The sequence below is a fragment of the Macaca fascicularis genome, chromosome 14 (genome assembly GCF_037993035.2).
Source record: "Macaca fascicularis isolate 582-1 chromosome 14, T2T-MFA8v1.1".
Taxonomy (NCBI): domain Eukaryota; kingdom Metazoa; phylum Chordata; class Mammalia; order Primates; family Cercopithecidae; genus Macaca; species Macaca fascicularis.
The window spans coordinates 37,862,476-38,119,100 of record NC_088388.1 but is presented as its reverse complement, the minus strand read 5'-3'; the positions used below and the strand labels follow the sequence as shown (position 1 = coordinate 38,119,100).

The window sequence follows — 256,625 nt, the reverse complement described above, 5'->3', positions numbered from 1 at the left end:
TCTCTGCTGTGGCATTGTTTTACTCTATAATGGAGACATTTTTAATGAATACATTAAAACAAGCAGGATTCGCCGGGCCGAGCCCAGTGGCTCACGCCTGTAATCCCAGCACTTTGGGAGGCCGAGGCGGGCAGATCACCTGAGGTTGGGAGTTCTAGACCACCCTGACCAACATGGAGAAACCCCATCTCTACTAAAAATACAAAATTAGCCGGGTGTGGTGGCAGATGCCTGTAATCCCAGCTACTCGGGAGGCTGAGGCAGGAGAATTGCTTGAACCCGGGAGGCGGAGGTTGCGGTGAGCTGGAGATGGCGCCATTGCACTCAGCCTGGGCAACAAGAGCAAAACTCCGTCTCAAAACAAAACACAAAAAAGCAGGATTTAAAAATAATTATCATATAAAGTTGACTAGCCATCGTATATAAATAAAACTTAGAACAATGGAAACAGGTTGATGCAGACCTATAAGTTTAAAATGAAAAACTTCTATCATCTTTGTATTTGGGAGTTTATCTAAAAGATAATGTCAAGTTGGACACACAAGTCACATACAGTAAATATGTATAGAAGCTAGAGAGTTTAATATGCCTTCATTTCAAGTTTTAGGAATGACATACCTCCTCTCACTGTAGGGCTGAAAGACAACTTAAAGATCCCCGGACAACTCTGGTTTTATAGATGAGAAATCTGAGGCTCTCAAGAGAGTGTGTTCTGCCCATCATCGTCATGGAACAGCTCCTGGGCTCCTGGCTCCTGGCTCCCAATCTGGTGCTCTTGGAGCCTTCCCTAAGTTGGCTTTCATCGTCTAAATCATTTCCATTATTTTCTAGCAAATTTCATGAACAAATGAAATAAGGAAGAAATTGTAAAGTTAGTTTTTGTAATCGGTTCTTTAAGATGTCTCTTTTTTTTTTTTTTTTTTGAGACTGAGTCTCAGTGTGTCCAGTGGCACAGTTTAGCTCACTGCAACCTCCACCTCCCAGGTTCAAGTGATTCTCCTGTCTCAGCCTCACCAGTAGCTGGGATTACAGGTGCCCACCACCGTGTTTAGCTACCTTTTTTTTTTTTTTTTTTTTTTTTTTTTTTACTAGAGACAGGGTTTCTCATGTTGGCCAGGCTGGTCTCGAACTCCTCACCGCAAGTGATCCACTTGCCTCAGCCTCCCAAAGTGCTGGGATTATAGTCAGGAGCCATGGAGTCTGGCTTACATGCAAATCTTGATTAAAAATGGAGAATGATTTAGTAGGCCTAAGTGGGGCCCAGAAACCAGCATTTTTTTGCACAGCAAGTGAAAGTGACACAGGTGATTCATGAACCACACTTGGAGAACTTTATTCTTTGTCTTCAAATAATAAAGTCTTATGGCTGAAAACTTAGGTGAAAGGAGAGTTTCAGATTTTGAAAAAAGGAAAGATGCAGATTTTACTAAAGAATAAATTCCTATTGTCTATTAGATGACAAATGTAAGAAAGGAAGATTCAAATTTGCAGCTTAGCCAGAAAGATAAAAGATCAGGAACAAAAGACTTGGGTAGGGAACAGAAAAGATACGATATATTAAAGTGTTTGTATTTCTTATTTGCTACATTTTGTGTGCTTTGCATTAAAGATCAATTGGTCAATTAGTCTCCATCTCTTGAATAAGATGTCCCAAGAGAGCATAAAGACAAAAAACAAAAAACTAATGATTAAGATACTACCTCAGATAACTAGAGAAAAATGATCGGCTCTTAAATAAACCATAAGGACTGAAAAGATACTGAAATAAATCAAATAAAAATTGATGGCAAGCAAAAAATAATATGGTCTCTGTCTACAGACTAGTTCCTCTTAAAGTTTTCACTGGTTGGCCGGGCGCGGTCGTGGTGGCTCAAGCCTGTAATCCCAGCACTTTGGGAGGCCGAGACGGGCGGAGCATGAGGTCAGGAGATCAAGACCATCCTGGCTAACGCGGTGAAACCCCGTCTCTACTAAAAATACAAAAAACTAGCCGGGCGCGGTGGCGGGCGCCTGTAGTCCCAGCTACTCGAGAGGCTGAGGCAGGAGAATGGCATAAACCCCGGAGGCGGAGCTTGCAGTGAGCTGAGATCTGGCCACTGCACTCCAGCCTGGGCAACAGAGCGAGACTCCGTCTCAAAAAAAAAAAAAAGAAAAAAGAAAAAAAAAAAAGTTTTCACTGGTTTGGGATAAGTAAATTTGCAGCATCCACAGGCTAGATAAAAAGTAGAACTGGGCTGCAACCCCTCTGTATACGTGGCATGGAGCTTTTGGGCCATGAAGAAAGTACCCTATGGTAGTGATGCTTGCCTTGGTGTCTTTGTGCAGAGCACACAGGGCTTGTTGACTGGTGGATAAGCTGGACTTCCCTTCTATCACCCCTTTACCCGAGAACTCTTATAAACATAGAACCTGAACAAGTACATGCAGAGTCCCTACCTGTTGGGTGAATGGTTCCAGGTGCTCTGTTACAGCAATAACAGCTCAGAGACAGTGGGGGCTCTCAGGAAGTGCTATCATGATTGACTGGATAAAAGTCCTCAAACATGTAGAATTTCACTTTTTATGAAATATTTCAACTTAGAAATTGTTAATGGCAATCAGCTTAAGAAATAATGTTACAAATGTAGTTTATATTCCCTTTGTACCACTCCCCAATCATATTCCTTTTCTTCCTCTCCCTGAGAAGCACTTTCCTAAACTTTGTAATTAATTCCCATGCGTATTTTCATGCTTTTCCTATGCATGTATCCCTAAACAATAAACACTATTGTTTTGCATATATAAATCAACATCATTGTATACTGTTCTGCAACCTGCTTTTTCACCCAACCTGTGAGCATAATCGATGTTCATGAACTACATGGCTATTGTAACTTCATTTTCATTACTATATAATATTCCACTTAATGAATATGCCCAGTGTGTTAGGGTTCTCCAGAGAACAGAACCGATAGGATATATATAGAAATACAGAAAGAGATTTATTATGAGGCATTGACTCACACAATTATGGAGACTAAGTGACAATCTTCCATCTACATGCTGAAGGCCCAGGAAAGCTGGTGGATTTGTTCTAGTCCAAACTCGAAGGCCTAAGACCCAAGGGAATCAATGGTGTTTTGGTCCAAGTCTGAAGGCCTGAGAATCAGGAGCAGTGAAGTCTGAGCTGAAGACAGATGTCCCAGCTCAAGCAGAAAGCAAATTTACCTTTTCATCCTTCCACTGTTTTTTTATTTTTATTTTTTATTATTTTTTTAATGGAGTTTTGTTTTGTTTTTGAGATGGAGTCTCTCTCTGTGGTCCAGGACGGAGTGTAGTGGTATGACCTCAGCTCACTGCAGCCTCCGCCTCCTGGGTTCAAGTGATTCTCCTGCCTCAGTCTCTCAAGTAGCTGGGACCACAGGCATGCACCACCACACCGAACTAATTTTTGTATTTTTAGTAGAGAATGGTTTTCGCCATGTTGGCCAGGCTGGTCTTGAACTCCTGGCCTAAGTGATCCACCCACCTCAGCCTCCCAAAGTGCTGGCATTACAGGTGTGACCCACTGCGCCCAGCCTTCCATTGTCTTTTTGTTCTATTCAGGCCCTCAATGGATTGCACGAGGGCATCTTCTTTTTTTTTTTGAGATGGAGTTGCACTCTTGTTGCCCAGGCTGGAGTGCAATGTCATGATCTTGGCTCACTGCAACCTCCGCCTCCCAGGTTCAAGCGATTCTCCTGCCTCAGCCTCCCTAGTAGCTGGGATTACAGGCATGTGCCACCATGCCTGGCTAATTTTGTGTTTTTAGTAAAGACGGGGTTTCTCTATGTTGGTCAGGCTGGTCTCAAACTTCCGACCTCAGGTAATCCGCCTGCCTTGGCCTTCCAAAGTGCTGGGATTATAGGCGTGAGCCACCGTGCCCAACCGACACGAGGGCATCTTCTTACTCAGTCTACTGAATCTCTTCCAGAAACACCCTCACAGACACACCCAAGATGTAATGTTTTACCAGCTATCTGGCCATTCTTTGCCCAGTCAAGTTGACACATAAAATTCATCATTATTCTCAGTATTTATTTATCCATCCTCTGGGTTAATATTGTTTATTTTTATTTTTTCTAATAACAATTCGACTATGGATATTTTTGTATATATTTGTTTGTTCATACATGTAACAGTTTCTCTAAAATGTGTATATTTTCTTTAAATACTCATGTGTATATGTGTGTATGTGTGTGTGTCTAGAGGTGGAATGCTGCTGGGCACTGTGGCTCATGCATGTAATCCCAATACTTTGAAAGACCAAAATGGGAGGATCACTTGAGTCCAGGAGTTCGAGACCAGCCTGGGCAACATAGCAAGACCCCATCTCTACAAAAAATTTTTAAAATTGGCCAAGCTTGGTGGTCCACACTTGTAGTACCACCTACTTAGGAGGCTGAGGTGGGAGGATGGCTTGAGTCCGGTAGGTCAAGGTTATACCACTGCACTCTAGCTTGGGAGTACATGATTGGACAATTGCCCGCCAGCCTAGGACAAGAGCAAGACCTGGTCTTAAAAAAAAAAAAAAAAAAAAAAAAAAAAAAAAAGCAGAATTGTTAGGTTGTAGATTATGTGCATTTACCATTATTAGATGTTGCTAAATTGTTCTCAAAAGTGACTGCAGTTAGTTATGTTTCCCTTAGAAGAGAATAACAACCCCTATTACTCAACATCTTACCAATACCTGATATTGTAAGGCTTAAAAGTTTACGAATCTAATGCATAGGAAATGAAATCTGTGTGGTTTAAATTTGAGTTCCCCTGATTCCAACTGCATATTTTCATGTATTTATTGGACATTCTTGTGTGCTGTTCTATGCATTGCCCATTCATTTCCTTTGCCTGTTTGTTTTCCGTTGAGTTGTTTATATTTGCTTTTATGGTTTTATAGTGGGGATCAGCAAAGGTTTTCTGTTAAGGGCCCAGTAGTAAATATTTTGGACTTTGTGGGCCATATGGTCTCTGTCACAACTATTCAACTCTGCCATGCAGCACAAAAGCAACCATAATACAAAATAGATGTCATTGTATTGCTGTAACACTTCTTTGACAAAAACAGGTGTTGGACTAGTTCTGGCCCATAGGTCATAGTTTGCTAACCCTGTTTTATAGGATGTTAATCCTTTATTAAAATATACTCATTATTTCTGTTTGTTTTTGTTTGCTTGCTTGTTTTTAAAGGACAGGCTCTTCCTGTGTCACCCAATTGCATGCCATGATCTTAGCTCATTGCAGCCTCAAACTCCTGGGCTCAAGGGATCCATCCTTCTCAGCCTCCAGAGTAGCTAGGACTGTAGGCTCGCACCGCCATGCCAGCTAATTATTATTATTACTATCTTTTTTTGTAGAGACCTAGTATTGCTATGTTGCCCAGACTGGTCTCAAATTCCTGGCTTCAAGGGAGCCTCCCACCTCAGCCTCCCAAAGTGCTAGGGTTATAGGAGTGAGCCACCACGCCCAGCCTACTGATTGTTTTGGAAACAATTTACATGATTATGTAAAATTCAGAGGGACACACCTCAAAGGTAATGATCTTTTATTGCAAGTTAAGATCAAGCACTTTCAAAATTGCAGTCTCCATGGTGACCTCATGCTGAAGATTATATTGAAGACTGAGCCATGAAGAGTGCAAGCTTTAAAATGCCCTGCTTTCTAGAATGAAGGACACAGAGGGAGTCCTGGGCACTTAGAGTTTACCTTACCCTTTGTGTAAAAGGCACCCTAAATATTTTTGACCCAAATAATAACATAACCTGTGAGAAATAGTTACAGAGCTTAAATAAAAGCATAAGTGCAAAAAAGCTACCTGAAGTGAGAAGCTGGCTATACATTAAAAATATACCTGTGTTGGCTGGGCGTGGTGGTTCATGCCTATAATCCCAGTACTTTGGGAGGCGGAGACGGGCAGATCACGAGGTCAGGAGTTTAAAACCAGACCAGCCTGACCAACATGGTGAAACCCCGTCTCTACTAAAAATACAAAAATTAGCCAGGTGTGGCAACGTGCCCCTGTAGTCCAAGCTACTTGGGAGGCTGAGGCAGAAGAATCGCTTGAACCCGGGAGGCAGAGGTTGCAGTGAGCCGAGATCATGCCACTGCACTCCAGCCTGGGCAATAGAGTGAGACTCTGTCTAAAAACAAAACAAAACTATGTGTGTGTATGTGTGTGTATATAGATTTGTATACAGAAATACATAAATATACATACATACATATTTCAAAACATGATAGGATTAGGGAATAAAGGAAAGAATATCAAGTCTAATCCCTACTGATCAGATATCTGATATGCACCTACTCTAGTGAGTAAATCTTCAAGGTAGTGCATAGTTTCTAGGCTCTGATGCCTCCATGTTTGCATGGGGAGCCTTGGGATGGAAGAGCTTTCACATTAGGCCCCAGAGGCTTGCAGTCATTCTATCATGGTCTCAAGGTACTTTTACCCACCTTATCAACATTCCTAGAGTGGTCCTATTACGCACAGGAAATAGCATCTAATTTTTTGGGCTAATTGAAAACAATGATTTTTTTGAACAAAAAATAACAATGTAAAATTGTTGACAAATTTTAAACATCCTTTTAAGCTACACATGTGACCAAATTTGGGCTTCTTGGCCCTCTTTAACTGTACCTAGAGCTGGAGCGAGGGTGAAAGATGGCTGACAGCAGCACATGCCATTTGTGTAGAACTGATGGGACCTTTGGGAAGTGAGGGCTGGTAGTGAGGCTTCTGGCAGGACTGGCTGAAGGCCACTCTTGAAGCCAGCCCTTTTTCAAAACATCACCTAAAGGAATCTTACTCTCTTGAGCTGGTTGGATATTACGGGGTCAGATAGCCTTTCAATACTTCTGAAGACCCATATTGACCCAAAATGTCAAAACCTTTGGATACATATCAGAAATATGGAAATACCTAATCCTTCCTTCCTTCCTTCCTTCCTTCCTTCCTTCCTTCCTTCCTCCCATATTGACCCAAAATGTCAAAACATTTGGATACATATCAGAAATATGGAAATGCCTAATCCATCCTTCCTTCCTTCCTTCCTTCCTTCCTTCCTTCCTTCCTTCCTTCCTTCCTTCCTTCCTTCCTTCCTTCCTTCCTTCCTTCCTTCCTTCCTTCCCTCCCTCCCTCCCTCCCTCCCTCCCTCCCTCCCTCCTTCCCTCCCTCCCTCCGAGACAGAGTTTTGCTCTTGTTGCCCAGGCTGGAGTGCAATGGCGCGATCTCGGCTCACCGCAACCTCTGCCTCCCAGGTTCCAGTGATTTTCCTGCCTCAGCTTCCCTAGCAGCTGGGATTACAGGCGTGTGCCACCACACCCGGCTAATTTTGTAATTTTAGTAGAGACGGGGTTTCTTCTTGTTGGTTAGTTTGGTCCCAAACTCCCGACCTCAGGTGATGATCTGCCCACTTCAGCTTTCCACAGTGCTGGGATTACAGGCGTGAGCCACCGTGCCCGGCCATACCTAATCTTTTCTTTTCCTTTTTTTTTTTTTTTCGAGACGGAGTCTCGCTCTGTCGCCCAGGCTGGAGTGCAGTGGTGCGATCTTAGCTCACTGCAAACTCTGGCCTCCCGTGGTCACGCCATTCTCCTGCCTCAGCCTACTGAGTAGCTAGGACTACAGACGCCGCCTGCCACGGCGCCTGGCTAATTTTTTGTATTTTTAGTAGAGACGGGGTTTCACCGTGTTAGCCAGGATGGTCTCGATCTCCTGACCTCGTGATCCGCGCGTCTCCGCCTCCCAAAGTGTTGGGATTACAGGCGTGAGCTCCCCGCGCCCGGCCGCCTAATCTTTTCTAAATCTGATTTTCTTTTCCTGATCTTTCCCTTTCAATTCTAACACAAGAGGAAAATGAGACTCAAGGGAGCAACTTCTGAATTACAGAACCACGTGTGGGTTCCAAAGTCTGAATGCATAAACTACTGGTGAGAAATAGAAGTAGGCAAAAATTAAATGATTGCTCAAGAAACCAGATGTTATAAGAGATAGAAAAGTAAAGGTAAAAAAATCAGAATAGAAAGGCAGGAACACTACCAGCTGGTCAAACTGATAATTTGTTAAGACCGAAATACCAACACAAAGTTTAGCCATGGAATTGGGTAGTTTTCACTCCCTCAGAATCCCAAATGAAACTTTGAACATTTTAGAAAGATATTAGCATGACACAATTATTTCAAGAAACTACATGCAAAATCTGCGCATACCACGCTGATGTGTAATCAGAAAACCAGCACTCAGGGTGGAGTAGGGGGCTGTGGTGGTGGTGGTGCTAAAATGTTCTGAAAAGCTCTTCTTTGTCTACAGGAACATGTTGTGAAAGAAATCTAGAAAAGAAAGAGGAAATTAAATGTAGACCCAAGGAGAAATACTGGGTAGGATGTGGAGGGAAGACTCCATGTTCTGTAAATTGTCTTTTTCCTAACTAGACACCAAATACTGTCTCAAAAAAGAAAAAAAAAAAAAAAAAAGGAACACTCTTAAATACCTCTTTGGTAATTCCCAAGCTGTTATTCTTGTCTAGTGACAGCTACCATGGCTGTCTTCAAATAAGAAAAGCGGCAGTCAGAATGAAAATGTTAGCAATCCGAAAATTTTTGAAAATGTCTTTTAATTTTCAAAATAAAAAACCCTGAAGCAGTGCTTTTAAAGACACAGGCAAACTGCCAGCCGTTTGTAATTTCCAAGATTACTTTGGAAAGGGGCAAAGCAAAGCTTCAATGCTGGGTCAGTGGTGCTGGATGTCAGGATGATACTGAAGATGGTTGGCAAAATCTGGTAATGTCTGCTAATATCTCTCTCTCTCTCATTCTCCCTCTGCCTCAGGCTAATGTTAAAACATACTTGGCGATCTGTAGAATGTAAGAGAAAATTTAGAAAATGTTTGATATGAAAGAGAAAATGAAGGATGTTGAGATAATAGGGAAAAACTTTATAGTAACTGCCAATTTGCTCCTTTTATTCTAAAATAACACAAACTTGTCAGACTTTTCAACATTCTTTGAATTTTTTTTTTTTTTTTTTTGAGATGGAGTCTCACTCTGTTGCCTACGCTGGAGTGCAGTGACACAATGTCAGCTCACTGCAACCTCCACCTCCTGGGTTCAAGCAATTCTCCTGTCTCAGCCTCCCAAGTAGCTGGGACTACAGGCCTGCACCACCATGCCTGGCTAACTTTGTATTTTTGGTAAGACAGGGTTTCACCATGTTGGCCAGGCTGGTCTCGAACTCCTGACCTCAGGTGATCTGCCCCGCCTTGGCCTCCCAAAGTGCTGGGATTACAGGCAGGAGCCACCACACCTGGCTGGATTTTGTTTTTCTTTTTTTTTTTTCTTTTTTTTTTTTTTTTGAGACGGAGTCTCGTTCTGTCGCCGGGGCTGGAGCGCAGTGGCCGGATCTCAGCTCACTGCAAGCTCCGCCTCCCGGGTTTACGCCATTCTCCTGCCTCAGCCTCCTGTGTAGCTGGGACTACAGGCGCCCGCCACCTCGCCCGGCTAGTTTTTTGTATTTTTTTAGTAGAGACGGGGTTTCACTGTGTTCGCCAGGATGGTCTCGATCTCCTGACCTCGTGATCCGCCCGTCTCGGCCTCCCAAAGTGCTGGGATTACAGGCTTGAGCCACCGCGCCCGGCCTGGATTTTGTTTTTCAAGGACTATTTACCACACACCTACTTTTCAGAATTTACTCTCTTGGGCACTGAAGAGTTTTAACTGATGCTGGGCTGTCTGCATGTAAATCACCCTGGGAAGGTTTGTAATACAGAAGTTCCAAGATTCCATCTCCACTGATTCTATTATAGAGGGTCTCTGTGGGTCCCTGAATTCCCAGTGTTTAAAAAGTTCCTGATTCTGACATAGGCCTCCACCCCCAACCAAGATGTATGACTTTTTGCTACAGGATGAGGCAAACGTGGGTCCTCTGAGAAGCAGACATCAATATGGGATTACTCATGCAAGAGATTTGTTAGGGGAAGTGATTGTGAAGGGAAAATGGGGAGGGAGCTAAAAGCGTCTGAAAAACCATCAGATTGAGATGTGTGGGTCTGGCCGCAGGTGAGGAGGTGAAGGAAGGAAAAGAGTCTCAGATTGTAGTGCAGTCCCATAAAACTTCAGCAAGGCCACAAAAATGGTCTGCCAGAGTCTCACATGTCCCAGGAACAGGACTGCCTTAGTATCCCCGCCATGCTCAGTCATTGCCTGGGACCAGCCCGTAGGAAGTGTGGCCTTGGCACAAACAGGGTGAAGGATTTTACCTTAGGACTGTTACTCAGTTAGTGTCCCCACAGTCAGAGGTCTGACAGGTGCCTTTCACCGCAGCCCCAGGATATAAGGTACGACATGGAGCTCTCCTTCAAGCAGTTTACAATTCAACTTTCAGAATGTAGAAACGCGGGGTTAGAAAAGACATTAACACTAGTTTAATTACATAGGGCTTAAGAAGGCTGAACAGCATCCCTGCTATTCTTAGATACCTTAGAGTTGGCATATTCATACCTCCACGGGGAGTAGTCCATCTTTGGGCACTTCTGTCTGTTAGAAAGTTCTATTATGTTGTGACAAACTGTGTGTTCTTGATGCTTTAAAAATGAGAAACAAGGCTGGGTGTGGTGGCTTATGCCTGTAATTCCAGCACTTTGAGAAGCTGAGGTGGGAGGATTGCTTGAGCTCAGGAGTTCAAGACCAGCCTGGGCAACAGTGAGACCTCATCTCTACTAAAAAACAAAACATAGCCCTCTGGACTCGGACTTAGTTCGCAGCGACATGGCCAAATGCACCAAGAAAGTCAGAATCATCCGTAATTGTGGGACCTGCTATGGGGCCTCCCTCCGGAAAATGGTGAAGAAAAACTGAAATCACTCAGCGCACCAAGTACATTTGCTCTTTCTGTGGCAAAACCAAGATGAAGAGATGAGCTGTGGGGATCTGGCACGGTGGTTCCTGCATGAAGACAGTGGCTGGCGGTGCCTGGACCTACAATACCACCTCTGCTGTCACCGTAAAGTCACCATCAGAGGCCTATAATAAGTGGGTTAATTTATGTAACAAAATTGCCTTGGCTTGTTAACTTTATTGGATATTCTGATGTTTGCATTGTGTTAATACTATCATCTCAGCATGCTTGAGATGGATTCTTTTAATTCAGTTTCTTTTTTTAGTAGTCAAATGATAAAATATGGCATAAGGATACAAGTCTTCCAAGTTAGGTATATCTATTAGCTTTTTATAAGTCTGTTCCTGCCAGTTTGACTTTGAGACACATTGGAACAAACTGCACGCTTTAGTGTTTTGTTTGCTTGTTTGTTTTTTGAGACGGAGTCTTGCTCTATTGCCCAGGCTGAAGTGCAGAGGGGCGATTTCGGCTCACTGCAACCTCCGCCTCCCGGGTTCAGGCAATTCTCTGCCTTAGTCTCTCGAGTAGCTGGGATTACAGGTGCCTGCCACCATGCCCGGCTAATTTTTGTATTTTTAGTAGACAGGATTTCACCATGTTGGTCAGGCTGCTCTTGAATTCCTGACCTCATGATCTACCCGTCTCGGCCTCCCAAAGTGCTGGGATTACAAGTGTGAGCCACTGCGCCTGGCAGTTTAGTTTTAAAATTACAGTTAATATTTTTTAAAAAAAACTGTCCTTAGGCTGGACATGGTGACTCAGGCCTGTAATCCCAGCACTTTGGGTGGCCGAGGCAGGTGGATTACTTGAGGTCAGGAGTTTGAGACCAGCCTGGCCAACATAGCGAAACCCTGTCACTACTAAAAATACAAAAAATAGCCCGGTGTGGTGGTGCATGCCTATAATCTCAGCTATTTGGGAAGCTCAGGCACCAGAATCGCTTGAACCCAGGAAGCGGAGGTTACAGTGAGCCGAGATCATGCCACTGCACTCCAGCCTGGGTGACAGGGAGACTCTTGTCTCCAAAAAATTTCTAAAGGTAAAGGATATACTAAAGAATATACGTATACAGCCTCTTCTATTATACTTTTGGTGTTTTCTTTGACCTATACTGTATTGGCGTTTTCAGGAAACCGTATGAAACAATTATAATTTCCCATGAAATGTCTATATATATATATGATGATTAGCCAGGTGTGCTGGCCTGCACCTATAGTCCCAGCTACTCAGGAGGCTGAGGTGGGAGGTCACGTGAGCCCAGGAGGTTGAGGCTGCAGTGAGCCATGATCACACCATTGCACTCCAGCCTGGGTGACAAAAAGAGACACTGTTTCAAAAAAAAAAAAAAAAAAAAGATCCTCAGGAATAGAAGAAACTTTGGGGATATGTGCTAAATCCTCTCATTTAATAGTGAGAAATCAGACCCACAGAGGATAACCAAATTACCCAAAGCCACAACATACCTAGTTACAGACAGAACTGGAGCTAATTTCTAGGTCAGTTGCTCTTTCTACTCTGTAGTCGGTTTAATTTTTATTTTAAATTTTCATGGAAAAGAAAATTTTTGACAAGTCTATTGTCACACACAAGTTAATCGCAATGATTCAGATGGTCTCCAGTTTATTTAAAAGAAGTTGCCACATGCCCTCTGAAATTACCTTTCTCAAACATCCTGTGAAGGGTGAAGACACGTAAGAGAAGCAAAGCCAAAGATAATTTCCAATCATCTAAAGTTGTTTATATTTAGTAGAAGGGCCAAAAAACAGTATGAACTACACCACCCCACCACCTTCCCAAACCTTTATACTAAATGGTAGATGACTATTCATGTAATTTGGTATTTTACATGTTTGTTTTCTTTAGGGTTTATTTGGGAGGAGTTGTTTCTCCACATTTACAAAGCTTTGAATTTTGTAAAATACATTTCAATTTTAATTTTGAATTAAAAAGAAAAGTTGGAGTACATTTTAAAGCTTAGGTCTGAGCTTCAGTTAGCAAGTACTACTAGAGAAGTCTAAAATAGAAACAATAGTGCTTTGGCGCCACCTTGTGGTCAAATGTGAAAAGCTAGGCGCAAAGGGTTATGCAAATAGTATTATAAATCTGTGAGTTGTATGTATTTGCAGAAGGCAGTGTGGCGAACAGTGCGTGTGTGTGTGTATGTGTGTGTGATGAAGTCCTTCTGTCTTTAGCTTTGAAAGGAAAATATATTATAAATTCCAATACTGCCAATATTTGCAACAAAAGTGATTTTAATTTTGTTAGCAGCCATTCTATTTTATAATTATTGATATGTTCATGTATTTGCCTGGCTGCAGAGATACCATACTTTCCAGGTGTCATCATGTGAGTGACTCCTAACTGCTTCCACCCTTGGTAAAATTCACTCCGTGGGAGTGGAGTGGCAACTGACTGGTAATCTGGGAGGCAGCAACAGGCCCTTATCCTGGACACGCCTAGAGAGGGGGCAAGCTCTGCCCCTGCGGGATTGGCACCATCAGAGTTCAGTCCCGACCATGCCCATTCCATGCTTGAAAATTGTCCAGACTGAGCCCGCAGCCACAGGCTTCTCTGAGAAGCTTCTCTGGCCAGTTTTGAGAATGCCCATTTTCTTCTCAGGCCTCAGGTACATGCCCCTGCCCAGCCTTGAGCAGAGCGTCCGCTCTGTGAGAGCAAGAGCTTTGTTCTGTTTTCCAAAGAATTCCCAGCCCCTAACCATGGCTGGTAAATGGTGGACATCTGACAAACATTTGTGGTCAGTATAAATTAATAAGTAATAAAGCTCATATTCTGGCCCTCATCCGCCACTTATTTATTTCCTGCTGTACCTAGAACCCAAGTGGGGAAGGGAGATACTCTTTATTGATCCCTGTCAAAACCCCTGATTTCCCAGATAGTCCAAGAGTGGCTTCTTCAGTTCACACCATTCAGATCTCTCTTTAAATGTCATCTCAGATGTCCTTACCTGCCCTATCAAAAACACCACCACAGTCTCCTTTCAAATTGTTTCTTCTGTGAACAAATACTGTTTACTATGTGGTAGGTGCTGTTCTCAGCTATAAATATATAACAGAAAACTAAACAGTGTCCTGCCTGCCCTCAAGTTTATAATCTTGAGGAGGGAGTAGCCAAAATGGACAAATAAATACATAGCAACAGAGGGTAAAGAAGGTTCCAGGTAGAGAGAACCGCAAGTGTGAAGGTCTGTCCTACTGGAGATACTTGGAGACAGAGAGGGAGAAAGTGTATGAGTGAAGGCTGGGGAGGGAAGCAGCAGCTGGATTATGCAGGGCTTGGTGGGTCATGGTGAGGGGCTTGGGTTTCTATTCTAACCGGGCTGGGCAGCCAACGGATGTCTTAAGGATAACTGGTAGAAAGGACTCACCAGCACACAGCAGGTGCTTTCAAGATAACATGAGTGCTGACTGGGGGCAGTGGTTCACCCCTGTAATCCCAGCACTTTGGGAGGCCAAGGCAGGCAGATCACCTGAAGTTAGGAGTTCAAGACTAGCCTGGCCAACATGGTGAAACCCCATGTCTACTAAAAATACAAAAATTAGTCGGACATGATGGCGGGTGCCTGTAATCCCAGCTACTTGGGAGGCTGAGGTAGGAAGAATCGCTTGAACCTGGGAGGCGGAGGTTGCACTGAGCTGAGGTCGTGCCATTGCACCCCAGCCTGGGTGACAGAGGGCCAGAATATGAGCTCAAAACTCCGTCTCAAAAAAAAAAAAAAAAAAAAAAAAAAAAGAAAAAAGAAAAAAAGAAAAAAATGGTAATATGAGTGCTTAGTAATTACAAGCATGATGGGAAGTGCGGTTGGTGCTGTATGGAGATTCTGACAAAAGCTACAATAAGCTGCTTAGACACGTTGAGCCCATGTCCCTGAGTCCACCCCAAACATACCCCAGTGTGAGGAGAAGGGACTGTGGGATTTAGCTGGCACCTTGACAAGTGACTGAATGTCCGTGAGTCTTATTTTTTTTATTGCTCTCCAGCTCCCCTAGCCTGCTGGACTTCATAATACTTGTCACTACCTAAAATTATGTTATTTGTTCTCTTGTTCTTCTGCTTCTCCCACTAGAATATGTGCTCCTTATCAGCAGGATTTTATCTTGTAGACTGCTATATCTTAAGTACACTGTCCAGTACATAATAGATGCTCAATAAATACATGTTGAGTGAATGAATAAATGAATGAATTAATTTTATGGTATGTACCCAGTAAAACAAGACTCAAAATCAAGCTCATTTTATTGAAATGTATAAAACCATAGCTGATCACTTTCTTCTTCCAATTTTTCCCATTGTCATTTCTTCAGTTAGTTCCTTCCACTATCATCAACAGTTAATAAAATGCTGTTTCATTATTTTTTAATACAAAATTTATGTAGAAATAGGGTCTATGTTGCCCAGACTGGTCTCCAAATCCTGGCCTCAAGCAATCCTCCCACCTCAGCCTCTGAAATTGTTGGGATTATAGGCGTGAGCCACTACACCCAGGCTATTTTTTTTTTTTTTTTTGAGACGGAGTCTGGCTCTGTCGCCCAGGCTGGAGTGCAGTGGCCGGATCTCAGCTCACTGCAAGCTCCGCCTCCCGGGTTCACGCCATTCTCCTGCCTCAGCCTCCCGAGTAGCTGGGAGTACAGGCGCCCGCCACCTCGCCCGGCTAATTTTTTTTGTATATTAGTAGAGACGGGGTTTCATCGTGTTAGCCAGGATGGTCTCGATCTCCTGAACTCGTGATCCGCCCGTCTCGGCCTCCCAAAGTGCTGGGATTACAGGCTTGAGCCACCGCGCCCGGCCCACCCAGGCTATTTTTTTAAATGTTTTTTTTTTCCTATGGAAATAATTCAGATTGCTGCCATTTTCTGTAGCATTCATCACTTAAAAATTTTTAATTGCTACAACATTCTTTTTATAATTTTGTGATACAAAGTAACAAAGGTAGAAAACAATAGGTGGTATTTTCAATGTACTAATGCTATTTAATGAAATAATAATACCTGTATGCTGGGGAAGAGATGCCAACTTAAAAATATCCAATTGAATATTCACATAAATATACTAGTTAGATTCATACTCTGCTTTTTTGTTGTTTTTCATACAGGACTCTAGATTAAAAAAAAAAACTGCAACAAATCCAACAAGAAACCTAAAAAAACTAAAATAAAATGAATGAGAGACAAAATCTTGCTAAAAGTGCAAGGCGGTATTGGGGAAAAATTATGGGTTTTGAGAACAAACTTGGGATTAGAATCTGGTCCATGAGTTAGTATGAGTGTGTAATTATGAATAAGCTATTTGGTGTTTTTGATTCTGTGAAACAGAATAACACCCATCTTATTGGGGGGTATAAGGATTAGATGCAACGCTTAGTAGATGCTTTATGAAAGGCAGCCATGCATGATTATCAATATTTCTGATATTTTAGCAAATACCCCCTTTGTGCATAAACTAGTTTATATGTCATCACGATACAAAATAGTTCACATCAAACCAATTGCATGTTAATGTTATTGAACTTTTAGAACAGTAATGGACTTTAAACTGGTCCCTGACCTTTTTGGCACCAGGGAATGGTTTTGTGGAAGATAATATTTTCCACAGGGGTTGCGGGGGAAGGCGGTGGTTTACGGGGAGATAGGAATGGTTTCAGGATGAAACTGTTTCACCTCAGCTCATCAGGCATTAGATTCTCATAATGAGTAGGCAACTTAGGTCCCTTGCATTGCATGCACAGTTCACAATAAGGTTCACGCTCCTATGAGAATCTAACGCCGTCATCGCTGATCTGACAGGAGGCGGAGCTCAGGCGATAATGCTCGCATTCCTGCCACTCACCTCCTGGTGTGTAGCCTGGTTCCTAACAGATTTACCAGACACTAACAGATCTGCAGCGTGGAGTTGGGGACCTCAGCTCTAGGACAAAGGTTTTCAAACTGTGCTCAGAGGAACTCCTGTCTGCAGCATGGGACGGTGGGTTGAAGAGGGACAGCCTTCTTGAAACAGCATAGTTCTATATATTAGGCTTTGGCTGAAGAGAGGACTTTTCTAAGGAATAGAGAAATGAAACCAGATTGGAAACTACCAACCTCCCTTATTATACAATCAAGAAAATGAAGACTTAAGGATCATGTTAATGGCAGAACTGGAACATAAGTCCAGTGTTTCTTCCACTACACTTTGTCATTGCTGTTATTTTTTGAGACAGGGTCTCATTCTGTCATCCAGGATGGAGGGCAGTAGCATGATCAGGACTCACAGCAGCCTTGAACTCCCAGGCTCAACTGATTCTCTGCCTCAGCCTCCCCAGTAACTGGGACCACAGGTGTGCACCATGCCTGGCTAACTTTTGTATTTTTTGTAAAGACAGGGTTTCGCCGTGTTGCCCAGGCTGGTCCTGAACTTCTGGGCTCAAACGGTCTGTCTGCCTTGGCCTCTCAAAGTGGTGGGATTACAGGTGTGAGCCACTGTGTCCAGCCCGGCTATTTTTTATTTGAAATTACACAATAGACATTTTAAAAACTAGGTCTTGGTTAGCAGTGCACAATTCTTTTTTTTTTTTTTTTTTTTGAGACGGAGTCTTGCTCTGTTGCCCAGGCTGGAGTGCAGTGGCGCGATCTTGGCTCACTGCAAGCTCAGCCTCCCGGGTTCATGCCATTCTCCTGCCTCAGTCTCCCGAGTAGCTGGGACTACAGGCGCCCACCACCACGCCCGGCTAATTTTTTTTGTATTTTTAGTAGAGACGGGGTTTCACCGCGTTAGCCAGGATGGTCTCGATCTCCTGACCTCGATCTCCGCCTGCCTCGGCCTCCCAAAGTGCTGGGATTACAGGCGTGAACTGCCACGCCCGGCCAAGCAGTGCACAATTCTTCATTTAATTTTGGTTGTTGCAATACCCAAAGAAAGAGAATCTTTGTTCTATTTTTAAAAATTAGGTGTTACTGTACAAATTTTATCTATTAACATTAGTTGGAACAGTTTTACATAAAAGATGAAAGTAACCTTCATTGTCCTCCACAAACGGTACTTGGCATTTTAATGGCGTGAGCTAATAAAAGATTGACAAGGGTATTGTCCCTTTAGTATTTTGATCCGTTCTAGGACATCTAACATCAAGATCAGTTGATACTGTGTCTACCCGATACACACGTTTGTTTTTATATAGTTCTAATATAAGTTATTGATCTACCTGTGGAATTATGGAAAGCCAGTCAATTCAACAAGGTATAACAAGTCATCACACCATGTTTTAGGCACTGTGTTAATAGGGGTACGGTTGTGTCCTTCTTGCTGTCATGTAACTTAAATTCTAATGGAAAAGAAACAATTAAGCATGTTAATATAAACAAGGTTTTGGCTGGGCACGGTGGCTGATGCCTATAATCTCAGCACTTTGGGAGGCCAAGGTGGGTGGATCACCTGAGATCAGGAGTTCGAGACCAGCCTGACCAACATGGTGAAACCCCATCTCTATTAAAAATACAAAATTAGCTGGGCATGGTGGCATGTCTGTAATCCCAGCTACTTAAGAGACTGAAGCAGGAAGATCGCTTGAACCTGGGAGGCGGAGGTTGCAGTGAGCTTGGATCACGCCACTGACCTCCAGCCTGGGCAACAAGAGTGAAACTGTCTCTCAAAAAAAAAAAAAAAAAAAAAAAAAACCAGAAACAAAAACACCCCAAAAATCAAAAACAACAAGATGTTGCCATATTAAAGGATGAGGAATCAGCCTTGAGATGGTGAACTTAACAGGCAAAGTAACTTCAGCTGACACCTGAACGAGGGCAGCCAGTTAGTGGAATAACTAGAGGGAAGCTTTCCAGTAAGGGAATAGGCTGTGGAGCAAAACAAATAGGGCAGTGGACCGAGATGAGGCCTGAGAGGAAGCAGGGCATGGATTATGAGGAACTTTGAGGTCATGGCAAGGTATTTGGATTTTATCCTAAGTATAATGCAGAGTTTTAAAGAGGGAGCAACACAATCAGTTCTGACTTAATTAATGCTTGGTACTAGGCCCATGGATCATAAGGAACCTGTACAAACCTTTACAGGCTGAAATGCCCCAGGTCAAAGACAAATCCTCATCTCACTCCAGCTGGAGCAAGGACTGCTGCAGAAACTACTCTCAGTGCTGAAGGAGACAATGCCCTGACCATACCAACTCCTGACAAGTCATGGGGTTAAGACGCAGCCATGCAGTAACTGCCAACCTAAAGTGAAGAAACAGCTAGGTGCTTAGGTGCTTATGAGTCCAGGGGGCCAACGTGGAGGCACAAGCTCAGTTACACAGCTGCACAGGTGTCCAAGGAAGCATTTCAACCATAGAAAACAAAGAAACCAGCATTCTCCTCACCCCCAAGGGCCAGGAATTTCATCCTTTCTTAGCCAAAGCCACTTCTACTGGAATGTTTTTATCACACATTGGAGAACCAACATTTAATTTTGCTTCTGTACCCAGTTTTGGTAGTGATGCTGCCGAAAGGTGGATTCTCTCACATATCCATTTTCTAGGGCTGGCATAACAAAGTACCACAAACTGGGTGGCTTCAGTGAGTTATTGTTTCACGGTCTGGAGGCTGTTAAGTCCAAGATCAAAGTGTCAGGAGACTTGGTTCCTTCTCAGTGTAAGGGAGAATTTGGTCTATGCCTTTCTTCTTGCTTCTGGAAGTTTGTTGGCAATCTTCAATATTTCTTGATTTGTAGAACCATCACCCCAATCTTTGCCTTCATCTACCCATCGTGTTCTCCCTGGGTGTGAGTCTGTGTTCAAATCTCTCTCAGGTTTTCAAAAAGTATGGTACTAGCCATACTGAATTAGGGCCCACCCAAATGACCTCATTTTAATTGGATTACCCCGTAAAGATCTTATCTCAAAATGAAGTCACATTCTGAGGTACTGGAGGTTAGGACTCCAACCTATCTTAGGGGACCACAATTCAACCCGTAACTCTGTAAAACACAAAGGTTAGATAGCATTAAAGTCTGGGCTCAAAATTATGTCAAATAAGAGATACCAGGAATAACTTCCTTCTTCATGGTTTGATTGCATTTCTTTGTCAAATAAAAAACAAACACAAAATTAGTTTTGGGTTTTTAATACTCTCTGATGAAATGAATTACTTCCAGTAACTGCCATATACAGGAAACTTACCTGCTGCAGTGGCTAAAATTTCTATCCCTATTGGTTAGAATGAGAAATCATCCACAGGTTCTTACCTAGAGATAACTCTAAAAACACCAAATCTTTTTTTTTTTTTTTTTTTGAGATGGGGTCTCTGTTGCCCAGACTGGAGTGTAGTGGTGCTATCTCAGTTCAGTGCAATCTCTGCCTCCTGGGCTCAAGCAATTCTCATGAGAACCTCAGCTTCCCTAGTAGCTAGGACTACAGGGACGTGCCACCACACCTGGCTAATTTTTGTACTTTTATTGAGACAGAGTCTCACTCTGTTGCCTAGGCTGGAGTGCAGTGGTGAAATCTTAGCTCACTGCAACCTCTGGCTTCCGGGTTCAAGCAATTCTCCTGCCTCGGCCTCCCAAGTAGCTGGGATTACAGGAACACGCCACCATGCCTGGCTTATTTTTGTATTTTCAGTAGAGACAAGGTTTCGCCATGTTGGCCAGGCTGGTCTTGAACTCCTGACCTCAAGTGATCCACCCTCCTTGGCCTCCCAAAGTGTTGGGATTACAGGCGTGAGCCACTATGCTGGGCCTCAATTTTTGTCTTTTTAGTAGAGACGGGTTTTTGCCATGTTGCCCAGGCTGGTCTCAAACTCCTGGGCTTAAGCGATCCACCTGCCTCAGCCTCCCAAAGTGCTGGGATTACAGGTGTGAGCCACTGCACCTGGCCCCAAAACACCAAATCTTGATGTTTGGTGATTTTAAATATACATATTGTGGTGTCCAAATAGACCCTGTCACAAAATAAATAAAAAAAAAAAGATTTGGTGTTTTAAAAGTTGTCTCTAGGTAAGAAAGTGTGGATGACTTCTCATTCTAACCAACAGGTATAGTTTATGAGAATTAGGAGAGGTCTTACATATACCTTATTGAAATGAAGCATTTGTCCCTTTAAAATTAAACCTCAAAAAAATAAAATCGACAAATGGGTTCTGTATGAATTTACCTTTTGCTCTGTATATAAAGTAAATCTTAAAGATTCCATCAGGGAGATTATCTGCCACTAATAAATACATGTACAAAATATGGGTAATTGATTATATTAAAATCAGAATAATCAAAATAGTGAATGTAACAAAACCCAACTCGAAAAATTTAGCAAATGGATACTCTGGTCTACGAAAGTTTTGAAAAAACTGAGTCCTAACACTAAATGCTTTCTGTTGTTCCGTGGCTGCATGGCACATTTCCACACTTTTTTAAAGTTAATGGTGGTGATGCCTTGTACTAACACCTAGTCCAGCAGTCTACTATCTCTAGAACTAGGTTGTTGCCTTACAGTTTAACAAATCCTTACTTGGACTTATTTTCCAATGATTTTCATTTGAATATGGCCTCAATCCTCAAAGTTCCAATTTAAAAATTCTGAGTTTCTTTGACCAAAATAGAAATTTGATAATTTCTTATGAATCTTATTCTTCTAAAGTTTTTAAGCATAAAGGTTGTTTTCTAAACATCAAAAATAAAAACTTGCTAATTTTAATTTTTTGACCAGAATTACTTCCTTTAGCTCGTAAGGTTCTGAAGCTATTTTACATGAACAAAAGCAAACACAAACAGTATTTACTATGCCAGGCACCTTTTTAAGGGCCTTACAGAAAATGGCATGACACTTACAGGTATTTTTATTACCGATGACAGGTGAGGGAACTAAGGCACAAAGAAATCAAGCAATTTGTTTAAGGTGACACACGGTAATGGTGGAACTGGGATTGAAACCAGAGTTGTCTGGCTTCAGAATCTGTGCTCTCAATCACATGTCATATTGCCACTCTCGAAATAACACAAGAAAATGTTTTTTTTTTTTTAAATTTTATGAAAGACAAACCAAAATATAGAAATTCAAAGTTTCATTTCGGCAGCCACCATGAATTATGCTTTTTTTATACATAGCTTTGACAAACATTATCTATTGTGTAGTTATATCAACTTTTTTCAATTCCAAAGAACGAGGACATAACTCATACAAATTTATTTTAAATATGCCTTAAAGTCAGAATTAAATTGATAAATGAATTAATCTATTGAAAAAGTGTCATTTTACATCCATTCTGGGTATTACCACAAATTTTAAAAGTAGAAGCATAGTATTTGCCAGTATTTTTAAAAACCGAGTCAATACAAATTAGTCTCAAAGTTCTTGAAAATTAGTAAGTAATTTTTCCCACTACTTAACCATAACTGGAATAACCTTTGAAGAAACACTACCAGCAAACTTTAGACAACAATTATAAAACCAGATTGTTGGCAGAGGACACAACAAAATGTAGGTTAGAAAATTCATAAACATACATTTATTCAGGAAATACAATTACTAGAATCCTTGATATTTCAATGATCATTCCACATTATAAAATATTCACAAACATGTAGTTTTTAAAGTCGTCATGCTGACATTCTTTTTGGATAAGCCATAACCATTTCTTCTATTAAATGCTATAATATCCATTTTAATTGTAAACAAAGTACTTGAGCCAAACTACTTAAGTACTTGAGCAAAAGAACTTTAAAAATCTTGGAGGAGGAGGACAATGATATTTTTTAAAAACATATTTGAGGCTGGGCACGGTGGCTCATGCCAGTAATTCCAGCACTTTGGGAGGCCGCGGGGGGTGAATCATGAGGTCAGGAGATTGAGACCATCCTGGCTAACATGGTGAAACCCCGTCTCTACTAAAAATACAAAAAAATTAGCCGGGCGTGGTGGCACACGCCTGTAGTCCCAGCTACTTGGGCGGCTGAGGCAGGAGAATCGCTTGAACTGCCTTGAGGCGGCGGAGGTTCAAGTGAGCTGAGATTGCACCACTGCATGCCAGCCTGGGCAACAGAGCAAAACTCCATCTCAAAAAAAAAACAAAACAAACAAAAAAACCAAAAACATGTTTGAATCATCAAATCCTAAAGAACTAGGCTGTTATAATCTACTACTACACTAACAAATCAAGTGCTCACATTAAGACAGCACATAAATTAACGACAATACTGCTCATCTGCAATTTTTAAACATGCTTTCTCAAGTAACAGACACATATTCTTGTAAGTTTTAAAGGCAAAGGGGGCAGATTGATGACAGACATAAAAAGCTCACATTTAAACTACTGGTAGATTTTATTTAAAAAAAAAAAAAAAAAGAAGAAGAAAAAAAGGTAAGACTGTAATTACTTCCCAAATAAGAAATGCCAAGTACCTTTTATTCCTAAAGAAATTACTTGGCCAGGTGCAGTGGCTCACGCCTATAATCCTAATGCTTTGGAAGGCTGAGGTGGAAGCCAAAGAGTTTCAGGCTGCAGTGAGCTATGATCATACCACTGTGTTCCAGCCTGGGAGACAAAGCAAGATCCTGTCTCTTTAAAAAAAAAAAAAAAAAACACAAAAAACTAAGAAATATAATTAATCATTAAGTAGCTGCAAATTAAACTGTTCTATTCTGATACTTCCTGACAGTGTCCAGTGTAATCAGATCATTTTATAATGGGTTCTCAACCCTAGGTGTCCTTTAGAACCACTTGGAAAGCTTAAAAAAAAAAAAAAAGTGGTTTTGATTTAATTGTTACGGAATAGGACCCAGGTATCAATTTTTTAAAGCTCTGCTGGGCTTTCTAATATGTAGCTAAGATTGAGAATCACTAAGTCAACACATTTTGATATATCAAGAAAATAAACGGAAAGGGGGGTGATAATTTATATTTGTAATTGACAAATCAAACATCTATCATATACTATGTACCTAGTTTTATTCATGAATCATCCATTTCTAAGATAAAAATTCCCATCATTTCCTCACTGCACTAAACCACCACTGTACATCTCTGGCAATGAATGATTGTATTTTTCTATGGTCAAGATTTAAAATTCTGGGATACATTATGAAAACTGCATTAATGAAAACAAACTACTGCTATTCATGCTCAACAGCAGCAAGCTAAACTACTATATTTGGCTCCTTTGAGCTACCCTTATTTTAAGAATTATAAATAGGTGTCAACCCACACAAAGAACAGATTGTGGATTACCGTAGGGAAAAAAAAATAGCTTACTCAACTTACTAAAAGTTTCAACACCAAAAAAGATTTAACTTGGCTGAAAGTTATTAAACAGCTGAGACACAGACCCAGGAAACTATAATTTATAATGAAACGTTGATACATCCGTAAAAGCTATTGCAGCTGTAGCTATACTAAAATAAGATTTCTTCAGGGTTTACTTACCCTGAAATGCAAGAATACAAGCATAACAATAATATTACTGTTTTTATATGCACCAATACCTCTCTTTAATATATAAAGCTCTACAACAAATACCTCTAATAATTTTACAATTAAATTAAGTCCATACTTCTATACTACTTTGGTCTCAACATTTTTAAAACATCAATTAATTTTGAAAATATACAATTTAACAACATGATCCTATCAATAACAAGCACATTTTGCAGTGGATTAAAGACACATTCAACCATGCAATCCAGTGTTCAATACCTAAATGATAAATAACAATGCCGATTGACTTTTGTTTTGAAAAATCATTGAAAACTGGAATAATCATCTGAGACTCACTCACAGAGATCACAAACATGCAGAAAAAAGCATACTATTCTTCCTGAAGGAATGTTACAAAATGCCCACTCTTTTATACAAGGTCAATAACGATGCCAAATTACTTATATTTTTCAATCCATCATCTTCTAACATTTGTCACTTAAGTTTTTCTTAAAGTACACATGTTCCTGTAAGTTGTGACAGAAAATGAACCTCAACTCTCAGTCTTTAAGACCTCAGTCACAGTCACACACTAATAGCTGCCTTTTAGTATAATAGTGACATCCAGTGGACAAATGAAATATTTCTCAAATTCCCATATTTGAATCATAAACAAAAGGTGCATCTCTAAATCCAACAATTTTAGTATGAGTTCCTATTTTGATGGAATCTACAGATTCTCATGAAAACATCACATCATAATTTCTATGTATCTTAAATATATCCTCTTTTCTTCCTAAAATCAATTATTTAAATTGAGCTAGTAAGAATGTCTACTCTCGAAGCTAGTGAGGTTAATGGTATTACTTTTCCTTTTTTGCTTCAGCTACTTCCCACCACAAAATAACTGGTTTCTCTCTAGGAATGGAAGGACCAAAATATAGGGGAAATACTGTGCATTTAAATAAAAATGAATAGTATTTAAAATAAATTGCAAAAGATGAAATCTGAACCTGTTTTGCATTTATAATTTGATGTATTGTTGAATATAAATAGGGATGTAATAAGTAATGCTATCGATTACATCCTCTTGCCTCAATGTTCAAATATTAAGAATACATCCTTTAGCAATGATTGTTTCAGTGTTTAAAAACTTACTTTTATAAATCAATATAAATGAATATCCATTATATATTATGCTTAAGTAAAAGTGAAAAAACTTGCACTGGGCTGAGTCATGATTTACCACTGGTTTTGTATATATTGTGTGTGTGTTCAAAGTACAAAATGCAGCAATGATGTTAACATTGACGGTGTAATGAACTGCTGTAGGTGAGACTGTTATGTTTAACTTCTTGGAAAACCTGTAAAGAAATTTCACAGGTTAAAAAAAACAGAGTAAGCAAAAAAAGAATTGGAGAACTTTACTTTTAAATCAGCAGCCAAATGAAGAAAACTTTTCCTTTCTAAAAAAAGATTAAGAATGTAAAAGTACATTTTAATATTAAAAAAGCATTTTAAAAAATCTATAACAACTTTATGACAAAATCTGCATTTGAAAAAGGCCTGTAAAAACAGTAGGACAGAATTGCCCTCATCACCTTTTACTTTTTCTTGTCAGAAAAAAGTGTATGCATCTCTAGAACCATAAATGATGTTAAAATAGGCATTTATAAAATGGCAAGGAGAATTTCATGATAAATTTGTTTGTTTTCTTACAATCATTGGCATTGCAGCCATTAGTAAGTCACAAGGAAAACTTCTCTAGCTAAAATGCAAAATGAAATATCAAGTTTTGAAATGTATTAGGTCTGTTGCCTGCGTTTTGCTGATCTCATTTTTTCAAAGCGCGACTCCATTTCTTCTAAGACTTTGGGTGTATATCGCACCACTAATTTAACCTTTCCTTGTGCAGCTTTCAGCAGCTCTACAGCTTTTTCATGATGTTCTCCTTCAACACTCTAGGGGAAAAAAAAACAAACCACCATACACTAAGTTTTGAAAGTAACTCAAAATGCAAAAATTATTAAAATATATATAAGGAAGACAGTTTTAATGTTATATTATTCCAACATTATAAAACTAAGAAATAATCCTGCCTTACCATTTTAATCTATATGAAATCCTCTCTTACATATATTCTGTTTATAATCTAAAAACTGGCTTTTAAGTTCCAAATAATTAGCATATCAATCTATATGCCTTATTATGTCAGTAGATCAAGCAATTGCCGTAAGAGTAAAATTAGGGTAGACTTCTGATTTAATGTATTGCCTTTAATAAAGAGCTTATGTCATAAAAATTACATACACTAAGCACTGCTAATTTACACTGCAAAATACACTTACAATGCTTAAAAAAAAAAAGGATCACTGTATTAATAGTACTGCCTAGGATTCCCTCAAGGCATTTCTAAACCACGAGTTTCTTAGGTTTCTCCTATAACTCAAATACGCCCCCAGGTGGTCACAACAGATCACTACAAATAGAAATAAAATTCATCCTTACCACGCCATTAACAGAGAGGAGTTGATCTCCACGTTTGAGGCCCCCATGTCTATCAGCAATTCCACCTGGAATTATTCGAGATATATAGATTGGAGAATTTTGTTCTTTGCCTCCCATAATATTGAATCCAAGGCCCTCTTCTGTTTTTGGTAGCTCAACAACTCGAGGATGAGAATGTCCTTCACTGGCAGCAAATGCAGCAACAGTAGCCTGAAAGCAAGTTTTACGTATTAAAAGTATGACTTTTATTTACTTCGGTTCTTATGTCTCTTTAGCTGAGATTACAGGCACCTGCCACCACGCCCGGCTAATTTTTTGTATTTTCAGTAGAGACAGGGTTTCACCGTGTTAGCCAGGATGGTCTTGATCTCCTGACCTCGTGATCTGCCCACCTTGGCCTCCCAAGTGCTGGGATTACAGGCGTGAGCCACCGCACCTGGCCTCTTTTTAAAAACTACTTTTGAGCACGTATTTTGACGTCTGAATACTCACAAATTCACTGGTGACTCTGAGAAGGTAAGCTAAACAGAAGGTATTTTAGAGATGACAAATGAATAATTCTGAGTTACACAGGAAATGTTATGATTTTTCAGGTCATTCCTAGCCCATCCAGCGCCCAGTCTCAGTCTTTGGTGCAGTCCCATATGCACAGGGCTTGGCAAGCAGACTTGCTGGGCATATGGACATTATACATGGTAAGGAGGAAAACCCCTCTCCCACCATGCCAGCAGCCCTGAGCTTTAGATCTGGATTGCCCAACTCCTTCAGGAGCCTCTGTGCAGGACACGACCTACCTATGTAATCAACATGCGGTTGTCCCTATATGTAATCATTTTGGCTTCTACACTATTTGTACCATATACTAAATATCTAAGATGTCAAGAAATAACTCAATAATGAGAAAAAGAGAGGTACATATAGCCAATCTGAATGTTTTTGTTGCTTTAGTTAACTAGTCACAACTAAAAATCCCCATAGAAGATGAAACAGAGCCATATCTTATTTAAAGCTCAAATTTAGACTAATCTAAACTAATTATAAAGTTGAGATTTTGTTTCACTTTGCTTTTAAGGGTAATTGTCTAGTACCTTTTTTTTGTGATGGATCACAAAAATGGGAAGGAAGAAAGAAATCAAGATTTACTGAATACCCGTTATCTTCAAAGACATCAAGATTTACTGAACACTCGTTATCTTTGAAGAAATCAAGATTTACTGAATACCCGTTATCTAAGGCTCAGAAATTCAGTAGGCTATCAAAGTCACACAACTCAGCAATTAAAACCATGTTTCTCTGGTCTTTTCTACACTGACAAACTACATCCACGTGTTTAAGCATTTGTATTCAACAAAGAATCCACCATTTCCTTCTGAAAGCCGGTAACTATCCATAAACAATTATCTGCTGATGATTAATTTAAGTCACCGACTGCTGGTATTATCCTGTTCAAACCACCTATCATGAATAGTGAGGTCAATACCTAAATTATTTGCGGAAAACAATGGCACAGAAATGCAGATAATGTAAAGAAGAAAGCACAAATCAGCTCGGGGTAGTACCACAGCTCTATCATATGCTATTTGTGTGGTTTGGGGCAAATAACCTCACGCTTCCTCATCAATAAGATGAAGATAGTAATTCATATCTTAAAATTATGATTAGATTTTGTATAATGAATATTATATAGTATCATATATGTAACATATACAACACAATTATATATTGCACGATATTGTATGCAAGTAAGTACATTTCTATTGCATTATCTAAACTGCATAACATAGCTTATGTAAAGCTATTTATCATGGACCATTTATGTAAAGCCAGTAGAAACAAATGTCTTCTTAGTACTTGAGAAATTTGGTGTAGCTTGAAAGATACATGTTAGTCTTCAAAGTAAGTTTATTACGAATTTAATAATTGCATATTTTAAACTTCTAATTTATGAAGAATTCTCACTTTTGGTAAACAAAAAAATTTACCTTTGCAGTAGCGTTTGCTCTCACTTCGGGACTGCTACTGATGTCCACAGTCTCATAGACATGTTCATATACCTGTAAAAGCCAAAGTTATATCTCAGAATATACCATGCTTGAGTTCTCTGTGAAGTTAAAATTTCAGGCAAAGTTATGCATCTTTATGTTTTTTCTATCAGAAATTCCAAAAATGAAAGGGATTGGTTTTAACGTTTTCTGAAGTTTTTCTTAAGAAATTTTGAACGCAAATTTAGAGTATTATCTGACCTAATTAACTCAAATTTTTAGTAAATTTTAAAGATGTTTACTCACCTCTCTCACAGCATTGCAGAACTCACTTTGAAGGACTCTTTGCAAAGCCTGAAGTTTCTGTGGTGGTACTTCTCCACTCCTTTGTAGTTTTTCCAATAATTCAATTGCTCTACAAATATCTAGAGTTAAACACACAGATAATTTTCTCGAAGGGTTTTCTCAATGCCTATGTAACAGTGTAGCACTTAGGATTCATTCTTCAAGGGCTAATAATATACAGACAAGAGTGGGGAAAAAAGCATTGAATTTGCACATGTGTTTGGTGGGGAGGAGACTGTGCGTGTGTACACACATGAAGGGTGAGAATGTAAAATGTAAGAACACTAAATTTTACAGTAGATAGGAAAAACTACTGAGATTACAGAAGCATAAAGTAAGACCTCGGAGAAACACAGGCAAATTGAACACAAAATACCAAATGTCATCAGAAAGGACTGCGACTCAAACGTGACCATTACATGAACATTGTACTGCTTCAGAAAAGCTAGCAATATTGTCAGAAACTAGTCAACAAAAATTTACCAAATTATCATTATTAGTAACCAAAGCACTGAACGGTACAAGGCACTATAAGCTAGTAAAATCACTGATCATTTCTTGAAAGAAACATGATACACAGGTAGATAACCATTAAAGAGCAGATGCAGTGAGTGGCAGGGACACATTTAAAACAACCGTAAAAATGCAAAAACAAGCAGTACAAATGAACTAAACTGATTTTTTTTCACCTTAATTAACATTGTTAATTCAAACAAGCTCAAACACTTATGTTTATGAAAGAGAAAAATAAAAACAATTAGCTTTGTGACCGTGGGCAAGTTACATGACTTCCTTATGTCCCAGTTTCTTTCACTGTAAAATGGAAATAACAGTACCTTCCATATAAGGGTTACGAGGAAGAGTTATGAGTTCAGTTAACGACTGAACCACACAATACATAAAAAAGGGCTCAGCAAGCAAAAATGTTATGTTACACTGGTACCAATTAATCATAAGAAATACTGGCTGGGCATAGTGGCTTATGCTTGTAATCCCAGCACTTTGGGAAGCCGAGGTGGGTGGATCACCTGAGGTCAGGAGTTCAAGACCAGCCTGGCCAACATGGTGAAACCCCATCTCTAATAAAAACAAAAAAACCAAAAAAAACAAAAATTAGCCAAGCATGGTGGCAGGTGCCTGTAATCCCAACTACTTGGGAGACCGAGGCAGGAGAAAGCCCTTGATCCCGGGAGGCAGAGGTTGCAGTGAGCTGAGATTGTGCCACTGCACTCCAGTCTGGGTGAAAAGAGTGAAACTCCATTTCCAAAAAAAAAAATAAATACCAACCAAACCAAAAAAAGCCTAAGAGGTTGTATACATTTTTAGAAATGTATGAAGCATGTTAGGGGATTCCCATTGAGAAGTGCGAGGATAAATGTTATGAATTGAGACATTTTTAGAAGATTCAGGAGGTCAGCTATAATACTGTTATCTCTACTTTTTTTTTTTTCCCAAAAACTGTTTTTGTACAGTTTCTGTACCCCAGGTACTATAGTGCCCAGTATTCCATTACTGCTTTGCTTCCTTTTGACTTAAGTAGAAGATGTTTCTGATTTCATGTTATACTCAAGGACTAGAAATTTTTCTTTATATAGTATGGCCTTCTTCGTGTTTGCAGATAGAAAACTATGAATAAATGCAGTAAAGAAAGATATTTATTTATTTATTTATTTATTTGAGAGGGAGTCTCACTCTGTCACCCAGGCTGGAGTGCAGTCGCGCAATCTCCACTCACTGCAACCTCTGCCTCCCAGGTTCAAGAGAGTCTCTTGCCTCAGCCTACTGAGTAGCTGGGATTACAGGGGTCCACCACCACGCTTGGCTAATTTTTGTATTTTTAGTAGAGACGGGGTTTCACCCTGTTGGTCAGGCTGGTCTCGACCTCCAGACCTCGTGATCCACCCACCTTGGCCTCCCGAAGTGCTGGGATTACAGGCGTGAGCCATCAAGCCCGGCTGAAAGATAATTTATTTATTTATTTATTTGAGACGGAGTCTCCCTCTATTGCTGAGGCTGGAGTGCAGTGGTATGATCTTGGCTCACTGCTACCTCCGCCTCCAGGGTTCAAGTGATTCTTGTGCCTCAGTCTCCCGAGTAGCTGGGACTACAGGTACCCGCCACCACGCCCACTTAATTTTTGTATTTTCAGTAGAGACAGGGTTTCACCATGTTGGCCAGGCTAGTCTCGAACTCCTGACCTCAATTGATCTGCTCGCCTCGGCCTCCCAAACTGCTGGGATTATAGGCATGAGCCACTGCGCCTGGCCAGAAAACAAATTTTTAAATTTGTGGTAAAGAAAGCTTAAACTTAAAAAGTTAATCAAATGCAATGGAAGCAAATAGACCTTCACCATTCTGATTTCCCATCACCAGAATGACTGATAAATGGGGACTGTTGGTTCATCAATTATTTTGATTTATAAAGTTATAATATGTAAGTCATATAAAAATTTCCAATGAAGAAAAAAAAAACGGAAAAAAATAAAATGCTTTTGACTAAATCTAAAATGTAGCTAACATGTGCTCAAATTTGTGTTTCATTAGATCATAGTTTGATGATTTAGAAGGCACTCTAAATCATATGTGATCAGGTGCTGTATTGTAATTGTACTGTAGGATTTTCTGCTGTAAGATTGTTGGGAGTGTTTGTTAATAGAGTATGTTAGAATTGTAAACAAGAATCAGAGGTGATGTAATCTGACTTTCTTACCCTGCTAAATGGCAACGACTAGTACAGCTGTCTCAGTAACTGTGGGGAATTCGTTAGGACCTTCTTCAGATACCACAGATATCAAGATCTGCAGATGTTCAAGTCTCCGATATAAAATGATGTAGTATTTGCATATAACCTTATGCATATCCCCCCTCCATACTTTAAATAATCTCTAGATTACTTACAATATCTGATGCTATGTAAATAGTTGTTATATCACATTGTTTAGGGAATAAGGACAAGAAAAAAATGTACATGTTCTATACAGACACGATTTTTTTCTCTGAGTATTTTCAATCTGCAGTTGGCTGAAACGTGGAACCCATGCATATAGAGGGCTAACTGTAATTCATCCTAAGGGGCTAAGCCTTCTACTGAAGAATGGAAAAGAAGTCTGTTAACAGCAAAAAACAAAGCCATGACTATCAAAACTAAATGCCACAGAAGTTCCACATTTTGTGTTGCATTTAAAAATACAAAGACTGGTCGGGCGCAGTGCCTCACGCCTATAATCCTAGCACTTTGGGAGGCCGAGGCGGGCGAACTGCCTGAGCTCAGGAGTTCGAGACCAGCCTGGGCAACACGGTGAAACCCCGTCTCTACTAAAATACAAAAAATAGCCGGGCGTGGTGGTGTGCGCCTGTAGTCCCAGCTACTCGGGAGACTGAGGCAGGATAATTGCTTGATCACGGAGGCGGAGGTTGCAGTAAGCCGAGATCGCACCACTGCACTCCAGTCTGGGCGACAAAGCAAGACTACGTCTCCAAACAGCAACAACAAAAACACAGAAGACCACCAATATGTTAGAATCTTAACAACTAGCTTTCAAAGAAGAAACCTACTCCTGTTAACACCAAACAGATTTGTTCCCATCCATAAAACAGTGCTACTGTGCTCAAGAGGAAGATGTCACAGACTTAGGCCTAACTCGGCAAGTCTTCCCAGAGTAGCTAGTCCTCTAAAATGATGCTTTAATTGGCTTAAGGGTAAGAATCTCATTTACAGTGAGACTTCCAAATGGTGAACGCAGTAAAGAGCAAATCAGCAACATTAAGTGCACATTTCTTTGTGGGAAGGCATTAGGAAAGAAGTTTTTCTAAGTACAGTAATTCTAAAAATGTGTTTTCTTAGGGAACAATAGTAGTATTTAGACTGTAACTGCAAATGTTAATATGTGCAATATAATTTCAGTCTCCATCCTATAATTTTTTTTTTTCTTTAACCACAAGTACTCAAAATGTTTATTTGTACTTCTCAGCTCCTATCAATGATTTCTAATGCTGGTGCATGAAAAGCATGCTTGAAATTGTTTGAAATAAAGGATTAGGGACAGAGTGGAATGCTGGAAATCTGTAAAAGGACTGGAAACGCTGGAATGCTGGAAATCTGGTAGGCGCATAGCCAGTTATTTTCACAGGCTTCTCTAAAAAAAAATCACTCAGAAGAGGAGGTTTTATTTTCCTTGACAGTCTGCTCTAGGAAGCAATCAGCCAACCAGTTTGCAATTGTAGGGTTTGCAAGAAATGAAAAACACTGCACCTGCAAGCGTTTTAGCATCTACCACTATTCTGCTTACTTACGTAACCTCCTTCCCAAGACCAAGTGAGTAGGATTGTTTTAAAGCAACCTCTCCATTTCTAGGAGGGGCACAAAAGCTAGCAAATACCCCAACCCAAATACAAGCGATGTTGTGGAAAAAGTAATGAAGGAGTATGTGTGTAAACAAGGGGGAAGGGAGGTTCTGTTGAATTGTACCGTGTGTGTTCTCATGTTGTACAGGCATTGAGTGTAGTCTGTGCGAACCGGGTGTGTGACGTTTGCTTTTCGGGTATATGGGTCTCTGAATGCTGCTTCTGCTGTGCCCACCAAGGGAGCGCGTGTGCGGCGTGTGTCTGCGAAGCGGGCAGGTTGTGTTTAGTTGTGCTGTGCTTCGGGACAGTCCGTGTGAACAGAGGAGAGCTTAGAGTAACAGTTGAAATACCGTAAGCGCCCTCACTAAAGCCAGGCACAGAACAACGGTGGCCTCAGGCGCCGGCACAAGGGATAGCCTGGCTCCGGATCTCAGGGCCTGGGTCACTCCTCCTCCCCTCCAGCGACACAGCACTCTCCCAACCCTTCCACCAACCTCGGCCGAGCCTCGGCTGCACTCACCCCTCTCCAGTCGCACGGGTTCCCCTAACGCCGCCATCTTCTCCCTAGCCCACAGACCCACAGGAAATGACGACAGAAGGGCTGAGGTGGAGGGGCGGGGCCTAGAGGAAGCCGGAAAAGTGAGTACCGGCTAGTATCGCGAGATCAGGAGGGTGGCCGAGGGTGTCGCCGGGGCCATCAGGGTAAGGGTACCTGGACTTGCGGCTTTTGAGGTTGGCCTGGCTCCGCTCCTTCCGCGGTGGCGAGGTTCCCCGGCCTCCTAGGGTTGGAAAGAGCTGCTTTCATGACTCTCGTTCCCTGCCTCGGGCTTCCCTTATCCGAATCGCTTCGAACCCTTGGCTCCACGTAGAGGAGTCAAGCCTGGATTCTAGTCCCACCTTGCCCATTAGCAGCTCTGTGATCTGGGACTGTTCTCTTACCCTCTCTCAGTCTCAGTTTCCGCCTCTGTACAACGAGAGGTCCTATCTCTTAGGTCCTTTCAATTTTTAAACTCTGGGATGTGGTGGCAATTAAATATGTAATGACATGTCAGTTCTCAGTTTGTGACAGCATTGCTTTAAATTTAAAAATCCACGGCTTGAATCTTCCCTCCAAATCTGTTTAAGGGTGGAAAGTACAAACAGCATGATAACATATCTGGGTGAGGGAGAGAACAAGGTGCTTTGGTGCACCACAAAGTAACAATTTTATAAGCAGCTGATTCTTATGAAATCTTAAGTAAATTAAATATTGTGAAGCAAATAGTATTCTTAATGCATTACAGATTCTTTGAGCCACTCCTGAAATTTTCGCGAACCAAGAAGAATTTTAGTATTTGGATTTGACTAACATTTATCCAAGCCCTTAGTCTGTACTGATACTGTGGTAGGTGTGTTTACATCCAGTATTTCAACACTTCATGATGCGACTGTTTTAATAACCTGGTTGCCGCTGGTCCACCCTTTCCATTCACCTTTAGTATTTTCTTCTCCAAATCCATCACGGATATCTGCCATCACTATGCTTCTTTTTTCTCCCCTTGAATTCTGATTTCATCATCACAAGATCTGTTCAGAAACTTTCAATAGTTCTCTCCTGTTTCTTATTTCTAAAGCCTTGCATACTCTGACCCTAACTCATCCAGCTAAGTTCATTTCTTATTACCGCTAAGTGCAACCACCACTTCAGTCCGGGTGGGATAGTTTCAACCATATTTATTCCTGGTTTCAAGTCTTTTTGTTTGTTTAGAGACAGAGTTTCTTTCTGTTGTCCAGACTGGAGTGCAGTGGTGCGATCACAGCTCAAGAGAGCCTCCTGTCTCAGCCTTGCCAGTAGTGAGGACTTCAGGCAAGCACCACCATGCCTGGCAAATTTTTAAATTTTTAGTAGAGATGGGGGGTCTTGCTATGTTGCCCAGGCTCAAACTCCTGAGCTCAAGCAGTCTTCCTGCTTTGGCCTCCCAAAGTGCTGGGATTACAGGTGTGGGCCACTGTGCCGGGCCCCAAATCTTCATTTATGTTGTTCTTGTGTGGAATGCCCTTCTTCATCCCCTCCTGTTCTCCAAACTTTGTAGACACTCAGTTGAACCCATTTCATGGGTCCCTGCTGAAGACATGCCACTTCTACCAAGCCTTTCTCCATATTGTTCCACTTTTTTGTCCTCTGATGGCCTAAATACCCTGCAGTAACACTCAGGTGCTTATCTCTTACTCATTGTTGTCTTTTTTTCCTGCTGCAAATGTGTTCAAGAAATGTTTATTAAGCACCTAATATGTACCAGGTGCCTTGATAGGAATACCAGGTAGAGCAAGACAAATGCAAACATTGCTCTTATTTCTTCAAATATTTTTTCTTTGCATTCTCTTGCTCCTCTCCACTGGTGACTATTGGAGTCGTGTGCATGTACATAGTATACATGTATATTGAGCTAACTGGCATTGTCTCACAGCTCAATGATGCTCTTCTTTTTTTCAAGGTTTTCTTTATGTTTCCTTTTGGATAATTGCTAGGTTTTCATGTTCATTAATCTTTTTTCAATATCTAATATTGAAATCCTGTCCAGTTCATTCTTCATATAAAACATTGTAGTTGTTGCTTCTACCAGTTTGATTTGGGTGTGGGTGTGTGTTTTACATCTTTTATATTTTAACATGCTCAATCTTTTCTGTAGCTTCTTAAACACATAGAATACAATTATAATGACAGTTTTAATGTCCTTGTCTACTAATTCTATGATCTACACTATTTCTGGCACAGTTTGTATTGATTGATTTTTCTCTTCATTACCGTTCATAATTTCCTTCTTCTTGCATGCCTGGACACTTTTTTTTTTTTTTTAAACAAAATGGTAGACTTTGTAAAATTCACTTACTTGAAAAACAATTTTGTTCTTTTGGGGTCTGATTTTTTTGTTGTTGTTGTTAGGTGGAACCAATTCAGTCATTTATGTAGGGCTAATTGTATACCACTACTAAGACAGTACCCTTCAAAGTTCCTTACCCCATACCCAATGTGAATTATGTGGTTTTTCTACTTTGGTAGGAACAGGACTGTTCTTATGAACTGGGATTGTGGATTTTTTTGGCTCTTTTCCTTTCCCTGTCTGGTAATTTGTTTCTTCTTCTTTCTTCCTTCTCCTTCTCCTTCTTCTTCTTTCTTCTTCTTCAGATGGAATCTCGCTCTGTCACCCAGGCTGGAATGCAGTGACGCAGTCTCAACTCACTGCAGCCTCTGCCTCCTGGGTTCGAGTGATTCTTGTGCCTCAGCCATCCGAGTAGCTAGGATTACAGGCACCTACTACCACACCCTGCTAATTTTTGTATCTTTAGTAGAGACGGAATTTCACCATGTTTGGCCAGCTGGCCTCAAACTTCTGTCCTCAAGTGATTCGCCCACCTTGGTTTCCCAAAGTGCTGGGATTACAGGCGTGAGCCACTGCACCCGGGTGGATGATTAACACATGTAATCATCATAGAATTTCAGAATCCCAGGAATAGGTAGAAGATCCTAGAAGTTTCCAGAGAGGATAAAAGTTATATTCTAAGGACTGGAAATCAGAACAAGATTGTACTTCTCCTCAGCAGTACTGGAAGCTGAGGCACAGAGAGCAATTAAATTTTTAGAAAAAAATATTTGCAAACTAGATTTCTATACCCAACTGTATTAGGTTTCTAGGGCTGCCATAACAAGATAAAGCAAACTGGGTGACTTAAAACAATAGATATTCACTGTCTCACACTTCTGGAGGCTAGAAGTCAGAAGTCAAGATGTCATGTGCTCTCTGAAAGTGTAGAGGATTCCTTCCTTGTCTCTTCCTCACTTTCTGGTAGTTTGCTGGCAGGCTTTTGTGTTCCTTGGCCTGCAACTGCATTGCTTCAGTCTCTGTTGTCATTATCGTATGTAAATCCGTATAAATAGGTGTATCTGTCGTCAGCTGGAAATCTTATAAGAACTTCCTATTTCAGTATGACCATACCCTAAATTAGTTGCATCATCAGTGACCTCATTTCCATATATAGTAACATTTGAGGTTCTGGGAGTTAGAACTTTAATTTTTTTTTGAGGGGAAGAGATACAGTTCACCCCATAACACCAACCAGAGTATCAATCAGGCGTGAAGGAATAATGAAAAATATTTTACACATGTAAGTTCTAAAAAATGTTAACCTTCCATACATACTTTCTCAAGAGCTATTAGAAAATATGCTCCATCAATAGTAGGAAGTGAGCCAAGCCAAGTACAGTAGCTCACACCTGTAGTTCAAACTACTCAGGAGGCTGAGGTGGGAGAATCACTTGAGCCCAGGAGTTTGAGGCTGCAGTGAGCTATGATTGTGCCACTGCACTCCAGCCTGGGTGACAGAGTGAAACTCCATCTTTAAGAAAAAAAGTTAACTGGCCAGGGGCGGTGGCTTATGCCTGTAATCCCAGCACTTTGGGTGGCTGAGACAGGTGGATCACTTGAGGTCAGGAGTTTGAAACCAGCCTGGCCAACACTGTGAAACCCCATCTCTACTAAAAATACAAAAAGTAGCCAGGGGTGGTAATCCCAGCCCTTCAGGAGGCTGAGGCAGGAGAATCACTTGAATCCAGGAGGTGCAGTGAGCTGAGATTGCACCACTGCACTCCAGCCTGGGCAACAAAGCAAGAATCTGTCTCAAAAAAAAAAAAAAAAAAAAAAGTTGGCCAATAAAGGTGTATGTAGTACAATAAAAAGAGGATCCAATATAGAAATATAGAGGATATCAAGGTGATTTCAGAATGATTACTGTATCAGGGTGCCTCACAGAAACAGAACCAATAGAATATATTTAGGTATATAGAAACGATTTATTATGAGGGATTGGCTCAGGAGGCTACAGAAGCCAAGAAATCCCATAATTTGCTGTCTTCAAGTGGGAGACCCAGAAAAGATGCTTTAGTTCCAGTCCAAGCATGAAGAACCAAGGCCTGAGAACCAGAGGGGCCTCTGGTGTAAGTACTAAAGTCTGAGTCTGAAGGCCTGAGAACTGAGAACACTGGAGTCACAAGGGCAGAAGAAGGATATCTGAGCTCAAACAGAAAGGGCAAATATGCCCTTCCTCTGTCTTTTTGCTCTATTCAGGCCCTCAGTGGATTGGATGTTGTCTATTCACATTAATGAGAGTGATCTTTACTCAGTTTACTGATTAAAATGCTAATCTGCTCTAGAAACTTCGTGACACACTCAGAAATAATGTTTTACCAGCTATCTGAGCATCACTTAGCCCAGTCAAGTTGACACGTAAAATTAATCCACCACAACTGTGAAGGGAAGCCTAGGGTAGCAGACATGCAGCTGGCAAAGAGAGCAATCCATTCACAGGGCAGGGCAGAAGTGGAGGTGAGGTGTTGCCAAGAAAAAAAAGAAATGTGCAGTTCACCAATGTGGGTGAGCATATTGATAACACATTTCTGCATTTTAGTGGAGAGTTTGGGAATAAAGTGGTGATAGACACATAGAAAACTAAGCAAATGGGAGGAAATAAAGCAATTATTAACTCCAAAAAAACCTAAAAAGCCATGTAATAAAGGAAATATATAGAAGGTGGATCAGCTGCATACAACATATTCAGCAACTTTTACTTTTTTTAAGTATAAACCCTGTAATGCTGTTTGCATTTTTAAAAAGACATTTTAATAAAAATGAAAATTAATAAATAGCAATCACAATACTAAAGATAATATTTGATGTATTTTATTTTGAAATCTTTAATTTGTATTGGCCTCATGTTTTCAGTTTGAAATCTTTGCTCTTGGGAAGGGGAATAAGAAAACTTCATTATAAGCACAATTTGAATGCTTGAAAAGCACAGACTTATTAGGTTTAAAGCAGTGTTTAATGATTAGACAATTTTCATTTAATAGATTTGTAAATCTGCTTTATTTGGTATTTGAATCTCATTGTGCTGTAGTCTGTGGATTTGCTACCCATGATCAGATACTCACCCCTGGTTCAATCAACTCTATCTGGTACAGTGGAAGTAGTGGTTCACCCAAGTCTCTGATAAGTCTGGAGACAGAACATTTTCCCTTAGAAAGGGCTAGAGTACAGCAGGCAATGCATTTGGCCTATCTAATATAGTACATTACATATACATTTGGGAAAAATGTTGCAAATTCCATAAGCGTAGCAGCCTGACATTATGGGAAAAGCACAGGACTAAATGTCAGGAGAGCTGGTTACTTATCATAGATAAGCCACCTTGTGATAGTGTGATCTGGACAATATCACATTCTCATTCTAGACCTGTTTCCTTATTTGGCACGACAACTGAATAAGATCTGTCTGAGCCAGCCGCAGTGACATCCACCTGTATGCAGTCCCAGTTCTTGGGAGGCTGAGGCAGGAGGATGGAGGCCAGGAGTTTGAGGCTGTATGATTGTGCCTGTAAGTAGCCACTGTACTCCAGCCTGAGCATCACAGCAACACCCTAACTCTTTAAAAAAAATCGGTCAGCATGTAAAAATTACTTGACTCTGTATCAATAAAGTAATTAATATAAATATGTATTTATTTAAATACAGATTCCCTTGAACTTCATGGACTTAACAAATCAGAATCCTTAGGAGAAGGCTCTGGGAATCTGTATTTTAAAAAATCTCTAGTGATTCTGACACAGCTAGCCTGACACAGGGACCTGTGTTCAGGATTTAAAAGATTATTTCTAGGGCCTTTTTCTACTAAAATTCGGTTTCTTTATAAAACTGCAGAGACAAATTATTGAGAAAATGATTTTCATTATAAAAGAATATATAGCTCTTGCATAAAGGGCAGCATTTCTAGCTGATTTTAAATTTTATATCAATTATTTTAGGCATGGGTAAGGAAGAAAAAAGTTTTGGAAACTACTTCTGAGAGGGAAAAATATGCCTCACATTAACCAACTGGTACTTAACATACAAAATAAACAAAAGAATCAACTATTGTGTAAGGAGAGAATCCCAAAATGTTCCTCGTTAATTGAAAATTCAAGAGTATTAGCATTGGGAAAGACCTAGAGAGTCCAGCTCCCTCATTTTAAAGAAGAGAATATGGATTGCTGTCCTGCATCTCAAAGGAGGCCATTAGGAGCATGAACCAGGGAAAGCTGGTTTTCCTTTTATGCCTCTGCCAGGTTATTAAATCACCAATTCTGCTAATCAAGAATTGCTCTTTGTGTGGAAGAACTCCTCTTCACCTGTTGCTTCCTCATACTACTTCCTGCCTCAGAGATGTAGAGGAACTTTAAAATTGGAATAGGATGTTTGGGTCTAGACAAATCCCAGTGAAAGCTAAATTATGGAAATTTAGTCTTTGTATAACAAATGAAAACCCTAAGTAGGCTGCCAAGGTATAAAAGCTTTCTTAACCCGAGACATTGCAAATACAACGTACTAAGTGAAAAAAGGAGTGGGTGGGGAACAGTGGGGGTAGAAGGCTGTCTAAAGGGAAGCTAGGAAAATGGAAAGTAATATGGAGAAGCAACATGCTCCAAGTGGAGTGTTTTACTATTCCATTGCCTGTTGAACTGTAACACAAATAGGCACTACTACATAAAATAGCTATTTGAAAGAGTTATGTCATTGCAGGGTAGAACATTACTCTCAAGTAAAGACTTCTAACAGTAAAATTAAAGTCTCAATCTTCTTTTTTTAACAGAATTCCTCTGATGTACTCAGCAAAGTAAAATTTTGAATAAATTTATTCTTTTATTTGAAGTGAATGATATTGTCAAATGTTAAAGAGCCTGCATTTTAAAATAATTTAAACAATACATAAAAACACTTGGCCTAATTAACTAAACATAACAGTATGGGAAAATCTCTTCAGGAGCACCTTTGAAGGGAAATTTTATCACAGATCTCGGATCAGAACATAGAAACCCATCTGTGAGTTCCAGAGATCTAACATAAACCCTCCTTTTCCTTGTAGGATGAGTTGCAGATTCTATTAAAGTGTAAGGGTTGACTTTTTTAATGTCACTTGTTTCATCATCACTCTGTAGTACATGTAAAGGCACAGATTGATGTATTTTTCTGGCATCTTCCTGACGCACCCTTGCCCTATATAAATCGGTTTGCCAGGATCTTGTCGCTTAAATTAGCCATTGCAAACTCTTGGTCCTGCCAACACAGCCGATTGTGCCAATGTTCTCAGCATCTACTGGCACATGAGCTGTTGCCTTTTCTTTGGCTTTCTGCGTGTACCTGGGGCCATCATCCTTCCTTCACAAGGCAGCAGTCTGGCTTAGTTGTCCCTGAGAAAGACTTCAGGATTGGTTGGACTTACTCTGGCTCTCTTCAGGGCGTGCATCCTGCACAATGTATTTTCAGCCACCCAATGTATTGTTCAGGATTTGTGGTGCACATACTTGCAGATTGGCAGAGGCAACTGCCAGAGATGAGAACCTTTTAAGTTGTTGTCAAACGTCATAAAATGTGTTCCATGATTAATTTTGTGGGCACAGATTGGTTTTTGCACAGAGTCCAAAATTTAGGATATGTCACAGTGACTAAATGGCACCGGCATGCTGAATGAATTTGGAATTTGTTTTGTCAAGTGTGGGAGCAGGCACACAGATGGGCTTTGATCCAGTGGTGCTGCTTGGAATTCTCATTATAGCAATGATGTCACTTGTCACGTGGAGTAAGTGATAATGCTGCCAAATTGTGGAAAAAGCAAGGCACATAGGAAAGTACACAGACCAAGAGAAAGGACTTAGGTAGCACAGTAAGCTTTCACTATCAGATGAATGGACATTAACATTGTTTTAGGGCTGCCAAAAATATGCATAGTAAAAATACAGGCAGAAAGTAAAACTTCCAACCGAAAGGGCCCTTAAAGAAAGGTCCCTGTAATCCAGGAAGTCTTCCCTTCTTAGAGAAAATCAAGTAAAGCAAACACATCCTTGACTTTTATATTAGGCTATGAAAAAAATTTTTGAGCTGCAAGCAAGAGTCTTTCTGCAATATCTAACCAAACCCAAGCCAAAGTATTTTGCTTTATAAAAAAACCTTTGTCTATGAAGAAGTTCAGCAGTCATGCTGGGAAATTGAAAAAAACAGAAACCTTATAGTGGCAAAGAAATACAGTTTATTCTCACCAAGTGTGCACATCAGAATTCTCTGTAGGACCTTAAAAATATATTCATGATGCAGCTAAAGCAGTGCTTAGAGGGAAATTTATAGCTATAAGTGCCTGTATTTTAAAAAAAGAAAAATCAAATTGACAACCTAAATTTCTATCTTAAGACACTTAACAAAGAAAAAACTAAACTCAAACTAAGTAGCAGAAAGGAAACAACAAAAGTTAGGGCAGAACTAGAATAAAATAAAAGCAATACAGAATAGGAAAACATAGAATATAAATAAAAACAATTGAGAAAGCTGATGAAACCAAAATGTGGTTCCTTGAAAAGATCAACAAAATTAACAATGCTTTAACTAGACTAACCAGGAAAAAAAGAGGAATTGCTAAAATCAGGAATGAAAAGGGACATTTCTACCAATCTTACAAGGATAAAAAAGAATATAAGGGAATACTATAAAAATCTCTCTCTCTTGCCACACACACAGTATATACTATATATAACTGAATATATGTCATCTAACATCTAATTTGTTGAAAAATATAATTTATATTTGTCACACAATTCATGCCAGAGGACCACCATGTAAATTTTGATTGAAAAACTCTCAAGTATGGCATGAACATTTGTATTTTCTGAAAATATAAAGGTTTTTGTGACATGTACTTTTTGTTGAGAACCATTGATCTACCACATAGAAGGCATAAAAAATTGTTGAATTACAATTAAATATGCATCAATTAGAATTAGGTATAGCTGCATATAAACACAAAAATCCAGGCTGGGCATGTTGTCTCATGCCTATAATCCCAACTTTGGCATGGTCTCGGCTCACTGCAACCTCTGCCTCCTGGGTTCAAGCAATTCTTCTGCCTCAGCCTCCCCATTAGCTAGCATTACAGGCACCCGCCACAACGCCCAGCTAATTTTTTGTATTTGTAGTAGAGACTGGGTTTCACCATGTTGATCAGGCTGGTCTCGAACTCCTGACCTCAAGTGACCCACCCACCTTGACCTCCCAGAGTGCTGGGATTACAGGTGTGAGCCACCGCGCCCGGCTATTCCCAGCACTTTGGGAGGCTGAGGTAGGGGGATCACTTGAGGCCAGGAGTTTGGGACCAGCTTGGGCAACATAGCAAGACCTTGTCTCTACAAAAATAAAAAAAAAAATAGCTAGTCATAATAATGTGTGCTTGTAGTCCTAACTACTTAGGAGGCTGGGGTGGGAAGATTGCTTAGGCCTAAAAGTTCAAGGTTGTTGTATACCACTACACTCCAGCTTTGGTGGCAGAGCAAGACACTGCTTTGAAAAAAAAAAAAAAAAAGACTCTGTTTTGAAAAAAAAAAAAAACCTCACAGAAGTCCAAAATAATAGTGCATTTAAAGTGAGTAAAGGAAATCCACAGATAGGTAACTTGGTACAAGTATGACAGCCCCATAGTATCACCAGGATCCCAGTTTTTTTTCATTTTGCATCACCATCCTAGGACATGGCTTCCATAGTCAAGTTCACTCATAATCTGAGATGGCTGCAGGAATTTCAGTCATTACATGTGAGATGCATGCCAGAAAAAAAGAAATAAGGAATTGCTGAAGGGTAAAAATCACCCTTCCCAGTTGAATAAGCATCATTAAAGCACCCTTTTCAGATGTCCAACATAATATTTTGACCTGTATCTTCTTAGCCAAACTCAGTTACATGTCTCCATCTTACTGCAAAAGAACTAGGAAATAAAATCTTTTATTTTGAATGACAGAGAGCCCAGCTACAAAATCTCAACTCTGTCCCCAAGGAAGAAAGGCAAAATAAATACGGGGATAAGCCTCCAGCAAGCTTTGCCATACTACACCACAACTTCTGGAAATTACCTTTAAACCTAGTTCCTGAAGCATTCCAGGTCAATAGAATTGTTTCCCTTCATTGGAAAGTTTTCAACTTCTTAATTCAAAAACATTTACTAGCAGGTGCTGCGGGAGAGAGGAGAAATGTCAGATGTGTTCATGTCCTTGAGGAACTTTCAGGCAATTTCAGCAATTGGAAACTACACCAATGAGACAATCGGAATGTTATCTACCTGTATGTACCGAAATGCTATGTTTTATGGTTTGGACCACTACTTTATATTTTAAACCTAAAAGCCCATTGTCTGCAAACTGACTCAAACTAAATTGAAATGAGCCACATTACTGTTTCAACCCAAACTGAGTCTGAAAGCTAATATTTACTCAACTACAAACCATTCATTCAGTAGTGTGAAGATTAAACAAGCAAACAAAAAGACCCTCTCCAGATCCTCCAGATCCGTGCCTGCCTTCCTGCCTTCCTGCCTTCCTGCCTTCCTGCCTTCCTGCCTTCCGTCCTTCCATCCTTCCTGTCTCTGTTGCCCAGGCTATAGGGCTCTGTCGCCCAGGCTGCAGTGCAGTGGTGCAATCTCGGCTCACGGCAACCTCCGCCCCCCAGGTTCAAGTGATTCTCCTGCCTCAGCCTCCGGAGTAGCTAGGCTTACAGGCACCTGCCACCGTGCCTGGGTAATATATACATATATATTTTTTGTATTTTTAGTAGAGATGGCATTTCACCTTGTTGGCCAGGCTGGTCTCAAGCTCCTGACCTCAAGTGATTTGCCTGCCTTGGCCTCCCAAAATGCTGAGATTACAGGCATGAACTACCACACCCTGTTCTTAGTGTTTCTTGTAACTTCCCAGATGCGAACAAAACCTTGCAAAAAAACATTTCAATAATTTTTAGCTTCTCGATCTTCCAACTGATGTGGCCATCAAATGGCTAGTCAGAAGACAAATAGATGAAGAGAACAGCTTTATCAAATCAATTCAAACTATGACCTACTATGGTAAGACGCTGTGCTGGGGTCTAGAGGCACCAGGACTTCATCCTTCTCTCAAACAGCTTACAAACCCATTGGAAGGGGTCAGACATAGAAGTAACCAACAGAAACAAAGGAGATGGCATTAAATATTATTCTGCTCTTGTTGCTTTAGTTGTTGCTGCTTATTGCTGCTCTTGTTGCTTTAGTTATAGGGGTTTTTAACAGTTGCAAAGTGTGGTGGAGTAGTGAGTGGGGAGAAATGATTTCGCACTGGAAGTAACCAGAAAACACATTAGAGAGCAGTGTTTCTCAACCAGGGGCAATTTTCAAGCCCACAGGACATTTGGCAATATTTGGAGATATTTTTAATGGTTATGACAATGGATAGATGGATAGTGAGGGTGAGCGTTGGTACTGGCATCTAGTGAGTAGAGGTCAGAGATGCTGCTAAGCAGTTTTCAATGCATGAGACAACTCCCTACAACAAAGACTTGGCCAGCGTAAAATGTCAGTAGTACCTAGGTTGAGAAACCCTGCTTGAATAAGATGGATACATTGTACAAGGAGGATTAGAATTTTCACAAGTGGATAAATGGGGACAAGAATCCCAGAGACAGTACTAAATGAACAAAGCCCCATGGGAAAAAATATAGGCCCTGTCCAAGAAACAGGAGGGAGGGCTTCAGTGGGATATAGTTTACACAACTGAGCCTGGGGAAGCTGTAAAAGGAAAGGGGGGTTAGCATTTAGATTGGGGCTGAGAGTGCAAGACTGCTAAAGTTTGGATTTTATTCTTTTGGCCAGAGTAAGCCATTGAAGGATTTAAAAAATGGAAGCGATAGGATTAAAAGTGTGTTTTAGAAGTAAAATCAGAGGAAAAAGCTTTGATTCTCATACCAGATTGTAAGAAAGTTCCTTTAAGGGAGTCACCCTTATTTTGGGTGTTGCCTGATGTTTATTAACCTCTGGTTGTTGGAAAATAGCAAAACTGCAGACAAATTCTGCATATTTGGGCCTGGGTTGGATGGGCAGTGAGGAGGTGAGGAAGGCCAAGGGAATGAGAGAGTGGTGCAGTGCTGACGTTTATGCTGTGAGACCCTTCCTCATGGCTTCCAGAACTTCAATAATCTTTAAAAAAAACCTTACTATGCTTGTTGTGCTTGGATTTCTTGTGCAAAATGACTGTATTTGGGTTGATTGTGAAGACTGGGAGAGGAGGTTGGTGACAATGGTGCAATGGTAGCATAGAAGTAATAATTTGGATGCTTCTGTAATGGGCAGTTTCTTCTCCTTGCTTTCAGATCCTGTAGTCCTGCCCCACAGAACTGCTCATGCTTCTCCAGTTTGCCAGTCTGCATCACACCTACATACTCTTCTTTCTGCTTGGCACACTTTCCTTCTCTAACAAGCTTCTGCTCATCCTTCAAGACCCACTTCAAATGTTCCATTTTCTGCTCTGCCCTGTATACAAAATATCAATATTGTATTGTGTTTGCTAAGGTGTTTATTTTCCTCAACCAGAGAGTGAGCCCCTTCAGGGCTAAGAATAGCATTGTAATCATCACTAACTCCAACAGGTAGCAAAGCATATTACCCAATCTCCGTGATCATTTGCCAAATGAACCATGGGTAATAAGGTCAGTGAGTGGCAGAAAGATTGTGACTTTGGGCCTACATAGCCTTACATTTTCTTCTCCTTATTAATTTTATATTTTAAACTTCATCCCCTGGCTTAAACATTTCCTTCTGATAGATGATATTCTATTGGGGAGGGAAGAAAAAAAACAAAATCCAAAGTACAACTTTAAGCCTTGAGTGAATGGGTTAAAATCAGGTTTCAATATGCTTTTTAGAATACTTCCATGTAATTAACATTGACCTGCTTATTAAGAGTCCATTATTAAGGAAACAATTGTAAAAGTCATTAAGAGCATTTCCACAGATCTTAGCTGCTGACTCATCTTGCTAGTTCTCAATAAACGTGACCTGAAAATCTCTCATTCACAGTATCAGGTAAAATGTTATTTTTCTAACCATTAGGAAACATTTACCCTTGGGCTGATTTTTATGTGTTTTTATTGTTGTGGTTAATGTGAAGAAAGTCCTATACAGGAACAGCTGTGCATATGGGTCAATGCCTGGGAATGGTTTAAAGATGCCTTTTCAAAACATCTTTCCCACACTGGGATTATGCAATGCCTCTGTCTCAACAATTAATAAGTATTTCCTTTTGAGTTAAATCATGAAGTATATAGTCACACTAGCTTATTTGGAGACAGGGCAAGACTCTTCTGGCATCAGAAACCCATATTTGGAATGTTGATATTTTGTCTTTTCTGTGTTATTTCATCTTATGTTTTCCTTCAGGATTTAGTAAAATTCTTTATGAAAGTATAAGCTGGCTCAGGTTAGGGGTTTTCACATCTGCTAGGGGGCAAGGTTTAATGGGGGAGCCATTCATCCTAGGTCTGAGGAAGTGGTGAAGATGACACCAAAGTTTCAAGGGCCCCAGAGCCCTGGCAAGGTTCTGGCATGACCCTCATCCCTCATGCCCCAACACTCACAGCCTTTCTACCACAATCTGCCTAAGAGACAATCCAGGACAGTCTCACCACTCTCTTTATCCCATATTCCAAACTATGAGGTCATTCCTAATAGTCTAGATCTACATCCTGTCTGTTTATTCTCTATTCTGACCCCATTGCCCATTTCCCACTTCCACCCGTTTTCCGTGCTCTGTGGCCCATCATCGGCAAAAATCCTCGTGTTCTCAGCCTCTTCTCTTAGTGTCTCCTACACATTATTTTTTTTAACTGAAACCTGGACCTCTGAGTCCTGCTTTCTTGTAGCCTGGTTGAGTGGTGCTTGTTTTCTGTCCCACACTCCTTTGAGTTAAAGCAGGAAGCCTATAACCATTCCATCTTCCTTTAGGATAGAGTATGACTCTTGTGAGATCAGAAACACATAGCCTATATTTGGAATGTGAATTTGAGCAGAATTCTGGACTTAGCGGTGGGGAGATGTCGCCCTGGTTTTTATTGCTCCTATCAGACCAAGTTCTCTTCTCCCTTGGTGTGAAATTTAGACATCATTACCAGCTACCCTTTCTTATTGCAGTCATCTGCTGACTTTGGGTTACTTTTCACGTTCCTTGAAGATGTAAGCTCCCAGCTCATCCTCATTGTTTGTGACAATATGTCTGTCACAATTCCTAGATGATCATTTCAGCACTCTCTGGCATCTGAGTCCCTTGATCTCTTCTCCTATATGATTTCATTCTCTTCCAACCTCAGCCACTGATGCTCATGGAATGAGCCATTCATAACCTCCCCTCAACTTTGTCCTTGTCAATAATTCCTCGTCTTCCATAATCTCCGTCTCCCATCCTAGAACTAACCAGGTCCAACCCTGCTTAGTTTCTGAGATCAGGCAAGATCAGGCATGTTCAGGGTGGTATAGCCATAGATCAAAATCTCAATCTCAAGCATTCTATACTAGGCCCACCACCTCATATCTTTCCAACTCACTGTCCCTCACATCCTTAAAAATCCTTTGACCTAACACTGAATTTGTCCTACCGTCTTTCACTCTCCTTTACATCCCGTGTATCCTTACCTCCTTATCCATCTAGATCTTATAGTCTATCATAATCATCACTCACTTTATACAACTGTAACTCCCTGGAGCCTCTTTCGTGTTTTTTTCCTTCTTCGGAAAACCCCCAGTCCTAGTTATTTGCAGCCCTTTTCTTACTCTGCATCTGTTTTCTGGTTGCTGAACTTGGCTGGAGGAAAGTACCCAATCTACTGCTTGGTATCACTTTAAACTCATGAGCCCCCAAATTTAAGTGGGCCCAGCAATTCTAATTCATTCAAAGAGTTTGTGAATTCTTGCTTCACAAACACGATATCAAACTTTCTGCTCTCTCCTCAAACTTTTGCCACCTCTTAGTTCTTTATTCTCAGCTGATGGCCTTCGTTTCTTTTACACGGCAAAAAAAAAAAAAAAAAAAAAAAAAGAAAGAAAAAAAAATCAGAAGAGACCTTCCACATGTGGTTCCCATCACTTCCTCCAAATCTGCTTGTATCTTTGCCTGTGTCCCCTCATCCATTCTGTCCTCTGAGGAACTGTCCATGGGTCTGTCCAAGGCACAGCCCTCCTATTGTACACTAGGTCCCAGGATCTCACATGTACTCAAGGAGAGCACTCTAGCAGTTTTACTCTAGCCATTTTGGAGAGGCTCTCTCTTCCCGTTTTGTTTTTGTTTTTGTTTTGAGATGGAATCTCGCTCTGTCACCCAGGCTGGAGTGCAGTGGCGCGATCTTGGCTCACTGCAACCTCCACCTCCCGAGTTCAAGAGATTTTCCTGCCTCAGCCTCCCAGGTAGCTGAGATTACAGGCATGCACCACCACTCCTGGATAATTTTTGTATTTTTAGTAGAGACGGGGTTTCGCCATGTTAGCCAGGCTGGTCTCAAACTCCTGACCTCAAATGATCTACCCGCCTCGGCCTCCTAAAGTGCTGGGATTACAGGCATATGCCATGGCGCCCAGCCAAGGCTCTCTCTTCTTCCTGATCAATTTATGTCCATCAGTATATAAACATGCTTTATTTCTATATTAAAATACTTTCCCTTGATCTCAAGCTTCCCTGCAGCTACCTTTGCATTTTTATCTTCTTTATAACAAAACTTCTTCAAAGTATTGTCCATACTTGTAGTATCCATTTATGCTGTCTTATTCTCTCTTCAATAACTCTAAGTAGACTTTTATCTACACCATTCCACCAAAACAGCCCCGTCAGGGTTTCCAGTGACTTCCACATTGTCAAAGGGAATTGTCAGTTCTTAGTCCTTATCTCACTTGAAACAATTGATCACTGACTCCTTGATACATTTTCTTCACTTGATTTCTAGGATATCATCCTCTCAAGTCTGAGCACTTAAAATGTGGCGAGCTCAAATAGAGATGTCTGAGTCTTCTATCAAAATCTTCACTGACTTTATTGGGTACTGTCTCAATCTTTTTAATGGTTTCTCTTACTTGGCTTCTTAATTTTGGAGGACCCTCAGAATTCTACCCTTAGACCTGTTCTTTGTCTACTCTCACTCACTAGATGACCTCATTTGGTCTAATAACTACATACTAATAAATACATACTATCGGTGCTGTCCCATAGAAATATAATGCAAGCCACATTATAGATAGGTGAGTCACAGATATAATTTTGAATTTTCTTTTTTTTTTTTTTTTTGAGGCAGAGTCTCACTCTCTTGCCCAGGCTGGAGTGCAGTGGCCGGATCTCAGCTCTCTGCAAGCTCCGTCTCCTGGGTTTCTGCCATTCTCCTGCCTCAGCCTCCCGAGTAGCTGGGACTACAGGTGCCCGCCACCTTGCCTGGCTGGTTTTTTGTATTTTTTAGTAGAGACGGGGTTTCACCGTGTTAGCCAGGATGGTCTCGATCTCCTGACCTTGTGATCCGCCCGTCTCGGCCTCCCAAAGTGCTGGGATTACAGGCTTGAGCCACCGCGCCCAGCCTAATTTTGAATTTTCTAATAGCCACATTAAAAAATGAAAAGGGAACAGGTTAGATTAATTTGATAACATATTTTGTTCAGCCCAACATATTAAAAAATTAACATTTCAACATGTAATCAATGTAAAATGAATAATGAGTGTTTTTCATTCTTTTAAAAATATTATTTGAATTTCAGTATGCATTTGACATTTATAGCACTTCTCAATTTGAAGTAGCCACGTTTTAAGTGCTCAGTAGCTGCAAGTGGCTAGTGGCTACTATATTGGACCTGACAGACCTATATACTGGACATTGGCTTTTACTGAGTGAGATAGCCAATGGAAAGGTTTTTTATATACCAAGTTTTAAATTTAAAAAAATATATACAGATGGGGTCTCACTAGTTGACCAGGCTGGTCTCAAACTCCTGGCCTCAAGTGATCCTCCCATCTCAACGTCCCAAAGTGCTGGGATTTACAGGCATGAGCCACCATGCCCAGCCCAAATGGAAAGTGTTGGGGAGGGAAATGACATGACTACTCTTTTTTTTTTTTTTTTTTTTTTTTTTGAGATGGAGTTTCACTCTTGTTGCCCAGGCTGGAGTGCAATGGCACGATCTCAGCTCACTGCAACCTCTGCCTCCCGGGTTCAAGCGATTCTTCTGTCTCAACCTCCCAAGTAGCTGGGATTACAGGCATGCGCCACCATGCCTGGCTAATTTTGTATTTTTTTTTTTTTTTTTTTTTTTTAGTAAAGACGGGGTTTCACCATGTTGGTCAGGCTGGTCTTGAGCTCCTGACCTCAAGTGAGTCACCTGCCTCGCCCTCCTAGAGTTCTGGAATTACAGGCGTAAGCCACCATGCCTGGCCAGACTACTCATTTTTAAAAGGCCATCCTGACTGCTCTGTTGAAAATAAACAATGTGGGAGTAAGGGGGCAGCAGAGAGACCAGCTAGAAGGTTAGTACAGGTCAAAGATGAAGGAGAGAGTGGGGTAGACTGGAAGAAGTGTGACATGTTGAAGGTAGAACATGTTGAAGATTAGGTTTTCCAGATGGATTGTACAGAAAGAAAGCAGTCCAGGGTGACTCCTGGATTTTTAATCTGAACCATTGGAGGAATTGGAAGAATAGAGCTGCCTTTAGGTGAGATGGGGAGGAATGAGATCAAGAAATTTTAGAGAAGGCAGAGATCAGTAGTGCGAATTTTGGATTTGTTAAGTTTGAGTTTTCCATTAAACAAACAGACAAAAATCACAAACAACAAAAAAATGAAGATAGTTTCTGATAGCAACATGTGTCATGAAGAAAAGAAAATAGCCATAGAGTGACTGAGGAGGAGTTTCTTATACAAGCTTGTCAGTGAAAGCGTCTCTGAAGAAGGGACATTTGAACTGAGTCCTGAGTGATGAAATGAGGCCAGCCAAACAAAAATCTGGAAGAAAATCATTTTAGCTAGAGGGTACTACAAAGATAAAAGCTTGGAGGCAGGAATATCTGAGAGACAGAAAAGCAGCCAATGTGTCTGAAGTGGGTAAGATGGAGAGGCAGGCAGGGGCCAGTCACACAGTGCCTCGTCAGTCACAGTGAAGGAGTCTGGATGCTATTTTATGCACCAAAGGAAGCCTTTGGGAGGTTTTAAGCTAGACATAGCATGATCTGATTTATGTATTACAAAGAAAACTCTGGCTCCTGGATGGCGCATGGATTTGTATTATATTAATTATTATTGCTATTATTATTACAGGAGACAAAAGTAGAAGCAAAGAGAGCAATTAGAAGCTTTTACACTAACTGGGCAATACGTTATGGTTCTTTCCACTACACAGCTCTTCCTCTCTTGCCTCTAAGTCTTTCCTTGATTTCAGGGGATTTCTTGAGGGAGACAATGTGTATTCTTAGTCTCTGTGCCCTCTGACATGCCCAGCATTATGTCCTGCCCACAGCAGAAGGCTCAGTATGTATTTTTGAGTGAATTATATGGCTCTTTTCATCAAGGCTGAGGAGCACATTTTTAAAAAATATGTATTTGTATTTCTTGTACATAGCATATTGTCTGTCCCATAGTTAAGACTCAATGAACATCTGTTGGAGCGGGGCAAGACCTCACTTCAGATAACCAGTTTACTGAGAGAGATCATTGGATAGGCAGAGGCAGCAAAGAGGGTTTGGGCTTTGCTAGTGTGGAGGGTAGGAGGAAGGCAGGGAAGGTGGAGCATGTTGAGAGAAGAGAGGTGGATAAAGTCACCCAGCTTTGAGCAGGCCAAGGGTAGATTTGGTCTACATCTTTTTTTTTTTTTTTTTTTGAGATGGAGTCTTGCTCTGTTGCCCAGGCTGGAGTGCAGTAGTGGGATCTCGGCTCACTGCAAGCTCCGCCTCCCGGGTTCACGCCATTCTCCTGCCTCAGCCTCCTGAGTAGCTGGGACTACAGGCGCCCACCACCACACCCGGCTAATTTTTTTGTCTTTTTTAGTAGAGATGGGGTTTCACCATGTTAGCCAGGATGGTCTCGATATCCTGACCTCGTGATCCTCCCGCCTCGGCCTCCCAAAGTGCTGGGATTACAGGCGTGAGCCACTGTGCCCGGCCTGGTCTACATTTTAATTTCAAGCTAGCCTGGTTTTATTGATGGTGATGTGATCCCTATGTGTGGGAATAGCCGAAATGGTTTGATCACCATGGGACCATAATCCATTACCCAAAGCCTTCATTAAGCAAATAATTCTGTTCAACCTCACACATAGGCCTACAGGAATTTGCCATCCAGCACCAATACTGATGCTACAAGTCCCAGCAAACACAGGATGGCAGGCCAAATTCAAGCTTTCTGGCACTCCTTCTCTTCTGGCTGAGACTGATGTCCTCAGGCCTAATCTCAGGCTGGCAGAGAGTTAAGTGCTGGGCTGAGTCTGTGCTTTACTGCATGTGCTTGCATTTGATTCTGTCCAAAAGAGGTCTGTGGACCAGAAGGATGACATTTGGCATCAAGAAAGTAACCCAGGTGTCTGGCTCTTTTTCAGTCCCAAGGCCTTATTCTTTTCCCTCAAGTCTATGCAATCATTTGGAATCCATCACTCATCTTCCAGAGGTTTCAGTGCCTTTAGATTAGGGATCTACACCCGTAGCTGATGATCCACTGGACTACCACACTTGGCACCTGAACAGAGCCAACAGGACTGGTTACAAATTCGTTGTTAATTACTGTGTGTAATTACACTAGACCCAAGTTTGGAGGGAAACACCCTACTCTGTTGTTTTATATATGAATTGTGTATATGTTTTTAAAAGCACACCATTTTTACTTTCTAATTAGGCTATGGGGACTTGGGGTGGAAACTGTCGTTATTTAATCATGCTTTTTTCTGGGGAGGGGAGGAGAGGAAAAAATTTTCCTTTTTCTATCAACAATTGCTCTCATTTCTGCATTAACAGGGTGGAAACTTGGTTCCTCCCTCATCCCCTTTAGGCAAAGAGTCCATGGCTCAGATTCATAAAGGTTGTTGATTTTGACTTTGGGTTGCCCTACTCTGTTTTTCCCCACCTTTCATGCTACCTAATACAATACATAAGTCTTCCTAGCCAACACTCCCTAAGGGTGGGGTAAGAAACACAGCCCATTAAGAAATTTTTTTTAAAGCTTTGAGTAATCTCCTTTTTATATTCACCCAAATAAACCAGGTTGGTGGCATATTCTCCTTTGTTTTTACATCTGAGATGTACTTTAAGTAGTGCCAGAATGAATCACATTGCTTGTGTTCTTGTACCCAGCTGCAAACCATGCCAGGCTCAAGCCCAGGAACACAAGATTGCATGCAAGCAGAGAGGGTCACTGGTGTCTTTTTTTTTTTTTTTTTAGACGGAGTCTGGCTCTGTTGCCCAGGCTGAAGTGCAGTGGCTGGATCTCAGCTCACTGCAAGCTCCGCCTCCTGGGTTTGCGCCATTCTCTTGCCTCAGCCTCCCGAGTAGCTGGGACTACAGGCGCCCGCCACCTCGCCCGGCTATTTTTTTGTATTTTTTAGTAGAGACGGGGTTTCACTGTGTTAGCCAGGATGATCTCGATCTCCTGACCTCGTGATCCGCCCGTCTCGGCCTCCCAAAGTGCTGGGATTACAGGTTTGAGCCACCGCGCCCGGCCACTGGTGTCTTATCTACTCCTACTCTGCTAAAAAAATTGCATTTATTTATTTATTTATTTTTGGAGATGGAGTCTCACTCTGTTGCCCAGGCTGTAGTGCAGTGGCATGATCTCAGCTCACTGCAACCTCTGCCTCCTGGGTTCAAGCAATTCGTCTGCCTCAGTCTCCCAAGTAGCTGGGACTACAGGCGCCTGCCACCACGCCTGGCTAATTTTTTTGTATTTTTAGTAAAGACGGGTTTTCACCACGTTGGCCAGGCTGGTCTGGAATTCCTGACCTCAAGTGATCCTCCTGCCTTGGCCTCCCAAAGTGCTGGGATTACAGGTGTGAGCCACGGCGCCCGACCAGAAAATTGCATTTATTATATACTGCCCCGTCCCCATGGAGAACTCTTGGCATTCTAAAATCATTGTTGCCCATCTTTTCCTTCCCATTGAGTCAACATTTCCCCTTTCCCATCCTTTTCTCATTCCTACTTCCTAGCTTTACTATCTCCTATATAACCTGCTGAGCCTCAGTTTCCTCAGGAGTAAAATGGAGATAATAAGAAACACCTGCCTTACCAATGTCACACAGCTATTGAGGATCAAATGAGATAATGGATAGGAAAGTGCTTTATTTCTACAAATGTAGGCTATTGTCAGTGTCATTTACTTACTGTTCTTCATTAGCTAGCTACATAGTCTAGATTACCTTGTTGTGTTTCAAATGTGGAAGGCTTGCTGTTTCTGGTAAGTTGAGGACCATTTCAAAGCCTCAAGAAAATGATTGGAAATGAATCAATGTAAGAACATTTTCTTGTTGGGTAGTTCATCCAATTTTTATGTATGCTGTTTGTCTTCTTTTCATTTGGATATAGGTTGCCTTCAGCTCCCAGTACTGTGAAATAAGAGGCAATAATTATAAATCCTTTGGAGATTAAGCATTTCCATCCTCATAGCTGCTGCTTAAAATTTGATTTCCCCTTGATTTTCAATAAAAGGAGGATAACAGAATGTTATTCATTCTAATTATAAACCAACAGGAATTCTAGGCATTACTTTACAAATAGCTGCTTTCATGTCAGAATAATGAGTGTTGAGAGGAAGAGCTCTGAGCCCTTTACTATATTCTTTGTTTTCATTATTTTTATACCTGTAAGGAAGATGGACACATTGAGGGATAGAGACTCCACAGAATTGTTGTCTGAGTTGCGACAGCTTTTCACCTTCTTTTTCATTACCACATGTAACATATTTTCTGCAGGCTTTGTAAAGAAAATAATTTAAATCTATGTTTACAATTTTCACACTGACTTTAACTTATTTTATTTTTGGTTGGTGTTCACTCTGGGTATTTGAGGGTTTTAAGCTGTCTGCAAAAAGCTGCGATCTTTGTCTCCAAAGAATATTTAAGCCACTTTTGCAGAATCAGAATGTGTTAAGCGAAGCCCATCTTTACATAGGAAAAAGTAAAAGGAACTAATATTAATTGAATGTTCAGTACATGCTGGGTCTCCTGCCAGGCTCTTTACACATATCATTTTATATAATCCTCATAGCAACTCTATATTATATGATATTATCTACATTTTTTTCACAAGTAAACTAAAGTGAGCAAGTTACATTATCAGAGTTTAAAGACACCTGTGGTATATCCCTATGAAAAACCTAATTCACTATGTGTTCTGGTCTATGGCATTTACATTTTTGAAACATTTTATCTTTCCAAAATTGTAGTTACTTCCCCCTACCTTGACAGATTCCACTGTTTTTGATTTAAAAAAGAAAGTATCCCCTTCATCTGCAAAGTATAAAGATTTAGTTATATTTGAAAAGTTAAGTGCAAATCTGCAAAAATGCTAAAATAATTTATTCATAATTCAAATGGAAAGGTAAAATAATATATTAGTGCTACTGTATACATAATTTTAAGCTGATTTAACACTTTTCTTAATTACAATTTACATTACATACCTCAATATGGGTTCTGTGGAGTTTTTGTTGTTGTTTGTTTTTTTTTTAATTCTCTTGAGACAGTCTGTCTCTGTCACCCAGGCTGGAGTGTAGTGGCATGATCTCAGCTCAATGCAGCCTCTGTCTCTTGAGTTCAAGCGATTCTCCTGCCTCAGCCTCCCAAGTATCTGGGAGTACAGGTGCGGGCCACCATACCAGGCTAATTTTTGTATTTTTTTTAGTAGAAACGGGGTTTCACCATGTTGGCCAGGTTGGTCTCGAACTCTTGACTTCAAGTGATCTACCCTCCTAGGCCTCCCGGAGTGCTGGGATTACAGGCGTGAGCCACCATGCCAGACCAGCATTCTGTGGTTTTAAAAGACAGAATACAAATAGTACTTATACTTGTCTTTTATATAAAAGGATTCTCTGGGGGAGAAGGAGGGGGGAATGAGTTCCTGGTGGCTGGGGAACTAAAACCGTGTACAATGAGGAAAGTGTGCTGAGGAAATATAGAGACCATCTTCTGGTCTGCAGCTTTCATCACCAAAGCTCCATCAGTGTACATAAATGCCTCTCTGCTGGTGGGAAGGTTGTATGGCCTTTGCCCAAGGAGACTCCCGGATGGGATTTGAAGCCTTCTGTAGTTAGGGTTACCTTTTTCAGCCAAATCTAAACCACTTAAAAATAAAATACCACTCTGAGCACAGGGTGATCACCCCCTAAAGGAAACTTGCAAATAATATGAGCACCAATAAGCGAAAGTGGAGAAAAGCAAATGGAGTCTTTTCAATTGTTCTTTCAAAGGGAGAGAAAACTATCATTCTTTGGACGAATTCTTTACAAATGACATTATATATTTTACATCTCATAAAAGTTCTACAAGGAAGTTATAATTTCCCCAATTGTGTAGATGAGAAGTAGCTAAGAATCGTGTTTAGAGTCATGTGGGGGCCCAGATTCAAACCTAAATTGGTCTGGCTTTTTCCACGTTATCAATAATTCCTTGTTGAAGGAACAATTACCTGGATTTTCTTCACTGAAGAGTTATCAAATACAATAGAACAAGTATCTTTTAAAAAATACGAAAACAAAACATTTCTAGTCAATTGTTGGACTTCTTTTGAAGTTCTGGGTTAATATCAGGCAGGCCTTTTACTAATGCATTTTATTTCCTTCTGTCTGCCACCAGCTGGAGCTACTGTATAAAAGCCAATCATTTTGAGTTCAAAGTATAACTCTGCAGTATGAAGGTAGACTACTTTTGCTCCTAAACAATTTGAGAGTAAATTGTGAGGAATTAAAGATTAAGAAATGCAGTGTCATAGGTGGTTAAGTAATTGCTATTGATCACTTACTAGTTATGTGATTTGGGCAAGTTATTTTGACTGTGACTACCAGTTTAGTTATGAAATGGTTACGACTACCAATCTTGTGGGGATCACTGTAGGGAAAATTAAATGTTAAGAAATTAGTAAGGAGCCTCCCACATAGTATGTACTCCACATGTGTTCATTAGTATCATTGGCAGTTATTATTACTCATTTTGTTATCAGTATCACAGCCCCAGGGATGCTCAATTCATTGTAATTACAATTCATATTATTACTCATTGTCGTGTGCCTGGCATGTGGCAGGTGCTACTTGACCTCCCATTGCTCAGTGTGTGATTTTTGGGTTTCAGTGTGGTGGACTGTAGGATGTCACCCACACAAGGAGGCATTCTGCTTGGATGTCAAAGGAAAGGAAACTGTGAGAGGCATTTTCGAGGTTGACTGGGTCATTCTGGGTAAGAGCAGTATTTCCCAATATATGTTCTGTAGGATTCTTGTCTCACATGGATCAAATAAGAATGAGAGATATACCATATATATCCCCCACTTCAGGGAGCAACAGTGCATGTAAGTATATTTAAGGCTCTGAAAAATACTGTGAGAATCAACCCTTCTTCTGTTTATGCCTAATCATAAATGATTCCTCCATTTTCTCCATTAAATTAAAAAAGATAATATGTAATATATAAATTTAGATGAACATAGGTATTCATTATTTCATATTATAGAAAAATATGTTGAGAAATATGGCTTTTAACTCAAATTTTGTGTCTTTTTTCCACTCAAATAGTATGAGAAAGACATCAGTGTTTTCCTCTTTATTAGTACCACCTTTGGAGCCATATAATTTTCTGGAGCACTTATTGGCTCACTGGTTTGAGACACAGCAGTTTTTACATGTGTATGATTTACCACAGCAGATTTTATTTCTAGTTTTTAGTATCCATTTGTATAATATCTGAATTAAAAAATTCATCCTAGTATATTTTTATAATTGTTAGAATAAATGATCTTTAAAAGGTGTTTTCTTTTTTTAAAAAAAGCAAGTAAAATTGTGAGGTTGTAATGCAGAAATAATTGTGAATTTTGGTTAAATTTACTTGCCTTCCATTTAATGCTTTTTGTCAGGTAACCTCTACTAATTTGACATCAAAAATAGCATTTATTTGGTTAATATGTTCACCCTAAATAATACATTGTTGATAAAGCAATTATAAGAGAGCCCAGTAATACAGGAGCTGGTATAAAAACTGGAATATATGACAATTCTTTCTTTTCTGAGGGATAATTTGAGGAAAACCTTGTCTCATACCTATATTTACATAACCCAGCGTTGTTTGTATGTGAATGTGTATGTGTGTGCTGAAATAACCTGTTTACATGCTAGAAACACCCTCATGGTAATGGTGGCATAGTGGATAATTGTTTTCATCAGGATTTTTCTTGAGAATAGGCTGCTAGCAAGTGCTGTATGTGACAGAAACTTTGGCCAAAAATCTGTATTTATAACCATATCAATTTCTTATATTTTCTTGGTCATTTTAACTTGCTTTTCCCTCAGAATTTAATCAAGTCTTTTAAAAAACTATGGCAGAGTCACTCCCATTCCTGAGACAGTTGGTCAGGAGCTTTACAGAAGGATAGATACTCCATTGAGGTTAGAATGGTGGTGGATTGGCGGTTAGACCACAGAAGAACCCCTGGGGGAAGGTAAAGGCCTGGGGATAAAGACATGGCTCTTTTTATTCTGTCATCCTTCTCTCCTTGTAATCTCAGCACTGATGAACCATTAGAATCTCCATGGAAGGTTTTTAAAAATCACGTGATGTCACCTGAGGACATTTAAGTCAGAATGTCTGGGAGTGGACCCTAAGATTAGTGTCTCTCAAAGTCTTCTTCAGGCTTGAAAGGGTTAAACCTTCTAGATGATCATCAGTCCTTTTGTGTCTTCCTCCTAAAAATTTGAACAGTAGTGACCTATTAGAAGTCAGGAGTTGGATCTAAACCGAGAAAGCATCTGTGCAATGTACTCTATTTCTTTGTGTAGCTTCTCCCCACTCCCAAGTCACTCCTAATATTTCCATTATAGATTTAGACACAGAAAACCCAGATGAAGAAGCTGCATGCTCCCGATGGGATGGGATGATATTAGTAATGGGAAGTCTTATTTCTGAATTGAATTTGAATGCTGGGAAAGCATATTGGCTAATGTTTCAGTCCTTTGGTTGAATTTGTGTCTTTGACAACAAATGCTTGTGGTTGAAGTTATACAATTTTCATCTCTTTCCATTTCCCCTCACTGGGGCAAGCTTCCTCTGTGTATTTTTTCCTCTGATGGGAAAGAGCATCTGCAGCTACTTTTCTTCTTAGCCAATAGACTACCTTCTTGTGAGTTATAAAGAGGATAAAATGTGAATCAGAAGCCAAGACTAGAACCCTTCTCCTATGGACATGGTCTATTCAGGAGTTAATTTTAGAGATAAAAATCGGGAACACCAGTTCAATAATAATAATAATAATAATAATAATAATAATACCTTACAACTGTGTACCTTACAAGTTAAAATACCTTTTAAAACACTTTCATATTTGTCCCTTTTCTCTTGAGCATTCCAAAGAGATTGACAGGACAAATACCAATCGCCTCATTTTAAGATTAAGAAACACAGATGCTGTGACGATAAATCAGTTCCCCATGATAACATGGACAGGGACAGAAGTCGGACTAATAACTGGTTCTTCAGTAATTACCCACCTTGAGCAGCTCTGAAGGTCATAGAGTAGACCAGTGGTTCCCAAACTTGGCTGCTTACTAGAATGGCATGGGAGGATTATAAAATAACACAATTATGCCAACTTGCCTCTGAGGCTCTAATTCAATAAACCTAGGATGGGGCTCAGGGAATCTGTCATTTAAAATAATTTCTTCATAGTTGTTCTGAATTTTGATTAAACATTAGAATTACCTGGCAGGGAGGGGCTTTAGAAAATCCCATTGGAGAATCACTTGAGCCCAGGAGGTTGAGGCTGCAGTGCGCTGTGATCATGCTGCTGCACTTCAGCCTGGGCGACAGAGTGAGACCCTTTTTCAAAAACAAAAACAAAACCCATTTCCCAGATTGTATTCCAGAGAAATTAAGTTAGAATCTCTAGTGCTGGGACCCAGGCATCAGAGGGTTTTTAAGTATCTCCTGGTGATTTCAGTGTGGAACTAAGGATGAGAAACACTACTATAGACTAGAGCTTTACAAACTCTGTTTTTCAGGATTTCAGCACAGCAAGTAGGAAAAGACAAGAGTAGAATTGTCACTTGTCTGGAGTAAGAAGACTAGGATTCAAGTCCTGGCTCTGCCTCTTGGGAATGTCACTTCATCTCTCTGAGTCTCAGTTTTTTATTTCATCAAATGAGGAAAATGAACAGTACATACCTCTCAGGGAGGCCATGAGTGTTAGATGGGATAATGCAGGTGGAATAACCAGGCACCATACAGCCACCAGCTATTCCTGCTATTTCCCAAAGAACTCCATTAAAGATTGTGTGTGTGTGTGTGTGTGTGTGTGTCCCCCTAGATGTTCCCTTTGTTCAAAGTTTCCACCCTCAACCTTACATGGAGTTAGACTTCTAGGGCATGAAACACAGCTCCAAAAGTTTTCACTAATGAAAGGTTTGGAAATTAAAGGAATGTCCTTAAGTCTTCTTTTTGCTGTTGCTATTGGCATGTTTAGCCCTCTGAACCTTGGAGTTATGAATCTGCCAGTTTGCTAAATGTATACTCAGAAGGGCAATTTCATTTTCAGAATACAAGAACACTTTAGCTATTACTATTCACCCTCCCCATTGCTCCTTTCTAGCTCTTTGAGCTCCCCTGAATGTGCCCCCAAGCACCTCTTGTTTATTCCCATTCAGCAAATTAAGGAAGGTTCTAGTATGTGTTTCTTATTCAGCAAATGCTGAGTTCACTGGAACTCAGGCCTGCTGGAGAACAAATTAACCCATACTATAAACACCTACTCTCTTGCCTGACAATTTGTACTGGTTAGAACGGAATTTTCTAATATTAGGAATGGTGGTATGAGGATCATTTCATAACCACAAACACAGCAAAAGCAATCATGAAATTATGGATGACTCATTGTCAAAGGAACACTTGGATCATTTTGAGCAACCCCCTAGGTTGATCAAATAAGGAAACTTCTGCACCAAACTCACACTGTGCCATTAGTCTTCTCTGTAATTGATTGTTATTGCCAGATTTGTCTCCACCACATCAGACCTATTTTTAAACCTCTCACAATTGCCTTCTCACTAAGTAAAATATTGTTTTTGTGAGCACCTTTCTATTATTTCTTATGTATCTACTTGTTTCTTTCTTAAACTAGACAGTGCATTGAGGACAGAGATTACTTCTTATTTATCCTAAATAAAATAGTACCTGGTGCACAGTAGGTTCTAGTACATACATGTTAAATGTACCATAAATTGTACATTCTTTCCCAATGAAAGGGCTTGTTTCTAACAAGCTAAGGAAACTAAGATTTGCTTTGTATACCACTTCCTCTAGGGTTCCATGAACAAAGAAATTTTGCCATGATATGTACACATATATATTTTAGAGAAAGAAAGGAGCGGGGAGGGAAAGGGAATGGAGAGGAGGGGAAGGGAGGAGAGAGGAACAAAAAGAAGGATGAGAGAGATAATACTAAGTTCATGATACTATTTTAGGTTGTTGGGATACAAAAATGAACAAAACTGCCCAAAATACTTGCTCTCAGAGTTTCCACTAGTGTGTGTGTGTGTGTGTGTGTGTGTGTGTGTACGCACATGTAATGAGGAAACAGACAAAAACAAAAAAGTAAATAAGTACAATATAATAGTGTTAGATGGTGATCAATGCTATAGAGAAAAATAAGTTAGAGTAAGGGAATAGAGAGTGCTGGATGGAGTGGGCTATTGGATTTTCAAATGGAGTGGACAGGGAAGGCCTCGCTGTGAAGATGAAACTTGAGCAAAAACTTAAAGGAGGTGAGGCTGAGAGTCTTGAAGCTATTTGGATGAAGAATATTCCAGGTGGGAGAAATAGGAAGTGTAAAGTCTCTGAGGTGAGAGAGAAATTCAGGAGTTCCCGGGTTGACACAGGCAGTTGGCCTGGAGTGGAGCAGTGCGGGTTAAAGTGTAGGATAAGAAATCACTGGGGTGGCTGGACAGCTGAGTGGCAGTGTTGGGAGAGCTTTGGAGGGACCTGTTAAGTCATTGTAAAGATCAGCTTTTACTCTGACTGAGATGGGAAGCCATTGAGGCATTTGATTTGATTTAAGGTTGAAAGGGTTATTTTTGCTGCCAGGATAAAAATGGTGGGTGGGAAAGTAAAGAGGGAAACAAGAAAATCAGTTAGGAAATTATGGTAACAAGACAGGTGTCTCAGACCATGATAATAGAAGAGGAAATAGTGTATGTGAAAGAATCTGAATAGATGTTGAAGACAGAACTAATAGAATTAACTCTCAGATTGATCATGAGTCATGGGAAAGAGTGAAAAATTATCCCAGGTTGTTTGATCTCAATAGCTCAGTGGATGGATGGAGTTGCCAGCAATTGAGAAAGGGATTCCTAAAGAAGAGGTTTTGAGGTAAAGAGGAAGATGATCTATCTACCTATCTCTTTCTCTTTCTGTAGCTATTTATCTATTTATCTATCTATGTATATATCTAGCTATCTACGTACCTACCTGTCTGTGTCTTTCTATCTAATCAGCTGTTTTATATATGAGGTATTAAAACTCAAGATGTTAGGTATCTGGCTGAAGATCTCATAGCTAACATGAGTGATGTTGGGTTTGAAGTGAAGTATTATGGTATAGACTTCAAAATCCCTACTTTCCCTATCCTACCAGATCTTTTTCCCATATCATTGCTTTTAATCTTCACAACAGCTTTTATCCACATTTTAAAATTTAAAAAACCCTAAAATTTAGAATGTTTACATAATTGGCCTAAGTCATGCAGCTAGTAAGTGAGACAGCAGAGATTCAAACTTGGTTTCTGACCCCAAAATTTATATTTTTTTTTTCACTTTTATTTTAGGTTCAGGGGTACATGTGCAGGTTTGTTATATAGGTAAATTGTATGTCACAGGGGTTTGGTGTGCAGATTATTTTGTCATCAAGCATAGTACCAAATAGGTAGTTTTTTATTCTTACCCTCCTCCCACTCTCTACCTTCAAGGAGCCCCAGTGTCTGTTGTTCCCTTTTTTGTGTCTATATGTACTCAGTGTTTAGCTCCCACTTATAAGTGAGAACATGCTGTATTGATTTTCTGTTCTTGTGTTAGTTTGCGTAGGCTAAAGGCCTCCAGCTCCATCGATATTATACTGTAAAAGACATGATATTGTTCTTTTTATGGTTACATAGTATTCTATGGTATATATGTACCATATTTTCCTTATCTGTTCTACGATTGCTGGGCATTTAGTTTGATTCCATGTCTTTGCTATTGTGAATAGTGCTGCAATGAACATATGCATGCTTGTGTCTTTATGGTAGAACAATTTACATCTTTCAGGTATATAAGTAATAACAGGATTTGCTGGGTCAAGTGGTAATTTTGTTTTAAGTTCTTTGAGAAATTGCCAAACTGCTTTCCATATGGCTCAACTAATTTACATTCCCACCGGCAGTATATAAGCATTCCGTTTTCTTTACAACCTCGTCAGCATCTGTTATTTTTTGACTTTTTAATCATAGCCATTCTGACTGGGTGAGATGGTATCTCACTGTGGTTTTGAATTGCATTTCTCTAATGATTAGTGATGTTGAGCCTTTTTTCACATGCTTGTTGACTGCATTTATGTCTTCTTTTGAAAAGTGTTTATTCATGTTCTTTGCCCACTCTGTGGGCTTTTTGTTTGTGGGGTTGTTTTTTGCTTGTAAATTTGTTTGAGTTCCTTATAGATTCTGGACTTTATTGTCAGATGCATAGTTTGTGAATATTTTCTCCCATTCTGTAGGTTGTCTGTTTACTCTGTTGATAGTTTCTTTTGCTGTGCAGAAGCTTTTTAGTTTAATTAGGTTCCATTTGTCAATTTTTGCTTTCGTTGGTATTGCTTTTGGCATTTTTGTCATGAAATCTTTGCCTGCTCCTATGTCAAGAATGGTGTTGCTTAGGTTGTCTTCTAGGGTTTTTACAGTTTTGGGTTTTACATTTAAGTCTTTATTCCACGTTGAGTTGATTTTTGTATATGGTGTAAAGAAGGGGTCTAATTTCAAACTTCTGCATGTGGCTGGCCAGTTATCCCAGCACCATTTACTGAATAGGGAATCCTTTCCCCATTACTTGTTTTTGTTGATTTTGTTGAAGATCAGATAGTTGTAGGTGTGTGGCATAATTTATAGGCTCTCTATTCCATTCCATTTGTCTATATATGTCTGTTTTTGTACCAGTACCATGCTATTTTGGTTACTGTAGGCTTGTAGTATAATTTAAAGTTACATAGTGTGATGCTTGTTGTTTTGTTCTTTTTGCTTAGGATTGCTTTGGTTATTTGGGCTCCTTTTTGGTTCTATATGGATTTTAGAATAGTTTTTCTCATTCTGTGAAGAATGTTATAGGTAGTTTATAGGAATAGCATTGAATCTATAAATTGCTTTGGGCAGTATGGCCATTTTAATGATATTGATTTGTCCTATCCATAAGCATGGAATGTTTTTCCATTTATTTGTGTAAACTCTCATTTCTTTGAGCAGTGTTTTGTAGTTCTCCTTGCAGAGATCTTTCACCTCCCTGGTTAGCTGTATTCCTAGGTGTTTATTCTTTTTATGCCTGTTGTGAATGGAACTGTATTCTTCGTGTGGCTCTCAGTTTACATGTTCTTGGTGTAGAGGAATGCTACTGATTTTTGTACCTTGATTTTGTATCCTGAAACTTTGCTGAAGTTGTTTATCAGATCTAGGAGCTTTTGGGCAGAGACTATGAGGTTTTCTAAGTATAGAATCATATTGTCTGCAAACAGGAATAGTTTGACTTCTTCTGTTTCTATTTGGATGCCTTTTTTTTCTTTTTCTTTTCTCTTTCTTTCTTTCTTTTTTTTTTTTTTTGGGACAGAGTTTCACTCTTGTTGCCCAGGCTGAAGTGCAATGAATGGTGCAATGTCGGCTCACTGTAACCCCCACCTGCCAGCTACAAGTGATTCTCCTGCCTCAGCATCACAAGTAGCTGAGATTACAGGCATGCACCACCAGACCCAGCTAATTTTGTATTTTTAGTAGAGATTGGGTTTCACCATGTTGGTCAGGCTGGTCTCGAGCTCCTGACCTCAAGTGATCCACCCATCTTGACCTTCCAAAGTGTTGGGATTACAGTTGTGAGCCACCGCACCTGACCTGGATGCCTTTTATTTCTTTCTGTTGCCTGAGTGTTCTGGTTAGGACTTCCAGTACTCTGTTGAATAGGAGTGATGAGAGAGGGCATCCTTGTCTTGTTCCAGTTTTCAAGGGGTATGCTTCCAGTTTTTGCCTATTCAGTATGATATTGGTTTGGATTTTTCATAGCTGACTCATTATTTTTACATATGTTCCTCCAATGCTTAATTTGTTGAAGGATTTTAACATGAAGAGATGTTGAATTTTATTGAAAACCTTTTCTATATTTATTGAGATGATCATGTGGTTTCTGTTTTTAGTTCCGTTTAGGTAGTGAATCACATTTATTGATTTGCATATGTTGAACCAACCTTGCATCCCAGAGATAAGGTCTATTTGATTGTGGCAGATTAGCTTTTTGATGTGTTGCTTGGTTTGCTTTGCCAGTATTTTGTTGAGGATTTTGCATCTGTGTCCCTTAAGGATATTGGCCTGAAGTTTTCTTTTTTAGTTGTGTCTCTGCCAGGTTTGGGTATCAGGATGATACTGACCTCACTTAGAGAGGAGTACCTCCTCCTCAATTTTTTGGAATAGTTTCAGTAGGAATGGTACTAGCTCTTCTTTATACATCTGGTAGAATTTGGCTGTGAATCTGTCTGGTCCTGAGCTTTTTCTGGTTGGTCAGCTTTCTTTCTATGAAACTGTCCCTCCTATTATTTATGCCTTGCAAAAAGGTGGTAAAGATTACATGTATGTAACACACCCAGCATATACAACGTCTGGTGCATAGTATATTTAAATTAAATGATAGCTATTACAGATTAATGTAGATCTCATTTGTGTATATTGTGCTTCTACCTAAGGGAACTATAAATTCATTAAAATATGAGACTTAATTGTTTTGTGGTCTCAAGGACATCAGAAATATTTATTATTTATTGAGTATGTACAACTACTATATTTCCATAATAATTAGAAATAATAACTTTTTAAAAAACAAAGACGATAGCAACCACAAAAATCATTTATTGAGTGAATCATGTTGGGTACAAATGAGTATATTGTAAAAAGTGTACCATCAACACACCTACAATGTTTATCAGTATTTCCTAGTAGAAGAAACATGAAAGTAGGAGCAGGTAGAACTAAAGAATGCTAGTGTACACAGGGCCATCAGATGCCTTTTAGTAAAGGAGGTCTAGAGCCTTGCAGAAGAGCTTCCCACCCTGTGCAGAGAATGTGTTGCCTATTCTTTGCTTTCTGAAAACTCTTGCCTATTACCACTCTGTGATTAATTCTGTACTAGGCTGTCTGGAGCTTTCACATTTGGGATCATTTTGTTACCCTCTCTCAAATAATTTGATGGGTTCATTATGTCACAAATATCAAATATCTTACATGCAAATGTAAATCCGATGCACCCTCAACTCCAGGCCTGAGTATTTTTTCTACCACACAAAGTTTTTTGCAAAAATTTAAAAAATTGATAGCATTAAATGGTTACCTGAGAAAAGAAGTCCTCAAATCCTTCACTTTAAACAACTAGAAAAATAAAACTAAAATAAACCCAAACAAGCAGACATAAGAATATAACAAAGACAAGAGTGGAGAGCAATGAAATTAAAACCAGAAAAACAATGGGAAAAAAATTGATAAAAACAAAAGCTGATTTTTTGACATTAATGACATTATCAAAACTGACCAAAAAAAGAGATAAGCCATGAATTACCAATATCAAGAATGAAAGAGGGGGTACCACTATTCCATAAACATTAAATAGATAATAAGGGAATACTAAGAACAACTCTATAGACATAGATTTGAAAACCTAGAAGAAATTAAATTTATATTAATTAAACTTAACTTTCAGTTAAAAGTTTCCAAAAAAGCAACCTTCTAACTCAGATGGTTGCACTGGCAAATTCTACCAATTATTTGTGGAAAATTAATACCAATTCCATACAATCTCTTCCAGAAATAAGAAGACATGAGAACACTCTCAATTTATGAGGCCAGCATTACCCTGATGCAAAAGACAGCATAAGAAAAACAATCTTTTAAACACAACCAAATATACTTCATTAACATAAATGCAAAAATCTTCAGTAAAATATTAACAAACTGAATCCTTAAACATAAAAACAATAATATACCATGACCAAATAGAGATTGTAGTGGGAATATAAGACTGGTTCAATACTGGAGAATTTTTCATTGTAGTCCACCATATTAACAGTCTAAAGAAGAAAAATCACATGATCATATCAATTGTTGCAGGAAAAGTATTTGACAAAATTCAACATTCATTCATGATAAAGACTCTCTGCAAACTAGAAATAGAAACTTTCTCAACCTGATAAAAGGCATACACAAAAACTAACATCATTCTTAATGGTGAAAGACTGAATGCTTTTTCCCTCAATTTAGGAATAAGGCAAGGATATTGATACTTTTTGTTTCTCTGTTCCCACCTAAATGTCACCTTGAATTGTAGTTCCCATAATCCCCATGTGTCATGGGAGGGACCCAGTGGGAGGTAATTTAATCATGGAGGTGTTTACCCTCATGTTGTTCTTGTGATAGTGAGTGAGTTCTCATGAGATCTGATGGTTTTATACGGCGATTTTTTCCGTTTTGCTCAGCACTTCTCCTTCCTGCCATTGTGTGAAGAAGGATGAGTTTGCTTCCCCTTCTGCCGTAATTGTAAGTTTCATGAGGCCTCCTCAGCCCTGCGGAACTGTGAGTCAATTAAACCTCTTTCCTTTATAAATTACCCAGTCTTGGTTATGTTTTTATTAGCAGCATGAGAACGGACTAATACAGATATCTACTCCCATCATTCAACAAATATTTTATTGGGTGCCCTTTCCAGTTAATAAGGTTAAGAAATTAAATAAAAGGCAGGCAGATTTTCAGGTGACATGATTGTCTATGACAAAAATTTCAAGGAATTCATAAGCAAATTCCAAGTACTAAAAAGTGAGTTTAATGAGATTACGGGGTACAAGGTTCAACACACAAGAATCAAATGTATTTCTTTATACTAGCAATGAATAATTGGCAACTAAACATTTTTTTAAAAATTTACATTAGCTCCAAAAAATGAAACATATAGGTACAAGTGTAACAAAGCATGAACAGGGTCTGCATGCTGAAAATTACAAAATCTTAGTAAAATAAAGCAAAAAAGACCTACATAAATGGAGACATATACTATTTTGTGGATTGAAAGAATTAACATAGAAAAAATGTAATTTGACTGGGCGCGGTGGCTCATGCCTATAATCCCAGCACTTTGGGAGGCCGAGGTGGGTGTATCACCTGAGGTCAGGAGTTCGAGATCAGCCTGACCAACATGGAGAAACCCTGTCTCTACTAAAAATACAAAATTAGCCAGGCATGGTGGCTCATGACTCTAATCCCAGCTAGGGAGGCTGAGGCAGGAGAATCACTTGAACCCAGGAGGCAGAGGTTGCAGTGAGCTGAGATCGCGCCATTGCACTCCAGCCTGGACAACAAGAGCGAAACTTGGTCTCATAAAAAAAAAAGAAAGAAAAGAAAGATGTCACTCTGCCTAAATTGATCTATAGATTTAATGTAATTCCAAGCAAACCTCAGGAGTATTTTTACAGATCCAGACAAGCCGATTCTAAAATTTATATGGAAAGTCAAGGGAACTGTAATAACCAAAACAATTTTGAAACAGAGTAGTAAAGTTGGAGAAATCACACTATCAGATTTTAAGATTTAATATAAAGCTGTAGCAATCAATTCAGTGTGTATTGACAAAAGGATAGACACATAGATCAATGGAACAGAGAAGCTGGAAACAGACCCACACAAATATATTCTAGATACTTTTCATAAAGTTGCAAGAGTAATTTCATAAAGGAATGATAGCCATTCAACAAATGGTGTTGGAACAGCCAGACAACCATGTGCAAAAAAATGAACCTTCATCTTAATTTCAAATCTTACATAAGAATTAACTAAAAGATTTACATGTAAAATACAAAATTATAAAAATTTAAAGGAAAAAGTTGAGAAAAACTGGCCTGGAGTTAGACAAAGAGTTATTAGACATGATACCAAGAACACAATCATGAAAGAAAAGATTTATGTATTGGATTTCAACAAAATGAAATTTTTTTTGCTCTATCAAAGACACTGTATAAGAATGAAAAGACATGCTACAGACTGGGATAAAATATTTGCAAATCACATATCCAATAAAGGACTTGTATCTGGAACACAAAAAAACTCTCATAACTCACCATAAGAAAAGAAACTACCCACATTAAAGAAAGTACTGCGTTCATCAACTAGAAGTCTCAACATAGTAAAGATTCAGTTCTCCTCAAATTGATTCATAGATTCAACTCAATTCAAATCAAAATCCCAACAGGACTTTTTGTAGGTATATAAAGCTGATTCTAGAATTTATATGAAAAGACCATATAGCATAGAGACAATAGTTAAAAATACTGTATTGTATACTTGCAATCTGCTAAGAAGATAGATCTTAAATCTCCTCACTATACACATACACAAATAGTAACTGTAGAGGTAATAGATGTGTTAATTATAGGGAATGTGGTAATTATTTCATAATGTATACATATATCAAAACATCAAGTTGTATACCTTAAATATATGCTTTTTTTCATGTCAGTGATAGTTTAATAAAACTGTTAAAAAATAGAAAATAAAAATAGCTTATGTGAAAGACAAAGGAACTAAAATATCACAAACGATTTGGGCAAAAGGAATGCAAATAAGCAAACAATTAACAAATGTTCATTTGCTATTCAGAAAATGCAAGTTAAAACCACTATGAGGTACCATGGCATGTCTGTTAGCATAGCTGAAATAAAAAAATATTGACAAGGGCTGGTAGGGATGTGGAGCAACTGGAACTTGTATACATTGCTGGTAACAAAATGAAAAACAATCACTCTGGATAACAGTTTGGCAGTCTCTTGTAAAACTAAACAAACACTTTCCATATGACCCAGCAATTCCATTTCTAGGTACTTGTCGTAAATAAATGAAAACATGTTCACACAAAAACCTGTACGTGAATGTTTATAGCAGCTCTATTCATAATCACCCAAAATGGAAATACCTAAATGTCCTTCAACAAGTAAATGTATAAACAATCTCTGTTACATTTATCCAACGGAATACTACTCAGCAATAAAAGGAACTATTTGTGCACAGAACAACTTGGATGAATCTTAAAGGTATTATAGTAGTTGGAAGAAGCCAGTTTCATGAGGTTGCATACTGTATAATTAATTCCATTCATATGCCATTCTCTAAAAGACAGAACTGTAATGACAGGGAAAAGATCATTCATTTCCAGGGATTAGGAATAGAGAAAGGGTATGACTACAAAAGGGATAACAAGAGAATTTGTCTTTTGGTTATATGGAACTCTTCTGTATCATTATTGTGGAGGTAGTTACAGAAACCTATATATGTGTTAAACGCTAAAATTGGACACAAAAGTCAGTTATGTTGTATGGTAATCTAAAAATAAAATATTTACTTGAATTTTTGGTGCTGAAGAACTTGATTTGTATCTTAAAATGAGACTTTCCAAAATTTGGTTGCATTTGCTCCCTGGGTTGTCTGTACTCATCTATCACCAGCACAGAGACAGAGAGAGAAAGAGGGAGAAAGTTGATTAGTTTATATACTCATACACACTAATGAAGTTGGAAAATCTTTCGGGTGAAATATAATGATTTTGTGGGATGATTTATGCCTTAAGGTTTATATGGAATATTTGTTATAGATGTATCTAAAATCCAGGTAAGGATGGGGAATTCTATTTAGAAAATAAGAGATGTAGATGAAAGAGAATACATAGGGTGAGAAAAAAAACTGAGAATGGCACTCAAGGATACTGATATTTGAGGGAAAATGAGAAAAGGAACTCATAGAGGAAACGGAAACGAGTGTGGGAAGAGAAACAGAGCATTGAAGAAAAGAAAAAGGCCATGGAGGCTGTAATAGTTCATTCTCATGCTGCTATGAAGAACTGCCCGAGACTGGGTAAACGATGAAGGCAAGAAGTTTAATTGACTCAGTTCTATAGGGCCGGGGAGGCCTCAGGAAGCTTACAATCATGGCAGAAGGGGAAGCAAACACATCCTTCTTCACATGGCGGCAGGAAGGAGAAGAATGAGAGCCAAGTAATGGGAGATCCCCTTATAAAACCATCAGATCTCCTGAGAACTTACTTTCAGGAGAATACCATGGGGAAGCTGCCCCCATGAATCAATTATCTCCCACCAGGCCCCTCCCACCAGATGAGGGGACTATGGGAACTATAATTCAAGATGAGATTTGGATGGGGACACAGCCAAACCATATCAGAGGCCAAGAAAGTTGCAAAAGAAGAGTCAGCACTCTCCAATGGCATGGAGAAGTTGAGTAAGATGAGGTTTGAAAAGTCCTCAGTGTGTTTTTCCAATAGAACATCTGTTCTCAACCTTTTTGGCACCAAGGACTGGTTTTGTGGAATATAATTTTTCCATGGAGGTGAGGGGAAGGGATGGTTTCGGGATGAAACTGTTCCACGTAAGATCATCAGGCATTATTTAGATTCTTAGGAGTAGACAACCTAGATCTCCCACATGTACATTTCACAAGAGTTCACACTTCTATGAGAATCTAATGCCCAGCTGATCTGACAGGAGGAAGAGCTCAGGCAGTAATGCTTGCTGGCCCACTGCTCACCTCATGCTGTGTGTCTCGATTTTTAACAGGCCATGGACCAGTACCTGTCAGTGGCCCAGGGATTGGGGACCCCTGCTCTAGAAGGTCATTGGTAATGTTGCAAAAGCACTTTTAGGGCCGATGTGGGGGTAAGAATCTTAGGGACATAGCTTGAGAAATACATGAGAGGTAAGGAAGTGCCCTTATAAAGCTTTGGCTTACCTGTATTTAGATTCTTGAATAAAGTTTTGGTGGGAAAATTACTCTTATGTCAAATCATTAGGCCAAGCTAAGTAAGAATTTTGGTGAAATTTTGCATTTCTGGCAAAACTTAAAGCCAAGTAATAGTGGCCTGTACTTAAGCTTTAGACGTAATCTTTTTATTTTTTTTATTGGGTAGTACTCAAAATTAGTAAGTCAGTTCAACACTGGCTAAGCACCTACAGTGTTGCCGATGGTGAAAAGTATACAAACATGTACAAAAAATAAGAACCAAATTTATTTAACCTAACCTTCTCATTTTAAAGATAAAGAAACTGAGACTCAGGAAGGAAATAACTTGACCAAGGACATGCTTTATCTGCCTCCCTACTCTCCCATTGCCATATTTTGCTAGTTCCCCAATTTTTCCCTTTACATAAGCTACTCTCCACCACAAATATAGTACATATGCAGAAGATACTCATAACTATATGGCTAGTCCATTTCCAAATGTATTCATGTAGTTTGTTGAATCAGAATTTTTTTTTTTTTTTTTGAGACAGAGTCTTGCTCTGTCACCCAGGCTGGAGTGCAGTGGTAAAATCTCCGCTCACTGAAACCTCTGCTTCCTGGGTTCAAGCGATCCTTGTGCCTCAGCCTCCTGAGTAGCTGGGATTACAGGCATATGCCACCACGCCCAGCTAGTTTTTTTATTTATAGTAGAGACAGGGTTTCACCATGTTGGCCAGGCTGGTCTTGAACCCCTGACCTCAAGTAATCTGCCCACCTTGGCCTCCCAAAGTGTTGGGATTACAGAAATGAGCCACCACACCTGGTCAGATATTTATAAGAAAAGAGATAATACCAACCTAGGCAGTAGCCGGCAACAAATTCAGTGCGCGGAGGGTATGATTGCAAATGGTTGCGTAAAGGAAGAAGAGGTATTAGGAAACAGATTGCCTTTTGAAAACAAAACAAGACCTTTGGCAGGAAAATATTGGGGTAGATAGGTGCATATTAACAGATATTTGACTCTCTCCCTACCTGGGGATTATTCTTCTAGAATTCTTTGCTAAAACTCTAAAGGATTCTTGGTTTGCTCTAATGAGACAGGCAGTTTCTTTACTATAATTCCAGTTAGTGTTTTGAGGGAAGATGGAGTAGGACAATATGACTGGAGTTTCCCTCCAAGATGAATTGGAGAGGAAGAGTGGATGGCCTTTAAAACAAGACTAAATTTAGAAGCACAGTGAGTAAGCATGTTCATGCTCAGGTTTGGTGGGTGAATGTCTGCTTGAGTTCCTTCAGTTACTTATGGGGTGTGTAACCTTAAAAAAGTATATTGACCTCTTTAAGACTCAGTTTTCACCTTTGTAAAATGGGTTCCTTGTGAGTACGAAAGATATATGATGTACCTAGTGCAGTGCCAGACTTATTAAACAAAATACTTAATATTAGATTTTAATTTTATGATTAATTAGAAATGTGTTTCTATTCTGTAGGAAATGTCCAAAGACACTGCAAGCCAACATTTTCAGACAGAAATAGTTCCTGTCTTTAGTAAATTGATCTTTATGTGGCTTCAGCTGGCATGACTAGGCCCCTCGATAGGAATTGCAAAGATATTTAGAGTTGAATGCAAAGCCTGAGCTCAAATGGGATAAATGATGAAGCACTACTAAAGATATAAATGGATAGGCACCCTACACCAGGGGACTGGTGGGTGGGAGTGGAGGCATTATTTGTCAAGTGGCATCAATGTACACAGCTGACTGTGTCTGTGTGAGGAGAGGAGATGGCAGTTACTGTTGCAAAAGGGACCTGGAAACGGACAGCAGCATGAGCACTGCTGATCAGGTTTCTTTAGGAGGATGAGGGGATTATAATGTCCTGAGAGATTACTGAAGCTTAGAAAGAGGAAGTAGTAGAATCACATCTTCCTGCCCCTGAGAATTTATGCTGCTGGATACCATGTTTCCAGTGCTTCTTATTTTATCCATTCCTTTAAAAATTATTTTAAAATAAAGATGAAAACATAGGTGAAAAAAATGTCTAACTTGTTTGTTTATTGTAGATTTACTCTTGGATTCCAAACAAAAGAGGCAATGGCACAGGGGGTGCTGTTTATATTCCTTTCATCAATCATTGCTGCAACTTAGATATTTAGTATACTTATGCCTCTACACAGATACATATGGTCAAAAGATATGCTATAAAATTCATTTATGAGGACTCACAGTTGCACCTCTCAGAAAAATTTCTGCTCCAGTCATTAAAAAAATTTTTTATAGGCTTGTAATTCAGTTACCTCTTCCCTGGAAGTAAAATTCCAGGGTAGACCAGAAAACTCACTAACGAGTCCCAGTGGTCTTCAACCTTGGCTGCATGCAAAATCAGCTGTAAACTTAAAAAAAAAAAACCAAAAAAACCGAAAAAGTCTATGCCTGGCCTGGGTCCCATTCCAGAGCATTTAAGTTAGACTCTCTAAAAGTAATTGTCTCCAATTTACTCTATAAAAATTTAAGATTTTAAAAAACCAGGCCAGGCACGGTGGCTCATGCCTGTAATCCCAGCACTTTCGGAGGCCGAGGTGGGCAGATCACTTCAGGTCATGAGTTCAAGACCAGCCTGGCCAACATGGTGAAACACCGTCTCTACTAAAAATCCAAAAATCAGCGGGGCGTGGTGGTGCATGCCTGTAATCACAGCTACTTCAGAGACTGAGGCATGGGAATCACTTGAACCTGGGATGCAGAGGTTGCAGTGAGCTGAGATCCTACCACTATGCTCCAGCCTGGGTGATAGAGTGAGACTCCATCTCAAAAAATAATAATAAAAATAAAATCCAAGTTGGCACAATATTTTTAGCTCTTGTAACAAAATTCTTGACTTAATGAATCTTCTGTGAATAACTTTGGGAGTACTGAAACTTTGTAAACTCTGACCCAGCATATCCATCCTGAGAAACAGAGCAGGAGGAAATGGTCATGGATGCATGCAAAAATGTATCAATCTTAAGTCATTACAACAATACTTTTAATAATAAAAATCAGAAGCATTATAAATGTGCAATAAGAGGAGATTTTTCTTTCAACCATGGTACATCCATTTAGTGGACTACTTTCCAGCCATTAAAAATAATGTAAGAGAAAAATTTAATACATATAACATGCGTGCAATTCATAAAGAGAAGAGAAGGATATTATTCAAGTATGGTGAGATAGACTTCTTTGGGAAAAATCGATTTGAATAGAAAAAAGACCAAATGAATATATTCCAAAATAGTAATATTTATTATAAAGAAATAGCATGAGAAATGTGATGTATTTTACACTCTTCCTTGGGCCTCATATTATTTTTCAGATTTTCTATGCTAAGCATGAATTATTTTTATAAAGAGAACAATGCTATTAAATTAAAAGCAGTTATAGAACTCTAAAACTCTAAAGATTTATATTAAAATATTACTCTGTGGAGCTGCCCACTTCATATGTTTAAAGTAACTGATGCACATTTTGCGTATGCTACCTGTGTGAATAGAGTCCATAAATAAAATAGCCTTATAAAAACACTCTTGATTTTTGTGTGAAAGTAACCATAGGTGAGTCCTTGTTCAATGTATGACTTTGATTTAGGAAGTGGAGTCTGGAACAACTGGCTTAATTTGACAAAGATAGAGGAAGATGAAATTGTATGCTCTGTGATTGGTTTTTGCATTTGTTCTGAACTAATAGGTTGCTTTCTTCCTTAATGTTTTATAATGAGGAACAGCTGCTATGAGCTGTGCAGGAGGCTTTTCTTCCCTCCTGTCAACCTTCCATCTCCTGGAGTTAAATCAATCTCTGTAATTCAAGAATTGATGAAATAGACAAGGAAGTGGGCTGGCAAATTTATATATTCTGCTTTAAAATGTTTAAGTATCATGTGGAAGAACTAGACTGTTGTGACATAGTGGAATAACATTTACATTTTCCTAAAAAATGTCTTTCAACATTTATCGTTAGACCTGGAGAACACAATATTATTACTTAATTGGGCATTCGATGTAAACCACAAAAGTGAGCAGACTCACTTCTCCGTCAAGTTAATTGGAGTTCAGATCAACCAAGAAGCTAAAGATGAGTTCAAGACTACACTGTTTGAAGATATATCATTATCCCTTGTGAAACAGTAGATGAGGTGTGGTTGATCTTAGTAACTTCGTGGACTGAAAGGAGAAAAAAAATTAATTAATCTCATTCCTTGAGTATATTTCCTAGTTGTTTTGTGTATGTCTTGATGGGTTTGTTCCCAAACTGAACTGAACCAGAAAGCCCCTATGACACCTCTCTCCAAGGGAAAGACGCACCTAGAAGGAGCTGGGCCTCTGGTGACAGCTGGAGGAGTCACTCTGAAGCCTCACCTCCCACATCACTGTCATCTCTAATAGTGGAGACTGGTTGAACTTCGGAAAGGGAAAAATCGACGACTGAAGATGAGCCTTGGTGAGTGTATTAGTCAGGGTTCTCCAGAGAACCAGAACCAATTGGCCTGTGTGATTATGGAGGCCCAGAAGATCCATGATCGTTTCTCTGCAAACTGGAGAACCAGAAAAGCCAGTGGTGTAGTTTGGTCCATGTCCAAAGGCCTGAGAACCAGGATGAGGTGGCTGATTATAGTCCTGGAGTCTGAAGACCTGAGAACCGGGAGGTCTGATGTCAAAGGGCAAGAGAAAATGGATATCCCAGCTAAAGAAGAGGGCAAATTCTTCCTTTCTCCACCTTTTAGTTCTATTTGGGCCCTCAACAGATTGGGAACCCTAATGGGGGTGATTATTCTTACCCTGTGAGGTAAGAATTAGTTAAAGTGATTATTCTTAACCTGTCTATCAATTCAAATGCTAATCTCTCCTGGAAACACTCTCACAGACTCACCCACAAATAATGTTTTACCAACTATCTTGGCATCCTTTAGCCCAGTCAAGTTAACACATAAAATTAATCATCACAAGTTCACTAACCCCTTGTCAACTCCGCACTTATGCATATCTCTTTAAACCATACTTAATCTCCAAGAAAATAAAATAACAAGGTCAAAATCCATGTAACATCATACAACTAACCTGTATGCAACCAAAAATAAACTAATCCTTTCCCTCAAAGAGGAGGTAAAATCCTTGAGTGATGTTTACTCTTCTCCTGGAATCCTGTAACTTAAATACTATGATGCAAAATTAACACTATTTAAATATGGATGTAAAGTCATTTGTTACTATGATAAGGGAATAGGAAAGAATACAAAGATACTTGCTTTACACATTCACACATGCACAAATATATTTATAACAGAAGAATATATGCAGGACAATTACAGTTCTCATTTTTGTAAATGGTTACATGGTTGTAGCTGATATTTATAAGGACCTTCTTCTACTGCCATTCTGTATTCTCATTGCTTTCAGCAAGCACCTCAGCTGGTTGTGGTTCTTTACCACAGGATAAAGGTGACCCAAACCTTTATTCCTTAAGGGTCTGGGCCATTCATAGTTTTGCCTGAACTGGGTTGTTGTAGTTCCTATTGACCTTAATCACAGGACATGGCAATACTAAGAAACTCTTTAAGAAATCTGTATTCCACACATAGTCTTCTTTACCTCCATTGTGTTGGAGTAGTTCAATTTCCCCTTGGTAGTTTGGATCAATCACCCCAGCCAACACTGTAACTCCCTTCTTTGCTTGTTGACATAGAGGCATTAGAAGCCCAACATGGTTGGGTGGCAGTCTTAACTTCCAGTTCAATGGAATCACTGTTGTATCTCCTGGTGGAAGCATTCTTCCCTCTAGAACTATGACCTCTAGGCCAGTAGAGCATAAAGTCATGGAAACAAGAAGCAAAAATTTTGCCATTGTGTCTCTAGTGGTAATAGTGAATGTTGCCACAACCATTTTTACCCCTTGATTCCTAGACCTGTGATTCTGGCTATGGGAGAAACAGCACCATATATAGGTTGCTGATTCAAAGTATATAGTGCCTTATGGAGGACCTTGCCCAAGCACTGCACCTAACTGGAGCTGTAACTGAGTCTCAAAAGGCCATTCCACCATTTTATCAAGACAGCTGCTTCAGGATGGTAGGGAACAAGGTCAGACCAGTGAATTCCCTGAGTATGGGCCCATTGCTGCAATTCTTTTGCTGTGATCAGAAGTAATGCTGTGTAGAATACCATGATGGTGGATAAGGCATTTTGTAAATCCATGGACAGTAGTTTTGTGTGCAGGGAAGGAAAATCCATGTGCCGAGCTTTGTGTGCAGGGAAGGAAAATCCATGTGCACTGTTGTCTATTCCAGTAAGGACAAAATGCTGCTCCTTTCATGGTAGAAGTGGTTCAGTGTAATGAATCTGCCACCAGGTAGCTGGCTAATCACCCTGGAGAATGGTGCCATACTGGAGGTTCTGTGTTGGTCCCTACTGCTGACACATCAGGCACTTAGCACTGGTCGTAACAAGGTCAGCGTAGGTGAGTGGAAGTCCATGTTGCTAAGTTCATTCATGACCTCCATCCCTGCCACCTTGTCCACTTTGTTCATGAGCCCACTGTGTGATGACAGGGGTAGCTAGGGAAAGAGGCTGATTAGTATCCACAGAACAGGTCGTCCTAGTCACTTGACTATTAAAATACCCTTTGGCCAAAGTCACCTTTTGGCGAGCATTCTTGTGGGATACAAATATCTTCATATTTTTTGCTCAAAGAGATCTATCCATATATCTCTTCCCCAAATTTCTTGTCACCAATTTTCTAATTATGTACCTTCCAAGTTCCTGACCATCGAGCCAAACCATTGACTATAGTTCTTGAATCAGTATATAATCACATGTCCAGACATTTTTCCTTTTAAGCAAAGTGCACAACCAGGTGCACTTCCTGAAATTCTGCCCACTGGGAGAATATCCCTTCAACACTGCCTTTCAGAGATGTCCCAGAGAGATGTTATAGTGCTTCAGCTGTCCACCCTTGGGTAGTGCCTATATATCACACAGAACCATCTGTAAACCATAGCCAAGTCTTCACTTCCTCTGTCAACTGACTGTAGGGAATTCCCCATGGAGCCATGGGTGCAACTGGAAGAGAGAAGGCAGTAGCAGAAATGAGGACCATGGATCACTTTATGTAACTTCTTTGTGCCTTCAGGGCTTGCTTGGGCCAATTACATGTATACCACTTCCATTTGATGATAGAGTGTTGCTGTGCATGCCCAATTTTATGATTTGATGGGTCAGATAATACCCAGTTCATGATAAGCAGCTCAGGTTGCATAATAACTTGTTGACTCGTGGTCAAGCATTCAGTTTCTACTAAGGCCCAGTAGCAGGCCCAGAGCTGTCTCTCAAAAGAAGAATCATTACCTGCAGATGATGGCATAGCTTTGCTCTAAAATCCTGAAACCTTAAACTGCAATTCACCTATGGGAATTTGCCAAAGGATCTAAACAGCATCCCTGTTTGCCATTGACACCTCAGGTACCATTGGATCTGCTGGATCATATGTCCTAAGTGGCAGAGCAGCTTATGTAGCCTCCTGGATCTGTTGCAGAGCCTTTTCCTGTTCTGGGACCTACTAAAAACTAGTAGTATTTTTTTGAGTCAGTTAGTAAATGGGCCAGAATAAAATGCTTAAATAAGAAATGCATTGCCTCCAAAATCCACATAGGTCCACTAGCCATTGTGCCTCTTTTTTTTTTTTTTTTTGGTTAGAGGCCAGGTACAACAACTTAGACTTCTCCTTAGAAGGGCTACTTCAACATGCCCACACCATAGACCCCTAGAAATTTAACTGAGGTAGGTTACACCTAAATTTTAGTTGGATTTATTTCCCATCCTCTAACACATAAATGATTACCAATCAAATCTAGAGTAGTTGCTACTTTTTGCTCACTAGGTCCAATCATCAATATAATGAACCAGTATGATGTCTTGTGGAAGGGGAAGGTGATCAAGATCCCTGTGTGCTTGACATTGTCTAAATTATGACATAGAACTGTAGAGTTAATATAACCCTGAGGTAGGAAAATGAAGGTGTATTGCTGGCCTTGCCAGCTGAAAGAAAACTGCTTCTGGTGGGCCTTATGACAGAAATGGAGAAGAAGGCATCTGCCAGATGATAGCTACATACCAGGTACCAGGGGATGTGTTACTTTGCTCAAGCAATGAAACTAAATCTGGTATAGCAGCTGCAGTTGTAGTCACCACTTGGTTAAGCTTACCGTAATCCACTGTCATCCTCCAAGCTCCATCTGTCTTCTGCATAGACCAAATAGGAGTGTTGAATGGGAATGTGATGGGAATCACCACCCCTGCATCTTTCAAGTCCTTAATGGTAGTACTAATCTCTGCAGTCCCTCCAGGAATGCAGTATTGCTTTTTATTTACTGTTTTTTGAGGTGGAGGTAATTCTAGGAACTGCTTCTCCTTGGCCTTCTTCATCATAGCCCCCAGTCCACAAGTCAAGGAACCAATGTGGGGATTCTGCCAGTGGCTAAGTATGTCATTCCAATTATTTCTTCTGGAACTGTGAAATAACTACAGGATGGTTCCGAGACCTATTGTGAGATGAACTTGAGCTAAAATGTCCATTGATCACCTGACCTGTATAAGCCCCTACTCTGAATGAGGGGCTACAGTGGCATTTTGGGTTTCCTGGAATCAGTGTCAGTTCAGATCTAGTGTTCAATAGTCCCCCAAAGGTCTGATTATATCTTTTACCCTGGTGCACAGTTACCCTGCTAAAATTCTGTAGGTCCTTTGGGAGAAAGCTAGGAGAAAGATTCACAGTATAAAATTTCATTTGAGGGCTTCTGGGTCTGTAAACTGGCTCAAGTCTGAAAATTGATTGAGGGGCTCTGACTCTCTGATTTTATGATTCAAGTTAAACTTTCGTTCATTTGACCTGGAACTTTTCTGTTTATACAGATCAAGTAAAAATTTAATAGGCTTCCTATCTATTTCACTTCTAGGAACACCATGATTAACTAGCCCACGCCACAGATCTGTGTGAGTCAGACTATTCTAATTGCTGCTTTGACTCTGCCACCTAACACAGTAACTACGCCCACCTTGCCTTTGACTGTGGAATGCTGCCACTTGGTCTCACCACTCTGGATCCAATTACTCCCATTGCATTTAGATTTTCCAATTAAGTGGCCGTAGTTCCCACTCTAAGGTCTGGCCTACAAAGAGTAATCACAGAGTTCTTCAAGAATACTGGGGCTTCCTTTAGTAATTTATTTCTTAAAGTATTGGTAAAAGTGTGTCTTCTAGATCTTCTCAGTGTTGGGGAATATATCATAAATTATAAATCCACTCTTTCTAATCTCCCTAAGCCTGTGAATCCCTTCCTCTACATTAAACCTCGGGAGAGCCGACATTTCCAATTTGCTTACAATGGGCCATCTTTTGATTGTGTTTCAGCCAACCAATCAACCACATTATTAGAGCCTTAACTCCCACGCTGTAATATTAAATGAAGAATCTCTGCTTAGTGGGCCCACATCAATAAATTCTACCTGATCCAACATTATGTTCCTTCCTTCATTATCCCACACCCTTAATTCACACACATGTTCCCTAGATTTCTGCTTGTGTAAATTAGAAAGGTTAGGTAGTTCTTTTGGAATATAGCATGCCTCCTCATGGGCCACAGGGCAGGAGAAGATAGATGTCCCAGCTAAAGAAGGAGATAATTTGTCCTGATTCTTCCTTTTTGTTTTATGTGAGCTCTCAATGGAATGGATAATGTCCACCAACATAGGTGAGGGTGATCTTCTTTACCTAGTCTACCAATTCAGATGCTAATCTCTTCTGGAAACACCCTCAGAGATACACCCATAAATAATGTGTTGCCAGCTATCTGGGCATCTCTTACCCCAGTTAAGTTGACACATAAAGTTAAGAGGTCATCTACTTACTTGTGCCATTTCCCAGATGTTGAAGCTTGCCACAGTTTATCCAAGAATACACGGAGTGGGAAAGGTAGAATTTAGTTTGCCCAGGTAATGTTCTCCCAGTGATTTCCCTCTGGGCCTCCCACCAACACTATCTCTTGTGATGAAACTGGGGAGAACTGTAGGGAAGAAGATAATTTCTGCCTCTCAAAACTCACAGGCTGATGGACAGAGATCCCATAAAGCATTTACTGTAGAAAAGGAAGAAGTGGCAGAGGAAAGTGCTGGAGAAAAGAAGATAGAAGAACAATGCAAATGCTAAGCCCAGGTGTAAGGTGACCAGGTCTGCCAGGGATGATGGCAGCTTGAATGGTGAGGAAAGACAAAATATGAGAAGGACATATAAGAAGATTTGACCATGTTTGTTTAGAGACTACCTTCCTTGGTTCATCCTTAAAAGAGATGAAAATCTTGTAGCACCATTTCTAGCATTTGGTATGTACTCAAGAAACATGAGTTTTACTGACCATAGACTGAACATATAGGCTATTAATGAGAAAATTCCTATACTTGAAGAAGCCTAACTTGCTAGGCCAATTTTATATTTTTGCTGGGCTGCCATAGGGTTAGAATTAAAGGCACATTAAAATATGTATTAAAAGGCCAATAGTGGTGGCTCATGCCTGTAGTCCCAGCACTTTAGGAGGCTGAGACAGGTGGAACACTTGAGGAGTTTGAGACCAGCCTGGGCAACATGGTGAAACCCTGTCTCTATAAAAAATACAAAAATTAGCCCGGCATAGTAGTGCATGCCTATAGTCCCAGCTACTTGGAGATGAGATGCTTGCTTGAGCCTGGAACTCAAGGCTGCAGTGAGCTATGATCACATCACTGCACTCCAGCCTAGGCAACAGAGTGAGACCCTGTCGCCCCCCCGAAAAAAATGTATTAAAGGTACATTATAATGTGAATGTGTCTGTAGTATACATTAAGTCTTTATGTCTGTAAAGACATGCCATGTTCTTCCTTTTTCTCTCTCAGCATATATACACACAATACACACTTAAATCTCTGTGTATGTGTGTACATATGTATACACATGGCACATTAGCTTTATCTAGAAATAGATACATATGCATTAAGCTACTGTAAAGTTTATGAACACTTAAAGGCACATTAATTCTATCCAGGTATATTTCTCTATAATGTACTGCATATCTATATGTATACTAATACATTATTCTATCATCCAGCATAAATTTCTGGCCCCCCCACAGGAAATGACCTTTGTATTTTGTGATCAATGCAAGGACCAAAGATTTTGCATCCTTAAATTATATTCAATACATACTTTGTGAATAAAAATGCCATAACTTAAAATATTGCCTTTGGTATTTGCATAGTGCCTTTCATTACTGTTGAACAAAAACTAATCTATGCATAATTCTATAATTCTATAATAATTCATTCTGTGGAGATAAGTTGTATAAATGTGATAAGTGAGATATTTTCTTCCTTAGTCCTTAAAATGATAGTGTAAGGAAATGGAATGATTTTGCCTGGAGATGAGACTACTCAAGGGCATAAGTGTTCCAGAAGGGACACTATGAAGTTGTAAGAAGTTGCTGTATCTCATTTTCAGTGAGGCCACAAGAGAAAATGATTGTAGTAGGAAGTTGTGGTTTAGGCTTTAAAATGCCTTTGCTGTGAGATAACATAGAAGGAATGGGGTTTGTATATTCTTCCTTTTTTTGATGTTTCAACAAGGTAACCAGTTCTTTGAGGTTCAGTCAGTCTATTCTACTGCCTATTCTAAGAAGAAATGACGCCTTCCTACCCACAGCGGGTGAGTCTAGGGAAGTAGTTTTATATCACCACAACCCTGATACACCTTTCTTTCCCCCACAACATGTGCTGACTGGACCAGGGATGGGAATTGTAATGAAGGAAAACCAATTGGAAAACTGGTCAGAGACATCATGTAGCCTGGCATTAAAAATGAACTGCACGTATCCTATTTACCTTTTCAATAAATTACTCTAGAGAAAATGCATTTTAATGATGGGAGCTGAAGTTGAAAGGAAGCCATAAAATAGAGGGGAGTTGTCTCCAGCCATTTGCTTAGAAAAGTAGCAGGGACACACACAGACAAAATAGAAAAAATAAGACATAAGACCTACTATTTGATAACACAACAGGGTGACTATAGTCAATAATTTAATTGTACATTTACAAATAACTGAAAGAGTATAACTATAATTTAATTGTATGTTTATAAATAACTAAAAGAGTATAACTGATTGTTTGTAATACAATGGATAAATACTTGAGGGGACGGGTACTGCATTTTCCATGAAGTGATTATTATGCATTGCATGCCTGTATCAAAGTATCTTATGTACCCCATAAATATATGCATTATATACCCCCATAAACCCAATATGTACCCACAAAAATTAAAAATTGAAATGAAAAAAGTAGCAGGTAATGTGAACAAGCAGAAGAAATTATGACTAGAAAGTGGAGGTTGGATAGATGCAAGAGAGAGAAAAATGAGCAAGAGTGCTCACGTGACTAACGAGAGCTGCTTTAATTCACGTCTTCCCAGACCTCGTGCCCCACCCCCATTTTTTCTTAAAGAACTCGAGACTCTGTATCAATTAGATGATTTGGACTGCAAGAAATAAAAAAAAAGCCATCTGAAAGCAGTGTAAACTAGGGACATTTATTATCTCACATAACATGAAGTGTGGAGACCAGCACGGTTTTAGGCTGTCTCAGTGATGTCATCAGGGATACAGTTCTGTTCTATCTTTCCTATGTGCTGTACTCAACATTTTGGCTAACTTTGGTGCATTCTTGTGAAATTTAGTTGCTTCTCAGCTTTCTCCATGGATGGCTTACATTCAGCTCATTCAACTTTCTTGGGTCTTCTCTCCCCTCCTGTTTTCCTCATTTTTACAAATTTATGCCTTAAAGGAAATAATACTATTATTTTAGTGGGGTTTTGAGGGGAACCAGTGGTAAATACATGTATTTAATCATTTAATCTGCCAACTTTATTGTGAAGTCCCTTGAGTCTCTCTTTTAAGATGAAAGACATTTACTCAAGAAGTTTTCTTACTGGACTTACCCTCCCATATCATTGGCTAAGATGGAGCTATATGTTATATACAAAACACAGAGCCATAAGCCAATCACTGGCAAGGGGAATGAGATCACTTTGACTTGGATACATTGCCATTCACTCTTGGCAATGAGAAGGAGCACCTTCCCTTGAGCACATAGCTGTATGGAGGATGAACAACTGGAGAGTGATCTTCAAAATATTGAACAATGGATGGAGCATGGACCGACCAGTCAAAATGGGCATGCTACCCAAACAGAGCAAAGAAAACCGATACATACCCAAATGAAATCTGGTTCTACCAACAAGGAAGAAGATGGAAAAAGATTTGTGTAAGCTACCAATTGTGGCTGCAAAAGTCTTGGTTTCTAGCACCTAGAAAATAAAGTACACAACTGCTTCAGAGGAAGGACTGAATCACCTCATAAGGACCATTCCAGCCTGTAAATTTTTACCTAGAACAGAATTGTTCCATTTAATGAATATTTGCTTAAAGCAGTCTACTGACCTGAAATGAATGTCACTGCAGGGAGCCAGAATACATATAAATTACAGGGTTGTGGGCACTTTCCAATTCTGGCACAACCTTTATATAAAAGGTTACCCTAGTCCTTTAAGAGTGAACTTTTAGAGAAAGGTTCTTCCTCAATGGTATTTGCAACTAATTGTCTTTATCTTACTTGCAAGCTCTTGATTGATGAAGCTGGCTGAAGCGTTGGATTGAACAGAACTCTGAGGTTGATTTGGAGTCAGCTGGAAAGAGCACTATGTTCATTTAGCAATGTGTGTGTGTGTGTGTGTGTGTGTGTGTGTGTGTGCAGCACTTGGGCCATGTATTTTCTCTTTTCTTTCAGATCAGTTTTATATGGGCTGAGGCTCCATGGAGTCACCTAAGCTGGAGGCTTCCAAATTACAAACTATACCTAAGACAAGGAGATGACCTTTCTTAGTGGGTGACATTCTTAGTCTAGGAAGAGGAGCATCCTTGTGGAAGAGTTCTCAGGGATTTGGGTAACATCAGAGTCAGAAGGAAAAGGAAGTTCTATTGAGTTTCATATTTGAGAAGAAAGCTAGAAGGCAGAAGTCCAAGGGTGTGTCAGTTATTTTAAAAAATAAAACATGAAGAAGAGAAGTATAAAATATTTCCAAAGCTCTGGGATTAACAACACCAAGTTTGCTTGTTTTGTTTCCTGGTGGTAATTAGCAGTCAAACAACATGTGTGCTTTGGGTCATCAAATATTATTGTGAGTAGGGAGAGCAGCCAGTCTTGAACAACATGATTTCGAGGGATTGAGTGAGTGATGAAAATTATTGCAGGATAGGAAAGCAAGTTGAATTTCTGGTGCCTACAGTAAAGAGGAAAAGAGAATGTGAAGAACAGGCTGAGAGGAAAGCTCTAGGTTGAGCGACAGAAAGGCCTCTGTGGAGGTTTCCAAATATAGTGCCTTATACTACTCAAAGCCCTTCCTATTATCTTGTGTAATTCTCTTACTACTCTCTGGATTGGGTATAGTTGATATTTTTAGCTCTGTTTTTCTGAATAAGTTAATTTTCAGAGAAGGTAAAGTAACCCAAAAGTACACAGCTAGATGGAAGCTGATCTAGGACCAGAAATGAGTTCTTTCAACTTATAGATCAGGGCTTTTCCTACTATCTCACAAGGCCACTGAGATCTAAAACAGAACTCTCTGATCTAGAGGATATCTAGAAGTATATTAGGCACAGGTGGGGGTGTATGGGTGGGGAAGACAGCATTCCAAGTAGAGGAAATAGCACTTGCAAGACCCTGAGGAATGAGAGAGAATGGTGGTTCCTAAGAACACAAAGCAGACCCGTAGGGCAAGAGCAGGAAAAGCAACATGGATATTAGTGTAAGATGAGGCTAAACATGTAGCAGGGCCCAGATTCTGAAGGCTGTGAGGACTAATATTTTACTTATTTAGCTGGATCTCACACTCACAAGCAGTTTCCTTCCTAAATAGGATCAACACGCATTTCTTTGGACCTTTGCTGACACCAAATGGTACCAGCCTTTGAGCCTCTCAGGTGAGGTGGGAGGTGGGGAAAGGAGGACATAAAATTAGCATAAGTACATCAACCTAGTTGCACACCTGTCTTAGTATGAATAAATAACATGTTCTGCATTTTCATGTGCTTTGACTTTCCAAGTGAATATAGATGTTATGATGAATAAAACTCAAATTCATTTCATTGTACTCCTGAATTCCTGGGAGCTTTTAGCCATTATGGATATAATCCCTCTACCTCTTGCCTCATTGGTCTGTGACAACAAACACAGTTGCAACTCCTTTTGCTCTACAAATTATTGTGGCTTGAAAGTTGGCCCCACTCAAAGAATCATCCAGCTATTTCTGGGTATTTCCATGGGGATGGAATAGATCCCTTGGGCTCTTCCTACCTGAGTTTCTCCACCTCTTCTCCTCTTCTCTGAGTTTCATGCCATTGTCCATGTTCTGTTCTCCTTGTGGTTCACTGCTTTTCTGTGCCTATCTTTGTTCATTCCCACCTCGCATAAACCCTTCACTGCCTGTCTTTATTCTCGCTGCTCCTGAACCCCTTGTTATGTTTGTTCATTTCCATTGGTCATATCAGCACTGCTACTGTTGGGCTCAAAGGCTGAGATAGTTTGCTTTCTACATGGAATGGAATCATGACAGAATCTCCTGAGGTTTGAGGATGGCTCTGTCACTTCACTGAGATTGGCCTCTTCTCCAGCCATCATCTCTGCACTTCTACACCCACAGCTGCAGCTGATGTAAGAGGACCAGCATATATACTTGTGGAAAGCCCAGACTTGCTGTTACTACACTCTTCTAGCCTTCCCAGTTGTACTAGGGCTACTTACTCCCAATGATGGAATTTCTCTGAGGGTTTGATACCTAGGATTTCAGTACAAATGGCACAACAGAAATAGAGGAAGTCCTTTGTTCCTCTAGTCCGCGGGTCAGCAAACTAACTCAGGGGCCAAATCTACTTGTTTTTATAAATAAAATTTCACTGAAACCCAGCAACAACTATTTTATTTATAGATTGTTTATGACTGCTATTATACTATACTGGCAGAGTTGAGGTTATGACAGACATGGTATGACCTGCAAAGTCAAAAATACTTACTCTCTGGACTTTTACAGAAAAAGATTGTCAGTTCTTTATCTCGTTTATAAAATCATTCAAGGAATGGTTTTAAAATGAAAAGTGGGTGATATGATCAGATTTATACTTTGCAAAGGTCATTCCAGTTGTAGTGACAAAAGTGAATTCAGGGTGGGAAAATCAAACTGGAGACAAAGACCAGATAAGAGGCTGTTCCAGTAATTCAGAGAAGAGGTGATGGTGGCCTGAACCAAAGGAACAACAGTGAAAATGCAAAGAGGTGATGGATTTGAGAACTATTGAGGAGGTAGAAATGATAAAACGTGATAGTGGATCAGGCGCTTCATACCTCTTCTCTGACACTCAGCCTCCAGGCTCTAGGTACTACAAGTCTGATCATGGATTTGCTTCTTTGTTTCTGTGGTCTCCCGATTCCTGTCTGGGTCTTCTTCTAACCCCACCAGAGCACTAGAGTTCTATTTTCCTATTTTTGCCTGATGGCTAGGGCTCTACTGCCTCCTGACTATCCACTATGAGGCAATTAGGGGAATTCAGTATTAGGATCCATGTCTCTTGTCTTTGTCCACCAATAGAAGATACTACTAACTTGGACTTGCATTGCCTTCTGATATTTTAGGCAGGAACCTCTGTGAGAGGTTCTATGATTTCTCTGTCAGGCTGAACTTTCTGCTAGCAGTTGTGTATTCCAGGAAATGAATATAGCTCTAAATCCAACTTCTCACAGTTTGCTTGGTTCTTTTACAGTACTTGAGATGGCTGGGCCAATTCCAAGGTACTACAAAAGTAAAGAAGAGTAGGTAGGTATCCCGGGGCTTCATTATATTTAAAATGCTAATTCTTTGATTTTTATTCAGTTATCTCAACTGATTAATAATTTTTGATGGAATGAGAAAAGATAACTCTGTTTTAGTCTTTCCTCTAAGGTTCTGTCTGTGTTTATTCTATATCCCTATATGCTGATAACTTCCTAGTTTCTGTCCTAGAATCTAGCATATATCTAGCTTCCACTAAATTCCTCCACCTGGATGTTATCAAAACACTTAAAGTTCAATCTGTCTAAAACCTAAAACCTTTATCTTATTGCTCCTTTTCCTTTTCTTCCTCCCATATCCTTTGTACTAATGAATGGCCCCACCAATCAATCCTGTCACACAAGCAAAAGATGTGGAAGTCATCCTGGAGTTATAAATTCTTCCTATTTCCTTACTCTACAGTCTATCAGGATTCTCTCTCTTAAATATATTTTAAAAATCTTTATCTCTTCTACATTCTTGCTGCCTTTGTTTAGTCTTTTTATGTCTCACAATGACTAGTCATTTCCTGGCTTGTCTCTCTGCCTCTTGTCTTGTTCTGATCTAATCCTTCAAGGACAGGAACCAAATGACCATCATTTTAGTATCCTCAGAACTGAGGATGAGATGGGAACACAGAAGGTCCTTGTTGAATATGCACCAATTTAAATAAAGAGGAAAATCAGGATAACTTATGTCTTTTCCTTTTGATACTCCTGATCTAAGATCTTCTCTTGTCAGTATCTTCCTTCTGGTTCCTAGAAAATTCCTCCTATGCTATGGAAGACCTCAAGTGAGGTTTCTACCAAGACTTTGAGAGGATTTGAAGCTTTTTTAAAATAAAAAGTTTAGCTTTTTCACAGGCACTGTTATGGCTCACTGGGGAGGTGGGAAGGCCTTCTGCTGGGGTGAGAATACAAGTCAGGCTCCTAAATTTTCATAACGGAATGTCAGCCTCGCCACCTGACAGTCTAAAACATATGCCCAAAGCATATGGATCTCTTTTCAATCAACACAACGTCTTCACTTCCTCTAAAGAGCTCAATCTTGGACTGACTGATATTCAGCCCTATCCAAGAAGCTCAGCTAAAAAGAGTGATATTTGAGAGATATTTGGAGCTAATCATTCAGTCTCTAAGTTTGGACTACAAGTTAAAAATTCGTTTGGACTACAGCTCTAATTCCATTAGAAATGTCATCAGTGAATAACATTTAAGTAATGTGCTTTCTGATTTTTTTTCTTTCTTTTCTTTTTGAGATGGAGTGTCGCACTGTCACCCAGTCTGGAGTGCAGTGGCACAATCTCCACTCACTGCAACCTCCATCTCCCAGGTTCAAGTGAATCTCCTGCCTCAGCCTCTGCGTAGCTGGGACTACAGGTGCACACCACCAGGGCCAGCTCATTTTCGTATTTTTAGTAGAGACAGGGTTTCACAGTGTTGGCCAGGATGGTCTTGATCTCTTGACCTCGTGATCTGCCTGCCTCAGCTTCCCAAAGTGCTGGGATTACAGGTCTGAGCCACCGGTGCCCAGCCTGTGCTTTCTGATTTTGTGCAAGACTGATAAAAAATGCTTGCTTCTGAAGAATCACCTCCCTCCCCAAGTATTTGTCCATTGTCTTACTCAATGTGTCTTTGAGAAAAAAAAATATTTCTAAAGAAGTAGTATGCTGCTTATATTGGGTAATGAGAACTACTATAGTTCTGTTCAAGACAAAGTTTCAATATCTGAGCTACCCCTCTTCTTCTTTGGATAATAGTAACTGTAGATAAAATAACAAAAGATAAAATTTAAAAGACAATAACACTTTAAGGAACAAACTAAATATGTCTTTGACTAGAAAAGAACAGAAATGCAAAGCAGTAGGGCTGGAGATGAATGTCTACTGGGCTGTAGCACTGTAGGCAGACAGAGATGATTAGGAGTTCAGCACTCACAGGGTGACAGGATCTAAAAGTGCCAAGCAGGTGGCAACCAGACATTGGATCATTGTTTGAAATCAGGGTCTGAGGTGGAGTACCACTCCATAAAAGGAAGCTTAAAACAAAAACAAAAACAAAAAACTGCTGTCTAATACTACCAGAATATCAAGAAAGGAAGTAAAGATGAAGCTACAGTTTTGAAGCCAGAGCTTCTGTGAAGCTGCCTTCTGGCTCAGTGATGAGTGATAATGTCACAATTATCCCAAGAAGGCAGGAATACCGATATAACAATATAAGATTTATTTCTAATTTGGGATCCTAACAGGGTTGGCTGAAGGCCATTGAAAGGGAGGAAAGAGATAGAGGAAGAAAAGCCTAAATAATTGACAAAGCTTCCTCCTACCCAAGACAAACCTGAAAATCTAAATTCCATAATTAATGAAGAAAAAATACTAAAAATAGCCACGAAGATAAATTATTGACATCAATTCCTTCTCAGATGAAGTGAAAATAATTATACAATCTGAAAAATGCTTTATAATAAGACATTTATGATCTTTCACCAATAAGATAAAAAAGAAAAAATTCATAATGAAGACTAAGAAAATATAGAACAAAACCATGCAAAAATGATATGATAACAGGCAGATCTAAAAATAGCTTATTAAAAATTCGAGAAATAACATGGCATAAACTTTTGAAAAGGCAAAAGCAAAGAGAGAATTAGTAAATCAAAAAAATAGACCTGAGGCATTGTGAAAAAGCAGTTCAGAGAAAGGGAAGGAGGATTGAGGAGGTGAAAGTTAAGTATAGCAAAAGCTCCAGAAGAAGAGAGAAAAGAGTGAAGTAGCAACAGTTGAAGAGACCTTGGCTATGCATTTTTCAATGTTGAAGACACAAGTCCTCAGATGAAAAATGTAATCCAGGTTCTAAGAAGGATGAATGAAAATAAATGCATACTTAGATACGTCTTAGTAAACTTGAAGATAAGGAGAACATGTTATAAAGTTTTAGTTACGCAAGATGAATAAGTTCTAGAGATCAGGTGTACAACATTGTGCCTATAGTTAGCAGTACTGTGTTTTGCACATAAACATTTGTTGAGAGAGTGGATCTCATGCTATGTTCTTACCACAATAAAACACAAAGCAAAACAAAAAACTATTTGAAGAAAAAATCAGATTCTTAAAGAATGGCCTTGGCTGGGCGCAGTGGCTCATGCCTGTAATCCCAGCACTTTGGGAGACCGAGGTGGGCGGATCACCTGAGGTCAGGAGTTCGAGACCAGCCTGACCAACATGGAGAAACCCCATCTCTACTAAAAATACAAAATAAAAATACAAAATTAGCCAGGCATGGTGGCACATGCCTGTAATCCCATCTACTAGGGAGTCTGAGGCAGGAGAATTGCTTGAACCTGGGAGGCGGAGGTTGCGGTGAGCTGAGATTGTGCCATTGCACTCCAGCCTGGGCAACAAGAGTGAAACTCTGTCTCAAAAAAAAAAAAAAAAAAAAAAAAAAAAAAAGATGGCTACTAGGCAGACAGTTGACTTCCAATCAGCAACTATCCAATAGAGCAATATCTACAAATTGCTGAGGAAAGCCACTGTCAATCTAGAATTATATGACTGGCAAAACCACCTATGTGTAAAAGGTTACATCAGGCCAGGTACGTAAACATAACAAGGCTTTCCTGGGAAGGAAACATCAGTTCTCACAACACCATTTCCTTGAATGCTTACTGAGTTAAGATAAATATGGAAGGCCAGGCACGGTGGCTCATGCCTGTAATCCCAGCATTATGGGAGGCTGAGGCAGGTGGATCACTAGAGGTCAGGAGTTCAAGACCAGCCTGGCCAACATGGCGAAACCTTGTCTCTACTAGAAATGTAAAAATTAGCTGGGCATGATGGCAGGCACCTATAATCCCAGCTACTCAGGAGGCTGAGGCAGGAGAATCCCTTGAACCTGGGAGGCGGAGGTTGCAGTGAGCCGAGATCACACCATTGCACTCCAGCCTGGGTGACAAGAGCGAAACTATGTCTCAAGAGAAAAAAAAAAAAAAAAGATAAATATGGAATACTGCATGCTAAGAGCTAATAATCTGTCTTGTTTACTGTGAAATTCCTGATTAGAGAGAGCATATCTGGACTGAGATTTTTCTACATGGGCATACAAGTTTCGGGCCTATATGACAGGAACAATATATAAGAGAGGTGGGAAACTAAGGCAGTAGCTTCTCTGTGCTAAGTGAAACCGTATATATGTTGAATACATCCTGTGTAGGTAAGGGGAGATACAAGAAGCTGTGTATACATATTCTTTTAGGACCTCCAAGTAGTAATAAGGCTGTTTTTCTTGACTTCTATAAATCTGAATATTTTAATGATAGATTAAATCCTATTGTGTTACATGAGTTTGATTTCCAATCTTGTGATCACTGCTAGTAAAATAAAACATTTTTCACATACAAAAATTAGGAGACTTTTCCACTCACAAACTATTATTGAATGAACTATAAAGGCTGTAATTTAGCAAGAAGAAAATCGAACTCAAGGAGGGAGACTGAGATGCAAGAAACAAAACCAAGTAGAGAAACTTAAAAATTAAGTGGATAACTAATGGTTATCTACCCAAAGGAAAAGAAGTCATTATATGAAAAAAGATAAAAAGATACTTGCACACACGTTTACAGCAGCACAGTTCGCAATTGCAAAAATGTAAAGCCAACCCAAATGCCCACCAATCAACGAGTGGATAAAGGAACTGTGATATATATATGTGTGGACACTGTGATATATATATATATATATATATATATATATATATATATATATATATATATCAGCCATAAATATATATATATAGATATATATATATATATCAGCCATTCATTCCTTTTTATCAGCCATAAAAAGGAATGAATTAATGGCATTTGCAGCAACCTGGATGGGATTGGAGACCATTATTCTAAGTGAAGTAACTCAGGAATGGAGAAGCAAACATCGTACATTCTCACTCATAAGTGGGAGCTAAGCTATGAGGATGCAAAGACATAAGAATGACACAATAAAATTTGGGAACTCAGGGAAAGGGTAAGAAGAGTCTGAGGGATAAACGACTACAAGTTGGGTTCAGTGTATACTACTCTGGTGATGGGTGCACCAAAATCTCACAAATCACCATTAAAGAACTTACTCATGTAACCAAACACCATCTGTTCCCCAATAACCTATGGAAATCAAAAAAACTTTAAAAAAGTTGAATGGAAACTCAAAAAAAATTAAGTGGATAAGTTTTTTTTTTTTTCAATTAAAAAGTGAAACAAATTGCTAAACCTCAATAATAGAAGAGAAGGTGAGTCTTCAATGGTTACTTAATGTGTTAACGTCTTTGTCCTGTTTGAGAGAAAGAGATACTGATGCTGAATGACTTTATACTCTCCTAAGAAAAACACTTAGAAAAGGATATAGTTTTAAAATTATAAAGTACATATTTTTAAAACTTACTGAAATACATATTTTATAATTTTTAAACTTAAGAATAACCATTAAAATGAGAGTAATATTCTCCATAGCTTCTGAATTCACAAAGCAAAAAGGAGTATAGAAAATTTTATCAGTACCTCAGGAGGTAGAAAAGGAGGAAAAAAAGAAGCAAAAAGAAAGGAAGAGAATTAGATAATCAATGAGTTTTCCTTTTTCCCATGGCTGGCAGGATGACCAGATAAAAAATATTTTCCAAGTATTTCATCCTGTATTCCTAATATGGTTATTTTCACTTTTCATAAGATAATTTCTCATTTCTTTTGCCTTCATTTTGGATATCTATATAGTCAAGTTAATTTTCTTCTTGTATTAGAATCATACAATTTTAGACCTGGAAAAGTCCTTAGAGATCCCCTGGTACAGAAATAAAAACAAAGCAGGTATACTACCATGATCTTATGCACAAGGCAGGCATTGCTAATTAAATACAATGTTCCTTCTCACTAAGCCTAATCATGGTCTTACATATTTCTCAATAAAGCTTTCCTACTGTATTTTATTGGCCCAAGAGATGAAACCTATTTACTATCAAGATCTAGTCCAATTATGTCTGTGACAGATGAAGAGACTGAGATGTGGGATGACAAGATAATTTGCCCAAGGTCACACAAAAACTGAAACAAGAGCTAAACCTATCAAATCCAGGATATCATCTTCTATATCAGATCAAGTCAATAAATCCTATGGCTCCTCTCCCAATCAAAGAAACTTCTAGAACCCCCAAGAATGTTGCTTTTAGTTTTAAGTTTTTTGTTTTTCCTAACCAGTTGTGGGTTCCAATTCTGTACAAGATGAAGTCACAACATGCCATTTTACTGCTTCCACTAATCACAACAAAAAACTCTGGACAAAATATGTGTGAAAAATAGAGAACAGAATGTAGATGGCTAGGGGCTTAGGGACTTGAGGAATTGCCTGGAGGTGGGTTCCCTGGGTTTTTCTCTTGCCTCTTATTTGTCCTGACTTTGGCGCTGGAGAAGCCTACAACTTGAAAACAGGCACAGAAAAAAAAAAAAAAAAAAAAAAAAAAGCCACGAGAAAATCCTGGGCTCTTTAGCCAAAGAACTGTGAAAAGTTATTTGTGAAAAGTATAACCCAGTAAGTCACATCCTTTAACCATACCTGTCTGCTCTCAGGGTGAGTACCACAAGCAAGTCATGCCCCATCCTCCACCTTGATAGGCACTGTAGGAAATACAGTCCGTGGGCAGAGCCCTCTCTTCCAGGCCCCTTGCAATAAGGAGGGGGTGCTCTTCCCCTTTGAAGACTATGGGTGGAATTCTGACTTCCAACCCTGCATTAGTCTGCTCTGGTTGCCATAACAAAAGACTGCAGAGTGGGTGACTTAACAGAAATGTATTTCCTCACAGTTCTGGAGGCTGGAAGTCCAAGATCAAGGTACTGGTAGGGTTGGTTTCTGGTGCGGCCTTCCTTTGTGGTTTTCAGTCAGTTGCCTTCACTGTGTCTTACCTCTGTGCATGTGCGGAGGGCAGAGGAGAGAGAGATGTCTGATGTCTCTTGCTCTTCATAAGAAGACACCAGTCATAGCAAATTAGGGTCCTACCCTTATGACCTCATTTAACCTTAATTACCTATCCAAAGACCTTGTCTTCAGATAGAATCACATTGGGGGTTAGGGGCTTCAACATATGAATTTTGGAGGATATAATTCAGTCCATAACAACCCTGAACCCCTGTCCTGCAGTAATGCCCTGCCCTCTCTGGTGGAGCCTGTGTGTGAAACCCTGACTTCCATCTCTGCCCTGCATTAATAAGGAAACAAAACTGGTAAATTAAACTTTATCAAAATTACAGTCTTTTGCTCTGTAAAATAACCTGCTACAAAGATGAAAAAACAAGCTGCAGACTGAGAGAAAATACTTGCAAATTACAGACCTAATAAAGGACTTATATCCAGAATATATAAAGGACTCTCTAAATTCAGTAGTAAGAAAACAAACAATGCAATTAGAATATGGTCAAAATCTTGAACAGACACTTTTCTAAAGATGACATCCTGGTGGCAAATCGGTATACGAAAAAATAGTGAATATCACTAGCCTCTAGGAAAATGCAAATTAAAGCTATATGTGCTACCACACCTATTACAATAACCAAAATAAAAATTACTGATAGTACCAAGTGCTGATGAGGAATGTTAAATGGCATAGCCATTTAACATTTCCAAACAATTTGGAAAATAGTTTGGCAGTTTCCTATAAACATACACACACCACAGGACCCAGAAATCTGTTTCATCAGTGTTTATCTTAGAGAAATGAAAAGTTATGTTCACACAAAAACCTGTACATGAATGTTTATAGCAGCTTTATATTGTACCGGTCAAAACTGGAAACAACCCATATGTCCTACAACTGATGAATAGAATAACAAAGTGTGGGCCATCTATACTATAGAATACTGCTCAAAAATAAAATGGAATTAACTACTGGTTCATGTAACAACTTGGATGGATCTCAAAAGAATTATGCATAGTGAAAGAGGCCAGTCTCAAAAGGTTACATATTGTATGATTACATTTATATAATATTATTGATGTGGCAAAATCAATGCTGCATAGATATATGATTGCCAGGGGTTAGGATTGGGGGTAGGATATGATCATTAAGGTGTAACTCAAGGGAGTTTCTTTGTGGTGACAAAACAGTTCTGTATACTGACTGGTGGTGGTTACACCAATCGTAGAACTATATACACACACACATACCCCCAAAAGAAGTCCACACAAAATCTGGTGAAATCCAAATAAAGTATTGTACTATTGTGTTACAGTTATTGTTATTGTATTGTATGTACCAATGTCAGTTTCTTACTTTTGACAACCTTCTATGGTTATGCAAGATATTATCATTAGGAAAAGCTGGGTGAGAGGTACATGGAAATTCTCTGTACTATATATGGAATTTCGAGTCTAAAACTATTTCAAAATAAGAGTTATAATTTTAAAAAATTAGTTGTAACAAATTTTTAAAAATGTTCTAGTCTCACACCTGTCTGACTTCAAAGCCAGTGTGATTAAACCACTACACCACATGGTAAGGATCCATTAGAAAAATGCTTATGTTAGCAGGCACAAATAAGGGACACTCCCAGCTATTCAAAATTATTTTTGTCTCCTTAAACTCTAAAATAAAAAAGCACAAAACAAGAAATGGCTGAGATAACTGTAACATTTGAGGTGGGATGGTTTTAATAGATTTTACCATTTTAACTCTTTTAGGTTAAATCCCACTTTGTTGTTCAGTGATCTCAGAATGTTTTATGAATTCTCTTTGGTAGATTTTCACATCAGCATTTCAAATCACCTTACTCTAGATGTTTTTCTCTTGGGTGTTCTTTTTGTTAATATTTTTAACTTCACAAAGCTCTTTTCTATCATTTTAGTCAGTTAATTGAAAGCAAAGCTTAAAGGAAACGAACATGTTTAAAATAAACTTTTTAGGGTTGGAGACTACATGCTTTTTGTTATTTTTCTTGCTCTGATATCTTATTAGTGTTATCACATTCCTGAAATACTTAACATGGTTAAAAGCGTGAAAAGCACAAGTATTGAAAGACCTTAGGAGACTGCATTTTGAAGCCCTCAAAAATGTGAACTGGGAAATACATAAAACAACTCTGTTTGTTGGGCTTAAGGTCATGGGAAATACATCTGTTTGCATTTGTGGAGTATACGGTCATAGAAAACTATGCCACATGAAGCAATGGAGCAAAAAGCACAGCAGCAATATGCGGTTACATCATTTGCTAAGCATGTATATCACAAATTACTTGAAAGCAACCATCATGATATTCTGGGTCCCACCAAAATGTTATGATTAAACATTCACAACAAAGGCTGTGACCAGGAGCCTTTGTTCTGAGCAGGGTTTATTTGAAGAAAATGGAATGTTATTGTAATAAGAAACCTGGGCTGGCTCTGCCTCTCCAACTCATTAGGCTGTGGTAATGTGCATGAGGTGGTAGGGTGAAGGGAGATGGGCTGGGGAGAGGCTCATAAGTTCCACACAACACCCTGGGGCTTGACAAGGGAAGAGGAATGACAGGTGTAGAGGAGATATATGAAGTTCTCCATCGGATACCTCCTGCAGAGTTGGAGTCCTAGCCTTCAGGGCAGAACTCTCAGGAGGTGCACTCTATCATAGTCAAAAATTCCAGTGATACATTGTTCATGAGAAAAATCAGACAAGGCAATTACAGGAAAGAGCAGGAAGCCACCTCCGTCTTCCAATCAGATTTTCAATATTTAACCATCACTTCCTAAGTACAGTTGGGCTCACTGAATTATGCAGCATCCACAAGACTGTCAGAGAAGATTTGTTCCTCATAATGGATTTTTGCATCACAAATGAATAGGGCTCTTCGACTTTATATTCATCTCCCTTTTCTGTGGTTACTTCTGCCTAATTTGCGTTTTTACCTGTCACTTTGCCTATATTATAAGAAATGTGAAAAATATGAAGAATCCTCTTTTATTGTCATGGCCTATGAGTGCCCAGACTGCTTGACCCTATATGAATTAAATACACCTTTTTGGATATTTTGTTCTTCCTGTATGTAGGGCTTCAAATGGGTGCAAATAAGATACAGTTAAATCTAAATGTACTGTTTCCACCAGAAGAATAAAAACAGGCACTAGTCTGCTACCAGCTGAAGATGAGAAAGTGGAAACAGGTGTAGCTGAGATAAATTAAATTTAAAAAAATGGGAGCCTTGGGCATTTTTCATAACAGCCCTGGAGTTAGTGGTTGGCTGGGAGCAGGGACCGTCCTGTGTGTGGTTTGAAGTTATGTGGAAGTCATTCACATTTAGCATTTATTCGCAGGCTATGGGGGTAAGGGTGATGCTCATTTCTCGTAGAGAGAGAATGTTCACTTACTAAAAGCCTGCCTGGACTTTGTCCTTTTCCAGGGACCATTGAACAATTAGGAGTTCTAGATTATACCTGGCATTAAGGATGTCATAACAAACTCCACTTTCTAAGGTTTCTGATCCTTAAATATAATCAAGGGAAGTAATGGTTTATTTTCATCTGCATGCATTCTCATACCTTTGCTGAGATTATGCCAGGGAAAAACAAGAACATCCATTTAATGGGAAGTGTCATATCTTCCTCTGACCCACCCTCCCTTCCTTTCTTCATTCCTTCCCTCAGCAGAGGTTTTCAAGTGCTTGCCGTGTGCCAGATAGGCACTGTGCTAGGCTCTGGGGAAATCACAACTAACAACATGTAGCCCGTGTTCCAGGGATGATTTTACATTCCAGTATGGAATACAGAAAAGTAAACAGGCAATTGCAACACAGTGTAATAAGTAGAATACATCTTCTGGTGATAATGATAACGATAATAGGGGTATATTTCTTAGGTGATTCTCTCAACTATCCCTTGAGCCAGGTACTATTTTTATTCCTGTTTTACTGAAGAAGCTTGAGGCTTGGTCAATTTTGCAAGTTCATAAACTTAGCAAGTGTAAAGTTGGAATTTGAATCCTGGCCTGTGGAATTTGAATCCTGTTTGTGCAGTCCTAGAACTGGAGCACTTAACTTTGACACTAATTGGTTGCTATGGGAAAACATGGTGGTGGGAATGTACATCTAGCATAGTCTTGGAAGCCCCAGAGGGTGGTTACGGAAGGCTTCTTAGAGGAAGTTACAACTAATCTGAGAATCGAAGAGAGAATAATAGTGGAAATAATAAGGTATGAAGAATAAGATATATTTAGGTTGGAAACCTGGCCATTCCTACATTTTAGCTTGGGTAATATGTTTAACTTCTCAGCCTCAACTGCCTTATCTATTAAAACAATGATGCTAATATTATCCCTATTTCAGAGTTGTTAGAATGCAGTGAGATAGCATAGCATATGTGAAAGTTTTAGCATAAGACTTGGCATTAGGAAGACACCCAGTAAATGTTTATTTTCTACAATTTTCCAAGCAATAATAACATTCTGCATTTTACCATGCATACCATGGAATGTGTGATCTGCCTTAACCCAAAAGCCATGGGATAATTCAGATAGTTTAAAATGAGAGTTTAGATTATTTATTCTAATTTTTATTAGTCCTAACCCTAATATTGCCTTGGTTATTTTGGGTATTTCACTTATCTACTTGCCTAACAACTCATTCAGCTATTACTGGGTATATTTTAGAATAAACATTCCTGGAGGAAAAAGATGTTTGGCTATTTCTCAGAAATAACAGAGCTTGAAAGGAGCATTTATCAAAACAACTAAAAAAAAATCTCAGTGACTGGTTGCTGGATTAAAGGAAGAAGACATGAATCTAAAACATAATAGATTGCTAATTGTTTCTCAAGTTCATGGCCATTTGTAACATTTAAAAATAATTATGTACATTATGATAGAATTACTTTCAGATGTAAGAAACCCCTCTTCTCCATACCATTTAATTAAATATTAGGTACTGTTGAAACAAATGGATGAAATTGGTTTAGGATAAATGGTTGTACCACTGTTACTGCAAGGTGAATACTCATAAGCAAGATTCATAATCTTTCTCATTAAATCTCTTTTCCTCTTATGTGTCATATCTCAGTTAATATTATCACCATCCTCTAAATTACTCAGGTTAAAAACTTTGACTTATTTTTTTCTTCTCTTTGTATCAAACCAGCTGTTAAATGTGGTAGGCAGAATTCTAAGATGGTCCCCAAGATTCCTGCAACCTGGTATAATATTTTCTATATAATTCCTTCCCTTTGAAGGGGAACATCACACACCGGGGCCTAATATGGGGAGGGGGGAGGAGGGAGGGATTGCATAGTTATACCTGATGGGTGCTGACGAGTTGATGGGTGCAGCACAACAACATGGCACAAGTATACGTATGTAACAAACCTGCACGTTATGCACATGTACCCTAGAACTTAAAGTATAATAAAAAATAAAAAATAAAAAAATAATAATTCCTTCCCTTTAAGCGTAGGTGGGACTTGTGAAAATGATGATGTTACTCTAGCGATTAGGGTACATTATATGGCAAAGGCAAAGGGATTTCACAGATGTAATTAAGGTCCCTAGTCACTGGATTTTGACTTAATCAAAGTGGATTATCCTAGGTGGGCCTGACCTAATCAGCCCTTTAAAAGAGGGATTTAGCCTTTCCTGAGCCCAGACATTTGGAGGAGCAGATGTTCTCTTGCTGGTTCTGAAGAAATAAACTGTAATGTTATCAGAAAAAAGAGCACGGGGTAAGAATATGAGAGTGACCTCTAGGAGCTAAGAGGTGTTTCCAGCCAGTAAGTACCAAGAAAAATGGGGAGGTCAGTCATATAACCACAAAGAAAAAAAAAAAGAATTCTGCCAACAACCCAATTAAGCTTGGAAGCAGATTCTTCCCTAGTCAAACCTTCAGACAGGGATGTAACCCACCTGACATCTTTACTGCAGCCTTGTGACACCTGAGCAGAGACTTAGCTAAGTCACACCTGAACTCAACCCACAAACTGTGAGATATCAAATGTATGTTGCTTTAAGTGACTACACTTGCATTAGCTTGCTATGCAGCATAGAAAACTAACACATTAAGTTTTCTTCATTCTCCCCTTCCAGTGTCTTTATCTATCCCCTTTTCTCTATTACTGTGGCCCTCATTTATGTCTTCATGTCTCTCACCTGAACTAATAACTTTCTAACTAGTCTTGTCATTTTCAATTTTTCACTTCTCCAGGAAATCCACTGCCCATATATCCACTGTATTCTGTCTTATAGAAATGTAGTTTTGATTATATCTCCCCCTTTAAAAATTCTCGTTGCTCCCAATTTTCTCCACAGTCAAGGGAGTATAGCTTTGTCATTTGGGCTACAGGTTTTTGATTTAGAGAGCTATGGATTATGAATTTAAATTCCAACACTTAACCAGCTTTATGAACATGGGCAGTGAATAAACATCTTTAAGCCTCAGTTTGTAAAGCAGAGGTTATAATTTTCCCTTCCTTATAGGGTTATGGTGAGAATTAAATAAGATAATGCTTGTAAAGATTATGTCACATAGTATGTGCTCAATAAATCATAGCTATTTTAGTGGTCATGATATAATTAAATTCAAACTCTTATTCTGGTACTCAAAGTTACTAATGATCCTCAATAGCTTTTTCAGCCACATCTCCTACATCTTTATGCAAATCTTATGGATCAGCCATGAGAGACTATCACAAAACTTGAAGTTTTCAGTTAGCTTTCAGCTAGCACCTATAAGTGCTCCTTTACTGAGTACTTACAGCCCAAGTCTGTTCTGCTCTGTTGGAGGCCCATTCTGATTTGTGGTGCCATATAACTTGTTAGTTTTTGTATCAACCCTACCCCTACAACCTTTCCTTTTCTTTTACCTTTTGACTCAGAATTTATCTTTTTGCTTCTGCAGCAGTTTTCTTGCCCCTATGCTTAGTATGTCAAACTATGTTTTGAACTCCAACCTGCTCACATAGTTGGGTACCTCCCCATATAAAAAAGAGATCATTTTTATATTCCCAGTTCACTTGGCACATAATAAGTACTCAAAACCTTGTTGGATGATTAAGAATTAGTTTCACTGACCTCCTTGTCAGTCCTAAGAATGATGGAACAAATTTTTTTTTAATTTATTTATTATTATTATACTTTAAGTTGTAGGGTACATGTGCATAACGTGCAGGTTTGTTACATATGTATACTTGTGCCATCAAAAAGTGGGCAAAGGATATGAACAGACATTTCTCAAAAGAAGACATTCATACAGCCAACAGACACATGAAAAAATGCTCATCATCACTGGCCATCAGAGAAATGCAAATCAAAACCACAATGAGATACCATCTCACACCAGTTAGAATGGCGATCATTAAAAAGTCAGGAAACAACAGGTGCTGGAGAGGATGTGGAGAAATAGGAACAAATTTTTGTAATGGATGATAACTACTAATGGTTGACTGGCTTTAGAAACATGTTATTTGGCTTAAATAATTAAATATTCTACATAAGAATGCATCAAAGTAAACTATGTGTGCTTTATAAAGCACAATAAAATCCATGAAAAATCTAGATGGCCAATTTGTTTAAATAAACATATCTCTATCTTTATATATGCTTCTTTTTCAGAATAATTTCAGATCTTCATTGTTGTAACAAATCTTTTTATTCCAAACAATTGCATTTATTATCCTGCAAAAAGTCTTGAGATACCACCTAGTGTAGAGATCTGGAGACTTGAATGCATGTAAAGTAGGAACTGTGTCTTCCCTTTCTCTCTGTTAACATACTCTTGTTGATACATACACTCTGCCTGGCTTCTTCTTCCATATCCAGTTGAAGACCATTCTTGCTGGAAAATGTAGACCTCAAATAGAAATTATGCAACCTCGCCTTCTTTTCATCTGGTAATTTTGCATAGATGTTCCCAAGAAGTATTTGAATGCTGAGGAAATCGTTTAGTCTTGAGAAATATAATCTTTTTTTTTCTTTTTCTCTCCCCCTCTCCGTCTCTCCCTCCCTGTCTCCCTCCTTTCTCACTCTCTTTCTTTCTTTCCTTTTGAGGCAGGGTCTCACTCTGTCACACAGGCTGGAGTGCAGTGGTGCGATCTCAGCTTACTGCAGCCTTGGCCTCTTGGGCTCAAAGCGATCCTTCCACCTCAGCCTCTCTAGTAGCTGCTACTACAGGCACACATCACCAAGCCCAGCTAATTTTTGTGTTATTTATAGAGACAGAGTTTTGCCATATTACCCAGGCTGGTCTCGAACTCCTAGACTCCAGCAATACACCTGCCTCAGCCTCCCAAGGTGCTGGGATTACAGGTGTGAGCCACCGTGCCTGACCAACTTCATTTCTTTCTAAGCACTAGCTTTTTAAAACTCTATTCTTAGAAGATAATAATAGCAATGATAGTCCTTGGTGTTATTAGTTGTATCCTCCTTTATTTCACCTTCTATTTATTTTAAATTGGAGCTAGAATTTCTTCTTTCTTAGAATTTTAGAGTCCATGAAATACTGTAAGTAATGTGTGTGTGTGTGTATGTGTGTGTGTGTGTGTGTGTGTGTGTGTGTGTGAGTGAGTGAGGGTCTTTAAAAATGCTCGCTTTTTGTTAAACTCGGTGCTAGGTATTTTACGTGCATTTTCTTAGTTAATTCTCCCAACAAACCTACGTGGTGTATGCTATTACTTTCCTCATTTTTCCAAGTGAAAACAAGCTTAGAGAGGTTAAGTGATTTTCCTAGTCAGTTTGTGCTCTTTTTGCTGTTCTTGCTTTACAAAAGAAAACTCTGAGATTTAAAGAGGTTAAATAACTTGCTCTATGTCACACGACTAGTAAGTCTCACACCTAGGATTCAAACCTATACGTTTCCTTGAGTCCGTAGTCTGAGCTTTTACCCTCTGCGCTATAGCTCCTTCCTTTCCTTTGAAGGTCTTGATATCTGCTTTCTTAACATCTTCAACACATGCCAGCCTCTGCCCTATATTTTCTTTCTTATTACAAATTCCAAGATGGCATGGTAACCATTCAGTTCTTCCTTGTAAGATAGAAGTTGGTTCAAAAATAGCAGTTTCTTTGCTGTATCTGCTATCATTTCAGAGATGATATTGTCAGTAAGGTAAGTAAAACAGTTTTTAACTACTTTACTTTGAGCTGCAAAGTCTTCTAGTAAATGTGAGAGTTTCCCATGAACACATAGCTTACCTCTGTGCCAGTTTTGTCATAGAAGCAGTCCATTATATTTAGTACATGAATGTCCCCAAGACTGTGCAGGAAGTCAGATCCACACATATTGAATAGTAGACTTAGGTATTATAATGGAGGACTGTTTCCAGAAGAATAAAGAATCCTTAATTATACTACAACTTTTAGAAAAGACAAAAGTTGGTGGGACATAGTGGTTGACATCTGTAATCCAAGCACTTTGGGAGGCTGGGATGAGAGGATTGGCTAAGCCCGGGAGTTCGAGACCAGACTGATTAACATAGTAAGCCCCTATCTCTACAAAAAAAAGCGACTGGGCATGGAGGTGCATTCCTGTAGTCTCAGCTACTTGGGAGGCTGAGGTGGGAGGATTGCTTGAGCCTGGGAGGTTGAAGCTGCAGTGATTGCACCACTGCACTCCAACCTGGATAACAGAGTGAAAGAAAAGATAAAAGTTGATGATGTTCTACTTTTTAATTCATTTTCTTTAATATTAATTTGTTCCTTTATAACCAAGCTTCAATTTGGCACCTTGACCCCAATGACCTCAACTGATGGTAAAGGCTCTGCTATTTTTGTTTGTTTTCAGACAGGCTTTCACTCTGTCACCTATGCTGGAGTGCAGTGGTGTGATCACAGCTCACTGCAGCCTTGACCTCCTGGGTTCAAGTGATCCTCCTACCTCACCTTCCAGAGTAACTGGGACTACAGGAATGTGCCACCACCCCAGGCTAATTTTTTATTTTTTGTAGAAACAGGGTCTCACTATGTTGCCCAGGCTGGGATGGGCTACTTTTGACATACCTAATGACCTCAATCTTGGTTTTAATTGTAATAAGTTTAGGAAAATATATTCTTTATTAGTAGCATAATATGTTCACACTCATATTTTAGAAAATAACTACAGAAATATAATAGATACTCATAATTGCATAAACACTGTATTGAGGTCAAAAGTGGCTACATTGTTAAAACTAAGCTGTTTTGGCCAAGGAACAGCCAATTTCACCCAACAATAGCTTGAAACATTTTTCAAAAGTTGATGGATGGCTTAATACTTAGGTGGTGAGTTCACAGGTGCAGTAAACCACCATGGCACAAGTTTACCTATGTAACAAACCTACACGGCCTGCACATGATCCCGGAACTTAAAATTAAATTAAAAATTTAAAAAAGTTCATGGTGGAATGTCCAAATTCAAGTGTTAAAGTAAATTTAGGAGTATAAACATGTCATTATTAAAACTCAGGCCTCCAGTATATTTTAGAAAGGCATTGATTATCTGTAATTTTTATTTGATTAAATAGGCTGTAGCATTCTTCTATAATGATTAACTCTGTTTCTCTCTCACTTTGTCTTAACCCAAATGGTCTTCACTATGCTCCTGGTGACAAGTTTAAGAATTCCCATTAAGATTGTATCTTATGTATCACTGGGCTTTCCCCCTTCCTTTTATATTTAATCCATTCCTTTCCAGAAGAAATTCTCTTTAGTTGTCATATTCTTCACAGGAATTATACCAAATATTAATAATAACTCATTTATTATTGTTAGCATCAACGGTAGAGTTACCATATAATTTCTTACCTACATCAGAGTGAAAGGAAACACTATTAATTGTTACTTTCTTATATTAGAATATCAAATTCACCCTTGTTATCTGTCTTAATTAGGGTCTTTATTTGCAACAAAAATCCACTAAAATTAACTTAAGTAAATGAGGAATTTATTGGAAGGGAATGGGGATGGCTTATTAAACCCTAGGATAAGAAATGAAGCTGAGACTTTTGAGGATCTGAACCCAGCACATGGAAAGCCAAGAGCTTGACGTGTTGCTCTCTGCTTTTGAGGGGCCATAGGTTACTAACTTAGTGATTAAGTCCATGCCTTCTTTAGGAGCCATAAGTAATGAATCATTCTCAGAATGAATAGATCAAGCATGCCATGAGGTGTCTTTCCATTACCAGTATATAAATATTTACTGCTGTCACAGTTCATTTTTCACGTTTTCATAAACACCCATAATTTGCCAGGTAAGCATGCTGCCACGTACATAATAGATGATGAGTAAACATTTGTTGAATGAGTAAGTATTATAACTCACTTTTAGAGTGCTGTCATATTCCTTCTTGGATATGAAGATGTGACAGTGACATCTGTCCCTCCATTGACTGATTATGCACATCGGTATTGCCCTGGGCAGGATTGATGTGACTGATCTGACACCTTATCTTTGTGTTCCCTGCAGACTTTAATTTTCCACCTAACACATGAAAATCTTAGAAGATCAAATAACTCTAGTCCAGGATAATTATCTTCAAAAACCATTTGATTTGTTTTCTTTGAAAGTCAGGCTTACTGACTTGAAAAAAAATTAAAAAAAAATATTTGAGCAGTTTGAATTAATTAAAAGTCTGAATTAAGAAAATCTGCCACAATAGGCTTCATTTAAAATTTTTTTGTAGAAATTACAAAAGTGCTAGGAATTTAATGCTTTGAGTGACATCCTTGTGGTAAGATTAGGTCAATAAAAAGCTGGAGAAAACAGCCAGAAGTTTCTTGGCACAATTGTTCTATACCAGACCCTCCCTGGCTTCTGTCTAGGGTTTTTCCCTCCCCTTATTATTCCTGATCAGAATTGGTCCCTGGGACCCTGGTCTTTGGATCCACTTTTCTCCCAGCATCTTAGCAAGTCCTTTCTGATTCCCACCCAAACTCTTCTGGTCCCATTAACAACAATTCCAATTGGCTTTCTGGCATCTATCTTTAAATATCTCTTGACATCCCTTTGTGAAAACATTAATTGTTGCCTCTACTACATGATTTAGCTCCACCTCACACTACAAACTAAGACTGATTACCAATTATGCACTGCTGGTAAAGATTTGGTTCCCACTTGTGAGGATACATTGTTTTTGTTTGTTTGTTTGTTTTTGTTGTTGAGACAGAGTCTCACTCTGTTGCCCAGGCTGAAGTGCGGCTGCACAATCTCGACTTACTGCAACCTCTGCCTCCCAGGTTCAAGCGATTCTCCTGCCTCAGCCTCCCAAGTAGCTGGGACTACAGGCACATGCCATAACACCTGGCTAATTTTTGTATTTTTAGTAGAGATGAGGTTTTGCCATGTTGGCCAGGCTGGTCTTGAACTCCCGATCTCAGGTGATCTGCCCGCCTCTGCCTCCCAAAGTGCTGAGATTACATGCGTGAGCCACCGCACCCAGCCTCATTGTTCATCGTTAATATATTTCCAAGCATGGATCTTTGTATCTGCCCTAATGAAGAGATACAACTCGTTTATTATTGTTAGCATCAATGGTAGAGTTACCATATAATTTCTTACCTACATCAGAAAAAATGTAAGAGTGAAAGGGAACACTATTAATAATTGCTCTGGAATAACAGGTGCACATCAGGATTGCCCTGGGCAAACTGGGACTATTGTTACCCTAATCATTACTGATTATCTGGCTTCTCTGGGAAAATATTTTATTTCTGTATTGAGATTCATTTATTTTTATTCATGTTTAAATCTCTTGAGTTTACTGATTTCTGGAAATAAGCAATTCAGTAAGTAGATTAGAGATCAGTCTTACTGAAATGCTCTTTAAAAGCAAACAAACACCATCCAAGGACCTTAGACTTTCAAAATTAAGGAACATTTGACATTTTAGAAATACTTGACATGGACACTTTTCTTTTAAAAGTAAGGAATTGATTACCTTGTCAGAAGGAGTTACCTACTTTTATCTTTATTCACAAATAATTACTAGTTTATGTACGTTAGGATGGCATTAAGACTTTAGGGTTTTTTTTCCGAAGCCCCTGTGACGTAGTCCAGTATGGACCATAATTTAAAGTTCTGTAATAGAAACATGCATCCAAAATTGACTAAGTAGTTTTGCCTCTTTTATGTATAAATTTCTAAATTTTTAAGTTTTGGATAATTCCTTATACATTATACACATATATATTTATAGAATATCTGAGTTGATAATTACCTCACAAACCATCTAATTCAGTGGTTTTCCCCCTTGGCTGCATATCTGAATATTTGGGGAGCTTTAAAAAAAAATACTCTCTTTCCTATCGCCAGAAATTCTAATTTAAGTGGTCTGGGATGGAACCCAGGTATAGACATTTAAACAAAAAATGCCTCAGGTGATTCTCATGAGCAGTCAGGGCTGAGGCTGCTCTGATTTAATTCAACCCTGGTGTTTCACATCTGAGAAAATTGAGGCCCCTCTTACTTAGCTGTCACTGTGGGTTAACAATCTAAATATCCCTGTGAATCTCTAGATGTTTTTAAAAGGGCTCTGCAAATGTGACATCACCTTCTTTATTTAGAACTGATCATAATTTTTATGGCTTCCAACAGATGTCTTGGTTTCTTGAATTATCCTTTCACGTCATGGGGCTTCTAAGGCATTTGCTGCCAAAGGAGCCGGAAGGTATGCCTCTTTTTCTGTTCTCCAGGTAGTAGAGCATATTTTAGCTTTTTATTTCTTGCCAGTATTCTTGCTTCAGTTTCTTCATTTATCTTTTGTCCATTAAAGTTTGTCTTTCAACACTTTAGATTATGTGGATTACATGCCTGAAGATGTCAAACTTCAAAAATATTTTTGTTTTGCCTTTATATTTGAGTGATAGTTTAGCTCAGGGGTCAGCAGATTACGGCCCAAGGGCCAAGTCCAGTAAGCTGCCTATTTTTATAAAGTTTTATTAGAACACAACCATGCCCATTGATTTATATGTTGTCCACAGCTGCTTTTAGGCACAACAGCAGAATTGAGTAGCTGTGACGGAGATTGTACAAGCCACAAAGCTGAAAATATTTACCATCCGGTCCTTTACTTTAAAAATTTTCTGACTGGTTAGCTAGTTAAACTCTCTGGACTGCAAGACATTTGTAGGCATTGTGCCTCTATCTTCTAAAGGTAAATAAAGCTGTAGAGATATCAGAGGTCAACATGATTCCCACCTACACTTCCATTACCTACATTAATGACTTGGTCTTTTTGCATGATTAAAGGGTTTTTTCCTTTATCTCTGAAATCTCATAACTTTTAGGCTATGTCTTAGTGTCACTTATTGTTAATCAGTTTTTCTTATCACACTGCACATTTGATTCTTTTTTGTTATTTTTGAATGTTGTTGAACACCTATAATCCAAGGATGCCAGTTATCCACATTTTCATTTAACTTTGATGGGCTTGTTTAGTTCTATCTTTTTTCATATATATCCCTATCGCTTACTTTTTTAGCCCCGTATTCTGTATATCTTATAGTATTTTCAGTAATGCCTATTCATCTTTTCCCTGGCTCTCGTAACTCTGCTTTAAGATTGTTAAAAATTCTTAAAATATATGACAATATGCTTGATCACAATTTTGTCTGCCTGGTGACAACATTTTTTTTTTTAAACAGATGTTGCTTCTTCATCTGCCATTTGTTTTTTCTGTTTCCTTCCTCCTTTTTTTCTTGCAATATCTTTACATAGTTTGTATACTGGTTTCTTTTTAATTACTGCTTATCTTTCAATGAGATACGTTCTTTCTGACTATTTGCAGGAGATAGGACAGGGTTATGTTCTGAGCTATAAAGAATTTTCTATGGTTCATGATTGTGGCATAAACTACTAATTGCATCCTTCAACACTCATTTCTCCTTTCTTCTAATACAGTAGAAACCAGGTTCTATTCATTGTCACTGTTCTCAGTTATAGCCCTAAAATTCTCAACTTTCCTTGCAGGGGACTATAGCAATGTGACTAATCTTTGTCCAAGAATATATAAAGCAAAAGTGTTGAGTTGGTTTTTGGGTAAGCACCTTAAATGTGAGAGGAGAATAGAACCTTCTTCCTCATCTCTGCAGCCTAGAATATGGATTTAATGACCAGAGTTCCAGAAGCCATCTAAAACCATGAGGGGTGCTTGAAGATGGAAGCCATGTACAGAGGGTAGCAGAGCAGAAAGTTAGGAGCCTGGCTTCCTGATGACACCATGAAGCCACTATACAAGTCTTATTCCTGGAAATTTTTAAACAAAAAATAGCTTTTTTGAGATATAACTTATATATACAGTTCACCCCTTGAAAGTGTACAATCCAATGGTTTTTAGTTTGTTCACAGAGTTGTGCAACCATCACCACAATCAGTTTTAGAACATTTGAAATTCTTTTAAGTGAGAAAAAAATAATCATGTTAAAGTTTTTTGGATTTTTTTTTGTTGTTACGTAGTTGAACTTCATCTTAACTGATATGGTAATAAAGCTTTTTATAACAGAGTTGTGTGAGTGTGAGTGGGTGTGCAAGAGAATCGCTTTGCCTTTATTTTTTCACTGCTTACCAAAACTGCCAGCTTGGAGTCCAGGATCTTCCTCTATCCTGCCTCATCTCACCAATAACTTGCTTCCTGTTGAAATGTCATGTCTGTGTGGTTCTGCTTTCAGTCCCAGCTTCCCTACTTCTCTAAGGTGCCAAACAAGCACCAAAGAAGTTTCCCCTCTAAGCCTGCATGTTCCAACACCATTGTTTAGGCAAGGAATTGGTGGTTGCTGTCCCACTTCTTAGGAGAGCACATGCTCTGCAGGGTCCTGGCTTTGTCTTCCCCATGGGCCAATTTAATGGGCTCTTCCCACTGGGCTCTTCTCAGTAGACTCTACATTAGTCAACCCCTTCCTCACAGAGCATAGTTCAGATGAACAGTCATTTCCTAGTTTTCTCAAGGATGGAACTTGCATTCTGTTTTCCTTCTTCTGCTTGTTGCAGTGTGACTTTGGAGAAGAGAAAGGAGACAGATGTTTTTATTCCACCATTTTAAAACCAGAAGTCTCCTTGCTTAATTTTAAAATAACTTATTTATTTATTTATTTAGCAAAGGATACATGATCACCAATCAGTGGTAACTACTATTAACATTTTGGAGAATATTTTTCCAAATTTTCTCTCCCTCAATCTGTCTCTCTATCTATATTAACCTATTTAATTTCTGGAAAACATGATATGGAATTATTAAATAGTATACAACATTATTTTTAATTGGCCTTTGGCATTTCAGTGTATGAATATAGCATAAGTTATTAACCAATCCCCTAGTTTGGGCCACAGTCCACAGGGTTGAAGAGCATTACCTCAGCTCTAGTAGTGAGGTTGAAATAATTACTGAGCTCTAGGGCTGTCATATGAACATAGGCATAAAAGGCCACAGACTTTCAAGGACTGGGATGCCTGCTCTGCTGGGAGTTCGCAACATCGTAAGACCCAATGGCCCTCTCTACTTCCCATTGAAGTCTTTTTAAAAAAATACTTTTAAAATTTTAAACCAATTTTAGACTTGTGAAATAGTAAAAGTAGTACAGAATTCCTTATATTCTTTACCCCATGTTCCTTAAAATTAACATCTTACATAAGCATAATAAAATGATCAGGAACAGGATATTAACATTAGTACAATACTGGCAAGTAAACAGCAGACCTTATTTGAATTTCATCAATGTTTCCATTAATGCCTGTTTTCTGTACTAGTATGCTAACAGTGATCCCAGATTGCATTTATTTGTTATTTCTCCTTAGTTTCTTTCAGTCTATAACAGTTCCTCAGTCTTGCCTTTTTTTTTCTGTGATGTTCACACTTTTAATAAGTACCAGTCAGTTAATTTGTAGAATGTCATTCAATTTGGAATGTTTTCTCATGATTAGATTGAGGCTGTGTGTTTTTGGAAAGAGCACTACAAAAATACTCTTGTATCTTTCTCAAGGTATCATTATCCAGGAGTAATAATCTTGATATGTCTCATTGCTGCTGATGTTTATCTTGATCAGTTGTTTAAGTTGGTGTCTGATCAGTTAAGCAAAATTAATGTTTTTTAACCACACAGTGGCCTATCAAGACACTATCTCCCGTACTTACGTTAGTTCTTTTTCTTACCCATCCATTTCAGTGTGGTTATGTTATTCATTTTTAGTATGATTAGATTCATTTGTTAGTGTTTCTACTCGGTTCTGGGTTCTCCTTTCCTTGCATCCTGGTTGATTTTAAGTTTTTGTTTATTTTGAGGATATGTGAAGGGTTTGTGAAACTGTGGTTCTAAGAGTCAGAGCTATACAAAAATACGTACTTGGAGAAGTGTGACTCCCTCCTCATTCCTAAAACTCTGTTTCCATTCACCTCTTTTCTCCTCTTTTTCCACTTGCTTCCTTAGGTAACCACACTAATTAGCTTCTATTTATCCTTCTTTTAAATCTTTTGCACAAAAGAACAGACACCTTTGTATTTTCTGTCTTCTTATGCCCTAGAAATACTCTTTTGGGCCTTGCTTTTTTCACTTAACAGTATGTCCTGGAAATCATGCCATGCCTGTTCACAGAGACCTTCTTCATTCTTTTTTACCACTGCATAGGATTTCATGGTGTGGATGTATCATAGTTTATTCAACCACTTTACTATGTATGGGCATTTGGATTGCTTCCAGTATTGTATAGCTACAAACAAAGCTGCAATGAATACCCTTGTATATATGTATTAATGTGTTGTTGAAAGTGTATCTTCGGAGTAGATTCCTAGAAGTGGGATTGCTGGGTTGAAAGGTTAAAATATATGTAGTTTTGTTAGACATTGCCAAATTTATTTCCGGAAGGGTTGTACCATTTACATAATTGGTACATAAAACCCATAAAAATAACTTTTTCCTCATAGCATTACCAACAGAATGTGTTGTCAAGTTTTTAAACTTTAGCCAGTCTGGTGAGAAATGATACTTAGTGTGTTTTAATTTGTATTTCTCTAATTATGAATGAATTTCAGCATTTCCCATATATATGAAGGCCATTTTTAATGTCCAGTTTTTGTGAATTGCCCATTCATGTCTTTTCCCATTTAAAATTTTTTCAATGTAGTTTAATTTTTTATTTTATTTATTATTATTTTTTGAGGCAGAGTTTCTCTATTGCCCATGCTGGAATGTACTGGTGTGATCATGGCTCATGGTAGCCTCCAACTCCTGGGCTCAAGTGATCCTTTTGCCTCAGCTTCCCCAGTGGCTGGAACTACAGGGACATACCACCGTGTTCTGTTATTATTATTGCTATTTTGGTAGTAATGGGGTTCTCATTATTTTTCCCAGGCTGGTCTTGAATTCCTGAGCTCAAGTGATCCTCCTTCCTTGGCCTCCCAAAGAGCTGGGATTACAGGTATGACCCACCACACCTGTCCTCCTATTTTTTTTAAATGAGTTTTCAGTCTTTTGTATCTCGGTTATTAAGAGTTTTTCATATGTTAAAACTATTAGCTCTTTGTCTGTGGTATATGTTGTAAATCTCTCAGTTTTGTCAGTTGCTTTTTTACTTTCTTTGTGGTGCTTTTGTTATGTAAAGTATTTTTTATTTTCAAGTAGTAAAATTTATTAATTTTGTTTTTTATTGCCTCTGATTTTTTAACTTTTTATTGCCTTGGGATTTTGAGTCATCCTTAGAAAACTTATCACTACACTGAGATTAAAAATGAGTTTTCCCATAGTTTCTTCTAGTACTTTTACAGTTTTATTTTTAAATATTTAGATCCCTAATTTATTTGAAGTTTATTAATACGGATGATGTGAGAGATGGATCTAATTTTGTCTTCCTCCAAATGGCTACCCAGGACCATTTGTTTGAGAGTGTCCATCTTTACCCCAGTGATCTGAGCTTATAAATAAGAACATGGTATTTTGTTTTCTGTTCCTGCATTAATTCTCTTGGAATAATGGCCTCCAGCTGCATCCATGTTGCTGCAAAGGACGTGATTTCATTCCTTTTATGACTGTATAGTATTCTATGGTATATATGTACTGTATTTTCTTTATGTAATTCAGTCTGGATGGGACACCTAGGTTGATTCCATGTCTTTGCTATTGTGAATAGTGCTGCGATGAACACACAAGTGCATGTATCTTTTTGGTAGAACAACTTATTTTCTTTTGGACATATACCTAGTAATGGCATTGCTGAGTTGATTGGTGGCTCTGTTTTAGGTTTTCTGAAAAATCTCAGCTGGGCACAGTGGCTAACGCCTGTAATCCCAGCGCTTTGGGAGACTGAGGTAGGGGGATCACTTGAGGTCAGGAGTTCTAGACCAGACCAGCATGGCCAACATGGCAAAACCCCATCTCTACAAAAATACAAAAATTAGCTGAGTGTGGTGGCACACGCCTGTAATCCCAGCTACTCAGGAGGCTGAGGCAGGAAAATCGCTTGAACCCGGGAGGCGGAAGTTGCAGTGAGCCAAGACCATGCTACTGCACTCCACCCTGGGCAAAAGAGTGAGATTCCATATTAAAAAAAAAAAAAATTCTCAAAACTGCTTTCCACAGAGGCTGAACTAATTTACATACTCATCAATAGTGTATAAGCATTCCCTTTTCTCCACAGTCCTGCCAGCATTTGCTGTTTTTTGACTTGTTAATGATAGCCATTTTGACTGCTATGACATGATATCTCATTGTGGTTTTGATTTGCATATCTTTGATGATTACTATGTGGAGCATTTTCCCATATATGTTTTGGCCACTTATATGTCTTCTTTTTAGAAGTGTCCATGTCTTTTGCCCCCTTTTTATTGAGGTTTTGTTTTTTGTTTTTTTTTTCTTATTGAGTTTTTTAGGTTCCTTATAGACTCTGGATATTAGACATTTGTTGGATGCGTAGTTTGTGAATATTTTCTCCCATTCTGTAGGTTATCTGTTTACGCCATTGATAGTTTGTTTTGCTGTGCAGAAGCTCTTTAGTTTAATTAGGTCCCACTTTTCAATTTTTGTTTTTGTTGCAATTGCTTTTGAGGACTTAGTCATAAATTCTTTCCCAACGCTGATGTCCAGAATGGTGTTTTCTAGGTTTTCTTCTACGATTTTTAGAGTTTGAGGTCTTACATTTAAATCTTTAATTCATTTTAATTTTTGTAAATGGTGAAAGGTAGTGGTCTGGTTTCATTCTTCTGCATATGGCTAGCTAGCTGTACCAGGACCATTTATTGAAGAGGAAGTCCTTTCTGCGTTGCTTACTTTTGTTGATTTTATTGAAGATCAGATGGTGTAGGTGTGCAGCTTTATTTCTGGGTTCTCTATTCTGTTTCATTGTTCTGTGTGTCTGTTTTTGTCCTACTACAATGCTGCTTTGGTTACTGTAGCCTTATAGTCAGGTAATGTACATTTGAAGTCAGGTAATGTAATGCCTCTGACTTTGTTCTTTTTTGCTTAGGGTTGATTTGGCTATTTGGGCTCTTTTCTGGTTCCACGCGAATTTTAGAATAGTTTTTTTTCTAATTCTGTGAAAAATGACACTGGTAGTTCGATAGGAATAAGTGCTGAATCTGCAGATGGCTTTGAGCTGTGTGGCCATTTTAACAGTATTAATTCTTCCAATCCATGAGGTTGGAATGTTTTTCCATTTGTTTGTGTAATCTATGATTTCTTTCAGCAGTGAGAAAACTGACATCTTTATACTGTTGACTTACCTAAACCAAGAACAGTTTATTTATTTTTTAGTTTTTAGTTTTTCTGGAGTAATTTACAATTTTTTTGTGTGGAGGCTTTTGGTTGATCTAGAAGTAGGAAAAAACTGTCCTGGGCCCTAAGTGGTCAGGAAAGAAAAAATACACTAGAAAATGTATCAAGGATCTGGTAAATCTACTTACAGTGTCTCAGAGTTCTTCACAACCACTCTGTAAAGTAGGTATTGTTAGCTACATTTTATAAATGGTTATAATGAGTCTTAAGTATTAAATAAATAGAAAGTGGTCAATAGTGAAGGGAGGATATAAATTTATGTGCCTATATGTCTCCATTCCATATATTATTTGCAAGAGCATGCCAGGTAATGGAACATCTAGGGAAGGAAGCATTGATAATAAAGTTTAAAATCTTCAGAATGAGGCTAGAATGGTGGTTAGCCTAGATCCAGTATTAGAACCCAGTGCTTGAGCCTAGTATTTAGTTCTGCACACTTCACTTTTAGTGGGACATGGCTAGGCTTGGATAGCAAAAAGATTTCACCCCCTTGTTAACACTAATCGAGCACATTAGCAAACTGTGTAGGGATCAATATGCAGTGTTTTCCAAGAGTATGAAGATAGGGAAATGGGGTGTGCCAGCTATCTGTTAGTCAACCTTGGGCTATACAACGAGTCCAAAGGGAAGTGACAAAGATGGGGTGGGAACTTATAAGCATGCCATGGAATGGAAGGTTTGAAATCCAGGCTTGGTATGGAGGAAGTTTTGCTAGTTTTTTTGCTTTTTTTTTTTTACATTTGAAAAAAAAAGTCATGTCAACTTTTTGTGTGTGATTCTTGTGGTTAGAACAATGATGTTGTGTAGAGTGCCAACTCAGGTTCCATAGAAGGAAGAACTTTTTTAATAATCAAGAATTGCCTAAATATGGGGGGAAATGGCCTGGCGGCGATCATGCACTTGCTGATTTTTCATTGTTACATAGATTTTGAGAGTTCAGGCTTTGGGATTATAAGATCATGGGTACTTGTGTTGAATATATTACAGAAGTCACATCACTCCATTATATATACTCCTAACCCTCTAGAGCATGGTGTAGGACTTATTTTACATTTATTTGTATGATCCTTTGCTTAAGATACATCTTTCCCAGCACATGAGTACTCCAAGGATGGCAGTGACTGGTTTTTTTTTTTTATACTTTAAGTTCTGGGGTACATATGCACAACGTGCAGGTTTGTTAAATATGTATACATGTGCCATGTTGGTGTGCTGTACCCATCAACTCGTCAGCACCCATCAACTCGTCATTTACATCAGTTATAACTCCCAGTGCCATCCCTCCCCCCTCCCCCGTCCCCATAATGGCAGTGACTGTTTTGTTCATAGTACCTGGCACAGAATAAATGCTCAATAAAGGTTTGCTGAATGAATGAATGAATGAATGAATGTAGGTTTGTCACTCTGAGCTGTTCCCTCCTGGGAGCTATTACCAATCTTGTACTTGAGTCACTTGCTTTGAAGTGCCAAAATATGTTAACCAATAGGGACCCCAAGAGACACAGAAGTCACAGAATGGTGACACTCATGCTTTATGTCCCTGATTCCAGTTTCACTCATGGATCAAGGGAGGGATGAGGCAGGGGAGGAAGGATGTTCAGAAGGAGGGGTGGTAATCTCTTGATATTGTTCTTTCACACTTTGCACTCCCCTTTTAGAAACCTCATTATACTTCCTATTAGTTGTTGAATATTGTCTTTTCTACTAGATCCTCCTTGTTCAATTTCTAGTTTTTCTGTTGTGCAGTGTGCTCCATGAGGGTAGGGACCATGTTTTCCTTAATTATTTCTGTAACCTGAGCACCTAGAACAGTGCCTGGTGTATAGTAAGTACTCAATAAATTTTTGTGAGATGAATAAATAAATAAATGAAATGTGGTCTAGAATCTGTATGTGCCCAATAAAGTAGTGTATGAGATATTAGGACATGCAATACACAGTCTCTGTTTTCAAGTTGCTTGTAGCCTAGGTAGATACTTACAAATATGCAGACAAAACTCTAATACACAAAGAAAAAGGCACTGAAGCAGAAATTGAGTTTAAATCTTTGCCCCCAGTGATTTGGCTGTGAACAGGATTTCAGTGACCAGTAACAATTACCCTGCTCTTTATGGTGAGTTGTCATAAAGTATATGTGCCCCTGCCTTTTCTTGTAACTTCTAGTAGCAAAAGAACACAAGGCTGCAACTTAAAAGTCCAGCATGTAGTCTCTTCAGTTTCCCTCAAATGTGACAGGTTAGTGGGGAGCAATAATTCAAAAGGATCTTTCTGGAAGTAATGTTGCAAAATTCTTAGAAAAATCTAAATTGCAAAGTGAATATACAAGGGAGTAGTTGTGCAAGCATCTTCAGCCCAAGATGCTTCAAAAATACTGAATCATCACCAAGGCCAGAAAAATAGACCTTATCTTATATAACCACACATTGAACTATACATGAACTCAAAATATGTAAAGGGAAATTAAAATTTTTTTGCATGTTACACAAAACAAGTCTCTGAGAGGCCAGAGAATGGTATCTTAGCTAAAGGAGTATTTGATGTTAGTTGAACTGTAAATTTTTAGGAATTTAATATTGATTACAGTTATATGCAAAGAGGACATGAGGAATGTGATGGGCTGCCATCAGCCAGGAGAGACTGTTATACTTGGAACCATAAGAAACATGTGTGAGTGGTCAGGGTGCTGAAAGAATAGGGCTGAAATGGGCTGTCAAGAATGCATGAATGAGGCCGGGCGCGGTGGCTCAAGCCTGTAATCCCAGCACTTTGGGAGGCCGAGACGGGCGGATCACGAGGTTAGGAGATCGAGACCATCCTGGCGAACACGGTGAAACCCCGTCTCTACTAAAAAAAATACAAAAAACTAGCCGGGCGTGGTGGCGGCGCCTGTAGTCCCAGCTACTCGGGAGGCTGAGTCAGGAGAATGGCGGGAACCCAGGGGGCGGAGCTTGCAGTGAGCCGAGATCCGGCCACTGCACTCCAGCCCGGGCGACAGAGCCAGACTCCGTCTCAAAAAAAAAAAAAAAAAAAAAAAAAGAATGCATGAATGTCACGAGGTCAGGAGATCGAGACCATCCTGGCTAACACGGTGAAACCCCGTCTCTACTAAAAAAAAAAAATACAAAAAACTAGCCGGGCGCAGTGGCGGGCGCCTGTAATCCCAGCTACTCGGGAGGCTGAGGCAGGAGAATGGCGTGAACCCGGGAGGCGGAGCTTGCAGTGAGCTGAGATCCAGCCACTGCACTCCCGCCTGGGCGGCAGAGCGAGACTCCGTCTCAAAAAAAAAAAAAAAAAAAAGAATGCATGAATGATTAATACGTAAGTACAGTGATGTGGATTGGAATATATTGCTAATTTGATTGAGTGGGAAAAGTGGGAGGGGAGACTTGGTGCCTCTAAATGTGTGTGGGATTGTTTTAATATCATGCATTAATAGCTACTAGCCAGATCCCTTAAGAGGTTGTCACCAAGACTCATCAGTTTTTCTTACCATATATTTCTTGTATTCACTCTTCATTTCCTCTGCCTTTTCTCCAGTTTGGACCATACATTTCATGTCTTGGCTGTTTCAGTAGTTTTCCAATTAACATGACTAGTATTCCCCAAATTGGGTTGACAACAACTAAAACCACCAGGTCAGTATTTCTAAAACAGCACTTTTCTATCTTAATCCTTCATTGTTCTTCTCCCAAACCCCCCAATATTACCCAGAATATTCAAACTGTGTCCTATAATCATACATAGTATGCTCCAGAAAGAGAGATTATGTTTGTTTTTATTCAACGAATATCTTTCTGGCACTTAGCACAACGTGGAGGCAGAGGAAGTGTTCAATGAATATTTGTCGAATGAGTGAACGAGGTGGATCATTGGTTGCTGGGAAATGGAATTAGAGAAAGACAAGAAATTGGATTCTGGGGCTCCCACTTCCTCTCAAATCAGCAGCTCCGTTATTATCTACTTATTATTTAGGTGTTTTGAGTAAGTTTTGTCTGGAAAAGAGTTCTGTTGCTCTAAGTATATGAAAGCCAATTAACTAAAAATATTTTAACTCTTACACCTGACATACAAAATCCTAAATTAATCTTTCAAAGGAACCTGCTAGTACTCCCCAAAATACAGAGAATATAATGTGGTTTTGTTGTTGTTGTTGTTGTTGCTGTTTTTTTGACCAGCAATCCTCTCCAAAACCCCATGGGTCTATGGGGCTGCCATATTTGTTAGTATATAATCCCATTCCTGAGAAACAGGTTTTGACCCAGGTCTGGCCAGTTGTAATGTCTTGACATCCAGGCCTGAATTTGTTTGTGGGTACCTACCTGACCCCAGCTGGGTTATTTGTTATCCTTTCCTGGGATTTTAAACAGTTTTTATCAGAAACCAAGCAATAACAATCTGATCATTTCTGTGGCTAACATTTTTCCCCCGGTGGCTAACATTAAGAGAAACTCTTCATGATCAGATTTCCCAGTGTTTGGGGAAGCAATCTAGAGTGGAAGAGTCAGAAGCAAAGATCCAGAAAGAAGGAGATATGAGAGAGAGAGAGAGCATCCTGCTGGTATTTGAGTTCATTTCCAAGGCTGTCAAAAGTTGGGTTCTACTGACACAGTCCCTGTGATAGAATTTGGGGTGTAGGATATTTATTAGGGACCAACACTTATGGAAAGGAGGAGGAGAAAGCAAGATTGGGTAGAGGGAGAAACTGAACTCAATGCAAGTCTGACAACTCCACAGATAATTATTGACCATAATGAGTCCATTGAGCATAAATGGCCCATTGAAATTGTGCTGCATGGGCTGAGATGTCCTGGCCTTTATACTTCCACAGTGATTAGTCACTGAATATGGGCTACCCAGGGAAGGGCAAGTTCTCAGACAAGGCAACTCTCAGCAGCTGAAGCAAAACTTGAAGTAGATGATAGATGAAGGCTGTCTCCTGACCACATGGCCAGCATCTGGGAAAACATATTGTTCTGTGAAAGGGTATCTGAGCAGCACATCTCCATGTCCACCATGTAGGCCCACCTTTACCCTGCCTTCAACATGTTCGATCTTTAACTTCTTCTTTTAATGATGTGAGATACTTCAATATGTTTCCAATACATTTCCTTTGTTGTTGTTGTTGTTGTTTGGCGTTCTTTTTAAATTATGATTATATTTAAGTTCTGGGATACATGTGCAGAAAGTGCAGGTTTGTTACATAGCTATACACGTGCCATGGAGGTTTGCTGCACCCATCAACCCATCATCTACATTAGGTATTTCTCCTAATGTTATCCCTCCCTTAGCCCCCCACCCCCCTCATAGGCCCTGGTGTGTGATGTTCCCCTTTCTGTGCCCATGTGTTCTCATTGTTCAGCTCCCACTTATGAGTGAGAACATGTGGTGTTTGGTTTTCTGTTCTTGTGTTAGTTTGCAAAGAATGATGGTTTCCAGCTTCATCCATGTCCCTGCAAAGGACGCAAACTCATCCTTTTTTATGACTGCATAGTATTCCATGGTGTATATGTGCCACATATTCTTTATCCAGCCTGTCATTGTTGGGCATTTGGGTTGGTTCCAAGTCTTTGCTATTGTGAATGGTGCTGTAATAAACATACCTGTGCATGTGTCTTTATAGTAGAATGATTTATAATCCTTTGGGTATGTACCCAGTAATGAGATTGCTGGGTCAAATGGTATTTCTGGTTCTAGATCATTGAGGAATCGCCACATTGTCTTCCACAATGGTTGAACTAATTTACACTCCCACCAACAAGGTAAAAGCGTTCCTATTTCTCCACATCCTCTCCAGCATCTGTTGTTTCCTAATGTAGATGATGGGTTGATGGGTGCAGCCAACCTCCATGGCACGTGTATAGCTATGTAACAAACCTGCACGTTCTGCACATGTATCCCAGAACTTAAGTATAATAACTTTTTAATGATCACCATTCTAACTGGTGTGAGATGGTATCTTATTTTGGTTTTGATTTGCATTTCTCTAATGACCAGTGATGATGAGCTTTTTTCATATGTTTGTTGGCCGCATAAATGTCTTCTTTTGAGAAGTATCTGTTCATATCCTTCACTGACTTTTTGATGGGGTTGTTTGTTTTGTTTTTCTTGTTAATTTGTTTATGCTCCTTGTAGATTCTGGATATTAGCCCTTTGTCATATGGATAGATTGCAAAAATTTTCTCCCATTCTGTAGGTTGCCTGTTCACTCTGATGATAGCTTCTTTTGTTGTGTAGAAGCTCTTTCATTTAATTAGATCTCATTTGTCAATTTTGGCTTTTGTCGCCATTGCTTTTGGTGTTTTAGTTATGAAGTCTTTGCCTATGCCTGTGTTCTGGATGGTATACATTTCCATTTTAAAAAAAATCAAGGTCAAGTTAGATTTTTGTCACTTGTGATTAACATCCTGATGGATGTCCTTCAGCCAGATTGCCCTCCAGAATACTCTTCTATCCTTTTGGTTTTGAAGTGTGTGTGTGTGTGTGTGTGTGTGTTTTCTCTACTGCTAAGGTCTGAATGTTGGTGCCTTCTCCAAAGTCTTATGTTGGAACTGGAAAACCAATATGATAGTAATAAGAGGTGGAGCCTTGGCCAGGCACAGTGGCTCAAGCCTGTAATCCCAGCATTTTGGGAGGCCAAGGCGGGTGGATCATGAGGTCAGGAGTTTGAGACCAGCCTGACCAACATGGTGAAACCCCATCTCTACTAAAAGTACAAAAATTAGTCGGACATGCCAGTGGGCGCTTGTAATCCCAGCTTCTCGGGAGGCTGAGGCAGGAGAACCGCTTGAAGCCAGAAGACAGGTTGCAGTGAGCCGAGATTGTGCCACTGCATTCCAGCCTGGGCAAAAAGAGCAAGGCTCCATCTCAGAAAAAAAAGAAAAAAAAAAAAGAGGTGGAGCCTTTGGGAAGTGAATAAATCATGCAGGTTCCACCCTCATGGATGAGATTAGCACTTTTATAAAACAGCCTTCAATGGACTCCCTTGTTCCTTCTGCCACATGAGGACACAAGTAGAAGACATAGTTCATGAAGCAGACATTGAATCTGCTGCACCATGATCTTGGACTTCCCAGGCTCCAGAACTGTGAGAAATAAATTTCTATTGTTTATAAGCTGCCCAGTCTAAGGTGTTTTGTTACAGCATCCTGAATGGACTAGGACATCTATACAGTCATTCATGCAACAAATACTTCCAGTGCACCCACCATGGATCAGGCAAGAATCTAAACCTTCCCTTTCCTAAAGCTTCAGACCACTGCCTTTCTTCGCACATGACTCCTTATGAAATCTGCTCTCCTTTGAATGTCAATAGCATTCACATTCCTCATCATCTCTACCATTCGTCCAGCACTACTTTGTCTTCCACTGGATGGCTGGCCTCTGGCAGAACTGTTTTTTGTGACACTGTGCTGTGAAATAATGGGCCTCAAATGAGGGATGGGGTGAGAAAAATTTCATGGGACTTTGTCCCAACCTCTAAGGGTGTTGTTCACTACATTGCAGTGTTCTTTCTACAAGACCCTCAGGAGATATTTCTTTTCTATCTCAATATCAATACCATATGTGCTTCTGAATAACTGCTTGATTTTTATCTCACTACCTTGTGAACTGTGCACCTGGCTAAATTTCTCTTTTCACATTGGCTGCTAGAGAACCCAAGCCAAATTTCACACTCTTAGCAAATGTGTAACATACTATGTCAGATGCCAGTAACTGTTGTCTCCAAGTCATTGAGACTGAAGACATGATTCCTTGTTTAAGTGGGTTGATATGGTTTGGCTGTGTCCCTACCAAAATCTCACCTTGAATTGTAATAATCCTCACGTGTCAAGTGTGGAGCCAGGTGGGGATAACTGAATCATGGGGGCACTTTCCCCCATACTGTTCTCATCGTAGTAAATAAGTCTCAGGAGATCGATGGTTTTATAGAGGGGCATTCCCCTGCACAAGCTCTTTTCCCTACTACCATGTAAGATGTCCCTTTGCTCTCCAACTTTGTCTTCCACCATGATTGTCAGGCCTCCCCAGCCATGTTGGACTGTGAGTCCATTAAACCTCTTTCCTTTATAAGTTACCCAGTTTTGGTTATGTCTTTATTAGCAGCACGAGAACAGACCAATACATGGGGTTTCTTAAAAATGTAACCTGGGCCAGGCATGGTGGCTCACGTCTGTAATCCCAGCACTTTGGGAGGCCAAGGTAGGCGGATCATGAGGTTAGGAGATGGAGACCATCCTGGCCAACACGGTGAACCCCCATCTCTACTAAAAATACAAAAAATTAGCCAGATGTGGAGACATGCACCTGTAGTCCCAGCTACTCAGGAGGCTGAGGCAGGAAAATTGCTTGAACCCAGGAGTTGCAGGTTGCTGTGAGCCAAGATTGTGCCACTGCACTCCAGCCTGGGTGATAGAGTGAGACTTCGTCTAAAAAAAAAAAAAAAATTGACCTGAATGCATTAGGATTGGGCATAGAGTCTTGGTTGCCTCAAACATACTCACCTCCTGTTGTAAACACCCCTTGTCACTTCGTATATGTATGCACACACTGGCCCCCTTGAAGTTATTTGATTTTATTATTCTTCCTCTATAGATTGCATTAAAAAGTTTTTAAAGAATAATATGTTTAATTTAACCCACCATCTTCAAAATGTTATCGTATCAACTTGCAATCAATGCAGAAAAAAGTATTAATGAGATATTTTTCATTTTTTTGTACTAAACCTTTGTAGTCCAATGCGTTTTTTATTGTTGTAAAATATATATAACATAAAATTGACCTGTTAACCATTTTTAAGTATACAGTTTAGTGACATTAAGTACATTTGCATTGTTGTGCAACCATCACCACTATCTACCAGCAAAACTTTTTCATCTTTCTAAGAGAAAACTCCATACCATTAAATAATAATTCGTCATACTCCCTTCTCCCCAGCCCATGGCAACCACCATTCTATTTTCTGTCTTTGTGACTTTGACTACTCTAAATACCTCATATAAGAGGAATTGTATATGATTTGTCCTTTTGCATCTAGCTTATTTTACTCAGCATAATGTCCTCAAGATTCATCAGTGTTGTGGCATGTGTCAGAACCTCTTTCCTTTTAAGGCTGAATAATATTTGATTTACATATATTCCACGTTTTGTTTATCTTTTCATCTATGGTTTCCATTTTTGTATTAGCCAATTTTATGTTGTTGCCCTTGTTTTCTCTGTAAACTGCCTTTAATTATTTTATGAGCAGTGTGCAGCTTAAATACATTCATAGTTTTCATCTTCAATAAGACAATAAGCTCCTTAAAGATAGTGTCCAGCACATGTTTAGCACAAAGGAGATGTTTGACACATGTGTTCATTGGTACAAGTAACACCCGGTTCTCACCTGTAGGTGAGGTGAATGCAGTGGGGAGGGAGGGGGCCCTTGCACCTTGCCTAGGGGTGATGTGGAACACAGAACATTGTGTTCCTGTGTCCAAGCCTTTGGTAATCTTATCTATATGTTCTCCTGCATTTACTCTTCTTCCCCAACATCTTTTTAATGATCATTTTAATAACAGTACTGTCAACATACATTACACTGAAAATGCCGGAAAACGCCCCTTTGGGAGGAGACACACAGGCTGAAAATAGCTCTTCTTGTTTTCCTCTCCTTCCTATTCCAGCCTCAACTGCTGTTCTTGGTGGAGACAACCACTGTGGGATCAGAGTAGATTAAAATATAAGGCTGCTTTAATAGTAAAAATTTCCCAGTATTCAAATTCACTGAAAAATGCCCTTAAGCTTTAAAATATAGAGATACAATTCAGTGATTTTCGGGGAAAACCTTTACACAGCAATCTAAAAAGAGAAGTTTGGAAAGAACCTATAAATCAGAGCCTGGTTGTCCCGGGAGGTAAGGTTATATGGATATGGTGGCTTCTTCTATGGTATAACTAAAGAACATGAAAGTCTTTCTGACCTTATACCCAGCAGGCCAGGAGAATTTTCCCTTGTGTAGTGACACTTGATTGGCATTCATGCCAAAAGGCTCTTGTGAAATGGTTGCCTGAGCAGAGTGAGGTGGGGCTATAGTAGCTCATCAACACAGATGCCCCATGTGCTCCCTGCACAGTCAGTCCCTGACACACAGGCATAAAGCCTCTGCTGGAGCCACTGCAGGGATGGGAGCTCAAGACCCACTCATGCCTCCCCTTACCTGAGTAGCCCACTTTGGTTTGGGACAGCCTTGTTGTTAGAAAAATCTTTGTTTTATTGAGAACAAAACTTTCTCCATAAACATCACCTTTCGCTTATAATTTCCCTTAATCATATCTAATCTTTTTTTTTTTTTTTTTTTTTGAGACAAGGTCTTGCTTCATTGCCCAAGCAAGAGTGCAGTGGTGCAATCATAGCTCACTGCAGCCTCAAACACCTGGGCTCAAGTGATCCTCCCACCTCAGCCTCCTGAGTAGCTGGAAGTACAGCCATGGGCCACCATGCTTCCTGGCTAATTTTAAAACTTTTTGTAGAGATGTGGGGAGTCTCACTATGTTGCCCAGGCTGGTCTTGAACTCCTGGCCCCAAGTGATCCTCTCACCTCAGCCTCCCAAAATGCTGAGATTACAGGTATGAGCCACCGAGCCCAGCCCACATGTCTAATCTTGAGTGTACATGTCAGCTAGTGCTCACCTAGCCAAGAACTGGCACCAAGGGACCTGCACACTGGATTGGGTGCCTTTCATGACACAGGAGTATGTATTAGTTTGTTTTCATACTGCTATAAAGATACTACCCATTGCTGGGCCGTTTATACAGAAAGAGGTTTAATTGACTCACGGTTCCACATGGCTGGGGAGGCCTCAGGAAACATACAATTATGGTGGAAGGGAAAGCAAGCACCTTCTTCTTAAGGTGGCAGGAGAGAAAAGAACAAAGGAGAGACTTTCAAACACTTATAAAACCATCAGATCTCATGAGAACTCACTCACTATCTTGACAACAGCTTGGGGGAAACCACCCCCATGATCCAGTCACCTCCCTCCCTCAACATGTGGGGATTACAATTCAGATTACAATTCAAGATGAGATTTGTGTGGGGACACAGCCAAACTATTTAAGAGTGTTTTATGTTAGTTTCAAGTGAAACTCTTGGTGGGGGTTGGGTGAGGAGTGGAGGAGGGCAGCAGCTCTGGCAGGGACCGTTGGGCAGCCAACAACACCAAGAGGGCTTTGAATGACACCTGAAGACAGGAAGACAGACCATAGAAGAACAAGGTGTGCCAAGACATGGTTCACTTGCATTCATTCCTTCCTTCTCTAGGATCTCTCCCACCCCGGAGACTTGGGCATCAGAATTCACTGAGCTCTGGGCTAGCCCTTAGAAAAACTTGTATCTGGTATTACCCTGTTTTGGTTTGCTTGTTTGTTTGCTTTTGTTTTTGTTTTTGTTTTTACTAGTTCTGTCACCTTGAGAAGATCATTGAAGTTCTCAGAACCTCAGTCTCCTCATCTGTAAAACTGGATTAATAATGCCACACCCAGTCTTCTTCCCACTTCACAGGGTTGTGTTAAGGATCAAATAGGGTAATGCATATGAATTCTAGAAAGGAGAAAGGGCTTTAAAGCACAGATATCAAGTAACATAACCTCTCTGTGTTTCCACCTGTCTATTTTCTTTGCATTCTTTCAAAACTTATTTATAATTGTTTGTATAATGCTAAATTGTTTGCATATTTTAAGGTGCCTCATCTCCTTTTTGAAATATGGTGTGGAATAAACAAAATTATACATAAAATCAACATTTAATGGATTGTTATGATTACTGTTGTCTTGGGGAAACATATTGGGGGAGTTATGTATAGAATTTATTGTCGAGAGATAATATAGAGAGAATGTGTTTTAGAGAAAATATATGATATTACTGGTCTGGGCCTTGGCGCAAAGCATTTTAAAGGTGCTACTTTCTCTACTAAATGGGAAACTCCTTTACCTTGAAATGTGTATTTCAAACCCAGTTCCATAAAAAGGAGAACTCACCAGGAGTTGCTGCAGAGTTCATGTTTACAGGATGCACGTTCTTTCTTATTCAGCACTAGGAAAGCCATTTGCTTTACCACTGAGGTGAGGCCTGTGAATGAGTTAGGGTACAGCCCAATATGTGGCTTCCTTTTATTTTCTTGTTTTAAAATGGCCATCTGTAGAGTCTTCTGGAAGCCACCATTTGTATCCTCTGTTCTTGACAACAGCCATGAAAGGTGGGGTAGGCCAGCTCCTGTTCTGCAGATGGTGAGATGGCACATGGGGAGACAGTGTTGTGCAGTGGGAAATGCAGGCCGAAGCCAAACAGACCTGGGTTGAATGCAAGGCCCACCAAGCATCTGGGTCCACACTCCCTGTCTGGTCTTGGCCTAGTCATTTAAACTCTCTGAGCCCAGTTTCCTCATCTCTTAAGTGGGGAAAATAATAGTAGCTACAGAACAGGGTTGTAATAACAATGAATGTATAAAGTTGTACAGCCCTAAGCTTAAAGCTTGGCTTGCGTTATTGTTGTTAATAAACTATTCTCCACCCACTTCCTTCGTTTGAGTAAATCTGCAACCCAAGCTTTACTCAAAAGAAAATATTTTGCATTATGGGAAAGGGGGAATTTAAGAAAAGTCCCTTCTTTATGATACCTGGAGTCTGTTTTATGAACCTAGAAACTAAATATTCTTATCAACTTGGCAGGTAAGTGAAAACAAAATTTATGTCACACCAAACTGAAAAGGTAAATGCATCTTCTTGCATCTGACTTTAAAAAGCTATCAGGTCTAAGTCACCTAGATTTCATTCTAATCAGGATTCAGGCCCAGCTTGTGAATTGTGAGTCATGTACAGGCTCTGAACCCAATAGTTGGTAAACTGGGCTTCAACAAAGAACTTAATTAAGGAGAACCACCCTCTTCCGGCCCCCATGTATTACCACCCTCAACCCCCACCCACAAACCACAAAGGGATATGCACCTTGCACTAGATTTTTGACCTTATTATGCACAGTGTAACATTTATTACTTCACTCAACACTGCTGGATGAAAACAGCCCTCTTCAATTTACAAAACCCCACTTTACAGGAAACGTAGGAGAAAGGCCAGAGTACAGATTAATGAATGCTATCAAATACATCCACCCGAAAGTATCACCAATTTTGCTGTGACACAGTTCCTGGAATTGCATCAGATATTTAAACTGTTGGATGTACCAGTATTGTATCCCCAAAGACTTTGAAAGAAGTGCAAAAATTACGTACTTTTCACAATGCATCGTCATGCTTATTTGCACGTGTGTCTGGTCTGCTGTATTCCTAGGCCCTCCATGAACTTTGTCCCACCTGCCTCTCCTATCTCTTTCTGTCCCTCTCTACTTCAGCCCACCTGGCCTTCTTGTTCACTGAACCAGCAAAGCTAGCATTGCCTCAGGATATTTGCACTTGCTATTAATTCTGCTTAGAATATCCTTTGCTTGACTGGCTCCTTCCACCATACAGGTCTCAGCCAAAATACCACCTCCTTAGAGAAGCATTTTCTCATCACTACTATGAAGTAGCAGCCCTCAGCTTTTCTCTATCACATACTTCTTTTTTTTTTTTTTTGCCTTCATTGTACAGTCTTCCCTTGGTATCTGTAAGAGATTTGTCCCAGGACCCCTGGAGGATACTAGAATCCCAAGATGCTCAAGTCCTTTATGTAAAATATCATAGTATTTGCATATAACATACACACATCCTCCTGTATACATTACATCATCTCTAGATTACTTATAACACCTAATACAGTGCCTACACGTCACTTCATTTGCTTGAATTCAACGTAGTACTTGGCATGTGGCAAATTCAAGTTTTGCTTTTTAGAACTTTGTGGAACTTTTTTTTCCCGAATATTTTCGACCCACAGGCAGTTGAATCAATGAATGCAGAACCCACGGATGTGGAGGGCCAATGGTATTTACCACTATGTCTCAGTGATTTTAGTTAATGGAGGTGACAACATGTAGAGGTCAGTGCCATTGGAAGAAGACTTAATACTTTATCTTTCTCAAGAGAAGGGGATATACCACACCACACAGGGCCACAGAGAAAGCACCAGATTTTGATATGAGGCAGAAGCTGGAAAGAGGAGAGTCTAGGTCACAGTCTGTATGAGGGATTCCATGGGAAGGTCAAGACAGAGCAGAATAAATACTTTAGAATTGGCTGGTTTTAATAATTTCAGTGGGCTTTGGGCTATAGAGGTGGTCTCTAATTGCCTCGTACATGGTTCTGGGATAATTTAGGGCAGGGAAAATATTAGCTTGGTGTGTGAGAGTTAGATAAAGGGGGTAGTTGGGGATATAGACTCTGGATTGGTTGGTTGGCATATGAAAGGTATGCCTTTCATAAGAGCTCAATCCTGAGCTTTTAACTATCTCTAAGATTTGGCTAATGTTGCAGGAAAAGCCTCTTTCCAGACAACAAGATTTTTCAGGTGTCGAAATGTCATAAGATATATAAAATAAAAAATATGATGAATACAAACTATATGAAATAATCTCATTTATTTTTGTCTATCTACTTTAACAGAAGGTAAGCCCCATGAAGGTAGGGACCATGTCCTTATTGTTCACGACCATATTGCCAGCACAAAGTAGGTGTTCGATAAATATTTGTTGCATGAATAACAAAATATGAGCCCCCAGAGTCTGGGACTTTGTGGTCTTCACAGTTGTATCTCCCTGTTCCAACTCCATCCTTATACTTTCCCTAGCACAGTGCAGAATACATAGTAACTGTCATTTAAAAAGGGTTGTTGAATTAATTTGAACTGAGAAGGGTAATATACCATTTTAATTTGTGTAGTTTAAAATAGTTTTAGCAAATGTATTCATTTGTCACAGATAAAGTGGATGGCACAAAAATTCATACATTTTGGTAAGAAGAAATAAGATCAAACAGATTCAAAACATATGCTCCTTTTAATCAGGGATTAGCAATAGCATATTCAAATATCAAGGACAACACATCATGGATTATAATGACCTGATCTCTGCCTAAAAGAGATATTGAAATTCACCTTTAAAAACAGGAACACAGCCAGACAGGGGGGTATACAGCTGTAGTCCAAGCTTCTTGAGACGCTGAGGTGGGAGGATTGCTTGAACCCAGGAGTTTGAGTCTTGCCTGGGCAACACAGCAAGACTCTGCCTCTAAAATAATAAAAATAAATAAGTAAATAGGAATGTAATACACCAAGATGTTAAAAGCATTAATCTCTAGACAGCAGGAGAAGTATCTTTGTAGTTTTCCACATTTTCCTTATTTTGTACAATGAATGTACATGACTTTTAAAATAAGAAAAAAAATCATTCAAAAGAAATTAGCATTTTGGTTATATTTTATTCTATCTTCCACATTAGAGTATGCCAGCAGATTAATAGAACTAACAAAGGAGCCTAAATTCTGCAGCATTTTTTCTAGCTCCTTTTTTATTTATTTATGCCTCAGAAGCAATGTGAATTCTTAAATTATCCTTCATTAAATCTAATCAGAGTTTCGATGGACTCCAACAAACGAGAGCACAGCACGTTAGTTACCATGTCATGCAAGAACAGAAAATAACCTGGTAGATTCTCCATGTCCCTCTACCAATGTCAGCCCTGCCAACGTTCCTTACTGACGTTCCCAAAACTGACATTCCCCTTTCATTGATGTCACTGAATCAGGAAGCCGAAAAGCTGTTGCAAAATGACTGTTTCTATTGCAAAGGTTTAAAACTTTAGAGATTGAAAGGTTAAAGTTAAAAATATGTATTTTAATTTGAACAACAGATGGCCTTGGAGTGACTACAAGGCTGAATTAACTCTCGAGTCTCTATGGCTGTTTGTGGAAAGAAAAAATAAAAAAGACAACCAAAACCCTTAAAAAGCCCACACTGGAACACACAGCTCAAGTGCTGGTGACATCAGCAGAATCTCTCTGTTGAATTAGAGTCCCGAATTTGGCTTCAGAGCCATCTGTTAGCCTCCAGATAGAATAATCTTCTATGAAATTATACTGCATAGTTTCACTAATGAACATTTCCAATTGTCAGAGCCTCAGTCTCATAGCTGTCCCACCTCTTGAAGCCTCCATGGCTCCCTGAGCCCCTGTGATACACAGAGGGATCCTACTTGCTAAAGTTCACAATGGATCTGTCCTTTGAAAAGATGTGTTCTATCTTAGATTGAGTTCTATGGAAACAGACTTTGAGATGGAGAGCTGCATGCAGAAGGTTTATTAGAAAGTGCTCTTGGGAAATACAGCTATAAGGAAATGAGGAAGGCTGCATTGTGCAAAGGGAAAAGCTAACATATAAGGCAGTTCTAACTCAGGCCTTGCTGTCCTATGGAGAGCTCGATTGCTGGGAAGGGCCCTCAGAGTTGTCCCAGATTGAATCACAGAATCTTGGTCTTTGCATCTTCATATCAGTTGTCATTGGATATAGGCTGCTCCCCGAGAAGATATTTAGTAAATGATTGCTTTATTATTATTATTACTGTTTGCTATAGACTGAATGTTTGTGTCCCCTCAAAATTAATATATCGAAACCTAACCCCCAAGGTGATGGTATTAGGAGGTGGAGCTGTGGGGAACTGGTTAGGTCATGCACGTAGGGCCCTCATGATGGAATTAGTGCCCTTATAAGGTGCTAATAACTCTGGTCACCCTTTTGCTATGTGAGAACACAGCAAGATGGCACTGTTGATGAGCCAGAAGGTAGGCCCTCACCAGACACCACCAAATCTGCCTTGGTCTTAGACCACCCGGCCTCCAGAGCTGTGTGAAATAAATTTCTGTTGCTTATATGGTACCCAGTTTATAATATTTTGTTATGAGAGCCAAATGGACTAAGATATTATTAATCCCAAAGTGAATGGATCTTTCTGCTCAACAGCAGGCACCAGTTGGGGAGCTTTGGGGCCATTTGTATGGGTGATGAGGAAGGATAAAGGGCTGAGTAGAACAAAAGTCAGATGCGCAGTGCTGGAATGAACAGAAAGGCAATGTCATCCTGGCATGCCTATGCACATGTATGGAATATCAAAATGTGGGGAGAAGCCAGTCACCCTGCCCAGCAGCGATGAAGTCCTAGAGTCTACTGGCTTGGGCATCTTACTGCTCTAACCGGAAAGCTCCGAGCCTGGGCTGCTGCCAGAGTGGGTATAAGCAGTCCCTTTTTAGGCAGAACATTATCTAGATTGGATTACATGCCTGTAAACTGATCAGTGCATCTTCATATGCTGTCAAGCATCTGAGTTCAAACAATTGGACTATTTTAATAAGATTAGCAACTTGACCCCTTCCTATAGTTTTCTCTCTACAGGATTCCATTCAGAATCCTCTGGAGAAGAGTGTCTTAGGGAAGTAGTAGGATTTCTGAATGCCCTGCATCTGCCTTCCTGAGGCAGATACAGCTAAAAAAGACCTTCATGTCAACTAGAACCACCTGTATACTCCAAAATGTGCCAGAGAAATGTGCCCAAAGTCAAGGGAGTGGTATTGTGGACAGGTGGTTTAATAGGATGAATATATATTCTTGGTTGGTAAACCTTGCAATGAGTGTGCTTATAACTCACCCATGAATGGAGAGCCAATCTCTGCCTGCAAAGGCTAGAGTGTAAAAAATGGCCAGATGGCCAATAATGAGGCAGACTTTCATAATTATATAACGATTAAGGGTTTGAAATAAAGATTATGGAATTGCACAGATCTGCTTTTCAAATTTCAGTTCCTTCACTTACTAATTTGGAAAACCTGATGAAGTGATTTAACATCTCTAAATCTTACTAGTTTCCTCCTCTTTAAAATGGGATAATAATGCCTACTTGTGTCAAATGGACGTAAGCCAGTTTGCTCATTCACAAATACTAGATCCTTCGAGGATTATGATTGGGTTCTTTTTGGTAGATGGTAGGTAGATGGTAGATGTTATAATCATTGCAGGTAGAAGGCTATCAGTTTCCTCCTCAAAATTTCTCTACCAGGTGGTACTTTGCCAGAAAGCAAGTCTCTGGCCAAATTCTCAAATTCTTCCAGATAGGTAGGCACAAAAACAGTCATCAATCTGTAAGTGTGACAAAATCCCAGCTCTCTGTAATTCTCTATTGGTTAATAGGACAATTTTTAGAGGTAGGTTTCAACTTAAATTTCTAGTAGGTTCTAGGTAACACCATCATCTCTTCAGAATCCTAAATCTAGGGATTCTTTTTTGAAGCAATTGGGCTATTTTAGTAAAGGGGGAGTGTCTGTATGATACTTGTAGACAGTGCAGTGCCTGGAACACTTTTATTTATTTCACCAATGAAAAATGTTTTCTAACATTTTTATACTAATGAATAAACCTTTGGTGTTGACCAGAAATCATGATAGCTAAAGAATAAAGTAGTTCTGTAGGAACCATTTCTGGAATACTATATTCTAATATGGTTTCACAAAAGCTAGTCATTTTTGGAGAGTGTTTTCCTGATTAGAATTCTTTGAATATTAATTGACCACCCTAAGGTGGTTTTAATTAAGGCAATTAACCAGGTTAATTAACTACTCTAAGATGTAGATTAAAATACGTATGCAAACACTCTCTCACAGACAAACTGCTGTCTATGCTGATACATTTTAAAGTTAAAGACCACATAGAATGTTTCATAGAATTAAATGACATAATCAGGTGCTGACTGACAGCCTGCCCTGAATTATGGGAATGAATGATACCTCCTTGGCGGCCACCAGAAATACATTGATGGTGGGGGAGTTTTTGCAAGGGATTGGAATTCTTGAGTCAACAGCTAAGGGGTGGGTGTAGAGAGCTTTTGATGTTAATGTTAATGTGATATTGATAGATATCACTAGAGGGTAAACTCCATAAGGACAGGAACACTTCCCTTTTTTTCCCTGCTGTATTTCAATGTTTAGAACAGTGCCTGGTATATTGTAGTTGCTCAATCGATACTTGTTGAAAGAATGAATACATTTTTAAAATCTGATCTGATTCTTTTGAGGATGTACAGGAGTTAGTGCAGTGCTAGGCATAGGGTAGATGCCTAATGAATGTTTACTAATTAGTATGAATGAATGAATAAGCAATTTCTTATTGAACAAGTAAAATAATTCCCTAAAGGATATTGTCAAACTAGATCAATATCATGCTGCATAGAAATTTTAATTTATGCTGTATTTATAGCAACTCTAATGGTGATATATAAGATAAGATAGCCTGAGCATAGTGGCATTATAACCAAATGAATGCCTCTGTCTGAAGAATACAGGTTAAGAGACCCATATTGAACTGAAGAAAGGGCTCTATGGTAGTTGTTGGAAGGCTCCCTTCTAAGCTCATCATAGTCTCCATGTAGAGATTGCCATATTCCATGTTGTATATTTTGCTTTTTATGAAAAGCTCTTAATTTTAATTATCAAATCTATCAACCTTTTCCTTTTTGGTTTGCACATTTTATACCTTGTTTAAGAACTTCTCTCCTAGATCAAGGTTAAAAATATATACTTACTTATTTTTTACTAAAGTTTTGAAAAGTTTGTCTCAGAGGTCATCCAACCATCAATAATTGATATTTTGCCTATGGTATAAGGTAGGAAAATACAATTTCATTTTCCCTCATATGGTTAGTCATTATTAAATATAATTTTATTTAGTCCAATAACTACATTTTATCATTTCCATTTAAATCTTAACTAGAGGCTTTTTTGGGAGGTGGAAAGGGCAGGTGGTACAAGTCATGTTAATTTTATCCTCCCAACTAGTGTAAATGGGAGCCTGTGCTTAGGGATTTGGTGAGAGGAGAGATCCTTCCTCCCATACTCCCTCCTTTCCAGCTCCAACTGTCTCAAGTCTGAGACAGGCCATGATTTTCTTCTCATTGCAAGTTCATTAATCATCTAATGAGATGTCAACCTTTGGGTTGTGGGAAACTTTATTCTAGAATCTGCTTTACTTTCTCATTCTGCTTTATTCCCTCACATCTCATGTCTGCCCCAATAAAACCAAGGCTTTTGCTTCCAGGAGTAAGGAATTTTAGTACTAGATTATTCCTCCTTATTGTTGATTCTGGCCTCAAGGGCTTTGGGAATTCCCTTTAATCTCCTGAAAGCTCATTCATGCATTAAATTTTTAAAAAATTTAATTCAAACTTGTAGATGTTCTGAACCATGAGGAAGTCTCCAAAAACCTAGTCTTTCATGTTGCTGAAATAGAAGTCTATGGTATCTTTTTGTTTGTTTGTTTGTTTGTTTGGGGGGGGTTGCTTTGTTTATTTGGGCAGTGCCTTTGGAGACTAATGTTTTTTACACTAAGATCTTTGATCCATACAGACTTAATTTTGATATAGTAAAGGATGTGGTAGGGATCCTGCTTTATTTTTTCACAGCCATCCAGTAAACACAAAACAACACTATTTATAGAATAATTCACAGAATGGAAGTTTTAGAATGTAAATACTCAATATGTGATAGGGAAAAGAACACTAATACACTAATAAAATATTCCAAAGCAAGACTGACCCCTATTACTACTGTCTCACCAGTCTGCACTGGATGCGGTCAGCTTCTTGAATCACCAGGGCTATCCATGCTAGAGATACTTCCATCTCTTTTAGCTGAAAATATTTACAGAAATACATATCCTGTTGGGAATATAATGGAGGATATATAATCAACTTTTTCATGTTCATTGTTTTGTTACTATACATAGTAGATGAGTTTCAGAAAAGTTGTATTAAATTAAAATCATATTTTTAGTTCCCCTGGCAAGTGTTCTCTTTAAAGGGATTTTACTTTGAATTATTTTTGAAAATCATCTTAAAGGGTAAATAATGACTCCCTAATTTTTCTACGATGCAGATAAGAGTTTTTATTTACTAAGTTTCTCAATGCAAGATATACTTACATAATGCAGATTCTTTTCTAATACAGGAGAAAAAAATGAGGAGGCTAAATTTTAAAAGCAAATCAATGTGTATTTTAAAAAATGCAATTGTTGGAATACAGACTTAAAGACATTTCTTAAGGATCATTTACATGAATCCAATTTGCTTGCCTCTATATGAGAGGCAACATTTTGGGTGTTTTTTTTTTTTCAAAATCTAATTTTTAAGCTTTGTAGGGTAGGTGCCAAATGGTATTTTAAAAACACACATTTAAAAAAGGAAGAACGTGCAGTTTTGCCTGGAGTACAGATGGAGCCTGTGTCAATTGAAGGCATTTTGCCTAAGGACACAGAGAAAATCACTTTTTCATAAAGACCATAAACTCCACTCATGTTTCTGTTCATTTTAATTTGTAGAAAGTGGGAAGAAATCAAATAGGGGGGCATACGGGTTCATTTGTTTTAATAATCTCATCACTCAAATTTTATATCAATTATGCTATAAAAATTATTTGACCCTCAAATCAGTAATGTAATTTTTATATGAAAACATATGGTCATTTCTGGTTATTTCTTGTTACTTATCTTACTGATTTTTTTTTCTGTCATGTACTGTGTATTGTGTAGATAGGGCCCAATTTTATTCTATCTCCGTACCTCATACATATCTTTTATGAAATCTCCTCACTTTTGTCCCCTGCAGCATACCCTATATTAGAAATTAAAAAAATGATGATAGTAACCCTCATTCCCTGTGCCAGGCATTGTGCTCAGGACTGTAGAGGTAACTTCATTTAAGCTGTGAAACAGAAATGAGGAACCACAGAGTATTTGAGAGACAAGAGGCAGAGCCAATATCTGAGCATGCACTTTGGCTTTTAAAACCCCTTCCCTTTACCACTCTGCCGATATTCTTTATAAAGACATAAATATGAAACTGCTAGTAAGAAGATAATATAAATCTTCATTGATTGATGTGGAAATATGTCTATTATAAATTGTTATGTAAAAAACTCAGATTGTAATACAGCGTAAGCATCAGGATCCCATTCTTTTAAAAACAAATTTGCGTATGTAAAAAAATGGCTGGAAAGATAGATTCCTAAATGTTAATAGCAATTCCCAGTGGTTTAAAATATTCTTCTTTAAATTTTTGGATTTCACTTTTCAGGGAGCATTTTTCAGTCATGGTTCTTTATTGCAAGCAACAACTCTGGCGGTGGGGCAGGGGGAGGCGCGGGGGGAGGGGGAAAGCAGCAGCACATGGCCAGACCTGAGATCTTTGGTTTTAATACCATGTGCTGCTGTATCACTTATAGATGATAATCTTTTTCATTTTATTTCTTCCTTCTACTTTTGATTATAAAGCCAATTCTCATATTATCAAATAGTTGGGACAAAGTTAATCCTGCCTGGCAATAATTTCTCATCAGTTTTCTATTTTTAAAGATTAACTCATTTTAATCTGTTCTCCCTGTGTCATTAAATCATAGTGGTATCAAGTTACAGAAAACTGCACAAACTGACCTGTATAAAGAAGGGAAATGTACTGAGTTATAACTGGAGTGCAGAGGTTGAGTCAGAGGTTCTCAGTGTCATCAGGGAATTGAAACAGTTTCTCTGTGATCCCTTTCCCTCTACTCTCCCCACTTTGATAGGCTCATTCGTGTTCTGCTTCCTCATCCCTGTATTAAAACGCTGCAGCTCTTACAGCCTTCACATCCTTAACCTTCCACTCTTCAGAGGGAGAAAGACCATCACCCCTGATAGCTCCTGGGAAACCATGAAGAAATTTCTTTCCCAGAGAAACCTCAGCAAATGTCTGTTTCTTATTTGCCCAAATAGGGTCACCTGTAAATTCCTGAACCAATTTCTAAATATCTAACTACTAAATACCAAATTCATCACTCAATACTAATTACCATGAAGCTGAGGTGGGTGGGTAGGTCTCCAAAAGGAAATTTGGCTGCTGTTAGTAGAGGAAGAGGAAAATGAAGGCTAGGAATCCAGTCATTCTCACTGGCTTTTATATCCACCCCCCAGTACCCCCTCCCTCCCAACTGTCACTCTTAACTCTTCCTTACTTCATTGTTGCAACAGTTTTATTCTACCTACCTACTGAATTATTTTCCTCATTAAGGTTTTATGACCACTTTAAGAATCTAACATAACTTGCTTTTGGCCACAACATCAAACCCAAACTCTCATATCCATTTAAATTTTATTCTCCCTAACCATTCACCACCACTTGATCTATTATCCTAAAACAGCTCTCACTTTGCCCCTTCTTTACTGAAAGTTGTCTGAGTCCTGGGTGCATAACAGGTGACATTCATTCACCCTATCCTGTCATTTGAAATTTTCGACAATCTGGCCTCATCTACAATTTAACTTTTCTCTTGTCCTTCCCCTTACTATTTCTAGAAAACACCATATTCTTTCTTACCTCCACAACTTTGAAAACACTGTCTCTTTCCATCTGGAAATCTTTCTTTTCATAGATTTGGATAACTAAGTAACATTCTATACCATACACTTCTGCATACTTATGTCTTCTTCTGTGAATTATAACTGTTCATAAAAACACAAACTAGCAATATTTAATATCAAGGAATGTTTCATTCATTAGTTTATTGACTGATCATGGTCTATAAGATTCTGCATGAGCAGATGTCCCAGTCTTGTGTCACAGTCTCCTTTTTCTTGCTTGCTATGCCTTACCACACAACAAAGGCCTAATGCTGTTTCCTGTTTTAGAAATTCCATACACTTGTCCTCCACCCAAAATGCTCTTTCTCCACCTCTTCACAAACTCTACTTCTCTTTTAGGTGTTTCCTTGAATGTAATTTCTTTAGAAAAACCTCTGACTCTCAAAAGCTTTGGTCCTCCTGTTATGTGCTTTTATGGGACCCTTTACTTTTCCTTTGCAATATTTATTTCAGTTGTAATTAATTATCCATTCTATTATCTCTTGAATGCTTATTTCTCTTAACATACTCTGAACACCTAACACAATGATTAGTACTGGTGGATGCTCCATTCTTTTTTGAATAAATAACGGTGGATATTTTTTCTCCACAGCAGTGCTTTTTTTCATTAATCTTCACTGGCTGACAGGTGCTGCATAATCTAACATTGCTTTTATTTTCGGATAAAGCATTGCATTCAAATCATTTCATTAGATTTAGAAGTATTCCTGGAAATAGACACGAACTACCAACTCTAGAGCTTTGGAAGTGACTTTACTTCCAGCTCTTTTGCTGTCTTCTCCTCCTGTCCTTAATCATCTCACTTGCCTAACAAGTGAGTCATTCACATAACATTTAAGAAGAAACTCCCATTTGCTACTTTGTGTCCTGTTTGATGTCTTCTTTTCCTTAAGGACAAGACACAGGATAAAAGATAAGTATTACACAAACATGTCTTCATCATGCCTGGCCTTTTCCAATCAGTATTCCAAATATATACATGCATATAATGCATTCTGTTCATTTCAAATGAGATGTAATTAAATGCTATTTTATACCAAATATCAAAAATCCAATTAGCTATTCAAGTAGACTCCAGAATTTTTTCTGTTTGGCCATTCTTACTGAATATTTCAAGATTTATTGAGTCAAAATTTTATATGATTTAAACTGAGACTACAGAGTTTCAGGATGAGTTTTAGAGAAACTAATTCCAGGTATATTCTTACTGATCCTATTATATCTTTCTATGAGAGATATAGGACAAATACTTCTCTTCTGACTTAAAAAAAATGAAGAAATGGGGACTATGTCAATAGCCCACTTTTCTCTGGAGCAATGAAAATGTTCTAAATCTTGGCTGTTCAATATGGTAGCCCTAGCCACATGTGACTGTCGAACACTTGAAATGTGATTAGTGCACTGAGAGCCTGAATTTTAAATTTAATTTGATTTAATTGATTTAAGGTTACATAGTCACATGTGGCTAATGGTTAGTGTATATCACAGCACAGCTTTCTATGCTCAAAGTGATGGAGAAATGGGCTTCTGGATTTGTAAAAGAAGAGAGTCAGGAAGGGACTGTTAGGCGCAGTGGCACATGCCCGTAATTCCAGCACGTTGGGAGGCTGAGGTGGAAGGATTGTTTGAGACCAGGAGTTTGAGACCAGCCTGAACGACATAGTGAGACTCCATCGCGACAAGAAAAACAAAAAAAAAGAGTGATTGTTAATTCTGGTCCTCTCCTCATTTCTCATTTAGGTGAGGGGACAATTCACAAGCAGACACTTGTTTCTAATAGGATGTCCTGACTATGGTGAGACATTCCATGCCCTAAAACTACACATCACCTCATCAGAAACACTGAAAGACAGACTTCCACAAAAATAATTTGCTAAGCTTGTTTAAACAGACATGCTGGGTTTCTTCTCTCTCATAAGACTCAGATATAGAAATGTTTAAAGAGTTCCGAATCATACCAATAATATGAGCACGTATTATGGCTGAGTGTTTGTGGAAATATTGCACATCCACCCAACTCATCACCTGTTAAGTCACATCTTTGTTTTATTTTCAAAAATGAAATGATTCATAGTCATTTCATTCATGGGACTTGGTGCCAGTTTATTTCTGGGAGTTTAATTGCCAGCTTCTGGAATTGAGACACAAATGTCTTAATATAAACAGGCTATAGGCAGGAGCTTTCAATCTTGTTTCCCCTTGGAAAAGCACCAGTAATTTCATATTTGGTCTAATAAATCAGTTTCCGGAAGAATATTTGCTGACGTCATTTTTTATATCCCTCATGGATTCGATATGGAAAAATACCCTGGTCATGTTCAAAGCAATAGATTAGTTCTGGTAGTGTCTTTCAGCCTGTGGGAGCCCTCATTCCTCTGCAGTCACGGTTTGGAAGTGGTTGTATATCCTAGTACAAGAGAAATGCTTTTGTGAAAGGCAGATTTGGAGGTATGTTGGACAGAGAAGCTGGAAACTGATCTCCTTAAAACATTGATTTCATCATGTCTGTGTTTAAGTTGTGGCTGCAGTTTGCTATTTTCGGAGACAAGGCCAATGTCAGCCTGTATTCAAAGCTCTCTATAGTCAAGCAAGTCACACTTACTAGGTGAACCACACTGCAAAGGCCCTTCTACCTCCTCACATTTAAAATTTTATCTATTGAATTTTGATCAAGATTAACATTAAAGGAAGCTTTGAAAGCCAAAAGAGATGAGAAGATTCCACCAAAAAAAAAAAAAAAAAAAAAAAAACCAACATGCAGCATAAACATACCCAAAAAGAAGAGAGGTTTTCTGTCTGGAGCCCACACTGCTGTGATTGTATGTTTAGGAGGACAGGGTGATTTTCATTCATCCTGTAGCTGTTTTCCATGCTCCAATTCTAGTAATTCATGATGCACCTATTACGCACCTACTGTGTGCAAAGAACTGGGCTCAGTGGTACAAGAGAATCTGTTTTCAGCCTCATTGGCTATTTTAAGCCATGCATTTTAAATGAATCTTTATTTAAAACAATTTCAAACACAGGAAGATTGAGAGACTAATACAATGATACTCTATATAGTCATCACCTAGCTTTAACAGTTAGCAAGCATTCGTCATGTTTGCATCACTTATTCTTTTCTGTTGTAGTTATTGTTGCTAAATATTTTTAAGCAAATCCCACATTTGATGTCACTTCCCAACACATTTGTACATATCTCTAAATAATATTAGCATTTTTTCCCCATAACTACAGTACCATGGTCACACCCAAGAAAATTGAGAAGATTTCCTTGTAGCCTCCAATAACCAGCCAATATTCAAATTTTCCTACTTACTAAAAAAATGCCTTTTTAAAAATTAGTTTGTTCAAATCAGGAGCTAAACAAGGCCCAACATTACATTACATTAGCATAACCGTTACCATAACTGTAAACATTACATTAATCAAATCCAAACAAATTTTCTTTTATATATAATGTACTTTTATATAAAAATATTTTTATTGTATTTATAGAATAAACACACACAAACACACATATATTTGACATGTTGAAGAAATTCGGTCAGTTGTCCTGGAGTCCCTGCACTCCAAAATTCTAAATTTTTCTGTTTACTTCTTTGTGGTATCATTTATCTTAATCATTTATCCCTCCATTTTCTTTTCTTACTTTTTTTTTTCTTTTTTTGAGACAGAGTCTCGCTCTATTGCCCAGACTGGAGTGCAATAGAGCGATCTCACCTCACTGCAGCCTCCACCTCCCAGGCTCAAGTGTTTCTGTCTCAGCCTCCCAAGTATCTAGAATTACAGGCATGAGCCACCATGCCCAGCTAATTTTTGTATTTTTAGTAGAGACAGGGTTTCACCATGTTGGCTAGGCTGCTCTTGAACTCCTGGCCCAAGTGATCTGCCTGCCTTGGCCTCCCAAAGTTCTGGGATTATAGACATGAGTCACTACTCCTGGACCCTCCATTTTCAATAAACTTGAAAGTTTATGTTCAATTTTTCTTTTGGCAAGCATGCAGTACTTCAAAAGTGGTGCTATGTGCTACACATTGTACCACATCAGGAGGCACACAATGTTGATCATACCACTCTCTAAGCATCCTCCATCTTCCCCTACAAAGTTAAAGAGAACCTTGGGGAAATCATTTAACCTTGCAGAGCCTCAGCTTTCTCATAGAGACAATGGGGATAATAGTAGTACACCCTTGCAAATTTGGTGTAAAGATTACACTATGTAATCTTTGTAAAGACGTTAACTTATTATGAATAAGGCATGCAAAGTACTTAGTACAGTATACTGGTCTAGGAGACTCTTAATAATATTAGCTATTATTGCCTTTATAAATTACTTTGGCTGAACAGGCCAGGTAACTTTCATTGAGTAGACAGTATTTGAAGGATAAAATGAAAAGGCATAGACCCCAACACACTAAGGCTCAGAGAAATCTCTCTGATAAATTTCTTTTTAGGACTAGATTATAAACTTCAAGATAGCAGGAATTTATTAATTCCTTATCCACAGTATGTAGTTCGGTGCATGGCCCTCAATAATAGATGAGTAAAAAATCCTACACAAACTCAACTTTAGACTGGTTGGTGTCTTATTTTGAAGTCCCTTGTCCCCATCCCTATGATACCCACATAACATCCCTTTATTCCCAGCTCTGGACACTTGCCTCTGCCATTTCCGCTGCTTAGAAGACCTAGGCCCGGCCACTCACGGTGGCTCATGCCTGTTGTCCCAGAACTTTGGGAGGCCGAGGTGGGCCGATCACCTGATGTCAGGAGTTCAAGAGCAGCCTGGCCAACATGGTGAAACCCCGTCTCTACTAAAAATACAAAAATTAGCTGGACGTAGTGGCACGCGCCTATAATCCCAGCTACTTGGGAGGCTGAGGCAGGAGAATCGCTTGAACCCAGGAGGCAGAGGTTGCAGTGAGCCAAGATCACGCAATTGCACTCCAGCCTGGGGCACAAGAGAGAGACTTTGTCTCAAAAAAACAAAAACAAAAACAACAACAAAAAAACAACCTAGGCCTAGGTCCTCTGCTTCTACCAATGTAAGTTGGACCAGTCCTTCCATGTCTTTCTCTTACCTGTAACCTTTGGGAGGACTTTTCTGAGACTGTTCCACCCTATGTCCCACTTTTTCTTTTCTCAATACCTACATCATACTCTTTGTCCACAAAATTTGATGCTTATACTTTACAGATTTGTAGGTTATCTTGCTTTCTAATAACTCCCTACACTTCCATCTTATTTCCTCTAAGTAAATTGTAAACTCTTTAATGGGTAATGTGTTAGCCAGTTTTTGCTTTGTTACAAAGAAATATCTGAAGCTGTGTACTTTATGAAGGAAAGAGGTTGAATTGGCTTATGGTTCTGCAGACTGTACATGAAGCATGGTGCCGGTTTCTGCTTTTGGAAAGGGCTTCAGGAAGCTTACAGTCATGATGGAGGGGAAGGGGAGCCAACATGTCACATGGTGAGAGGGAGTAAGAGAGAGGGGAAGGTACCACACCCTTTTAAGTAACTGGATCTTGTGTAAACTAACAGAGTGAGAACTCACTCATCACCAAGGGGATGGCACTAAGCCATTCATGAAGGATCCACTCCCCTCATCCAATACCTTTCACTAGGCTCTATCTCTAACACGGGATTACATTTCAACATGAGATTTAAAGGAGACAAACATCCCAACCATATCAGCTGAGTTGGTGTTTTCTGCCTTTCCAACTTCTATCTCCTCTTACCCAATACCCATTCCCAACCCAAACACCTGGCACAGGAGTAGACACAGTAGAACTTCATATAAGTACTACCTGCTAATTTAGCATCTCTTGTTACACCTTTTTCAATGTACTTGGTAACTCAAGGACATGGTCATCAATACACTGCCTGGATGAGCATGGCATATCCCTACTACCACTGCATTATGATTGTCTGCTTATGTGCCTGTGTCCCTATCAAACTGATAGAGTCCTGGAAACAGAGATTATGGATTTTCACCTCTGTTGCCCTAGGAACTTGTACAGGGATTGGCACATAACAGATAATCAATCAATGATGAATTTAAGAAATGGTGGGTCAACGAATTTGATGAAATTCACTTTTGCCTGAAAAAAAATTTGACTATTTAGACTAGTTCAGTCAACAAATTAAGATGTTTGAACCGTTTACACATATGGGCCCAGTCTTCATGAGAATATGAAACGTGTTTTTAGGAGTCAGATAAAATTAGAACTAAAATTGAAATGGAAGAAAAATATTAAAGAAAGCCATTGACTACTAATGGCTTTATTGTTCTACTCAGGAGCATTATGGAGCTTTCAAGGTTTTAAACCTAAAGAAAAACTCTTAACAGTAAAATTTCTATCAGGAGAGAGAGCTAGTTTGAGGTCTCTTGGTACTGCTTAATTCACACTCAAGAAATAACTCTCTTCTGTCTTCTGGAAGCTACACTATTGTTCCTCCTTCCCCACCCAACAACCAAAAAACAAAGCAGCTTCGAGTCCTGGCAGTACAGAAGAAAAATCTTCTCTGCTCATGTTGTAGGTGTGTTTCTTCCACTACTTGCGGTGGAATTCATCAGCCAGGTTGGGGCATGTCCAGGCTGTGTTCCACACATCTTCTTCTGAATCCTCAGCCCAGGCAGAAATCAGACACTTCCATGTTGTCCTTTAAGAGAAGAGCTGGTAGGCTGGGCGCGGTGACTCAAGCCTGTAATCCCAGCACTTTGGGAGGCCGAGATGGGCGGATCACGAGGTAAGGAGATCAAGACCATGCTGGCTAACACGGTGAAACCCCGTCTCTACTAAAAAATACAAAAAATTAGCCGGGCGAGGTGGTGGGCGCCTGTAGTCCCAGCTACTCAGGAGGCTGAGGCAGGAGAATGGCATGAACCCGGGAGGCGGAGCTTGCAGTGAGCTGAGATCCGGCCACTGCACTCCAGCCTGGGCGACAGAGCGAGACTCTGTGTCAAAAAAAAAAAAAAAAAAGAGAAGAGCTGGCATTTCAGTGTTTTAAACACTGGCATATTCTGGTTCAATGGCCCAGCTAGATGTAAGGAAAGTGTGTTACCGAATTTTTTTCACCCTTTGAACCAAAAAGATGCTCTTCCTTATGTTTTACTCCACCTGACCATTGCCTGGCTTGAAGGAAAAAAGAGAACACTTTTCAAGAGCTGAGAAAATTGGCATTGATTTAACATAATTTAGTTAAAAGTTAGTTCTCCCCTGCCATAAGCCACAGCTGATTATTTAGAGAATTATTACCATTCAGTGTTCATTGAGTTTTATCTTTCTAAATTTTCACTGATTAGCATGATTTGTTACTAGGAAAAATATTATGATTTTAATTGCATTTTGGCATCTTAAAAGAATGTTTCACACTACTTAACATCTGCAGTCAACAGATGTTTAAACACAGCTCCCTCAATGACTAAAATTTGGCAAAATGTATAATAGTTGGAACAGCTTAAAATTCTAAATATACTTCTAGGAACATGATACAGGCAGATGAAGTACTACTTGTATGTGTTTTATATTAAATATTAAAATATTACATATACCATCCGTCTCGGAGATGACAGGTTTCAGGGAAAAAATCAACAACAACCAAGAGATGTTTCAACCCTACCATACCAGAGATATTCTATCTATAAGCAGGGCTATGTCTTATGGTCACTGTCAACTGCAGTGGGGACCCTTTTTTAAGTGCTATTTATTGTGGTTAACTCTAGAGGCTGGCAGAGGCAAAACTGAGACAGATACGTTTGTCCCTTTTGCTTCCCCTTTTGGCATCCTTCTTTTCTCTGACTCAGATCCTCAGGAGCTTCCATGAAGGCATATTCTAAGATTAATACGTCAGACTTGAGTTTAAGTTCATTGGTCAGCCTTCAGTTAACTGGGACAAAGATTCATTCATATCTCTGTGTGTGTGTGTGCGCGCGCGCGTGCGTTCACGCTTGTGTGTGTGTGGTGTCTGTCTGCTGTCTGTTTCTCAAGGCAGGGGTGTAGAGAGGAGAGAGGATGACCCAATTAGCATTTCCTCAACTATTTGACCAGCCATTGGTCAAATTAGCATTTGACCAACCATTTAAGCCGTTATGTTTAGCATGGCTTAAAGAAATCCAGAGAAAAATCATGAATTTCATTTCAATCACAACTTTTAACAATCTACTCCTATGGGCACTTTATGACAGTTGATAACTCAGGGCTTAGCAGGTAATTGCTTCCTGTCCCCTTGTTGAACTCACCCCCAGTGAAAATGCCATTTCTACATCAAGAATCCTAGAGGCTGTAGCAGAAAGAATGAGAAATCCACATTTTCTATCCCTGGATGGTTAAGTTCACAGTCACAGGAACTGTGCAGATATAAAGACTTTCAATCAATATGTCTCTGCCTAAGCTTATCCTGTTATTCTGTTCTCTGTTACTGATTTAAGTCAGTAAATTTTGAGTACAGCCAATTACTTTATATATTGTGGGTGGGCCTAATCCAATCAAGTGAAGGCCTTAGAAGCAAAGACTAAGATTTCCTGAAGAAAAAAGAAATTGGTCTCAAAACTGCAGCATAGAAACCCTACTAGAATTTCCAGCCTGGCCTGACCTGCAGATTGGGGACTCAACACTGACTGAAACATCAACTCATCTGAATTTTCAGACCGCCAGCTTTCCCTACAGATTTTGGACTGGCTGGCCCCCACAACTGAATAAGCCAATTCCCTAAAATCTCCTCTCTGTCTCCTCTCCCTCTTGACTAGTCCACATGTGTATATGTAACATCTGGATTCAGAGAAGGTGACTGTACCCAGGAGGAAGTCGAATCATGGAGAGATAAATAGGACTAGGCTATGAGAAGTGCAGTGCAGGTGGTCCATCAGGAAGAGGAAGCAGCTTGTACAAAGACGAAGGAGACAGGGTCTCTGCCTTTGAGGGGGAGAATGGAGGGAGAGAGCCTGAGAGTTGGGAGACTGTGTGTTAGAGAGCAGTGGGTACTAAGACTGGATGGATTGGTAGGACCCAAGAACTGATGTGTAGAAAAGAACCTCTTCTTTTTTTTCCATGCAGGGGGCTTAGAATTATTGCATTTTTTTAAAACACTGAGTCATCTTTTCTATAGTATTTTACAACAGAGTCCACTTCAGACTGTGCAGCTGCTCCCAGCTGTCACCATATCTTCTGTCTTTCATATCCATCCCCAAAGGCATTTGCTCTTCCTAAAAGGGACGCCCTCCAAAGAAATTTTAAAAGAATCTTATCAAGGAGTCCTGGAGAAGAAAGGGATGTGAGGGTCAAGTCACAACTTTGAGGGGAAATAGAAAGAGGGCCCCTTTCTGAGAAAGGAGAATTTCAAAGAGTTTAAGAGAACCAAAAATTCAGGACCCAGGAAGGTAAGCATTCCTGTTTATGCAAGCATCACAGACCATTTGAATGAGTGAGTTTTTCAGGTGATATTTAAATGAATAAACAATATCCATGTCTCAGGGTCAGAAATGGTACTTTTGCAACTGATTCTGTCCCTCTTGAGAGGCTTCCACAAGACTGAGAGGGTGGGATGACTTAATGAACATTAAAAACAATGTTATTAGGCCGGGTATGGTGGCACATGCCTATAATTCTAGCACTTTGGGAGGCTGAGGTAGGCAGGCCCAGGAGTTTGAGACCAGTCTGGGCAACATGGCGAGACCCTGTCTCTAATAAAAATACAAAAATTTAGCCAGGCATGGTGGCACACACCTGGAGTCCCAGCTACTCGGGAGGCTGAGGTGGGAAGATCACCTGAGCTCAGGAAGTCAAGGCTGCAGTGAGCCAAGATGCACTCTAGCCTGCATGGGCAGGAGCGAGACCCTGTTTGAAACACAAAAAACAATCAAACAAAAAAATCCCACACAATGTTATTTTTAAAATACTGAGGGGAGAGGAGGTGGAAAAAAAGGGGAAAACCTAAAACTCTCCATATTCCTACCATCAGAAAATTACATTAATGTGATAAGCGACTTTCTCCCCTCTGAATCTCCAATTCCATTACTTGTAGTAAATATGAATCTTATTCCACAAACTCAGATGTGCAAAAAAAAAAAAAAATAGCACTTTACTTTTTACATAAAATTAATCCTAAGCCTATAGCAACTCTCTTTATCCTATTAGGTAATTAGGAATTTGGTCTCAGATATTATTGTCACCCTCAGGGATGGGCAAGGGTCTCAGGGTTTTGTGTAGCACCAAACCCTAATAAGGTCTCTTCAGCTATTGAACTTACTCTACAGAACTGCTGAGGTGTCCATGGTCTCAGACTACAAGGTCTCTTCTGGTTCTGGCTCCTCTGCTGCTGCTTTTAAAACCAGGAGAATCTTTGGTGAAACTTTGGAATTCCCAGATCCCTAGCCAGCCTTCCTAGGGTCTTCCTCCTCATCAGAGTGCTCCAGAACTCAGACTAAGATTCTATTTACACTCCAAACACCTTCCCTTCTCTCTCCAGTTCCTCCAGGACACCAAGCATAATCTCCTCAATGGGTTTAGGTTTTACAAAATTCGGGACCAGAATCGGAAGTGTCTTGCAGACAACTTTGGCTTCTGGCCCTATGACAAACATCTCCCTTGTGGCAAGAGGCCACAAAAAAGCCCTGGCCATCTGCTTACAAGGGAGGAGGGGAAGAAACACTGGGAGGACAAATACAGTTAATATTCCAAAAATTATACCACCACAAACTGTTGACCGTTTGCTAAGTCTCTTTCCCGAATGTTCTTGTGCTTATAAAGCAAAAATCTCTACATATAAGCTTTTCTTTTTTAAGCAAAAAGGGGATTGTACTATATATATGTAGTTACAGCTTGCTTTTTTTTTTTTCTCCACATAGTATAGTGTGGGTATCTTCCTAGAGTGTCCTTGTTTTATTTGTAACATTGGTTACTGCTCCACTGATGGGTACTCAGGTGGTTTCCCTTGTTTTGCTCTTTCACACAATGCTGTATTGTGCACATACATGTACATCTCTGTGTTATTTTTCTATCATCACTTTCTAGAAGTGAACTGACTAGGTTGACCAAGTGGCTAGTGAATCAATACTCAGGTTTATTTGCAAACAGGAGCATAGTTCTCTGTTTCTCTGCACTGCGGGCCCCGGCCAACTCTGGTGGCTTGGTTAGCACATGCTGGTTTTAGAGAAAGAGCCTGAAAATGCATTTCTCAAGATCTTAGTCTTCATGCATTTGAAAAAGTTGGTGGAGTTGGTGCAAAGATTATTCTTAATATCTTTCTAGTTTGCCTCAGTGAATAGGACTCTCACTATTAGTGTATAGGAAACAATAATCTGGGCTTTACAACTAACCAGCTAAGAGACCCTGGACAAACCATGTCCCACTTGAGGTCTCAGGTAGATCATGTAAAATGGAGATGGGACAGACAGACGATTTCCTAAAGACTTCCTGAAGTGATATCATACATATTATCATATGTCCTCTGCATTCATAAACATACAATGTCCTGGGCAGGTAACAAGTGTCTGTCTGTGGATTGATGACAGACTTTGGGCTATATTGACTTTGCTATGCCTCTTCAGTTTCCTACTTTATATTTTTGGAACAGTATAATATATTTGTATTAGCTTGTGTTCCTCCAAAAGCTGACCCAGGGACAAGGGTTCAAGTTTAAGAGGTTTATATTTGGAAAGTGCAGGAAAGACCAGTAAGGGAGGTGGCTGATATAAGGTATGTTATCAAGCCAGCTGTCACTGGGCTTAATCCTGAAGGGCAATGCTGAGAAACAGCATAAAACCCATGCTTCAGAGTTATCTGCCTTTAGATCAAGGGTGCTGGGGTGTTTATACATGAAATTCCATCAGCACACCCTAATGTGCTAATGTGCTAATTATCAGCACATCTAGCCTGCCATGCAAAGGCTGAGCAGCCTGCCTTGGTTTAGGGAAAAGCCTTCAGGTCAAGAGTGCAAAAAGAGTTTTCTGGAACACAGCTAAGGGATGTGGGCATGGCCACAGTGTCTACTGTGTAACTCTCACAGTTCCCCTCACACCAGCCTTGCTTTACTCTTCTGTGTCTTTGCTCATGTTGTCTTCCCTCCTTTCCCTTTCTGATCAATTTCAAATCCTCAGACTTCCTAGGTTTGTGTCCTGCCTCTGCTACTTCCTAGCTGAGTGACTTTAGGCATGTTACTTAAGTGCTCTGTGCCTCAGTTTCCTTATCTGGAAATAGGCATAGTGATCATTCTCATCTCATTAAACAGTTGTTAGGATCAAATGGTAATAGTGGAAAGCACTTATGGAAGTGCCTACCACTTAGTACGTCTTCAGTAAATGTCATATTTTTTATTATCCTTCAATAGCTACTTGAAGTGGTAGTGCCTTGAAGAAAGGGTCCCTGGGACTCCAGGCTGGGTTAAGGGCTCAGGCCCCTTCTTAACACATGATGATGACATTTTCCATATGCAAGTTTATCTTCTCCTATGGACAGTGAGTCCAGGAAGGCATTACTGTGGCTTACTCAAGTCTGTGTCCTCTGCAATTCTTGCAGGACCTAACCTGCCATTCTGTGAATGAATAATAAACAGAGACTTTGCTTTCATTCACTCATAAATAAACCTTTTGCTTTAAGATTCACCCTGAGTAAAACGTAAATTTCATCAAACTCTAGTAATAATACATTTCCTTTATCCTAACACATACATTGCCAATAGTGCTTCCTTAAAACACACACACACACACACACACACACACACACACACACACACACACGCACATACAAACCACTGCTTAGTATTTCTGAAATCAGGTTGTCAGTCTTAATACTGAGATTTTTTTTCATTTTATCTGCCTTTCTTTCACAAAGTTGGCTATTATTAAATAAATGATTAAATAAATGCTAGACTCTAGTATTAAAATTGACAAATGTATGGTTTAGACATCAAAGTGAAGGATAACTTGGGAATAGTTCTCAGTTGCTCTTCAAGAAGAAAGCAGGTTCCTGGGGTTCCTTGCCATGTGGTGGATCTCATACTCCCGTCATTCTGCTAACACAATCCCAGGACCTGATTCTGTTGTGTCTCTTAGGGTATCCGTCTCATCCCGATCAAGGATGAGCAGGGCAGACTGGTAGGTCCTAGGAGTGGGAAGGGACAGAAGAACTAGTCTGATACCATGTTGGAAGGTCAAGACAGAGATGCCAAATCAGATGTCAGGATGGAGGAGCCAACAAAATGGGCAATAGGGGACACAGTTGAGGAATGGAGTGACAGTAGCAAAAGAATGAGAAGTAGGAACCTGGCACAGAGATGTACACCCAGCCAAGAGGTTATCCTGCATTAGATGACAGTGAGCTGGCCTGGAATGGATACCTCAAAACCAAGATCCATGGCAGAGGGGACACTAGCAGTACAGGGTCTGGCCCTGGACATCAGGTGGGTGAAGCTGTTGGAGATGGTGGAGAAGACGGCATTGATGATGAACCATGAGCCTTGGGAGGGTTTAGTCAGATATTAAACATTGCCTCATTTAATTTTGCTTGAAAAGAAAAATAATTCAGGTTAGAATATTTTAGGACACAGGCTTGCTAGTATCACTAAACCAGAAAAAAATTATCAAATATGTATATATATTTGATATATATATAAAAGAGCAAATCCAGATTTGAATCCAGTCTCCTTGAGTTAATAGCCAGAAGAATTTGGGCAAACAATTTGGACAAGCAAGTTCTCTGCATTTAACTTTTCATCATGAAATACACGTAATACTCCTAGGCTGTTGTGAGGAATTATTAAGATAAGAAGATAATGACAGCAATGGTCTACTGAATACTTAATATTTCCAGGCACGGTACCAAGGGTTTTCCCATACTTTGGTCTTATTTTCTAAAATTAGCCTACAAGGCAAGTACTATAGATTCTTATTTTACAGCTGCAAATTGAGTTTCAGTGTGATTAAGTAACTTGTGCCATGTCTCATAGTTAAAGAATATATATACATCATCACCCATGGAATACAGTAGGTGTTTAACACATGTGAGTTTTCTCCTTTCACTCTGCTTGTAGTGCTAGCCATAGAAGATTTTAAAATTGTCAGATTTTTGAAGAAAAAACCCTTGGAAGAGCACTCCCTCTCTGCTGGACTAGAGTTTAACTATCATCATGTTCTTTGTGAATTTGATAGCCTTTTAATCCACCAAGGCCATGACCTTCTTATAATGTGCTGACTTCCTCTGCTGCCAGTGTTTCTCGCGAGGGACCTCCATCTGCATTTGTTTGTGGCTGTCTCTCTCTGTGACATTTCCTCCTTTACCTGATTCTCAAGATAATTTGTTTTTCATTTGAGCTTCAGCAACCTGAGAGATGATGTCAAAATCAATCAATCCTCCAACAAGCTTTGTAAATACAATTCCTTGGTTTTGCAGAAAGGATATCTCTGTTGCCCAGTTCTTCCTGGAGCAGTGCGGCCACCCAAAGGAGAATCACGAGGTTAGAACACATCCTAGAACATGAAATCTCATGCATGGGGGGATGTCAGCCTCATAGCATCTGAGTCCTAGTGTGGGAAGATGGGAGCTGAGGAGGTGTCATGCCGTGGGACTTCTGGAAACTGCAGGTGGAACATAAGAGCCCTTGGTCCAATGTGGATAATAAGGAGCCCTGTTAGAGAGCCATAGAAACCATCCCTGAGTCATGTCTTTCTTTCTCCTTCATTATGACCTTCTCTGTTGGGGGGAGGCAGCAATGCCTTGGAAAGTTTGAGCTGGTTTCTGATGAGAGGTTGAGGATGGGATCTAATGGTTATCTCCTTCCTCAAAACGGAGCCAGAAGATGCAAGCCAGCTGCCATGGCTTGATTGAAGCCTATTATGGATTTGTCTTTTAATGTGTTTGTTAAAAATTTGAATCAGGTGCAACATTTAAAATGGGAGACTTCACATGAAACTCTAGATTTCTGGCTTGTCTTGAAAAATCACACCTGATAATCCTGGGCTAGCATTTCTATGGACAAGAGTAGGCTGGATCTAGGGAAGCCTCTTTAGGTCAGCCAGGTGCAGTCCTGTGTGCCCCAGTCCCCACCTGACCCCATGCTCCCTTAGGTTACCTGTCTTGTTCCCTGGGCATTTGAGTTTTGACAGAAGGAACGGGAAGGAAAATAACAATAGAGTTATAAGACTTACAGCCTAACATAGTTAATAACAGGAAAAGTAAAAGGTGCTTCAGATAACTATTTCCCTTACGTATCATGCAAAACATCCAGTTTTGCAGAAAGAGAAATTGGAGACCTGAGAAGCGAATTAAGCTGCTCAAAGTCGCATGGTGTTGGTAAATGGTACAACCAGAATTTGAGGTTTGGTCTCTTTGACTCCAAGTCGTGTGACCACAAAATCCCACTTGGCCACAGTGGCCTCTCCCAGAATCTGCTTCCCTTTTATGAATAGGATGCCCTCACAGTTCTGCATACCCGGGGCACCCGATGCCCTGTCAGGTATCAAAGAGTTAATGTTTTATCAGTCACTATTCTTGATACTAAGAAAATTCAAGAGGAGTCTTGTTTATCTCTGATGCTGGCTGGCATCCTCTCTGTTCCCTGAGTCTCTAATGAGAATGTGTACAGTGATATTCAAACAGGATAGGAGAAACTTCTTTGTGTATCACTGAGGTTACCATTTGCATTAAGGGAAAAGAGGTTCTATGACTCTCAGTTCGGCAATTCAGCAGCCATCTGTACTTCACATCACTGGCCTGAATTTTCAGCCTCATTAAATTCTTTCAGGTCATCTGGCCCCAATCTTTATGGTTGCCCAAGTGTATATTTATATCCCATGAGTTATTGCCATTTCTAACCTGTGCTTAACTGCTCCCACCTCCCACCACCCTTAATTGATCTTGCAGTACTTCTGGTATTTTTTTTTTTTAAGTCTTCCCTTTCCCAATTATTTCCAAGAGCCCACAGGGGTTACTGCATGTGTATCAGACACTGTGTCCTCTGGGTTTCTACATGGCTTCTACCTTGTTTTGTCAAAGCTCCCTGTGAGCTATTTTTTGCTGGGTACCACGGTCTCCCACCAGACACCACTGCTAAGAGGTGTTTAAGGTCATATGGGGTTGCATGCAGTGGTGGGTAGAATGAATATTTCTTTCTCATGGTCTATGTTTCACATAGCTACCAAACTGCTGGTAGTGCCATGTCTTAGGGAGTCTTAGCTTGGTTGGTTTTTGTCACAACGTCTCTCTGCCTCTATATATCCTTGCATTGCTCCACAGGATTCAGAGGAGATGCCATGGGGAACTGGGCTGGGAAATACAATACTGAGCTAGGGTTTGCTTCTTCCCTTTGAGGACTAAGGCCTTTCTTTTGCACCAAGACTATCTGCCTAGTACCCTCTTCCCTTAGGCTGAGTTTTCTCCCAGGGAGCTCTTTACACCCTGTGCAACCCTTGCTATCTTGCCTGCATTGGGTATGACTGGCTCTAAGTGATGGATATGGCGTGGTGGCTCGGAGTCAAATTGGAACCCTTGAAATCTGTTTTTTTGGCTTTTTTTTTTTTTTTTTAAGGTAAGGTCTCACTCTCTCACCCACACCAGAGTGAAGCGGCACACTCTTGGCTCACTGCAGCCTCAATCTCCGGGGCTCAAGTGGTCCTCCCACCTTAGCCTCCTCAGTAGCTGGCACTACAGACGCATGCCACCATGTGCAGCTCATTTTGTGTATATTATGTAGAGGTGGGCTTTTGTCATATTACCCAGGCTGGTCTTGAACTCCTGGGCTCAAGCGATCCATCTGCCTTGGCCTCAGAAAGTGCTGAGATTACAGACAGGAGCCACACAGCTGGCCAGAACCCCTGAAATCTTAGGTGGCAGTGTTTTATATAATCTTGTGTCCTTAAAGCCCAAATCATCTGAAATATTTTTATCATACAGCCTCAACCCAGACACAGATTGGCTTAAGTGTTCCTCTGGGTGCTTGGGTATGCAGCTTCCTTGTCTTCTTTCCTAAAGAAGCAAGCCTGTGACTCAAAGGAGATTTTGAAATTTGGATTCTTGCATGATGTGAGCTGAGTAGCACGGTTATAAGGCTACAGACACTACTGCAATAGGTGGGACTCCTTGAGCCAGCTTAAGCCACAGGGAGGAAATGGAAGTAGAACCCAAGAAAAGGATTATGGCTAGGTTTTGGGAAGAAGGGATTGAGGCAGTGAACTTTCTCTGGTTCCTGCCTTCCTCTGTCGGCTGGTTTCATTCTCTCTCTCTCTATGCAGACTGTCTACCTTTGCCTATCAGTTCACAAGGTGGCATATGACCATCCCATTCTTTTCAGGTTTACATATAATAGTTCCAGAAATATGCAAGACTTTTCTAATCCCAATTTTAAATTCCCAAGAGGAAGAGCCTGATTGTTTCTGTTTAGGTCAGTGTTCACCTCTGATTCAATCAACTGTGTTGCATCCTCCAAGTCTGTGTCTAAGGATCAAAGATAGACCAGAGAGGTTACAGTGAGCTGGACAGCCAAATACACATCCATTCTACTTGACCATATTTTTTTCCCATTTTCTCACATTTACTTGTACCTTTCTGGAAAGGCACTGAGGAGTAGAGGGGCGATACTCAAGAGAAGCAATGAAGCCTAATAATAGTGTTTTCTCCTTCCTTCCTTCCTCCCCTCCCCTCCCCTCCCCTCCCCTTCCCTCCCCTCTCCTCCCCTCCCCTTCCCTTCCCTTCCCTCTTCTTTCTTGTGTGTGTGTGAGGGTCTCACTCTGTTACCCAGGCTGGAGTGTAGTAGTGTGATCTCAGCTCACTGCAATCTCTGCCTCCTGGGTTCAAGTGATTCTCATGCCTCAGCATCCTGAGCGTCTGGGATTACAGGTGCATACCACCACACCAGCTAATTTCTGCATTTTTAATAGAGATGGGGTTTTGCCATGTTGGCCAGGCTGGTCTCGAACTCTTGGCCTCAAGTGATCCCCCCCACATCAGCTTCCCACAGTGCTGGGATTACAAGCATGAGCTACCGCACTCAACCCTAACAAAGAATCGTAGTAGCTAATATTTACTAAGCATTTCCTATGTAACAGATACTATATTGAGTGCATCACAGGAATTATCTCACCTATTACATACAAGAAGATCTTACCATTGGTTATTTTTATTAGCCTCATTTCACATGAGGACACCAGGGTTAGGGGGCTGGCTGGACCAAAATCTATGTGGAGAGCAGAGTTCAAACCAAAATGCATGCTTTTTTATCACTATATTTAGAGACAGACATACCTGGTTTCAAACCTGGTTGCCACTAGCTATGTGATTTTTGAATAATCATTCTGAATCTTAGTTTCCTCATCTGTAAATGAAGATAAAAATACCTTTCAAATTAAAAATGATTTTAAACTAGGCAACTTAGGCAAATTATTCTTTTCAATCATGTACCTGGGCTTTCCTGCCTCATCTAAGCACACTTGTTCTTTCTAATGCTCCCTGACTGTAACCAAAACCTCCAGAGCCCTTCACCCATCCTCTTATTGCCATGAATTGCCAATATCAGACAAATAGTTTAAAAAGGGGCAAGAAGGTAGGATTTGAATTCAGAAGACTTGTATTTGAATCTTGCTTCAGCTTTGTATTAATTGTCTGACCTAAGACAAGCCTTTTTATCGTTCTTAATCATAGTTTCCCCATCTGAAAAATAAGATGTGGAATTGTTATTATTGGTGGTGGTGTGTTCTAAGCATTAAATTAATAAATGCATGTCAAATGTTCTGAAAATTCAAAGACACCATACATTTGGAAAGGATTCTGTTACAGACTCACCAATGCACCACAACGTAGTAGTCTTTCCTTGTGAGGTATCACCCAAGACCAAGAGAATTAAGTAGTGTGGACACAAAGGGTGAGGTTGGAGTGAAAGTTTAATAAGTGAATGAAGAAAGCTCTCTGCTGCAGAGAGGTGACCTGGAAGTGAGTTGCCGTTTTTCACAGTTGAATGCAAAGGCTTTTATAGGAAACTGATGAGGTCTGGGCATCTAATTAGCATAAGGCATGTGTTTCTGGTAGCTCCACCCCATCCTCCTAAGGCGCATGTGGGCCCTTAGCTTGAGTTACCCATATTGCTTTGTTGCCCTTATTATGCATGTGTCAGGGGATGAAATTTTCCACTGCTGGCATGTCTGGGCAAGTCGCCTGTGTAGCCTTTCTTATCTGTGCAGCTGTGGGCATGTCTTAGGCAAGGTCCCCAGTGCAAGTTCCCTTATCTGTGCCTGGAGGCTGTTCTTTTGTTTCTAAGAAGTTTCTAAGAATTCAATCCAGGACCCATCCTAACTGCCTGCCTGACTGGTTTCTTTCTTTCCCCTCTCTCAATTCTTATTAAGGCAGAAAAATTCTAGAATGACTTTTTGTCCTATAACCTGGTTCTCAGAATGTTTTGGAAATGTAACCACCCAATGGGTTCACATTCCCCACTGCCTAGACAGAGCCAATTTATCAAGACAGAGGAATTGCAATAGAGAAAGAGTACTTAATGCAGAGTGAACAGAAAAAAGATAAAGGTCTTTTAAATATATATAGCTTGGATATTCATGTTTAATTAAGCAAATTTTAACTATAGAGCTCTTTTGTTTAAAGAAAATCTCTTTCAAATCTCTTATTACCAGACTCTAGTCAGGACAGCCAATATTTCTGGCCTTTGAATTCTACCCCAGATAACGGCCCACATGAAATTAGTAAGTTTTAATTAAGGTTATAACTTAACCATGGATACAAAAGGTGTTTTAAGGAGATGGTAAGCATTTTTTTTTTTTTAAACAAGTTTTAGAATATCCCCAAAGGTAGTTCAGTGAAAGGAAAATTCAAGACAGGAAATCAGAAGCTATCTATGGGGTGAAAAACAAAAACAAAAACAAACCTCAATAAATGGCAAAGTTACACAAATAACAAACCAGAAAGGAATCATTCTGAAAGCCAAGAATTGAACCCGGGCCACCATTGTCAAGAGATAAAACCTTAGCTACTGAGCTACATAGCATTGAGCAGTTTCTACTGCTCTTCCCCGAAGAAGTCTAGAGCGGCTGATTTCAAGCTTGTAAAGGCTTTTAACAGCTCAAGATAATTTTTAGGGCTGTGATATGAACCCCCAAATTCCTATCCCCTGGATGGTGGGGACCAAGATAAAGTACCTCTACATAGTCACAAGGTTAAGCTCTTAAAGACACAAAACAAGACAGAAACTTCATCTGGTATTGGTTTCAGGGGCCCACAGCAAAGTTTATAACTGATCAGCCTACCAGGTTGGCTTGAAAAGCAGGATTATAGGGGTCCTAAACTCATGTTCTATTCTGTGACACCCTTCTCTCCATTACAGAAAGACAAATTCTTAGCACAAAGTACACCAGATTTGCCACAGCCTAAGACTAGTCTCACAAATCCTTTTTTACTATTCATCAAACCTTTGCAGAGGACACACACAGTGACATTTATCGCTTACCACTGCCCCCCTACACACACACACACACACACACACACACACACACACACACACGCACACACTGACACACACATTCACACACACACACACAATGCGGAGAGACAGAGAGAGAGAGAGAGAGGCCAGACACTTTTCTGGTAAGAATTCCTACCCTTTGTGCCAGCATATCAGGTTTCTGGGTCCCCTTTCTCTGCAGCTTCTAGAAGAATGGAGCAGCGTTTGATGGCCCTGTTCACTGTGCCATAGCTGTGGGGGACCAAGCCCCATTACAAAAGAAAATGATCCTTTTCTGTTTTATGGAACCATAGGCAAAAGCTTCTCAATGTTGCAAGATGCTGCCTGACGGGCTGCATGGGGAACCAAATTAACATTTTCCATTCCAGTGGAAGCAAAATACACATAACGCAACAGACACTGGTCACCTTATTCAGCACCCAACATCGACCTGGCAAGACTCAAACTTTTTCCCATTGGTTCCTGTTGTCTTTGATCTGCATAAAGTGGGGAATGGTGATCTCCATCCAGGAATTCAATGGGTGGTCTCTGGGCAAGATGAAGAGCAGTCACCCCGATCCAGGGCTGTTAAACTTCTTTCAGGACTCACTGAATGTGACTAGAGAGATAATGAGAGTTCTCTGAGTTAGGCCTGCTGGACTTGCATCAGCAATTCCTTCAGAGGTCCCCTCCACATATACAAATACACGCATATAGACAAGACAGACAGAAGGCTTTCCAAGTCAAGACTCCTAACCAAGAATTCCAGAGTGTCTCTTCCAAACTATCCTCCTATTCTCTGTTTGAGAAATCTCCCTGAAATCTTCTTGACTGAGAATTGTCCTGAACCAAGACTCTTTCTACTAGTTAGGGAGAGCCAACCGAGACCCCCCAGGAGCCAAACCAAGACAGACACCCCATGGTGTAGCTACAGACACCTCACAATGGAGCTACAGAACTAGTTGGGAAAAGGAAGGAGACGGTGGCAGCACCTAGGATACTCACCAACCCAGACAACCTGCAGTAGGGCTATAGACAGACACCCTGTGATAGGGCTCCAGTTATGGGATGTCTCCCTAGGACTATTTCTCTATTGCAATTAAATCCATGCCCATTGGGTCGGGAGTGCCCCATCAGTGGAGTGAGTACCAGAGTCAGCTCCCAGTCCAGGTGAACTAGGTGGCTGCTTCGACTGGCCTCTGGATCCATTGCTGGAGGGGGCTACTGAACCATGGGTAGGTAGCCACAAGGGCAATCCTGGATAAGCCTCTAAATTTGTAACCACCCAAAGGGTTCACCTTGCCCACTGCTTAGACAGAGCTGATTTATCCAGAAAAGGGAATTGCAATAGAGAAAGAGTAATTCACCCAGATCCAGCTGTGCAGGAGACTGGAGTTTTATTATTACTCAAATCAGTCTCCCCAAAAACTCGGGGACCAGAGTTTTTAGGATAATTTGGTGGGTAGCAGGCTGGTGAATCAGGAGTGCTGATTGGTTGGCTCAGGGATGAAATCATAGGGCATCAAAGTTGTTCTCTTATGCTGAGTCAGTTCCTGGGTGGAGGCCACAGAACTGGTTGGCAGGTCCAGGTGGGACCATCCAGTTGGTAGAAATACAAAAACCTGAAAAGACATCTCAAAAGGCCCATCTTAGATTCACAATAGTGATGTTACCTTTAAGAGTAATTGGGGAAGCTGCAAATCTTATGACCTCCGGAATAATGGCTGGTAATATCTAGAATTCCAGCCCCTACCATTCTAACTTGGTGGCTGGTGGCCTTTCATTCATTTTACAAGAACAGTTTAGTTTTGGGGAAGGGCTATTATTTAAACTATAAAGTAAATTCCTTCCCAAGGTTAGTTCAGCCTACACCCAGGAATGGAGAAGGACAGTTTAGAGGTTAGAAGCAAGATGGAGTTGGTTAGGTCTAATACCTTTCACTGTCATAATTTCCTTAGTTATAATTTTGCAGAAGCGGTTTCGGGAAGGCCATTGTTTACACAGTATTTTCATACTCTTAATTTGTAACTGCATATGTTTGCATGTCTTACTTTTTAAGTGGCAGGAGTTTTGAGTCTAGGGTATGTCTTTCAAGTTTCTTTACAGAACTTAGAAATAATGGGTGTTTAATAAACACTAGATGTACAGATAACATTCAAGCTTTCTATGCATCTGTCTTTCATGTTTGTGTTGGGATGTTTTTCAACAGTCTGGGGACCTCTTAACAATGCAGTGAAAGGATTTGAAAAATCTCTAAAAGCCTGTATAAATGCAAAAGTATTTTAAATTTACAGGAGGTGCTATTACTACTAATACTGTGCAGATTTGTGAGTAGTTATGGAAATAACCCTATGAGCAAAAATGCTTTTATTTCGGTTTTGTTCTTTGCATTGTACAAATACAGCCTATAAAAATCAAATTTCTACATTTCTGCATCCTGTGTGCTTTAAGACATATCTTGAGATATCAAAAGAAGAATAAAACATACAACAACATGGAATCACTAAAGGTTGGAGCTTAAAGATTATTATGTTCAGCCCTGCCATTGTACAGACGAGGAGACTAAGTCTAAGGGATACCAAATGACTTGCCTAAGGTCACACAGCAAAATAGTAATCTTTTTTCTGTCATGATTCGTTCTCTGAAATATGTGGGTGTGTTTAGTATTGTTGACATTTCCTTAGAAAAACAATTTTTAAAATGAAATCTTTTCTTTCCAGGGCTAGAGCAATGTATCTTAGGCTCACTCACTTAAGGAGGTTATAGAAATGAGCCCAAGGAGGGAAACCAGAAGAGCCCCCCAGGCTCACCAGTTGTTTGTTGGCTCCCTACAAACATGTCATTCAAGTGGCTAATCTTACAACAGCACAAATGCATCTAACCAGGTGAATTTCTTCGAGTCACTTCAAGTAATTATTTCTTGAGCATCTACTTCATACCAATGGTGTGCTAGGTTCTATAAGAAAATAAATGTGAATTACTCACAGATAAAAATAAATAACAATCAGGATGCATATGGTGGCTCATGCCTGTAATTCCAACACTTTGAGAGGCTGAGCAGGGTGGATCACTGGAGGTCAGGAGTTCGACACCAGCTTGGCCAACATGGTGAAACCCTATTACTGCTGAAAATGCAAAAATTAAGTGGGCATGATGGCGCACACCTGCAATCCCAGCTACTCAGGAGACTGAGGCATGAGAAACGCTTGAATCCGGGAGGTGGAGATTGCAATGAGCCAAGATCGTACCATTGCACTCCAGTCTGGGCAACAGAGTGACTCCATCTCAATAAATGAATGAATAAATAAATAAATAACAATCAGAGAATAGAATCAATATAGCACAGTGGACAAGACCATGGATTATGGAACCAGACTGCCTACTTACTAACAGAATGATTAGTTTTGAGCAAGACCCTTAAGCTCTTTGGGAGTCAGGTTCTTCATGTATAAAGTGTGGCTTACTTAATATTAATAGTTTCTGTGAAGTTGTGAATTTTATAACTATCAAGCTCCTTACCAAAGCTAACTAATTTGCTAATCACTGATTTTGCAAAGCATGTTATGGAGATGTGGCTGGACAGGTTTGCCATCAGAGTCGATATACCGTTGTATTAAAAACAAGATTAAAAAAAGCTGCCAAGTTCTTTGGTGAGTGGTTGGTTAGTCTGAAATCTTTGCAAGACGCTGATGCTCAAGCTGTTGACATACTCATTGCCTACTTCAACAACTGTCAGAGAAACATAATATGGAGTAAACAGGTGCTTTTAAAAAATCGTTCATAGACTTCTGTAAAATGCAAGATAAATTGAAGTTATTTTAACAGTGAAAAAAAAAAAAAACAACAAATGTCAGGTGCTTTCAGGGTCCGACATATAATAAGTGCTATAGTAACAGTTATTTTACATTTGTTATCTCCCTGGGTTTCATTCTAAGCCTATGAAGTAGGTACCATCCACATTTTATAGAGGAGTAAACTGAAGTTAAGAGGTCAAGTAGCCTGCTTAGGTCACCCTGCAACCAGCAACAGAGCCAAGAGTCAAGCCCAGGTCTGTCCGACAGCCAGGCCTGGCCCCGTAAACACTGTTCCGTGTGCTGTCCTCAGACACAAGCCTTGCTCTTCAGAAGGTCATATTCTAGAAGCCTTATTGCAGGACGGAAAACACTAAGTGCCACTAGAGACATAGAAATAATGTAGATGGGGATTTCCACAACAGGGCCTGTGGGAAATTGTTTCCAGCTTAGAAAATCAGAGGAAGTTTTAAGGAAGAAGTGGAATTTGAGTCTTGAATGATTTATTTGTGCAGAAGCAGGAGTGAGAAAGGACAAACAAAAAACCAGGGATGAGAGGGGTGAGGCATAGTTTGGAAACAGGCAGTAGCTGGTTCAATAAAAGTGGACCCTGGGGTATGTACAGGAGAGCAGGGAAAGGTGAGGCCTGCAACCCTCCCTAGATGAAGTCAGATCACAAGGGGCTTCAAGTACCAAGCCAAAGAGTGTGCATCTAAAATTGAAGGTCTTTAAATAGCTTTTTAAAAGACTAAATGGAAAAAAAAAAAAAAGACCAAATGGGAAAAGGAAAAAATAAGACCTAAGACTTTGGGACATGGTGATTATTTGTCAGTAAGAATTGACGGAATATGGTCTTATTAACCTAGTTAGTTCTCTTCAGAAAAAGCCACGTAGGTTTACAGAAAAAAAAAGTTAATTTTGCAAACAACATACTTGTTCATTTGAAGAGTTGAAGCATTCTTTATGAAATGTAATATAATTTTAATATTTAAGTTAAAATGCAATTATAGATATTTTTCATCAGTTAGATAAAAGAGATCTAGAATTTAAATTTTACTTATGAATTATTTCCCTCCCTCCCTCCCCCCTCCCTTCCTTCCGTCCACTTGCATTTGTGTTTGGTTCACTTCTCTCTCTTACACAATAGGTATTTTCTAGTTTCTTAATCCCAATTTCTCCTTCATGTTTTGAGTGCTGTTTTATGTTTCAATTTCATATTTATTGTAACATGAACCCTCAGCCACTAGGACATCCAACATCCCTAGAATGGCAGAGTTGAAAGGAACAGTAGAGATGATCTGTTCTAACATTCATCTTACAGCTGAGACAATGAAGGCTCAGAGAAAGAACATGACTTTTTCAAAAACACAGAGTGAGTTCAAGGCAGAAATGGGACTTGCACTTGTTTTCTGGCTCCTATCTACTGCTCATTTCAGTGCACCATCTGAGCACATATGTAAGCAGGGCTCTGGGCCTTTACTTTCTTGAGAATGGTTTAGGGAGTCTCAATAGACTTCTCATGTACTGCTGCAGGACTTAGAATCTATGAAGTATTTAGAGCTGGAGGGAACCTTAAGGTCCTGAAATTCAGCATCCTCCTGGCTGTGGTCTAAATGGTCCCTGCAAAATTCATGTGTTGAAAAGAATCCCCGGTGCAACAGTGTTGGGAGGTGGGCCTTTTTGGGACATGTTTAGGTAAACCGACTAATGTCACTGTGAAAGGGCTTAATGGAAGGAGTTTGGCCCGTTCTCACTCTCCCATCCCTTCTTCTATGTGAGAACATAGTGTCCTCCCATCTGAAAAATGTAGCATCAAGGTGCCATCTTGTAAACAGAGAGCAGCCCTCACAAGACAGCTGAACCTGCTGGTGCCATGATCTTGGACCTTCCAGCCTCCAGAACAGTCAGAAATAAATTTCCATTCTTTGTAAATTACCCAGTCTCGAAACTTCTTTTGCAGAGGAGAAGACCAAAGCTGAAAGAAGTGAGGGGTGACCTGCTTAGCTTATGTGGCTGGAGACGTACACAGCAAGGTCAGGGATTCCAATCTGCTGACTTGAGGCCCATGCTTTCACTCTGTACATGCTCATCCTTATTTTCAAAGTCTCCAGTTCAAAAATTCATCCCTTTACAGTCACATATACTGAAAGGAATTCTGCTTCACAATGCCTGGAGGAGCTTCAAGTGGAATGTGTCCAAACCAGGAGGAAACAATTCCCTTGGTTTTCCTCTGACTGTCAGTGCAGGTTGGTGTGTGGTGAAGGTGGGGGTGTGGAAAGCTGGCTAATTCCGCTTTACAAGTTCTTTATTTTCTCATACCCAGGAAGTACCACAGCCACTGAATTCTTGGTGAAACCAGAACCTAAAACAGTAAAAGTGGAGTTGGGAACCTGGGGAAGCAATACTCAACCAAGCCAAAACTAAGATTGCATATTTACATAGCATGGCTGTAGCCATTTTGTTCTTCACACTCTCAAAGTGAACACACAGCACAAGGCTCAGTGGCCAGACTATGTGGTGGGGGTGGGATGTGGCAGGTATGCATGCATGTGAAAGAACAGTGTAAACTCTAAAACATCTACAACAGGGAAAAGCAAAAAAGAAATCCATAGCTCTCCCTCTGATGGTCTTGGTCTCTCTCCTCTGTCATGTATTAGACCCAGAGAATAATATTAGTCCAAATCTCCAGCAACTGTTCATCATTTTTAACCTTTTCTGCCTGGTAAAATCACCTGGGAGCTTTGAAAATAATGTTGATGCCTGAGCTTCACCCCCAGAGATTCTGATTTACCTGATGTGGGATGGGGTGTACAGATCACGATTTTTAAAAATCTCCCCAGATGCCTAATGTGCAACTACTGTGCAGAATTACTCAATTAGACTATCAAGTAGCTTTCCCTGACTGCTGGGATCCATTCCTTGGCTGCTGCAAACAATGTTGTAGCCATTTAGGGCTAAATACACTTACAATGTGGTCTTACACTGCATTCATTCAATTTAATAGACACTTGTTTAGTGCTTTCTGGTACATGGCTAGGTGAACTGCAGTGGGTACGCAGGCGAATGAGTGTCCTCTGCTCTAGAAGAGTTTATACAAGTAACTGTGGCTTAGTAAGGGAGCAATTATTTTTCCCAAGAAAATGCTAAAGGCTTCATGCAATTGAACCTTGAAGATTCTAAACATATAGAAACATTTTTTATACTCATAGAAAATTCATTTGTAGAGAGTAACCTGCCTAATCGAAAATTTGCTTTGATAAGTCTACCATGGTATACAAACAAGCCGTGGACTAGTGCCTGGGTCTGAAAAGTGAAAGCTTCTGTGCATAATAGAGAGTGAGAGTAGGTGATCAGCACGAAATGCTATGTAGGGAAATGGTCAAAAGGACACTTAATGACTTTTAGAGATGGGGTCTCAATCTGTCACCCAAGCTGGAGAGTAATGGCATGATCATAGCTCACTGCAGCCTCAAACTTGTGGGCTCAAGTGACCCTCTCACTTCAGCCTCCTGAGTACTGGGATTACAGGCACGTGCCACCACACCCAGCTAATTAAAAAACAATTTTTTTTGTAGAGACGGGGTCTCGCTGTATTGCCCAGGCTGGTCTCAAGCAATCATTTTGCTTCAGCCTGCCAAAGTGTTGAGATTACAGGCCTGAGCCACCATGCCCAGCCATAAGGCCATTTTTAATAAGAACTGTTAAAAATAAAATGTCAATTATGGAATGTAAACTTCATTTTTACATTTATTAAGAAGTCTTCCATAAAATACACATTGCTCATTATTTAGTGAGAGTGAATTGTGTATGAAAAATTCAAAGAAGTGCTAAATCCCACCTTGAGATGGCAGAAGAAAACCAGAGGGTGCACATGGGACAACTGCCTGATGTGTGGGTTTGCTAGATTTTTACAATTAAAATTGCAGGACACCCAGTGAAATTTGAATTTAAATGAATACAAATCATTTTTTACTATAAATATGTTCCATGGAGTATTTGCACGTACTTATATTAAACAATTATTCATTTGGTTTGATGTTTTTTCTGGCAGCCTTATTATGGGTTATGGTTAGGTAGGGATTTTATAATCAGAGAGGGAGACAGGAAATGGACAAAGGTGCAGAGGAGGTAGAATGCGAGGTACATTTAGGAAATAGGGAGAAGTAGGGTTGGAGCGCACTCTCAAGTGTGTTGGAAGTTGTCTGGACATTAAAGTAGGAAAATAAAGCTACGTCCTATAAGGCCATAATGTCAGTATCACCAATTGGTACTCTGTCAGCAATGGAGAGCTGTGTGACATGTTAAAGGGGGGAAATCATATGCTCTATTCATCCATTCATCTATCCATCCATCCATCCATCCATCCACTCACATTAATGTATCTGTATCAATATGGCACACTTGAAAAGCATATATCCTTTGAATTTATATTCTAGTTCTGCCATATGCTCACTGAGTGATCTTCTGCAAATTACTCCCTCTCTCAGCCTCAGTTCCCTGAAAAATGGGCATAATTAGATGTACATCTTACATCTCTCATCAGGTTTATCACAGTGACATACAATTACCAAGCAGACAAGGCCACCTTGAATGCCTTTTTGAGGACTCGTTTGAGGGTTCCAGTACTGTGTGTGCCAACTTAGACCATTATTTCCCAAAAACATTCCTCTCAGTCTATTTCATTTCCTTGCAGTGCACTGGCCTTTACACCTGCATTGTCAACAGTGAGTAAAGACTGCATTTCTGTCTCTCCTGCCACATTGGTACGTTTGTGTATAGGTGGGTGTTGCTATTTGTGTAATGTATTACGAAGTGTTTTCACATTCATTATTTTCATTGAACCTTCAGAGAGATCATTCTGCTATCATGGGAGGATAGATTGGAAGTGGGTGGGGGTAGAGAGATTGGAGGTAGAGAGATGGTTGGAAGGCTGCTGGGATAGCCTGGGCACGATGCAATGAAGACCTGAACCAGAGTAGTGGAAAGGTGAGCTGAAAGTGAAAGGAATGGATGAAAACAAATGGCACAGAAATAAAAAACAAAGGGTAGTTCTGACACCTGCATTTTGGTCTCCTTGACATTGCTTCCATTTCCTCTAGGGACATGTCCTGGATAAGGGTGAAACCGGATGCTCCTTGGCAGTTTCAGATGTCACACCCCTAACTTTCCATTGGATAAAAGAAGGCCCAAAATAACCTCTGGTCCCATAGGCTAGTGATTACTGGTACTCAGATTCCTGTCTTGAAAACACAGGGAAGAAGCCAGACATTTGCCCACTTACCCTCTCACCAGCTGACCCGGGGCATTAGCACCCTGGTGCCTGCTGACGCAGAACATCTGCCAAATTCGATTAGCCCCGTGGCCTGGCTAAGCTGGGCATGTCCTGCATTGCTTCTAAAACAAGCCCTCCAGGAAGGGGCAGTGAGACTCGGAGATGTTTTTTCCTACTGTCAAGCAAGACTCACTGCTTGCAAGTTTGAGGTAGGGATGGGAAGGAGATAAAATTATTAGAAGATGCAGAAGATAAAGCCAAACACTAATCTAACAGTCACTTCTGAAAACAGAGAAAACACTCCAGTCAACAGGGATTGTTTTTTTTTTTCTCATTGCTTCAACTTAGTAAAGCCTTTTGAGTCCATCAGAATGAGCTAAGCAGTGTGAAATGTGTGGAAACACGTTGTTGGCTCACAGCAGGTTGCTTGGAGGTGGGACAGGTGATGACCTGCCTGTGAGAAGACCATAGAGCTCTCTTTGCTTCAGCACTGGGTCAGTTGATCCTCATCTGTAGATGAGAGATCCTCATCTGTAGACTCAGCCCTCCTGCAGCCATTAGTGCCTCTCCTGTTTCTAATCACAGGGAATCTTAATAAATTTAAGGAGCCTCGTTCAGGAGCTCAGTGTTAGATTGAGTTTCTGGTGGGTCCATTCTGACTCTGAATGTTGATTTTACTATCTATAATCATTTTTCTTGTTTCTATAGCAAGGGTCCTACTAAATTTCCTATAGAACTAGGGTCCTGTCTGGTTAATTCCCAGTCATTAGAATCCCACACCCAAATTTGGAACCAGGTTAGGGCTCTGAGTCCCTTGGGTAGAAATCTCTGATACCTCTGACTCCTGTTTACCTGGAGGAAGAAGAATCTGGGGCAGCACTTCTACCCTGGCTGGTCAATAAAACCACTGGAAAGATCTTTAAGAAATACAGATTCCAGGGCCCCACTCCCAGAGATTCTGATTTAACTCATCTGGGTATAGACATATTTTTAAAATTCCCTATGTGATTCAAATGTACAGGTCAAGATTGAGAGCCACCAGCCTGGTGGTTAAAATTTGAGGCCTTGGGATTATATAGATGTGGCTTCAAACCTGACTATATCATCTATTAACTGTGTGACCTTCGGCAAGTTATTTAGGCTACTGTGTTGTCAGTTCTCTTGTCTCTCAAATTACATCTATCTCATGATTGATGAGTATTTTAGATAGCATGCAAAGCATTTAGCATGGCATCTGGTACAAAATAGGGATGTAATAGTATTGCCTGTTGCCAAATACTTGTCCTTGTGTTCAACCAATTCCTAGAGTAATCTTACCCTTTACTTGGATTCTTTGCATATGGACCATCTGTCTGAAGCCCATGGATAGAAGTCTTTATACTCATTATAGAACATTCTTCACCCTTTCGCATCTAACTTCTGCTCAACCCGAGGGGCACATCCAGTCCTCAGCACCTTGACTTTACTACCTTATCTACCCCATCACCAATGGGATCTGTTCTTAAGAAACTGGGGAAGCCAAGATAGCAAACTGAGTTCATCTTTTGGTTCAATTCAATTCAACTGGCAGTGGAGCATGACCTTGAGATGACTTCTGAGGCTGAGGTGCAGCAAGGACTTACAAGTGATGTCTGCTATACATGGAGGAATGGGGGAGAGAAGGCTGGCGCTGGTGGCCAGGGCTATTGCAGACCCAGCAGGCCTGAGTCATTGTCCTTTCTCTTCTCCACCAATCTCAAACACAAAATAACTGTAAAGTATTGACCTAGAGAGGATTGGGCATTCCTGAGTTTTGCAAGTGGTTCCACAACACTCTGCCTATCTTCCCAATCCCAGCAATTCACAGGAAGCTCTTCAGATTGGCCATGAGGTTAAAGGGGTGACAACTGCCCCATATCCAAGTATTGGAAACAGCTGGCATGAAGCTCTAGAAACCCTACGATCAGGTTTTTCAGCACAGAGCAGGGTTGTATCCACTTTTGGAAAGGCCCCCGTGCAATGAGAGACTGTTTGCATGTTAACCCTTAAAAGCGCAATCCAGTACTCTTTTGAAAGCTAAAAATTCTAAGCACCACTAGTGGTCTCTCTCTCTGATGGAAGCCAAATCCCTTGGACATGTAACTAGCTATTCCACTCCCCTCCCCCGAACCACCACCTATTTTTTTTTTTTCCTTCTGTACTCAATGCCCTTTATACTTTTAAATTTTGCAGTGGTTTAAGAGTGGCTCCAGATCCAGGCTGCCCTGTTACTCACAAGTGTTGCAGCCTTTGCCAACTTAATTGGATTATCTCTGCCTTAGTTTTTTCATCTCTAAAATGGGAGTACTAAAACTACCACCTAGTTTATGGATTGTTGTGCAGTGAGAAAATCTGCATAAGATGCATTGAACACTGCCTGCTTATAGTAAGTACTAGTCACTATAATTGTGCAATGGGTTAAATGTATGTCAAGGACATGGGGCAGAGGTTAAGGCAGGATTTTCCTGATGTGCCATGTCTGTTTTTAGAAATGTGACTGTAGCCCCTTGTTTCTTTCAGACTACATGAGTTCATCTATTGCATCCTGGCTTCAGTCATTGCCATTCAGCTGGGATAGACACTTAGGGATAATGGGCTTCATTTGGAATGTACAGTCTAGAAAATCACCCTTTGTTGTAGTATATCTCTTCCATTTGCCTGAGTGTATGTAGTGGCCACAGCTTAACTGCCAAGCAATATTATTGCTAGTGGGGTAAACAAGAGTTATCTCTCTGAGTCTTCCAGAAAAGACAAAGTGACCCTGGATGCTAATGGCACAGATGAGATGCGATCTCTTCCAGGATTCTGAATATAAGAAAAAAGTCTCTGAAGTGTGTACTAGATGAGCCCAGCTTATTACCAGTCAGCAGAGTGACTACCAAGAGTTCGTAAACACTTTCTGAGGCTTTCTCATGGGTCCATAACTTTCCTAAGTGCTTTATATGTATTACCTAATTTAATTATCACAAAATCCCATGAGGTAAGTGGGAATATTTTTACCTGTCCTTTGCAGGTGAGGAAACGGAAGCACAGAGAAGTTAAGTGACTTGCCTACAGTCACACAGCTCTTGTAGCAGAGTTGGGATTCAGACTCCACTCTTTATTATGTGCCCCCTGAGAGGTGAGACGTTGGATCCCAGAGGAAGCAGAGCTCTGAGGTCATCAGGAAGGGAAGCAGGGCATGAAGTGGGAGCAGAGGTGGATTGAACAAAAACATAGATTTCTCAGAGATTCAGGCAAAAAGGACTCAAGGCCAGGAGTAAACCAAAGTTGGATTGCTGAAATAAGGAGTTTCAAACCCTGGCATGCCAGTGAGGTTTGTCTCCTAAACTAGCCAAAGCTCCACTCAGAATGACCTCTTTACCATTCTGAAATATCTGCTGTTCCTCTGAGGAAATCTGCTGCTGAATGTGGTGTTGCTGTGATTTGTTATGAGACACGTTCTCAAGGCCATCCTCTCAAGAGAAGGAATTATCCAGAGTGCTCGGGGGTGGTGGTGAAGCAGGCTGGGAGCTGTATATCCTTGGTGAATTTATAAAGCCCCAAAGAACAGAGATGCAAACCCATTTCATTCAGAGAACTCTGTAATAAACAGTGACTCTACAGGATGCTAATTCAGCAGTTTCATTCAGAGTTTCCTGACTCTGCAACTTGGCAAAACACAAGGAATCTCTCCTTGCCAGGCACCATGTCATACAGTTGAATGAGTTACATAAAACAAAGGTAAATGCATTGCCTGGCTTTGAAAGTAAGGTTAGAGACCGGTAGAAAGTTTGCATCTTGAAGAATATTTGGGCACCTTCCCCAAGGTATTTTCTGCCTGCTTGTCAGACAGTTGGTAATAATTTTATAGTTGCATATGAAGTAGAAACATTCCTTGGGTCACATCCTCCCCAACCACCACAGTAACTCGAGGTGCCTCCTGCTTTTAATCTTGTGGCAAGTGCCAAGAAATAAGGACACCAACTATGGAGGGAGGCAGGCAATGCCCAATGAATTATCTCAGAATGCATCCCAGCCTTCAAGTGCTTCAGAAACCTCTTTAATCTCTTTTAATGGCAAATAATAAAGTAGGAAGAATGAAATTGTAGTTTTTTTTTTTTTTTTTTGAGACGGAGTCTCACGCTGTTGCCCAGGCTGGAGTGCAGTGGCGCCATCTCGGCTCACTGCAAGCTCCGCCTCCCGGGTTCCCGCCATTCTCCTGCCTCAGCCTCCTGAGTAGCTGGGACTACAGGCGCCCGCCACCGCGCCCGGCTAATTTTTTGTATTTTTAGTAGAGACGGGGTTTCACTGTGGTCTCGATCTCCTGACCTTGTGATCCGCCCGCCTCGGCCTCCCAAAGTGCTGGGATTACAGGCTTGAGCCACCGCGCCCGGCCAAAATTGTAGTCTTAAAACTGAAATTTACCTCCAAGACCATCCTCTTGGGAGATCCCCCAAGTTCAGCCTCTTCCTCTGACAGATGAGGGCATGGAGGCTCAGATACTGGAAAGGGTTGGCCAACCTAGTGATTGAACTACCAACATACCTGGCTCTCCAAGGTAGGCTTGTTAGAATTCAGGCTTCCGTATTGCCTAATGGATTGGACACCCTCCTGTCCATCCCAGAAATAGAAAAATCTTTTAATGCAATTTGCAGTGTAAAATGTGCAGGAGTGTGCACACACACATACGCATACACACAGAGATGGGAATAGCTATGTTGAGGTCCTCATTTCCAGAAACCAGTTCCTACAACATGGAAAAGCTTTGCCACAACGTCTAGGGAAGCCCTTTGAATTTATAGTCCGGTCATTCTGGAGCTGTGAACCTAGATTTCCTCAGCTGGATGTTAATATCTGATTAATTCAGGATGCTGATTTAATTTGTGACCTATAAAACGCTATTTCACAGAGAATGGGCTGTGTTGGCATGTGCAGAGCCCAGCTCCCCAGATGGAATAATCTTTTCCTTATTAATTTGCTGCATGTTGCTTCTCATTTCTCACAGTCGTTCCAAATGTGTTACAAACGACTACATGCTCTGGGTCCCGAATCCACTACTGCTGTTGCTTTGAAAGGAAAGAAAAAAAAATTGTTGAATATGAATGGCACTGGGCTTTCCTGGCTCATATTTGCATGCTCACTTTCAAACCATCAGTGCACTCTTCTCTCACAACACTAAGCATTGCTCCACCTGCGAGCACCCATCACTTTTGCGTTGTTTAGGAAATGCAAACATAGATGGTTTGATGTTTTCAGGGCCAAGAAAAGAGTTAGTGACATGATTGGGATCAGATCTCAAAGTTCCAAATTCTTGGGATGTGCCATCTTCCTATTATCTAGAACATGTGAAAGGCTGTTTAATCCCCTTAGTCGAATGATCCTCAAATTTGAGTGGGCACAGAATCAGCTAGACGGGTTGTTAAAACTCAGATTGTTGTCCTCTACCCCCAGAGCTTCTTATTTAGTAAGTCTGGGATGGGAACTGAGAATTTGCATTTGTAACAAGTTCCCAGAGATGCAGATGCTGGTTGCAGTCCACACTTTGAGATCATTGCATGAGTCTAACTGGAGGAGAGTGTGGGTACTGTTATCTGCAAGTAAACACTGCTTGGTATCTGTTGGAGAAGGTCTCTGCTGGGTAAGGTTTCTGTTTTATGTCTTTTTCCTCTTTCCTTCCTGATATGCACCAAATCCCAGTTTAGCAACTATTTTTTAAATGTTAGGGCTCAATGGAGAATGCAGCTTGACTAAATAAATTTAAATGTGTACTGCAGTACTTGATATGGATTTTTTCAAATTGTGAGCACTTAAGCCAGACGAAAATATTTCCCCTGGGTTCAGACGTTTTATGCAGACCAGCCCCTGGTTTCTAAGGAACCATTTGAAATAGAATACAGTACCAAAGTGCAGAGCTGCAGAATCATCTTTATGTCCTTTCTAAATGTAGAACATACACCTCAAGCTCAGGATTTCAACTAACACTTTTTGGTCATTTACAGACTTGAGACAAGTCCTGTCATTAACTACAACATTGTGTGTGAGGCTTTTTTCAGGACAGATAGGCTTATTTTTCTAAAGGAAAGGACTTTTGTTTTGCCAGATATAAAATAGCAGTTCACACTTAAATGCAAAGGTCTTGTTTATTGTTTGTGTGGTGAGGTTTAATTGGAAGGCTTGCTTTTTACAATTCCATGGTACTGACGTTACCAAGCACACAGGATTGTTCTTAGAAAAGCAAATGCCAGGCTAAAGAGCTCCTAATCTGGTGCTCTGTGCCTTGTAAATAATTAGGGGGTGGGGGTGAGGTAAAGGCCTATAGAAATCCTACAGAGTGCCACAGAAATGGGTCTTCTCAATGATGATAATGTGTAAGGTCACAGTATTTTTTCTGTTAATATTTAAACATAGTCTTCAAGTAATTTACTGCAAATAATCACTTACTAAAAAGGACTTTGCCTTTTATTCCCTACAAATAATTCAAATGGTGGCCAGAATTGAGAGAATGGATGATCATACTCACAAGGCTGGGGATAGACATGCAGGCAGGGTGTTTATTAGAAGGAATGTCCACAAACATGGGCTGGTTTGGAGTGGCTTCACCCACTCTAGTTGCTAAGTTTAGCTATTAGGTGGAGAGTTCACCAACCACCAGTTAGTTCAATGTAACAACAAAAGTCAGATTCCCAACCATTACCCCCGATTGTCCCCAAACCAAGCAGCCAACCGACCTTTAAAACCACAGTTTAAAAACCCACAGCTAAAAGGATGGCCTGTGTTCCATCAAACACTAATTTTGCTGGTCAACATTTTGAGGTTGGATCAAATCTGTGAATGGCTTTTTGCAAGCTAAACACTTCATCTTCCTAAATTTATGTACACTTATATTGTTTTTTATCCCAATTAACAGTCTTTACTTAACAATGGTTTGTCAAAATATGCAGCCATTTCCACTTTAACTTATAGACCAGGCTTGATGTTAGAACATGAGGGAGACATGTATGTTTTACAATAAGCTTAAACCTTAACACTACTGGGGGTGCTGGCTGAACTGAGGCAATGCCTGAAGCCATTTATTGCAGTTCAAAAAGTGTTTGACATTTTATCCAGATCTAGAAGCCACTTAAATGAATGAGGAACAATTTAACACTGACCCATTCTAAGATTTAGTCCAGGTTCTCATTCAGAACTGTCTTATTATTCATAGAATTAGTTTAGCTCATAAAAAGATTTCATAGACACAGCTAATCACCACAGAGGCTTATCAGTATGGTGAAAAACAACAGATTAAAGCAATGATCTGAGTTATTTCCAGGCATCTTAATAATTAAACAAGTTTAACTGCTTACTCAATGAATGCAGTACACATTGGTTACTCCTATTAACTCCAAGTTGGATAATTTAGTAGATGTCTCTATTTTGGTTTTTTCTCCAACCTCATCTTCTAATGAAAACTTTCAGTCATGTTTACCAAACTCGTTTAACTTCAAGTAATTTGGATGTCATGTTTAATTTTTACTTTTTTTACTCAACCATTTAAAAAATATTTTGATCCTCTGACTATGAAAATTGGTCAAGCCTGAAGTTTATCAAAGTTCTAATTCCATGGCTAGGCTGTCATGACTGGCAGTCAAGGGCTTCTCTTAGAGTTTAGAGTACTTTTCAAGTTCACTGGACAGATTAGGATAGAGTAATTCATCTCTTTCGATCTGTTTTTCCGTATACACAACACAAGTCAATGTTTGTTATGACTTTCCTGATCCTTATTTATAAGACAATACAAGAGGAAACCATGTGTGTATGTTTAGAAATAGAAATGATACATTGCACAGATATAGTTCACCACGTTATGGGATGGGTTGTCAGTGTTCAAATGGGGAGGCTGAAGAGTAAGAACAGATGCTTTTTTTCCTTAATGGCCCTTTCTCTGATTTAAAATCCTTCCATTTATTTCCCTAAGATTTAGTGATAACTTTAAACACTTTAACTAAATTACCCAGCGGCTTGGCAGCCATCACGGAGGCAAATCCTTTTAGAAATCCTAGCAATCTGTTAGATTGTGGGTACTATGATATAAAATCTGTGTGCTCCACGTACAAAAATTAAATCAGTGCTATGGATACAAATACATACTGCAAATGGCACCATTGCTAAACTGTGAGTATGTGACCTGTCTCCAAATATTGAATTTCTTTTTCTTTTTCCAGTACTTGACTTTCTAAATTTGGGCCAATTTGTTCTCATTATCCCTAAGTAAACCTACTTTGATTTTTTTTTTAACAGTTATTTTATAATCAGATAGAGCCAGCCAGCCAGCCGTGATTCGTGGATCCTGATGTTGCTAGGATACATGGTTTGGTATCTGATGAAAGTATATCACTTCAAAGGGGTAAAACTTTCAAGTGTCCGAGAAAATGACACTCCCATCTTACAACATGGAAGACAGATCCAATCCTACAACTTCTCAAAAGCTCACAGACTGCAGGATTGGCCTCCCAGGCTTTCAAATAAGTATCTTCTCTGCAGGGCTGTTTAATTGCTAAAACTAGTCAGATTAGTCTTAAAGCAAGGAACACACGTATTTATAATAAAACACGTTTTCATGTTTGTTTTACAGTAAAGAGAAAAAAACCCAGAACCCCCAGATTTTATGTACTTTGAAAATATATTTAAAAACATTAAAAATTCTATATTTAAAACATATATTATATGTTAATTAGTACACTTAAATAGAACTTGTATTTACAATAGGCTTCTGATGCGGTTAAGTTTTAATGCCAATTTTTTTCAATAACATAATTATATAAATATACTAAAATACAATAAATACTGTTTTTGTTTTACATGGTGAATAATATCTTTACCATAGAGAGAACAAGGCCACAGACATTTACTTACATTTTCAATGGGAATCACCATAAAAAAGCAACAGGCCTGCTGCCATGCATGAAACACTTCTGCCACAAAGAGACCACAGCAAGACTTTAAAAAACAAAACAGAACAAGAACGAACACAACAGAGAGAGATTTTAACAAAATAAATCTTAGGTCAACATAAACCATCAAGCATGTGACTGTGATGTATCTTATTGGGTAAAAGAGCCACTGACCACACAATTGCTGGATGTGTCTCCTATGAAACCACTTAACAGATCTGGCCCTTGCAATCCTTTAAGATTGTGATGGGGGTTTGTTTTAAATTCGTCCCTCGAAAGGAAGATGCATAAAGTTAACATACAGCAGATATTCCAAGAATTCCTTACATATTAAAAATAATTACAAAAATAATATTTTCAAATAACACAAAACAAACCTATACTATGTAAAGTCTTCCTTCTCAAAGAGGTATTCAGATGGTACTGTGAAAGACAGACTAGCTCTAAAAGAAAGATCGAACAAATTGTAATTCTTTGCTGATGGTATCTTCATTCCTGGGTTATGGTGAGCATCCTCTTTTGCTTATCCCTCACCCTACTAAGATGCAGCAATTGCTTGGGGCTTTCTGATACTTAAGGACGCTGGTCCAAGTGGTGATCACTAACATTTTCAGGTGTGAAATGGGCTGAATGGGCTTAGAGCACTAGTTTTCAGTGGGGATCCATTTTTCCAAGAACCACTATTTCAGCCTCCCAACTTGACTTCTAACCCAAAATGGCAGAGGTGAGGCAGGGACCCTCTCCATGAACAGACAGGATGGGAAGAAGGTTGCTGTGGCCTTCACTGGGGAGCAAAATTTTGTCAGCTCTGTCCTGGCCTCTTCCACTGAGCAAGGCACCTTCAAGTCTTGGTGTTCTGAATGTCCAGACACCTTCCCGAAGTCTTGTCTCTGGACAAGATTTCCTATGGGTCCCCTTGATCATTCGGCCTGAGTTTGGGGTTTCTTTTCCTGTTCCCTTTCCCCTTACCAAAAGTTCTCAAAAGATAAACCCTGGTTTCCTCAAGTCTAGTTTCAAAGCATTAAGTGTTCAGGTAGCAAACATCTTCTATCTCATTGCATCAATCTCATGATCACAAATGCCACATTTGGCTCCCAACCTGCTCCAGGCTAATCCAATTTTATGCAAAATTATCCAGAGGTGGGATGGAGGGCATAAGTCGGCTTGAGTGTGGTCCTCCAGTCGAGAACCTCTTGAGCACAGTTAGATAATGTAGGCACTTAAAGCACGAGGTCCAAGCAGCTTGACACATGTCATTCCAGAGCCACCTCTAAAGGGTCCTTCAGAGGCCTTCCTTTTGGAATGTCTCAAATACCATGCCCCACCTCCACCTAGACCTTGGGATGGCCACTCAGAAATTCCTCCCGCACTGCTGGTAAATGCTATGCCAGCTCCACATAGCCTCCATTTGGCTGTTCAGTCTCATGTCACTGGCAATGTGGATTCCTGTTCTGATCTAGGTGTTCCTGGGTTGATACAGGGCTCTACCTTTTGCTTGCAAGACATTGTTAAGCCTTACCATGAGTTTTTTTTTTAAGCTTTACCATGATTTACGCAAATGTTTACTCCTTGTAAAAAATAATCTTCATTTTGGGGTTATTTTTTGTTGTTTTCTGTTCTAAAAAAAAGTCACTGTTCTCCATGCTTATACTATGAGTGTGTCATGATGTGACACGATGTGTCCACTTGTTCACAGCAGTGGTAACATATTTCAGAGCGCGCAACTGATTTTTCTTCCTCAAAACAAAACAAAGAGGAGACCAGAGGGGGAGGGGGGGAAAGAATGTGTTCTGAGCAAACTTAAGTCCTTCCGTCAAAAGCAGCTTACTCTGACCAATGCCCAAAGAATGAGCGGGGCCTGGGAGGTGCATCATGGGATGTGGAGTGTGAGCATTTTTTGTTCAGTTGCCTTAATTTTTATTCACTTTCCAGTCATCTGATTGATATTGCAGACATCTTCACAACATACAAATGTATCTTTTATCAACCAGAATACATATTGAAGGAATTCTTTCCCCATCTCTACTCCCTGTGGGAACTAAAAAACAAAACAAACAAACAAAAAAGAAAACACAAAACAAACAAAAATATACCCCTCCCATCCCCCATCCCCTAAGCCAGTAAAGCAATGACAACAGCACCTTGACATTGTTTTAATTCCAACGCTATCAGAAGTTAAAAGCAGTAAAACAGATATAGTACTAACAAGAACGAAGATACTTACTGTCTAAAATGTAAACGGAATGTTTTGGTTCAAATTTTTGTTGTGTGTGTGTGTGTGTGTCTGTTTTCTGAAAGAGGACAGTTTATTATCAATTCACAATTAAAGCAGCATGCAATTTATTATTTTTTTTTTAAACTTTTTATGTTTTCAATTCTTGGCAACGGCAACAAACCACAACATTATCAAGGAATGTAATGCAGACTTTTTAAAGTTGTGCGCAAATGACTGTTTCCCTTCTGGTCATGGACATGTCCAATAAATAGATTGTAGAACCACTGTACTGTATAAACTTCATTTATACATGCAGTTCATAAAACTATTTTTTTCTTAACTGAATAATTTACCCTGTTATGTATATATACAAATAGATAATTTTTGTCTCAATATAATCTATACAACATAAATCCACTATCTTCCCCTTTTAATGGTCAATGTACATACACAAGAAGTGTCTATCCTTATGAATCGCCAGCCAATTCTCTTTTTGCTATCCATGGTAAGGGCCCGCACATACGACTGGGTAGTTCGGCACTGGGAGTTCCAATGCCTTTTGTCTATGCCCCTGCAGCCTTCTTTTGTGTAACCCATGGGATTGCACTTGGTCTCGTAGAAGTATTGCTTCAGTTGGCCTTTCGATACAGGGACCTTTTCAAGGACTGTGACCGTCCCGCCCGACATGTCCACTGCAGTCTTTTTGTCTGCCGCCGTTACCCACTCGCTAATACTGTCACACACGCTCAGCTCCCCTCGGCGGGCAGGGTCAGAGTGGCGCCGGACCCTCATGGACATGTTTGCAGCATCCAGGTAATTTTTGTATTCCTCCAGCAGAAAGAGAAGAGGAGGCTCCAAAGGCACTTGACTACTGAGCATCACCCTGGACGTGTACAAGTCTGCGTCCTTATTGTTTTCTTCATTGGGCCGAACTTTCTGGTCCTCATCCAACAGCTCTTCTATCACGTGTTCAAAAGTGTCAGCCAATGATGTCAGGCCTCTTGAACCTGCCTTGGGCCCATTCACGCTCTCCAGAGTCCCATGGGTCCGCACACCTGGGTAGGCCAAGCCACCTTGTCCTCGGATGTTTGCTTCTTTCATGGGGGCAGCCTTCATGCAACCAAAGTATGAAATAACCATAGTAAGGAAAAGGATGGTCATCACTCTTCTCACCTGGTGGAACTGTAGGGAGAAAGCAGAAACAAGACAAAAAACTGGTTAGGGCTTTCTTTCACTGGGATGCCATGTGGCCCATCTGATTGCAATTCCAGGCCATTCTGCAGGGTCAAGGTTTTTTTATGTCTTGGTGATAAACTCCAGCTGCACCAGACACAAATCAATGTCAGTAGCGTGCTGTATGTGGTTTAATATAAACCAGAGACATGCAGTGTTTCCCCAAGATCTAGCATATAAATCTGAGATTAGATAGCTTCTAAGCAAGTGCAAAAATTGTGGCTTCAGGTTCTCCTTCCTCCCACTTTAGCAGCTTTGTAAGTTTAATTTTTAATGATCTCTGTTCATGCTGTCACAAGAAACACAAAATCAGAAATGTTACTAAGCAACAACTGCAAGTGTAATAGTAATTTTTTTCAAGTTAGCAACATGGTCCTTTGCAGGAATGTGTGACAGGAACAGCAGCGGCCTGAGGGGTCTGATGGGCCTTTCTAGCTCTGTGATGTCTAGGCATGAATAGCACAATAAAACAGCAGTTGGGGAACTATAAGGAGCCTTTAAATTGACTTTTCTTTTTCTCTTCCCACAGAGATACTCTATTATAGCAAAGAAGAAAGATAATTTCATTGAGCCATCCTGTTTTACAGATAAGGAAACCAAAGGCCATAGAAGACTTGCCTCATGTCATGAAGAAAGTTTATGTTAGAACTAAGGGCTCCCAATTCCACTGTTCTTTATTCTACACCTGGGTGGTCACAACTGAAAATGTTTTGCTTATTTCTAAACAGAAATCATTTTTGACATGTTCATTTTAATGATGTGTCTATGCCTGGGGCTGATATCATGAAAACAATGTGTCTGGAAAGGAGAAAACTGAAAAAGTCAGCATTAAAAAGGCATTTAAGTCAATTTCAAATGCTTCCCATATGCATACTCCACTTTATCTCCTCCAATTCTCTAAAACCCTTCACTCCTTGGCTTTTTCTGGCTAATACACACATCTAGCTAAGAAAGCTCAACTTTTCTTTTTACTGGAGAAGTGGTCCTGTGTGTGTGTGTGTGTGTGTGTGTGCACGTGCGCGCTCTGAGTTTATCCTACTTTGTGGTATTTTACACATTTTGGACTAGGCAGCTAGTGCTTCTTTTTCTGCTTTTGAAGTTTCCTGGGAAGTCCCTTAAAAGCATACCACAAAATTAATCTCTTCCTGTTTGCCAGAGGGTTGCTCTACTCTAAATTTGGCTCTACCTCTACAAGCATGCTCTAGGAAGCCAATTAAAATGGATGAACAAGCAAAATGAAAACATACCTATGAACCAACCCAAGGTTACCGTCAGGTGGTGAAGGACTTCAGAATCACTTACCTGAAGTATTGTGTCTCTCAGCAGCAAAGAGTAGCATTCCCAGCCCTGACACTAATTTTATTCCTACTTCTCAGTTCTGAGGCATGGACTTACAAAAAGACACATCATGCAATGACCGTCATGCTGTCCAAATAAGTAGGAAAAGGAACTGTTTCTGCCCATGAAGTTTTACTGAATTCAAAGGCAACCTACCTCCAGTCAATAGGTCAGAATGCAGAAATGGCTGAAAACTCTGGTATTGAAAAGCAAATATTCTCCACTTTTGTAAGAAATAACATTTTCAACCACTAAGAGACTTTATTACCATCCCTAAACACACAAAAAAATTTATTTTAGATTTACTCTCACTTTGCACGAATAGCAAACATGCTTAGAACTGCTTAGATTGCACAGTGTTCTCAGATTAGGAAGGGCAAATTCGTTTGAATAAAATACAGATGTCTGTTCTGCTAATAACTAAATCTTTGTGAATGTTCTGAGTCCTGTACCATCAAAGAAATAGATCCTCCATGGGGGTTTCTATTTCTGGTAGATGGTACTTACACCACTGAATGAAAAAAGCTTTCTCCTAATATTCCCAGTCCAAATAAAAACAACCCAAGGGGCACCTCTTATTTAGGTCAACAAAAGGTTGCAAATTTGGAATACTTTAGCCATCTATGTCACACTGGTAGAGACTTTCTGTGATTAGCTATTTTTTAATACCATATTTAATCAAATCTAAGATACCATAATTGTGAAACACAACATTTTATATACCACTAAGAAAGCAAAAATGCAGCCTGGGTGACAAGAGTGAAACTCCATCTCAAAAAAAAAAAAAAAAAAAAAAAAGAATTAATGAACTATAGTTTAATACACATTTACTAAGTGCCCACACTAACTACTTAAAAATGGTCCAAAGTACTGAGGCATCTTAAGCTGTTGGAATATTGTTTTGTTATCACCACTACAGTAATGAGTCTTTGAATGATACCATTTTCTATACTTGGCTTCTAGTTTATTCTGCCTTTCACTGATCGTATCTTTTTATTAATAACTTTTTTATGAGAAAAATAAGTAATGCTTTCTATGTTGTTTTCTCAGTTCCACAAGCAAATATTTCAGAGGGAAAATTGGCATCTGAGTAAATATTACTTGGCTTTCATTCTGAAGCCCAAACATGGGCATTCCTCAAGCTGAGCATCTGCATAGAATTAGGAATTAATAAAATGGTGACAAAGTCCAACCCCACATTGCAAGCCCTGCTCTCTGAGTGGCACTTCTGCAATTCTGTCTACTCACTTGCAGGCCTTGAAGTCAAATGGGTGCGACACCAAACTCAATACTTTTTGTCAGAACAGTGGTATCTCCTACCTTTTCTGTTTCTAACAATGGTTTCCTGATATTTTGGGCAACCCAGGCATAGGATAGAAATCCTGGAATCAAGTTTGACAATATATTTCCTGTATAGCCTTCCAATCTAGTCAGTAAAGATGTCCTGTTAATTTTTCCTTTAAAATATTTCTCCTGGCCATCCCTTTTTATCCATCCCACTGCCACCATCTTGGCTCAGCCCTCACCACCTCATTTTGTGACCACAACATCTCCATGCTGTATCAGACACTCTTTCTGCTCCATTCAACTCTGATGACCACTTCCTGGCTAACCACTCTCATATTATTATTCTCTTACACAAAAACTGGCAATGGCTTTTTTGTTCTATCTGCTCAAATCTAATGTCTTCTCTCTGATATTCAACACTCTCCAAAATCTGCCTTCACCCTTCTTAGCTAACTTTCTCAAACTACTCAATGCTTCATCACTTCCAGTCTGATCAGGACAGAGCCCTTAGAGTGCCATACACATTACTGCCTCCTGACTTATTCCATTCTTCTGACAAACTCTTCTCTCTCCCCCTCGCTCGCTGCCTAAATCTTGCTTATCCTTCATAATCCAGTTCAAACATCAAATCATGCATGCCCCTTTTTCTAATTACTCCAGCATACACTGCCTGCCTTCCCTAAAATTCCACATCTTGCATAGTACTTGATTCCCTTCTCACTTGCTTTTTGTTTGTTTGTTTTGTTTTTTGTTTTTTCCCGAGACAGAGTCTTGCTCTGTTGCCCAGGCTGGAGTGCAATGGTGTGATCTCGGCTCACTGCATTCTCTGCCTCCTGGGTTCAAGCAATTCTCCTGCCTCAATCTCCCAGCTAGCTGGGATTACAGGCACCCACCAAAATGCCTGGCTAATTTTTGTGTTTTTAGTAGAGATGGGGTTTCACCATGTTGGCCAGGCTGGCCTGCTCACTTGTTAATTGTTAACCATATTTTCTCATTCTGGTCAGTCTTCAGCTGGAAGGTAAGTTCTTTGAGGGAATGGATCATGTCTGAGCCCCCAAAATGCTTAACTGAGAAAAATGTAATAGCAGTACTCAGTAAAAACTTACTTATAGGTTTATTAAACTAAGAGAAAAGACAGTTTGAATATAATTTTCGTAAGAAGGCTTTTCATTTGGAAAGATCAGTGAACTCATTGAAATTCTTAGGTAAATATAGGCTGTGCTAAACCCAAATTATAAACTCTAAGGCAGCAGTCCCAACCTTTTTGGCACCAGGAACCAGTTTTGTGGAAGACAATTTCTCCACAGTCTGGGGGTAGCAGGGGGGATGGTTTTGGGATGAAACAGTTCCACCTTAGATCATCAATTAAATTCTCATAAGGAGTTGGGTTCTCATAAGAAGCATGCAACCTAGATCCCTTGTATGTGCAGTTCACAATAGGGCTCACGCTCCTATGAGAATCTAATGCCGCTGCTGATCTGAAAGAAGACAGAGCTCAGATGGCAATGCTTGCTCGCCCACCACTCACTTCCTACTGTGCAGCCTGGTTCCTAACAGGCCAGGGACTGGTAACAATCCATGGCCTGGGGGTTGGGGACCCCTGCTCTAAGGAATTTGACAGATGGCAATTATCAGCCACAACCAACTTCTTGAGTTCCTTTAATGGGATAAAACTTTACTTGAATAATTAAAAAGCAGATGACACTACCACATACTAACTGTCCTACTATTTCCTGTGTAGCTCTGTTTCTAACAGATCAATAAGAGACTTGGGAAGTAATCAGTAATAGTAATAACAATAATAGCAAAATTTGTAGTTTTCAGCCTTTTAATTTCCTACTATTCTGCTGAGCTTTCAATGAGTAATTTTATATACTGTATTAGGAAATAATCAAAGATTAAACAACAGCTTCCAGGACAATTTTCATTTTCAGCCTTCGGATGACTCTTTATCACACATAAGATAAAGAGGCTGTGCAGTATTGCTAAGTAGATTATATATTTATTTATACTTAATAAATTCATTGATGCTGTCTAATTCTGCTTTAAAGCTTACAACCATTAATTCAACCACATCTATAAAATGCTAGGAAGGCTTTCTTAGCCCCACTCTCAGGAAATTCAATATAGTACATAGAACTAAAAAGAAAATCAATGAAGTAGATATCAAGTTTAGCTTTAATCATGACTCACAAGTCTTAGACATTTCACTGAAGGAATGTCCATAACAACATGCTCTTTTACTCTTGCTGTAGTCATAACTTACATTTGTCTAAGAGACTACAGAACATTCACAGGCATAATCTAATTTGATTTTTACAAGGAGACAGGATGGGTATTATTATCCCCATTACATAGATGAGGCAATTATGCGTCAGAGAGGTTAGGTAACCTGTCAAATGTCGTAAAGCTAATAGGTTACCTGTCTCCTGAACCAAGCTTTTACCATCAGCATGTGCTGCCAGTTTTAGAATATCAGCCACAGAGAAGAGAGTGGCTATGACAATGAAGGAGCTTACAAAATGTGGACACAGTTTTCTGCAGCTATGTGTGTCCTGGAACCCAACTTTCTAAAGGGAGTGCCATTAAGATACCACTTTGTAGGGCCGGATTAATCATGACCAAGATCCTTCAACTTTAAGGCTTGATTACTTCAATGGATGAAATTTCAGACAATGTGATCTTTTTCTAAGAGAGAGAATTACAAAAATTTTAGCATGTTAGGACTAAGTTTCTATGGCCAAAGCTGGGAAAACAAACATCAGTACAGATAATTCAGGCATACAGAAAAGAAAAAAAAAAAGTCTTGTTTGTTCCCAGCCCCTTTGGGTTTTACCTGTGAGCATGTAATCAGAGAAAACACAGTTTAAAGATATGGCTGCTCATTTTAGACAGTCCTATAAAGATAATGGTAATGCTGAAGAAGTTATTAGTATTTCATTCCTAACATATATGATACAAACGATTAAGAGTTGACCTTAATGAAATCTTGCAAATCAATATTTAAAAATCTTTAATTTGCATCCAATTGACTACATCCATATGTTAGGCTTCCTTTTGTTCATTCATTCATCACACATGAAGTCTACTTTCCAGTCTTATGGTCTAGGAGGGAGGTAGGATATATGTAATATGTAACTAGAATATAAAGGTAGAAATGACCTAGAAAAAGTACAGATAAAATTTTATAAAGAGAAATAAGTTACTTCCAGTTAGGGAATAAAGGAATACATTGTCAAGAAGTTTGCAAAGGGCCAGGTGCAGTGGCTCACACTTGTAATCCCAACATTTTGGGAGGCCGAGGTGGGAGGATCGCTTGAGCCCAGGAATTCATTATCAGCCTGGGCAACACAGTGAGACCAGGTCTCTACAAAAACTTAAAAATTAGTCAGATGTGGTGGTGCACAACTGTAGTCCCAGCTACCTGGGAGGCTGAGGTGGGAGGATCACTTGAGTCCAAGAAGTTGAGGCTGCAGTGAGCCATGATCATGTCACTGCACTCCAGCTTGGGCAACAGACTCTATCTCAAAAATAAATAAATAAATAAATAAATAAATAAGATTGTAAAGAGTCTGAATGTACCCTACAGTGGGTGAATGGCAGCTTAATGAATGGCAGGAAGGTGGGAGGGCATAGAGTAAATGTCTGGAGAGAAGAGTGTGGAATGGGAACAGTGAAAAATAAGACTGAATGACTGCCAGATTTTGAAAGCCTCTGGGGGATGCCAAAGAGTTTGGATGTTGCCATATGGGCGCCAAAGAGCCAATGAGAGTTTCTGAGCATGGGAATGCTGCAAGAAGACCAGTTTATCATCATGTGAAGGAAGACCTGAAAAAAAATGATACACTAGAAGAAAATAATTGGCTGACTTTACTCTTAGTGACTGTGGAGCTTTAAAAACAAATATTAAGTAGTTACTTAAATGTGGGGTTAAAGGCCTGGCTATATATTTTTAATTGATTAATCCATTTATTTATTTATAAGCTGAAGTGAGTTGCAAAAAGAAAAGTGGTCGAGAGAGTGTACAGAGCTGAGTAGTAACCATCAGTAACATCTGGGTTGGCAGAAAGAACAAGATAGACAAAAACGGAGGAAAGGTGGTACCACAAACTGATTCCAATTATAATTACAAAGAATTTTGATTACATTGCTCAGTACTTTTAATTCAAATATCTCCAAACACTTTGCAAATATTAACTGATTAAAACTCAGAAGACTCTAGAGATGTAGGTAACTATAATTATCCTCATTTGGTATAGGAGGAGAGAGGACAAGAGTTTTTAATCAACTCATCTACTCACTGTGGTTCCCTTGATAGAACAAGTTCAGAAACCCAGATTCCAAAGGAAACTAGGCCTTAAACTATAGGGACTGGTTTGTTTCATTCCTCTATATTATTTCCACATTATTTTCCCATCATATATGTATTGCTTAGCCAAGAAGACTAAAACAAGAAAACACTACCACAACAAAAACCACCCACACATTCCTCAAAGAAAATAATTAGCCATTGAAATCTATAAATAAAATGGGGAAAAAAAAAAAGTAATGGTCATCACAGATACTCACCTACTTATCCAGATGGCCATTCACGTGAAATTAATAAATATTTTAGTAAATGATATCTGAAAATGCAGATATTCCAAAGCTTTGCAGCTACCTTTAAAAATATAGTTTTTAGCCATAATGTAGCTTATGTCTGAGAACATCCAAATACATGTCCTACAAAACACAGTCCTTCATACCACAGTATACGCTAAGCCCCTGGTATGTCTGTGGTGTTGATTGATACTTGCAGACATCACTTAAACTCACTAAGAGTTTCAGAGAAATTGCTGATTCTTAATTCATACCTGAAGTGATACCTACACGTAACTACCATAAGAAAAAATGTATAATTTCCAGAGTCTTTAATTTGATGGATAAATTTATATGCATCTTTGTTAGAAAGCACCATAGCTCTGACCCTCTGTTACTTCCCACTACACCCCTACTCCCCATCTCTGAAAATATAAGGATTTTTTTTATTGGCAGATGCTCTACCTTTCTTCAAGAGTAAATTTAAAATGCCTGTGTTACAAAGACACTTGTTTTTGCTTGATAAGGAGCAAAGGATAAGGATTGACATTGGATATTCTCCTCTGAATAAGCAACTAGAACAATTTGTACAGTACCATGTACAAACTAAGTACTCAATTCTCCTTGTGCTAGAAATATTTGTAAAGTATTTAGGGAAGTGCAATTAAACTAAGAGCAGTAAGTCTTAAGGTAAATTGAAATTTTGTCATTAATTTTGGAATAAACAATAAAAAATGCCTGGCACAAGGGCCAGAACTGGGCAGAGAACATCCCATCTGGCCTCCTGACCCCAAGCACTTAGTGCTTCCATCAAGAGAAAGAAGTTACTTCCAGTTAGGGAATAAAGGAATGCATCGTCAAGAAGGTTGCAAAGGGCCAGATTCAGTGGCTCACATTTGTAATCCCAACACTTTAGGAGGCCGAGGCGGGAGGATCACTAGAGCCCAGGAATTCAAGATCAACCTGGGCAACACAGTGAGACCATGTCTCTACAAAAACTTAAAAATTAAAAAAAAAAGGTGTGGTGCACACCTATAGTATCAGCTACTTGGGAGGCTGAGGTAGGAGGATTACTTGAGTCTAAGAAGTTGAGACTACAGTGAGTGATTGATCATGCCACTGAACTCCAGCCTGGGCGACAGAGACACTGTTGCCCTAGGAACACAACTGTTTCTCTGTAACCAATGAAGGTTCCCGATAGCCAGAGTCACCCAGAATTCACAGTCACATCGAACCTTGCCCTCATCCTCTGCCTCCTTGTCACAGACAACACTGCACCAATAGTACACATCTCCAGTCTATAACAAAGAAGTCTTAGCATCAAGCATACTCAAGCCACTTGCATAGCAAATGAGGTCATCTGAAAACACTTTTAAAGGTTATTTAAAAAAAAAAAAAAAAGGTTTTCATTTACAGGACCCAAATGGCAGTTGACATTCCATGTAAAAGTTTAACTTCTTCAATTAGGATTCTGTTTTCTTTAGAATTTCAGGTGGGATCCATTACAATTCACTGAAGTTTAGATTTAACAATGTTATATCTACTATGTTATTGGAAACCACATAATATTTACCAAATTCCCATACATGGTAGACAGTGACATTAATTAAGAAGATAATTTCTAATTTGTTCCATGAAGTTTCAGTGACCCACTCTGTAATAAAGAACCTGGAGAGGGAGGTTCCAAGATGGCCGAATAGGAACAGCTCCAGTCTGCAGCCCCCAGAGTGGGTGACGCAGAAGACGGGTGATTTCTGCATTTCCAACTGAGGTACCAGGTTCATCTCACTGGGGCTTGTCGGACAGTGGGTGCAGCCCATGGAGCATGAGTCGAAGCAGGGCGGGGCATCACCTCACCTGGGAAGTGCAAGGAGTTGGGGAATTCCCTTTCTTAGCCAAGGAAAGCCATGACCAATGGTACCTGGAAAATTGGGACACTCCCACCCTAATACTGCGCTTTTGCAGTGGTCTTAGCAAACGGCACACCAGGAGTTATATCTCGCACCTGGCTTGGAGGGTCCCACACCTATGGAGCCTGGCTCACTGCTAGCACAGCAGTCTGAGATCGAACTGCAAGGCAGCAGCAAGGCTGGGGGAGGGGCGTCTGCCATTGCTGAGGCTTGAGTAGATAAAGCAGCCAGGAAGCTCGAACTGGGTGGAGCCCACTGCAGCTCAAGGTGGCCTGCCTGCCTCTGTAGACTCCACCTCTGGGGGCAGGGTATAGCTGAACAAAAGGCAGCAGAAACTTCTGCAGACATAAACATCCCTGTCTGACAGCTTTGAAGAGAGTAGTGGTCCTCCCAGCATGGAGTTTGAGATCTGAGAACGGGCAGTGTGCCTCCTCAAGTGGGTTCCTGACCCCCGAGTAGCCTAACTGGGAGGCAACTCCCAGTAGAGGCCAACTGACACCTCATACGGCTGGGTGCCCCTCTGAGATGAAGCTTCCAGAGGAAGGATCAGGAAGCAACATTTGCTGTTCTACAATATTTGCTGTTCTGCAGCCTCTGCTGGTGATACCCAGGCAGACAGGGTCTGGAGTGGACCTCAAGCAAACTCCAACAGACCAGCAGTGGAGGGTCCTGACTGTTAGAAGGAAAACTAACAAACACAAAGGACATCCACATCAAAACCCCATCTGTACGTCACCATCATCAAAGACCAAAGGTAGATAAAACCACAAAGATGGGGAGAAACCAGAGCAGAAAAGCTGAAAATTCTAAAAATCAGAGTGCCTCTTCTCCTCCAAAGGAATGCAGCTCCTCACCAGCAATGGAACAAAGCTGGATGGAGAGTGACTTTCACAAGTTGAGAGAAGAAGGCTTCAGATGATCGCTAATAACAAACTCCTCCAAGCTAAAGGAGAATGTTCGAACCCATTGCAAAGAAGCTAAAAACATTGAAAAAACATTAGACAAATGGCTAGCTAGAATAAACAGCGTAGAGACAACCTTAAATGACCTGATGGAGCTGAAAACCATAGCACGAGAATTACGTGATGCATGCACAAGCTTAAGTAGCTGATTCAATCAAATGGAAGAAAGGGTATCAGTGATTGAAGATTGAATGAATGAAATGAAGCAAGAAGAGAAGTTTAGAGAAAAAAGAGTAAAAACAAATGAACAAAGCCTCCAAGAAACATGGGACTACGTGAAAAGACCAAATCTACATCTGACTGGTGTACCTGAAAGTGATGGGGAGAATGGAACCAAGCTGGAAAACACTCTTCAGGGTATTATCCATGAGAACTTCCCCAACCTAGCAAGGCAGGCCAGCATTCAAATTCAGGATACACAGAGAATGCCACAAAGATACTCCTTGAAAAGAGTAACTCCAAGACACATAATTGTCAGATTCAGCAAAGTTGAAATGAAGGAAAAAATGTTAAAGGCAGTGAGGGAGAAAGGTCAGGTTACCCACGAAGGGAAGCCCATCAGACTAACGGCATCTCTTGGCAGAAACTCTACGAGTGAGAAGAGAATGGGGGCCAATAGCTGACATTCTTAAATAAAAGAATTTTCAACCCAGAATTTCATATCCAGCCAAACTAAGCTTCAGAAGTGAAGGAGAAATGAAATCCTTTACAGACAAGCAAATGCTGAGAGATTTTGTCACCACCAGGCATGCCTTACAAGAGGTCCTGAAGGAAGCATTAAACATGGAAAGGAACAACTGGTACCAGCCACTGCAAAAACATGCCAAATTATAAAGACCATCAATGCTAGGAAGAAACTGCATCAACTAAGAGGCAAAATAACCACAGGATCAAATTGACACATAACAATATTAACCCTAAATGTAAATGGGCTAAATGTTCCAATTAAAAGACACAGACTGGCAAATTGGATAAAGAGTCAAGACCCATCAGTGTGCTGTATTCAGGAGACCCATCTCACGTGCAGAGACACACATAGGCTCAAAATAAAGGGATGGAGGAAGATCTACCAAGCCAATGGAAAGCAAAAAAAAGCTGGGGTTGCAATCCTAGTCTCTGATAAAACAGACTTTAAACCAACAAAGATCAAAAGAGACAAAGAAGGCCATTACATAATGGTAAAGGGATCAATTCAACAAGAAGAGCTAACTATCCTAAATATATATGCACCCAATACAGAAGCACCCAGATTCATAAAGCAAGTCCTTGGAGACCTACGAAGAGACTTAGACTCCCACACAATAATAATGGGAGACTTTAACACCCCACTGTCAACATTAGACAGATCAACGAGACAGAAAGTTAAAAAAGATATCTAGGAACTGAACTCAGCTCTGCACCCAGGGGACGTAATAGACATCTACAGAAATCTCCACTCCAAATCAACAGAATATACATTCTTCTCAGCACCACATCCCACTTATTCCAAAAATTAATGACATAGTTGGAAGTAAAGCACTCCTCATCAAATATAAAAGGACAGAAATTATAACAAACTGTCTCTCAGACCACAGTGCAATCGAACTAGAACTCAGTATTAAGAAACTCACTCAGAACCACTCAACTATATGGAAACTGAGCAACCTGCTCCTGAATGACTACTGGGTAAATAACGAAATGAAAGCAGAAATAAAGATGTTCTTTGAAACCAATCAGAACAAAGACACAACATACCAGAATCTCTGGGACACATTTAAAGCAGTGTGTAGAGGGAAATTTATAGCACTAAATGCCCACAAGAGAAAGCAGGAAAGATCTAAAATTGACACCCTAACATCACAATTAAAATAACTAGAGAAGCAAGAGCAAACACATTCAAAAGCTAGCAGAAGACAAGAAATAACTAAGATCAGAGCAGAACTGAAGGAGATAGAGACACAAAAAACCCTCCAAAAAAATCAATGAATCCAGGAGGTGGTTTTTTGAAAAGATCAACAAAATTGATAGACTGCTAGCAAGACTAATAAAGAAGAAAAGAAAGAAGAATCAAATAGATGCAATAAAAAATGACAAAGGAGATATCACCACCGATCCCACAAAAATACAAACTACCATCAGAGAATACTATAAACACCTCTATGCAAATAAACTAGAAAATCTAGAAGAAATGGATAAATTCCTGGACACATACACCCTCCCAAGACCAAACCAGGAAGAAGTTGAATCTCTGAGTAGACCAATAACAGGCTCTGAAATGGAGGCAATAATTAATAGCCTACCAACCAAAAAAAGTCCAGGACCAGATGGATTCACAGCCTAATTCCACCAGAGGTACAAAGAGGAGCTGGTACCATTTCTTCTGAAACTATTCCTATCAATAGAAAAAGAAGGAATCCTCCCTAACTCATTTTATGAGGCCAGCATCATCCTGATACCAAAGCCTGGCAGAGACACAACAAAAAAAGAGAATTTCAGGCCAGTATCCCTGATGAACACTGATGCAAAAATCCTCAATAAAATACTGGTAAACTGAATCCAGCAGCACATCAAAAAGCTTGTCCACCACGATCAAGTTGGCGTCATCCCCGGGATGCAAGGCTCGTTCAACATACGCAAATCAATAAACGTAATCCAGCATATAAACAGAATCTAAGACAAAAACCACATGATTATCTCAATAGATGCAGAAAAGGCCTTTGACAAAATTCAACAGCCCTTCATGCTAAAAACTCACAATAAATTCGGTATTGATGGAACATCTCTCAAAATAATAAGAGGTATTTATAACAAACCCACAGTCAATATCATACTGAATGGGCAAAAACTGGAAGCATTCCCTTTGAAAACTGGCACAAGACAGGGATGACCTCTCTCAACACTCCTATTCGACATAGTGTTGAAAGTTCTGGCTAGGGCAATCAGGCAAGAGAAAGAAATAAAGGGTATTCAATTAGGAAAAGAGGAAGTCAAATTGTCCCTGTTTGCAGATGACATGAGTGTATAGTTAGAAAACCCCATCGCCTCAGCCCAAAATCTCCTTCAGCTGATAAGCAACTTCAGCAAAGTCTCAGGATACAAAATCAATATGCAAAAATCACAAGCATTCTCATACACCAATAACAGACAAACAGAGAACCAAATCATGAGTGAACTCCCATTCACAATAGCTTCAAAGAGAATAAAATACCTAGGACTCCAACTTACAAGGGAGGTGAAGGACCTCTTCAAGGAGAACTACAAACCACTGCTCAGTGAAATAAAAGAGGACACAAACAAATGGAAGAACACTCCATCCTCATGGATAGAAAGAATCAATATCGTGAAAATGGCCATACTGCCCAAGGTAATTTATAGATTCAATACTATCCCCATCAAGCTACCAATGACTTTCTTCACAGAATTGGAAAAAACTACTTTAAAGTTCATATGTAACCAAAAAAGAGCCCACATTGCCAAGACAATCCTAAGCCAAAAGAACAAAGCTGGGGGCATCACGCTACCTGACTTCAAACTATACTACAAGGCTACAGTAACCAAAACAGCATGGTACTGGTACCAAAACAGAGATATAGACCAATGGAACAAAACAGAGCCCTCAGAAATAATACCACACATCTACAGCCATCTGATCTTTGACAAACCTGAGAGAAACAAGAAATGGGGAAAGGATTCCCTATTTAATAAATGGTGCTGGGAAAACTGGCTAGCCATATGTAGAAAGCTGAAACTGGATCCCTTCCTTACACCTTATACAAAAATTAATTCAAGATGAAATAAAGACTTAAATGTTAGTCCTAAAACCATAAAAACCCTAGAAGAAAACCTAGGCAATATCATTCAGGACTTAGGCATGGGCAAGGACTTCATGACTAAAACACCAAAAGCAATGGCAATAAAAGCCAAAATTGACAAATGGGATCTCATTAAACTAAAGAGCTTCTGCACAGCAAAAGAAACTACCATCAGAGTGAACAGGCAACCTAAAGAATGGGAGAAAATGTTTACAATCTACCCATCTGACAAAGGGCTAATATCCAGAATCTACAAAGACCTTAAAAAAATTTACAAGAAAAAATCAAACGACCCCATGAAAAAGTGGGCAAAGGATATGAACAGACACTTCTCAAAAGAAGACATTTATGCAGCCGACAGACACACGAAAAAAAACTCATCATCACTGGCCATCAGAGAAATGCAAATCAAAACCACAATGAGATACCATCTCATGCCAGTTAGAATGGTGATCATTAAAAAGTCAGGAAACAACAGCTGCTGGAGAGGATGTGGAGAAACAGGAACACTTTTACACTGTTGGGGGGACTGTAAACTAGTTCAACCATTCTGGAAGACAGTGTGGTGATTCCTCAAGGATCTAGAAGTAGAAATACCATTTGACCCAGCCATCCCATTACTGGGTATATACCCAAAGGATCATAAATCATGCTGCTATAAAGACACATGCACATGTATGTTTATTGTGGCATTATTCACAATAGCAAAGACTTGGAACCAACCCCAATGTCCATCAATGACAGACTGGATTAAGAAAATATGGCACATATACACCATGGAATACTATGCAGCCATAAAAAAGGATGAGTTTGTGTCCTTTGTAGGGACATGGATGCATCTGGAAACCATCATTTTCAGCAAACTATCACAAGAACAGAAAACCAAACACTGCATGTTCTCACTCATAGGTGGGAACTGAACAATAAGAACACTTGGACACAGGGAGGGGAACATCAGACACCGGGGCCTGTTGTAGGGTGGAGGTGGGGGGAGGGATAGCATTAGGAGATATCTCTAATGTAAATGACAAGTTAATGGATGCAGCACACCAACAAGGCACATGTATACATATGTAACAAACCTGCAAATTGTACACATGTACCCTAGAACTTAAAGTATAATAATAAAAAAAAGAACCTAGAGAAATTATCAAGTAAGCATCATATTTAATGAATTTAACTATGGTGGAATTGTGGAAAAAATTTTCCTGTACAGGGATGATGACTCAGGAAATGATGCAGACAGAGATAGAAAAACAAATGTCATTGTAACACAGGTATTTAAATTGTATTTAAATATACAGACTTTTGAATTTATAGAAAATTTTCAAGTATGAAATTGTTTTTATGCAACCTAAAAGTCTCAAAGTTCAAATAATTTTTTGAGTGTTACATTTATAAATTGTGTATTAATGCAATTCGAATTTATTACTAAAAATATTTTAACTAAAGGAGAAACTCATGGGGCCTGATATTAGAGTTTTAGGAAATGTACATATGGGATAAACTTACATAGGCTGAAATTAAGTGAAACCTTGCTTCTCAATGTTGAGATGGATTAGCCATTTTAACATAAAGTAGAAGCTTCTAAGAAATGCAGAATCTCAACTTCCCCACCCTCATTCCACCTACCCCACCCACTCAATCAGATCCTGCATTTCAATAAGATTTATTTAGTGCAATAACTTTTTTACTTATCAAAGTTGAGAAGCACTAGACTAAATGATGAAGAGAAAAGAGGCTGCTTAGGATAGGGAAATAAAAGGTTAAAGTTAAGTATTATGATACTTTCTTAGCGTGTCATACAGTTAGTTACCTGTCATCTTTCCTCATCAGTTCAACTTGTTTTATGGGGATGTTTATGTGGGAAAATATCTTTGCTTTTGTAATTTATGTGGGAAAATATCTTTGCTTTTATAATTTTACTTAAGTAAAATCTGGGCTCCTTTTATGTCAACTAGCTTTTCCACTATTGTTGTTATGATAAGTACAGGCTACTTATAAACATGATTAGTTCAATGAGAACTTTTAGAGTATTGCTAACCTAAATCTGGACATCTACACAATCATTAATTCTTACCAAAATGCTACAAGGCAATATAAGCATAATTAGCCTCCCTGATCCCTGAACATAGCCTAATATCATTCACTCAATCAGAATCATACTAGAAATGATATGACCAACTATAGCAGGTAGTAGATGTCCAGTCACACTACTATTGCTTTTAGCCAGATGTCTCTGGTCCTTGTGAGTTCCTTTAGTCCTATATGGTGAAATAGCAACAGAGAGAACCAACTCACTCACTCAAGGCAGATTTCTTATTTCTAGATTTGTCCTGAAACCAACAGATCCAGCTCTCTCTTTAAATACCATGAAATTTAAACAAACGAAACTCACAAAATAAAACAGCAGCAGCAGCAGCAGCAACAACAATGAAATCTTAAAATAGTAAATATAAGTTTCAAGCATCGAAACCCCCTCTCCAACCAAAATCTCTCTTCTTCAATAAAGTTCCCAGGAGGAACCCAATTTCTAGATTGGTATCCAATAATTGGGATCATTTGATTCAAGACTGAAGTACTTAAAATGGCTTTTAAAGAAGGAAAAAAGGTTAGATTTCCAGAGGAAAGTGTAACATTTTTTAAGTTGAACATTATGAGGGATTTGATGGGGGCAGCTTTGCAAGTAGAACTGGAGACTAGTCCACCGTTTAGCCTTTTTACAAAAGACTGCAAAGGTTGTTTGTTTCCAGACACCAAGAAGTTACCAAGTTCACCAGTCCAAATGCAAATGACTCACACTAGGAACCCTAACAGTGCTGCTATTTGCAAAGGGGTGGGGCTGAGATGACGCAGGACCCTATTTTCCCAGGTGGCATCTTAAGTATGGTTGATTCTACCTTCAGCCCCACATTGAAAAGTACAGTGTAAACACAGCTAAGGGACCGCCTCCTTCAAATTACACACAAGGCACACCTACTTATAGGAGATGTTGTGAAAGCCAGGTGGGGCTTTGTCTTTCAAGTCCCTGCATCCAAGAATAAGTATGCTCTGTACCAAAAAAAAAAAAAAAAAAGAAAAAAAAGAAAAAAAAGCAAGGATGATGCAACTGCATTCATTGTCCCTAAAGGGAGAACATGCACTAACTCTCAGATCCAAGGATAAAGGGAATCCCCCTTTAAGAAAAGACGTTGGCATTATGTGGGGATTGGGAGCATGCCAGAACAACCACACTTTTTTACAAAAGAGAGAAAGAGAAAAAAAGTTAAGACCCATCTGTCTTATTTCAGTCTCTTTCTTCAGAACTGACAACTTTAATCAACAGGTTGCTTTCAGAGTATTGCTGGACATCTTGACTTTCTGCCATGAAATGCTATGGGAATTCTGACAGTTGAGAGCCAACACCCCACTAGACACCAGTGCTGCATAACCACGCTTTTAATAGACCCCAGAGCTGTGGTGACGGCATGCCCTTCCCAGTTTCTCCACAGATGGTGCTCCTGAAATTTTCCATAGTCAGTGTATTCTTGTGGTTAATTAGTTATCTGAGCAATTTCCATTGTAGAAAGAGTATCTCTACATAATGAAACCCATCTTAGGACCAAACTGCTGGGCTTCAATGTCATTAATTCAGAAAGGCTAAAATGAAAATGAGATGAATAATTCTCACCTGCTGAAGGGACTGCACTAGATTAAATCCTATCCTCTGAAATACATAGAACATTAAATTTAGAAAAACGAGAGGTGAAAACAGGTGGTGGAAGAAACTGGAAAGGTAAGTTGCCTCTAGAGACCAAAAAATAACACTCTTTTTCAAACTATTATCAAGAAATCTTGGGGGAAAGATAAAATTAGCAAGAGAAGGCTAATAGCTCTCTGTTACTCACCTTTTATGAAACCATTTTCAGGGATCAGTTTGTTAAATTCCACTGAAACGCGGAGGTACACAGCACAGCCCTTCTTCTGGGATGCACAGTCATGCCGTACAGAAGGGTGTGGGTAGAGACACCAAAACATGTGTGGACCTGCAACCCTTTCTGTAGAAACTCAGCATTCTGAGTAGTAAGAAGGATTAACCTTGTACGCACATGGAGAATACTGGTGGCTCCACACATCCAGTTGTCTTTCAGGTTATTTTTGCATCCCACTCTATAATTTCTTTTAATTACTTACTGTAAAGCACAGGAAAGTGCTCATTACTTGTAGCTTAATGCAGGAGGAAATATAATTGAATATGTTCTTCTAGCCACTGCTGTACCCCAGCTCCCAGCTCTTCTGAAGTGTCACTGTTCATCTCAACAGCATGAGTAAGGCAGTTTCCAGGCCCTGTGCATAATGAGCCATGTGGACCCTATTCAAGAAACTGGCTGTACTCCAGAATCACTATAAAATATAAGGAAAATATTAACATCTTAGATGACAAAAGATCCATATGGCTGGCCAGAAAATATCCGCATCATTTAAGCCATTAGAATGCACCTATATGGAAACATTCAATTTGGCGGTACTGTGAACAACAGGACTGTGAAAACATCTGTTTGTCTCCACCCATTTTCACTAAACACTGGTTCCTATAGAAGACATGTGAACTCAAATACCAACATATTTCATCTGAGCATGGGACAGGGACTCCATTTTTACATAGTTGCTATAATAAATACAATATTTGCTGGTGATAAGATTTTGGAAGATGCTCGGGGCAGCTGGAAAAATAAGTAAAATGTTTCTCTTTGTCTTAACCTTGATAAAAAAAATAGCTAACATTTATTAATGGTGAGGTAGATAATTTGATTATCCACCACTTGTAGCTGAGGAAACTGAGGCCCAGAGAGTTTCGGTGGATTCCCTAAGATCACATACCCATCATGTGGTGGAGAGGGAATATGAACCAGTGCTGGCTTGCCATGCCTCTTTCCATATGGGGTCAGACATGGATGTGGTGTCTTATTTGTGAGGGAGGTCTACTTGGCAGAGATATCCTTCAGACCCTGTATGCCAGTTTTTTATTTATTTAAACAAAGCCCCATATGAGCATTTCTGATAAGCAGTTTGTTTACACACTAATTCCACAGAGGTTAAATATAATCCTAATGTTTCTTTGTTGCTACTCTGTTCCCAGTATTGAATTATTACCACAAGGTACCAACCATACACGCATACTTAATAGGGCATCGTGTCAAAACTATGCATGAGGGTCATTTGTTTGAGATGTCAGAACATTTTCCCCTGAGAAGATCTCATTGGGCATTGAAACAGAACCACATGCTTTTCAGACCAGCAACCGCGACTACCAAATACTCTTCTGTCAACTCTACTTGAGTAAGAATGCTTTCAATTAAGACCTAAGTGTCAACATGCCTTTAAAAAAATTGTGGTGACATAAAATCTTTCTTTTTAGTGCCCAACAGAATCCCTTCAAAGCCTGGTGGTCTAACACCCTATGCTACATGACTTGTGATCCACCCATTTGTCGTGTTCTTTGGGAATGTGCCTGAGGGGCTGAGATGTGACTTGAAAAGAATGGTAGAACAAGATAATCTCAAATTTATTATCAAGGAATAGTTCAGACAACTACTTCAGACGACAGAGACAGCAGAACAGATGGTCCAGTGTGGATAGAGCATCAGACACTCACAGACTGTGCCAACAAGAGCCATCGAGTCCAAACAGCCAAAGGAAGGAGGATCATGGATTGGGTTCTCTCACACCAAACTGATGCCCAGAGGCCCTTGGCATGAATAACAAAGGCAACCAGTCCCACAAGCCATACTGAGTTAATACAAAACCTATACCTGGGCTGACATCCCAAATATGTGTGGCAAGTTAGATGATGATGGCACAAAAGACAGAACACCTTTGCTTCTAGCCATTGTCAGCTCTTGGTAGACAGCAGACTTTTAGAGGAGCAGCTGCAAGGAGCCTGAGAACAAAACTGGAAATGCCTGTTATGAAAGCCTTCACAGGTATTATTAACAAAAGAAAATGTGTATTTGTAAATGATGTGTCAGTTAGATTTTGGCAGTCCATTCTTATGCCCAGGAATGACCTCTTGTATAGGCCGGATACAGTCATCAATGCAACTGTCCAGGTGCAACTATTCTATAAAGGGGAAGAGGAGTGACTTTCCCCTGTAAAGTGGCCCTATCAAAATTCTGTAAGAAAAGATCGTCCATTTAAATTGAATAACCACTGTGCCCGGCTCCATTTACCACACTTTTCTATGCAGTGGAACTGAAGGGGATTTTTTTTTCCGTCCTCAGAGAAAAATAAGACTGAGAATCAAACTTTCTAATGAGAATGGTAAGGAGTTATGTGAGGATGACCTGAAATATAGGCTTCTCAAAATGTGGAGATGTTATCTAGGCCGTAAATCATGGTGTTTTAATATGATCCCCTATTTGCCTAATGCAGGAAACCACTTGGCAACTTTAAGGAAGAAGTCTAGCAATACTGCATCATAGTTCAATGTTTATATTGTACTTGGGCAGTTTAAATTTATCTTATAGAGTACTAATTAATTGCAAATGTTGGGTAAGTGTAAAATCATTCCTCAAAAAAGCATCCCTTGAGTATGAAAGTTCCAAGCTTCGCAAGACATCCCTGTGATTTGGGATACATCTCTTGAACTCAGTCCTGAAAATAATGTTTTGTTTTGTTTTGTTTTTCCTGAGATGGAGTCTCGCTCTGTTGCCCAGGCTGGAGTGCAGTGACCCGATCTTGGCTCACTGCCAGCTCTGCCTCCCAGGTTCACGCCATTCTCCTGCCTCAGCCTTCTGAGTAGCTGGGACTACAGGTGCCCACCACCATGCCCAGCTAATTTTTTGTATTTTTAGTAGAGATGGGGTTTCACCGTGTTAGCCAGGATGGTCTCGATCTCTTGACCTTGTGATCCACCCGCCTCGGCCTCCCAAAGTGCTGGGATTACAGGCGTGAGCCACTGCGCCCAGCCAAAAATAATGTTAATAGCTGAGAAAAGAGCATTGAAAGCCTCATACACAGTGTGTTGTGGTGAGACAATTTTCTTTTTGGTTCTAAAAAACACTGTTGTGCTCTTTAGATCCAGGATGGCTAGTTATGTGAATAATGAATGCATATTCAATTTTCTGCTACAGGAAATTCTGTAAGTGGCAACATGGGTCCATTCTGTGTGTGTCACTAGAGATGGTGCAAGCCCATGACCATGGTGAGGCACTGTTTCCACTGGAACTAATCTGATACCTGCACCAGCTCTTGGAACTGTGCAGTGTTCCCACTGCAAACTACCGATGAGGTAAATAACTTCTCACCTCCTATTTCTCATCTCATCTCACACACTCTGTTTGATGAGGCTATGGAGAAACACATCTTTTCATACACTAATGGTGGGAGTACAAACAATTCAAGCCTTTTGCAGGACAATTAGGCAATATCTATCAAAATTATACATGATTTTTCCTGCTGGCCCAGCAATTCCACTTCTGGGAATAAACTGACAGATATAGTTGCATATGTACAAAATGATGGAAAGCTCTCTGGAATATATTAGTAAGTGATAAAACAAGGTGTAAAATAGTGTATATATGGCTACTACTTTTTGTTTTAAAAATGGGGGAAAATGGCAGAGCTTGCGGTGAGCCGAGATCGTGCCACTGCACTCCAGCCTGGGCAACAGAGCGAGACTCTGTCCCCAAAAAAATAAAAGTGTGTGTGTGTGGGGCGGGAATAATGGTACATATTCATTTTTACCTGTATCTATATAAAACACACTATCAAGGATTCACAAGAAACTAATACAAATGATCATCTTATAGATGGTATGTATTGGGGGATACTGGGGTGAGCAACATATAAGTGGGGCAAGACTTTTCAGTGTAAACTTCCTTGAAATTTTATTTTGATTTTTGAATAATGTAAATTAACTGTCAAATAATTAAATTAAAAATAACCAATTTTTTAACCAAACATTTAATCTAGTGGCTTTACTTTTGACACAAGACAATCTCCACCAAACCACCAAATCTCCACCAATCACCAAAAACAGAGATTTACACCAGTTCGTTTGCTAGTTTTTCCTGGTAGTGACTACAATTAAGAAGTCCTGTGGGTGCCATCTCAGTTTGGGAGATATTTCCCTAGAAGAAATTGATTCAAGGTGGGACAATTGGGTATAGAGAATAGTCCCTGGGACCGGGGGCTGAAGTCCTGAGTTCTGGTCCTGCCTAACTCCCGCTTTCTATTAAGCTGACCCTGTGAAACAGCTGATACATGACCATTTTTTACCAACAAATTAGACAAATTCATGGGTGAACAAATTTAAAAACCCTGTTGCCTCACCACTATGATATGATGAGGACACATATACTCACCCACCCTGCCTAACTCACAGCATCACACCAGGGATTGTCAACATATGGGAAAGAGCTTTGTACACTGTAAAGGTCAACCCCACAAACAGCAGCTGTGAAACACAACACAACCCTGAGGGGGTGGCCATGGCCAAACACAGGAGGGGAAAAGAACCCAGCCACAAAAGCATCTGAGATACTGAGATATTGCAGAGGAATGAAATCTTCCAAAAGATGGAATCTAAACATAAACAGACATCAAGAGCAGGACTTGCAGTGGAAGATGTGGTTAAATGACTCCACATGTGGTCATCTGCCATTGAATACACTGCAAATTCTATAAAGCCTACTAAGGGAAATTAGGGAGATGTAACTGGGAGCTTACTGTAAAGATACTGATATGAACACAAATGTGAAATCAGTGTTGAAAGATGGACCCAAAAGGATGGCTCTTAGTCCTTGTAACATATAGTTGTTGGAGACATGTGTCTGTCATACACAGATAGGCCTCCAACTCACCTCTGAAATCAGATGCAAACTTCAAATACTTTTGAAAAGGCTCCCTAGAGGACCTTTTACCCCAAATGTAGAGATTAAATGAAAAACCACTCTTTAAAGAGGGTAAAAACACACACACACACACACACACACACACTCAAAAAACTTCTCCTTTCCACATGTATAGTCATCTGGAAAACAGATCTCCCATTAAACAGATGGTCAAAGCTGTACCACAACATTAAAGTAAGCACAAAAATTCAAGAGTTCCTTTCCTCACCCTCCTAAAATGAAACATCCCAGTAGGCTAGAAATAACCTCATGAGGAAGTTCATTGAAGGTACTCCCACTTGGCAATGCTATACAGACACTCCCACTGGCAATGCTAGTTAAGAAACTAGTTACTTGGAACTCAGAAAAAATAAGAACTATTTTGATTAGGCAAGGCCCCTGTGAAAGGTGCCTAGTTCCAGCTGGGTCTCAGTAGTCTGATGGTGTCATACACTCCTGGACCTCCTCTTAATGAAACAAGGGATCTTGACTTCGGGCCCCGTGCTGAGAAACTCTGAAGCCACTTTGGGCCAAATATAATGTCCTCTCACTTCTAGCTTCATAGCAGACCATGTTTCCATATAGAAATTTCTCTAGGAGGTTTACTATCCTATGTTATCTCAAGCCGGGGCCTTCTCTTACACAAGAGCCTTAAACTGCCTCTAAGTAAGAATTAAAGATATGTTATATTTTTGTGAATTATTCATTTATACATTCAGCAAAGGTTATTAAAAAGGATGTACTATTAGGAAGGAAGTTTGGATGTACTTTGCTTTAGGAAAATCATTTTCAAGGTTGCTTCATGCAAAGTGGGAATAATTAACTTGGTATCTCAGTAGATTTGCTAAGTGATTACCCCATGTTTAAATTGTCACTGATTTTCAAGTATGACAAGAAAACCAGAGACCCAAGGAGGTGGACACATTCCCACCTGTCAATAGCCCTCAAGAGAAGTGCTTCAGTATTACCCCAAATGGCCAACTTTGCATGGTTAATCATTTAGTTAGAGGCTCACAAGATCAAAAATAATTCTTTAAAAACTATTTATGTGAACACAGGGACAATGAGCTGACACCTTCAAGGTGCATGTCAGGGGCAGAAATACAAGTTCCTGTTTCACCAGCAGAGCTCCGGTCACTCAGTTGAAGCTGAAAGTCAGAACCAGCTGTTTCTGTCATTCCCTCATATGAAAAGAACTCAGCTGTAGACCTTCTTTACTCCATGAGAAAAAAAATTTAAAAACCTACAAATAATTTTTAGGTTTCATTTTTGCCTCTGCTTCCGGATCCAGAGCTACAAAGGTCACCCAAATTTCTGTGACGAGGTTATTTAGGAGAGCCTTTCTTTTGGATGTCAACTTGTCAAACTTGTAGTTTAGATGAGTGTGATGTAGTCTTCTCCTAAAATTTACTTTTGCACTATTTGTTCATATAATAGACATTCTCTGAGGACAGGCACTGAGGACATCAACATAAATAAAACTGAATTTCTGCCCTTAGGGACTGCAGTGTTAAAGGTGGGTTAGATCCCCAAACCAACAATACAGTGCAATGTGGTACATGCTGTAACTAACATGCACAAAGCACATTCCCAAAAAAAGAGAATGAAAAGAGGGAGGAAAGTGGCAGAGAAGAAGAGCCTTTGGCCCAAGTTTTTGTTCAATAAAAATCATATTTTGTAGATCAAAAGATTATATGATCTGCTAACCCCTTAGCATGTATAGCTCATGAAGCAAGACAAAGTTCCCATGAAGAGTTCAACATTAGCGAGCCTCTGGGGCAAGTAAGTTGGAAATCATAACCCATTTATGGATACCTACTTAGAACTGATTTCCTATTCAGAGTGCCTTCCTAGCTGATAAGAACAATACTGAAATCTTTCTTTTCCATGAGGGAAAAACATGTTGAATCATTTAGCAAGTACCTACAGAGCCACCTACTATCTATGTGCCCAGCAGTCTACTGTGTGCTATCAGGAGTAAGAAAAGGTAGAAATATTCTTGCTTTCAAACGGTTTACAATCTAATTGTAGAGATAATACTAAAATACATGAGAGGAAAAAAGGCAAACTTAGCTTCTCTGGGATAAGGACTATATCTCATGCAACTTTTAAAAAATTACCATTTATTCAACTTCCTACCACCATTACATACTTGTGGTAATCAACTATCTTCCTTCTCCCCTTGGGATTTTGAATTGGGAACAGAATAGAAACAAGCTGCCAAATAAGAATCAAAATACAGGGTCAGCCTCAATTTCAGTGCAAGCGGTCCATTGCTTTGGTTCACAGCCTTTACAGTCCAGAAAACGAAAGATTAAGGATTTCATCAATCAGATTAACCTCTCCTCTTTTCATGGAAAGAACAAGTAATGGGGATAAGAGAAGGGCCTAGACTATTCCCCTGGAAGTGTTACTTATTAGGAAGCAAGTTCCCTTGTGGAAACACAAGGATGGGGGAAAGGGATTTCCCTCAACATTGTTGTACCTACGCACAGAGAATTCAAGTAACTTGCCAGACATCACAGAGCTAGTAAGTGGTGAGCCTTAAATCAAACTTAATCATCAGGTCAAGGAACACAGGTACAGGCTGGGGCTGCCTCATGAAGTTTCTATTTAGGAAATGTGTCTTTCAAGTCAACAGACTGTCCTGAGTAGGACAGTCTAGAACATTTTTCTAGACAAAAACATCATATCCACAACTTCCAGCCTAGAATCTGATACAGCAAAGACACACAATAATGATTTGTTATAGAATTGCGTATACAATTAATTACCAAATTGTGAGTTACAGACCACCTAGGAACTCAGATGGGGCAGGTTTATTATTATGGGCAAGAGTCTTTCTAGAAACAGAATTCCAGCTGGGTCTTGAAGAATGAGCAGAATTAAGATGAATAAAGAGCAGAAAAAGTCATGAATAAACAAATGAGACTCAGAGAATTACAACAGACCAGTTTTAGTCTTGTAAACTTTGCTATAAAGTGAAGCATATTTAGGTATGAAGCATGCTGATTAAACTTTTTATTGTTTTAGTACAAGTCTAAAAAAAAGTATCTTTTGGGGGGAGCTGGAAAGTACTACTAATAAAAACAGTGGCTGAAATTCATTAAGCATTTACTATGCCAAGCACTGCTCTAAGCACTTCACAGGCACTAACACATTTAATCCCTACCAATACCCTGTTGAGAGGTTGAGATACAGAGAATTTAAATTACTTGCCCAAGGTCACAGACCTAGTAAGTGTTAGGCCTGGAGTCAAACTCAATCCTCCTCTGGCTCAGGAATATTGTTCCAGACCTTTGCTCTTACCTGGAAGTTTCTAATTAGAAAATTTCTTTCAAGTCATCTTCAGCAGTTCTCCCATCTCAAAGTGTCTAAATTTCTGATTATTTACAAGACTGCAAATCCCTTCTAGCCATGCTCTAATGCAAGTACTTGGATAGTGAAATAAACAATAAGTCTCTCTAAATCACAGAATATTCAGTTTATTTGATTTTAGTTCAGCAATTCTTAAATTTTCCTATACATCCAAACCACCTGTAGAAGTTTCTAAACCTGACATAGGCCCAGGGACCCAATACCAAACTTACAAATCTTGGAGACTAAGATCTTATATGTATATATATTTTAAAGATTCAAGGGTAATTCTGATGGTTAGTGTGTTTGAGAATCACTGCTGTATGCTGTGTTCTATTTTATTAGTATTTCTATTATTATTATTATTATACTTTTAAGTTCTGGGATACATGTGCAGAATGTGCAGGTTTGTTACATAGGTATACACGTGCCGTGGTGGTTTGCTGCACTCATCAACTTGTCATCTACATTAGGTATTTCTCCTAATGCTATCCCTCCCTCCCCTACCCTCCTACCCCCTGACAGGCCCCACTCAGTGTGTGATGTTCCCCTCCCTGTGTCCATGTCTTCTCATTGTTCAACTCCCACTTAAGAGTGAGAACATGTGGTGTTTGGTTTTCTGTTCCTGAGTTAGTTTGCCAAGAATGATGGTTTCCAGCTTCATCCATGTCCCTGCAAAGGACATGAACTCATCCTTTTTTATGGCTGCATAGTATTCCATGGTGTATATGTGCCACATTTTCTTTATCCAGTCTATCATTGATGGGCATTTGGGTTGGTTCCAAGTCTTTGCTATTGTGAATAGTGCCACAATAAACATACATGTGCATGTGTCTTTATAGTAGCATGATTTATAATCCTTTGGGTATATACCCAGTAACGGGATTGCTGGGTCAAATAATATTTCTGGTTCTAGATCCTTGAGGAATCGCCACAGTGTCTTCCACAATGGTTGAACTAATTTACACTTCTGCCAACAGTGTAAAAGTGTTCCTATTTCTCTACATCCTCTCCAGCAGCTGTTGTTTCCTGACTTTTTAATGATCGCCATTCTAACTGGCATTAGATCGTATCTCATTGTGGTTTTGATTTGCATTTCTCTAATGGCCAGTGATGATGAGCTGTTTTTCGTATGTTTATTGGCAGCATAAATGTCTTCTTTTGAGAAGCATCTGTTCATATCCTTTGTCCACTTTTTGATGGGGTTTCTTTTTTTTTTTTCTTGTAAATTTGTTTAAGTTCCTTGTAGATTCTGGATATTAGCCCTTTGTCAGTTGGGTAGATTGCAAAAATTTCACCCATTCTTTAGGTTGCCTGTTCACTCTGATGTTAGTTTCTTTTTCTGTGCAGAAGCTCTTTAGTTTAATTAGATCCCATTTGTCAATTTTGGCTTTTGTTGCCATTGCTTTTGGTGTTTTAGTCATGAAGTCTTTGCCATGCCTATGTCCTGAATGGTATTGCCTAGGTTTTCTTCTAGGGTTTTTATGGTTTTAGGTTTTACGTTTAAGTCTTTAATCCATCTTGAATTAATTTTTGTATAAAGTGTAAGGAAGGGGATCAGTTTCAGTTTTCTGCATATGGCTAGCCAGTTTTCCCAACATCATTTATTAAATAGGTAATCCTTTCCACATTGCTTGTTTTTGTCATGTTTGTGAAAGATCAGATGGTTGTAGATGTGTGGCGTTATTTCTGAGGCCTCTGTTCTGTGCCATTAGTCTATGTATCTGTTTTTGTACCAGTACTGTGCTGTTTTGGTTATTTTAGACTTGTAGTATAGCTTGAAGTCAGGTATCGTGATGCCTCCAGCTTTGTTCTTTTTGCTTAGGATTGTCTTGGCCATATGGGCTCTTTTATGGTTCCATATGAAATTTAAAGTAGTTTTTTTCTAAATCTACGAAGAAAGTCATTGGTAGCTTGATGAGGATAGCACTGGATCTGTAAATTACTTTGGGCAGTATGGCCATTTTCACAATACTGATTCTTCCTATCCATAAGAATGGAATGTTCTTCCATTTGTTTGTGTCCTCTCTTATTTCCTTGAGCAGTGGTTTGTAGTTCTCCTTGAAGAGGTCCTTCACATCCCTTGTAAGTTGTATTCCTAGGCATTTTATTCTCTTTGTAGCAATTGTGAATGGGAGTTCACTCATGACTTGGCTCTCTGTTTGTCATTATTGGTGTATCGGAATGCTTGTGATTTTCGCACATTGGTTTTGTATCCTGAGACTTTGCTGAAGTTGCTTATTAGCTTAAGGAGATTTTGGTCTGAGATGATGGGGTTTTCTAAATATACAATCATGTCATCTGAAAACAGATACAATTTGACTTCCTCTCTCCCTATTTGAATACACTTTGTTTCTTTCTTTTGCCTGATTGCCCTGACCAGAACCTCCAATACTATGTTGAATGGGAGTGGTAAGAGAGGGCATCCTTGTCTTGTGCCTGTTTTCAAAGGAATGCTTCCAGTTTTTGCCCATTCAGTATGATATTGGCTGTGGGTTTGTCATAAATAGCTCTTATTATTTTGAGATACGTTCCATCAATACCTAGTTTATTGAGAGTTTTTCGCATGAAGGGTGTTGAATTTTATCAAAGGCCTTTTCTGCATCTATTGAAATAATCATGTGGTTTTTGTCATTGCCTCTCTTTATGAAATAGATTATGTTTATTGATTTGCATATGTTGAACCAGCCTTGCATCCCAAGGATGAAGCCGACTTATCATGGTGGATAAGCTTTTTGATGTGCTGCTGGATTTGGTTTAGCAGTATTTTACTGAGGATTTTTGCATCAATGTTCATCAGGGATATTGGCCTGAAATTTTCCTTTTTTGTTGTGTCTCTGACAGGTTTTGGTATCAGGATGATGCTGGCCTCATAAAATGAGTTAGGGAGGATTCCCTCTTTTTCTATTGATAGGAATAGTTTCAGAAGGAATGGTACTAGCTCCTCTTTGTACCTCTGGTAGAATTTGGCTGTGAATCCATCTGGTCCTAGGCTTTTTTTGGTTGGTAGGCTGTTAATTACTGCCTCAATTTCAGAGCCTGTTATTGGTCTACTCAGAGATTCAACTTCTTCCTGGTTTGGTCTTGGGAGGGTGTATGTGTCCAGGAATTTCTCTATTTCTTCTAGACTTTCTAGTTTATTTGAAAAGAGGTGTTTATAGTATTCTCTGATGGTAGATTATATTTTTGTGGGATCAGTGGTGATATCCTCTTTATCATTTTTTATTGCATCTATTTGATTCTTCTTTCTTTTCTTATTAGTCTGGCTAGCGGTCTATTTTGTTAATCTTTTCAAAAAACCAGCTCCTGGATTCATTGATTTTTTTGAAGGGTTTTTTGTTCTGTTCAGTTCTCCTTCAGTTCTGCTCCGATCTTAGTTATTTCTTGTCTTCTGCTAGCTTTTGAAGTATTTGCTCTTGCTTCTCTAGTTCTTTTGTGATGTTAGGGTGACGATTTTAGCTCTTTCCTGCTTTCTCTTGTGGGCATTTAGTGCTATAAATTTCCTCTAAACACTGCTTTAGCTGTGTCTCAGAGATTCTGGTATGTTGTATCTTTATTCTAATTGGTTTCAAAGAACATATTTATTTCTGCCTTAATTTCGTTATTTATCCAGTAGTCATTCAGGGGCAGGTTTTTCAGTTTCCACTGTAGTTGTATGGTTTTGAGTTAGTTTCTTAGTCCCGTGTTCTAATTTGATTGCACTTTGGTCTGAGAGAGTGTTGTTATTTCCATTCTTTTGCATTTGATGAGGAGTGTTTTACTTCCAATTATGTGGTCAATTTTAGAATAAGTGTGAAGTGGTGCTGAGAAGAATGTATATTCTGTTGATATGGCGTGGAGAGTTCTGTAGATGTCTATTAGGTCCACTTGGTCCAGAGCTAGTCCTGAATATCCTCGTTAATTTTCTGTCTTGTTGATCTAATATTGATGTTGGGTTAAAGTCTCCTACTATTATTGTGTGGGAGTCTAGGTCTCTTTGTGAGTCTCTAAGAACTTGCTTTATGAATCTGGGTGCTCCTATATTGGGTGCATATATATTTAGGATAGTTAGCTCTTCTTGTTGCATTGTATAATGCCCTTCTTTGTGTTTTTTGATCTTTGTGGGTTTAAAGTCTGTTTTATCAGAGACTAGGATTGCAACCCCTGCTTTTTTTTTTTTTTCTTTCCATTTGCTTGGTAAATATTCCTCCATCCCTTTGTTTTCAGCCTATGTGTGTCTTTGCATGTGACATGGGTCTCCTGAATACAGCACACTGATGGGTCTTGACTCTTTATCCAATTTGCCAGTCTGTGTCTTTTAATTGCAGCATTTAGCCCATTTATATTTAAGGTTAATATTGTTATGTGTGAATTTGATCCTGTCATTATGATGCTAGCTGGTTATATTGCCTCTTAGTTGATGCAGTTTCTTCACAGTGTCCATGGTCTTTACAATTTGGTATGTTTCTGCAGTGGCTGGTACTGGTTTTCCTTTCCATATTTAGTGCTTCCTTCAGGAGCTCTTGTAAGGCAGGCCTGGTGGTGACAAAATCAGCATTTTCTAGTCTGCAAAGGATTTTATTTCTCCTTCACTTCTGAAGCTTAGTTTGGCTGGATATGAAATTCTGGATTAAAAAATTCTTTTCTTTAAGAATGTTGAATATTGGCCCCCACTCTCTTCTGGCTTGTAGGCTTGTAGGGTTTCTGCTGAGAGATCCACTCTTAGCCTGATGGGCTTCCCTTTGTGGGTAATCCGACCTTTCTCTCTCACTGCCCTTAACATTTTTTCCTGCATTTCAACCTTGGTGAATATGACAATTACGGGTCTTGGGGTTGCTGTTCTCAAGGGGTATCTTTGTGGTGTTTGAATGTTGGCTTGTCTTGCTAGGTTGGGGAAGTTCTCCTGGATAATATCCTGAGGAGTGTTTTCCAACTTGGTTCCATTCTCCCCATCACTTTCAGGTACACCAATCAAATGTAGCTTTGGTCTTTTCACATAGTCCCACATTTCTTGGAGCCTTGTTCATTCCTTTTCATTCTTTTTTCTCTAATCTTTTCTTCATGCTTTATTTCATTAAGTTGATCTTCAATCTCTGATATCCTTTTGTCTGCTTGATTGATTCGGTTATTGAAGCTTGTGTATGCTTCACCAAGTTCTCGTACTGTGTTTTTCAGCTCTATCATTTATGTTCTTCTCTGAACTAGTTATTCTAGTTAACAATTCCTCCAACCTTTTTTCAAGGTTCTTAGCTTCTTTGCATTGAGTTAGATCATGCTCCTTTAGCCCGGAGGAGTTTGTTATAACCCACCTTCTGAAGCCTACTTCTGTCAATTCATCAAACTCATTCTCCATCCAGTTTTATTCCCTTGCTGGCAAGGAGTTCTGCTCCCTTGGAGGAGAAGAGGCATTCTGGTTTTTGGAAATTTCAGCCTTTTTGTGCTGGATTTTCCTCATCCTTGTGGATTTATCTACTTTTGATCTTTGATGTTGGTGACCTTTGTATGGGGTTTTTGTGTGGACATCTTTTTGTTGATGTTGATGCTATTCCTGTTTGTTAGTTTTCCTTCTAACAGGCCCCTCTGCTGCTAGTCTGCTGGAATTTGCTGGAGGTCCACTCCAGACCCTGTTTGCCTGGGTATCACCAGAAGAGGCTGCAGAACAGCAAATACTGCTGCCTGTTCCTTCCTCTGGAAGTTCTGTCCCAGAGGGGCACCCACCAGATGCCAGCCGGAGCTCTCCTGTATGAAGTGTCCATCGACCCTTGCTGGGAGGTGTCTCCCAGTCAGGAATCTCGGGGGTCAGGGACCTGCTTGAGGAGGTAGTCTGTCCCTTTGCAGAGCTTGAGTGCTGTGCTGGGAGATCCACTGCTCTCTTCAGAGCAAACAGGCAAGAACGTTTAAGTCTGCTGAAGCTGCACCCACAGCTCTGTCCCAGGGAGCTGGGAGTTTTATCTATAAGCCCCTGACCGGGGCTGCTGACTTTTTTTCCCAGATGCCCTGCCCAGAGAGGGAGAATCTAGAGAGGTAATCTGGCTACAGGGGCTCTGCTGAGCTGTGGTGGGCTCCACCCAGTTCAAACTTCTCAGAGGCTTTGTTTACATTGTGAGAGGAAAACCGCCTACTCAAGCCTCAGTAATGGTGGATGCCTCTCCCCCGACCAAGCTGGAGCATCGCAGGTTGACTTCAGACAGCTGTGCTGGCGGTGAGAATTTCGAACCAGTGGATTTTACCTTGCTGTGCTCCATGGGGATGTGATCTGCTGAACTAGATCACTTGGCTCCCTGGCTTCAGCCCCTTTCCAGGGGAGTGAATGGTTCTGTCTCACTGGAATTTCAGGTGCCACTGGGGTGTGAGAAAAAACTCCTGCAGCTAACTGGGTGTCTGCCCAAACAGCTGCCCAGTTTTTTACTTGAAACCCAGGGCCCTGGTGGTGTAGGCACCTGAGGGAATCTCCTGGTCTGCGGGTTGTGAAGACTGAGGGAAATGCATAGTATCTGGGCTGGGTAGCACAGTCCCTCATGGCACAGTCCCTCAGGGTTTCCCTTGGCTAGGGGAGGGAGTCGACCCCTTGCACTTCCTGGGTGAGGCGACACCCTACTCTGCTTTGGCTCGCCCTCTGTGGGCTGCACCCACTGTCTAACCAGTCCCGATGAGATGAGCCAGGTACCTCAGTTGGAAATGCAGAAATCCACCTTATGCCTTGATCTCTCTGGGAGCTGCAGACGGGAGCTGTTCCTATTTGCCATCTTGCCAGCCACCTAGTATTTCTAATCATTCACTTAGCAAGATTCTCAGGTTTAAGTAAAAGTATAACTGAGTTACTAAGGAACAATACATCAAAAGTCATATATTCATTTTTCCCTCTTTCTAAGAGTTTTTTGTTTTTTAAAAAAATTAAATTTAAAAATTTAAAAACTCCTTGGAATAAACATTTTTAATCTTCCCATTACCACTTTATTCCTTGGCACACAGAAGGGTACTAGTCTCTGCTGGAGAGAAAAGTGGATACTGGGCCAGGGTGACAATATCAGCCTGTCCCTGCTCCAGGTCTCGCATTAATGCATCAAGGGCAAGATACGGTTTCTTACTTGAATACTGTAGGTTGTGGTTATAGACCGCTGGAGTGGTGGTAAGGGGACTAGGTTAGGTGAAGTCACTGGGCTATCATCCTTGCTCTGGTTCTGTAGCTGTGCATTTTGGATTGCTATTTAGCTTCTCTAAGCTCCAGTTTCCTCCTCTGTTATATAGAAATAATGTCTGCCCAATCTTTTTTATAGGGTTATTTGTAGGATCCAATGGAATGAGATATGTGAATGCATTTTTTGAACATTATGGAATGCCACACATTTGGACAAGATTATTATTGAGGTGTGCAATCTGTCTACGTGACAAGTGAAATCACGTAGGAATTGCAGTAACAACAAACCAACTGAATTTTGGTCTCAGTACCAATGCCTACTGGGGCACTGCACTAGAGCAAGTTTTCCTAACACCTCATGGAACAGTGACAGTGAGGGTTCTCCTAGGTTTTTATGTGAGACTGCCTGAAGACCAATTACAGGCTCTGGAATAATAGATGCTACTAAGTTTATTTTATTTTATTATTATTTTTTATTTTGCTTTAAGTTCTGGGATATGTGTGCAGAATGTGCAGAATTTGTTACATACGTAAATATGTGCCATGGTGGTTTGCTGCACCTGTCAATCCATCACCTAGGTATTAAGGCTCACATGCATTGGCTATTTGTCTGTTTGTCCTGATGCACTCTCTCCCTTCCCCTGCTCCCTATCCCAGGCCCCAGTGTGTGTGGTTCCCCTCCCTGAGTCCATGTGTTATCTCTGTTTGGCTCCCAATTATGAGTGAGAACATGCAGTGTTAGGTTTTCTGTTCCTGGCTACCATGTTTAAGAAAGTCATTGTCAGAGATGTGAAAATCAGAAAAATAATCTGGTATTTTAGGAAAAGCACTTAAAATAAATTGTATTAATGATACCACATTTTAATGATTAATAAAATACTTAAGATAAGGCCATCCTGTATTAATACTCAACCACTTATACATGATTATTTCTAAATATTATACAATGCAAAAAAATTCACATTTTTAAAGAAGTATCTACTTTATCAGGTTACTATTTGCGAATACTCTCAAGAAGCAGATGAATACAACTCTCAATGCAAGTGAATATGCACAGAAATGGGCAGCAGGATGGTCATTTGCCTGTCTGTCCTGCTCGGGAGTAAAAGAGAAGGCTAGGGACATGGCTGTAGGTTTGGATTAGAAGGAAAAGGGGACCTATTCTGACTTCCTGATCCTGTGATTTTTTTTTTTTTTGAGATCCACACACACACACACACACACACAAACTATGCACAAGTTTGCTTCCATGTTGTATAGCAAGAGTTTAAATATTTCTGAGTTAATAATGCCAAATTGTGCTCCGATTATATCAGCATATTTACATGATCCTTGAACACCACATACAGATTCCTATACTACACATTTGAGCAAAATCACCTCCTGACTTCACAATGAAAGGAGACCTATTGTATTAAGAAGTGGTTTCTAGTAAACCCCAAAGAGATACCTTACTAAATTACTAAATTTAAAGGCAAAATAGTATTCACTAAACTGATTTTTCTGTCTTCTTTTCCTTATTTGGCGTAATCATTAACCAAGTTCTAGTAAATGGAAGTGTTCTCACAATTTAAGTGTTTTTAGGGGGAAACACACAATTTATAAATACTGTCAAGTGAAGAACAGATTCCTGAATACTGAAAGACCAATGCATATCTTTGTATGTAAAAAAAAAAAATTCATCATAAAATCAAAGACTCAAACACCATCTTTGATTCAGAAGTTGTCCCTCTACTGTGGCTTCTGCTGTAGAGTCATTGTTAAAAAGAGTTCTTCATGAAAGATTCTCAGACAGCAAAATGCTTTAAGACAATATCTAACAAGCATTTTTATTGTCTCAATTTGAACACAAGCTGACACCTGAAAATCAGAGAGGATAAAGAAGTTCAATCTTTAAAAAAGAGAGGTAAGTTATTCCAAAATGCTACCAGTCAATAATTAAAAATTCAGTTTGGGGGCAAGAAGTTCTGAAATAACTCAGAGAATTTGCTCAAGATTTTACTTTTGGACCAGTCTTCTTTGGGAGAGAGTATGTGAATAGGTAATGAAAGCCTTATATGAGAGAGTCAATGGAGAGCCGTATCAAGGAGCACCTGAAGATATATGGATCAATACAGGGAAAAGAAATCCAAGTAGCCCAGTGCCTGGCACTCACTGGGCACTCAATTAATGCATGGTGAATTAAAAAATGAATTAATGAAAGAAGCATTTGCGACATATAACATTGTTACTTTAAGAAAAAAGACTTTGAAACAGAAGAAAACATACACGTAAGAACACACACAAACTATAAAATATATGATATCCTAGAGGAGACGTAAATATTAAACTGTTTGCTTTGCTGACTGACGCTATTAATACCTAAAAGCAGTATGAGAGATCACAAAGAATAAGTACTCATTCATACTTGGAGTGGGCTGCTCATCTTATGGTCTAACTTGCATTTTATGACATGTCCATGTTGCTTAATATCCAAGTGTTCTACAGAAGAGCAAAATAAGTTATAAATAAATTATTAAAGAAAAAAGTAACTCTATCCATGCTAAGGCCTGAGGGAGTTGGGGGAGGAGTCAATTTCTTTTTGTTTATATTTAAAAAGAGAAACTCATTGGAAAACTGTAATATCCAAAGATTTTGTGGTTTCCAAAAAGTGAAGGTGAATGGTGAGAAGTTTTCTTAGTTTAGCTACTGAACTCTAAAAAAATATAATCTCAAAAGTTAATTTCTTAAGCAATTTGGGCACCTGAATTTGGTAAGAACTCTTTTTTTTCCAGACATTCTGTTCTGTCTAACCCAAGGGAAAAATAACCAATTTTGAGAATCTGTATATAAATAAGGAAAAGGAAAATACAGCATGTCGCAAAGAAATGGGAGGGATTTCTGATACTCGATTCATGATGCTAAACACATCAAGTAGATGATTCAAAGGCAGAAATATATAACTGTTCTCATTAGGATTGTTTATGAACTATAAATAAGGAGTAGACTTATGGCCAATGCATTAGAAAAAAACAAGTACAAAGGCACTTCAGAAAATACCTAACTCCAACCTCCCATTTTAGTGTCATTTCTAAAACGGTTTCAGCCTTCCTACCTTTCTTCCTTCCTTCCCTCCAACGGGGTCTCACTCTGTCACCTGGGCGGAAGAGCAGTGGCACAATCACAACTCACTGCAGCCCCAACCACCTGGGCTCAAACGATCCTACTGCCTCAGCCTCCCAAGTAGCTAGGACCATAAGTGCCTGTCACCAAGCTTGGATAATTTTTTTGGCTTTTGTAGAGATGGGGTCTTGCTATGTTGCCCAGACTGGTAATGATCTCCTAGGCTCAAGTGATCCTCCCACCTCAGCCTCCCAGAGTGCTGGGATTACAGGCATGAGCCACCACACCACATCTCTTTTTTCTTTTTTATATATTCCTCTAATAGAGTGCTCTGTAGGCAGTGGGCATTCAATATTTGCTTAAATTAATGGAAAGTTCTTCTAACTACCACGTAGAGTATCTAAATTTACGTCATTGGTTCTAGAACTGCTCTCTGAAGCAACACAAATTATACCTATGACAGTTCGTCAAATCTTTGAAGCTCTTCCTCAAAATAAGGATGTCAAAAATACATCACACATGCCGACGCTCTAATCTCCAAGCCACAGTATGCATTAGCAATCTGAATGTTATTTCTTACTAATCCTTCACAGTTTCAGAATTCTTCTCAACTCAACATTCAAAAACCACTTGCCATTCCAGCCAAAGTTTTCTTGTCCCTAAGTCATCCATTCCAAGTCCCCTCAACCATTGCTCACATGCAATGCTTTCAAATTCTCTAGCATCCTGGTCACAGTGATTTGGATGTACACTAATTTATCGATGATGTACCTAAAGCAACTTATTTCATTTCCTTGAACTGATGATAACATTCTAGATACAGTCTATTTAAAAAGTGAAGAATTATTAGCTTCTGCATTTCAGTATTATATTTCTAGTGGTGCAGCCCAAAATTTCAGTAGCTATGATAACAGCCTCTTGTCACACCACTGGCTTATACTGAATTTGCAGTTAATTTAAAACATTCAGGTTTCCTTTTTACAATCTGCTGGTAAGTCATCCCCTAAAACTGTGCCCCCAACTCTCTATTCTCTTCTAAATTGATTTTTTTGGACTTAATCATCGTATTTTACATTTAAGTAAATGTAAATGATCTAAATTCTATCATTCAACAGAATGTCTGCAATATCTGCTGGCTTTATGTTTCATATGATAAGCATATCGTCTGTGCCTTCAGACACATTATCAGCCAACATGTCGGTGCTGGATGTATTTTCCCAATGTTGCATAAGAGAGAATACCTTCGAGAGTTTGGCCTAGGAATGTGGCCTGGGACTCTGCCAAGCATCTCTCTCCAGCAAAATGACTGCAAATTTCTCGACCTTCAGATTCTACATGATGTAAAAGAAGTTTGTCTGTGTTTAAAAACACATTCAAGAAATAAGTGAACATGTGAAAAGACAGAAAAACTTGTTTTAATTTGGGCATAGTTTCAGTTTTCAAAGGCACATGAAGGCAGAAAGAAAGAATCAGAAAATGGAACTACTGATGATAGCAACTCCAAAACCAAGACTGATTAGACTAAATCCCATGTGGCAAAAATTTTATTTAGTAAGTTTCCTTCTCTCTCTCTCTCCCTCTAGATATATGTGCATACACACATGCACCTTTATTGTAGTAATTTTTTTCTGAAAAAGAAAGTTTTCTACACCTGATTGCTTCCACGAATGATACAAAGTACAAACAATATGACTTTCTTTGGTCATCATGCAATTTTTTCTCTGCTTACAAGAAATTGGCACAAATCTAAGATATACTATATTCTACTCCCTGAAGCACAGTAGCTGGCATCTCCACTGGCATTTAAAAATTTGAAGACATTTAAAAGAAAATCCACAAGTTTATAGTTGCTGTCTAAATCAACTTTAACATTTCATATATTCACAATTTCATGAGTAAATCAAATTACACATAAGAAATTGTAGAACTAAGCCAACTAAATGACTTTTATAATAGGTACTGGGGAAAAATATTATTAAACCTTTTCCTCCAATTTTTGCCTTTCTTCCAGCAAGACAAATAAGCCATTTTCTATGAAGTTTCTGTCTACATCACTAGTGATAATCTGAAGCAGCCATTGATCAATCTATTAGTGCATTCAGCAACATTTATCAAAGTGCCTCCCCTGCTACCAGAACTGTTTTGGATGCCGTTGTGGGCGCATGCAAAAATGATCTAAATACAGATTTTGTCATCTATATTTCCTAAGTCAATTTGTAATTATTGGTTCCTAGTTCCATAACTTTTTTTTTTTTTTTTTTTTTTTTTTTTTTTTTTTTTTTTTTTTGGTGCTGGCTCAGATGTATATCTTCATCTATTCTAAGGTTAAGGCAACCCTTATAATTCTCTTCCTTTTTCTTGTTTTTTTTTTTTTTGTTGTTGTTGTTGTTTGTTTGGTGTTTGAAATCCTGCTTATATATGACTTTATTTTATTCTCACATCTTCTGAAATCATTAAAGTTAAAAGTAGATCATAAATCAAAAACATTCTTAAAGGTCTCTCTACTCAAATTATTTGGTGTTATTGTATCTCAGAAAGTGTAATGAATTGCCTATAGCAAACAAATAACATCAGAACCTCTATACTCAATGCTTCGGTACATATCCCTGAAAATAATAAATGTTAAAAAGGAGGCTAGCCGTTGATTCCTGGCATGCTATTCTACATTTGGCTACATTACAACATTAAAAGGATTCAGTGCATATATCAAATTGTGGATCTGCTTGTTTTAAAATTTCATCTGTAATTCCACATGCACCCCCCCACCCCCATACACACTCACCAGATCTGAATATGGTAACAAGGAAATCCTAGTAACTGTAGCGTTGGAAAAATGGTTCATATGGAAATAAGCCATTTGGCTGGTAAAGCTGGTGATTTTGTTCTCTAGGTGGCACTATTACTTCAATTTTTGGTGAGTTGCTTAAATTACTTGGAACTGCCCGTTTATTTTCTTCGAATTCCCATTTTATAAATTTTAATTTTATACAAGCTAGTTGTAATTAAACCACAGGTTGCCTTCTAGGTTTTATTTCAATAAGCCAATCTGAAGTTCAGTGATTTTTTTATCATATAATTTTATGTTTCCTTACTGTATTGTCTTAGATTTAAGAAATCCTCCCTTGCCTGACCTCCTGTCTCCAAAAATGCAGAGGCATGTCAAACACACAGAGGGTCGTCATAAAGTTTCCATCAGACCAAAGGAACCAAGATGAAAGCATGTTTAAGAGCTACTAGGTTCTGGGAGATTTCAAAGTCAGGACATTACTATCATGACAACCAATGAAAAGTTCTTTCAAGTGAACCTTTGGCGAAAACTATATAACATTTGTTACTCTCCAGGCTCTCTGGAAATAAACTTTTACTTTATTATGGCTGTCACTAAAGCTTGTAAATTTACTTTGCTTCCCTCCAATCGTTCTCCTGTCCCACACCCAGCCCCCTAACTCACCTAATGCAACCCATCCTCAAACATCAATCTATAAATGAGACATCGGGGCAATGAGCCACTTCTTAGCATCTAGTATTTTTGGTAAGATTTGTCTCATCAAGAGGATAAGTGCCCCAGAGCTTGTACTTGAACTTAAATACTTAATTTAAATGAAAGCATCCACACTTACTGACCAGATACTCAAATTTTTCTACAGAAAAGAGAATACCTTCCTGTTCCGCTTAAAGAACACACACATTTACCACTCCCCCACCTCCCCTGCGAAAGGTTTTCAATGTCAGTACATTCGTGAGCTCCATTTTGCATCTGCCATCAGTAATGATTCCATATAGTCAATAATTGGGTCCATGACCTTTCTAAGTCTTTATAGTGTAAATATTCTGGAAATCCAGTGATGCATTTCAGTATAAAATTATTTAAGATTAAATAATTCTATGCCTTAAGTAGAAGTTTAAGAGGACTTTTAGAACACACATGACTAAGCCTACAAATACCAAAGCCACTCTATGTTTCCTAGGTTTAAATCACACATGCAAATAACATACGGATTTCATTTGCCAGCATCATTTATTGCTTAACATTACCCCATACTAAACAGAGTAAATGGATGCAGAGTGTAACCAGTGGTTTGCTCATTCACTTTTGAAGCTCATCTGTGCATGTTATTCATCCTAATAAAGAAAATTTATCACAACACAACTTGATGCGATTCTCGTTCAAATGATTTCTTCCTCCATTGAACAGCAGCCAGCACTTAAAACCTAGAATTCCACAGAATTCTCTCCTCGATTCCTCTTTTAAAATGCAATTCACAGCTTGAGATCGTAGAGCTTGCCAGTGGCTGAATGGCTGCACTAGATGGCTAAGAGTCCTTCAATTAAGCAGCAATTTTGCAATTAGTGGAAACTGAGTGCTCTATAACAATTGTTTGAAAACAAGTTGAGACAAGTTAGCAATTACCCTATAAAAGGGACATGTTCACTTTTGTTGGATAGGCGAGCCCCCTCACACAAATTGAATTCTTCCACGCAGGGAGATACAAGTTGAAAATCAATGTTTTAATCACTAAAATCAAATCCGTATTATGGGCACCTGAAATGGGAGTGCCTTTCTTCTCAAAAGATATTCAGAGTTTAGCTATCATCCACTCTGTATGCTCTCTATTTTTATTCAGGAAGTCTGAAATTGTTCTTCTCTACTCTGGGATTAATTTCCTACATCTCAAAATGTTAATAAACTACTTGAACATGACCTTTCCATTCTGTACCTCTTCAATTTTCTTAAGATTAAGTCTACGATTGAGACCCAAAGCTGCTGGCTGTGTTATATTTCACAGTTCACAGTTCTCTCTTTCTCTCCCTCTACACACACACACACACACACACACACACACACACACACACACAGAGAGAGAGAGAGAGAGAGAGAGAGAGAGAGAGAGAGAGGAGAGCGCCCCAGGTTTTAGAAGATGAATGTAAAAAGAATGTAAACAAGTTCTCTGCTATACGATCAGGTGGGCGTGCCCAGCTCACTGTGTGTGCTAAACTACAAACCAGTGCTATTCATATGAGAAAGAAATGATATCAATCACCTACATTTTGACTATTGAAAAGCTGGGACTCTTAAAGATACCAGGAAAAAGGGAATAGCTTACATTCTCACGGTGCCCCCTTTAAACAGGAAATCCAAGGACTTTGAGCCAGGATTTTAGAAATTTGCATTTTTTTTTTTAACAAGATTTTCCCCTCCTGGTGAGTCAAAATGAACAAGAAATATCCCAGGACCTCCCTTCCCTCCTTGGCCATTAATGAGATTAAGGCAATTAACTCGCATAGTATAAATGAATCATTTGAGGTGATGACTGCATTTTAGGCAAATGACGACTTTCTTGGTTCCATTGATTTACAAGTAAAAGTTACACACATTGAAAAGACACTCTGAAACAGATTTCCTAAATGCTTCATTTTCTGGATACACCAATGTTGACCTACTATACATCTTAAATGGCTTTAAAATATCACCTTAAAATACACGAAACTTCCAGCTACTAACTCAGCTCTGAATGGGCTATGAAAGGCTCCAAAGGTATGTGAAAAATTACTGTTATTTTGCTTTAAAAAATGTGATGTCTAAGTGTGTCTGCAATGTTCTAATGCTTCAAAACATGTACGTAAGCCTTGTTTATCTGGAAATCATTTCTTTCTGCTTATATCATTTATAAATAGAAAATGTTCTGTAATAACTTAAAATAGTTCCACATACATAATGCTTTTCGTGTCATAATACTTACTACTGGTCTATATTTACCAACATTTATCACATTTTACAAAATGAAGTAGAAGAAAAAAAAGACAACGACTTTATGGCGCTGGAATTCCAGTAATGGTGACCAACATGTTTTAAATTCCAGTAAAGGTTATGGTTACATTTCAACAAGTGTCTCTTTCCTTTCTCTTACCTCTCCTGCTCACCCAGAGGTAAATTTACCAAAAAACAAAAATAAAAAAATAAAAAGTCTCAAGCAAGGCATTTGCAAAAATCAGAAAACACGAACAGGGGTTTAGTGATGGTTTTTAAAAGGTGCTGTTCCCAGGGTCAAAACTTTGTGGTGTAATTTCAACATGCTATGTTACCTCTTATGTGTAATGTCTTGAATCGCTACATGTCATAACATCAGAAATCTCCAACCTAAAAATTATGTTGCATGAGGTAAGCATTGAAGGCACACACGTTCAGACAAATTAAATCTGTAATTATGGCTCAATAAATTAAAATGTAAAGACATATCAAATTGTAAGACCGAAATGGCTTTTGACCTTACAACAAACTCATATAAAAATAGATTTTTCGATAATAATAAAGGGGAGAGAGAGATTTTTCAGGATATTGAGCCAGTAGGGAGGGGTCTCATTTAATAGCATATCGCCTTTTATATGCAGTTAGAAAATCAACGTTCCCAATTGCATACTACTTTGCTTTAAAAGATAACTGTACTAGGAGGATTAATAAACACTCAGAAATATGATTTTCTTCGCTTCTGGCCAAGAACATTCCTGCGTGCTTGTTGGAAAACGTTCTTTGGTTGCTACTGACATTGAGGAGTAAGTGTAAGATACCTAGAGGGCCCTAAAATAAGATCCAAGAAGCCCTAACACACCACCAATCGAGGCTTATCAGAGCTCCTCCAGCGCGAGGAAAACTTGCATAGAAGCCAAACAAGAACAAGGAGTCAAAATCCACCGACGACGAGTCGCATGCCCTACCGAGCTGGAGTCAGCAGCACCATTCAACAAGTCCCTCCTACCAGCTCTCTAAGGGATCCCGCAAAACCTTCCCTTACCACTTCCCCACCCCCAGCCTCCCGCCCCCAGGAGCTGCTCTTGGCAGCATGGCCGGCAGAGGGCACCCTCTACCTTCCCTAGCTTCCTTCTCCGGGTCCCCTCCTCCTCCTTGCCTCCCCTCCACCTCGGTCCCTCATCCCTGCTCCACCCCCAACACAAAAACACTGCATCCTCCAGTTCACCCTCGCAGCCCCAAGGCTTCTTCCTTAGGGCTGCCCCTAGTCTGTAATCTCCCCTTCTTCTTGCCCGTCGGGCACAGAGCCCCCAATCCTCAGCTATTTCTTTCCAGGCGCAACTCACTCTCACCCATTCTTCCCGGCTCTGCATCCCCAGAGACTAACCCGAGTAAGGAATCCCCCACCTATATCCCACCTAGTCCCCGAAAGTCAAAACTCTAACTTCCTTGGAGGGCGCTTCAGAAGAGGGGCGCAGGCTGGGTAGCCCGCCCGGGAGTCTCGCAGACCCTTTCAGTTCCGAGCGGTAGTAATTCCGCCTCCCAAGTTTTCTAAGCTACATTGGCTTCGGACTTGTAAATCCACTTCAGTCTCAACTCCTGGGAAGCAGGTAGCCGTGTGCAGTCCCGGGGACCACGCGGACTCAAGGCGCAAGCTTCCCTCCCACTCCCCCCACAGGTCGGCGCGGGGACCACCCAACCCCTGGAAGGATTCCTAGCCTAGCCTCAGCACCCTTCCCTCAGTCAGGGCCCCCGACAGCTCTGGCCCCCTAAGTCTCTCTCGACTCCTCCTGGGGTGGGGGAGGACTGCGAGGGATCCCCGGGTCGCCGTCTTGGCTCCCATCACGCAGCTCTGGGTCTCCTCCAGGCCTTCTGTCCTCTACTTCGTGCCTTCCCCGGGTCCCTTTTTCCCTGGTAGTGCCGGGTGACCTTCTGGGTTGTGGGATGGGGGAGAAAACTCCCCAGGAGCAACTCCAAATCCTCCCTTCTACCGGCGGGGAGGAAAGAAGGAGACTGGCCTCGTCCCACAACTTTGGGGGGTCCCCCAGTCAACTTTCTCCTGCGGACCGGCAGCTCCCGTACCAAGCCCCATGCCCGGCGCTTGCCTACCTCGGGGTCCACACAAAGCTCACGGGTCCCCGGCGGCGGAGTCACATCGTGGTTCCGATTCTGGCTCCAGCGCCCAGCCCGGGTCCTCGTCGCGGTGCTGCTCCCCGCCGGCCCCACAGCAGCGGTGGCAGCTGCATTCAAGTGTCTCATTAAAGCCCCCCGAGCAGGAGATGGGAGGCGCACCGGGCCGGTTCCTCCGTCCGGCCCGGGAGCCCGAGGCGCTACGGGGTGCGCGGGACAGCGAGCCGGCGGGTGCGCCCGGGCGCGGCGGCGGCAGCGGCTGGGACCCGGAGCTCCAGGCTGCGCCTTGCGCCCGGGTCAGACATTATTTAGCTCTTCGGTTGAGCTTCGATTGGTCAAACGGCGCCACCCCCCCGCCCCCCTCCCCCCGCTCGCCCGCGCTACCGATACCCGTTCGGGGCGGCTGCTTAAAGGGAACGCCGCGCCTTTTTCTCGCCCGGGGGACCGAGGGGCGCCTGGGACTCCCCGCTCCCCCAGGGCCTGTCCTCACGTCCTCCCCCAGGTCCCCGCGACATCATCCTGCGAGTCCTGCGCCCTCCCGGGGCGCCTTGGGCAGGACGCCCGCAGCTTCGAGGGGTGTTCCAGCCCCAGCCCCAGCCCCGGGGAACCCCGCGTCCCGCGCCCTCTGCAGAAACCCCGGCTGTGCGCGCTGGGGCGTGAGGGAGCGAGTGAGGATCGCACGCCCTGAGGTCTTGCTCCCCTAGCTTTCAACTCTCCCCTTCCTCCCCATCCCAGCACCTAAGTTCTCTGGGAATGGGCGTGCTTTTCCCGGGCCACAGACACACCTTCCCGCACCTTCCCGCACTACGGAGCTTGCGAACGCGAGCACACAATGAAATCGCACAGAGCATGGGGGCTATTGGTTTACTCCGCTGCCTTAAACACGCCGGCTTAAACAGAGTTCGCGCACTGACCTCTCTAGAGTTTGCCTAATAGGAATTCAATCAAGATAACAACAGCATTTTTTATTGATGAACGCCCCCAGATAACGTTACACCAAGTTACTTGTTCCAGCCAGGAAGCCCAGGCAATGACAGACCTCGCTAAAGCCACACGCTTTCTAGCAGACCAAACAGAAAAACGGAAAGAGAAAGAAAGAAAACAAACCCACCTTTTCAGACACTACTTGTCAAAGTAACCATCAAGGCAGCTGCTCTGGGAAAGACTTCGGCCCCAAAACTCCCAGACTCTATTATTTTTTCACGTTCTCTTTGCTTAAAGGGGGGAGGGGGCGCGAGTCTTTAGTGCCCGGTATGTACTCCTTCTGTTCTGCAGCAAAGAAGTTAAATTATTGATAGTGGAAATTGCATGGCGGAGGTAATACTCGCACCCCATCAGCTAGAAGCTCCATTTGATCTCGGCAGAGGCAGGAAGATTTCATGCTAGCTCGCCGGGGGGAGCGGCAGCGAGAGCAGCCCTCTCCGCGGTGAATGGGAAAGTGGGTGGGAGTCCACGAGAGGGCTCCACGGTGCCTTGACGTGCGCTGTCATATGATACCTCCGCTGCCTCGAAATAGACACTCTAGTGCACGAATTACCAGAATCAAAATTCAGCGCATTTAAAATGATACATCTTTTATTAGAAGAGTTCCGTTCCAGGGCATTGCATGCTTTTGCAGATGTTTTCACTTCCAGCCCCAGCAAACACACATATAAGCTAACCCTTTTAATAACGAACCAGGGCAGCAAAGATAAATAAAAAATCTTCTGCTTTAACCAGAGTGGGGGTAGGGGATTCGAGGGTGGGGGCAGAACTGGCTCAGTTAATCCTCCCCCGCCCTCCACCCCCACCACTGCCCGCAGCAAAAGAGCAAATAGTCTTTCGGGTTCTCATTTGCCTGTAGCCAAGACCCATGGAGAGAACTTATATGGCTAGGGTCCAGAGGACATTTTCAATTATCCGTTTGATGAACTCTGTCAACCGTCTACCTGTGTTTCTGCTTTAAGGCTAAATTTTATTCTCATTAGTTCAACCAATTTGTGCAGACCTTAAAATTTAGAATAAAGAACAAGACAGCAGTACCGTACTTAACTCGGAGTCCCTGGACCTCCTCGGAGCATAAAAATCACCTGAGTGAGTGTTAAAATGAAGGTCCTTCCTCCTGAAATTGTGATTTAGTAGGGGTGGGGCAGGGTCCAGGAATTAGAATTTTAATAAATACCACAAGCAATTCGAATGCAGACAATCCGAAGTCACACTTTGAGAAGCACTCTCTTGGGGGTACAACACTGGGTATCAGAGGAATCTCCCACCAAGCCCACACCCAAATTCCGCAGGCAGCTTTCTGTTTATGTGCACTTTCCTGTAATCTCAAAGGGATTTGACCTAATAATTGCTAAGACTCATTGCTGTAAGAATTTCCCTAAAGACTCCAACATTAATTTTGCTAAAGGGAAAGATTTATAAACAGTTTCCTTTCCTGGACCCTCTTGTGGTTACCAAGAATGTGCTGTTGAACTGAATATATAATATTATTACATACTCAGTTCAGTTTACCTAAGGGTTTACAGTTAACAAAATGAATTCACTAACATTAGCTATTTTAGAACTTCTAAAGACTAGTGACAGAAATTATTTACCCGTTTTATAAAAGAAGAATCCGATCCTCTGCCAGGAAATAATTTACCCACGTTCACACAGTGAAGTACCAGGGACAAGACTTCAGTGAACTCAAGAATTCCTGCTAGAAATAACCCTGCTTCCATCTCCCCCACCCTCTAAGTGAAGCTATCTGTTCCTTGGAAGTGTTATCAGAATGTGTGATCATTCAGAGCGCCTTTGCAAATTGTTGGACTAAATAGTCAAATTATTCAAATATATGCATATTCTTCGAGTGTCACACATTTAGCTTTGCACCTCTGTCAACTTGACAGAGCACATGACCAATACAAACTACCCTACAGCACAGATGGTGGAGTTTATTGTGGAATATTTAATGTATGTGAAATACGCAGGCTAACCAGAAAGCAGTAAAGGACAGAGGGCATGAAGCTGGGTACCGTTACCCCAGAAATCCTCTGTGTTGGTTCCCAGGTTGTAAGCTGAATGCAGACATAATTTCTTTTAGTAGCACAATACAATTTAAAAGGCTAGTGTTATAAACTAAAAAAATAAATAGATACTTGTACGACGTTATAAAGGACTGGAGGAACCCTACTCCAAACTTTAACTTTGTTAACTTCAAACTGATGCTTCACATTTGCTTGAAAATGAGTTCTACCCTCAGTTTTTAAGCTCAATTGTAATTTATTTCCTTCTGAAAAATACCTAGCAAGTTAATGCCAGGAATCTAAGCTAGCATTCTGAACGCTGCTCACTTAGAAGTTATGGCAAATCTTTTTCCTGCTAAATTCACATTGGCACGTCAGCATTTCTGCTGAAGGAAAAAGTGCTCTCATTTCCCAGACTCTGATTGGGTGGGTCTATGGCCAATCTTCTTTTTCCTGCTCTCCCCTGACATTATATAAATAAATGTGTGTATCTTCGCTTTCCAGTGTGTGGTGCAGTTTTACTGAGGAAAAGACAGAGGAGTCAGAAATGTCAGGGATATTTAGAAAGAAAAGAAGATCAAATGCCAATTCAGATAACCATGATGAATCACACCTCTTAACACTTCTAAGCATTTCCAAACTTTCTGATCTGTGATTATAGCATTAGCAAAATTGTATGCGACCAGACTTAAAACACATACTTATTTGCCTTAAAAGTACATCTTACATTCAAAAACAATGAAGCCAAGGTAAACAAAAGTTGTACCAGTGCCTTGCATGGAATTCTAAATATTATTTTTTATTTGCTTAATTCAGGTAGCATATAGAGATAATTCTAGAGATCTAAAATCAAACCTTGTACAAAATTATTTCCCTATTGTGGGCAAAGATGATGCTGAGAATATAGGGCATGCATTTCTTATTCTTCTTAAAGATTGGCATGTGACATGATTGATATGTTTGGAGCAAAGTTTCCAAGTTTATAATCTGAACATTTTCTCTATTACTAAAATGAGGGAAAGTTTCACAGCTTGAAAAAAAGATGCTACCTATTTCACTTTTGTAGGGCTTAAAAATTAATTGTGAATTCGTCTGAATCTTTATTTCTTTTTGGTTATGTTCTAATATGATCCTAACCCAATGTTCCAGTAGGGACAAAGGTCAGGAAGAAATGTGAATTCCCATCTATTCTTGTCAGGAAATATAAACTAATCCTCGTTACCCAAGTGGGAACAGAGGTAGCAGGCTTGACATTGACATGTTTTTTCTATTAATAATTTTAATTGGCTGAGGTCAATTCTATCATTATAAGCATTTTATATTTAATTATGTTTATTTAAGCTTCCTAGTTACTCCTACCTTCAGTCTTCCTTGCAAGAAAAAAAAAAAAAAAGTTGTCTAGTCTAGTATCAAATAAGTTGGCCTAAAAAAACTGTTGAAAATTTCCGTAATTAGCATAGGGAAAATACTAAGTAAACAGAAAACTCTGCTACTGAGCAGAGTGGCAGAGGTGTTTTCAAATTCATGCTGGATAATTTGAAAGGCCCAGGCCAATGTTAAACTATGTCACTCACAATCCTTGAAATTCTTGTATAAGGCCTGTCCTGAGAAAAACCTTAAGGGAGACGTAATTTCCCTATTCATTAGATGGTATGTTCTCACTAAGCTTTTTATGAACCATAAGAATAGCTCTATACCATACTCAAATGTGTTCAAATTGGTCAACACCTGTTACAGGAGTTATGTAACCAGGCATAGTCATTAGTGGCAGACAAAAGAAAGGAACCACAGCCAGAAACTTTTAGAAGGGCCAAGACTAGGAGAGTAGAACAAGAGGGTCAAAAACTGATTCCATCTGGGAATAATATTTAGTTGGATCAAGAAAAACAACATAGAAACCATTAAGAAACTGTTGAGACTAAACCCCCAAACATATGAGAATCATCAACTTGTAGCCCTCCAAGTTACCAGATTTGTGCTGAAAACATTTAAAAATTAATAATGAAGAATAAGTTTGGTTTACTTGTTATAATATTTCTATAAGTGTGGTCAAAAGGGATGTGAGATTGTGGACATAAGTTAGAGCTGACAGTAATAAATAGCTGTGGTATTAGTTGGTTTTCTAGGAGAAAAGCCATGAGAAGAATTAACAAATTTAAACCAAAGGGTTTCAGGACATTGAATCAGTTGAAAGATGAACATTAGCTTATTTTTGAGACTCACCTATTTAGGCTGTATGATGACTGGAGTGAGAGATTTTCTACCGCCAAATTTTATATTCTTCATGAAAAAAATGGAAAAAGAAAAATATACAAAAAGATAACTTAGAAAAAAAAAAAAACGGAACTTCCTAAAATCAGATTTTAAAAACACACACTAAGAATTCGGCCTACTTTCATGTGATTCTGATATGAATCCACATAGCACCTCTCTTTAGTGGTCTTTTTGATCAAGGATGTGGGCAGGATGTGCAGCTGGCCCTCTTTCTACCTCCAGATAGCACAGGCATGGTGAGAATGAAATCCTTAATAGTACATGTGTGAAGATTGGGTTAGGCTTTAGATTGGTCTCGCATATAGAATCATTTGGAAACATCTGAAACTCCTGACTTTCTCAAGTTTAGTTTCCTTTCACTTCATAGCTACAGTCTTTCAGTTGATGAAAGATTGCTGAGTATCTACTATCCATCAGAGGCTATTCTATGGGCTGATACAGGCAGATGCATGAAATACATTTTAGTCCTTTACATGCTCATATTCTAGGATGTAAGAGTTGTATTTTAATCCATGGTGCCACTTGCAAATTTCTTAAGCCTAGGAAGTTTTGTTTTCTTTTCCCTTGCCGTAGGTTTGGTGTGTAGAAAGATGATGGTAAACATACCCCTTGTGGCCAGGGAGTGGTAGTGATGGATAGGAAACTTGCTCCCAAAGCTGGAGTGGCACTTAGAGACTGGGGAGGGCCCACCACAGTTAATCAGTCCCCAGTTATTTTGGTTAGCAGTGTTTTACAAAAGGTAGACAAAGGAGAAGGAGTGGATAGGGTGGGAGGGAGGAAATGAGACCATTTTTGTTTGAGACAAATAATTTTTCTAAATATGATATAGACCAATAAAAGATAGGTCCAGAAAGGATCTTAAGAGATTATCTCATCTTCCTCACTATTTGTAGGCCTATCATGGCAGACCAGGGAAGTAGACTACACATCCTTCTTCTGGGGAGCTATCTAGAATCCAGCAATGCTGGTGCTTGGAAGTCCTCCTGTAATGCATTTTTTGTTCCTGTTGCAATTTATATCTTATTTCATTTCATTCAACCTTAGTGAAGATGGAGAACAGCTGCTTACTAACCTCCTTGTGTTATTAAGTCACCACTCAGACTTTTCTCATAGCAAAAGATCAGATCTCACAACCTTTCTTCATACACTCCGACTTTCAACCCATTAATCATTTCCCTTGGTCTACCCTGGACCTCCTCCAAGGTTTCTATATTTTTCTGAAAATGTGAAGCCCCAAACCAGACATGTGTGTGAAATTATCCAGGGCTCAGGAAACACAGGAGTCATGAATTATCTGAACACAGCTGTTGGAAAAAACTAAAGGGAAGATTCAATCAGACTGACAAATCCTCCCCTTGCAACTTGGAGACAGAGTAGTGGTTGTTTAATAAAAAGATGAGCCTTCATAACAAAGCTATGTCTTCTGTCTTTAGCTTTTAAATGAAGCATTATTTTCAAAACAAACAACTCTTGAATAGAACATTTAGCTTTCACTGTTTTCCTCCTCAACAAAATTGTTTAAGAACCAGTGGCTTTTCCGTACTCCATTTAAAATCCCAAGTTGTAGACCTTTAACATTTAAATTGGATTTGTGCTTTCATATTCTCAGGTGCTTATTATATACTGATATAATTTCTCTCAAATATAAGGTCTATGAAATACTACACTACTTTGGAAGCTTTACCTTTCACCTAAATTGAAGCATTTCTTTTCATTTTGTCTGCACACAAAATTCAGTTAGAATAAAGTGAATAAAACTAAGTTGAATTCAGTAAAAAAGAATTATGCTAACCTACATGATACCTAGAATCAAGTCTTCATAAACTCATCAAGTATGTCTCCATTATGGCCTTACAACCCAATGTGACCAAATCATGGGATCAGCAGAGATATTGTTCCCATGACCCATGGTTGTCTGTTCAGGAGATATTCTATGGTGACTGTAAAATCAATCCAGTTGGTCCAAGAAGATATGAAGCCAGATATAGAATGAAGTTTTAGCACTCTAAAAAAAAATGGGGTAGCAGAGGAGAATGTTTACTTCCTCTTCATAATATCACCTTGAGAAATGGTCTGGGGACTTTGTAACCAAAAAGAGACTACTACAAGTGTTTGCTGTAAGTAGGTACTACTGAAACTTCAGTCAGCCAGTGAGAGGGACCAAGGAGTGGTAAGTCTAGTTGGATATAGGAAAGGCTAATGCTGATACAGATGAATAGGACAAATATAATGTTTCATAAAAGTTGAAGACAGAGAGATGGGGTGGAATGGGGAATGAATTGGTGAGAGTACAGCTATGAATTTAAATTCCAACCCCCATAATTGTTTTTTTGTTTGGTTGGTAGTCACTGCCGTGTATGTACTCTGGGAAATTACTTCTTTTTTGCTGCTTGGACAGTAGTCATGACCTGGGAATGGGGGGTTGTGTGTGTGGGAGGTGAGATATTATATGGCTAGATATCCAATTTTGGAAGTCGGATGTCGATGCCATAATTCAAACTAAATATATTTCTGAGACACAAACTAAGACCATAGTCAGTTTTCCTCAAGACAGTTTCCATGCTGAATTAGAAAAATGAAAACCAACACTTCCTTTATTACCAGATTTCATGTGTCTCCCAAATGCAGTAAAATGTTTAATATTGAGGATCTTTTATTTCATAGGCATGTTTTCCTGAAGGCCTTGAAAAGAATGAGCCAAACATATGACCATCCACTGGCCTTTTTAATTTAAGTAAGTTCCCAGTATAAACAACGAAGTTAGCTTTGCTTTGTTCATCCCTTTATGTTGATACTAAATACTGATTTGAACTACTATTCTCACATAATAAACATATTCTTATAGCATTATAACCAGATTGTGGATGTAGATCATGTTAGAACTACTTTGCAAGCCAGATTTCCATCACCTTCCATCTTGTCTGCACATAAAAACTAATTAGAGCAAAGTGAGTAAAAATAAGTTGAATTCTATAAAGAAGAATCATGCTAATCTACATGATGCCAATTTATCCCAAAAGTATGTACAAGTTTGACATATTCTTGACTATTTCTTAGATTAATTTTGTTTTCTAATGTTACTTTTTATCATTGTACTTTTGGAAATTCATATCGTTATTTATATGATTTTGCTCTCTGTTTCTAGAAAGCATTTATAAAACATCAGATTTACCTTTAGTTAATCAATGTTTATAAGAGCACAATTTTAAAAGAGTATTTAGTAATAAAAGTTAATCACAAAAGCAGAATTATATGTATGGATATTATATGAGGAACAAAGAAATTGCTCCAAAGAGTATTTCGTTGTAACATAAGGAGGGTTTAAAAATAAAAATTTTAAATGAGCAAACGTTTTCTAACGTTTTAAGAGTAGGGATATTAATAAATACAAATAATTTTAGAAGTCCTCTTTTTTTTTTTTGATACAGAGTTTCACTCTGTCGCCCAGGCTGGAGTGCAATGGTGTGATCTTGGTTCACTGCAACCTCCGCCTCCTGGGTTCAAGCGATTCTCCTGCCTCAGCCTCCTGAGTAGCTGGGATTACAGGCATATGCCACCATGCCCGGCTCATTTTTTAAGTTTTAGTAGAGACGGAGTTTCACCATATTGGTCAGGCTGGTCTCGAACTCCTGACCTCAGGTGATCCACCCGACTCAGCATCCCAAAGAGCTGGGATTACAGGCGTGAGCCACCGTGCCTGGCTAGAATTCCTCTTTTATTTCTTGATCACTTTGGGAAAAATATAGTAGTCGTCGTCATTTTCTTGGGGTGGAGGACCAGGAGTGAAAAGAATTTTGTCACTGAAAATCAAATAAAGCTGTTGTCAAATCTCAGATAAAAGAACCAAATGAAGTAACTCTGAAACAAGTAATAATACAGGAATCAATGAAAATTTGAAGTTTCAAATTTTAGCTCGTGTCTCAATAGTCATAAAGTAACTACAGTATATTTAAGAAGTATAAAGTATAATTAGTTTTGTCCTACCATTTTGAAATTAATAATATCTTAGTAGAATGCTATTAAAGTGTTGTTATACTTATGTTTTAGTAATTAATCTGTTTTTAATTTTATTTTGAATATTAAAATAATTAAAATCTTGCACAGACTGTCCATTGTTTCCTTTTGATATGACTATTAGGAAATAGAAGAAATATCTTTGTCATAGGATATTATTATTATTATTTTTAGACAGAGTCTCGCTCTGTCGCCCAGGCTGGAGTGCAGTGGCGTGATCTCTGCTCACTGCAAGCTCTGCCTCCCGGGTTCACGCCATTCTCCTGCCTCAACCTCCTGAGTAGCTGGGACTACAGGCGCCCGCCACCACTCCCGGCTAATTTTTTTGTATTGTTAGTAGAGACGGGGTTACCGTGTTAGCCAGGATGGTCTCCATCTCCTGACCTCGTGATCCGCCTGCCTCGGCCTCCCAAAGTGCTGGGGTTACAGGCGTGAGCCACCGCGCCTGGCCTGTCGTATAATATTATTTTAAGGCCCAGATAGCAGTCAAAAGAACTTGGGTCCTAATTTGAACTGTCAGTTTCTGGTCATGTAACCTGGGCAAGTGACTTCACTAGCCCAGGATTGTTCAGATAGATACCGTAAGGGCCATATAATTGTTTATTGAATAAATTGAGAGATCTACCACTGTGCACGTCAGTTGTCCAATCAATAAAATGAGGTCAGTGGGCTACAAACTGAGTTTGCTAAACCTGGTGACACATTCAGACCGTATCTCAGAAAGAAGAGATGATTTAGGTGATTTCAACGCATGAGGGGAATCAGTGAGCTAGATCATTTGTAAGGTACTTTTTCTATCTAAATTTGAACTCCTTTCAGGAACTGTAGATCATTTGGAAACTAAACTTGGAATTCATGCAATTATTTCCCGTGATTTTAGGGGAAATAATTGCATGAATTTCAAGTTTGATTTACCAAATGATCTACAGTTCCTGAGCCAAGGTAAGGATTTATAGTCTTCCAGCCATCATATTACTTAGTTATCGCTGACAAAGCTTTAGGTGGACTTTTTCATACATCAAAATGTCCTTCAAGATCATCCCTTTCTGCTAGGCTGCTTTCAGCTCTGGGACATATCAAATCCATTATGTGTTCATGGTATCCTTCTCTGAATAAATCAGAGTGGAGGTGGGATGAAGGCTCTCCATGGATTTCCGCATCTTTGATTACTTACATGACTTTGGCAGCTCTGCAGAGACCACTGACTTGTGTGCTATCTAAGACATAACGGTATGCATCCAATCCCTCATTTAAAACCACATCTTTCTAGGAGCTGCTTTCTAGGAGGAAGATGGATGAAATAAATATATCAGGAAGATGCCCAAGTAGATACACGACTCCCTTACCCAGGATATATCCCAGCTTAGTTTCTAGAGCTAGTATCCAGAATTCTGAGTTGCTGCAAAGACACAAAGGACCCAGACACCAATTCCTGGCATGCTCCCAAATGAAATGCTATTTTCAGGAAAGTTGCAAGTTTGGAGGGATCCTTTGGAGGAAGAGCATTGAATTGCACAAGGAAAGCCAATAAACATTTTAGTCCCCAACAGGGACTATAAGCCTTGTAATTACGTTTTAGACTGTGCTTGTCCATCCTCTTCTTCTCCGTATCTGTAAACAACATGTTAGCTTTGGAGGTTTGTCATCCACTGTGTGTCTTTGGAGAGGGTGTTCCTCATCACAGCATCTGCAGTATTATAGCCAGTAACAGCTCGAAAAGGCAAACTTATGAAATGGCTTCTAAACATACTAAGTCCTAATCCAAACAATTTATAACGTTTCTTACTCAATAACTCTCAGAAGTCAACTGACTTGGAACTGCCCTAAACAAGTTAAGAAAGGAGTCAGACATCATCCATTGGGTTAATAAACTAAAGTGGAAGGAAGAACATGCAGGTGAAAAGTTTCAGATTCTAATCTCTTCAGTGACTATATACTTATGTCTGGATAATTCTGTATCTTGATAGTGTTTTAAGTGTGATGATAATTATAATAATAACAGCTAAGAGTGAACAGTGATTTGTAGATTAGTGATTAAAAGAAGGGTGTTGACATTAGACAGACCTAAGTTTGAACCCAGCTTTGCCACTTATTGGATCTGCTAATTTAAGATAGTAAATTAATTACTGATGCCTCAGTTTCCTTATCTTTAAAAGAAAAATAATCATCTTTGCCTAGAAAGATTGTTGTGAGGATTCAATGAACTATGGAAATGCAGAATCCTCACCATAGTGAGCTCAACAAGGTTAGATTTTATTATTAATGCATATGATCCTCACCAAACATTTTAACACTTTTGCCGTTTTATGATTATGAAAACTGGGCTTCAAAAAGGATAGGTGACAATTAGCTATTTGAAAATCTCTCATCGGTTAGCAAAGATCGAAATGATTCTAAAGTAGCACTCCTGGAAATGAATTGTGAGACTCATGGCCATCTAAAGAGTTGTGGTCAAGATCTTGTAAGAAAATGTGCATGTAAACCATCTGATAATGGGAGACCCAGATTAAATCTGGGTGGTAGCTATAACATGGGGAGGCATAAATTTATAGTGGACTTTGGAATCAGAAAACTTTGGGTTTCAAGTTTAGCTTCCCCACTTCAGATTTTCTGTGTCAGTTTGGGCAAGTTACTTAAATTCTCTGAGCTCTAGTTTTCTTCATCTATCTCTGAGAGTTGCTTTGAGGGTTAAGTAATATATGCCAAATACAAAACAAATAACAGCACTAGATGAACGCAGAATAAATGTCATCCCACATAATTACAATGTGCATATCCTTTCCCATGGTGTAGTAATGACAAACAGGAAGAGTTTCAGTAATCTGTTGGGTTAGTGAGGTCAGAACAGGTATTTTAAGCAATGCTGAGTTAATGACTAGAATCTGAACTTTTTATCTTTTTCAATGGAGTTATGGATTGCTAGTGTAATGGGGTTGTGCTGGTGATACTAAAGATAAACGTTAGAGTAATAGCAAGCTCAGTCAATAGAAACATGCTTACCATGCCCTGGCCTTCTCAGTATTTGGTCCTTTCCTCACTTGGCAGCTTGTCTAATGGCAAATGTGAATTTTAAACATTTTCTCCCAATGCCAGCTTCCTTTTGCCAGGAAGGAAACCACAATGGCTAATGTTGACATTGACTAAATTAACATTTCTGAATCTATGCTGTGTTAATAAGTGCTTCTCAAATGTTCTGTTGTTAAATATGTGTGGGAAATGTTACACAGTAGTATTTACGTGCTTTCTCACCAGTATACATCACAGACACCTTCATATCACATGTCAGTTTTATAGATACCTCAAAATACATTGATACTTATCATTACTTCAAAATCATAATTTTTTTTTGCTGTTAGACCTTATTTAATGCATTAAAAAGCATATATATTTACTATATCACATATGTTATTTTAAATGTTTTTATGACTGTACATCAATTCCTTTGGCTTCCTTTGTAATCTTACATGTTTATTTCATTCACTTAGATTTTTTTTTTTTTGAGACAAAGTCTCACTGTGTCACCCAGGCTGTAGTGCAGTGGCTGATCTTGGCTCACTGCAACCTCTATCTCCCAGGTTCAAGTGATTCTTGTGCCTCAGCCTTCCAAGTAGGTGGGATTACAGGTACGTGCCACCACGTCCAGCTAATTTTTTGTTTTTGGTAAAGACAGGGTTTTGCCATGTTGGCCAGGCTGATCTGGAACTCCTGACCTCAAGTGATCCACCCGCCCTGGCCTCACAAAGTGCTGAGATTACAGGCATGAGTCATCGTGCCTGGCCCCATTTAGACATTTTTATGAGAAGGGTTTACATAGGCTTTACCAGACTGCCAAGATAGTTGAGTCCATGGCATAAAAGTCATTACAACGAGCAATTCTTTTTTTTTTTTTTTTTTTTTTTTGCATATCCAGCCCAGGTTGGAGTGCAATGGCATGATCTCGGCTCACTACAACCTCTGCCTCCCTGGTTCAAGTTATTCTCCTCCCTCAGCCTCCTGAGTAGCTGAGGTTACAGGCATGAACCACTAATTGTCTGTATTTTTAGTAGAGACAGGGTTTTGCCATGTTGGCCAGGCTGGTCTGGAACTCCTGACCTCAAGTAATCCACTCACCTCGGCCTCCCAAAGTGTTGGGATTACAGGCATTAGCCACCGTGCTGGGCATCAGAGCAATTCTTAAACATTGATTATGGAAGTTATTGGCAAGGAAGAAGTCCTTAGCAGAGGAGGAAGGTGAAAGCAGAAGAAATAATTGTTTCCTACTAAAGTAGCCAGAACAACAATGAGCATGCAAGGTAGAGAACAGTCAATTCAAGAGCCCCTGTATAATTAGAACTCCATTGCGACTTCCCTTTTTATTTCTCAATTTTCTCCACATTCCCTTTCTTTTCTCTATTCACTCACCCTGCAATGCCCTATCCCAAAGGCTTTGGATGTTTGTGGCACATTTCTGCAATCACCTGATTTGTGAATTTTTTCCTTGTAGTAACCTTATTACTTAGAGATAGGAGGTGGTTGATATATTTCCTTAAAGCTGCAGGAATCAATTCTAACTCCTTTTGGTACTGATGAGCAAGGTGCTCCAAGGAAATTTCTAGATAGCATAACATTATAACATGCACTCTGGGAGCAAAGATCTCAGAGCATTTTCTGCTGCTGTTTAGGAAAATTGTTGGATCGCCTTTCCGAGGATGCGAAGATTTTGGAGTGGATTTAATATTCACTCAGAGGTTAAAAACTTTGACAAAGTACATTTTACTTCCTGTAGTGGCCTCGGAAATGCCCACAGTGGGTCAAAATGTCCCATACAAGCTACAGCTTTCTCCCAGCTTCAGGCTGAATTGTTAAATCCAGAGGTCACATGTCACTAAACTGCTGGTTTTTAGAAACTAGACTTTAAAGATTTTTTATTTTTAAATTAATATTTTGTAATATATTTTGCCATTTGTCTAAAATAGAATTCAAGAATGATGTCTGTTATCCCCAGTGCATCAGAAGTTATTTTAAATATGGCATCTTTATAAAAGTCAATAGCTGCCTCATCAAAGGGCAATCATGTCTAGTGTGGGTGGCTGTGCCAATTGTTTTTGAACTACTGCAGCAATCTAGCCAATCCCAGGGAATGGCTTGCAGTCTTCCTACACCCACATTTTTTTTCTTAATTATCTCCACCAGGCTGAGTTAGTTAAGGACAGATCTATAGCATTTCCTGGATGTCAAAATGCCCACACACCTTCTGCAATCCTTGGGCTACCCGCTCCCTTTCATGTTTCTTTTGGTTTGTCCATCTAATTATCTATTATCATGTGTATATAATGCATTATTCATGAGACCCAGGCCATTTCAGGATGTAATATCTTTGAATTTAAAAGGAAATGACCTGAAAAATTAGAACTTCTGCTTGCCCAAAGAAAATAAACAGTAAATTTGATAGTGGGTCTTCCATTGCACCACCTGTTTTTAAAAATAATCCGCAGAAATTTGAGATCACTCTCTAAATTAAAACTTTCTCAGTCATCATTCCATAAATGAACAGGTTCAATACCAAGATTCCTTCTATTCTGGGTTTGAATATATTACTTTGATTTTTTTCACGATATACTTCTTAACAAGTTAAAAATTTGTGGTACCCCAAATTGTAAATCATCAAAAGTTAGGGTAACTTAGCCTTACTTTCCCCAACACTGCAAGAAATGGTTATAGACTATATCTTTTATATCACTCAAACTTGGGACGGAAATGGAATATGGAGGTTATTCTGAGAACATCTCTTTTGTTTTATATGTGAGGAAGCAGAGATCAAGAGTGACTGATTGACTTTTTTAGGTACTGACAAGTGGTTGGAAGTAAAACCTAAACTCAGGCTTTTAATCTTATTCACTGTGTTCTCTTGAAAAAAGGAATCTTATGAGTCTAGAAGTCTGTCCCCTTCTAAGGATTGGAACAAATAAAGAGACCAGTCTTTGTCTCTAGGCCGCAAGATCCACCAAGATAGGGATCATTTGGTCTTATTTATTCTTGAATCTCCAGATTGTAATACAGTTCCTAGCACATAATGGCAAATAATGTGTTGCAAATTAATACTTACAAAATAAAATTATGAATGCTGGAGTCTCTATAGAAAGTATACCTTTTGGGCAAAACGGGAAATGGTCAGCCAAGCTCATGATCCACATAAGTATCAGAACATCTACCAAGATAAACAGGTACCCAGCGTTCAAGACTGGGATGAAATTCCAGAGGGTCAAAAGAAAACAAGCCAGCATGAATTCATGTATCAGATATGGGCTGGGCTAAGTGACCTCTGAGAACCTTCCCAGACCCCAGATTCTATGACTCACAAGTAAAAGTAATGTACATCTTGGCTTTGGCTCTTGTTATTCTCTGTATTTGTTTTTTTGGGGAATTAGCAACTATGACTTAGATGGTATGTCAACTAGAGGAAGAGTTCTGCTGTCTTTGAGTTTCTAACTGTGGCAGAGGGAAACACTGTCTTAGGAAGGCTAGTTAAAACTTTCCATTAGGCCTGAAAATTTCGAAAACTATTTGTAGACAATGTTTTTAATTTAATTAAATAAATCAAAATAGGAGAAAATAATGTCTGCAGCTCCTCTGATGCCTTAGTGGAGTTTAAGGCAGCGTGGTCTAGAGAGGAACAAACACAAATTTCCTTAAAATTTGAAGAAAGATTCTGAGTTAGTCTTTACATCTTACTGGTAGTGTAGTATTAGATAATTCTGCACCTTACTTTTCTCATCTGTAAAAGGTGATTGGTGATTCCTCCCTTACATGACTGATAAGGAAATCAAATGAAACCTGTAAAGAGCTGTCAAAGTACTATATGAATCTAAAGTGTTATTACTAGGAAATACAAATAAAGTCTGCACTGCCGCAGAAAAATGTCTTCTAGGACTATTTTATGATGTTGGAAAGAAAGAAGAAAAAAATATCCAGCAGAATTTTAAAAACTCAGAATGAACACTCTAAAAATTACCAAATGAGATTAGAGGCAGGGATAAAGAATTCATCCTTCCATCTCTGCACCATAGTGTTTTAGGGGTATTAATCTTTATGAAACACGTGTATCTTTCTCAAAAGACACTTGTTAAAGCAGCAGCTCTACATTCCAAAGTAAAAAAGGAAAGATGTCATATTTTTGAAACTATAATCACCTTTAAGCCAAAAAGGGGAGAAATTTTTTTGTTGTTGAAAAATTTAATCTTTCTTGCTTTAAGACCTCTATTTCCATAGCACTCAATGATGGTAAGCTTTCACTAGATGCTAATGTTTATTTTTATTGCTAAGTACTACGCAATGTTCTTGACATAGATTATGGCATGTAAATTTAAGAGACTCACTGCTTGTTAAATTCCCACTAGAAAACACACACAGAGACACACACGCCCATACACACACACACACACACACACACACACACAGAGCAGTAGCAGATCAGCAGAGAAAGACACCAGCCAAAGAAAGATAATTTGAGATACTTCTGAGGTAGCAGTTGTAAAATTAAAATAAGCAACTCATTAAATTATCCATAGAGTGAAAAGAAAGCTGCAAAAATAGATATTTTTCTGGCAAGTCAGTGCTTTTCAGAACAAATTTAGTTTTCAGCAGAGCTTTTAAATCTGATGATATCAGTTCATATTCATTAGAGTTATTTAAATGGTTAGACTAGTTTGTCTTAATTAAAATCAAAGAGTAGCTTTACTGGCCTTTGATAGAAGTATATTTAATAAAAAATATGCTCAGTTAGACATCATTTTAACTGACAGATTGTAAGCAATATGATCAAGTGAATGTTACTTGAGCAAGTTTGAGTCTGGTCCCAAAAATCACAGAATTAAAAAATAAAAACCCTTTGTAAATCATGCTTTAATGCTGGTTTTCCCTTATTTCTGTTTGTTGGCTGATTATCTATTTTGTGGTCATCCAGTCCCTTGCCTTCTTTCTCTCACTGCCTGATTTTGGAATGTTGTTTCTCACTAAAGCTTCCCCTAGAGGACAGGCCAGGAAAAGGAAAGAAACTAAATTCACCAGCTTCTCTTCTTATTAAGAATTTAGATCAGAGATTTGATGGGGAAAGAGACTGGCAAATGAAACGGGAAGCTTATGTATGTTGATTTTAGATATTTAAAAGCCTTCTTTCCAATGTACAATAGACAATTGAAAAATAATATTTTATAAGCCAACTAATCACTTGCTTTTAAAATCCCCACTTACTACCTTGAGCATATACATTAGATTATGTTTTAAAATAACTAGTACTCTGGTTCAATCGAATGAAAATGCTATATGCAAAGAGAACGTCATAATGATACCTCCTATTTATGGAGTGCCTGCTTCCCAGTTTGCAAAGCCCTTATGGACATTCTCTTCAATCCTCCAAAAATTGCTGTGTTGTAGGTCTTACTATCAATGACACTGAAAAAGCTACTGGCAGGATGCATATATTCTCATCTGAATCAATACTGGTATACTCCATTGGGGGAGCTAGACCAAGCTAAAATCTCACATACAGAAATATTAATATGCAAGACCAGGGGGTATAAAAGTAGGCTAGGTTACTGTTGATTTAATAGCAGCTAGGTTAAAATTCTCTCTTTCCTCTTTCTTCCCTTCTCTCTGTCACCTTCTAGTCTTCTGACTGATTCGAAGCAGGACAATTGGAATGTCTTGCCTTCATGCTGAAGAGCTCTTGGTAAATACACATAAACAGTGAATATCAGGTGCAGCATTCTTAAAGTGATATTCATCTCCACAACACTTTAGGTGAAACCATGTCATCTTACAAGTCCAGTTTGTGTGTGTGTGTGTGTGTGTGTGTGTGTGTGTGTGTGTAGAGAATGACGTGACACTTTTGAGGTTTATTTAAGTTGTTAAAGATCTCAAGGTTACAAGACTTAGACTGTTAAGCATTTTTCCTCCCAGGGACACGAAATCTACAATTTTCTCGGTTCAATTGTCAGCTAAATTGGCAAGTCAACTAAAAGGATAATATTCCCTTAACGATGCATTCATTTGAAGCCCTAGCAACTGTATTAGGCAGCAGCGAGTATTCTCTAGCAAGGGATGGCGCGGGGAGAGGGAACTCTGCAATTTAGAGTGACAGATGATTTCTTTCCCATCCATCAAGCTGCCTCAAAATGTCACAATATTTACACCTCTTTCTTGGTGAATTAGAATCCAGAGACAAGCAGACAGAAAGAAAAAAATAATAATTCCGGCCGGTTGCCGCCTGATTGGGAAAAGCAAGCGTTGCACCTTTAAATTCTGCTCCTCCATTCCCCGTTCCGCGAACCCCCCCTCCCTTCCCGGGATTTTGCAATAAATCTCCCAGTTCTGCGTTCAGCCCTGCAGATCCGTATTTAAAACAGCACCATCTGGGAAGGGTGGGTGGCGATGGTGATGCGGGCGCCTTGGAGTTCCTTTGCAGCACGCTTGGAATTGCATCAGACTGATCAGAAATCCCCCCGCCCCCAAGCCCAGCCCCTCCCGCCACGCTCCTTGGCCCGCCCCTCCCCTCCCCTCCCTTCGCGTAGATCTGACTGAGAAAACGACTGGATCTCGGAACAATCTGTGCCCCATTCGCTGCAGGCTTGCTCCGTAAACCCTGCCCTACGCTCCCTTTGTGTGCCGAGCAGCCTATCACCGTCATCTGATCCTAGCGCCTGTTTTTTATTTTTTCCTTCTAAATTTCCACAATATCCTCGCGTCGCCTATGAATCCACCTGCGCAGAGTTGGGATTCTTTCTTTCGTTCGTTAAAACAGCCGAGTCTTGAGTTTCGGAAATAGGTTTTTCCTACGTTCCCCTCACCCCTACCCCAAGCCCTTGCCTTTTAATTAAGAAGAGCTAATCCGGGGAGAAGTCCAGAACCACCAAGCCCTGGGGCGAAAACTGCCACCGGGCACGGCTCTGTGGCCGGAACAAAAGGCCTGAGAAGGGGGTGGGGGTGAGGGTTATAGGAATTGTGGAGAGGGTGGTGGCCCCCGCCCAGGGGCGCCTAAGTCCCTGAGCTTCCCGAAGAGTGGCAAGAGGACAACGCAGCCGCGCGTTCCGGCAGTTCGCGGTCCCTCGGGGGTGCAGGCGGGGGCGGGAGAGGTAGAACACTGGCTGGGCGGCTCCGCGCCGCTTCCATCTCACCCGCCAAGCCCCCCACCTCCACCCCACGCCAGTCGCCAGGCCCACCCGGGTGGCGGCGGTGGCTCAGCGACTAGCCAGCCACCCTCCACCGATGCCTCTGGACGCAACCTCGCCCTGGCAGGGCGGTCTACGCGCCCAGCTGATTGGTGGCTCTGTCCAGCCGCCGCACGGAGCTACGAATGTTCTTCTCCACCGCCTCCAGCCGCCCAGGCCCCCTCGCCCGGCCCGCTCCCTGGCTCTTCGGTCCGGAAAGGACCTTCTACTCCCAGGCGGAGGCCCCCCTTTCCCTGAGTTACCCCGACTGACTCGGACCTGGGCTCAGTGAGGCATCCGGCCCGGCTGGGGAGCGGAGCGCGGTCTCGGCAGCTCCCCTTCCCTTGAGAAAGCGGGAGCCCTCTAAGCCAGCGCCCGAAACTCGCGGGAAGGGAGGACAGAAGGAAAAAAAAAAAAAGAAAACACACACACACACACACACACACACACACACAGAAAGAAACATCCAGCGAGGAGCGAGGGCGACGGAGAGGAAGGGATAGAATGAGGGAGGGATGGAGGCTGGAGGAGGGGGCGGGGTGGAAGAAGGGGGGCGGGAAGGAGGGAGGGAGGGGGAAAGAGAGGGAGGGAGGGATACAGAGAGAATGAATCCTTCTCACTAGAAGAGCTGAAATTACCTTGATTCATTTTTGTGTTGGAGGTTTAGCTTTACCTCCTTCCCTCTTCCCAACCTCCACCTCCTGTTTCCCCACCGCACACCACCTCCACCGCCTAATTCTAAATGCTACAAAGTCAAATCTTAGGAAATCGAATGTTGTGCAAAAGCTTCATAATTAGTAATGAATCTACTGTACACACACACACGCGCACGCACACACACACCAGCAAAGAGAACGGAAAAGAGGGAGGTGAAGGGGAGAAAAAGAGAGATAAATCTTACATTTGAATCAGACATTTGCAGGTCCAAGTTAACTAAACTCATTATATCCGCAGGAAGACTGAGTTTCTTTTTTTTTTTTTCCTTCTCGCTTTGCCCCAGGGTTCTCACCTAGGGCAATTCAAACTGAGCAAATACCAAGAAACAACCCCCTCTCATGCTCCCCCTCTACCTCCTCCCCTCCACCACGCGTCCTCTCCGGAAGACAGAGTATCAAAATAGCTCAAGATTTGGGGATGCAGGGGGTCCCCGCCCCGGTGCTTACCTTCTTTGCGGCTTACACCACCCCGGTGGCTAGATCCTGGAGATAAACACTTGCATTTCCCAAAGTTAACCCAGTATACCAACCCGGAGCTTGCCAAGAGTCTATTCCAGCCTACACCGCTAGGAAGCCAACTTCAGCGAGCTCAATGAGGGGACCAAACTGGGGCTCGCTTTCCAAACGCTCCGCTCCAAAATCTGACTCTCTCTCCAGCCCCGATCTCAGTGTGAGCCGAACCTCAGAAAAGACGCTTTTTAAGGGCGACACGGGGTTGGCTTTACAGCGGGGCCAAGAAGACTACCTGGGGGTACCGCCACCTCGGACAAATCCGTTGGCTCTGTCCAAGGTGCTGAATGGACTCCGATCGCCCGGATTACACACCCGGCACAGCAGGAGGAAAAGGCTTTAAAATCTCTAATTAAGTGATACTTGATATTGCTCTAGACGGTTTCTTCCACTTCCTTACGTTTTGTCACGTGCGGATGGCTTTGCCAAAGCCATCCGGTTAATAGTTGATCACATGTTGATGAGAACCTTTTCTTCTACGAGAGGATTACCCATTTCATTACCGGTGATATGCACTTCTGACTTATTTCTCTCCCCCAACCCCAACCCCCATCTACACCTAAACTCCCAGTCTCTACCCCACCCTTATCCCCACTCCACCCCCTAACCCCAACCTCTAACGGCATTATTGTTTTTAGATGGAAATTAACCCCCTTGCAAATGTCAATTACATGCCCACATATAAATCATAGAATATGATCATACACCATACACATAAAGAAAAAGAATGGAATGCAAGACGGCTGAGAGACAAGCATCAGCCTTGAACAGCCAATATAACATCCCCCCCCCCAGCTCCAAGTTTGTTCCACGCAGCTCCACATAGCTGTGTTAAATCTCAAATGATTCCAATTAAAGTTGCACTGTGTAAAAACCCGATTCCCCTGGCCTGAGTAGCTGCTGTTCTTTGGCGTGTGAAGTGCTAGGAAGAGCCATGATATGCCCGTTGTTAAGCAACATGTCAAGATTTTTCAATTATAATGCAGGGTTTATTGCTACTCACCATTGTGCCTTTGCTGTCCTGGAGACTCAAGTGTCTTAAAATCTCGTCTCCCCAACAGATGCTGGAAGGTAATGTGTCTTGTTTGAAGTCATCATGTGAGAAGTTCGGCTTTGCTCAGTGGATCGCCCACCACTTGGTGTGACTTATGAATCTAATAACCCTTTGCAATATCCGCAAGCTTAAACTCTCAACCACCTTGGCGACTACAGAAGACAAAGCAACTGGCATCGATGTCGAAAAACCTATAGATTTACGCAAACGCCCTCACTCCGAGAGACACGTTTCCTTTTGAGTTCTTACGTGATTCTAATGAATGAGCGAGGTTACCAATGATTGTCCAACTGCCCTGCTATGTATGTAGCAGGTGTTTCCTAGGGCTGACTTCTAACCGCCCGTCACTGGGTCCTGGCACAGAAAGTTCCCAGAGAAAGTGAGGAGTTTCAGGGTACCCCTACAAACAAAACAAAACAAAAACAAAAACCCAGCCTGCACACCGCTCCCTTGCCCACTACCCAGGTCACACCTGGGGCTCCGGCGAAGCTGAATTCGGCTCAGGAGATTTCCCTGTCGCCAGGTAAGAAAACCTTCGCCTTGTCAGGCTAGGGCGGGAAGACCGCTGGGGAACTTGTTGCTTATCAGCGCCAGCGGACTACCGCTTTAATAATAATACCAGAAAAGCGCAGAAGGGAGGGGGTGGGGGGCGGTAACGGCGACGACTAACCTTGCTGTTTACGTGACCGACGCACTGTGACTCCCTGGGTAAAAAAAGGAAACTTCTTAGAAAAGTTCGTGCCCCTCCCCCTCCCCCATCATGACTAAGGGTCTCCAGCCGATGAGGTCGTGAGTGATGATCAAATGGGGACTGGGGGGAGGGGGGCGAGTAAGTGACTTGTCCTTGGGAACATCTGCATGCGTCGAAGCGCTCATCAGCCCAACAACTTTCCCTTTTCCTCTTAGGTACTGATGACTAGGCGAGAGGCACCAAGGCGAGCCACTAGTTGCCCACAGAAACCTGTGTAAGCCGAGCTCTCGAGCGGCTGAGTTGAAGGAAGTTATGACTGCGTTTGCTTTAATGGGTTATGGCTTCCCAAATGTGAGTTAACAGCCCCGGTGCGCAGCTAGGTCGGAAGGCGAGACGCGGAGAGCGGAGCCGCCGGCCAAGGCAGGGAGAGTAGGGGAGGCGGCAGGTTGGGCGCTCAGCGGCTGCTCGGTGCTGCTTCCCCGGAGTCGGTTCCTTATCCTGCGGGGGCTGCCCCGCCGCCCGGGTGCCGGGGTGCCGGGGTGAGCGCGGCGGGAGCCGGGGCTGGGGTGGCGAGCCTCGGAGGGGGCTCTCCCAGGAAGCCACGCGGTTAGCGCCCGCGCTTCACCACCAGTGGCTGCGCAGGCTGGGAAGCGGAGAGGTCACGTGTTGGCGGAAAGTAACTTGGAGGCGAAAGGATGAACTTTGAGAAAAGGAGAAAAAGCACAATGGAACAAACCACCCCCTTGGAGTGTCAGATAGAGGGGGAGGCGGGAGGGGATGGGGGAGGGGCGCCGCTCTCCGCTGGAGACGTGGGGACGACTCCGGAAATCTCGGGAAATAGGCAATAAGTCTAGCTTTGGCAACGTCCCCCAGCCCAGGGAGGCGCTAACGCAAGGTATCTTTCCACTGAAGCTGCCCTTTGCCTATCCTCAGCCATTGCTAGCACAGCCGAGCAGAGGAACCGGGGAAGAATGTAGACCAGTTGTTATGGAGATGCCTGTCGCTCTGAGGAGCGCTAGTGCCCTGGGAAGTCCCTAGACGCATTTCAGGTTTCGTCGTTTTGGCACTGACACCCTGATTTTACTCGCTCTGATTTCCCACCAAGGGGAGCCCACCAACGGCGTCACAGGCCCTGGCTGTGGCGCTATTGACTGCAGGGATGAGGCACAGCGATGCTGCAGAAGATGGTGGATAGCTCTTAAGTTTCAGACCACCCAGCCCTTTCCAATTTCCAGTTTCTTTATTCCAATCCAAAGTGCTTTATTTGAATATCATTCTTGCTTGCTTATGTATAAACATCTTACTTACACGATAGGATGATTAGAAGCAACAGAACATTAGCATTCAGTGGCTGCTTCAAGGTTCTCCCCCTCCCATCCCAGAAATGCCTTCCTTATGGAAAATAAGTTTTACTTCCCAATTATGTGCATGGACCTCTGTTCATTGCAGCCCCCATTGGTACTGGGTTATTATTATTAGCAGTATGTCCAGTGTTGAGTTCATCCTTCTCTAGAAATGTTTCCAAGATCTAACCCAGCTTATCTTAGGTTCCAGGTAAAGTATCTGTATACAAAGGCTTCCTGGTTCTCATTAGGAATAGTTCTAGATTTGCCAGGCTTCTGGAGACCTGAGATGGGTCACCATGAAAGATTTCAGACATCCTCACAGTCATCAACACAACAGTTCTCACCAACTGAAAGGACTGCTCAAATTGCCCACAAACTGCCATTTTTTGTCCATCCATGAATTAGCCAGCAGATGCTGCCCTAAGACTGGGACAGCTGGTACATACCATTCTCAGAGGTCTTGGGGTACAGGCTTTGTGGACAAAACTGGTTTTCTGAGAATGGAATCCATAATGCTGTTAATAACTTCCTTGCCTACTGACAAATTCAATGACTAGCACAGATCTGCAATCTTGAAAAGACATAAGAAGATGACCACTGTATATGAACATACTATTCCCCATTGCCATCAATGTGATATATTTTTCTGACTCTTTTGTCAACAGTTTGTGGTCTGTATAGAAACTATCAGCTACTCCTGTGATGGATCTGTATTCTGAAAATTATATCTTGTAGTGGGATTCCATGAATTGTTGGTATAGGTACCTGAGAATTCAGAACATGAATGACTGATTAGTTTGAAATTATTTAGACACATGATTGTTCTGAAGAAAATTCCCAAGAAATATATTTGATCATTGCTCTTATTACTTGGAACCATTACTAAAACCTCCAACTCAGGGACCAAAATGATGGACAAGAGTTGTTAAATAATAAGGGTTGATATAGGGAGCTAGGGAGAGTGGTGAAGATATGGTGTTTGCCATATATCTATATATACCTATTCTCACTCTGGATTTCTCAGTGATCTGATAGACAATTATCTTCTCTTGGTGCACTATCAAGTCTCAAACCTTTTATCTCCGTCCATTCACTTACATAATTTTTTTCCATCTGCAGAAATTCAATGTCTAATGTAAGTAAAAGTTGCAATCATTTCATTTGTTAAGATAGATGCCAAGCACTGTATCTGCCACAATTTTAATCACAGTAGCACTTATTCCTGAGGTGATCTTATTTTTTTATACAATCCCAATCAGCTGTGATATGGATGTCACACTTCTGTAGGCTCATTTGACCCCATTTATATTTAGTAATGAATAGTGAACAAATCTTGTCCCTTAAGGATCACTACATAACATAACCAAACTTAAAGCAAAATGTATTAATACAACCCAGAAGGAAGAATTTTTGCTTTCAAAATATGGGTATTGCACTCCTTATAGATGAGCTGTTCAATATTCACAGTTTTCTACCTATGCCACAGTTATAAAGCTTGTTCATTGCCAACATCTTTATGAAGATAGGTTTAAAAATTAATATGAGGCTCATCAATATTAGGAGGTACAAAAGTTTCACTAAGTAGATGTGCAAAGTCTTAGAATTGGTGAGAGACGGGTAACAGAGCAGGAGTCTACAAAGTCAGAAATGAAAGAGAACTCCTTTTTCTTAGAAAACTAAGAAACAATTGGAGTACCTCTTCAGACAAAGTCCACTATCTATTTCTAAAAGGAAATTCATAAGTCACTTTTAATAAGATGGTTTGTGTATTCCTTACCACATATCAAGGAAGACAAAGATGAGATCATACTTCCATTCTCTTCTCCCAACTAGTCTTTCCAAATCTATTTGGTTGTAGTTAATTTCCAGGCTCTCCATCACCTGGTGTTGGATAGATTATTTCCATCCTTCCTTCCTACTCTTACTTCTCCTTCCTCTTCAGTACTTATTCTGTGCCAGGGACTCTGATGGGACTGGTGATCCACATGTTAACAATTCTCTACCTAAAGTATGTCAGAAGTTAAAGAGTGCTTGGTTAATAATAGCTGAGAGGTCAACAGTGCCTTCCCCTTCATTACCTCAAGATCACTTGTTATAATCAATGCAGAAGAGTAGTCACAGAGAAGCTCTTGATGGTGACATAATTGCTATCTTAGAGGCTAAAGAACAAAAAACAGGTAGCAGAAGCCTTCTGTTTATGATATAAGAAATGCTTCTGACCAGGTAGGAAGAAAGATTGGCTCTCTTAGTCACTTTCTGATCTCTAATGGTTCTCCACAGGTAATAGAGGGAGAGGCAAAGAATCACGACACACAATTTGGAAAGCCTTCTGAAAGCAAGAATGGGCAATGATTGCCAAGAACCTGGTGTTGAGCTCATATTTAAAAAGAACTCAAACAATATTCTATCTACAAAACCTAGTTTAGTTATAAAGGAAACAATCACAACTTCAAAAAGAAGCAAGCAAGAGAAAGCCTTGGGAAAGTCATGATTTAGTTTGCAATAACCTCTGTGCATTTCTGAGCCTGACAAGCAAGCATGAGACAGAAGATCTGGAAGTGACTTAACTCAATTTCAGAAAACCAGACAACCCTATAATGAGGCTGAAGCAAGACCACATGGAATACTGAGGAAGAACTGAATAACTCTTCCTAAACTGTCTTACAGAAAAGAGATGAATAAGAGGAAGTATGGATAGCAAGTAAGAGAGAAGTGACGTTGTTAATATGAAAAGTTAACAGGAGATTAAGATGGTTCAAGAGCATGTCAGGTCAGGACTTGCTAGATGTACTTAACTAAATGTAAGTTCATATTAGGAATTGGATAAATGAGATATAAAAACTCCAAGGAGTCACAAAACTTAGGATCATGGAAAGGCAAATGAAAACTAGTAAAAGGAGCCAACTTTATATCATGATAGGGCCTACCAAGTATGCTTGACATCTAATCTGCCTAGAACATCTGGAAGGAAACTTTCACAGATGCTAAACTGTGCTTCTTATAATTTAATGTGCACATGAATCTCCTGGGCAACTCTTTAGAAAGCAGTTTCTAAGTTTGGGGTCAGCATCAACATTTGGCATTTTCAACAAATTCCCAGGTGAAATGAGGTTGTGCCACATTTTGCACAGCAAAATACTAAAGCTTGCTGCCCCAGCTTATGGTTTCATTTGCATTATGGCTTCGTTGAAGACTAGCTGATCTCTTTAGTAACTGAAGTGAATGCTATATAACAAAAAAGTAATTCAAGGAAAAGACCTGTTCCTTTAACTCTAATGTTACACATACCACAAACTCTAATTTGCTCCTGAACCCATTAATTCTAGAAAGTTCTTAAGCACAGTGGACATCAACCTCTTATTATGAATAACATTGGCTATAGTTTGAACATTTATCGTTTGGTACCTATTGGAGTGAAAGAAAAGAGAATCCATTTGGAATATATTGGGCACATTGCAAAATGGAAAAGTCAGGGAAAATTATTCTAGTCATGTAAAGAGGATTGGTTAGGTCATATTCTGAGTCCTGAGCTCATTCTGGGTTTCTTTCTATAAATAGGATATTTTGGAACTAGAGAAAGCACAGCAGAAGGCAACCAGAATGACAGAGGGATTTGGGGAATTTGCTTCTACTGAAAGGTTAAGAAAACTAGGTCTGTTTTCTTTTGTAAGGAGAGAAAAGATGTTACCTCACTGAGGTGATATCATTCTAAAAGTAGTGGAAGTAATAGGATGAGACAAGAGTGCCTTATGGAAACAAGAGTAGAAGGATTCTGGCAAGGAATGAAGGCCAGAAGAATGGCTCTAGCTTTTCTAAAGGCCCTCAGTTAGCAGTGTTCCTACTGGCAGAACTCCACTGCTCACAAAAGGAGGGGTAAACACTAGATTGGGATCAGGAAATAAGTGAGAGAGAGAAAATGAGGAGGCGGGGGGATCTTATCTCTTTATTCATTGAGAACATTTTCAAACAGGCATTTATTAATCCTATAGAAGCCCTGCACTCAAGGCATATTGTGAACTTTACCAACATTCCCCAAGCTCAAGGGTTCTTCTTCTGTAACACATCACATCTCTGCTTCCTCTTCATCCCAAAATGGCATTTTGTCCATCAAATCAGCAACAAAATGTAAATAGTTATAATATGCAGGGTTTTCCCTCTAAATTACTTTTTCCTCTTCATCCATCCTGGAAAACATTCTCTTTTTGTTTTATTTATTTATTTTTAGAGACAGGGTCTTGCTGTGTCACCCAGGCTGAAGTTCAGTGGCTCGATCTTGGCTCACTGCAACCTCTGCCTCCTGAGCTCCAGCGATTCTCCCACCTCAGCCTCCTGAGTAGCTGGGAACACAGGTGCACGCCACCACACTGGATAATTTTTATGTTTTTTGTAGAGACAGGGTTTCGCCATGTTGGCCAGGCTGGTCTTGAACTCTGGGACTCAAATGATCTGCCTGCCTCAGCCTCTCAAACTGCTGGGATTACAGACATGAGCCACTGTGCCCAGGCTGATTCTCTTTTCAGTTGGTAGAAAAGCATTGCCCATGACTTCACATATGAGACCCCAACATCTTCCTTTGATCCTTGAAGCTCAGAGATGAAAGTACTTGCAGACCATCCTGGGCCATCCCATAATTTTACAGCAGGGGAATATAAAGCTCATAGAGTTGATAATCATACAGATTTTATCTGTAATGCACTGGAGCATATATGCTTTCTGGAAACTCTGAAAATTCCCCAGTGAGCTATCTGGAAAACGTCAGTTATCCATGAGTTAGCTCAGTACTCTGGTCCTCTGTCAAAATTGATTTTCAGCTGTGTCTTTTTACTTGGACAACCTTTGAGGGGAGTTGCTCTAGGTCCACTGCTTTAGGTAGTTGACCCAAACTTCCCCCAAATGTAGGAAATTTGGTTAACTAACTTTAGGTGGGTTAAGCAACTTTTCCATAGTCACACTGCTTGTAAGTAGTAGAGGAGGAATTAAAATTCAGGATTTTCAGATCTAAAGTTTATGCTCTTAAGCACTGGACCATATGTACCCCCTTGCCATCTTTCTTTCCGAATACATACATTTTTGCTTTTGTTGCAGTTTGTTTGTGTTAGAGTATTGGAACAAGCCAGTCTCACT

The 256,625-nt window shown here is 39.9% G+C and overlaps 2 protein-coding genes and 2 long non-coding RNA genes across 15 annotated transcripts; 1 reads left to right on the top strand and 3 right to left on the bottom strand.

Annotated features, from left to right (window-relative positions):
* Nucleotides 1-22,049: 22,049 nt before the first annotated feature.
* On the bottom strand, nucleotides 22,050-34,051 carry LIN7C (lin-7 homolog C, crumbs cell polarity complex component). Its single transcript, XM_005578353.5, has 5 exons — nucleotides 33,991-34,051; nucleotides 29,088-29,206; nucleotides 28,782-28,853; nucleotides 26,800-27,009; nucleotides 22,050-26,252 (listed from the first exon to the last, which is right to left on the bottom strand). The coding sequence occupies exons 1-5, from the start codon at nucleotides 34,025-34,027 to the stop codon at nucleotides 26,097-26,099; spliced, it is 594 nt and encodes a 197-aa protein (XP_005578410.1). The 5' UTR covers nucleotides 34,028-34,051; the 3' UTR covers nucleotides 22,050-26,096.
* Nucleotides 34,052-34,122: 71 nt separating this feature from the next.
* On the top strand, nucleotides 34,123-205,338 carry LOC123568769 (uncharacterized). Of its 7 annotated transcripts, XR_012423359.1 has the most exons (7): nucleotides 34,123-34,172; nucleotides 69,301-69,397; nucleotides 88,614-88,677; nucleotides 90,511-90,563; nucleotides 115,844-115,910; nucleotides 202,796-203,360; nucleotides 204,510-205,338. It is a non-coding gene; the product is annotated as an uncharacterized lncRNA (long non-coding RNA). The 7 variants fall into 7 exon arrangements; XR_012423362.1 differs by lacking the exon at nucleotides 88,614-88,677 and having other exon boundaries at nucleotides 69,301-69,361; XR_006692284.2 differs by lacking the exon at nucleotides 88,614-88,677.
* On the bottom strand, nucleotides 147,848-154,756 carry LOC135967245 (uncharacterized). Its single transcript, XR_010581246.1, has 3 exons — nucleotides 154,559-154,756; nucleotides 148,720-148,790; nucleotides 147,848-148,317 (listed from the first exon to the last, which is right to left on the bottom strand). It is a non-coding gene; the product is annotated as an uncharacterized lncRNA (long non-coding RNA).
* BDNF (brain derived neurotrophic factor) lies at nucleotides 179,889-249,458 on the bottom strand. Of its 6 annotated transcripts, none has more exons than XM_005578349.5 (2): nucleotides 249,414-249,458; nucleotides 179,889-183,480 (listed from the first exon to the last, which is right to left on the bottom strand). In XM_005578349.5, exons 1-2 carry the CDS (start codon nucleotides 249,414-249,416, stop codon nucleotides 182,716-182,718), a joined length of 768 nt encoding a protein of 255 aa, XP_005578406.1. In that variant the 5' UTR covers nucleotides 249,417-249,458; the 3' UTR covers nucleotides 179,889-182,715. The 6 variants fall into 6 exon arrangements, with proteins under 6 accessions (XP_005578406.1, XP_065384438.1, XP_065384437.1 ...); XM_065528366.2 differs by lacking the exon at nucleotides 249,414-249,458 and adding an exon at nucleotides 248,646-248,760; XM_065528365.2 differs by lacking the exon at nucleotides 249,414-249,458 and adding an exon at nucleotides 248,348-248,572.
* Between the last annotated feature and the right edge of the window lie 7,167 nt (nucleotides 249,459-256,625).

What these genes read in the sequence shown, in the direction of transcription:
- LIN7C (XM_005578353.5), bottom strand. Translation starts at nt 34,027, where the DNA reads ATGGCGGCGTTAGGGGAACCCGTGCGACTGGAGAGGG. An exon ending in ACCCGTGCGACTGGAGAGGG is followed by an intron (nt 29,207 to 33,990) that starts GTGAGTGCAGCC and finishes GTTTAACTCTAG; the next exon opens with ATATTTGTAGAGCAATTGAA. An exon ending in TCTGCAATGCTGTGAGAGAG is followed by an intron (nt 28,854 to 29,087) that starts GTGAGTAAACAT and finishes TGGCTTTTACAG; the next exon opens with GTATATGAACATGTCTATGA.
- BDNF (XM_005578346.5), bottom strand. Translation starts at nt 227,851, where the DNA reads ATGAGACACTTGAATGCAGCTGCCACCGCTGCTGTGGGGCCGGCGGGG. An exon ending in AGCTTTGTGTGGACCCCGAG is followed by an intron (nt 183,481 to 227,701) that starts GTAGGCAAGCGC and finishes TTCTCCCTACAG; the next exon opens with TTCCACCAGGTGAGAAGAGT.